Raw genomic sequence first — 288358 nt, 5'->3', positions numbered from 1 at the left:
TCTAAGAATAATGACAACAATTAAAAGTGGTGCGTTTTATTAGCATCTACTATGGACCTGGTGTTTTACAAGCATTATTCTTAAACTTCATCTTGATTCTACAACATAAGAATCATTATCCCAGCCAGGCATGGTGGCTCATGCCTGTAATCCCAGCACTTTGGAAGGCCGAGGCAGGTGGGTCACTTGAGGTCAGGAGTTTGAGACAATCCTGGTCAACATAATGAAACCTTGTCTCTACTAAAAATACAAAAATTAGCAGGGCGTGGTGGCACACGCCTGTAATCCCAGCTACTCGGGAGGCTGAGACAGGAGAATCCCTTGAACCTGGGAGGCGGAGGTTGTAGGGAGCTGAGATTGCACCATTGTACTCCAGCCTGGGTGACAAGAGTGAAACTCAGTCTAAAAAAAAAATTATTATCCCATTTTCCAGATAAGTACATGGAAGCTCAGCTAATGCAGTAACTCCTGGAAGCCAACTTTTCACAGGTGGGAGAGCCAGGGTTTCCATGAAGCCAGACCACACCTAAGCTTTATGCTCCAAATACCTGAATGAACATTTACAAACAAAAATTAAAGATAGCCTATGGATAAACAGAAACACACCAGTGGTGGAACATTAATTTACCACTCTGATTTCATAAAAAATAGAAATAGACAAAAAATATATCTCAATACAGAAGACCTAAGTTACATAATTACTAGGGTGAATATAATGAACATATGTCTAATTCTTCATCATGAAAACAGAAAATTTGCCTTTTCAGGTGTTCATGTCACAATTTTAAAAAACTGACCTTTTATTAGGCCACAAGAAAAAACTCACTAAATACTCAAAGAGTAGCAATGCTATATACAGTACTTTGAAAAATTTTCAAAAACAAAATTAGAAAGTAAAATTAACTTGAAAAGCTTTTCATAAGGAAATTTAAGGCTCTTCCATTAACAACACTTTGGTCAAAGAGTAAATCATAGTCTCAATACTTAAATGCAAAACATTAATTAACTAGCAAGTATAAATGGCAATATTTTTTTAATTCAACTCAATAAATTTGAAAAACTAAAAAAAATAAAATTATGGAAAGCAGAACAAAATAATTAACAAAGATAAAGGCAGAAATTACTTTATAAGAAACAAAAAATTATAGGACTAATAAATCCAAGTGTTGCTTTTAGAATATTAAATAACAACAATAGCAAAAATGATGAACTATTAATATTATCTAATAATAAAGAAGTAACTACAGAAGTAAGGAGAAAGTAAAAGAAAGATCAAATCATACTTTGCTTTCATTCCAGAATGTAAAGATCTGGAAGAGATAAAACTGTACAGTATCCAAACTGACCCTATTAAAGAGAAAATATTCCAAGTAGACCAGTTAATATGGAACAGATGAAGTTCTCAGAGAACTAACATTCTTCCTGGCAAAAGAGCACCAAGCCCTGTATATTTAACAGATTTCTAACAAATCTTTGAGAAACAGACTACTTGAGTATTAAATGTTTCTGCGAACAGGAGACATAAAAGGAGGAGGAGGAGGAGACAGGAGGAAGAGGGAGAAGGGAGAAGGGGAGGAAAAATTCCAAATCCTTTTGTAAAGCTAGCAACACATACAACTGAAACCCAATGAAAAGGCAAGAAGAAATCTGTGGGTCACCTGCACTTTTAAATAATTATATTAAATTTCTTGATATATATTAGCAAATATAATCCAGTCCCATCCAAAGACTACCACCATGGGCAGGCGGAGCTCTTCCCAGAAATGCAAGGTGATTCGATATTAGAAAACCTAACAATGCAATTCACCATTTGAGTGAACACAAAGGTAAAACTGTTTAATCCTTGTGTAAGAGCAGGAAAACTCTTTGATAAAATTACAGATCTATTCTTGATTTAAAACTCTTACTGCGATAGAGATGGACAAGAGTGTACATTTTTTTTCTATTCACAAACTTTTAATTTTAGACCTTTCTTAGACTGGACAAAAGATCTCCCAGAAGAAAATCTCACCTACTTGCTGGGCAGTGCAGGCAATAGTGACAGCCAGACATCATGCTGCTCCTCACCCAAGGTATACATGTGGCGTGGTGCTTAGATCTGAAGCTTTTACAAATATATTAACCTTGTGTCTAATAAGCCATAAGCAGGTACAAGATTGGAAATAGTTAATAGGAAAATGGTTATAATTATTATGGAGATGAAAGAAGAGGTAACTTAAAATGAAATTGGGAGAAAATAGAAAAATTTTGCCTGCAGATAGGATAAATCTCTCAAAATCAGGCATGATTCTGAAGGACAAAGAATGAATAATCCATATGGGAAAAAATACATAAGCAATGGATAATAACCAGGCAGAGAGGAAGAAAAGTTAGTAGTTCTCATTTTTTTTTTTTTTTTTTTTTTTTTTTTGAGACGGAGTCTCGCTCTGTCGCCCAGGCTGGAGTGCAGTGGCCGGATCTCAGCTCACTGCAAGCTCCGCCTCCCGGGTTCACGCCATTCTCCTGCCTCAGCCTCCCGAGTAGCTGGGACTACAGGCGCCCGCCACCTCGCCTCGCTAGTTTTTTGTATTTTTAGTAGAGACGGGGTTTCACCAAGTTAGCCAGGATGGTCTCGATCTCCTGACCTCGTGATCCGCCCGTCTCGGCCTCCCAAAGTGCTGGGATTACAGGCTTGAGCCACCGCGCCCGGTCAGTCGTCCTCATTTTTAAATGTACTAGCCTGCTGTGATTTCAGAAGAAAGCTAGAAATGTTTCCAGAATTCAAAGCCCACAGATGATTTCACGGGCTTAGTACCCTTTTAAGTTCAGTATCACTGAGGTATAAAGTGGGTAGGAATTTGCCCACTGTGTTAGTCCGATTTCACGCTGCTATAAAGAAATACCCCAAACTGGGTACTTGATAAACACTGGAGGTTTAATTTACTCACAGTTCTGCATGGCTGGGGAGGCCTGAGGAAACTTACAATCATGGTGGAAGGCAAAGCGGAAGCAAGAACGCTTCTCCCGTGGTGGCAGGAGAGAGAAGAGTGAGTTAAGGAGGAACTTGCCAAACACTGACAAACAATCAGATCTCCTGAGAACTCACTCACTATCATGAGAAGAGCATAGGGGAAACCACCCCATGATAAAATCACCTCCCACCAGGTTCCTCCCTCACCACCTGGGGATTACAATTCAAGATGAGATTTGGGTGGGGACAGAAAGCCTAACAATATCACCTACTGCGGTAGTTAGTAAAAAACTCACAGCAATGCTCATCGGGGAAATAGATTCTCAAGGTCAGTAAAATGGTCCTATATGGAAAATAAAGTCCAGGGGCATATATTTTATGTATATTCTTTTTAAAGCTTTAACAGGAAATCACCTTCCTATTTGGTGGAAATATATCTAGGGAATACAAACTTAATAAATAAATGGGCTTAAACTTTATCAAACTGAAGGGCTTTATATGAGCCACTTAAGAAAGTACGTCTTGTTCAGTTCTGACTCTATCTCTCACCCTGCTTTATGCCCATTGATTCACACGGCAGCAGGCTACAGAGAGTTCTGTAAACCATCTGAAGAATCAAGTGACCCACTTATTAACAGCTGCATCTACAGAGCTCTCTATGGTTGCGGAAGACTTTTTCCATCCGCCATCTCCACCTGGCCTACAGGAGAGCCTTGTGAGAGAGCACAGAAAGGTGACAGTCCTGCTTTACTAATAAGAAACGTGGACGAAGACATGAAGTGAATCACCCGAGACCACCCGGCCGGTTAATGGCACAGACCCAGAAGCAGAACCTGGGGTCTTCTTTCTTTTCCCTTCCAATTTCCGGTTGACTACAAGCCTGTACACTGCCCCTTGATCCCAACCCAGTGGCTAGGCCAAGCCCCTCAGTGTGAGAATGGTCTGGAATCACTCATCTCGCTAGGCAAGAAATTTTTTACTTGTGATAAGACTTTGCTTTGCAATGCAAAGGTCTCACCCTTAAGATAAATAAATATCTCCGACACCTTTTACTGAATAGAATCTAGCATTTGATAAGTGACAGATTAAGTGGCTTTGCTGAAGTGTATACAACCTGTACATGTAACAAAATTGCACCTGTACCCCATAGATGTATATAAATTTGTAAGAAATTAATGGAAAAAATAAAAATAAGAGTTCTCTCAACACAAAGAAATGATAAATGTTGAGGATGATGGACATGCTAACTAACCTTCTGATGCCTATACATTATATGTATTGAAACACCACTATGTATCCTGTGAATATTTACAATTATTTATCCATTAAAAATAGAGTAAAAAGAAAAACAAAACCAAAAAAATAGGAAGTCTTCTTGTCATCCATGTGTGGATTGGCAATCAGGTTAGATATTAAGACAGTATACTAATCATAAGAAATACTAAGTCCAACTTTATACATTTTTTTTTCAATTAATGGAATCCTTAATGAATTTGTATTATTATCCATATCTTATGGGTGTGGAGCACATAACTTGGGCAAGAAACTCTACCTGAACCTATAGGTCAGCGAGGTAGAAGAACTTGCCCAAGGTCTCATAGGCATTAAATGTCAAAGGCAATAAGAGCAGAAATCCTAGCTTAAATAGCCCATCCAAGGATTAAATGGTATAAGTTATTGAAAACACTTGCTAAGGGGAAATTGCGATACTTGCTTTATTTTTCTCTTATCCTCATCACCCTGGGGGATAGGGCACAGAAGGTAAAAACGTTCCTGGTGAGGCCCTTGAGGATCAGTGTGACTGAGTGGCACGCCTGGGCTGTGTGCAGGTGACTGGCAGAACAGGGACCTGAACCACCTGCTAGGAGGATGTGCCTTTGGGGGCTCCTTCACTTTCTACCATGAAGAAAGGAGTCTACAAGAAGAAACTGTCTGAGTTAAAGCAAATCTCCTGTCCTTAAGAACAAATGCAGACTTTTGAGTCCTGCACTGAAGGACTCCCAAGGTGAAAGCTGAAGCTGATGCGATGGGGGCCTCTTGAAACCGGTGAGTCCATCTGGGATGTAGGAAGAAATGGACCAGAGCGCATGGGACGGGGAGCTAGGGGGTGCCTCTTCACAGCCCAGGGCAGCCCGTGGCCCCTCCCAGTGGCTGTGATGCCTGCTGGGCCCAGGGCAGGGCGAGTTGCTGCAGAGCTCTGGTGGAGGACGGAGGTGCACGTCAGGCCAGCCACGTGGTCTTTCTGAAACTGCACACCTGCTTTCTCTGTCTAAGCTGCCCGGTCTAATTCTGGTTAATCTCAGGGTGGAGAGAGGGAGGGAGAAAATCAGAAGTTGAAGAAGGCTGAGCAGGCATAGGGTGGAAGAGCTCAGGGCAGACACAAAAATCCATCACTCACACGCGAAACAAAAAGACCAAAACCAAAACAAACAACAAACAAAATGGTAACAAAAGACAGCAAAGCACGCGCCCCTAGGCACTGGTTAAACGCGGTGCTCGCGCGCCACCTGCTGACCGACCTGTGGCGCTGCATGCTGGCCGTCCCTCCAGCGTCCTGCGCACTTCAGCATCCCCAGCAAATCTGGCGGCACTCAGGAGGTCCTCCAAGTCCAATCCAGTCGACAGAAAGTCTTTCTAAATCATAGAAATTTAAATTTCACTCTCAACGGAAAATCTGCCAGTGGTCTCCATTTCATATAGGAGCCAGTTCAAATTCCTTAGCATGACTCACAAGGACATCAAACTGTTAGGTCGGCAGCTGGTCAGGCAGGAGCAGGGCAGGAGAGGGCCCCCACCCCACCATGAGGGGCGGGCGACCATCAGGTGGTGGTCAGGCGGTTGGTAAGCTGTCGCTCTAAAATCATAATTGGTTGCAGCCGGCGCCAGGGAACGGCATCTCCCAATAGATAGAAACACCTGAAGCCCGTGATCAAGCAGCTTTCAGATAGATCTCGGGCGTCGCGTGCGTGGGCCCAACACATGCGCGCTAAGAGGCAAAATGGCAGAGTGTGAGTGGCATATGACCTCCTAGGGCGGGGCATTGGGCTGGTAAGGGAGGAACGCGTCGAGGGAGCATGCACACAACGCCAGGAAACACTGCGCACGCGCCACTCCCAAGGCCCCCCCCCAGCCGCCCACCACGCATGCGGGCAGTCCTCCCCCAGGGAAAAGTCGGGAGAAGGGACGCGAGACCCCGGAGGCGTGCTAACATATAAAACCCCAAGTCAAAGGCTCAAACCCTGCACTAGTCCTTCAGGTCTCCCGCTTGGGCCTCTTCCAAGTGTACTTTCCTTCCTTCCATTCCTGCTCTAAAGCTTTTTAAGAAACGTCCACTCCTGCTCAAAAACTTGCCTCAGTCTCTCCTTCTGTCTAATGCTCCCCAGATGAGTTCTTTCTTCCGAGGAGGCGCGGAATGAAGTTGCTGCGGACTCGTCCGGAGTTGCTGCTGCTGACATACTTCGGTGCCCTGTGCCTCAGAGACGTTCCGCTGCTATCAAAACCTGGCCCTAGTCTCTGCTTCTGAAATGGCTTACCCTAGGGTCCTTTGGCTAAACCACCATGCCTCTCTCCAGGGTCACTTAAAAGCCACCTCCCTCCTTCTCCTTGGAGGAAAGCTCGTCCTCCCCTGCCTTTCCCAGCCCTGTGCCCCTTTCTGGCGACTCCATGCCTAGTACCTGGCCCCTTTCCTGACTCATCATCCTGCTCACCTCTGAGATCCTACAGGGAAGTATCTTATTTCTTCCTCAGGACAGGGAACACAGTGCCTGAAACATCAGAGGCTTCCCATCCAGTGTCTCAATATTTGCTAAGTAAATGCTGAGGCTTTCACCAGCTAAAAATCCAAAGGTTTTCAATCGTTGGTTGTCTTTCACGGGAAAAAGTGATGGTGAAGAGCCAGGACCTGCCCCTCACTTAAAATTCACCACGTGGGTCAGGCGTGGTGGCTCACGCCTGTAATCCCAGCACTTTGGGAGGTTGAGATAGGTGGATCACTTGAGGTCAGGCGTTGGAGACCTGCCTGGCCAACATGGTGAAACCCCGTCTCTACTAAAAATACAAAAATTAGCTGGACATGGTGGCACGTGCCTGTAATTCCAGCTACTCGGGTGGCTGAGGCAGGAGAATCACTCGGAACCGGGAGGCGGAGGTTGCAGTGAGCCAAGATGGCGCCACTGCATTCCAGCCTGGGTGGGAGAGCAACACTTTGTCTCAAAAAAAAAAAAAAAAATTCACCACGTGGACTTAGAGACTCTTCCTCCTGAGCCCCGTGTATGAGGTGACCAGCTGCTCCCCAGGATTCTACTGCCCCCTGGAGAATCTAGTAACCGGCACAAAAGAGGCACCCAACACCTACTCACACCCAAGAAGGATAAGGCAGCATGAAACAAAGTTCTCTTTGACAGGGCCTGCCACCCCCAGGACAGCCTTCATAGTGTGGCCCTAAGCAATGCTTCCCCCCAGCCTCCTCTCTCTGCAGCAGGGCCCTGCCCTCCCTCCCCACAGGGTTTCTTTGCTCATTCAGCTTTTCTCCTCTTTGCCCCACCCAAATGCACTCCATCCTTGAAACTGAATGCTTTCACATGGAAAAACCTTCAGATAGGGCTCAAAGTCTAAACTAATCTTGCCAGAGCTAGGTTGCCAACGCAGGTGTCTTCCCTGAAGCCTAGATGCTAAGAGTCAACTGGCCACCTTTCCACTTGGATGTTCTGCAGCACCTTGAACTCCCTGGGGCAAACCTACATTCGCCAACTTCCTGCTCCCTTAAAATACGCTCCATCTTCTGAGTCCTGCACACCAAGCCGAGGCCCCACCATTGTCAGGTGCCCAGAACAGAAATGTGGGATTCATCATCAGTTACTCACTGTGTCCCACTGATTCTGCCTTCTAAGCATATCCTGAAAGTCACACTTCCTTCCATCACACAACCCCCTACTCGGGCCACTGGTGTCTGCACTGGATTACAGCTCAGCATCTATGTTAGTGTCACCAGTAGCAAATCCGTATCTTAAGGGTCTGCAGCAACCTCAACTCTTCCCTCCTCAGAAGAAAGAATTCAATGGAGCGGCATAAGGCAGAAGGAGAGAGCACGGCATATTTTAGAGCGGGAATGAAAGTTGATTAAAAAGCTTTAGAGCAGGAACACAAGGAAGGAAAAGTACACTTGGAAGAGGCCCAAGCAGGTAACTTGAAGGACGAGTGCGAGGTTTGACCTTTTGACCTGGGCTTTTATATGTTGGCATGTTTCCGGGGTCTTGTGTCCCTTCTCCCCTGATATGTCCCTTGGGGTGGGCTGTCTGCATGCACAGTGGCCCGCCAGCGCTTGGGAGTGGAGCATGTGCTGTGTGCTTCCTGGCGTTGTATGCATGCTCACTTGAGACGTTCTTTCCTTACCAGTCTAGCATTCCTACAGGCAGGTCTTACACCAGTGAAACTCTACCACTTTGCCCGTTAATGCACCCGCTTAAGCCCACTCGCCCACCTCCTGAGACCTTATCAGGAAGCTGTAGATCACCAGTTTCAGGTGTTTTTTTTTTTTAATTTTTATTTGGAGAGTGCCTTTCCCTGGTGCCAGCTGTGATCAATTATTACTTTAGCGAGACACTTTACAATCGCCTATCACCTGATGGTCACCAGACACTCCTGGTGTGTGTGTGGGGAGCCCTCTCCTGCCCTGCTCATGCCTGACTAGCTACCTTCTGTAACCTTAGGACATAGTAAATGCAGTGATCAGAACCCTCAAGCCGCAGAGGTCAGCTTGTTGGACCCCTGTTCCAAAGACAGTGAGTGTCCCAAGCTCTCCCCACATTTCCTTCTTGCAAATTTCTCTCATCTGTGGTGGTCCTTCTTTTACAGATTCACCTTGCGTTTCCCTCCATGCCACTCCAGGCCCTTCACCAGCCTATGCTGCTGAGCATGTATGTACACACACACACACAGACACACATACACGGACACCCACGCATGCGCACACATGCACACATACACGTGTGCACATACACACACGTGCGCGCACACACACTCCACATAACAGCTAGGAAATGGGCACATCGGGGAACATGTCCCCACCATCTCCTCCTCTCTCGCCTGCTTTCCTCTTTCTGGCTCAGGCTGGTGATTCCTCTCTAGGCCTCCTGGGGTGGGGGTGAAGGAACCAGTCACAGTTTCCACTTTAAGTGTGCTCAACAAAGAAAAATTGTTCTGAAAACCTAATAATGCTCCAAGAGGAGCATGCCAGGTTTTATCTAGCTCCAAGAAAACATGAGCATTAACATAAAGTACAACTTCCTTGAACAGATACTCTGAATTACCCACCATGGGTTCCTATGCATTGTCCACATGCTTGCGGGTACATAGAAGTTTGTGGAACATTTTACAAGATACTGGCTTCACTCTGCTGCTGTAAGGAGCATCTGTAGGAGCCCATTAGCCTCATGAGAGCCCATGACACTGTGTCCTCCTGAGGCTGTTCTCCCAGTCCAAGAAGGATGCCCGCACTCCATCCTGCTCACTCCCGTCCACCCCTGACCTGATGTGAGACAGAGAACAGAAGGATAAGTGCAGAGAAGGTTATAAGGACTTCCAGGATCCACACACTATTTGGAATCCATTTCAGAAGTGCAGAACCTGAGATATACATGAAATACTCCTTCCAGCTCAATTAGCCCTACTCTCTCTTTAAAAATGTTTGCTAACAGGGTAGATCCAAAGTATTCACACCACTCAAAACAGAAAGAAAAGAAAGAGAGGGAGGGAGGGGAAGGAAGGAATTAAGGAAGGAAGGAAGGAAGGAAGGAATACCTTTAGGCTATGGATATGTAAATTAGCTTTTGGTGATCATTTCACAATACATACAAATATCAAGTTGTATACTTTTAATACATGCAAATTTTATTGGTCAATTATACTTCAGTAAAGCTGAAAAAATAAAATGAATTCATATTTAATTGTTGCAAATTTGGAATTTATAGACAGTATGAGAGAAAATACTTCTTATCATCAATACTATCAGGCAGATACTGTCTCCATCTTATTACATAGATAGCCAATATTTTTCTATGATGAATATCACATATTACAAAATAAAAAATAAAGGACATATTTTCTTTAAATGTTTCCCCATATCATAATTGTTTATTTTACTTATGAATAATTTAAAAATAAATAAAATTAAAATTGCCCATATTTTTACCATCTAGACAATGCAACTTTTAACATTTCAGTATATTTTATTCTTTTTCTTTTTTTTTTTGTTTGTTTTTTTGTTTTGTTTTGTTGAGACAGGGTCTCACCCTGTTGCCCAGGTTGGAGTGCAGTGAAACGATCTCAGCTCACTGCAGCCTCGACCTCCTGGACTCAAGCAATCCTCCCACTTCAGCCTCCCAAGTAGCTGCGACTACAGGTGTGTGCCACCACACCTGGCTAATTTTTGTACTCTTTTGTAGAGATTGAGTTTTACCGTGTTGCCCAGGCTGGTCTCGAACTCCTGGGCTCAAGCTATCCTCCTGCCTTGGCCTCCCAAAGTGATTACAGGCATGAGCCACCATGCCCAGCCAATATATTTCATTCTTAATATAGTTTGGTTGAAAATAAAACTACATACTATATTTCAAAAATATGCAAGTCAGGATAAAAAAAAGCAATGTTAGGCATGAACGTCGTAAGTAAATGGCGTGCCTGTTCTTGGGGCTGAAACTGTGATTTGAGAGTAGCTTTGCAAACCATAGACACACAATTTTGCCTTGAAAAATCTCTATCCACAGCTTTTTTAAAACGAAAAGCTGTGAGTGTAGCATCAGTAGGTTGTGAGGACAAAAAGATTGACAATATTTATTAATACACCTGTTGCTTCCTTTGAAAGTAAGCATCTCTAAGCTGAGTATTAATTATGAGGGGAGAGTCTCTGTATTTGGAAGAAAGATCCCAGAAGAGGATCATCTCTCACACCGGACTGGCCACCATCCCCATGGACAGAGCTCAGGGGTAAGGATGGGAAGGGGGCAGCAGAGTGGGAGGATGGTGAGGAAGCCTCTTGTATCCTTCTCCAGGGTCTCCACATGGGTAGGGCAGGGATGAGGATAGCACCTGTGGCCTGAGACTGCCCTGAGCATGGACCTGGCAAATAAGCCTTTGATACATACACATCATTGTCATCATTATTTTGTATTATCACAGAACCAGAAAGGACAAAAGTAACCGGGAAGGGCTCGTGAAGGGTCTTGGGGAACCCGGGGTGGAGGTGACCTGTGGCTGGCCCCAGGCAAGTGGGGACCCTCCAAAGCAGGTCAGGCCCGAGTAAAACCCCGGCATTTGTCCCCACAGGACATCAGCCAGCAGTGTGAAATCATGCTGCCTTTTCTCTGGGGGGGCAGCTGCAGAAACTGCCCCCTCTTTGTTAAGGACTGTCCTGAATGCTTCTACTCTCTCCTCGGAAGTTTCCGGTGCCAAAAAGCCATTGAGTCGGGCCTGGCAGCGTCTTCCAGCCCTGCTCAGGGAAGGTCCACCTTCCTCCTCCTCCAGGCCCTTTGACCCTGCCTGCCTCGCAGACTGGGCAAGGCCAGGCCGGCCGTGGTGTCTGTCCTTGTGAAGCCTGCGCCACACCCAGGCTTTCCTGGAGCAAAGTCAGCAGACTTCTGTGTGTGGCCCAGAGGACGGGGGTCTCATTTATGGTAGGACCGCAGGTTATTTAACCCCCCGAGCCTGCATTCTCTCATTGATAAAATGGGAATAGTGGCCATCGCTATGTGATGGGACATTTGGGAGTACCAAAGAAAAAACAGGCTCCTGACACCCAGCCTGGCCTCTGACCCAGGTGCACACTTCTCTCCTTCCTCCTTCACCCTTGGCCCCCGAGAGACCAGCCCGGAGCTGCAGATGCCTGGTCCAAGGGAATGGGGAATTCCCTGCATGATCCCCAGGCAGAGCTCAGGGTCCAGCCCAGAGGGAGGCCAAGAGGAAGGAGGACCCGAGCTGCTTTGTGCCCGCACCACCTGCCCTAGGGGAAGTGCCCCGCAGACCCTCAGAGACAGACAGGGCTCCTGCCTCTTTCCAGCATCGTCCTAAAACACGCTGCAACATTTCTCTTACCAGGTCAGGGAAAGGGCCGCAAGGCTGCCGGCACACTTTTCATCGCTTCAAGTTAGCAGTGAAACCAAGAGCACACTCTGACTCTCCAATACCTTCAGTTACACAAGCCCAAGGATGGACAGGATTGAAATCTCCCTTTATTTATCGCACCCCTGCCCTCTCATTTCATCACCCAGGCCCTCGGCGTACTCCAGTGCTCCAGATGACATTTGCATTCAGATCTTTAGAAAGTTGTAAATGCCAAGTCTCCTGACTTTCTAGCCAGCATCACTTAGAAGTTGCTGTGCTGTTTCTCTCTCTAGATGAGAAAGTTTTTTGAGGACAACTTTTTAAAAGTCTGATAGAGGTTTTAAAAAACGAGGGATTTACAATTGGATTCAGAAACTGGAAAAACGTCCTGGCTCAAAGGATTCCATTGATCCCCTGGGGGCAGGAGCCAACACTCATCCTCTGCCTTCCAGGCAGAACTGTGGGCTACACAGCCCGGTTCCAGGGGCCTTTGTCTCTGGCCAGGATCCAGCCTCCAAAGTCCGGAGGCCATGAACCATGCCCTGCTCCGGAGCCCTGCCCCAGACCTTTCCTCAGAAGTCATCCAGCCTGCGGGGACTGTGGGACCCTCATTAAGACAGTAGCCCAGCCACCCCTCTGTATCCTGGGGCGCAGGGGACAGGAGCCAGCACCATGTCAGGAGGTTGCTGAGCCCAAAGAAGAAATGCCAGGTCTTCCTCCACGCCCGGAGGGCCCATGACAAGCTAGAAATTGTGGCTAGAGGGCGGCAGGGCTGGGACTCTAGGAGGGAGCCAGAGACAGCTGAGGGCAGGGCTCCCTGCAGAGGCACAGGGGGACCTGGGTTGCCGGCACAGGGCACAGGCCAGCGACTGCCCGTCAGGGAGCAGAGGGCTCCAGTGCAGCCAGCGCACACTCAGCCATCAGAAGTCAGCGATCAGGCTAACTTTCACCCATTGTACTTCCTAGTGGCAGCTAAAGATACCGAATATCATCTTTGCAACCATTTCATGTGCACGCTGATCTCTTTTTCTACCTTTATGTTCATAGTGAAAAGCGCCTGCAACTGGGCTAACACGTGCGCATACACATGCACACACATGCACACACACACACGTGCACACACCTCACCACCACAACCTACACACAGAAGCATCTGGCCAGAAACCTCCCTGTTCCTTCCACCTGAGTATGGGCCCCGCCGCGGGCCCTTCTCACAGATGTGAGGCTGTTTCTCCAAGGAGGCAGCTCGTAAGGCGGTCCCTGCCACAGCTCTCTGGAGGGTGCGCGCCACCCATCGCCGGTCCAGCCAGAGGCCCTCACCTCCTGCCTCTGTTCCTCTGCAGCAGGAAAGCACGGAGGGCCCCAGATAGGGAGCTCTGACGGGTACCTTCGCTCCAGCGGAGCCGCTGTGGGGAGCAGAGGCTTGCGCTGGATGCTCCAGGACTCCCTCCTGCTGTCATTTCTTCATCTCCGGAGAGGGCGCCTCGGGGTTTTGGCAAGAACAAGGCAGGAGCAAGTAGAACTGGGCGTTTGGATATTTCTGAGCCTATCTTGAGGGCCAGAATCCTGGGTGTGTTAAATTAAAAACCAATGCTAACAGGCCGGGCGCGGTGGCTCAAGCCTGTAATCCCAGCACTTTGGGAGGCCGAGACGGGCGGATCACGAGGTCAGGAGATCGAGACCATCCTGGCTAACACGGTGAAACCCCATCTCTACTAAAAATACAAAAAACTAGCCGGGCGAGGTGGCGGGCGCCTGTAGTCCCAGCTACTCGGGAGGCTGAGGCAGGAGAATTGTGTAAACCCGAGAGGCGGAGCTTGCAGTGAGCTGAGATCCGGCCACTGCACTCCAGCCCGGGTGACAGAGCGAGACTCCGTCTCAAAAACAAAACAAAACAAAACAAAACAAAACAAAAAAAAAAAAAAAACAATGCTAACCTACATCAATAGAAGGTTAATATTTTGAAACATTACTTGGGCAACTTTCTTTGTACTCCAAACTTTGAAATGGGGCTCCCACATATACCAGATCCTGGTAAAAGAAACAATTTCCAAGTCTGTGCCAGTGGGAAGTGTTCTGCCTTCAACAGAGATTCCAAAGCCAATTGATCCATGAGAGGGTCTGACGACTCACACAGAAAGAAAAACGCGTAACTTTATTAACCCGTCATTTCCCAAATATATCTGACTATAAGTTTTCTCCTATGTCCCCATCTAGTTTTATCTGGTGGAAGCCAAGGGCTATCTTTGCAGAACACCTAGTACCACGTCATCACATACTGCTGCCCCTGGAACCCAGTTTAAGACAGTCGGTTCCCAGGAACAGGCTACACTGCCCCGTGCTAGGACCAAGGCAGTCATCCTCCAGCTCCTTCCTCCATCACACTGCCCCTCGTTCCTCTAAAAAGTGCATTGGCTTCAGGTAAACTAACCAACGTAAAGAGTTCATGAATATTTTTAAACTTCTAAGTCTGTTAATATCTTTCTTTCTAACTGGCTTGTCCTCTTCAAATGCCACATGCCTGACTTGTATCTACCCTTCCAGGTTTAACTCCTACCTCCTTTCAGTGTAGCCCATCCACACCTCCAGCCCCAGTACTCACTGCTTCCTTCTCTGTGACAGGCTCTCCTTGGGGGCCCGTAGCATCCTTGCTAGGCTCTGTCCTCCTTCCAAGAAACGTGTGTGGCCTATTCGGAGGATTCCTGTAAGATACTATATAAGATGATTATCTGAAAGACACATAGTCATTAGATTACCTAGGGTCAAATCAAAAGAAAAACATCTTAAAGGCAGCTAAAGGGAAGGGGCAGGTCACTTACAAAGGGAACCTTATCAGGCTAACAGCAGAACTTTTAGCAGAATCCTTGCGAACCAGATGAGACTGGGGACCAATTTTTAGCATCTTTAAAGACAATCAATTTCAACCAAGAACTTCATACCTTGCAAAACTAAGTTTTATAAGAAAAATAAAAATAAAATCATTTTCAAACAAGCAAATACTAAGGGAATTCATTACCACTAAATCTGCCTCACAAGAGGTCCTAAAAGTAGTTCTAAACATGGAAATGAAAGAATGATACCTGCCACCACAGAAACGCACTTAAGTACATAGCCTATTGACACTATAAAGCAACTATGCAACCAATTCTACATAACAACCAGCTAACAACACAATTACAAGATCAATTCCTCACTTACCAATATTGACCTTGAATGTAAATAAATGGGCTAAACATCCCACTTAAAAGGCACAGAGTGGCAAGTTGAACCAAGAAGCAAGACTCCATTGTCCACTGTCTTCAAGACACCCATTACACAAGTAATAACACCCATAGGCTCAAATTAAAGGGATGGAGAAATATCTATCAGGGAAATGGAAAAAAAATGATCAGGGGATTCTCTTTCCATATCATACAAAACAGATTTTAAACCAACACTGATCGCCTGTAATCCCAGCACTTTGGGAGGCCGAGATGGGCGGATCACGAGGTCAGGAGATCGAGACCATGCTGGCTAACACGGTGAAACCCCGTCTCTACTAAAAAATACAAAAAATTAGCCGGGCGAGGTGGCCGGCACCTGTAGTCCCAGCTACTTGGGAGGCTGAGGCAGGAGAATGGCGTGAACCCAGGAGGCGGAGCTTGCAGTGAGCAGAGATCCGGCCACTGCACCCCAGCCTGGGCGACAGAGTAAGACTCCGTCTCAAAAAAAAAAAAAAAAAAAAAAAAACCAACGCTGATCAAATACGGCAAAAAAGGATATTACATAATGTTGTTCAATTCAACATGAAGACCTAACTATCCTAAATATGTACACACCAAACATTGGAGCACCCAGATTTATAAAACAAATTATTAGAAATCTATAAAGAGATTTAGATAATCACATAATAGTAATGGGAAACTTTAACACCCCACTGATGGTGTTAGACAGTTCATTGAGCCAGAAATCTATCAAAGATGTTCTCATCTTAAACTCGACATTTGACCAATCAGACCTAGTAGGCATCTAGAGAATGCTCCATCAAACAGTAACAGAATATACCTTCTTCTCATCTGCACATGGCATATACTCTAAGATTAACCACATATGGAGCCATAAAGCAAGTCACGACAAATTCAGAAAAATTAAAATCCTACCAACCACACTCTCAGACAGACCACAGTACAAGAAAAATAGAAATCAATACAAAGGTGATCTCTCAAAGCCATACAATTATGTGGAAGTTAAACAACCTGCTCTAGAATGACTTTTGGATAAAGAATAAAATTAAGACAGAGACAAAAAATTATTTGAAACTAATGAAAACAAAGACATAACATATCAGATTCTTTAGGAAGTAGATAAAGCAGTGTCAAGAGGAAAGTTCATTGCACTAAATACCTATATCTAAAAGTTAGAAAGATCTCAAACTAACAACCTAACATTACACCTAGAGGAATTATAAAAACAAGAGCAAACCAACCCCAAGTCTAGCAGCAACAAATAAATAACCAAAATCAGAGCTAATCTGAAATAAATTGAGATGCAAACATTAACACAAAAGACCCATGAAACCAACGTTTGTTTTTTGAATGAATAAACAAGAGTAACAGACCACTAACTAGATTAATGAAGAAAAAATAGACAAAATCAAAATAAACGCAATCAGAAATTACAAAAGTGACATTAGAACCAACCCCACAGAAATACAAAAAATCTTCAGAGACTTTTATGAACACTTCTATGCACACAAACTAGAAAAACTAGAAGAAATGGATAAATTCCTGGAAACACACAGCTTACTAAGATTGAACCAGGAAGCCACTGAAATCCAGAATATACCAGTAACAAGTTTCAAAATTGAATCAGTGATAAAAAGGCTACCAACTAAAAGAAAGCCCAGGACTACATGGATTCACAGCCAAATTTTAACAGATATACAAAGAAAAGTTAGCAGCAATCCTACTGAAATTATTCCAAAAACACTGAGGAGGAGGGACTTCTTCCTAACTTATTCTACAAAGCTGTATCATTCTGACACAAAAACCTAGCAGAGATATAACAATAACAAAAACAATCTTCAGGCCAATATCCCTGATGAATATAGATACAAAAATCCTCTACAAAATACTAACAATCTGAAGCTAGCAGCACATCTAAAAGTTAATTCATCACAATGAAGTAGGCTTCATTACTGGGATTCAAGATTGGTTCAACATATGCAAATCGATAAATATGATTCACCACATAAACAGAATTTTTTTTAAAAATCATAATCTTGAAAGAGGTAGAAAAGGATTTCAATAAAATTCAACATCCTTTCATGATTAAAAAAAACTCTCAAAAAATTAGACATTGAGGGAAAATACCTTAAAATAATAAGAGCCACATATGACAAACCCACAGGCAACTTCTACTGAATTAACAAAAGCTGGAAGCATTCCCCTTGAGAACTGGAACAAGACAAGGATGCCCACTCTCACCATTCCTATTCAACTAGTACTGTATGTCCTAGCCAGAGCAATCAGGCAAGAGGAAGAAATAAAAGGCATCCAAATACGTAGAGAGGAGGCAAAACTATCATTCTTCACAAATGATGGTTCTATACCTAGAAAACCCCACGGTCTCTGCCAAAAGGCTCCTAAAACTGATAAAACACTTCAGTAAAGTTTCAGGATACAAAATCAATGCAGAAAAATAAATAACATTTCTATACACTAATAATATTCAAGCTGAGAGCCAAATCAAGAATGCAATACCATTTACAATAGCCAAAAAGAATAAAACACCTAGAAATATAGCTAACCAAGATAGCTATAATGAGAATTAAAATACACTGCTGAAATAAATCAGAGATGACACAAATAAATGGAAAAATATTTTGTGTTAATGAATATGAAGAATCAATATTGTTAATATGGTCATATTGCCCAAAGCAATTTATAGATTCAATGTTACCAAATTACCAATGTCGTTTTTCAAAGAATTAGAAAAAAATTATCCTAAAATTCATATGCAACAACAAAAAAAGCCTAAGTTGCCAAAGCAATCCTAAGCAAAAAGAGCAAAGCCAGAGGCACCTCACTACCTGACTTAAGACTATACTACAAGGCTACGGTAACCAAAAGAGTATGATGCTAGGGAAAAAAAAAGCAGACACATAGACCAACAAAACAGGATAGAGAACCTAGAAATAAAGCTGTACACCTACAACCACTTGATCTTCAACAAAGTCAACAATAACAAGCAATGGGGAAAAGACTCCCAATTCAATAAACAGTGTTAGGATAACTGGCTAGTAGTTATTGCAGAAGATTGAAACTGGATCCCTACCTTTCACCATATACAAAAGTCAACTCAAGATTAAATAAATATTAAAAAATAGAAATATAAAAAAATAGACGACCTAAAACTACAAAAATCCTAGAAGAAAAACTAGGAAACACCATTATTGGCATTGACCTTGGAAAGTCTGATAACTATGTGTCTTAGGGATGGTTGTCTTGTATCTTGCAGGGGTTCTCTGCATTTCTTGAGTTTGCATGTTGATCTCTCTACCAAGACTGGGGAATTTTTCATGCCTATAGCCTCAAATATATTTTTCAAGTTGCTTACTATCTCTTCTTCTCTCTCAGAAATGCCAGTGAGTCATAGGTTTAGTCTCTTTAAATAATCCCATATTTCTCAGATGTTATGTTCATTTTTTTTTTAATTTTTGTCTGACTGGGTTGACTTGAAAGACTGGACTTAGAGCTCTGAAATTCTTTCTTCAGTTTGCTCTATTATATTGTTAAGACTTCCAATTTTATTTTGAAATTTCTGTAGTGAATTTTTCAATTCCAGAAGTTCAGTTTGGTTCTTTCTTAAAATGGCTATGTCATCTTTCAACTCTTGGTTTACTTTACTGGGGTCCTTGGATTGGGTTTTAACTTTCTCTTGAATCTCATTGAGCTTCTTTGTCATCCAGATTCTGAATTCTACGTCTGTCATTTCGGACATCTAAGTCTGGTTAGGATCCATTGCTGGGGAGCTAGTTCGATCCTTTGGAAGTAAGGAGACACTCTGACTTATTGGAATGCAAGGGTTCTTGCACTGGTTCCTTCTCATCTGAGAGGGTTGGTGTTTCTTTATGCTTTTGAAGTTGTTGTCATTTGGAAGGGTCTTTTGTTTTTACAGACAGTGTTGTATGTTATGTACAGTCACTTGGCTTCATTTCTGGGTGCTTTCAGAGGACCAAGGCTCTGTATGGGTTCCTTAGCTGAGGCTAGTTTCCTGCACTGGGTTTCACAAGTAATGCGTGCTGAAGGAATTTATTTTTGTTTGGTGGTGTAATTCAGGCTTTGACACAGTAGATGGCACTAGGCTTTTAGCACCTGTTTTGTATTTCAGTGCATTCACAGCAGTGCTCTGAGGAGCGGGAAATGGAGGAGGAGGTGAGAGATGAACTTCCCTTACCAAGCTCATTCATAAGTCTTGGAGGAGGTCCCTCTAATCACGGGCACTGCGCCCACATTTCCTTAGCCCCAAGGCAGGCCCTGGCGGGCTACACTCTCCACTCCCTTAGGGGTTGCCCAAGCCAATAGTTAGGTCACCAAGAGACCCGCAGCTCCCAGGGACCTGCTGGTCCTCTGTGCTCGGTGGAGTCAGAGTGGGTTGTGGGGAATATCTGTGGGTGCAGGCACCAACTTTTTCTTTTTCAGAGTCCCCTTTGAAGAATGGAACGCAGACACTCCTATTTGTTTTACATATTGTCCATGACTCTTCCCTCTACAGAAGAGCTGCATATTTGCAACAGAAACTATATGGTCTGTAAAGCCTAAAATATTTACCGTCTAGCCCTTTACAGAAAAAGTCCACCCAATTTTATTCTAGAGCATCTCAGCAGGTTTGCATTAGTCAGCTCAGGATACCATAACAAAATACCACAAACTGGGTTTCTTAAACAACATAAATTTATTTTCTCACAGTTCTGGTGGCTGGAATTCCAAGATCAGGGTGCCAGCAGCATTGATGTCTGGTAAGGCACCTTTTCACTGTGTCCTCTTACGGCCATGACTCTGTGGATGTGCATGGAGAGACACCTCCCTGGTGTCTCCTCCTCCTCTTACTGAGACATCGACCTATCAGATTAGGACCCCACCCTATGACCTCACTTCACCTTACTTACCTCCTCAGGTTGTATCTCCAAATAGAGTCACATTGAAAATTACAACTTCATGGCACAAGTATACATATGTAGCAAACCTGCACGTTGTGCACATGTACCCTACAACTTGAAGTTTAATAATAATAAATAAAGTAAAAAAAAAAAAAAAAAAAAGAAAATTACAACTTCATCATATGAATTGGACAGGAGGGGTGGACACAATTCTGTCTGTAACAACAGTTTACTACTTTGATATTATATTTATTGTACCAATCTGCACAACAAATTTGAGAGTAGCCTTATTTCAGAAGATTGACAGATCTTTGAAGACTACAACTAAATATCTCATCCACTTCAAATAAATACACATATGTGAACAAAATATAATTTCAGCATATAAAATCTAAGTTTTTGTCACTTTAAAGCCACAGCATAAACAAGTCTGAAGCCAAGATTTCCTCACACCCTCATTCTATCAATCTCCATTACACTAAATAGTAACTGTTCTCATTTCTATCACTATAGACTAGTTTTATCTGTTCTATAACTTTATGTGAATCAAGCTTGTCCAACCAGTGGCCCGTAGGCCTCATGTGGCCCAGGATGGCTTTAAATGTGGCCCAACACAAATTCATAAACTTTCTTAAAACATGAGATTTTTTAAATGATTTTTGTAGCTTATCAGCTATTGTTAGTGTTACAGTATTTTATGTGTGGCCCAAGCCAATTCTTCTTCCAATCTGGCCCAAGGAAGCCAAAAGACTGGACACCCTGACCTAAATGAAATCATGCAATACATACACTCTATTGCCTAGCTTTTTACAAACAAAAATATTTTTGAAATTTATCCATCTTGTTGTATATAGCAATGATTAATCCTTTTTTTTGGAAAATACATTTCAATTTTTATATTGAATTTTTGTAATCATTGTCATTTTGACAAACATTTGGATTGTCAAAAAACCTCTGTGACAGCTCTTGGCTGTTGTGAATAAAGTTATTGTGACTAGTCTTATTCAATCATTTTGTAAAAATACATTTGTATGCATCTTGAGTAAATACCTAGGAGTGAAAATTTTAGGTCCTAAGATAGGTTTATGTGTAACTTTATGAGAAAATGGAACAACTTTCCAAGTAGGCTGTGTCATTTTATATTCCTAACACCAAGGTATGTAAGTTCAAGTTATTCCATATCCTCAGAATTATTCCATATCCTCAGAAACAGCCTGAGAAACATCCTCAGAAACAGCACTAAACTGACATTTAGTGCTGTCAGTGTTTTTAAGGTTAATGTTTCTAGTGAATGTTTAATAATATTCCATTGTGGTTTTAATTTGCATTTTCTGGATGATTAATAACACAAGCACATTTTCTTATGTTTATTGGCTAATCATATATTTTCTTTTGTGATGTGGCTATAGAAAGAAGTCTTATATCCACCTTTTAAATTGGGTTAGTTTCATTTCATTATTGACTTCCAGGAGTTCTTTATATATTTTAGATTGAAGTCTTTTGTCAGATATTACATTGTGAATATTTTTTTCCCACTCTATGACTTGCTTTTTAATTTTCTTAATGACATCCTGTCTTGGGTTTTAGGTTTCATTATGACAAATCCAATTGATCAATCTTGTTCTCTTATGTTTAATGTTTTTGTGTCTTCTCAAAAATAAGTCCCTATTTACCTCAAAGTTACAAATATATTCTTCTATGTTTTCTTCTAGTAGCTTTTAAGTTAAATCTATGCTCTATCACGAATTCACTCCACTAGGATGTGAAGTAGTTTCTAGGTTCAGAGTTTCCCATGTACTTACCCAGTTACAGATCTATTTGTTGAGAACACTTTCCTGACCTCTTTTGTTGAAGGCTTATTTATCCTACATATATGGGCCTACTTTGGGCCTCTGTATCTGCTCTTTGTCCAAGGATTGAATTTATTTTCTGTAAAAGGCCAATGTAAGTAATCATGTTAGGTCTTTCAGGCCATAATGATCTGTGATACAACTATTTAACTGTGTTCTTATAGTGGGAAAGCAGTCTTAGAGAACAGATAAACAAATGAGCATGGCTGTGTTCCAGTAAAACTTTCTTCGTGGACACAAATTTAACTTCCACATAATTTTTGAGTGCCACAAAATATGATCATTCTTTTGATTTTGTCAAACTTTTAAAAATATAAAAAGTATTCTTATCTCTGTAGAATATCAGGCAGTATGATATCAAGCAACAAGCTTTATTTTGCCCACAGCTGTATTTTGCCAATCCTTGTTTTCACCTATCCTTATTCCAAAACCATAATGTCTTCATTACTTTAGTTGTGTAGGTGATCTTGAAATCAGTAGTGTAAGTCCTTCAACTTCGCTTTTTTTTTTTTTTCAAGATTGTTTTAGGTAGTCTATTAGTTTTAATAGCAAAAACTGCAATTACTCTTGCATCAACCCAATAGATTATTTGTATTTTCATATAGACTTCAGAATCAACTTCTCAATGTCTACAAAAATGTCTGATGGGACTTTGGGAGTTCATTTAATCTATAGAACAGTTTGGAGAGAAGTGACGTCATAACACCATTGAGTCCTTCAATTCTTGAACACTGCATATGTCCTATTTATTTACTTCTCTTAGCAATGTATTGAGATTTTCAAAGTAAAAATCTTACCCATATTTAGTTAAATTTATTCCTAAGTATTTTGAATTTTTGATGTAATTAAAATGGACTCTTTAAAACTAATTTTTCAAATATTTGTTACTAGTATATAGAAACCAACAAATTTTTATATCTTGACTTATATTCTACACATAGTTAAATTCATTTAGTACTTAGTAGTTTTGTGTGGATCTATTAGAATTTTCAAGTTTTCTATGTAAGTAAACATGTCATCCAGAAAAAGTGCCAGATTTATATTCACCTATCCAAGTCTTCATGCCTTTTATTTCTCTTTTTTGCCTATTACCCTAATTTGGATTTCCAGTACTATGGAGGATAGAAATAGAAAGAGTGGATAATCTTGGCTTGTTGTCAATGTGATAGAAAAAGCAGTCAGTAGTTCATTGTTAGTTGTAATTTTTTATAGACATCCCTTAACAAGCTGCAATGGTTTTCTTTTATTCATGGTTTAGTGAGAGCTCTTACACAAAAGGAAGTGAACTTCTGTCAAAGATTTTCTTCAATACCTACTGAGATGATTATATGCTTTTTATTTCTTATTCTGTTACTATGGTGAATTATATTTCTTGTATATTTCTGGATTTGAATTACTAAATTTAACAAAGTGTTTCGCATCCGTATTTATACAATATTACTTTATTGTAATTTTCCAGGTTTGGGTATCAGGGTTATGGTAGTCTTATAAAATAAAGTGAGTAGTTGTCACTTCATTTAGTTTGAGTGACTTTGTTAGATTTTTTTAAAAAACATTCTTTAAATATTTGACGAAGTTTACCAGTGAAACCATCTGGGCCTAGAGATTTTGTTTTGTTTTGTTTGTTATGGAAGATTTTAATTATAAATTCAGTTTCTTTAGGAAATATGGAGCTCTTAGAGTTTTTCTATTCTTTGTCATGTGTGATTACTTGTGCTTTTCAAGGAATTTTGCTATTTAATCTGGGTTATCAAATGCACTCATAATTCTCACTTTTTAATGTCTAGGATATTTGCAGGAACATTACAAAATCTGTGTCATTCTTGATATTGGAAAGGCCAAATCTTTTTAATATTTCCAATATGTAAAGATCCCTCTGCTTTCTAGGAGATAAAATCTTTCTAGGAGATAAAATCTAGGAGTGGCATAAAATCTGGAATGGCATTCAAGGCTTTCTGCTCATCCTGGTACCCACCACATGCTACCTCCTGTAAAGTCACGTTCCCTGAACCACATCTATTCAGGAAGGGATGGATGGTGTTTCCTTGACTTTCCACAGCTTCTAAGAGCTCTGACAGTTCCTACCATATTATATTAGTAGTAGTGGTTCATATCTTTCTTTTATATTGAATGAAAAGTTTCTTGCTAATTGTAACTTCAGAGCCTGCTCTGGCTATAAAGCCTTAATTAGTAAGAAAGGGAGGCAGGTAGGCAGGCAGGCAGGCAGTCAAAGGTGTTCAAGGGTAATTGTAATAGTTCACATTGCCCTCTATATAATAGACAAATTTGCTGGGTCTTTTCAGCTTAAAAGCAATCCTGGGAAAAACACAATAGTTCCAGAACAATGCTCAATTAAGGGTGGCTTTCACAGTGATAAGAATGTGAAAAACATTTAAATTTTTTTGCTTAATATTTTATAACATCAGAATCACACACATGGATCAAGCCATTGGGATGTGCAAGCGTTTCAGAGCAAGGAACTTTGTTTTATTTGCCTACGTTGAGGTGGACATGAGGAGAACGGACCTGCTTCCATGAATGGAAGGCCTTGTGACTCGCAAAGGCCTCCTTAGTCCCATGGGTTGACCACCATGTTTGAGCAGTAGGGTGGCAGCCCTTTCACCTGTGTTGGTAATAGTGGAATTACCTTACCTGTCATCATCTGAATTTGTTCTTAGAGGTGAGACAGAAAAGAATTCACCCTGGTGGACAGTTCAACATTATACAGGATCCCAGGGACCAGAGTTAATTTCTCCTGGGCTGCCTACCAAAAACACAGAGCAGGGGAAAGTCCTAGAACCAGTGTCCTAGAACCACTATTCTGGAGATAAGACTTCAAGACGAAAAAGGAGAGATTTGTTGTAAAGTAAAAGAAGAGCATGAACAGAGATCTAGACATGAAAGTAAACATTAAGAGCCCACTGATAACACTCTAGATCCCCCAAAGAAATCAGGGAATTTCAGCACCCAGGGGAGGAGAGTAGGGAAGAGGCAAATACAGAGATACACTCCATATTCTCCACCTAGTCTCAGTCCTGGCCTGAGTTGGCTTCTTCACTCCTGCAGGTATCAAGTCCTGAGACTTCAGACTTTGGGGTGAGCCAGATCCAGCCACCTCTTCCTAACAATGTCATCTTGTGCAATTTTTCTTATAGTTTCTGACTCGGTTTCTCATCTCTCCTTTTCAGGATGAAGCCCACTGCTCAGAGTTGAAGAAAGGATCTGAAATATCAAGGAGAAATGGCTTTGCACAATAGGTGCCACCTAGAAGGTCTTCAGTAGAGAGTTGCTCCCAGTTTTTACTCCAGTGGGCCGCCCTCGTACTTGCTGGGGAGCACAGAGAGCAGCTGGGAGTGCCCACCGGCCTGTTACAGCAGAGCACTTTTATTCCTCTCACAGGACAGTCATTGGGAAACAGGATGGCAAGAGCAAGAAAATTCCAAGTATGTGCGTTGCCTCATGCAGCTGTTTCCGTAGGCACACAATGGTGTTGTGTTGTTAAGGAAACTTGCTGTCAAGCAGCAACACAAATAAAGCATTTAGTTTTATTGAGTTATATTACGATAATTATGGGAAATAATGGGCTCCAGATGTCATTTATTCAGTGGGGAGGGACAATCCCCTCGTTGTCCAATGGCCCATGGAGCCAGAGAGATGGCACCCCAGCATGCTGTAGTCCAGCCTCTCCCACTGACCACCCGAACCTGCTGAAGCTGGCTTATCTAAGGCTTTGGAAAGAAAAAGGGCTTTGGGCTACTCTCTGGAAGTCAGGAAAACCTGTTCCCAGATGTGTGTTAGACAAGGTGAGGATCTCGTGTGTAATAAGCAATTTTAGGCCTGAATTCTCTAAGGACAGTGTGTATGGGCCTGTTTTCGCCCAGTACATGGTGTCAGAGTCCTGTCAGCAAAACATGGTAGAATCAGTCAAGAGATCTAACAAAAGTGCTCTTGGAGGCAGAACTTCAGAGAAAGAATTAAATTTTATGCGGAGAAATCATGATTCCACACTCTGGAGTGAGAACTCTGAACAGTTCACTCTGTGGCCACTTACTTTTATTTCTACATAGATGGAAGATCCCAGCCCTGGAATTCTGGTCTATCTTTCTGCTCCATTTTCTCTAAGAAACAGGTGGAGGTTCCTCCTAAGTGCCAAGTCATTTCCCAATTAATTTACAAAGTATGTTTGTTGGCAAATTGTCCCTGCCTGAAATCACCTTCATTCTTTTTTCTGTCCAGTAAATACTTCATCTTTCACGATTCAGTTTAAACATTCACTCCTCTGGGAAAATTCTATCCCTCCACCACCATTACACTTACCTGAAGAGGCTTATTCTATTATAACTTCTTATTCACAGGATGATGAAAACATTTGGCGTTAGTTTGTATGTCTCTTTATCATTACTATCCTACTGTGTTCTAAGCATTTGCTCACCAAACTCTGTCTGTCTTCTAGACTAGCTTCCCCAGCAATGAACCAAAAAAATAGTCTACATCTGTATTTCTAGCACAGGGGCTGGCACACACTGAGTGCTAAACTGAATTGAACAGATGCTGTGAGCAACAAAGAGTCCAATTTTGCAAGATCTCACTGAGGAGGAAGGTGCTGCCTCCAAGCCAGGTGTTTTATATGAGTTACTCTGCTGTCATAAATCATGACTGGCACTAGCTACAGGCACCCCTGCAGGACGGGCTTCCCCACAGCATGTCCCACAGGACATCCATGGCCAACGAACTGTTGCTCATTCACAATAACTCCCGAGATGTATGTCTTAGGATGGGTGATGCTACAGACCCCCCTGCCTCCCTGCAAGCACTGTATACGGGGTTGTATGCACCCACTGGTGTGCCGACGAGTGGTTCAGAAACTGAGTTATGAACTAACTGGAAGTTATTCTTCTGATAATTGCTTACCTTGTGCTACTTTAAATTTTCTAATTATATTCATGAGGACTTAGTACAGCCACACTAACTGGGTTTCAAAAGGTTTTGTTTCATCTCCACAGTCTAGCTGAAATAGCATCCTATTGATTGGCAATGTGTACCAGGAAACTTTAAAGTGGTTTTGGTCTCCTCTAAACCATTTATTCTCTTTCCATGAAACTCCTAAGGTAGCAATCAGGCTAACAAAAAATATAGTGTGGCAACAGAATCATTTATAATCCAAAAATTGGGAAAAAAAAACCAAGCTATATTTACAAATAATTTCTAGTAAAGAAAGAAATTACAGTATCATTTTAGTACAAAATAGTAATCAATTATATTAACAATGGATTTCTTACACAGTAGCACATATTTAAAATTAGAAAAAAACCCTCAACCACACAGGCCATCTTCCCCTCAGCAAGCCCTAGGGAAAGGGCTTGGAGTTTTAAGCATACTCATCCAGGAAACTACTCCATGTGCATACAGAAACAGAGGGAGGCTCACTGCAGCATTGATTTTGCAAGTAAGGAAAATTAGAAACAAATGTCCATCAAAACAGCCTGATGCAATACTTGTGGTTATTCACAACATACACAATAAGAAGCAGAGATTTTTCAAACTTTTTTGGCCACAAAGTACAGTAAGAAGCACATTTTACAGGGTGAACCAGTAATGGCAGATTGCACTTTCCAAGGAGGCCTCAACAATATGACCCGCCTCACATGTCCCCTCCCCTTAGGCCTGAGCAACCTTTGCAACTGGCTTGGTCAGTAGCATATAGTGGAAGTGATGCCATGTGTCTTTCAAGGCTGAATGTCTTAATCCATTTTCTGTGGCCATACAGAACACCTGAGACAGGGTAATTTATAAAAAATAGAGGTTATTTTACTCACAGTTCTGGAGACTGAGAAGTCCAAGATCAGGTGGCTACATCTGGTGAGAACCTTTCTGCGTTGTCGTGACATGGCAGGAGGCATCAAATGACTAAAAAAGCAAATGTGCTATCTAAGGTCTTTCTTCCTCTTCTTATAAAGCCACCAGTCCCATCATGGGGGCCCTGATGATCTTACCTATTTCTAATTGCCTCTTTAAAACCCCACTTCCAAACACCATCAACATATAAATTGAGAGATTTAGAGATTAAGTTTCCAACACATGAAATTTTGGGAGAGATGTTCAGTCCATAGCATTGTGTCATAGATATGCTAACACTTTAGCCTTATTCACTTGGAGCCCACCATGCTGGGAGGAAGCTCAAACTGGCCCATGAGAAGAGAACCCTGTGTGGTGGGGGATGTTCCAGCTGATAGCCCAGCTGTCACCCTAGCTGCCATCAACCATGAGATACAAATAAAGATGCCTTCTGATGATTCTGGTTGGAGTGTGGGGTAGAAGGGGAAAGATGTCTTCCCAACCTTTTATTATTCCCATCTGGGGCTGCAGGTGTCATGCAGCTGAGGTGAGCCATCCACCATCCACACTGTGCCCTGCCCAACTTCTGATCTGCAGAACCCATGAGTATAAAAAAACATTTTGGGAAGGGTAGTAGCAATTGTACCTGGAATGCAAGTATTTGTAACTCAAATAAAACTTGTGCTAATAATTCTTACCCTTAAAAAAATTCAAGCTATGCTATAGAAAAAAATGAGAACCTCCTCTTCCATGGCATTCTTTGATCACTCAATCCCATCTCGTCCAAATAAATTCTAAAATACAGGGATTCCTTCCTTCCCTCCTTCTTTTTTCCCTTCTCTCCTTCCTTCCATCCTTCCTTTTTTCCTTCCTTCCTTTTTCTCTTCCTTTCTTTTCTTTGTTATACTCATTGTTCACCTCCTAAGTTTCAGGTACTCTGCTCAGTGTGGGGGCTCTGGGGTTGACATAGACACAGACGTATCTGCCCTACAAAGCTTATAACCCAGATGAAAGGGCAGACATATAATGAGCGTGAACTAATTTAATTCTTTATACAATAAAGAGGAGTACCAAGTGCATAGAGCTTTTAAGGGCCCAGCAAAATACTTAAGACAATTACAACAAATTATTGACAACAAAAAATTTTTAAAAGCTGTAAGTACAATTGAATGTTTTTTCACATATCTATAAAAATAACATGTCAACTAGAAATCCATTTCAATTTGTATGATTGTATATTAAAATTACATTTGGTTTGGGCTATGGTTGCACTCACATATGCTTGCTAGGATGGAGGGTGGAGTTATATATAGTAGGTGTGTCAGTAGGCTGCAAGGTGGGTAAATGGATGGGTAGGCAGGCCCAGAACGGGCACAGTTTTTTATCATGCCTTGGTGGTAAGTGTTATGAGAGGAAAGCTCTGGTGCCTGGAAATCCACTGACTTTTGTTTATGTGATGCAAGCTCCCAAATTCCTGAAAACCAGGAACATGTAACAGAGTCATTGTAATTTAACGTATTTCATGTGTCCTCTGTGCAAGGTGTTGATATGGGCTCTGGGGAGTATCAGGCAGAATCACTCTTGCCCTCTGGAACTTGCAGGTCTTCTCCTGAGGATGCGGCAAGAGATTTGTTCTAAAGGGACAGGATAGTCAAGTAAGGGGGATGTTGAATGGACAGACCCTGCTCTGTGAGGGTTAAAGGGTCTGAGAACAAGAGAATGGAGGAATATGCTCAAAGAAGAGCTGATGTTTGAAGTGGGCCTCCCCCATGCCCTCGCAGGCCGCACAGACCAGATTGAGGGCCTGGGTTGAAGAGCTAGCAGAATATTCTGAATTCACAGTGCTGTGACCCTACAAGGACCAATGTATAGCTTCACCTCATGTATGGATTAAATAAGATGTAAGGATTAAATAAGTTCACACATGGGATGTGCTTAGAACAGCGCATGGCATAGCTTATGTGCTTAACAAACATCAGTTTGTTATAATCTTTACTCTTCACTGAAATAACAATGGTTATTTAACACAGTCAACGTGCCAGGCATTGGGTTCCTCTACTTGCATAGGCTAAGATTGCCAGACCTCATGAGGACACCTCATTATCTCCAGGGGTGACTTTGAGTTAATTTAAAAAATGATTCATTCCTTATTACCCATTCCTTAGGACGTTCTACTGCCCTTTTTCAGAACATCATATATGTGTAAATCTATAAATATGAATATGAATCACACAGTGTTCTGACCTCTTGTTGGCCTTCATACAAATATGAACATCACATCATTCCTGCCTCCAGAGCCAATACTCAATTCCGGGGAGTGATAGACACATTTGTAATCCAGCATGAGAAAGTACAAAGCGGAATGGTTTCCCAACAGCCAAACGTGGAGTGAGGAGGAGACTGAGAAAGGCTTCCCACAGGGGCTACTGCATGAGCTTGGTCTTGAGGGAGGAGTAGACCTTCCCAGGGATGGAGACAGGGTGGATCCCTAGCAAAGGAAACAGCCAGGTAAGGGACTGAGTGGTGACAGGGTTCTTTGGGGAACTCAAGGTTGTCTGGTATGGGCAGGGTAGCTGGGCTGGATCGTAGACAGGTGAGGCTGGAGAAGTGGTGGAGAGTTCAAAGGAGTCTCATGATACATATGGGACAGAGGGAAGTTCAAGGACAGAAGGACAGGAAGCCACAAGGAGTGTCAGTCCACAGATTCCAGGTCAGACACCAGTTCATTCTGGCCCATGACGCTGGCTTCAGCTCAGCCCCTTTGAGGTACACACTTGGATCCCAGTCAAGGAACTGCCTTTCTGGTCTTTCTGATTTTCCAGAATATCTTTAAATCCTGATCATTCAGTACGTGTCCCAAAGTTGGTTCATGCATTCATTCACTCATTCCACAAATATCTATTGTTTGCTTTGTACCTGACACCACTAAGCTCTAAAACCCAGTGAAGACGTTGCCATCGCCTTCAAGCAGACACTAGCTGGGGGGAGACAGGTAAATAAATCAGCAATATTCTGTGGCAAGATAAGTGAGAAAATAAAATAATATGCTCTTAAAATGGAATGGGGTAGGAAGAGGAGAGACAAATGGCAGAAAAAATGGAAGGATGGCTCTTAGAGAAGTCCATCCATTTCCTGAGGTTCCTGCAGGATTCTACAAGCCTGACAGGCAGTTCTTCCTCAAGCTCTGGCTTCTCTTTGCTTAACAGTTCTTCCCTCCATTCATCTGTAAGCAGCCGAGAGAAACCAGGCCATGTCTTCCATACTTTGCTTTGAAATTTCCTCTGTCAAACATCTGAGTTCATTGATTACAAGTTTTGCTTTCCACCCAGCAGAAGGATGTGACTGGGCAAAGCCTTCTGCAATTCTATAGCAAGAATCATCTGTGCCCTCACTAGTAGCACCTGTAGCTTCCAAATTTCTACCAACAGTCTGCTCAAGGCAATCTGGGCTTTGTCTAGCATGTGGCTAAACATTTACCCAGCCTCTGCTCATTGCCCAATGCCAAAGCTGCTTCCCCATTTTTAGGCATTTGTTACAGCACCATCGAGCTACTGTCATTCTACTTCCTACTGTCATCAAGTAGAACGACATAAAAACAAAACCAGTAGGAACTGGCTTAGGCAACGTGGGGGGCTGCCTAGGCAAATCCGAAATCCTTAGGGCAGGCTGGAACCTGTTGAGCAGGAGCAGGCACTAGAGTTCCAGGTGGAATTTCTTCCTCAGAAGAACCTCGGCTCTTTCTTCTTTTAAGGCCTTCAAGTGAAGTGGACCAAGCCCATCCAGAATATCAAAGATGGCCTTCTTCATTTAAAGCAAACTGGTGGTAAATGTGAAATCACATCTACAAAATAGCTTCAGAGCAACACCTAGACGACGGTTTTGTTGAGTGACTGGAGACTGTAGCCTCGCCACATTGACATACAACACTGACTCTCACCAGAAGGGAATCCATTCAGGATCCCAAACCTCAAGAAGCACAGTGTAGGGAGGAGAGTTATCTTGTAATTAGTGAATGCCAGGCCTCCTTCTTATACTTCACCCACAATGATATTTACCTGTAATCATCACAGGAATGCGATCACCTAGGTGCTGCAATGAAACTGGAATTGAGAAATGGAGCCAAATGTAAATAACTCAGGCCAAGTCACACGGCCAGGAAGTAGTGAGGCTGGGATGTGAAATTACACTGTCTGACTGTAATGTTTTTGCCCTAAGACCTTGTCCAAAGAAGGAGTGTGCTGCTGGCCCACACTTTATCCCTGACCATCAGGCACATGAGGAGCTCTGCAGTGCTTCCCACGCTAGGGAAATCCAAGTCACTGCCCATCGCATTTCTGCCCAACCACACATCTGCAGCTGGCTCTGTGTCAGTTTCCCAGGGCTTCTGTAAAAAAAATCACAGCAAAGGCCAGGCGCAGTGGCTCACACCTCTAATCCCTGCACTTTGGGAGGGCGAGGAGGGTGGAGCACATGAGGTCAGGAGTTCAAGGCCAGCCTGGTCAACATAGTGAAACTCCATCTCTACTAATAATACAAAAAATTAGCCTGGCATGGTGATGCGCTCCTGTAATCCCAGCTACTTGGGAGGCCGAGGCAGGAGAATCACTTGAACCTGGGAGGTGGAGGTTGTAGTGAGCTGAGATCATGCCATTGCACTCCAGCCTGGGTGATGGAGTGAGACTCCATCTCAGAGAAAAAAAAAAAAAAAAGTCTCAGCAAAGCAGTCTCAAAACAAGAGAGATGTATTGGCGCACAGTTCTGGAGGGGGAGGTCCAGGGTCAGGGTGTTCCTCAGGGCAGCATTCCTGAGACTAGTCAGAAGCTTTCTTGGCTTCTCCCTAGCTCTGGTGGTTGTTGGCAATCATGGGACTTTTTTGGCTGGTGGCAGCATGACTTTAATTGTTACCTCCTCCATCGTATGGAGCACCCACAGTGCATCTCTGTTTTCACACAGCACTTGCCTCTGGGCGTATGTGTCCAGATTTCCCTAATGTTATAAAGAGCAGTCACTGGATTAATGTCCTTTCTAATCCAGTAATACCTCATCCTAACTTGATTATATCTGCGAACACTCTCTATTTCCAAGTAAGGTTACATTCACATGTACTGGGAGGGGGGACTTCAACATAACTTTTGGAGGGACACACTTTAATCCCCAATAGGCTCACACCAGTAGGAGAAAGCTAAACTCTGAAAAGCAGTCACAATGTTTACTCTTGACCTCATGCTGTTCTTTATTTAAAAGAAAAAAAAAAAAAAGCTCCATTTCTCAGACTGGGCAACATGGCAAAAACCCTTCTCTACAAAAAAATACAAAAATTAGCTGGATGTGGTGGCACAAGTCTGTAGTTGCAGCTATTCGGGAGGCTGAGATGGGAGGATTACCTGGGTCCAGAGAGGTCAAACCTACAGTAAGCTGTGATAGCACCACTGTACTATAGATTGGGCAACAGAGTCGAACCCTGTCTCAAGAAGATTAAAAAATAAAGAGAGAGAAAAGAAAAGCTCCATTTTACTAATTCTGCTGAATGTGGCCTTTGGAGTTTCATTTTTCTAGAAGTCTCCTAGAGTCTCGAAGTTCAGTCTGGTTAATACTGGGACATCCCTGATACTTGGAAGACACTGTGACCCTTCTCATCCATGTGCGACATTTAGATTGAGAGACAATTGTGTCTTCATGTTAGCACTTCCAGGCACGCAAAAAGACAACTCAAAACCTTGAAAAGTTCAAGCAGGAGAGCTGTTGACAACATATTGGAAGCTACGCTGTTCCTTGTCATTATAAACAAAATTTTTAACTATGTCAGCAAGTTAATCTCTGGGATGTTAAGAAACTTCTAGTTAGAAATTGTGTCTTGACCATCTTATGGAGTGCTTTTCACATAAGCTTCTCTAGTATAAGCCTGAGCCTGAGTTCTCATCTCCCTGAACTCAAATTCCCTGTGCTCAACCCTCCAAAATTTGGGAGGGAATAAAACATAAGTGGTTACCTTGTGTTTATTTACAAATGGCTAGAGATTCATTAAAAGGTGTTGCATATTAAAGCTGCCTGAATAAGAACAAAAGAGGCAGAGAGAAGAAGAAAGAGAAGGATGGGAATATGAATGAGAGGGAGCAAGTGATACGGAAATCAACAACAACAAAGAGACCGGGGAATGGAAAGAGAGAATGTGAAGGAAATGAAGGTATTGAAGCCACTCAGAAGGGAAAATAGGCAATGCTGGAATGATGTTATGAGAAAAATTATGCTTGGTAGAAAAACTTCCAACCAAATAGCCCTCTGGTGCTCAAGCTTGTTCTCAAAATAGGATTAATTTGTTGCTTAAAATGTAAGATAGAGATTTGTTGGCCACACAGATGAAACAGCCAGTCCCAGCCAGCCCTGGAGGCTGTGGCATGGTCCTCCTGGTCATGCAGGAGACAGTGGAAGGCAATGGGAGTGTGGCCAGAGCCTCTACATTTGATGTGCTGAGTTAACCTCCCACACAGCTGCCCCCAGCTCAACACCCACGAGGTACCTCTGGACAAGCCCCATGTGAAGTCACGGGCTTTGGAGGCTGACTGAGCCGATTGGCTTCCTTGCTGGGCTACTATTGACTTAGGGCAAGTTACTGTCTCAGTTTCCAGGTTCCTCAGCTTTGAAATACAGACAAAAGCTATCTTGCAGGGTTGCTGTGAAGATAAGGCGCTGTAATAATCCGTGAAAAAGGGCACCCAGCTCGGATGCTGGAACCCAGGAGGTGCCAGGCAGCCTCCACTTAAGTGTGTGTGGTGACTTCAGCATATGGGGTGATGATACTCAAGTCTATGCAAGCCCCTTGGGTCCCAGACTCTTCATGGCTACCTCCACATTATCTGTGACCTTGCTTTGATGGCATCCTCCGAGATCATTCTCTCTTAGAACTTGAAAGCTTAGTCCCCATCTCTATCTGCCGTCTCTCATTGTTCTACTTCTGTTTCCTCACTCATACACAGCTACTTCTGTTATGCTCAGTAAAATCCCTAGCCCTTGGGCTGTTATCTTCAGCCTGGCTTCTCTTGTCTAATTCGGAGTCTCCCACGCAGTCTGCCATTTTGAAATGCTCTTCCTCTCCTCTGATGGTCTCCACCTAGATGAACATATCATGCTCAAAATCACTGCTATCACCCTCTCTTTCTGCTTCTCCTGCTTATTGTTTCTGTTAGCAGCACCAACCTCTTGGCCAGCGGGATCTGAAGCTCAACCCACTCTTGATTCTTCTTTCTTCTATAATGCCTGAAAGCCAATCATTAGATCCTATCACCATTTTCACTACAAAGTTTCACGGTGCCACTACCCAAATGAATTACTCTGTTTTAATTTTCTCATCTTTAAAATGTGTTATAAACAACCCACCTCTTACAGATGACACTCAGATTCAATATTACAGAGAATGCATTTCTCTAAGATGGCATCACCGTGTTAAAGAAAACCTTACTCAATGATACTTGTGTAAAGCGCATCACAATAGAGGGACCACTGCAATGGGATTTTGCAATAGGGAAGAGAGATTGGGCCCAACTCGGAGTGCAGCACTGGTAAGTGGGAATTTATAGTCAAGGAGCAGGGTGGGGACCACTGGATAGAAAATTACTAAGAGGAGATATCAGGGGTGAGGGTGCAGGGATTCTAGCTAAAGAAATCTAACAAGATTCTTGCTGAAAACAGGCCATGGTGATCAGACATCACCTGGGGATGACGGAAAACGAGAAACTTGGTCATATATGGAAAATACTGAATCAGATATCAAGGGTGGGGAGTTCTTGATAAACTGACTTAGCAGGGTTCTTGGCCCAAGAACTGGACTTTACAAGGTAGTACCTAGGTAGACATGGGAGAAGCTTCAGGAGACTGGCTACAGTTTGGCCAAGCAAGGAGTTTCTGTCAGTCCTTCCTCTTGTTCAAGGAAAGAAGAGACATTCTTTTTCTCATGTGGTCACCTTTTGTTCACGAAGGAACCACTGAGTCACCTGTTGGGACTTGATAGTTCCAACAGACTGGATGGTGCTAGCAGTCAGGCATTTAATGAGGGAATTTTTTTAATGGAAAAAAAGATTAATAGTTGGAAACTCAGTTTCTGAGCCCAGAGGGAAACCAATCAAAAAGATTTCTAAACACTGCGCTTGAAGCCTCTTCAGATGGAGTGGGAGCAGGCAGTGGCAAGCTGATAGACCTTCCTGGTTTTCAGTTTTAACGTCATGAAGGTTGTCTACCCCTGAGCCATTGTGGCGATCTCTCTGATGTCTGTATCAAGTCCTCCAGCTTCAGCTTCTGGGGCTCCAGGAAAGGAGCAGTTTTAATTTTAATGATTCCAAGTCCGAAGGGTTGGAGAAAATTGGAAATATGAGTCTGGAGTGTGGTTGCCAGATTTTGGAGGAAACCTGGAGAGTTCAGGATGCAGTCCAGCGTGTAGACAAATCAGAAAAGCACATAAACAATGAGCAGGACTAAAATTCAATAAGGGGTGTGCTATAGTTTTCTTCTGAAACATAATTTCTCTCTCTCCATTCACCCCCATTCCTACCAAAAATAAGCAAAGACTGATTTGCTTGCAAGATAACTTTATTCTCATTAACTTGGCTTGATTGTTTATATAAATGCAGCAAAAATAATGATTGACCACCTAGGCTCGCTCTGATGTTGCTTTCCTGGAACTTTTAGGAGAATCTCAGACTGAACAGTTAAAAGCCTCTTAAAACAGGAAAGCTAAGCCAAGGACTTGCTCTCAGGCTGTTTCTGAAACAGTTAGGGATTTGAGTGAATATCCCTTTTATAGGTCTCCAAAATATCCTGGGGTTCCTGGGCCTGCCAGGAAGTGACACTATTTACCTGGAAGAAAACTATGTAAGTGAACCAAGTATGCAACACACCATAGTGATAATTTTTTTCCAAGAGGCTTTATTGACTCCATAAAGTCAACCTTAGTTTCTTAAAGTCGTCTGGTCATATCTGAAGATACAACATTCCAGTTAAGGCCTTCATAATATATCCAGTGTTTTCAATTGTGTACTGTTACAAGGAGAACATATTCTTACTGCACATATGCAAATAACTACATTACCATAAAATAAAAATGTTTACTAATAGTTTTCTAATTTCAGAGGGATCAGGCAGGAGGAAAAAGTAATTATTTCCTTTTTATTCACAAAGGTATACATTACCAAATTGTTCTAAGCTACAGATAGCTTAAGATAAAAGAGAAAAACTTTTCTTAAATTTAGAAAATAAAATATTAAAGAACCAGCAACATTTCAAACAAAAAGTCACTAAAATATTGTCCTCATCGGTTCATTCAGTCCCATGTAATTCTTGTTATTCTTGAGCTTGGGATAGAACTTTCATGAAGTCATAGGTTTCTTCGTTAGAGTTCTGCAAATTCTTACCCAGTCTGCTGGTATGATCTTAAAGTTTTCAGCAGAAGCCTGTATTTTAAAAGTAACTTTCAAAGTCTTTTCCATGAATATGTTTGAAGAAGCAAGTTTGGACTGTAGCTGATTTCAGATGTTTTCAGAGAAGAACCAAAGTGAAATAATAACTGTCCATAAATAACAAAAGACTTAAAATGGCCATATGGCCATGCTTAAAAATATGATGATAGTTCATTATGATAATTATGCAATTGCCAAAGATATTTGGTTATTTCTGTGACATGCACTTTCACATAATTTTAATGGAGAAGACCAAATTTTAGTTCTGCACTAGTGTACAATTAATACTAAACCTAATTTTAATAAAACTTTATAAAAGAACATATCCAATCTCAGCCAGTTTTGGCAGCAAAAGATAATATTTCTTTTCCAGGATCCTTTTTCCACAAAAGTGTGGCCAAGGAAAGAATCTTTGTCAACCCCATCCCACTTTTGAGGAACCTGCCTCTCTAAACTCCCCCTATCTGACATGGTCAATATGGAAGCAGTCATTCTACAATAGCTCCAGGCCCTGACTTCAGTTGATGGGGCCAAAAGAAGGCATTTGATGAGTTTGTTCCAGGAATCAAGAGTTTTTCTCCAGGAATTTGCATTTGGAACCAAGAGATTCCAGTGTTGATCTAAATCCTTTTTGGACAAAAGAAATAGAAACTTAAGAACAGTTTCAATCAGAAAATGGATGTGTGGGAAACTTACAGAATCAGTCTTCAGTAAAGGAAAAAGGTCAGTGCAAAAGAGTTGGAGAGAACTATCTGAATTCACTGGAAAGTGCACACCCTATTCCCAGTAAATAGGAGAACCATGTGCGTTCTTGTCTATATCATCTCATAAATCCATCTCTTTTTTCCTGTGCACTTAAAAGAGTAGCATTTTGTACTTTCGGGCCAAAGTGTCTGAACTAATATACCATGAAAGGTGAAGTACTGGTTCAGACAGCTGCTTTTGGGATCAGAGCATCTGCAATTCCATTCCATTCTGCTGCTTCTTAGCTGTGGGACCTCAGGCCAGTTACATCACATTTCTACGCTGCTGGTGCTCAGTTATAAAGTGAAAATGAGAATGTCAAACTCACAATGTTGTTGAGGGTATCTGAAAAAGAAAATGTGCCTGAAACAAAAAGCGCCTCATGGGAGACATGTTAACCACTCAAGAAAGGTTGGCTTATACCATATATACTGTAACTGCCAGGCAAAGTTCCTGGCACATAAGTCCTTTTAACATAATAGCTATGTTCATTGTTACTACAAGTTGGTATTCCTGACTCCATTCTCTCTCGCAGCCCATCTTCACATTGCTGCTGGATTACACTTCCTAAAACATACCTCTCATCAATCACTTAACTGCCTAGGAAATAAGGCAGAAACTCAGTTCACATGCTACCTATGCCATGGAACTCTTCTTGATTTTTTTTTTCCTTTTTTTGAGACAGAGTCTTATTTTGTCACTCAGGCTGGAGGGCAGTGGCACAATCTTGGTTCGCTGCAAGCTCTGCCTCCCAGGTTCACGCCATTCTCCTGCCTCAGCCTCCCGAGTAGCTGGGACTACAGGCGCCCACCACCACACCTGGCTAATTTTGTTTTGATTTTTTAGTAGAGATGGGGTTTCACCATGTTAGCCAGGATGGTCTCGATCTCCTGACCTCATGATCCACCTGCCTCGGCCTCCCAAAGTGCTGGGATTACAGGTGTGAGCCACCATGCCCAGCCCTTGATTCTTTATTCACAAACATTTTCACTTTTTTCGGCATATATTTCAAGAGACAGTCCAGTGCAGTGGATGACAGCATGACTTCCACACTAAAGATCAAGACGTGCTTAATGGCCATATGATGTGAGATGAGTTCATTAACCTCTTTCTGCATCAGTTTTCTCATATGTATGTTGGGAAGAATAATGGTACCTACCTTGTCAGAATGTTATAAGAATTACATAAGTCAACACATAGAAAACGCTCAGAGTGGTACCTAGCACACAGCAGACAGCCTATAAACATTAGCTAGAATTATCACTGCACTATGATCGTAGGCTGACTTTATCACAGAGCTATCTCAGAATGTAGATTGTCACAGAATGTTTTATTTACCTGTGATGGCCAGGAAAGACCTACTACTGCCCTGAGTTCTCAGGGCTTGGTGATTTAATCTGATGCAAGTGACTTGAAGGGGTTCTGCCTACCTGGCTACCTATAGGTCTGTCTTCAGGGCTGCTTAGAACTTTCTGGGATCCATGTGAATATTCCTTTCATCCTCAATTACAATTTATAGAAAGCTGAGATCTGTTGATTCATGTGTCAAGGCAAAGCTCAAATACCACCTTTTATCCTTTCCTACCTCTGGACAACTTCAGTCTCCCCTTTTCCCAACCTCCTGAAAGATTTCAGAAGATTCTGAAATCTTCTGCTAACAAAGATTACCAGAATCTTTGTTAATCTACAGGCTGTGTTGGTCTATGCTCACTGTTCATTTCCCTCCATGACTGAAACCACAAGACTCTTCCTTTTACTTCAGTGAGTTTCTGAAAGCCTCGAGACAGAAACTCCTTAACTTTCCTTTGGCACTTCCTACTAGTTCACTTGTCCTTCCTTGGGTTAGCCTCCCCCTGAAGTCACAGTAGAAGAGTTCTCCTCTTCCTAAAGCCCCCTCACTCCATGATATCCCCTGCTTATTCTTGGTTCCTTATTATCAGCATTTCAATGCTCTTAAATCTCTTTCACCTTATCTTTTTAAAAAGACGTTTTCCTCTTTGGTACTGCTCTGTTTCTTTCTCTATTTCATCATTCAAACATCTTCAAAGCATGTTTGGCAAACCCTGCTTCCTAGTCTCTGGTTTCCTTCTTTCCCTTCTGCTATGATTTTAATGTGTCCTCCAAAAGTTCATGCACAGGAAACCTAATCCACAATGCAAAGCAACAGTGTTGAGACATGGGGCCTAATTACAGGAGTTTAGGTTATGAGGGCAAAACCCTCATAAACTAAACAATATTGTTATTGTGGAAGCAGGTTAGTTGTCACAAGCCTGGTTTGTTATAAAGCCAGTCCAACCCCTGTTGTGTCTCTCTGTCTCACGTACTCACATTTCACTTCTGCCTTCCACTTTCCACCATGGGTACCCTCAACAGATGCTGGTGCCATGCTCTTGGACTTCTCAGCCCCCAGAACCATAAGCTAAATAAACTTTTCTTAATAAATTACCCACTATGTGGTATTCTATTATAGCAACAGAAAATGGACTAAGGCATATTTCATGAAGTGGAATTTATCAAGATCACTAATGATCTCCTTATTGCCATTGGTAATGGGTACTTTCAGAAAGATCTTGAATTATCTGGAGCATTAGACATTAGATCATTTCTTCCTTTTTGCAATGTCTTGCTCTCTACTCCCATTTTTTCCCTCTACTACTTGGGCCACTTCTGAGTGTGCCTTCTGTGGCTGCTCTTTTTTTGCCCATCCTTTAATGTTGGTCGGCTGCCTTGAACCTCTTCTGCTTTGGTATAACTCTCTCTCAAATACCGCTTTGACTCCCATATCCTTACTGTTCATCTTTACCACAACGGCTCTAAAATTAAGGTCTCACCCTAATTACTTTCCTAACCTTTGTTCTCTTATATTTACCGGACCTTTGGACATTTCCACTAAGTTCCAAGTGTGCACATCAAGCTCGACCTGTCTGCAAACTAAACCCATAATCACTCTCATCTCACTCTTCCTCCTGTATCAACCACCCCTTGGAAGCGGTGCACATTCATCCAGGGTCTGGAGACAAAATCCAGAGAGCCACTTATTTTTCCCCGTAACCTCCACATCTCTACACAAAAGCAACTTCCAAGGTCTATTCTGTAAACATCTCATAAATATGTCCTCTTGTCTTCAAACTGCCAATGCTGTGGCTAGGAGCCTTTTCTTCAAACAAACTGCCAGTGCTGTTGTTGGGAGCGTCATCATTTCTTACCTGGATTACCACCAAATCTAGGTTTTGCCTTCTAATCCAGTCTTAGCATTCAGACTAGGTGTCCTCCTCCCCATCTGCAATGCTGATCATGTCTCTCACCAGGCTAAAGCTCAGCCTCTGGATAACTGTCAAACCTTTTTTTCCTCAGTACTCAAAAATATTTCTAATACATTTTTATTGTTTCGTCTTCTTACTGCATGTTTTGTTCCACCAAAAGAAGAGTTTCTAGAAAAAGGAGAGGATTGATGGGTTCACTGGTGCTCACTGGAAACTATCCAATCTGTAATGTGAGCATCCCAAAATGCAGAGGAACCAGTTCAATATTTGAGCTGATTAAGGATTAATCAGCCAGTTCCCTGGGCAGGGGAGAGACTCTGCTTCCACATTATCCGGGACTCAGAGAGGCTGGATAAACGTCTCTGCTTTCTTTCCTCTGGTCCATCCTACTCCAGTATCAGTGGTGAGCAAACTTTATCTGGCTCTCTTCCTTCACTGTGTGTTATCAATTTATTTTACCTTGGGGCTATAATGTCCGAGCTACTATACTGCAATGTCTTTTGTGACCTTTTTCTGTTGATATTGAAAGCCCTCTTTCTATTCCTTTTTTTTTTTTTTAGCACCCAGCACTATTTCTCAAAACACATCTGTACTTGATTACATGACCTCCTCTATTCATAACCTTTTCAATGGGTCTTTGCAGGAACTCCCAGCTAGTGGAAGAATGTACTTCTTCACTTTTAACTCTGTACCAGTCTTGAGATTTCCTTTGGCAAAAAGCAAAAACAAAAACACGACCACCACCAACACAAAACTCAGCAGAATTAAGATGTAAGTTTCAAGCCCAGATCTCAAAAGACCATGCATGTTTCCGTTCTTTCTCGTACCCCTGCTCAGGCTGCACCGAAGACAATTCCTGCCAAACCTGCTGGAAATGAGACACTGCATGAAACAGAGCCAAGTTAGTCCAATTGTTCCAGCCAAAGCTCAAGACACAACGAGCGCCCAGCCTCAATCAGCAGAACCAGGTACCCAGCCCACCCCGAGCTGGTCACAGGTGCCTGAGTTCTCTCTGCTGAGATCAGAACTGCCCAGGTCAGCATTCAACCCATGGACAATAACAAATGCTCAGTGTTTTAAGCTACTAGATTTTTGGAGTGATGAGTTACTTATCAATAGCAAACTCACACGTCATCTCTTACCTCTTTTCTGTGTATCAGAGTAAAATGGGAAAAATGCTCTCATATATTATTTACCATACATACATGATAGGTAATATCTATCAAATAATATATCTAAAGAACATAATAAGCACTCAACAAAGTATTCATCCCTCCTTATATCATCCTCTAAGAACTATAAATATTTCTCATTCTTGTGTTGAGTAATTTAAAAAGCAATGCTATCCTTACCAAAGTAAATGTAAGATGTAGCTCTAGGCTTCAGCATTCAGCGTAAATCATAGGCCCTAAAGAGTGGTGTGCCAATAGTCAGCAATCCTGAGAGCAGAAGATTGCCTAAACCCTACTTTCTAGCTGGCTGCTTGTGATGGAAACATGGCCTGTAGAAATGTGTGCAGATAGACAAAGGAGATAAGCAAATCTTTGAGAAAGCCTTGGCTGAGATTATTTTGCTCATCTTGGAAGAAAAAAAACCATTATAACCCTTGCCATGTGACTTGGCTCCTCCATGTTCCCTCAGAATATGATGAATTGCTCTCTAAATAACGAAAGTCTTCCAGGAACAATAGAAAATATCTACTACGGAACATTCATAAATATTCAGCTGAAGCCTGGTGGGAATGTTAGGCTCCCATGAGAGCTCTGTGCTGACATTGGAAGTCAGAAACCAACTCGGAGATGTAAAACTGTGCAGTAAAAATATTTACACAAATGAGCTTGGGGTGAGTTGTCCAAGGGCCATGTTCCTCTTTTGCGTGGACGTCGGGAATTAATTTGGACCTGATGGTGAAGCTCAGGTCTGAAATCAGAGCAGCTCTTTTACATCCATGGACAGCTCCCATAAATGTCAGGGGTGAGCAGAGTAGAAACACTTGGGCCACTAGTACAGCAGAGCCCAGGCCATCAAAATGTTGCTTTATTTCCCTTTGATTCCACAGGTTCCATCCAGCCTTCTAGAAATCATGTGGTGCCACCTACTAGACACTAGGAAAAACAAACTATTAGACTCAGGTCCCATCTCCTCTCAAGGAAACCACATGCCAAAAAGGAGTACGTAGGTTTGTGCAGTTCAACACAAGTGCTGACGTGCTGATCTGACCACACGCTACTAGAGCATAAGAAAAAGAAAAGACAGCAGGGGTTGCAGGGGCAATGGGTTAGGTGGAGGACTGCACAGGAAAGGCTCTATGTAAGCTGGAGCATCTGAGTGGGTCTCAGAAGAGGTTATAAATTCTTGCAGGTGAGAAGAGAGTAGGGGAATGCTATGCATCTCTGGTGTGGTCTGGGAAACCATGGGTGACAACGATGTGGTTAGGGACCATGAGCTGGAAACATCAGCCCTAAATCTGGAATGGAAATTTGGGGATCCAGAAAGATGCAATGATCTTTCTCTCCATTTCATTTTTGGTTTCTTCTGGCTGAGGTTTTGCCGGGGGAAAGGTTATAAAGGGCATTGGAATGTTAGTCTGTCTGAATCCTTCAGGATTTGAAAGAAACAAAAGCAAGATCCAGGCCTGCAGGTCATCATGTGCCTGAGGAAAATGACAGATGGCCACACAGAGGCAACAGACAGCTTGGAACAGCACATGTGCTCTCTGTCCTGCCCCTCTCAGCTCTGGAAATCTTTCTGGGAAAGCAGAACGCCAGCATAATCCATCTGGAAACCTTAGATTAGGAAAAAAAAACCACACACACACACACACAGGATGTCTTATTTCAACTTTCAAATGTTTTGAGGAAAGTGCCAAGAGAAGGGGCAGAAAGAAGAGAAACAAGGAAGAGAAGTGAGAGGAGGGGCTGAAGGAGAAAGAAGACACAATTGGTAGAACTATGTTTAGCAGTAGATTCACTCTAGAAGATTCATTCTGATGACGAAATTTCCAGAACACGGATAATGTTTCGAGACACTGACATGATGGGGAATATTAATTTGAATGTGCTATTTTCCTATGACAGCATTTTAAGACTGTAAGCGTAAACAGCTACACACACAAGCCCTTGTTTGGGTTCAGATGTCCACAACAACATAACTTTATTTTTCTACCTGCAGCACCACTTTCACTCAAGAGAAGAAAATTAAATTTTAAGCAATTCATGTTAAACAAGCAAATCAAGGCTTTTGCCTTCAGTTGGCTTAGTGCTTCTCCCTCATCCTTTCTCCTCTGAGTTGGTGTAAGTTCTCCAGCAGCAAAGCACTGAGAAGGAAAGTGCTGGGTTCTCAGTGATCAGTGTCTATCATCATTAGAATTTATTGAGATTTCTCCTTAACTGCTGGACTCTGGTTACTGGCACCTGGACCTTCTGGTATGGCTTGAGCTATCTGCCTCCAGCTGGTCCCCAGGGTTCTCTCTATACTGGTCACTCTGCATCTTCATCAAAAGTCTCTTCTACAACATGAAAGCTGACACTTGACTCTTTTCTCTCTGCATGTTTGATGTAATAACCCTACCAGACAGCATGAACATAGATGCCCTTGCTGCCTGACTCAGGAAGTGGGTGGGAGGGGAACACGGGACATGGCACAGACAGGAAGCACTGAAAGCTGAAGCCTTTGGTTAATCCTTTACAATATTATTCTGGTACATCCACAGTATTTGCCTTTTTTTTTTTTTTTTTTTTTTTTTTTTGGGACGGAGTCTCGCTCTGTCGCCCAGGCTGGACTGCAGTGGCATGATCTCGGCTCACTGCAAGCTCCCCCTCCCAGGTTCACACCATTCTCCTGCCTCAGCCTCCCAAGTAGCTGGGACTACAGTCGCCTGCCACCACGCCCGGCTAATTTTTTGTATTTTTAATAGAGACGGGGGTTTCACCATGTTAGCCAGGATGGTCTCGAACTCCTGACCTCGTGATCCGCCTGCCTCGGCCTCCCAAAGTGCCGGGATTACAGGCGTGAGCCACCACACCCTGCCCATCCACAGTATTTTTTTTAAACAGGTTTTTCACCTCACCCTCTCTCAATCCATGTTAAAAAGCTCCTACTCCAAGTTCTTTAAATGTCCCTCTAGATAGACCTGCCATACATACATACAGGTAACTACCATGACTTGCATACATACAGGTAATGCAGGAGAAGGGGAGCATATCACAGCATACAGGTATATGGTTGGCAAAATGCAAAATGTGGGGTGCTCTGTAGAAAAAAAAAAACTGTTTAACAAAAACATTGCAAGGACAAAAATAGGAGAAGAAGTCAAAAAGACTTATATATGTCTACCAACTGCAATGGATTCTGATGAAAACCAACCAATATAAAATTATCTGAAATAATAGAGGAGATTTAGACACAAACCAGAGATGTGTGATATAAAAAATTGTTAACCTTTTAGATGGGATATTATTAGAGGTATGTTTAATAAAAAGTTTTTATCCTTTAGAAACATCTGGATAAATATTTAGAAATTAATTACAGATATCTGATATGTGCCTTAGAATATAAGGACTGGAAAATGAATGGATATAGATGGAAGGAGAGTTGATGGCCACAATTTGATGATTGTTATGATGTTTAATTTGTAGAGGTTTTCTGTACTATTCTAGATGTTTCTATGTTTAAACAATTTTTTTTCCAGAATAAAAAACTAAAAACATTCTGACAATTACTTTTTTTTTGTTTGTTGGTTTCCCCATACACTTCCTGTGGTTTCACAACCAAGTGCCATAGCTCATGTTATCCTCATGACTTGGGGCACCCTTTTTTCAATCATTACTTTCCTTCTCTTTCTTCATTTCTGATCTAATTCCTACTTTTTCTTCATGTCTCAGCTCTCAGAGCTATCCCTAGGTTCTCAGAGTGAGCTCTGTTACCCTGGCAGCCATCTCAGGTATCATATTGACTCATCTGTTGCCTGGCACACTGTCAGTACTTACATTAAAAAGAAGATAGTTATCTTTACCTCTTTTGTGTTGTGAGGATTAAATTACATTTATTAAGCACCTGGCACGTGTCGGAAGTGCCATATTCATTAACTTCTTCACTTCTATTCTATCGTTTAAACCTGAACATCCCTTCAACACCTAGTTCCAGTTCCTCTTCCTCCAGGAAGCTTCTCAAAATACTACCAGCCTCTTTGCTGACTACATCATGTCCACTAATAAATCCCTGCTTAACATTTGATCCCTGGGCAGACTTCTATGAGAAAATATAACAAGATTTTTTTTCAATTTTTACCTATTCACTCCAAGCAATTATGATGATGGTATGGCTATCTAAACTGTATCCAATTTGATGCACAGCAACTAGAATTTGATAATTCCAGGACGGTTAGGCATTGTAAGATCTTAACTCCAATCTCCACATGACGAATGGAACCTCTCTTATGCACGAAAGGCAAATAGTAGCTTCCTCATCCATTATTCTTATACTATCCAAGAGAGCCATCAGATGGGAGTTATTTTCAATATTTGGCAAATTAAAAAACTTGAGAATCAGAGAAAAGAGTGTATTTCCAAGAGCATCTAGCTATCAACTGAACTGAGGACGACATCCGAGGTCTCCTGACTGTCTAACATCTTACTGCCTCTGCAATACCCTTGCCAAGGGACTTCCCAATTTCCCCCAGATTAGAAAGTCCTTCCTCATTAAGCTGTCCCTAAACCTTGCATCTGGCATGACCACACAGCGTTCACTCAGGAGGTATTTACTGAGCCTCTAAGAGGTACCAGCTGCCACAGTACAGCTGAGCTAGACTTTACCTAGAAAAACAGGCTAGTCATCAATAACTTAGGATCTATTGTAAATAAGTACAATGCAATTCTTTGTTCCAATCTGTTGTGTAGGGTATATAGAAAGGTCTGTATGGCACAGAGACAGAGCATGGAGGCTTTAAACCTCTAATTTTCCACTACTAAAGCTGTATAACACTCCCCACAAGCATTGCTTCTCACCTCCCGCTGATGGATGGGCAGTTTCTCTGGTAAACACCACACTGGCAGGACCCCCTGGGGCTGAGATCCAGCAGTCCCTGGCAAGGAACGTCAGGGTGCTCAGCAGATGGAGGCTCCACAGAACTAAGAGCCCCAAGGCGAGGCTGTTGAAATGCTGTGCCAGGCAGACAGACTGCCAGCGAGGTTTTGGTGCACATATTTAATATTGTCCTGACTGCAATGGAAGCAGGTGCATGAGATACACAAACAAGGAAGCCACAAGGAGATGTCTCCAAAGTAGATATTGAGGCAGGAGAAGAGAAGGCCACAACTGCAGGGAGACCATGGAATTTGAATCAAGTGTGGGCCCCAAGGACTGTGAACAAAATGTGTAGTGGGGATTCCCTAACCCAGGGGAGGGAACACTTGAGGGCAGTGGCAGGAAATGCTGTTGGGAGGATACTGAAAACCCGAAAAGTGAAAATGGGGCCAGTGCTGCAGGAACCATCACTGGAATGACCTAGAAGAGAGTTAAGAGCCAAGATACCCTACGATTGAGGATGGCAGGTGGGCTGAGGAGGGATGGTTGGTGTGTGGCTGAAGTACTTAAGATTAATCAGATACAGTGTCACTGTATTAGTCAGCTGGGGCTGCCATAGTAAAAATATCACAGAGAGGGCAACTTAACAGACGTGTATTTTCTCACTGTTCTGGAGGCTAGAAGTCCAAGATCAAGGTTTCAGTAGGGTTGGTTTCTTCTGGGGCCTCTCGTCTTGCCTTGCAAGTGGACTTCTTCTCCCTGTGCCCTCACATGATCTTTCTTCTGTGCCCGCACATCCCTGGTGTCTCTCTGTGTGTCTTGATCTCTTCTTTTTTAAGGACTCCAGTCAGATTTGTCTAAAGCAAACCCTAACAGCCTTTTGTTTTTTTTTTTTTTTAACCTGAATTACCTCTATAAAGGCTCTATCTCCAAATACAGTGACATTCTCAGGTAGTAGGGATTAGTGCATGGACATATGAATTTGGGGGGAGGAAGGAATGACACAATTCAGTCTATAACAGTCACAAGTGGTAGAGGAGAGACATGTACCAAGATAAGGAGGGAGGTTCACAATTGCCCGAGAAATTGATGGTAGAATGGGAGAAATTAGGTCGTAAGGGAAGCACAGAGGGCACATCTTACCACGCGTGTGGGGTGAAAGGAAGCAAGTTCAGTCTGGCATGGAGAGGCCTTCGAAGGGAGACCGACAGTGAGCATGTCAGAGAGGGTATAATGAGATCAGAACAGCCACCATGAGGCTCTCCCCCACCTGGCTAGTGTATTTTATAGGCTTCCCAATTTGTAAGAGAACCAAGACCGTAGCGAAGTCAAGTCATTAACTCTAATGCTAAAATCAGTTCTATGGGTGAGAAATTCCCAGCAAACCACTGGGCTAGGGCTGGGGAAGGAAATAAAGCCTTCACATAGTCTCCTGACCGGTTACTGGGCAGAACGGCGGCTCCGTAAGGACCCTCACTAGATGTTAGTAGGTTACGGAGTGTGCACGTCCACCCAGCATCCAGGTAGGAACGTCCAGACAATGAGAGGAAGCAAGTGACAAGGAAACTCACTTGCTCTGAGAAAGTCCTAGAGACCTGCACAGGACAGTGCTAGTTTTGATCCGTGGATGCTTTTTGCGAACTCCATTCTCCACCGGTAAGAAAAAACCTGGCATTTTCAGTATGCTTCCTGAGAATCAACTTCGAGTCATAGGAATGCGTGGAATTTGGAACTGTGAGTGTTCAGTCTGGGAAAGTACAGACCTGATAAATGGTACCTGCTGGGATTTCAGACTCACCTGTGCAGCAGCCCACACAGGAGTGGGTAATGGCTCTGCTTAGACTCCTGGCCATGCAAATGGTAAAATATAAACATGCTGGGGAGATATTTAGGGGTAAAATGGAAAGAACTTGGTGAAAGATTAAATGTGTGAGTGCTAAAAAGGCCAGTGTCAACAATGGTTTTGAGAAGGAACAGCAGAGAGGATGGTGGTTTCAGTACTAAGTTATGGAGCTGCAGGGAAGGAGTAGGCTAAAGGTGGTGTAATGGTTTCAAACATTAATTTGGGAGCAGGTGTAATTTGAAGAACTTTTCAGACCACATCAGGAGGAGATACTGAGCTTGAACCATTCAGTGTGTGAGACTGCAGTTCAGAGAAGCAGTTTCAGCTGAGAAGGCTGGAGGCATTGTCTGGAAAAGAAAGCTCACTGAGAAGAGCTACAAGGCTCAGGATTGAATAATTCCATCTTTTGCAAAGCTTAGAAGAGAATGGAAGGCACAAAGCAGGCTGAGAAAAAAAATGCCAGAAAGGTGGGAAGGAAACTGGGAGAGTGAGAGCTACAGGACAATAAAGGAAGAGAGAGCGTTTCAAAGAGGAGGTTCCAGCCTGTCAATGCTAATGAGAAGCCATCAGGAAGAGTAGAGAAAAGCACCTGCAGGGCACGGTGGCAGAGAAGTTACTAGTGGCTTCAGCAGGAGAGGTTTGGGTGGAACGGTGGTGTAGGAGCTAGGGAGAGGGGTTAAAAAGCAGATGAGGGGAGCAAGAAACCCAGGTGTGTCACTTAGGAAAATTGGTACAGAAGCAAAGTGTCTTAGTCTGCTTGTATGGCTATAACAAAATACCTTAGACTAGGTAATTGATAAGAACAGAAATTTATTTTCCCACAATTCTGGAGGCCAGGAAGTCCAAGATCAAGGCACTGGCAGGTGCGGTTCTGGTGAGGACAACTCTCTGCCTCCAAGATGGTGCCTCTTGCTGAGGCCCTCTCATGGTGGAAGAGACAGAAAGGAAAAAGAGCTAGCTACTTCCCTTGAGCCCTTGACACTATCACAGTGAGTCTTGTGTCCCAACATATAAATTTGGGGGAACACATACATTCAGACCATGGCACAAAGCTTTAGGTACTAGTGCCTATGAGGGATTTGGCAACAGATTGGATTTGCCCATTATTTCTCAGACTTTAACTTGCATGACAGAAAAATCCTAGGGTAGCTCTTGTGTCCCATATCCTACAAAATTGCCTCACCTGAGTGTGGGCAGGACTTGCAACTTACTTCTCACCAAGGCAAAATTGTCACTCCTATGATTATAGATCTGTGTGTATGTACATATGTATGTATATGTATGTGTGTGCATGTATAGACATGAATGTTATGTCCTGGGTAGTGGGTGATGGCTGAAAGAACACTTGGGGGCACGTAGGCATGCAAAATGTTTTATTCAGCAGCTCTCTCACTAACAGCTTTCTCACATTGTTCTCTCATCAGCGGCTTTCTCACACTGTCTGCCTTGTCTCAGCTCCTTGAGCTGGCCACTCCCACACAAAACTGTGCAGCCGGCTCTCCCCTGCCTTCAGGGTCAGCAGCTTAGCTGCTTCTCTCTCTGGGCACATGGGCAAGCCATGCTGTGCCATGCCATGCCATGCTGTGCCATGCTGAGCTGCGCACTGGCTCCCCTCTGTCTATAAGACGGACAAGCTCTGGTTCTCTGGGCACCAGTGCCTGCACAACAGCCATGTCGAGCCATGCCCAAGAGCACCTGTACGGCATTGGCAGGGCAGTTATATCTTTCTCAAATGACAGTGGCTCCAAGCCAAGTAGGAGCTTACACACACAGGTTATATAACAACGGGAGGAGTGCACCTGTGCACCAATCCTGCTGAGTCATGCAGGTCGGGGTATCTGCCTCAGCCTAATTCTTATCCATGTACCTTACAAATGTATACATATACACAAAAACAAATAGTTATTTATCTTGTTATCATACACTAAAAATAGTTTTCTTTGCTGATTTGATGCAATAAGCATCCACGTTGAGGAAACCCACATGGTATGGAACTGTAGGCAGTCTGCAAGTCACAAGGGTGGCCTCCAGATGACAACAAAAAATTGAGATCACAGTCATACAAAATGAAATAAATCCTGCCAACAAATGGAAAGAACTTGAAAACTGATTCTTTCCCCATTGAGCCTCCAGATGAAAACCAGCCCAGGTGACATCTTCTCAGCCTTGTGAAACCCTAAACAGAGAACCCAGTTAGACCCATGGAAACTGGGAGATAAACATATTTAAAGGCACTAAGTTTTTTCTAATTTGTTATACAGTAATAAACAACTAATATAATGTGCATCCTGATCACCTGGGGATCTTCTGAAAATCCAGGTTCTGACTCAGTAGGTCTGAGGTGGGGCTGAGATTCTACATTTCTGACATTCTCAGGCAATGCTCATGCTTCTGGTCTAAAACCACATTTTCAGTAAACGGTAGATACATGCCTGTTGAGATTCCTTCCAACTCTCAGATTATACACCAGCCAGAGAAGAAAATAACATGGGAATCAAATAAAAGAATTTATCACCAGTTGCAAATATCTAAACTTTCACAATTTCACTGAGAACTGAAAAATGATGTTGTAGAAGTTTAAATGCATATGGAAGTATTTCACAGAAGTCATTTTCAAGAGATACTTAAGGCAGTGCAGGAGAAAGAAAAGACAACTGATGAAATAAATATTGTAAAGAGAAATGCAGGAAACTTCCCAGATTTGCCTAAATATTACATATGTAAATGGTGTGTGTGTTGGAGAGAAGGCTCCTGTGTGGGAATCATTCTGTTTCATATACAAGCTGAGCATTTCCAGAGAATAGGAAGGTCCTCAGTAAACGAGTGACCCCCCACCCCATATCACAACAGAAATCTAAAACGTGCTCTTAGCATGGGGGTCACAGCCAGAGTTTTTCCTTCTGAAACACAGGACTGGGGACAGACTGCAAGAGGCCCTGGGGAGCCTGGGTGGATGCATGCATGGGTGATGCTCAGAACACATTTTCTGAACCACACTGAGCTTCTCTCTTAAACTAATGACCCCTCCCTGCCTCTACAGAGTCCTGTTTCAGAAGAGGCACTAGGCAACACAATGATTCATGGAGAGAACCATCCTTGGAGGCCACGGGACAGCTCATGTTCTGGCTTCATGGGTCACTAATTTTCATTGTGAGCAGGTGAACTTAACTGAGACTTAGGTTTTCTGATCTATAAAATGGGCACAAAATAATATTTATTTGTAGCATTTTTGTGAGGATTAGAAAATGAAAAGTGCCAGGGCTCCTCATGTTAGATGCTAAGCAGTGAGCTCCCAGGTGGAGTGAAGCACCACAGAAGAAAGGAAAAACGTTCCTCATCATCTCGGCCTTTTCTCATGTGTGCCACAGCCAGTGTTTTGTTTTTTTCTTATTCAGAATCGAGGTGAGGTGATGCCAAGGTATAAACCACCCGCTTTCTGAGTGACACCATGGACTGTTAACTTGTGACTTCCTCTCTCTAGGGCACAGCTACAGAGGCAATAGGGCATTTTGGAGGCATTTCTGTTACTTCCAATTAGGCATTCGAATTAAGCTGGACTAAGGGAGGAGTAATATGAGTGAGAACTGGGCATACCTAGGTGAGGGTGTCCTTGGGTTATTCCGATTATTGGGGGATTCAGTGATACTCTCGGAAGTCAGCACTAAGCTCAGGAAGATCCCGTGAGGTTGAAGCAGCCAGACCAGACCAGAGTGGAGCAGCCAGTGCAGAACATCTTCATCTGGAAGCCACACTCCTGGGTTCAAGCGATTCTCCTGCCTCAGCCTCCCGAGTAGTTGGGATTACAGGTACCCGCCATCACACCCAGCTAATTTTTGTATTTTTAGTAGAGACAAGCTTTCACCATGTTGGCCTGGCTTATCTCAAACTCCTAATCTCAGGTGATCCACCAGCCTTGGCCTCCCAAAGTACTGGGATTATAGGCGTGAGCCACCGCACCCGCCCTCAACTGTCTTTTTACTGATGCTTGTTACTTTCCACTCCACAGGACCCCATCTCCTCTTCCCTGCTCCTTTGGGCGGCTTCCTACATCATGTCCCGGCCCTCATCCTCTGCATCCGAGCTCCCCTACATGCAGCTACCGTGGCGTAGGCAAATCCCACATCTTATTGTGTCAGCACCAACCTTACCCTGAAATCCTCCAGCCTGGCTCAAACCTTAAAGAGTGGGTCCCCTCTGTCTCTTGCCGCTCTTCCCCATCCGCCTGCTCCACCTCCAATCCCCTCACCCCTACTGGATCTCAGCTCTGTCCTGAAGGTTTACCAGGCTCTCTTGGGGCGTCTGTGGCTTTTCTTGCACATGTGTGTTTGTGTGGTGGCATTCCCTCCCAATCTGTACTCTGAGCAACCCCCTGCTCTCTCCATCCCCGACCGCAATTCTGTCTCCTCCAGGAATTTGCTCTGACTTCTCCCGCAGGGGGTGGAGCTCCTCTCCACTACCACCTGTGGGGTGGGATTGTCACCTTCGGGCCTGCCCCACTAGACTGTGATGTCCCTGTGTATTTTCATTGGTTTGTGTGGTGTGGTACCAAGGCACTGATGAAGAAAAGGGAGGATCCAAACTTCAGTCCAATCCTTGCTGGGAACTAGCTTCAAGACTGCACCCGAAGCATTCTGCCTCACTGAGCTTCTCCTTGTTTATAAATATAGATGGGGTCTGAGTGGTCCCGCCAGCACTGGGATTCCAGCACTTCCTCCCTTGGGAGCTCCTGTTCCCTTCGACATTCCCCTGCAATGCTGGTATAGAGTCCTAAGACTTCCCCATGGAGGTTAATGAGGGAGCTAAGAATCTGCTCATCTTTCAAAAGAGAGTTGCTCTACATTCCCTTAAAGGTATATGAGAGAATTTATGCTGCTGAAATATAGGCAACGGTGAAGAATTGGGATTTAACCACACAGGGAGCAGAAGGCTCTCAATGGTTTTTAACAGAAGCGTCACAAGAGGGAAACAGAGAATGCCCCAGGAACAGAATGGTGAGAGGGGAGGAGGCTGGGAGAAGATATTTTAGGAGGCCCCAGGTGTGCCCACGAGAGACTGAAGAGGACCTGTATTAGTCTGTTCTCACTCTGCTAATAAAGGCATACCCAAGGCGGAGGCATTTATAAAGAAAAAAGGTTTAAGTGACTCACAGTTCCACACGGCTGGGGAAGGGCCCACAATCACGGCAGAAGGTGAAGGAGGAGCAAAGTCATGTCTTACTTGGCAGCAGGCAAGACAGCTTGTGTAGGGGAACTCCCATTTATAAAGCCATAAGATCTCTTGAGACTTAGTCATTACCACAAGAATAATATGGGGAAACCACCACCATGATTCAATTATCTCCACCTGGCACCACCCTTGACATGTGGGGATTGTTATAATTCAAGGTGAGATTTGGGTGGGGACACAGCCAAACCATATCAGGACCCGAACTGAGGACAGGGAACCAGGTCCTACTCGACGGTGAATTCATCTCCGGGGAAAGGCAAACTGTTCTTCCTTCAAAGTCATGTCCAGTTTCCAACGTGCAACCAAATGAGGAGACTAGGTATTGAATGCATTTTCGACTAAAAAGCCAGGGAGATGGTGCTTTTTCTTATGACTTCCATCACACATCCTGCCCCTGGCATTTCCAAAAGCCATTGCATTTGGACTGCTTTCCCTCCTAACCCTGTGTTAGCCTTGCCTTCTGAGCTTCCCACAATACACATATTGTATTGTGTATTGTGGACAATACACAGGAGCATTTGCTTGTATTTGCAAGACAGAAGCTCAGTTTGTTGGAACTTTCTTTCCTCTGTCCCTCTTCATCATCTGCATCTCCTAAAAAACCTCATTTTTGTGTCTTTGAAAACTCACATCGCTGAGCACAGTTGAATTTTTGTCCTCTTCATCCTGTGTGGATTCCAAGAGACTCGTTTTTCAGGACTTTGTATGCCAGGTGGAATCAGCAAACAAAATCTCCTGAGGTTTTCTCTCCTGAGTGTGAATGATGTTACCTAATCAGCCATTTCTCATCCATTGCCCTTACCATTGATCAATAATTTATATACAGCCAATTTCACCTCATTCCTGGACTTAGTTATTTTGGAAGCATCATTTGCTCATTGAAGCAACATTTGTTGAGCACTGACTGTGCTCAGCCACTATGCACAGTGTTTCTGAAAATGTGGTACTTTCATATCCCTTACCCTCCTCTGCCTGGAAGGCCAGCCCCTCCCCCAACAGCCCCGCTGAAAACTATTCAGCCTTCAACACTCAATTCAGAGGGTTCACTTTGCACAGGGAGCCTCTCCAGGCCCTGCCTTCCCTCCAGGTGCAGCCATTCATTCCTCCTCTGTGATCCTATAGAGCCCCACAAACCCTCTCATCGAGTGTAATTGCCTACACTGTAAATCCCACCACACCCTGAGCCCCAGGGGGAAGAGGTTCTAGGAGGCTTTGCATCTCTATCATTCTCAGTTGCCATGGGTTTCTGCAGAGTAGGTATCCAATGAAGAGCCTATGGCACCCAAGACAGCTGTGTTTTAGCTGCTGCCTATGCATTCATACTTGGCTTTAGGTGAAAGTGAATCTCGTCCAGAAGGTTGAGTAGACTTCACCAGCACTTACCTCTGCAGCTTTCAGTGTCAATTTAGCTCTTGGATTAATTCTATTTCAGATTGTGGAAATGTTAATTTCCAAGGTGATCGTTTCCTATGAAGTACTTTGCTGCCATGGAAACATAGCTTAGAAAGGTCCCCATGCTGTGGTCACCCCCTAATTCCAAGCACGGTGGCCCCTACCGCAGCCTCTCTAACACCCTTTCTGCAGGGAGTCTCCTCTGGGCACTCTTGGCCCATCCTTGCCCTTCACGTGGCTTTGGGTGTCTTACTGAACTCTGCCTGGGTGTGTTCCTACTGGCCGTGGGGTTGGGCCGGGCCCTATGGTCTGCTCATTGTTTGTTATAGGGCAAGACTCTGAGCCTTAATTTTATTGCCTATAAAGTGAAGAATTGTGACAATAATAGTTTACATCCCAGGGTGGTTTTGATAGTTAGTTTCTTCTGGGAACAAAATGTTGATCCAGGAATTGCAGTGTTTGTCCTGCGATGGGCAACGTCTCCCACCTGATGCTGGTCCCCTGGAAGGTCCTTGTGTATGCATATCTGAAGGTGGAGATGAGCCATGTTTTGTCTGTAGTCTCTGAAATCATCTGAGATCGTACGAGTGTGCCTGAGAGCAACAATCTCCCCCTCAGGATTTCCTGAGCTCATTTTTCTCATTCATCTTGCTGGCTTGAAAACAGACAGGACTGGGATTTTCTCCTGGGATGCGATCTTCAGATGCAGGATTTAAACCATCCCAGGAACAGAAAGGAAACCACTCGGCATGGCTGAGAGAGTCTCTGCGTGCCAGTCAGGGTAAACGGGAAGGGAAGAGGCCCAGGGAAGCCATGTGTGGTGGGAGGAACACTGGGTCCCTGTAGGGCAGACTTGGGTTCCCAGCTTCACCCGCCACTTATCCTTGGTGTCACTTGAGGCAAATGGGCCTCTCCAAGCCCCAGTGATATGAAGATAAGACTCGCAGCTTTGTGAGCATGAAACACAACCCATGGAAAGCAGTGAGCAAGTGCCTGGCTCAGAAGAGGTTCTCAGTTCAAAATAGGGATTTCTTCCAACTACAGTTGAGGCTTTTGCTTCTAGACTGTCTACACTTCCAGTTCAAGTGTTAAGGCTTTTTTGTAGCTGAACCATCCCAAGTGACTGGTTTGGCTGTGTCCCCACCCAAATCTCAACTTGAACTGTAGATCTCAGAATTCTCACGTGTTGTGAGAGGGAACCAAGGGAAGGTAATTGAATCATTGGGGCCGGTCTTTCCCACGCTATTCTCGTGATAGTGAATAAGACTCATGAGAGCTGATGGTTTTATCAGGGCTTTCTGCTTTTGCTTCTTCCTCATTTTTCTCTTGCCACTGCCATATAAGAAGTGCCTTTCACCTCCCACCATGACGCTGAGGCCTCCCCCACCATGTGGAACTGTAAGTCCAATTAAGCCTCTTTTTCTTCCCAGTCTCAGATGTCTTAATCAGCAGCATGAAAACGGACTAATATGCTCTCCAAACTACAAATACACACATTCGTACACACAGTCACATGCATAGACACATACACACACTCACACATGTACTTCACACAGGCTCTTGCACACACACACCCTGGCAGCAGAAGTTTAGTTCCTTTACCTGACAAGCATTCAGTAAGTCACTACTATGTGTCCAATAACAGCAGGGGCTGAGGAGGCATATGTGAAAACCTGTTTACAATGTGAATTCCCTAAATCCCTAGATAAAATGAACACGGAGTCCAGCCGTCAGAAGCGTTTGAAAAGTAATCCCTTTTGCATTTTGGGCTTTTCATAAAAGTTGTGATAAGCTGAGAAATTCTGAGAAGTGAGAAAAGACTACCCCTTGTTGGATCTTTCTTATGCAGTAAAAAACACATCACATGTATTCACATTCTGAATGAATTTTGTAAGTTGGTGAGAAAAAATAAGAATAAATAAAAATATATTTTAGAAAGACCCAGACAGTTACCCAGGAGAACAAGTGAATGACTTTTGATACTGCAAATTCAGATTTTCCAATATGAAAATATTGACTCCATTTTTCTTTGCATTAACCACAGGCTGTGACACAACCACTTCCTTGCACCCCTGGGTAGCATGAGCCATGATGTGAGCTGTTCATTTGTCAGGTCCTACAAGGAAAACAGGAGGGAAGAGGGTCTGTCTGTACTTGAAGCAGGAGTGCTGAGTGGGTATCCTTGTTGGGAGCCTCATCCACATTCACAGTGGAACCGCATGAGCAACTTAATATGTCACCAAAATGTACTCTATGTTTTACTTGTCATTTCCTCATTTATCCTCAGAAAAATCCTGTGCGGGACTTTTTATCCCAATGTTCAAACAGGAAACAGGTGCTCCCAGCCTGAGTCACATGTACGGGAAGTCACCCCCCTGCGATGTGGCTCCAGCCTTCTCTGGGTATAGCAGCCACTGCAGCTCTCTTCACCCTGCTCCTCTGTGCCCCATTCAACGTTGGCTTCATCCAAAAATGCAAATCCTGGGTGACTTTAGCTACAGAAGAGCGAGTAACAAACACCAGGTCGTGGGCAGCAATTGCTGTTTATAAATGGCTGAGCTGCTCACTGGTATAGACAGAGATGAGCTGAGCTGAGTAGTGGACACTGTCTTGTGGTCGAACCACATCAGCCATTACATTCTCTCATGTGCCTCCTGCAAACAAGGTCAAGTTTGGAATAACCTTCCAGACAAGCACATGCTATCGAAGTCAGTGCCATTCCCACCCTCTACGGCCTGTAATTTGGGTTCCTCTAAGAGTCTTTCTTTAATGTTGATAAGACTCTTTGCTGGCAAATTTCTTTCTCAATTTTTAGAAACAAATGTATGTACCTATATAGACAGACAAATATGGACTTATTTTGCTTAAAAGTCATTGTTCTTTGGCAGTGTTCTCTGGGGGGCAATTCCTACATCCCAGGTCCGCTGGAAGAACTGATGTGCAACCCAGCGTAGGGAAGGACTGCTTCTGGACCACACCCGGAGGCAGCACCACCAGCAACGGAGCCCCGCCACCTGCTGTACCCGTCCACCTTCTCTGGTTGACCTCCCTGGGGCCAGACGGCCCACACAGAATCTGTGCTCCCTCCTATGGAAGTGAGTTGTGTTTCCCACAAAAAATGTTGAAGTCCTAACGCCCAGAACCTGTGAATATGACCTTATTTGTAAATAGGGTCTTTGCAGATGATCGCGTGAAGATGAGGTCATCAGGGTAGGCTCTAATCCGGTATGACTTTGCCCTTAGATGAAGGAGCCATGTCCACAGGCGTGTGCACAGGGAGAACACTGTGGGAACCTGCAGGCTGTGGCACAACCACTTCCTTGCACCCCTGGGTAGCATGAGCCATGATGTGAGCTGTTCAGATTGGGGGTGCATCTACCAGCCAACGAACACCCAGGACTGCCAGCAGTACCAGGAGGTTGCAGAGCGACACAGGCATCCTCCTTACCACTCTCAGAAGAATCCAGCCCTGCAGATACCTGAACCTTCAGTTTCCAACCTCCAGACCTGGAGACAGTAAAGCTCCGTTGTAACCCCCAGTGTGTGGTCCTTTGTGACAGCAGCCCTAGGACCCTAACTCACTCCTACCGTACAGCTTTTATAATGAAGGTCCGGTTCTTCAGTTCCACACACTGTGTCCCGAACAGGTCAAACATTTGAGCAACTCTCCAACCCCGACATGCCAGTCGGACCAAACTCCGTGCGCTTGTTGAACTGGGCCCTTCCTTTGAACACACTTCTCAGTTCTGCTTAGCTAGTTCCTACTTGTCTGCAAGACTGAGCTCATACACGGCGTCCTCTGGACAGCTTTCCCTGACCTTCAGGCCTGGCTGAAGGGCTGCGCTGTGTGTGTCTGCAGCCTGCTGAGCATGCACTTACCATTGAATTTATTACACCTTCTTATGATAACTGATTGACTTCTCTATCAGCCCCTGGAGACTAAGAGCTCCTTGAGGGTAAATATATTGAGTCTTCAGTGCCCACTATGCATGACCAGTTAACAAAATCCACTCCCTTAATGTGTACCTGTAGATACAAGGAATGGATTTAAAATTTAAACACAGGACAAGGAACCAATTGCCTATCCCAGACTTGCGCATATGAATGCATGAGGTATAGATTCTCCTACAAGCTGGAGGGAGAGGAATGAAAATCAAGGTGAACCACCACATCTTCAGCTTATTATTATTTCTCCAACGAAATGAGAAGGATCCATATCTATTCCACTTTTTCCCCCCAGCAGGAAAAGGATGCCTCCTGATTTTCATGATGCATCCCATAGAATGTGACAGGTCTGTAAGGCACTTGTCTCTGTGGACGGAGGCAGAGCGCCCTAAGTGGGGATGAGATGCTTCCTGACGCTGCAGTACCGGTTTAGCACCACAAGAGGGAGCCAAGAATGGCTGGACGGGTTGATTCACCCAACAAACCAAGTGATTTTGGCATCCAAGAGTTGAGAACATTCCTAAAACGGAAAATCTCAGAATACAAGAGCTGTTTTCCCAGTGATAGAAGATCCCTTCCCTGCCTCACCCTTTCTCCCTCCACCCCCAGTTCCCATATTGAATATTTTCAATCTTCAATAGGTTAAATATTGAAGATTGAAGATAGAATATTTTTCCATCTTCAGGTCAGTAGTCAAATAAGTATCTACAAAAGACGGAGCCACGCGGGGTTTACAAAAATCACCTGTATTCCAGCCAAAATAGCTTTAAAAAGGAATCCCTGCTAAAGGGGGGCGGGGGGACAAACTACGTAAGACACAATACATTTAAAATATGTATTGAAATTACAAATCAAACATTTTTCATATAATTCCAGAGTACAAAACACAACATTAAAAGGCATTCAAACAGCTCTTTTATACATCACAGTGTTAGTGGCACAAAATGAACTGACATTTCAAAAACACAAACCAAATCTGTTTTGATTTTGTTTTACCACCACTTGTCAAATACGTAACGTATACATGTGCATGACTCATTCATGCATATTTTTACACAAGATTAAAATACACCCATAGTAAAGTGAGCAAAGAAGGAAAGAAAGGGCAGGCATGGGGCATGTAGCTACCCCTCACTGAAGGCTCCGGAATTGTGGAAGACAGAATTGCACAAATCAAAGGAAGGGCGGAGACCCTGGGTTTTTTAAACATCAAGACGGCATGCTCTCCTAGTTGTGAAGCATTAGCAAATAGATTTTAATGCAGGCCCCTTTGTTCCTTTTGGTGTTTTTGGTAACGGTCATAATCCTTTCATTTTGTTTATTTTCATAAGGGCTTAGGTTAATTATCAGAAATAAACAAGCTTTGGTATTTTTTAAAGAGAACTTCATGAAGCTTTACACATGCAAAATGTTTTCCCTTGATGATCTCCTTGTGATTTATATATATACACAGGTGTGCTCACTAATAAATGAGAATCGGAGACACACACACAAAGCCCATCCTGGATCCTTTCAATCCCCTAATTTTTAAACACTACCAAGAAAAAATTTTCTCTTCTAAATTTGTAAAATGACTTCTAACTTCTGCAATATTAAATGAAAACAACAAACTCATCTTGAAGTAATTTTTGCACCTCTGATAGTCCCTCCCATGGGCCCTGTGTTCTAATCAGGAACTGGCATGCGTCCTAAACTGGTTTTATGGAATAATATGTCGTCAAGATCATTTGTTCCCCTTTAAGAAAATAGGCCAGGTGCGGTGGCTCGGGTCTGTAATCTCAGCACTTTGGGAGGCCGAGGTGGGCGGATCACTTGAGGTCAGGAGTTTGAGACTAGCCTGGCCAACATGGTGAAACGACGTCTTTACTGAAAATACAAAAATTAGCTGGGCGAGGTGGCGGGCACCTGTAATCCCATCTACTCAGGAGGCTGAGGCAGAATCACTTGAACCTGGGAGGTGGAGGTTGCAGTGAGCCGAGATCGTGCCATTGTACTCCAGCCTGGGGGATAAGAGCAAAACTCCATCTAAAAAAAAAAAAAAAAAAAAAAGAAAAGAAAGAAAGAAAGAAAGAAAATGCCAGAGGTGGCAGATGTTGGTTCCTCTGTCCACAGCTACTCCTGTGAGTTGAGGAGGAAGAACTAATTTGGACAGTTATTCCTGCAATCCAATGCTTCATCTCAGATCCTAATCAGTCTCTGCTATGTGGATATCTATGGTGACTGCATCTTTGCAAGGTGCTGGCCTCCTGTGAGGGTGCAAACTCATCTGGCTGGGCTATGGACTACACGGCAGAGCCAGACCAAGAGATCAGGCATGTCCAGCAAAAGCTCCAAATGTGGTCACTTACTCAAGGGCCTCAGATAAGCCACAGGTTCACTGGGCTATGGCCAGTCCTCACTGGCCACCCCACCTGGGCGGCAGTACAGCAGCCGTGGTTGTCTAAGGGCCTTCGCCCCTTACTCCCCAGGATTCAAGGCCTCTTAGTGAACACATGCCATGTGCTTCCAGGGCTTTGCAGTGAACACCGTCTGTAAGAGTGAATGCCATTTTTCAATCGAGACAAATTATGCCACTTCATAGGAGTAAGTCCATCCACTCAATGCAGAACTCCCCGGGTGTTACTGGGGGGTGATGGCAAGACCAAAGTGCAAACCCAGGGCCATCTGCCCATGTGCTATTTACATGTTACATCGAGCAGGGTTAATACTGTATTCCCATCAAAGATGAGTCTGGCATTCCTTACTAAAACAGAAGGAAATGCGAGTTCATGTATCTCAGCGTGGTCTTGCTGGTATCTATATAGGAAATGGACAATTTTAATTTTGTCACTAGATCAAAATGAGCAAACTGAGGCCTGCTTCATACAAAAAGTCAGAGCCAGTAGGTGCTCATGTGGCCGCCCCTGGCCGGTCCCAGAATCTCTGGGGTCCCATCTGGGTTGAACTACGTGCTCGTGAAACACATCAGAGGTGAAGGCACGAGGATGGCTGGGCTACAGATGTGCGTGACTGGGCCAGAGACTCCTCCAAGGGAACAGCCTGTCCCTCTAGAAGTAAGGTCATCTGAGCTCTAGCCCTGGGGATGCAGACTTTCCAAAGGCTCTGACTCTCATCCCAAGGATGGGGGTGCTACTGTGTGGGCTCATGCAATGGGCAGCAGCAATTTCAGGCAGGAAGGACAAGCATATGGTGGACACTGGGCCACAGGCCTCCCATGTGTGCTGGGCATTTTAAAGGGCAGTGGCTGGACAGCTGCAGCCACATATCACAGGCTGAGGGCTCAAGCCCAGCCAATGACTCCTGCGTGGAGTTGCCACCCACCTCCAGAAAAGCTATTCTACCAGTAGACACCATCACAGCACCACAAACTACAGAGAGCCACAGCCCAGGTGTCATCCAGAAAGGGAGTCACAGGCATGTTCTTATTGATTACTAAACTTATAAATCGCAATTACAAGGAGAGCGTTTTGAATGTAATTTTGACACAGAGGGATTTTCTAAATGGCTTCAGTTTCATAAGGAAAATCAACATGAGAGGTGAAGAGTGATGTGATGCTGTTTCTTCTAATGAATTCATTGTTAGGAAATTAGAAATAAATCTCCAACCAGGGAAGGTAAACTAGGACCTGAGACTGATACTCAAATGCAGAAGTCAAACACACACAAAGCAGCATTTTTTAAATGTGCTTGTGATGAGCAAATAACTGAGATAAAAGGATTTTGTTTTTGTTTTACTTCTTTATAGAATGTTTAACAAGATTTTTTAAATCCCACTGTAATATATCTATAATATTTGCCTGTTATTTTTAGAAGTTTTCAGTTCAATGCAGTTTGCTTTGTAAAAGCACCTGTGGCTTTTAGAAGTAAATTCTCTTTAAAGAATACACTTTCTCCACTTTTCAAAGTCAGCCGGTGGAGTCATGTGTGTGAAATGTATAACTTGGAGTAATGGTGGAGTAATGTATAACTTCTTCTCCTTATTAATCCCTGCATCCTGCTGCCATGGAAATGGTCTCAGACAGCCCTGTGAAAGATCAAGTGGTAAAATCCCCACAGTAAAACTAAGTGAAACGGGAGGTTCTTTTCCCCAACAAGAGCAAAACGGTTAGCAACAGGACTTGGAACTGTGTAAGATATATGATTTCTCACAATGACTAGAGCATTTTAAAAACGTGAAGATCTGGCAGGCTCTTCCTCAGCCCCCAGAGCTCTCCAGCCGCTGCCAAGAGGCCCTACCTCTGCGGATCAATAAGGCTGCTTTCTTCTCACTGTCTACCTGAAGACTTAGGCCAGAGGCCAGACAGCAACAATTTGGAGGAGAGCCATTTCGGAGCAAAGCGGTTGGATTGAATACAATAAAAGGCGTTTTCTGCTACCTGGGAGAGAAGGGATGAGACCCATGAGCTGAGCTGAATCACCAGAGAAAACAACAAAAGGCAAATCTAATGGAGATGAGATGTTCCTCTAAACATGTCAATATTATCAAGGAAATGCAACAATATAGGAACCACATTGATAACAGTACATAGCTTACAGCGTTCAAAAAGTTATTACAGCAAGTTTCAAGAAAAACACAAAGAGTGCATAAGGCTTTCTAAATCTCCTGAAGAGTCGTTTTAACTATAACTTCTTAAAATGCACATTTCAAGAAAGGCATAGGATGGTTTATATGCACCTTGTTGATTTTCACTACTCAGTTGGAAAAAAAATACCTTCTAAAAAGGATTTTACTAAATGCCATTAGTAATAAAACCAGTTGTCATAAACAGAGTGCTTTTCTCAAGCTGGAATAATCAGATTCTGTCTGAAGAGAGTCACAATCCTTAAGACTTCTCCAACAACATGGAGCCATCTAGAAGCCAAGGAGGAGAAAGTCTCTTAGGCCATCCCCAGGCATGCCTAGTCTACCACAGAGAGAAAGCTGCCTGGTGCGCTTCTCACAGCACCTCCCTGTCATCTGCAGAGATTCATCTGTGGGGATGTGCCCTACCCACACCTGCCTCCCCCTCCCCACACCTAGGTGACCACACCTGGGGCCTCAGCGAACGTTGTGACATAGGTCCCTGAAATCACGGCGTCCAGCCTGACACTGTGAAGCTCAATGGGGCACATAAGGCAAGAAAGATGTTTAGTGAGAGGGGGACGGTGGGGAGGGTTGGGGGAGAGCCACGCTTCCCGGAGGCAGGGATTTGTTCCAGCATCGTACTTCCTCTAGGTGGGTAACGGGTCGTCATCACCTTTACTGCACTTGCACTTGCAGCAAAGTACAAAGGGAGTGGCCAGAAGCAGGAAAGGCGAGGCCACCAAGAGCAGGAGCCCAAATCCAGCAAAAATGCCCACGACCTGGAAGAAGGAAACAAAGGGGTAGAGGTAAGGAGGGCTGGCCTGTAGGTTCCAGAGCTAACGTGTAAACCACACAACCACCTACCTATCCATCCATCCATCCATCTACCCACCCATCCATCTATCCATCCATCCATCTACCCATCTAGCCATCATCTACCCATTCATCCATTAACCATCATCCATCTCTCTATCTATTCATCCACCTACCCATCCATCTACTCATCCACCCATCCATCTACTCATCCATCCAACCATCCACCCACCCATCAATACCGAGACATCATCCACCCATCTATCCATCTAACCATTTTCCATCTATCCATCCACTCCCATCCATCTATCCATCCATCCATCTATCCATCCATCCATTCATCTACCCATCCATCCATTTATCCATCCATCCATCTACCCATCTAGCCATCATGTACCCATTCATCAATTAACAATCATCCATCTCTCTATCCATCCATCCACCTACCCATCCATCTATCTACTCATCCACCCATCCATCTACTCATCCATCCAACCATCCACCCACTCATCAATACCTACCCATCATCCACCCATCTATCCATCTAACCATTATCCATCTATCCATCCATTTCCATCCATCTATCCATCCATCCCCATCCATCTATCCATCCATCCATCTTCCATCTATCTATCCATTCACCCATCCACCCACTCACACACCCATCTATTTATTCATCCACCTATCCACCCATCCACCCATCTATCCACCCATCTATCCATCTAACCATTTTCCATCTATCCATCCACTCCCATCCATCTATCCATCCATCCATCTTCCATCTATCTATCCATTCACCCATCCACCCACTCACACACCCATCTATTTATTCATCCACCTATCCACCCAACCACCCATCTATCCACCCATCTATCCATCTAACCATTATCCATCTATCCATCCACTCCCATCCATCTATCCATCCATCCATCATTCATGCATCCATCCATCCACCCATTCATCTGTCCACCCATTCACCCACCCATCTATTTGTTCATCCACCTATCCACCCATCCACCTGTCCATCCACCCATCTATCCATCTAACCATCATCCATCTGCCCACCAATTCACCAGTCTGCACCCTTCCATTCATACACCCTCCATCTACCCACTGACACACTCATCTGCCCACTATATATCCATCAACCCACTTTAATATTCTTCCCTTCATTTTTCCCTCATTCTTCTTTTCCACCTCTTCCTTTCCCTTCCTTCTCGCTCTATCCACCCTTTTCCATCTAAACACCCAAACATCCATACATCTATATATCCAATTAACTAACAAGTTTCCTCTCAGCAGCCACCCTGCCCCAGACAATGCACTTGATGCTGCAAATACAGAAGTGTATACATCTTGGCCCTCAGCTGTCTGGCAGAAAAAGACCAAGATCTAATCAACTGATAACAAGACATTCTACAGAAACTGCCATAAGGTTCCAGGGGTGAAGCCCCCCACACCCCTGCCATGCGAGTGACAGACACCATTTGCTAGGGGAACGGAGGGTTTCCAGTGGCAGGTGGCTGAGATAATGGAGACAAGCAGGTTGTTACTACAGAAGAAAGACTGGAATAGTCCATTTCTGACGCGAAAACAGAAAAGACACAGGCATAGCACATCAGAGAATGACCTGGCCCCCTGTCCTTCCTGGAGTTTAAAGCCCAATATTGACTGTTACATATTTTGATTTTTGTTTGAAAACATGTTTATCCCTAGTTATGAGTAAAGGCCAAAAGAAATAACCTCAAATGCAGACATGCCATCATCTGAGTCAGGCGGCACGGCTGGTCAAAGAGGGACAGAGCCTGCTTTCCAGCCAGCCTCGCCATTCGCAGAATCCCAACCCAGGCACGCAGCCTGCAGAACTGAGACCGAAGACAGGGCTAGACCGCCACCTAGTGTTCAGTGTGACCAGTAAATGCAAGCACCAGCACATGGTTCTCATTCCAACTCAGCCTTCACTTCTCCCTGGGTCTGTTTTCTCATCTATAAAATAAACAATGGAAGCAAAAGACCTTAATGGGTCATTATCAGCCCTAAAATATGAGACTCTACTAAAGCATCCCAGATGTGTGGAAGAAAGTACACCTCGACTGAGATTTCTCCTGAAAACCAACACCAACACACACAGGTACGTGCGTGCATTTATAAACTAGACTGCATTTAATAAATTATGTCACGTTGCATTTATCCACTAGCCTGTGCTAATGCTGGGAATCCACGCTTGCCGCCCAGTTGGCTACGTTCATTTGTCTGAACAACATATCGACGGTGGAATTACCCCGTGTGAATTCAGGTCGTGCTTTACTGAAATCATGTGCACGCTGATAGGCATACAACATGCAGTAAGCTCTACCTTATTTGAAGGGCAATTTTGAGCAACCTCGACTACTTGGCACACAACTGTCAGTCTCGAAGGAGCCACACATTCTTTGCAGTCAAAATCATGCCAAAATCCTGGACCAGATGATCACATTCTTGGCCAATCACACACCATCTTCGCTTTTCACTCGGTCCACCTCGTGTCGAAATCTGCCTGCTGTTTGAGAAGTTGATCACCCAGCGTATTGCCAATGGGTGACAGGCAGATGCAGGTGTTGCCAAGTTATGCAGCCAGCAGTGAAAAAACGAGACAGGAAGCAAACATCACAAAACAGAAAGAATCACTGTGTGTGTGCGCTGTCGATGTGTGTCAGATACTTGCTCAGAGAAGGCAGACGGACGGGTAAACAGTTTCAGGCTCCAGAGAGAATCTATACAGTACAGCTTCGTTCATACCGGCAAACCCTAAGATTTAAAGGAACAGTTACCCCTTTCCATGAAGTGTCTTAGCTGTATGCTACCTAAAGCCAAAACACCCTTTCTGCAAACCATTGTAAGTTCCCATGCACAGCCCGGCACTCTCATAATAAATGTCCGACCCAGATTCATGGGATGAGCCAGTTGAAGATAAACTGACCATGTTCTGAAAGGTTTTCCCCAGAGAATTCTTCTACAAACCACATTCAAGGGCTTGGAAAAACTAAGCGAAAATCTGAGATCTGGTAAGGTGAATGGAACACTATTAATGCACTGAAACTAGGTACCTGAAGGTGGCACAGACAAGTTCAGAATCACGGTATCATATTTGATCCCTAGATTATAATCCAGACTGATTGTCTCATTTCAGAGATGCAAAATCTATACCCAAAAAGCTATTCCAGAGGTCCAATATTTGTTTAAAACAGACAGAGCTGAGCATCCTGGTATAAGTACAAGAGATATATCGTGCATATTTCACTGACCTCAGCGGGAAATACCCTTAGAACAGTCACTGCATATGGCTTCCAGAACACAAGCATTTCTGGAAGGAACGCCTGGCCCTTCAGCTCAGCCTCTGAAACTATCACTTTGCCTCTGAAACTATCCTCCATGGATGTGTGTGAACACAGATCAGTTATTAGCTGGCTTTAGTAAATGCCATCCTATGGCTAAAAATGAGCTCTTTATCGGAGGCGGACTGGGGTAAAGCAAGTTTCCTTTTACTTCTCAGAAGAGAAGAAAGAGTTGGTTTGGGGTAAGACTGTCCTTTGTCAGATGCTGATGTCCTAAGGAAGTAGGGTTACTCCAGTGAAAATGAAACGCTCCTCCACATGATGGCTGATTTCTGGGATAGCGCTGGAAAAAGGCCGGCAAGCACTTCATGCAGTCGTGTGTACAGCGAATGTACAAGAGGGCAGATGGACAGGGCACAGGTGCAGCTCACAGCAGCCACGCTCACTCCAGCAACTGCACAGTCAGTTCCCCGTGAGATATCTGCCCACCCTGCAGCCTTCGCGGCCACTCTGCTGGTTCTCATGCTCCTTTGCTTCAACAGCAGACTCTGCTATACTGAATAAAAAATGTATCACTTGGGATGAAACAAACCGTAAAATAACTTGGTGAAACGAAGACAATTCTTCCTTTACAGCACTTGTTCCAAAGGTCCATTTGACAAGAGTGCCAGGTAAGATACAGGGGGCATACAAAACCTCTGCTCCCATACAAATAATGAAAGCAGCCTGCAATCTCAAGGAGACACGTTGGATTTCCCCCAAATCTCTTAGAATAATCTTACTGAGCTTCACATCTAAAGGCAGGAAGAACTGAGGAGAAGGACCCTTTCAAAATGACCCTGAACGTTGCGGGAATCACAGGACACTGAACTCAGGGCATGTTCTGAGTGCTCTTGAGGTGTGAGTTGAGCAAGCCCCTGTGTGACAGAGAAATGTTTCTCCAGGAAACCTACGAAACCCAACGCAGGCAAGAAGTTCCAAACCACGGCAGGGTCAGTGACAGAGGGTGGCCCGGCTGACCCATTTGTAGGATGGCAAAGCAATTTGGTGGGTCAAGACGACGAAACAAACAGAGCAGAACAGAAAATGCAGGAGCACAGAGTGGGTAAGTTATGTCGATGTGGGTGTGCGCAGGGATCTACAGGGTTTACAAGGTACCACGCCTGGTACATGTCTCCCTGGGGGCTACAATCAAGTAAGATTCCAAAGACGCTGCTCAGCACGTGCTGTGGCCTGGGCTGGTTAGAGACAGGTAAGGAGAGAAGCAGGAGCTGGAGCAGAGCCTTAAAGACGGATGGGAGGGATATAGATTGACAGGGAGAAGGGACACAACAGGGAAAGAGAGAGACACAGGAGTGGAGAAGGCAGAACAGCAGGCCAGCCTGAGCGGGGCTCCTCCGAGGCCACAAGACTGGTAGATTCTGCTTTGTAGAGATGAAGATGACAAAGGAGGCCAAATGTGGAGGACCAGAGTGTCAGCAGAAGTCTTCAGGTTATGCCCGGTCTGAGCGTTTGATTCTGCTGCTCTAAAACCTTCTGTGGCTCCCTAGTGCCACACAGACTTAAGTCTACAGCATGACACCACACCCTCTCCAAGTCCAATCACTACTCTGCCCCTAACTTCCCATCAGCTGCACTCCCGAAGGCTCCCCAGCCGGCCCCGCAGTGTCCCATTCTGTGCCTCTGCTCACACTGTCCTCTCCTCCTTCAAAACACTTTCAGCAGCAGCCAGTATTTAGGACCTTTATGGTCTGACTTTGGTGCCACTCATTTCATACTATTTTTCTCGAATATTCCAGCTTGCTGAATTATCAACAAGAAATAATTCTTGGCTTCTCATGTCTCACCCTGCCTTGCGATCTTCCGAGTTTCCCACAGCCTGGCAGGTGCACGTGCCACAAAGGCACCTGGTGCTGCCCGGTTTCCTTCCCAGCACTGCACTTGGCAGCGTGCTCAGTGCCGTAGCAGCCCAGAGGAAGGACAGGGCAAGGGAGATGCTGGAAGCCCGAAAACAGGCAGGAGGTGGCAGAAGCGAGCTCTTTACATGGACTTGTTTCCAAAAGGCGGACAGAGAAGAGTCCGAGCAAAGCCAGGGATCCTAAGGAGGGTGGGCGTCCACTCAAATCCTGCATGCTGTCGCTTGCTGCACCTTGGCACTCCTGCCTGCTCTGCTTCCCCAAACACTATCGCTCCAGGTCCCACTGCACTTTTGTAAACTGGAACTTCTTTTTTTCTTTTTTTGAGACAGAGTCTTGCTCTGTTGCCCAGGCTGGAGTGCAGTGGCACGATCTTGGATCACTGCAACCTCTGCCTTCAAAGAAAGGAAGAGCTGTTAGGTGTCATTAGAGAGGGGGTATTACTCCTGTCCCTCCCTAAGAGAAACAAAAAAAGTTCTTCCTGTCTTTGCATGGGGACGAACAAGCTCCAAGTCATCCACTTCCACCTTCTCCTCACCAGGAGCAGAATCAGAAACTAAAGCAGCTGTCATGGTCCTGGGACAGGGACACAGCAACCCTCAGCTCCCTGCCCAGCCACAGTGAAGTTCTCCATGTGTAGAAAGCTGCTGAAGGCATGACGACCACTGGCCCTGTGGAGAGGACTGCGAGTCAACACCCACGGCCAAATGGGTCATTCACGATTTTGCCCGTGCACTACTTCCAAAGATCATTGTGTCCCAGGCACAGGACTGGTGCCAAAGAGGTTACAAAGACGAGCAAAACAGGTCTCTGCTCTCAAGAGCACTTTTTTGTATCCTAAGAGATCAGACACAGATGAGCACTGGGCTGTGACCAGGGTGGGCCATGTGGGGGGAGGGCTTCCTGCATGACAACCAGGCACAAGTGACTTCGCGGAGGAGGTCACACCTGGATTGGGCCACAGAGAGGGCTGGAATGTGGATGTGCAGAGCTGGGCAGGAACAGGAGAAGCAGAGGAAGACAGTGATGAAGACCAAGGTGGCAGCAACAGCCGGGGCAAAGCAGAGAGGTAGGGAGAGCACGGGCGCTGCAGGTCAAAGAAGTTCAGAGTGAGCCTGGAGGAGCAGGGAACATGTAGCCACCAAGACCCGTGCTCAGGCTGTCCCAGGTACTCAGAGCACTGGGCCTTTGGCAGCTCCTGGGCACGATGGCGTGAGGATATCCGACTGCCAGCCCCAGCTGAGGCCCCAGCCAGCAGCCAGATCAAGCACCAGAAGCATGGGGTGCGCGCCTGCAGGGGCTCCTGCCCGGCTTCAGAGCTGCCCCAGCTGACACCACCTGGGCCGCACGTGGGCTGCCTTGGCTGAGCCCTGTTCACACCGCAGATTCCAGAGCAAAATACATAGGAGGATGGTCAGCCTGAGTATGTGAGAGGCTTAGCACCCAGCAACAGCCAGCCAGGGTCCCTGTGGAAAGCACTTGCTCTCACCTGGAACTCACCTTCTCTACAGGGAAACTGCCAGAGTTGGGAAATGGTTTCCAAGTTCTCACCAAGCTGTGACTCAGTTTCTGCCAATGTACACACAACAGCATCCACTCACACGGTGGCTGTGCAAATGCCGGCCACCCTGAGTCAGCACCCAGTCAACCCCTACCTACAGCCCAGGGCAAACCAAGTGCAGAGGAGGAACACAGTCTCGTGGCAGTTTCTGTGCTGTGTGGGGAGGTGGGCATAGGTGTCATCATGGGTTGAATCGTGTCCTCCCAAAACAGTATGTTGAAGTTCTAGCCCCTAGTATCTCAGAATGTGACCTTCTTTGGAAACAGGGTATCTGCAGATACAATCAGGTTACCACGAGGTGATGAGCACGGGCCTCAATCCCATACCGCTGATGTCCTGATACAAAGCGGGGATTTGGACACTGACGGAAGACGAGGTGAAGACGCACAGGGAAGAGGCAGCCGGCGGAAGACGGAGGATTGCAGCGATGCATTGATCTGTCCAGGAATGCCATAGATGGCTGGCAAACCACAGAAGCTGGAGGAGGCCAGGAGGGACTCTCCTGCAGGTTTCAGACCAGGCAGGGCCCTGCTGACACCTTGATTTCAGAATTCGGACCTCCAGGACTGAGCCAATATGTTTCTGCTATTGTGAGCCACCCAGTCTGTAGTGCTTTGTCACAGCAGCCAGAGCAGATCTGGAAGGGGTGTGGATTCAAGCCATGCAAGGCCAAGTGCAGAGAAAACAGTCAGAGGAGCTCAAACCAACCCTCTAGACCAGGGGGCAGCACGCCATGGCCCTTGGGTCCAATCCGGCTTCATCATCTGTTTCTGTTTTGTTTATCCGTACAGCTTTACTGGGACATAATTCCCGTACCACGCAATTCAGGTATTTAAAGTACACATTCAATGGTTTCCAGTGTGTTCACAGAGTTACGCAACCATCGCCACAGTCACTTCCACCCGCCTGTGTAAACAGTTTCACTGGAACACAGCCAAGGTAACTCACTGACCTCCTGTCGGCTGCTTCTGTGCTGCCAGGTGGAGTTGACAGTCGCAGCAGAGACCTACGGCCTGCGAGGCCAAGCACGCTCAGCATCTGCTCTTTAATGGGAGGCGTGTCTTATCCTCCGCTGCAGACGCCCACACGCTTTGCCACGTGGTTGGCATTTGAGGCTGTGCAGGAAGTGCTGTTGTAGGTGGACCTTTCCCTCATCCTGGCAACTGCCTTGAGACTGAGCTTCTCCATCTTTTAGATGAGGCTGACACACCTGCCTCAGAGGCTCTCCTGAGAAATGTCGTGAATGAGTCACAGACTTGAGCCCTTCACGCCTTGAGAAGCAGGCAGGGAGCAGAAGCCAACATGCCTCCTGCTGCTAATCCCTCAGCAGCTTCCCACAAACCCAGCACAAGATCCAGGGTTGCTCTGTGGCCTGCCAAGTCCTAAAAGGGTCTGTCCCTGTCATTATCTCTGACCACCTCCCCATCACATCACCTCTAACTGATTTAGTCATCATCTCTGACCACCTCCCCACTGCATCACCTCTAACTGATATAGTCATCATCTCTGACCACCTCCCCACTGCATCACCTCTAACTGATTTAGTCATCATCTCTGACCGCCTCCCCACTGCATCACCTCTAACTGATTTAGTCATCATCTCTGACCACCTCCCCATCACATCACCTCTAACTGATTTAGTCATCATCTCTGACCACCTCCCCATCACATCACCTCTAACTGATATAGTCATCATCTCTGACCACCTCCCCACTGCATCACCTCTAACTGATTTAGTCATCATCTCTGACCACCTCCCCATCACATCACCTCTAACTGATTTAGTCATCATCTCTGACCACCTCCCCACTGCATCACCTCTAACTGATTTAGTCATCATCTCTGACCACCTCCCCATCACATCACCTCTAACTGATTTAGTCATCATCTCTGACCACCTCCCCATCACATCACCTCTAACTGATTTAGTCATCATCTCTGACCACCTCCCCACTGCATCACCTCTAACTGATATAGTCATCATCTCTGACCACCTCCCCATCACATCACCTCTAACTGATTTAGTCATCATCTCTGACCACCTCCCCACTGCATCACCTCTAACTGATATAGTCATCATCTCTGACCACCTCCCCACTGCATCACCTCTAACTGATTTAGTCATCATCTCTGACCACCTCCCCATCACATCACCTCTAACTGATTTAGTCATCATCTCTGACCACCTCCCCACTGCATCACCTCTAACTGATATAGTCATCATCTCTGACCACCTCCCCACTGCATCACCTCTAACTGATTTAGTCATCATCTCTGACCGCCTCCCCACTGCATCACCTCTAACTGATTTAGTCATCATCTCTGACCACCTCCCCATCACATCACCTCTAACTGATTTAGTCATCATCTCTGACCACCTCCCCATCACATCACCTCTAACTGATATAGTCATCATCTCTGACCACCTCCCCACTGCATCACCTCTAACTGATTTAGTCATCATCTCTGACCACCTCCCCATCACATCACCTCTAACTGATTTAGTCATCATCTCTGACCACCTCCCCACTGCATCACCTCTAACTGATTTAGTCATCATCTCTGACCACCTCCCCATCACATCACCTCTAACTGATTTAGTCATCATCTCTGACCACCTCCCCATCACATCACCTCTAACTGATTTAGTCATCATCTCTGACCACCTCCCCACTGCATCACCTCTAACTGATATAGTCATCATCTCTGACCACCTCCCCACTGCATCACCTCTAACTGATTTAGTCATCATCTCTGACCACCTCCCCATCACATCACCTCTAACTGATTTAGTCATCATCTCTGACCACCTCCCCATCACATCACCTCTAACTGATTTAGTCATCATCTCTGACCACCTCCCCATCACATCACCTCTAACTGATTTAGTCATCATCTCTGACCACCTCCCCATCACATCACCTCTAACTGATTTAGTCATCATCTCTGACCACCTCCCCACTGCATCACCTCTAACTGATATAGTCATCATCTCTGACCACCTCCCCACTGCATCACCTCTAACTGATTTAGTCATCATCTCTGACCACCTCCCCATCACATCACCTCTAACTGATTTAGTCATCATCTCTGACCACCTCCCCATCACATCACCTCTAACTGATTTAGTCATCATCTCTGACCACCTCCCCACTGCATCACCTCTAACTGATTTAATCATCATCTCTGACCACCTCCCCATCACATCACCTCTAACTGATTTAGTCATCATCTCTGACCACCTCCCCATCACATCACCTCTAACTGATTTAGTCATCATCTCTGACCACCTCCCCATCACATCACCTCTAACTGATTTAGTCATCATCTCTGACCACCTCCCCATCACATCACCTCTAACTGATTTAGTCATCATCTCTGACCACCTCCCCATCACATCACCTCTAACTGATTTAGTCATCATCTCTGACCACCTCCCCATCACATCACCTCTAACTGATATAGTCATCATCTCTGACCACCTCCCCACTGCATCACCTCTAACTGATTTAGTCATCATCTCTGACCACCTCCCCATCACATCACCTCTAACTGATTTAGTCATCATCTCTGACCACCTCCCCACTGCATCACCTCTAACTGATTTAGTCATCATCTCTGACCACCTCCCCATCACATCACCTCTAACTGATTTAGTCATCATCTCTGACCACCTCCCCATCACATCACCTCTAACTGATTTAGTCATCATCTCTGACCACCTCCCCACTGCATCACCTCTAACTGATATAGTCATCATCTCTGACCACCTCCCCATCACATCACCTCTAACTGATTTAGTCATCATCTCTGACCACCTCCCCACTGCATCACCTCTAACTGATATAGTCATCATCTCTGACCACCTCCCCACTGCATCACCTCTAACTGATTTAGTCATCATCTCTGACCGCCTCCCCACTGCATCACCTCTAACTGATTTAGTCATCATCTCTGACCACCTCCCCATCACATCACCTCTAACTGATTTAGTCATCATCTCTGACCACCTCCCCATCACATCACCTCTAACTGATATAGTCATCATCTCTGACCACCTCCCCACTGCATCACCTCTAACTGATTTAGTCATCATCTCTGACCACCTCCCCATCACATCACCTCTAACTGATTTAGTCATCATCTCTGACCACCTCCCCACTGCATCACCTCTAACTGATTTAGTCATCATCTCTGACCACCTCCCCATCACATCACCTCTAACTGATTTAGTCATCATCTCTGACCACCTCCCCATCACATCACCTCTAACTGATTTAGTCATCATCTCTGACCACCTCCCCACTGCATCACCTCTAACTGATATAGTCATCATCTCTGACCACCTCCCCACTGCATCACCTCTAACTGATTTAGTCATCATCTCTGACCACCTCCCCATCACATCACCTCTAACTGATTTAGTCATCATCTCTGACCACCTCCCCATCACATCACCTCTAACTGATTTAGTCATCATCTCTGACCACCTCCCCATCACATCACCTCTAACTGATTTAGTCATCATCTCTGACCACCTCCCCATCACATCACCTCTAACTGATTTAGTCATCATCTCTGACCACCTCCCCACTGCATCACCTCTAACTGATATAGTCATCATCTCTGACCACCTCCCCACTGCATCACCTCTAACTGATTTAGTCATCATCTCTGACCACCTCCCCATCACATCACCTCTAACTGATTTAGTCATCATCTCTGACCACCTCCCCATCACATCACCTCTAACTGATTTAGTCATCATCTCTGACCACCTCCCCACTGCATCACCTCTAACTGATTTAATCATCATCTCTGACCACCTCCCCATCACATCACCTCTAACTGATTTAGTCATCATCTCTGACCACCTCCCCATCACATCACCTCTAACTGATTTAGTCATCATCTCTGACCACCTCCCCATCACATCACCTCTAACTGATTTAGTCATCATCTCTGACCACCTCCCCATCACATCACCTCTAACTGATTTAGTCATCATCTCTGACCACCTCCCCACTGCATCACCTCTAACTGATTTAGTCATCATCTCTGACCACCTCCCCACTGCATCACCTCTAACTGATTTAGTCATCATCTCTGACCACCTCCCCATCACATCACCTCTAACTGATATAGTCATCATCTCTGACCACCTCCCCATCACATCACCTCTAACTGATTTAGTCATCATCTCTGACCACCTCCCCACTGCATCACCTCTAACTGATTTAGTCATCATCTCTGACCACCTCCCCATCACATCACCTCTAACTGATATAGTCATCATCTCTGACCACCTCCCCATCACATCACCTCTAACTGATATAGTCATCATCTCTGACCACCTCCCCATCACATCACCTCTAACTGATATAGTCATCATCTCTGACCACCTCCCCATCACATCACCTCTAACTGATATAGTCATCATCTCTGACCACCTCCCCATCACATCACCTCTAACTGATATAGTCATCATCTCTGACCACCTCCCCATCACATCACCTCTAACTGATATAGTCATCATCTCTGACCACCTCCCCATCACATCACCTCTAACTGATTTAGTCATCATCTCTGACCACCTCCCCACTGCATCACCTCTAACTGATTTAGACATCATCTCTGACCACCTCCCCATTGCATCACCTCTAACTGATTTAGTCATCATCTCTGACCACCTCCCCACTGCATCACCTCTAACTGATTTAGTCATCATCTCTGACCACCTCCCCACTGCATCACCTCTAACTGATTTAGTCATCATCTCTGACCACCTCCCCACTGCATCACCTCTAACTGATTTAGTCATCATCTCTGACCACCTCCCCATCACATCACCTCTAACTGATATAGTCATCATCTCTGACCACCTCCCCATCACATCACCTCTAACTGATATAGTCATCATCTCTGACCACCTCCCCATCACATCACCTCTAACTGATATAGTCATCATCTCTGACCACCTCCCCACTGCATCACCTCTAACTGATATAGTCATCATCTCTGACCACCTCCCCATCACATCACCTCTAACTGATTTAGTCATCATCTCTGACCACCTCCCCATCACATCACCTCTAACTGATATAGTCATCATCTCTGACCACCTCCCCATCACATCACCTCTAACTGATTTAGTCATCATCTCTGACCACCTCCCCACTGCATCACCTCTAACTGATTTAGTCATCATCTCTGACCACCTCCCCATTGCATCACCTCTAACTGATTTAGTCATCATCTCTGACCACCTCCCCACTGCATCACCTCTAACTGATTTAGTCATCATCTCTGACCACCTCCCCACTGCATCACCTCTAACTGATTTAGTCATCATCTCTGACCACCTCCCCACTGCATCACCTCTAACTGATTTAGTCATCATCTCTGACCACCTCCCCACTGCATCACCTCTAACTGATTTAGTCATCATCTCTGACCACCTCCCCATCACATCACCTCTAACTGATTTAGTCATCATCTCTGACCACCTCCCCATCACATCACCTCTAACTGATATAGTCATCATCTCCGACCACCTCCCCACTGCATCACCTCTAACTGATTTAGTCATCATCTCTGACCACCTCCCCATCACATCACCTCTAACTGATTTAGTCATCATCTCTGACCACCTCCCCATCACATCACCTCTAACTGATATAGTCATCATCTCTGACCACCTCCCCACTGCATCACCTCTAACTGATTTAGTCATCATCTCTGACCACCTCCCCACTGCATCACCTCTAACTGATTTAGTCATCATCTCTGACCACCTCCCCATCACATCACCTCTAACTGATATAGTCATCATCTCTGACCACCTCCCCATCACATCACCTCTAACTGATTTAGTCATCATCTCTGACCACCTCCCCATCACATCACCTCTAACTGATTTAGTCATCATCTCTGACCACCTCCCCACTGCATCACCTCTAACTGATTTAGTCATCATCTCTGACCACCTCCCCATCACATCACCTCTAACTGATATAGTCATCATCTCTGACCACCTCCCCATCACATCACCTCTAACTGATTTAGTCATCATCTCTGACCACCTCCCCATCACATCACCTCTAACTGATTTAGTCATCATCTCTGACCACCTCCCCATCACATCACCTCTAGCTGATTTAGTCATCATCTCTGACCACCTCCCCATTGCATCACCTCTAGCTGATTTATTAGGTTCTGTGTGCTTGCTGGTTTATCATCTCTGTCCCTAAACAGAACGTAGGCTCCATAGAAGGACGTATCTGTCTCATGCACCACTGTATCTCAGCTCCTAGAGCAGTACCCAGTGCACAGTAGGTGATAAATATGTGTTGAAAGCACACGTTAATATTAAGCAACACGAGGGTCCTTTATCAACTCCAAAGGCTGCACAGGCATTACCACCTAGGGCCAGGGTCCCCAACCCCTGGGCCATGGACTGGCAGTGGTCTGTGGCCTGTTAGGAACCAGAGTGCACAGCAGGAGTGAGCAGTGGGGGGTGGGCGGAGCAAATGAGCAAAGCTTCATCTGTATTTACAGCTGCTCCCCATCGCTCACGTTACCGCCTGAGCCCCCCCTCCTGTCAGATCAGCAGCAGCATTAGCTTCTCATAGGAGCACAAACCCTGTTGTGAACTGTTGATGCTAGGGATCTAGGTTGCACATTTCTTATATGAGAATCTAGTGCCTGATGATCTGTCCCTGTCTCCCATCACCCCCAGATGGGACCATCTAGTTATAGGAAAGCAAGCTCAGGGCTCCCACTGATTCCACATGATGGTGAGTAATAGAATTGTTTCATAATATATTACAATGTAATCACGACATACATAAAGTGCACAATAAATGCAACGTGGTGAATCATCCCAAGTCCGTCTCCCTGCCCAGTCTGTGGAAAAACTGCCTTCCACAAAGTGAGTCCCTGGTGCCAAAAAGGGTGGGGACCACTGACCTAGGAATTTTTCCACTCCTTCCTTGCTATCCATTCCTGTTACTCCCTTGCTTATCTCAGGGCCTCAAGAGAAAGCTCTTTGTTAAGTGCTAGGCAAGGATTACCTAAACATGGTCAGTAGATCATGACCAAGGCCATGAGTCCCATGCAAGCGATCTGAAGTCTGATGCTGAAGGCCCATCAGACAACGAATGTGATGCGCGTTGACACTAACTTTGGGCCAGGGCTTCCATCAGGATAACCCTATACCAGCAAAAACCCAGCAGGAAGCACATCTACTAGCTCTTTCTATCCAGGAGACCTTTGTCCTATAGGCAAGTCTGGAAACACTAAAGATACACACACACACACACACACACACACACACACAGTCTCTGTCTGAGATCAAAGTTCTAGGTGAATCACCTCCTACCTGTGTCCGATGCCAGATCACAGATGCCCGGGAGTGGCCCAGCTTGTTCCGGCAGGGTCCCTTATCATAGTGTATCAGAAGGAAATCATCCTGTGAGGGGCAGAGACAGAGACAGCGTGAACGAGCGGTCCCTGCTCAGTTCGGTGTGTATCACGGCCATTGATGTACTTCTTCTCCTATGCTCACAATAAGTGGAGACATGAGGGAGGTGACACAGGGAAGGGCGCGCACCTGGGAACACCTGGCCACAGCCACTGCAGGCCCAGGCTGCTCCTCCCCAGGGCCTCCTTTCATCACCCAGCAGCCCTGGACAGCACAGCTTCGGGCTCTAGAGGGAGCTCTGGAGCACACTTCAGGCCCAGCCCAAAGAAGGGACTCCCCAGCACAGTGGCTGGCTTCTGAGCTTGTGGGAAAGAAGGGATCTCGTGGGAACACAGGGCTACTGAACACGCAGGTCACGGTTGCTCCAAAGAGCTCCTGCTGGCCCCGGCTGTGTGTAATTCCACCAGAGTGCCTCTGCCCTGGCAGCTTCCTGCTGCAGTGACAGGGCTATTCCCGGGATTGGATGATTTTCTTTGTTGCTGGCCCATCCCCCTCCGTCGGGTCGGGCTTCTCACCTAGAAAGTGCTTCCTCTTCACTCAGGCCACTCGATTTTCCTCATGATTCAAGATCCAGCCCGGGAAGAACTTTCCATCTGCATCTTCTCAGACCATCCTGAGTGGGCAGTGGCCCTCTGCACGCCTGTGGATGCCTCCCTCCAGGCGTCCTCCACCTCACCTCCATCGCCTGGAGCTGGGACCCTCACACAAGCTGGTCTCTCTAACTGTGTTCCCTAGCTCAGCGCTTGGCACCCAGATCTCAACAACTACCCACGGGCATGAGGGGAACGGCATGTTTATACCCAGCCCTCTGTGCGTCCAGGACCGGGAGGCGCCGTTTTCAATCCTGATCAGTGAAGGAGATGGTGAGGCACAGGGCACCAGGGAGGCGCAAGGCTGCTGATTCTTTTACCGAGGCTGTAAAACGACAGCTGCTTTTTCAGAAAAGAGCAAACAAACACAGGGCCCAGTGTGCCTCAGGGAACAGGAAGTCACTCTTCCAAAAAACAGGAGGAGCAGGACAGGGGTCGCGGCCTTCTGCTCCTTTCAATCAACTCTGGTAAGATAGTTTGGGGGATGCACCCGGCCTTCCTCTCCTTGTGGGGAGGATACCAGCTTTGAGTTTGCTGATTTTGGGGGTCAAGCCTCCTGGTGTCTGAACGTACAGTGAATGGAGAGCCATCAAATCCTGGCTGTCACAGGTGCAGTAGCAGGAGGCTTTGGCTGGGGCCTGGGGTCCCAGCTACCACTGTCCGCCTCGCTTCTGTACTTAGACGCCTCATCTGTGAGGGGAAGGGCAGGAACAGGCAAACACAAAGTCACTCTGGCCACACCTTTCTCTTCTACGAGGCTATTTCTGTCCACCTCCATCACCGTGAGCTTTCTCCTCCTTGAACTCTTAACCGAAATTTCCTTTGTGCTGATGTTACTTCACACGCCACTGAGATGAGCTCATTCTCCATTTGTGTGCCTCCATTTTCCAGACTGCCTCTCGCAAGGTCTGGCACTGTGGGCTCTTTAAACGGTTTTGAATTTAAACATTTCTGAAACGCAACTTAAACATTTCTGAAACTCAAACCAAATCCTGTGTACTACCCAGTTGAGAAGTGGTTACTGACCTCTGCCAGCAGACATGGACAAGCCTGGCTGCACATCCGAGTCAGCTGGGCAGCTTTTGGAAGCTGAAGATGCTGACTCCGAGGTCTGAGGCAGGGCCCAGTCCTCAAGCTCCCTAAGTGATTCTGATCCATCCTATCCTTGGGAAGCACAGGCCTCTGCGGGGGCCAGGCCCCTGATCTTGGTACACAGGGGCCGTCGTCTGGGCCTCACCTTATCTTTCCAGCATCTCTGGCCAGGCCACGTATGAGTTCACATTCTCCTTCATCGTGCCCAGGTCTTTGGTGGTAACCTGGCTCAGCACATTCTGTCCTCCCTGGTGAACAAACTCACTCAGCCTTCAAGTCCTCAGCTACCCTGTGGCCCCGAGACCCAGTAACCTCCTGACTCCTCCTTGGGGTCGACAGGGACTTTATACCCTTAGCCATGCAGCTTCCTTCATAGCCTTGTGTCCGGATCATGCCTTACGGGGCTCCTCTGGGAGATGACGAGCTCCTCAAGGTCAAGAACTTCACCCCCCACCCCCATCCCCGCCCTCATCTCACCAGACCCACATGGGGTCCAACGGAGCAGAGTTGCTGACACGCAGTCAGATTTCATGAACAAAATGAATGCTTATTTAAAAAGCACTTTTCTTATCCCCTGATAAAAGCACTCAAATATGGTTTTACAATATAGAAATGATTGACTTGTGATTTTTAATTTCCTGATGAAGCCCTGGGGCTTAACAATCCCAGGAGCAGCAGGAACCGGGATCTATTTCTGTGGCAGGGAATACTTTCCTCCTATTGTTCAGAGAGAAGTTCCATTCACCTCCAGGGTGGGACGAAACAATGGTGCATGCTCCGGGAAGCTGCAGTCCGGGAGAGGGCTGGTGAAAGCGCAAACGCCCCAGAGCAATGCTAGCCCCTTCAGCTTTAAATTGTCCACTCGAACTCTGCCTTGACACAGCCTGATATAACACAAAGATGTGGTTTTTAGAGTTTGAAAGATCAGGGCTGGTTCCTTTCCTTACTAGTTTGAGAAAGATAAACCTCTCTGGCCTTCCTCATTCCAACTCACTGAAATACTGTGTGTGTTAAGGGAAGCAGGTATCCAGAGCAAATTGTATAATGCTGATCTGGAACAATGACCTCAATAAACATCAACTATCTACTGCCAAAAAATACATAAAAGAAAGAAACGGCACATGTCCCTTTCTACAGTACATAGCAAACGTTGGGCCAGCACTGATCACTGAGAAGCAGTGAGGATTCAAGGGGAGATGGGCTCGGCCAGGGGCAGATGAGGAGAGGGAAGCAGGGGAGGAGAGGGAGTAAGGACCACGATAGGGAGGAGGCAGTCTGAAATATTCCTAACTCCTGGATGTCTGCATGTGCCAGAAAGCACGCTTGGGGGAAAGAGGAGAGAAAAGCTCCGTGGAAAGCCCTCCTCCCTCCTCTGAGTGCTCTTGGCTGGCTTCAGGCAGTGCATTTCCGTGCTTGTCCTAAATCACTATTAATGTCTTCAGTAAAGGGCTCCAACAGCAGACTCCCCTTCCTTCACATCCGCTTCCTCTGGCCACAGGGTCATTTTTCTTCATGTACAAAGAAAACATAGGAAACCCTGCACGGTCATGAGGATGATGCCTCTGATGGAGGCAAAGCACAGCCTGGTTCCTCTCCATCCACAAGAGGCGGAACCTGCTTTAGGGTGGAGCTGGACAGGGAGGGCCTTCCTCAGCGACTAGAGCAGAGAAGACACACTCCTGTGCTGGAATGAGAAAAACAGCAGCTTCCCTCCTCGTCCCTGTCACTCGGTCCAAGCAGCCTGAGGAAACCAAACTTCTGTCAGTCCCTTTCTAACGCAGCTCCTAAATGACCCGCAAGGGGCTCTGTGACAAGGGGCAGGAAAGCTGACATTTCACTTTCTTCCTTCTTTAAGGAAAGTTACAAAGAATAATAAATTGTGGGCCAGATATTAGATATTATATCATAACTCAATGATCAGTTTTCAAAAAAAAAAAAAAAAAAAAAACTGGAACACAGTAAAATGCAAAAATAAATAAATAAATAAATAAATAAGACCTTGAAGGCCCTAAAAAATTTGGTAAGGCTTCAGATGTCACTCCACAAATCCCCTTGAGGACTTGAGCTAAAGAAAACTCATCTTGTCATGCGGATTCATTAAGCTTGCCTAGGAAGTAAAAATGAAGCCTCAGGATAGAAGATGGTGATATTTTACCCAGATTTGGTCAGCCACATCAGATTCTACTATTAATTTAGTAATTTAAAATTCATAAAGAGACAACAGGCCTTTCAAAGGAACAATTCCAAAAGCAGCAATCTAATTTTTTAAGGTAGCCTTTATATTACAGACCTGTTATATCATACGTAATATTCCATCTCAAAGAGACACTCGTTTTCTTCTAGACAAATCTCTCAGCCTGTGCTTCATTCCACTTTGCCCATTGGTCTGAACCACTTCTCCTTCACCTTGGAAGCCAGAGGTGACCCATCTCAGCCACTGGGTGCCACGTTGAACTGCTCTGAGATAGCCCCATGGTATGAATGCTTGCCCAGAAACACTGGTAAGAAAGAACAGTCTCTGGACAGAGGAACTGCTAACATGGGAAGCATGGACTTGTTCTGATTGCCACACACTCCCATAACCCACTTTATTTGAATGAGACCTGAATGGCTTAATACTATTATTGGATGGACTGGATACATTCATCCTTGCTGTGCAGAACAGACATAAATATATCCCTTCGTGACACACGACTTCATTTGCTTGGACTGTCCTAGCTACAATGGTTGCAATAGATAAGTAGGCTGCTATTTAATTATAGTTTTATTTATTTATTTTTATTTTTTGAGATGGAGTCTTGCTCTGTTGCCCAGGCTGGAGTGCAGTGGTGCCATCTCAGCTCACTGCAACCTGAGCCTCCCAGGTTCAAGCAATTCTTGTGCCTCAGGCTCCCATGTAGCTAGGACTGCCAGTGCATGCCACCATTGTATTTTGAGTAGAAATAGGGTTTCACTATGTTGCCTAGGCTGGTCTCCAACTCCTGACCTCAGGTGATCTGACCACCTAGGCCTCCCAAAGTGCTGGGAATGCAGGCATGAGCCACCATGCCCTGCCTAATTATAGTTCCTTTAAAAGTATGCACCAATAAACCCTTCTAAACTAAAATCATAGCTTCATCATTTTGGCAAGATGCCCACGCCCTAATATGGGCAAGGAAGGAGAATGAGAAGTGAAATAGCAGCAACCTGTGCATCAGGCCTCAAAGCTCCAGAAAAGCGTGGGCCTGGGAGGTTGTGCCTTCCTGTCAGGGACATGGCTCCTGCAGGCATACACAGAGTGGTGTGTCTAAGACACATTCAAGCAGAGCACATGTGGGAGAAGGTTGCCATATGAAGCTAGAACTCCCATTCTGCCAGACAGCAAAGGGTTTGCATGTTTTCCTGCCCTGTAGATGACATGAGTGTCAATGAAGTCTTAAAACTGGCCCCAAGCCCAATAGCTCCCCAGCCCCGGCTTCTGTCTGTCCTCACTATCCTGAACACCAGGAAGAAACCCTGATCAAGAACCCAGGAGCCAAATCTGGTGTACTCTGATTTTGGATTTCCAGCCCCCAGAACCATGAGAAACAAACATCTGTCATTTAACCTGCCTCATCTATGATATTATGTCACAGCAGCCCAAACTGACAATGATAGTCCCCGCTTAGACAAAATCTATGATCCTAAAACCCCTTTAAATCCCAGGCTGGATCCTGAACCTCCATGAAGTGTTTAGGCCCCAGAACCATACAAGTCACAGAGGCTTCGGTCACCGTGGCGCTCATGAGTTAATGTTTTCCCAAACCCAGGAGAAACACCAAACAGTGTTCCTTCGCTGTTCCACAGGAGTAAGCACCAAGCTCTTTAGGAAATAGCTGGTCCAGTTTTCTCATTCCAAATCTAAACCTCAAAGCTAAATGCGCAAGGTGACATTGAAGGCCGTACTCACGTCCAGAGACTCCAGGCAGTACCAGCAGAAGGCGTGCTTGCAGTTCTTGCACATCATCTGGGCGCAGCCTTCGTCTCGCTCGATGTAGACCCTGCACTTGGGGCAGCGCTTGATGGGCGCATCGTCCTCTTCCATTTTGAACGCAGCACTGTGGGAGAAACGGCGTGAGGACCCTGCACAGACAGACCCCACAGGAGACCCAGGAGCATCGGCTATGCTGGAAGCATCAGCTCCACTTCACAGACTGAGTTCTCTTGGTATTAGATGAAAAAAAAAAAACAAAAAACAAAAAACAAAGAACCAGAAACTCCAGAAAAAAAAAAAAATTAACCAAAACACTGTGAATCAGCCAATTTGAGTTAGGAAAAATTAAAAAAAAAAAAAACCAGCAACATCAGCACGTATCTAAATTTAGAGATATTATGTATATAGACAAAAGAAAATACAGCAAAAGGCTTATTATAACGGAGGTATCTGAATAATCATGTTAAGGCCAAACAGTGTCTGCTCAGTCACAGAGCTGTCTACTTTCCAAAGGGTTGATATAAATTGTATGTACTTTACTGTTAAAAGAAAAATAAATAAATGTTGCAAATGCACACACATAAACACACACCATTCACTTGGATAGATCCACCTGGCTCTTCTTACAAAATTGTTTTCCTCAGAAGTTGGCTAGGTCTGCAGGGTTAGCACAAAGGGCTTTAAGCTGATGTCAGGGTTGGCTCTGCTACAAACTAGCTGGGAAGCAACTCTCCAAGCCCTAGTTTTCTCATCAGTGTGACCGTGAGAAAAGGTTCCGTGTGACAAGAGCACAGTGCAGGGTTGCAGCTTTTATGAAGTGCTTGATAAGGGGCAGCAGTAGTTCAATGTTGCTAAGAAAGATAACACAGACATCAGGTATGACTCACCTCATGCTGTTAAGTTTTAAAAGATGGGTAAGAACATTCATAAAAGCATCTGAAGGAATAAATGACAAACTGTTAAGAGAAGTGATCACTGATTATGGGGGTGCATTTGCTATATTGTTGAACTCGCTAAGTTAAACCAACATCAGCAGGAGAAAATGCATCCCTCCTTTGCAGTGAGCAGCTTTTTCAGAATTTAACACATGTGTGAGTATATATTCACTGAAGTTGAGCAAATTCTGGCATTCTGAGTGCATTCTGGCTGAAGGATCTCTCACAAGCTTCCTAGTCAATATGAGCATTAAATGTAGTTTCACCTTAGTATGAGCTGTCTGATGACTGGCAGTGAACAATCCTCCACTTGGGGTGCACATTCCCACTGAACGTGACTGTTTGATCCATTAGTAGAAGGCAACAGAATAAAAAATAATGAGAGAAGCAGTATGTCCTCCTAATTAGGAGCACAGAGTCTTGAGACAGACAGATCCTAGCTGTGCTATTTATAACTTATGTTGTCTCAGTTTCCTCGTCTGCAAAACAGAATAAGGCTAATAGCATCCATCTCTACAGGCTGTCGTGAGAATTACAGAGGTGGCACATGTTAAGCGCAGAAGCCAGCACATAAGTACCAGGCACTCGATAAACAGTAGCTATTATTAAGAACTGTTACAGAAAGATAACACAATGGTCACTAGCTCAAATGCTTCCAATTTAAAAGCAAACTGCAGACCAACCTGGCCACGCAGGATGTGATAAAGAATGAACTAAGGTTGCTACAAGGAGCAAATGAGATAGCATATGTGTAAATGTTTCCAGAGAGATCCAGCACACAGCCAGCTCTGAGCAAACCATAGCCCTGGCTTCCTTCTGAGAATGACTTTGATTTTGCAAAAAGCTGGAAGTCATGAGACACCGAATCTGGTGATCGAGGTTGGTTTTCAGGTTAGATAACATTGTTTCGGTTTGAAAGCCAGGTGTCACCTTAAAGCTAAGAAACCAGTTTTCTCATGTGACTCACAAGATGATTTTGAAAGAAACGGCAGGAACACCTGTACAGTGTCTCCTGGGGAGACATTTCAAGATGAAAACAGTTAAAATATGCAAGTTCTGGTGTACTGTGCTATGCATAAAATTTTGCATGATATAGACAATGGTTTTCAAATATTTCCTAGTATCTGAGTTGGATTTAAAATTATTACTAATAACATTTACTGTAAACTCATTATAAATGCAGACAAGAGTTTTGACAGTTTAATCACAATCTACATGTGGCCCAGCATCTTGAAGGGGCGGGCAGGTGATGCTAAATGAGTGAAGTGGTCAAGGGGCTGGATAAAAACATGGGTGAGGAGAAGACTTAACCCAAAAAAAAAAAAAACAAAAAAAAACCCTCCAATACAAAAACTAGCTGAGTGCCTTCTCACTTATAAATGGCAGCTGATAGGCAGCCTCAGTTCCAGGGGGACAAGAAGGAGCATGAGGACTGTGGGGCTTTGGCCCAGGAGGTGCCCCAGGCAAGGGCCGCTGCTCTGCTGTGCTGGCTGCCAGCAGGGGGAGGCAGGCTCGGAGAGGCTCAGGATTCAGATTTCCCAGAGAAGCCAGAAATTCCAGTTTTTATGTGACATCTTCTGATGTTTAAAAATCCACAAAATGAGATTTCTGAATTTTGATTTAGGTCGCCTTTGGAGAATAATTTAAATGAGACTAGAATGTCACAGATAAAGAAAACTAAGTCATCAGGCTCCAAACACTCACCAGCCTCCATCTAAAGTTTTGAAGCCTCTAAGATGCCAAGTACAAGTGAAGTATAAGTACAAGTGGTTTGTGCTTGCAGCTGCCTGCCTGATGTAGGCTGCTCAGAAAGGCACAGGCCCTGTGCGTCAGGAGCTCAACCTCATGGCAGAATCGGCCCTGTCAATGGAAGAACTCCAATCCAATTATGTCCAGGGTTGTAACAATGCAGACAATCTCAGGGGGAACACAGAGGGTGGAGGTCCCAACCCTGTCCTGGGAACTGGGAAGCTTGATAAAGGGATGTGATCTCCACCTGAAGTGTGGCAGGAGCCCCCAGGGAAAGGAGGAGGGTGGAGCAGGGCGCTCCAGACACAGGAAGAGAGGTTTGCCCAGAAGGAGACCAGGGGTGTGTGGCAGGGACCCTGAGAAGGTCTGGGGCTAGAACAGGGCACAGGGGTCACGTGGAAAGGAACGGGAGTTGCGGACAGTGGAATGGGAAGAGGGGCACACAGGGAGCAGCTGGTGAGCACACCCTGGGGAGGGTGGTGGGCAGAGTGGCAGCTCCTCTATGAGGATCCTGGACTCAACAGGAACAGGGTCAAGTGTCTAGTGGAACCATGTGACCTTGCAGATTTTGTAGGACAAAAACACCTGGATATGATCAACTTCCTATGCATCAACCTACGAAATGTCAAAGTACAGAGCACAGTGCGGCAGCATCCTCCTGGGCAAACAGCCCGACTATGGCTGCAGGGGAGGCTGCCACCAGGGAGTGTCTTCCCATCCCCTTCCAGACAGTATTTATGACCGGGGCACCCTACTCCTGCTCTTGTTCCTGTATCCCCATTTCAGATCACCTTCAACACAGTGAAGTCTTGGAGAAACTTCAGGTACTGCAGGACTTGCAACCCTTAGAAGTCACAAACCATGCATGCATTTGTCATTCTAGCCGAGCCGTGTTAAGTGTGGTTCTCACACACCTTTCTATTTCCAGGGTCTCACACAGTGCCTGGTACATAGTTCTCAAAAATAAATAGACATACAAATAATGACAGGCTTGAGAGAGGCTCAAGAGGTACAGTGTGTGTTAGGGTTGACTGAGCCACAGCCACTTACACTGTAACAGCACTTTTAGGAAGAAACATGCCTGCCTGCTTCTCCTGGCCCACAGCCCACGCCTTTGTGGCAGAGTGTGTACAAAGGGTACCTGGTCTCCCCGGGAAGGAAGGTGATCGGCATGGTCTCCGGGCAGCCCTGGCCAGGGTGCCAGCTGGCTTTGCAGGTGGAACAGAATTCCATATGGCAGGCTTTGCACTGCACTGGCTGGGGGGTCTGCAGCCCCACGTCCTGGAGCTGACACACAGCCTGGCAGGTGGACGCTGGGCACCAAGTCCGACAGGGATCAAACAGCACCTCTGGTATAGGGAGACAAAATGGGCAAATCAAACTTAAGCCAGAGGGTCATGTGGGCTTCAGAGGAAGGAGCCCCTCAGTGCACGGACAGGAGGAACACGTCCAGGTAATACAGCCAGCATCACCAGCCGTAACCGAAGCACTGCCCAAGTCACCCTTCCGCCTCCACCTCCCAACTTCTCCCTTCATGCAACAGACCTCCAGACACCCCAGGCATCCCTCAGGAATGCTGCTTCTGTCCCTGGAATGCCCTTGGAGCCCTGGGTCAGCCCTGCTTGCCTCCGGGACTCAGCTCACAGCTCAAAGGCCTCCACATTCTGGAAAGCTTGTCCCACCTGCCTGTCAGGTTTCTCTGAGCAACACACATCGTGCTAGCTCATCTGCCTCCCCTAGGGGACAGCTTTCTGAAGCCGGGCCCCTGATGTGCCCGTGTTGGGCACACGACCAGCACCAGGAAAACGCTGTTAGGAGACGGAAAGGAAGAGGGAAGAAGATGGCTGGATTATTCTTCTAACCAAATGGTTCACCTGCCTAAGATGGCCTCCCCTTCTCAAATCCAAGCCATGAGTTAACTACGGAGTGAAACCAACCCTTCAAGGGCCAGATTTTCTCTCCGAATCACAGCGCACATTTCTAAGAGCCCAATCTTATGGAACTGGCCAAGAAGCTTATTTCTAAAAACAGGACACCTTGACACATCTATTTCTTCACATCCTTGTCCAAAAATTGCATTTCTTTAAATTATTGGCTGCCCTTTGTAAGGAGACTGGTTGTTCACTTCATCTTCCCTCTTGTCCAGCATGACGCCGAATTCTCGATGAGGGGCCACCCCAGGGAGAAGGAAGGCTCTGCCAGAAAGCTCTCCGAGGCCAGTGCAATGTGGGTTATTTCCAAAGGCGTTCTGGTAGGCCACTGGTTTCTAAGTTTTCAGCAGGGCTCTTCTTGGGAAGTCGTCATCCGTCGGGACAACTGAGTTTCAGAGATGACTTGAAAGGCGATGACAAGTCCTTGCAAACATCCGGGCCCTGTGACTGGCAGCCGGGCAGCTCCCGCTTACCTGCATCACACATGGGATTCCTCTCACTGGAATCCACAACAGGCTGGCGCCACGCGTGGACCAGGACTTCACCTACACGCATTGCCACGGGACCAGCAGCAAATTAACGACGAATCACCAGCTGGGTGTCCTGACGGTGCACACGCATATGTACGTGTAAGGCTCTGTGTGTTTACATGTTCCCCAAATACACGGGGAAGCCAGATTCAGCGCTCTAGAAACCATCTTGTGTAGGGTCTAGCTTTGAAATAATCTAGTCATCTAATCCAGGGGCTGGCAAACTTCCTCTGTAGAGGGTCGGATAGTCATCATAGAAGTCGAGGACCAAGTTGTTTCTGGGTTTCTGTAGTAACTACTGGGTTTTGCTGTTGCAGCACAAAAGCAGACACAGTGACCTGGAGATGAATGTTCCAGCAAAACTTGACAGCAGCAGGAGGCCACTGGCTGGACTGGATTTGGCCCACTGGCCATGGCAGGCTGACCCTTGATCTCCTCTGGCTGCTCCCTGCATTTTTTTTAAAGCGTGAATTAATCAACAGCACAAAAACTGTCCGAATGTTAGGGGTGGTAGAAAATTAAGAAGAACTTGATAATAACGAGGAACGCTGGAGGTCAGGAACAGGTGCTCTACTCTAATTATCTTCATTAGAATAATCTAAAATCCCCAGGGTGCTCCTCATATTGAGTGAATGGACATATTTAGCTCTTCTCTTACTTGTGGATAGTTTCTGCATTTGCTTTCCTAAGAATGTTCCTAGCTGTCGGTTCTGACAAGTGGCTTTTTGAGAAAATGTAGTTGTTGTCTGCGGGTCACCTGTGTGGGGGCAGATTCCTGGGGCTCCCCTGAGCTGAGGGTCCACAGCAAAGCAAGGAGGGGCTGCACGTGCCGGCCTGGGGCACTGAGCGCCACACTGAGCAGTGAGGAGGAAACGCCAAAGGCTAAAGGCAGCTGGCCTGGGTCACGCTCCCATCCCGTACCTGCGATGCCTCCAACAACTCTCTGCCTGCTGTCTGTGCATGCTGTGGGGTGAGCCCAGCTTTGTCCCTGGTGAGATAGGAGGCCCGTGTCTGCCCAGCCCTGCAGGAGGATGCAAGTGCTCTGTGCACTAAACAATACACTGCGCGCGAAGAGAAATCCTCTCACTCTTTGCTCTCCTGCCGGTATAGCTCTGGGGCTAGACCCAGAAGGGCAGTGCTGCCTGCTAGGGACCCTTCTGTCCCACTGTTGACCCCACCCCTCCAGTGTGGTGAGGAGCTTCTGACATCAGCAAGGAGCAGATGTCCCAAAGCTGGGTCTTGGTCTCTTCATGCACGTGATGGTCATGCACCGCCTCCTGCTCACCCTCCTGGCTCAAGAGGGGGAGATGCTATTATGCGCCCAAATCACGAAAGGCCCCCCAGGACAGCACGCAGGGGAGACCTGGCTAAGGTTTCCATGGGAACGATTTAAATCTTATTAGTTTTGTCCTCACAGAGCTGTGACTTGGCACTGCCTGTCCTCATAGGGACAGATTCCTCATCGAAAAGGTCAGGGACAAATGGCTGCTCAGACTGCCGACTGCAAACGTGCTTCCTGTGCTGCCAGGGCACGTCACACCCTGTGAACATGGCCCCAGGCTCAGGTGTAGATGTCTATTAACATTCTGCATTATCTTCCCCATTATCCTCCCCAATCTACATACGTGTGTAGTGTATGAGACATATTTTCAAACAGAGCAAATAATATATTTTTGGCACACTAGAGGAAACTAATGTTAATTCTTATCTCCCAGAGGTGTATTCATCGCAGGTTAATGAAGCAGGTCTCTAAGAACTCCCTGCTTAAAAATGCCTAAGACTTTTTAAAAAGGTGGCTTTCCTTTTAAAACAGTTTCCTTTCAGAAGCACATGACAGATGACAGTGCACCCAGCATCCCCTCTCATCCCTGCACTTACTACCCTGCCCGGCCGGGATGGTGCCTGGTGTGGGGCTGGGATGCTGGGTTTCATCCTACTGTGAGATGGTAACATTTTCAGGTGTTGGCTCTAGTCGGGCCTGATTACAGGTGGATAACCCGTTGTATTATTTAATCTCTCTGAGCTTTACTTTGTTTTTAAAAAACAAAACAAAACCATACATGGTGAGATTTGACGTCAGCATTCACTTGGCCTGGCACTGGGCTGGCAGTGGGATGTAGGCATAAGGACCCACAGTGCTATCTCTGGGACGGCTGAGCCTCCAGACAGAGGAACGTGCGCAGGAACACCCTTAGCACAGCACCGCTGGGTCTCAGAGGGGCACGGGCGTCAAGTGTAGCATGGAGAGAGGGGTCCACACCCCCTCACTCAAGAATCTGTCCCTCCCCAGACTCTGGAGTGAGCCAGTTGTGAGGAGGTGCTCAGAATGAAAACCCAGCTTCCTGGCCCCCTTCCCTGGCTTCCTGCTTGCTCCAGAAGGGGAGACATGGACACTAAATCCAGTGTCTCCTGTTATATCAGAGGAGACACTCTAAGACTAAATGCAGACAGCGTGCGCAAGATGACCTAACCATAGAACTTTCTGGTAACTAAATGTTTTCAGAAAATCATTGAACTGCCTCAGTTTTCTTCCAGAGCATCCTTTACTGACTAGATTTTAGAGGCACAGAGAAATCAAAATGTGCTTTCTGATCTTGTCTCCAAACTCTTTCAAGGTGCTGGCTATAATCCATAGCTATATTTTAGCTCTGACATTCTAACATTTTATCTAGACAGGTCTTTTATTGTATTAAGTCTGAATACTTAAAAAAATACTTTTAACATAATGTCAGTAAAATGTTTTAAAGTGAGAGGTTTGAGAGATTTTTTTTTTTAATGGAAGCCAAGTTGGCTTCATGTTTATGCAAAAGGAAAAAAGATTTTTTGACTAAGCCAAAGTACTAAAGAAATAACAGTTAAAATTATTAGGTTGGAAAATGTACCCAGCTGCATTTTAAAATTAAATTCAATGTCATAGAAAGTTCATATTCTTGTAACGCAAACAACAGCCAGTTTCTGTCAAGATTCTCTCTGGAAAATATTCTCAGAAGAGCCTGAAAGTCTCAGAAATCCAAATTAATCCATTTTATTGCTCTACATACTGACTTTTGTACCAAATGACATTATATTAAAGCTATAAACTGCCCCAAAGCAAATGATATACGACACTTAAATAAACACACTCTTGAAAACAAATGGCAATGCCATGAAAAATCCTGTTTGAGTCTTTTTTAAGTAGGCTACATATTTTTTTTCTTTCTTTCTTTTTTTAAAGACAGGGTCTCGATATGTTGCCCAAGCTGGACTTGAACTCCTGAGTAGCTGAGACTGTAGGTACATGCCACTGGGCCCAGCTATCTCTAGCATTTCTTTTACACAGCAAAAATATACAAACAGCAGGTCTCTACATGCAGCTAAACTGGGAGTCTCTGGATATTGTCCTCTGGTCTCGTCTCCTCTACCGTCCACTCCCCCTCTGGCCATGCTTTCATGTAAGCCCATCCTCCAGGGCTGTGTCTCAGTAGTGAGACCCTGTTCAGGTCAAGAACCCGAGAATTCGTGCAGGGAGAGGGAGAGCAGATGCCAGCAATCCAAACTCAGAATCCGTCTGCAGGGTCCTCACGATGATGTTCTGCATAAGGAGTGCCGCCTGCACACATCTGTCACTCTGCTCTTTAGCAGACGAGCCTGGGGCCCAGAAGAGATATGAAAACAAAGCCAAATAGAGTCCACAGACCCTTTACGGTTTCATTGTTTGAGCCCGGAGTACTTCAGAGAGCAGAGCTAAAGACCTCTCCTGGACATTCCACATGGCTTAATGCTTTGCAATATGATCCTGAGAATCATACTCTGCTCTGTGTGCACCAGCCACACTGCTCTCCCAGAGGACCCCTGGGTCTGCATCAGGCCTGCTCCAGCCAGGAGGGCTATGCAAGGCCCAGTGGAGAGCGCATGTCGAAGGGTCATGGGATGTGGTCCCAAAGCACCCACTATATTTAGAAATCAGGGCAAGTCAGTTAGCCTCTCTGGGGATTCATTTATTAGATAATGACAAATTAGCTTTGCAGAGTTGTTGTGTCACTTACTGGGATAAGGGACTTGATTATTCATTTAGCACCTACTATCTAGGCCTGTGTCCAGTGGTGAGTAAGTGCAGACAGGACACCTACCATTGGACTGTTGTTAGGACGGGGGTTACTGTAATTTCTGCTATGCCTACCCTCATGACTTCCCTCTGTGACTTTGCATTTTTTAAATTCTGGGCCAGCCCAAGAGTTTAGCCCTCAAACTCTTAGCCTTAAGCTGGCTGAAATCTAATACCTCATGAGAGCCATCATCTTTAAACCTCCCCCAGGAGCCTATAAATCCCTATAAACGAATTATGTTCCATAAATTCTTCCTGCTACCAAACAGATCACTAGACAAGGTCTTCAAACTGTGAGCTGTTCAGAGAATCCGGAATGTCAGTTTAATTTCAGAAGTTTAGTTTACATCAACTTTTTAACTCCTATCAAATGCTGTATAACCATATCTACCAAAAGAACTCCCCACAAAATTATCCACTTTCATACATTACAGGAATCATAACTGGCAGACATATCAGGCACCTACCTCTTTCAAATTGTAGCTTTTTATATCTTTGCATAATTTCAGCGGCAACCATGCACTCAATCTAAGGGGGAAAAAATGCAAACAAGAAAGATAACAAGCTGAGGGCTACAATATAATGCAATGTACACCCAAACAAAACCCACGTTATTCTGACAAGTTCAGCTGTGCACGCTAGAGCACATCAAACAGCCCAGTCTGTTCAATTGCACATGCCTCGTTCTCCTGTAGGTGGCCCTGTTTAGGGCAGGCAGCATCTGGGCAGCTAATTGCGGTTTCTAATCCTTCTTTGATCAAGAGCTCAACATACTGTTTCAGGCACTGAAAGAAAAACAGAGAAAGGTCTATAAACATCTTTACCTCCTTAATGCTGAAGAAATCATGATGCATTAAAAAAAGGACCAAGAACATTGTTGCATTATAGTTTAATATTTTCACTGTCTAGCCCACAGCAACCAACAAATTCGAGGTTTCGAGGTTTTATTCATTCAATATTTATGGGGTACCCATTCTGTGCCAGGGACCGTATGCTCAATCACAAAGCTAAGGCTATGGGTTAGATCCCTGCACAAAACCTCAGCAAACACAAGAGCCAAGAATTCTAAAAGCAAGAAGAAAGGCTGCAAGAGAGGCTGGGAGGTAATATTTCTCAAATGCCTATGAGATGCAGCCACTGCATTAAATATTTTATCTCCCAGTGTTTCATTGAAGCCTTAGAGCATTTCTACAAGAAAGGTATGACTGTTCCATTTTTCATATGTGAAAACTGAGTCAGCAAAGAAGGAAGTTGCCAACTTCCACAGATAGTACCCAGAGCCTCGATGTGAACCCAAGCTTGCTCAGACAAAATGCTCACGTTCTCCCTGCTGAGAACCCAACTATATTTGGCATTCCTCACTCAGGGTGCCTCACTTACCTGGCAATTACTCACTATCTACCTTACCTACTTGGAGGCCCTGCTTAAAGCCTAAAGTAAGTCAAACAAGAGTAAGTGAAGGAAACGAAGTAGAGTTAACATAAAAGAGTCTGTGGTCTTCACTCCTGCTTTACAAAGTCTACTAGTCTTAGAAATCTAGTGTTTCCCTGAAAAGCATATTAGAAACAGCAATGAGAAGAAACAATATGACCTTTGCCAGCTAGGCTCACTACCAAGAGAAACTAGATGTAGAGCTTATATAAGAACTCAAAGAGCATACAAAATGACGTAAAATCCCACAATGGCATCCGCAAATCAACTTCAATCAGAGTCCCAGTATATTTAAAGTTCATATTAGCAATAATATATAATATTACAATACCATTATTAAAATATAATAGCAATTAATCAAGAAAATCCATAAGCTATGTTTGCTGATACCTCCCCGCAAAAATGTATAACCCATTTTATTACAAGAATGTATGATCATTACTAATGAATGGGTCTAAACGGAAATCCAACTGCAATTCCTTCTACCTCCATGTTTAGAACAAGTCTGTTAATCTCTCTCTACCATCCTTATTTTCCTGCTCTGCAATTTAGGGTGGTTTAACCTATCTCACAGTGGAGTTGTAAGAATCTCAGGCAAGGGAAAAAGTTTAGAAGAGTAACAGAAAAGAGTATATGCTTGATATATAAAGAATAATTTGATCTAAACTGGTAATACTGCCCATCCTAGCAAAATAGAATATTCCATTCACTGAAGACTCCAGATTGCAATTTCTTTTAAAAATAAAAATCAAGGTCATCCTCAGAAAGATCCACTTCCCAAAGCTTTTCTCAAGAGCTACAACTTCAAGTGCAAATTACAACGTTGGTGGCTCCACACTGAACCCTGTGTTCCAGCCTGTGTTCTTTTGATCTGCCTGGGCTCTGATGATTGCAGTGGCTCTGAACTGAGGTTTACACAGATAATCCACATTTTGCCAACCTAAGGTTTAGGAAGACAGTTCCCAGAGTAGTGAGTATGGACGAGCCCAGGCTTGGAGTTCTACGTGAGACTCCAGATGGCAGAATTTTCAGAGATGAATTCATTAAAACCAATGCAAAGGCTTTTCTCAGAACAAGGGAGAGGCAGAGGATGAGCAAGAGAGGAGTCACACCCAGGCTCCAGCAGGGCTGCAGCATGGTCCTGGGCAGCATCCGCCGACACGTTAAGTGGCAGTGGTGCTGTGGACTACTAGAGTGGTGAACCATTGTAACAATGAGCTGGACAGTTGGCAGACCAGTGGAACTTTCTGTTTATGACTGGGTGCCACATGACAAGGGAGAAAGACTGTAGGCTTCAGAGCCAGACAGGCTCAACCAATCCTTGTCCCTCAAGTCAGAGTTTGGGCAACAGCTCCCTTGACAATAAAATCAGAATGCCCATCTCCCTGCACTTTTGTGACAGTAATCTGTGAAAGCACCTGGCATAATTCCTGGTAGACAGCACCAGCTACGTAAATAGTGGTTGTTGTTTCTTTTTTGTCTACTTACGTGATATGTCTCTTACAGTTATAGGCATTTAAAAATCCCAAAACCTTGGCAACAAGATCATTACTTTACTTTCTATTATGAAGTTTGTCTAAATTGGGTCTCTGGAGGATACTGGAATGCCTTAAACCAATATACGATGCTGGAGACGCTCAGAATATTGTGCAGATCAGCATATAATGATAGAACGTGACTCTTCTAGGAAGCAAAATACAACAATTAAAACCGGCATGAAGCGTACATCCATATGCAACAAGTAGTGAGTCATGTCTGGGTTTCGAAGCTACCCAAGAGTGAACAACACATGTCATCAGGATGCAGCTATCTGTGCAATTTGCAAAAGGATTACGTTCTGGGAATATCAATTTGTTCACTATATAAAGAGAGATGAGGTTCCAAGCACCTGACCTTGCATCCATCAAAAACAAGCCCAGCTTTCTTCCAGATATAAAGTGGGTCATGACTCACAAGCTATGGTTTTCATTCTAATAGCAAAAAGATGTCTTGACATGAGCACAAAAATAGGTAAACAGAGAAACTTCTGTAAAATACACAGCCTGAAAGCAGACACTGACACATTTTCCTACTATTGCACTCATTATAGTAGTCAAATGCTTTCTAAGTTCTAGATTCTATGTGAATCGCATTACCTATGTTAGCTCATTAAACATGCACAAAAGTCATATGGCGTGTTACCACGCTCACACGACAGATGAGAAAACCAAGGCTCAGAGACGTTAACAACAGCTCAAGTAGAAGCACTAGGGCTCAAACCCACGTGTGGCTGGTTCCAAGGCTAGTGAGGTTTTATGTTTGTCTGTCTTAAATTTTTTGCATACTTACTCCTCAATTGAAAACTTTTAGATGAGCCAGTTTAGAGATCTAACATACTACATGAGGACTAACTTTAATACAATTGTATCGTATCAGGGATTGTTGTTAAGTGAGAAGATTTTAGCTGCTCATCACCGTAAAAAGCAGCTATGTGAGATGGTGAATATGCTGGGCTGCTTCGCTATATGACCATTGTATTATCTATATGTATCCCATAATACTACGTTGTAAACCTCAAATACAAACAATAACATTTATGTTTTTAAAAAAAGAACTCTTTCAAAAGCAATCATTCAATACGTATTTTCTGTTTACCTCATAAACTTTTTTTATAGACAAGGAATCGTACGTACTTTAAAGGGGCATAGTGTCAGTCAACCCCGAGAACATCTCCTTTATATGCTCATGCTGCTGCAAACGCAATGATTCATTTGCAAGGCTGCAAATGCGATCAAGACCCACACGGCGCAGTGTGGAGGAAAGAGGCGTGCAGAGATCATCATCACAATGGGGCCACTTCAAGGGGACAGGGAGGCTCTAACGGGCCAGTACATGGGTAGAGAGGAGGGGTCCCCCCTGGGGGGGATGAGGGAAGGCTTCCCAGAGATGAAAATTTGGCCAGAGGGTCAAAGGCATTGCAGGAAAAAAGGGATCAGCCACACAGAGGGAAGAAAGGGGGGTAAGCCACAGAATGTTCCAGGAATTTCATTTTCCACTTTGGTTTCCAACTATTTGAAACCTGATGAGGAGACAGCACTGCTGATTTGCTAATATACCTCCGGTGCGTCACAAGTTTCCTGCCAAGGAGAAGCGGCCACGGAGAAATATCGGCCTCGCCTAAAACTACAGCAAGTCTGATTTTTGTCTGCTTTTTCACACGAAGGCCTGTTGGCTACTGATGACCCTACAAGCAGGAGAAAATGCCCAGAAACTGTGCTCAAAGGTGCTTATCTGGGATCCACGATTTATGAACACAAGCATTACATGCAGGCAGGTCCAAACTGAAGCAGCAAGAGTCCCACGAACAGTGGTTGGGAGCAAAGACCCTGGAATCACAAGGCTGCCTTGAAATTACAGCTCACCCACTTTGCAGACATGTGGGTCTAGCGTGGACCTTCGTTTCCCAGTGTCTCCCCTTCCTAATACTGTGGGATAAGCGTGGCGGACAGAAGCACAATCACTCCACAGCTCCAGTGCCCCGGAGACAGTGGTGCTCTGGCATACTGCTCACACGCTCCGCAAGGCTTTCTCTCAGCCTTTCTAGAGCCATCAATAATCCATGGTCTGTGGATGTTTCTCCTCTAGTCGATGGTGAATTCTTTGAAAGCAAGATCTATTAATTATTTATCTTTCTATTCCCCATACCTAACAGAGTGCTGGCAAACAGCAAGGGATGAATCAAAGCCATGCAGATAGAGGGTGGATGGAAGGACACAGAGATGAGTAGAACACCCACAGAGCAGCCAGACACCTGACAACACCTGGCTGTGGTTAAGCAGGCTGGAGGCACGACCCCCTGCACACCTTCCCTTCTGAGGACAGCCTCATGGGAATCCCCCTGGCAACTCTCACTGGGAGGCCCTGGGAACCTGGAGCGAACTGCCCAGCAAGCTGCACAGTACGTGTTCTGGCAAAGATCACTTTTCTCAAGGATATGGGAACGTGACTTCGCTCACAAGCTGAAGAGTTCAAATTATAAAGTTTGCTTTTATAAAGTTCTTGGAAAAAACAAAACAAAACCAAACCCAGACTTTACGCATAAAATGAATGCTCTCATCTACATGAGTTCTTGCTTCTGTCAAGCCTTTAGACCCGCTGTCTCCCGTGCTCTCGCCACAGCCTTGGGTGGCGCGCAGGAGGCAGGCGCCCATGATCAGCTACTTCAGGTCGTGATGGGCGTGCTGCTCCCCTGCGCTACCTTTCTCCCAAGGTATCTAAGACTAAGGCCCTTCAGCTGCAGAACAAGAAGATGATCCTGCTTTGCAGGTGGCATCCTTGCTGGAAGTGTGGATTTTGCCCTATATAAAGTAGGGCCCCAGCAAATACTAGTTCTTCTTACCCCTTCAGTATCCTCCACCTACTTAACCTCATTCTGCCCATGCACAATTTCCATCGTCAAAGAGTCTTCCAGCATGCATGCTGTGTGTGGGCCCCCTGTCACTCATGTGGAGGGTGAGTGCACACCTCATCTCCTGCGGTGTAGATAAGGCCGGGGTAATGCCTCTGTGGCCCTGTGCAGCCCTCACACAGTGGCTGGTGACTGCAGATGCTCAGTGAAGATGTGGATGGAATGATTTCATGTGAAACGCTCTCTTTCAAGAACTCCAGGTGGGAAGGTAGCAGTAGCAAGGCTGTCACTTATCTGGGATTCTCAAGTCCACTCAGCAGTTAGCACTGAGCACCTGCTTTTGTGGGAAGGCATGCAGAGACCTGGCGTGGAGGCCAGGAGGATGCCCAGAACCCTGGCTCCCTCGCCATCCAGAGGTCTCAGGAGCAACACACGGCCGCAGGGCTGGAGGCGGAGGCTGTTTATTCCATCTCCTTATACACGGAAGAGACTGCCCCTTCCAGTGTTGAGTTTGTCCAAGAAAAACAGTCATCAGGAGAAAGAGAAGTAGGCTCCACCAGAAGGGGTGTGCTCAGGAACAGCATCTGGCCTGGGGGGACAGGGAAGCACGGGTGCGGTGGGCCGGGAGGCAGCAGCAGTGCTGAGGGGAGCGCGGGGCTCACTCCTGCGGGCAGTGGAAATCTCACTGTGTCGGGAGGGGGCCTGTGTCATCCATGGCTGCTTGCTAAGAACCTACTCGGGGCAGGAAGGCCAGTGCGACGGGTCAGGCCATCGGTTCTCAATCAGGCCACTGTGTCAGCAGGGCTTCAGGAAAGTGTTTGTGAGGGGACAGCTGGAGGCTAAAGGGACAGGGCACAACCTGTAGCTGGGCCTGCAGCTAGGCTACGGTCTACAAAAGCCACCAGAAGCTGGACGTTCTCGAGGAGGCTTGCACATGTGACCATGCACCCACTGCCAAAAAGGAGGAAGGTCGCTCTTTGTTCTCACAGTTGCTGGTCCTGAGGTCTGGGTGGCAGCCAAAGAGGCAGTGATAGGATCTGAAGACTGAGCCCAGGGAGCCAGAGGCAGGGCGAGACCGGGGTGACAGCCAGGAAGATCTGGCTCTCTAGGGACGCCACTGGGCGTATCCTCCCCCTTGTCAGCCACAAGGGGAAGACACTGACGTGGAGGCCGTGCTCTCCACTATCTCACAGGGACCAGTGAACTGTCCAGCTGCCTTCCCCTCACCTCTGGAGGCAGTGCTGGGCTGGCGGAGAGGGAAGACCTCGGAGAGAATGTATGTTCCCTCCTTAGCAAGGAGCTCGCTCCTGCAGCCTCAGCTTCCAAACAAGTTGCAAGAGAAGCGGTGGTATGGGCAGCGCGGTCCGTTTGTTCTCTGTTGAATATGGAAACCCGGACTCACAGAGGAGCAAAAATGCATATTTCACCCAGGCACGGCTTCCTCACGAAGACCTCCCAGTGGAACAGAACAGAGGCAGTGTGGTAGCAGGGTGTGCACACACACAGCACCAACATGAGGCAGGAACAGGCAGAGACTCCACCTCTCTGTCCCTTCAACAAATATTTATGTACTCTGCACCAAGGCTGTGACATTGGGTGAAAGGCATACCATGGCTTGGCAAGTGTACGATGTTGAGGGTGCTTAAACGCTGAGGCAGGATGATCCCTGGGTCAGACTCCCATTGGAGCTGGAACGAATGTGTCTGTGAAATCGAGTGTGTGTGCATTTAAGAAGACCTGCGCGGAAGGGGACACATGCACAGACGGCTTGAGAGCCGAGTGTGAGACAACGCGAGTAGGCGTGCAACTGCTCAGAATGTGTAACAGCAGAGGGTTAAGTTGTAATCGTGTGACACTTTCTTAATTCCGCCTCTGTTGGGAAGATCTGAATTTTCCAGCCCACTGAAGATCATTCCAGCCCATCGTGGAACCGGAAGTTTTATTTGTCTGCTCTTTACCGCTCGTCTAAGAAAGGGCTGGGGAGACTGATAGGGATCCTGCCAATATTGGGGCAGGGTTGAGGACGCTACCTGCTGTCGGTCCTAGACAGGCCGCCTGGAAGAAAGCACTCAGGAGGGTTTTGGGGTGAAGAGTCAAATCCACACAATGGGGAGAGAAAGCAGATCCCAAGGATCCTTTCCAGGTAGGAAGAAGGGGCAGTGTTCTGAGAGGGAGGAAGGCGCTCTCTGACCTTAACTGGGGCAGGGTGTACAAAGGCTTCCGGAGTGGCCCTTCATCCCTTGGCTCATTTTCTGAGCAAAGCCAATAACAGGAATCAGCATTTTCTCAAGGACCCTTAATAGACACCAAATGTCTGGTGCAGAGACAGCCTGCTTCATGGTATAGGCCCATGCTTGTCACCAGGACCTGTGTTTTGAGAAGGGACACCCACCTCCTCAATGTCAGAGGGTGGAGGAGGGTAAGGAGTCCCACTTAAATCAGTGTCTATTTCAGAGATATTGTTGGACTGTCAGGCCACAGACAGGGAAGCGAGGATGGGAGGCTTTCAGGATGTAGCCATAGAGAGAGGACAGGGGCTGCCAGCCTGGTCCCAGAGGTCCCAGTGAGGGAAGGAGGCAGTGAAGGGGCTGGGGGACGGGGTACCAGGATCCACCTGTGAAGACCAGCAAGGGTTGGGGTAGCGGGGCCACAACTCTCCTCTGAGGCCAGTGCAGGTATCGGAGGCAGGAGTCACAAGGCCCTTACCCTCTCCTGCCCTCTGACACTGAGGAGGCGGGTGTCCCTTCCCAAAACACAGGTCCTGGTGACATGTGTGTCAGTGTCCTGGGAGCATTTTGCAGCATAGGCTGCGATCTTCTGGCTTGCCACTTATCCTGTGTCATCAGGTTACAAAGTGTCATTTCTTGTTAATCGTGTAGAGAATTGCTCATCCTCCACATTTTAGTTTTTCATACTGTTGATTAGGAAAAACAAACATCAAGTTAGAAAAAGTTATAACTACAGCATCCCTGGGCTCTGAGTGAAGTCCTCTGCCAAGATTAATGTGTAGGAACTCTGACAACTCCAGACCCTCATCAAGCTGTTCTGCTTCATGGAGGTTCTGGGCTAACAGAGATCTGGGTAACAGAGATTGTTGGGATCTGGGCTTTAGACTGGGACAGAACATAGCTGTCATGATTTCAGGGGCAACACTAGGAAAAAATGCTTTTCATGAAAGGAAAGATGCCACCGAGAAAACCACTTTGTATGTGTGTATAAATCAGGGTTTGTGAAATTCTCTAACAGCACTTCAGTTCATCAATACCACACGTTTAAGAAAAAAAAAAAGGAGTCGCAGATATGCAAGGAGCAGGTGCACCTGAGTCAGGCTTTCCAGCAAGCACCTCACCCCAGGACAGGCCCCTTCATGTCTCCGAGCTGCAGCATCCTCCCATGAGATGGAGAATCCTGCCTATTTCACAGGTTTGTATGAGAAGTGAGATGAAGCAATAAGCTACAGTTTTAGAAGGACTCTAAGAATCACAGATTAAAATGAAGAAGACTTTGGTTGTAGCCTGTGAGTTGTCAGCAGGGAATCTGAGGGGTACAGTTGCTGGTCTTAAGACAAAGGAGGTTGGGAAGCTGTTCTGTGTTCTGGGAACATGGAACAGACTTGCAGAGGCAGCTCTTTACTTTGCAGGCATCTGGCAACTGGAAGCGGAAGCTCTTTGCAACAGCCCTGGAACTCATCCTTGGCACCCTAAAGTCACTCCACCCTCCAAGTCAGCCTTCTCCCCATCTGAAAAACCGAGACGAAAAGGATGCCCTCCGCTTAGGAGAGGCAACTCTGCTGGCTGGATTCATGCATCTCTGAACCTCTCAGACCCCAGAAGAGAGGCCTAGAAAGCCCACCCACAGTCCTCGGAAGCCCTAGGAGCCAGCCTGCAGAGCAGACATCCTCAGTCAGCCTGCTGGTGCCTGAACTCCATACTGAGAGAGCAAGCCTGGTTTCAACCATTCTACATCTACTAGGCTTTCGTGTAGACTTTCATTTGACTGTTCATTTGAACACAGGGACCTTGAGCTGAAGGACAGTTTCAAAACTATTTCCCAGCATTCACTCTTACCAGGGCAGGCCAATACCACAGTGTAAGATATTTAGTTCCTTCTTAATCTGATGACCCTATGATTTCTCAGATACATCGCATAGAAAACACAGAGATAAAACCATAGCAACAGCAGTTGCAATGGTAAAAATAAGACTAGAAAGAGAACCACCCCACTCTTACCTGCCTTAAGCCACTTAGAACTCAAGTATGTAATGTCTGAGCATCAACATTTTTTCGAAGGCCCACTATGTGCCCACGTTTATGAAAAAGCAGAACACAAGAAATCCCCTTCTCTTAAAAAGCTCCTTGAGTGGAAGTTACAGATCAGTGAACACAACCACCACACGGTATGTGAAATGCTATGGTAAGTTTAAGCCCCAGATGTTTGAAGAGCTGAGAAACATCGAAGCCCTGTAGTTTAGGATGGCTCAGTGTGGAAAACTGAAAACACATATATACACACACATATATACATATATATACATATATATTTGTACGTATATATATGTGCGTGTGTATATGTATATTTAATATCCTTATTCTGTAAGCTTTATTCTATTTTTAATTTTTTTTTAACTTTTTTTGTTAAAAACTAAGACACAAACACATTAGCCTAGACCTACACAGGGTCAGGATCATCCATGTCACTGGCTTCCACCTCCACATCTTCTCCCACTAGAAGTTCTTCAGAGGCAGTAACACCATGGAGCTGTCATCTCATATGATACTAACAACAATGCCTTCTTCTGGATGCCTCCTAAAGGAGCTGTCTCAGGCTCTTTTACATCTCACTTATTTTTTCATAAGTAGTAGTACACTCTAAAATAATGATTAAAAAAAAGTACAGAATAGTAAATACAAGGCAGAATGAATTTTTCAGCTCCACTGTAATCGTATGGGACCACCATTATATATGTGGTCTATCATTAAGCAAAACATGGTGATGTGGTGCATTACCGTATGTCTATGTCTGTGCTAAGCTTTAGACTAGTAGAAACCTCAGCAGAGTCCTCTTAATCTGGACCCATTGTGCCCCAACACCGCCTTTCCTTCGCTGGTCCCACTATGGTGGCTCTATCCCTTCATGCTCTCTCAAGGAGATAGTTCAAAAGCCCCTGAAGCCTTCCTGGGTACTTCTGGCAGAATTCACTGTTCTCTCTGTGCTGTCACCCACTACCCACACTGCAAATATAGCCCTTGAAGCCCCAAATGATCGCAGCCCACAACTGCATCTCCCGCTGCACAAGGGATCACAGGGGGCGGGGATTATGTCTTACCTACATATCCAGGACACCTAGCACAAGCCAGGTTGCAGTACACATAATGCAAAGCTAACAGGGACATAAAGATGTGCAAAGGAAGACTATCCCCCAAATCAGCTTAATTTCTAGGTGAGGAAATGCCACTTATTTCCCAATAAGTTACCTAATCAGAAGCTTAGGGTTTACATGTAGCTTTTCTGCAGTATACCAGGTGAATGACCTTGCAAATACATAGGAAAAAAAGGAAACAATATTGTATTATTTATCATCAGGCATGCTACTGCTCAATCCTTTATACACATTATCCCATTTAATTTATTCATGAGGTCGATCATATTTTCGAGATGAATAAACCAAGGCTTAGAGAAGTTAGGAAGCTTGCTGCAAATCACACAGATAGCAGGTAGCAGAGGCAGAACAGAGATCCGAACCTATATTCCATTGCAATGTTCAACCACACAACTCAACCAACCATCTGGTCCCAACTTTTTATTTAAACAACTAAGAGTCGCTTTTATTACAGTTATGCATTGTGTGGGAAAGATTCTGTCTACTAAATGTTACATTTTGTTGGTTTGTTTGTTTTTCAGACAGGGTCTTGCTCTGCTGCCCAGGCTGGAGTGCAGTGGTGTAATCATGGCTCACTGCGGCCTCAACCTCCTGGGCTTGAGCAATCTTCCTGCCTCAGCATCCTGAGTAGCTGGGGCCACAGGTGTCTGCCACCATGCCCTGCTAATTTTTTTATATTTTGTAGAGACAAGGTCTCACTATGTTGCTCTCAGGCTCCTGAGCTCAAACAATCCTCCCACCTCAACCTCCCAAAGTGTTGGGATTACAGGCATGAACCACTGTGCCTGGGCAAAAAGTTACACTTTTATCTTTTTATTTATTTTTATTTATTTATTTATTATGAGATGGAGTTTCACTTTTGTTGCCCAGGCTGGAGTGCAATGGTGTGATCTTGTCTCTTCAACCTCCACCTCCCGGGTTCAAGTGATTCTCCTGTCTCAGCCTCCCGGGTAGCTAGGATTACAGGCACATGCCACCACGCCTGGCTAATTTTTGCATTTTTAGTAGAGATGGGGTTTCAACATGTTGGCCAGGCTGTTCTCGAACTCCTGACCTCAGATGATTCACCTGCCTCAGCCTCCCAAAGTGCTGAGATTACAGGCGTGAGCCACTGTGCCCAGCCAAAAGTTACATTTTTAAGTAATAACTTTCCATGGTTATATATCAAAATCCTGTCATCTGGGTTTTAATAGCAAAATTCCTAATCACCAATAAATAGCTGGTATCAGAATAGATTTAAATCTAGCTCAAAGCAAAAAAAAATTATATAATTTATATACATATTTTATATATATAAGTAATATATATAAAATATATGTGTGTATATATACATTTTATTTGGCTTATTCAACCTTGTCATGGTTAAAAAATAACTTTCACTACACTATTATTTTAAGAACTAACAGAAATGTAGACATTTCTACCTTCCCAGATAACTAGGGACCTGGGTCTTGGGATGGGACCACAGCACTGCCCTTTTTCAGCTTCACGTGTTCCCACCTTTGGGATGAGAGTATCATCTCTAGTTCTAGCAGCTGTCTGAATGGAAACAACTCTGCCAGCAACACCACCACATTCACATTCTCAGTGTAACTGTCAAAAGGCACAAGTATAAGTCAGCCCTAAATGACTCTAACATGTCCCATTTTAAGTTAAAACATCTTCTACATTTTAGATTTCAGCCCAGGAGGAACATCCCAGGTCACTCTACACACAGGTTGCATCTCTGACTTGACACAACGAACATGGGACTGACCTCATGGTGGGATAATAGCAGCCTGATTTCAAAATACGTGTCCACAATCCTTTCTCTCCGGCCAGTGCTCCAGCACGGAATTTGTTGGTGATACTTACATGTCACTATTTTGCACACAAATGTTCAGGTTTACATTTGGCCTTCAAAAGTTAGATTTCACACTAATCCAAATGGAACAATTTAAGATATCTGGTAGCTCATCACCCCCAAGCTCCCAAGGCCTAGCAAAGCACCTGGAACGTGTGAACAGGCCCCACGCACAGGCTCTTATGACCTCCAGAGATTCACAAAGAAGCCACCAGGTACCCTGCAAGCAAGGAAAGCCCTGGAGAACCTGCTTCAGGGGAGTGCCATATTAGCAATTGCTAGGGAAGTCCCTTTCGTGCTGAAATACATTTAAGGAACACAGGGAAGCGGACAGTACGTCTTTGACTGCAGGTGTCTCGGTACATTCACCCTGCTCTTGGGTACCCAGGAAGCCTCGGTGGTGGAGGATGTGGGCAGGGTTGTGGCGTCCGTCGTTAGCAAACCCACTGAACCACACAAATCATTTCTGAGTGCATCTCTTGAGATAAATGTTCTTCAGAAGGCATTTAGGGAGAGCTGCCCAAACTCTGTTTTTATTCCTGCAGTTCTAACCCCAAACTTAGAAGCAAAATGAGAAAGAACGAGGGCTGCTGACTGCCTACCACATGACTTCACACGTTCTTCCACTTGAACTTCGAGGTAAACTATTTTTACCTCCATTATACAGATGGGGTAAACGAGGCTTGCTCAGGGCAGAAATAGAGCTGGCATTTCACCTCCAGGACACCTGACTCCAAATGCCATGCTTTTCCCTCCAGCCCCGGACTCCTTGAGATAAAGTTACTTCAGCACTTAACTGTAATTTTGTAGTAACTGTTTTTTATTTTTAAGAGTGCCTCTTTTTAGTCTTAAATTTCTTCCTTCCCATGTCTGCATCTCCTAGAAAAGGACAGTTGCAACTCCTCTGGCCACAGACTCGGGGCTTCTCCCCATGCCCTGCCCCCAGCTTGAGGCGACCTGCAGCCCACACAGAGGCAAAGGAGCCACCGAAAAGATCAGGGCACCCCGACACCTCCTCCCTTCTCAATCTTCAACACACAGGTGCTTCCTTCTCTTCACGCTACAGCGAGCTACGGGCAGAGGTGGAACTATTTTCAACATTTTAAATTTTGGTAAATAGTTGTGAAAAAAAAATCACAGCAGCGTCACTGTGTTTTGGTGTCCCCAGCAGCCTCTTTCGGAGAACACAGTGCCGGCTTCTTCCTTCACATCCACTGACTTCAGTAAGGCTTTTGGTCTCAGTTCGAGTGGCTTATTTGTTTTTACTCCAATTCTCTAGAAATAGAAAACTAAAACAACAATAACAAAAATGAAGGCCTCAGCAAAAAGGCCAGGGAGAAGCAACTATTTCAAGGGTAAGAACACAAGCTGCGGCCTCTGACAGCAGGCAGGCGACTGCAGAGACCGCAAACACACCCCCCCACCCCCACCCAACAGGCAGTTTTGGCAGAGGGGGAGCCATTCGATCAGCTGGGAAGATGTCCTTTCAGGCAAGAGGAGGTGATTTTGTGTAAAGCTGATTATTGAATTCATCTTGATGGGTTCTACCGTCCTAACCCATCTAGAAATGACGATAAGCCCCGCTCACGGTGCTAACAGGACGGAGATCAATCTCCCTTCTATCCTTCTCCATCTCAGAAACATGTCAAAAGCAACTTTCTTTCCTCCAGGTTGGAGCTATCTTCCCGGTGCTTTCATGAGGCACATTTCTTGGATGGCAACTACAGTACTGAGATCAATACACTTCATTTCAATCTGTGAGTTTTTACTGATCAGCTCTTCTGGGTCCTGCACTAAACTAGGTGCTAGGTGGATAGACAATGGGCCAGAAATTCTTCTGCCCTTAAGAAAGGCTGAATCTAGCATAAACAAGAAACAGAAGACATAGACATAAATGTCTGTAAAGCTCCCTCTCCTTATCTATAAAACAAAGATAAAAATATTTGCTGTGCCTACATACCAAGGACATCATGAGGCGCAAATGAAATAAAGTCTGAAAGCTATGCAAGAAAGATGAACGCGTCAGTGACTGTTTGACAGATTATAATCCAGGCATTTGAAAAACCCACAGGGAAGTCGTCTACACCATCCACATACAACAGCAGTTAAATTCAGAAGCAACTTCTTTTTTTGAAGACAGTTTTTCATTTTTCTTTTCTGTACTTTTTAAAATGATAAACATTGTGTTTTATTTTTCAGCTTTATTCAGTTATAATTGATAAAGACTGCCATTTTACACTAAAAGTGAACAATGTGAAGTTTTGATATACATTCTTTGTATACTACACTGTAAAACCATCAAGCTAATTAAATATCCATCATCTCACATAGTTACCAATTTGTGTGTGTATAGTGAGAATACTTAAGATCTATCCTCACAGAAGATTTCAAGTATGCAAAACAGCATGATTAACTATAATTATCATGCCATACATTAGGTCTCTAGAACTTATTCAACCCATATAACTGCAACTTCACACCATTTGACCTACGTCTCCCCATTCCCTGCAGACCCCGGGCAACCACCGTCCTACTTCCAGCTCCTATGCCTCATTTTCTTTTCTCATTCCTCAAATGGACAGAAAAAACATGCAAAATTCAATGAGATTAACTATGAGTAAACCTCACACACTCATTTATCTTTTCCAATAGATAAAATCTGGGGTTTGAGTTTGACCCACACCCCAAATTCTTGACTTAGAAGTCCCCACATTCATTAAGCCCCGAAGGATCATCTGGCCCCAAAAGAATGTTGGCTACATCATAATAAATATTAAATGTGATTTTAAAATATCTATATTCTAGTTTAGCACTAAGCCAGGGAAAGATGACACTGAGGACGGAATATTCTAACTACACACAATCACTGGGTTAGCACTGCTGTAATTTCAGACATGTGACTATCAAAATACATTTGATACAAGGTGTGGAAGCTTTTGCTGTGTAGCAAGGAGAATATGCGCGATGATAAGTTTTGTGAATTGTTATCACGAGCTTCCAAAATTCTGTTTAACTGATTGCTTTTGCACCACAAGCAACTGTAATGGAAATCTTCCACTCTGGGAGCCTGCCTGCCTAACAGAATAATTCTTCCAAGAACTGTGTGAAGGCCTCAACAAGAAGACTCCACTGTCAGGCAAAATTTAGTCCAAAGGTTTGCCTAGTGTCTCTGCAAACGAAAGCAAAAAGCTCATCCTAAAATCAATGCAACATATATTTTATCCAAAAAGACCAACCAGAGTACAGAAGATGCATTGGCACTGGGCTATGGTTGTCATCTGCTCCACTGGGTACTCCCCAAGACAGAGCTTGCAAGACACCAGCGGGTCGAGGGCCAGGTCCCAGGTGGGCCGGTACCTTGCTGTGGTCATCGCAGAACAGTCTGAAACGAGAGAAGCATGGAAGGTCAGACCTCCCCACCCCTGGCATCCACCTGCTCCGTGGCAGGGGTCACATCTCCTGGCTGTAGCTGGGACCCAGGGCGGTGGCCAACTGACTGCTGGTGGGGCCTAGAGCATTTGGATGCTCCGAGAATTTTTTTTTTTTTTTTTTTTTTTGAGATGAAATCTCACTCTGTTGCCCAGGTGGGAGTACAGTGGTGCGATCTCAGCTCACTGCAACCTCTGCCTCCTGGGTTCAAGCGATTCTCTTGCCTCAGCCTCCCAAGTAGTTGGGTGGCAAGTGCCACCATGCCAGGCTAATTTTTTGTTTTTTTAGTAGAGATGGGGTTTCACCATGTTAGCCAGGATGGTCTCAGTCTCCTGACCTCCTGATCCGCCCGCGTCGGCCTGCCAAGCTCTGAGAAATTTTAACCAGGGGTGCCTGCCTTGGGTCTGTGAGTGGCTCCCTTACCATTCTGATAGTAACTTTCATGTCTGCCCTCAAAATGGCAAAGAACTCACCCACACACCCATCCTTCTCTCCCTCCCACTGATGTGCATTTTATTAAGACATCTGCCAACCAGGCTGCTAACCCAGGAGGGCAAAACCTCAGCCATCTTGGAAAAGAAGCTTTTGCTAAAATACGTATTGCTTGGATTTAACCGTTCTCCAGTGTTAAAGACGTTGTGAATATCAGGACAAGCCCGGGTGGAAGGGTCAGAGCAGGAGGGCGTGGTTGGGGTTGTGAGGTCTGAGTTTTCAGGGCAGCTGGAAAGGAGGTAGACATCCAACAGAAGGAAGAAATGTCGTAGCATCTTTCACCAGAAGACAGGGCACAAGGGCCACCTGGAGGGGCAGAACCAATGCTGTGCTTTGTGATCAGAGAGAACTCCATTTCCAAACTCCCTCTGCCCACAAGCAGCACGGTTCCCTAACCACTCTCAGCCTCGGCTGGCTCATGCACACGATGGGGCTGATAATCCCCTCTCACAGAGGTGTTCTGAGGATGACGCGAGATCATATAAGGGGTCAGCTGCACACAGCAAGTGCTCAGGAAAATCCCTTCCTCCCTGTGATGGTTAATACTGACTACCAACTTGATTGGACTGAAGGATGCAAAGTCTTGTTCCTGGTGTGTCTGCGAGGGTGTTGCCAGAGGAGATGAACATTTGAGTCAGTGGACTGGGAGAGGCAGACCCACCTCAGCCAGGGAGGGCACCAGCTAACCAGCTGCCAGAGCAGCCAGAATAAAAAGCAGGCAGGAAAACGTGGAAAGACTAGACTGGCTGAATCTTCTGGCCTCCGTCGTTCTCCTGTGCGGGGCTTTCTGCCCTCAAACATTAGACTCCAAGTTCTTCAGCTCTGGGACTCCTGGACCTTCGACCACAGACTGAAGGCTGTACTGTTAGTTCCCTACTTTTGAGGTTTTGGGACTTGGACTGGCTTCCTAGCTCCTCAGCTTGTGGACGGCCTACTGGGGGGCCTTACCCTGTGATCCTGTGAGTCAACACTGCCTAATAAACTCCCCTTTATACAAACATCTATCTTATTAGTTCTGCACCTCTAGAGGACCCCAACAAATTCACTCCCCTCCCCTGTGATGTCTCCTGATTCAGCCACTGCTTAGAAGTCAGAGAATGTGAAGATGCCGCTGCACGCAGCAGGGAGGTGTGGGACTTACTGTCATTTGAGGAGCTTATTCCCAGGGTCAAGGAACTGTCCCAACTTAAAACAAAAAAAAAAATTTAGCATCCCTTTCTCAAGTTTTGTGACTCACACCTCACTGGGTGTCACTGAGTGAATATTTCATTAGGAAAACCCACCTGGTGAATTCTACATGGAAGGAGAAGGGAGAATTCACCCGTCTGCTGAATTCTACACGGAGGGAGAGTTCCACCAGGAGGAGAAGACACGTCTGGCCCAGAAGGAAGCGCCTGCAGGACCCTGAAAGCTCACCCAGCAGATGGGACCCAGTGAGACAGGAGGAAGGACATGAGAGGCGGAAATGAGCCAGATCCGGGGAGGACACCCTGACTATCAGAGCTCAAGCAACTGAGGGGGTGACTGAAGGCCACCCGGGATCTGCACTGGGAATCTGCGCAGGCCTTCAGCATCTGGGGCAGCAGTGGGCTGCAGTCGGAGGGGCCTCTTCCAAGGGCAGTTGATGCCTGTGAGTCACTCAGTCTGAAACACATGTGTCTCCCTCGTTACAAAACGACTCTTTGGCACAAATTCCTCTGGACTGGCAAGCACTTCCAAGATAGTTTAAACAGGCATCATGATTTGACCTCAAGCTGGTGGGTCCTGAGGAGTGAGATAATTGGAAGCGTCACACAGCTCTCTGCGGCTGCAGGGGGTACAGACATCAAGGCGTCCTCCCCAAGGTCATTTTCATTTGGATCATTTCTCTACACCTTGAATTTTATGACTATGCTTATGCTTATGATTGCCATCATTTTAAAACTCTCATGGGTTTTTCTGGGTCCTAAGCTGACGGGCCATGACATTTTTCTTTTTATTTCTGTGTATCTTTTTTTCTGTTTTAATACTTAATAATTTTTTTAAGTAATATCTCTTAAAGTTCACTGGACAACGTGATAATTATATTTTAAAATGTCAGCTGGCCCTAAATTGGATGACAAACCTTAACCCCAGGCACTGAGGCTTGGGGCAGGTGGCAGAAATCTGTCAGGGCTGGAAAAGTTTCAAGGGGGCAGTGGCTGGCAATTGGCTCCTATGGCCTGGAGATTTAGGGAGAGCTTGTTTTTGACAATGTTGAAAAAGCACAGGGTACGACTTCTGTCAAGCTGTTGGGGAGGTTGTAGGATACAGGGTTCCTGCTTTTCAATCAAGCAGACCTTGCTTCAAATTCCTTTTTTTTTTTTTTTTTGAGATGGAGTCTTGCTCTGTCGCCCAGGCTGGAGTGCAGTGGCCGGATCTCAGCTCACTGCAAGCTTCGCCTCCCGGGTTTACGCCATTCTCTTGCCTCAGCCTCCTGAGTAGCTGGGACTACAGGCGCCCGTCACCTCGCCCGGCTAGTTTTTTGTATTTTTTTTAGTAGAGATGGGGTTTCACCGTGTTAGCCAGGATAGTCTCGATCTCCTGACCTTGTGATCCGCCCGTCTCGGCCTCCCAAAGTGCTGGGATTACAGGCTTGAGCCACTGTGCCCGGCCTTTTTTTTTTTTTTTTTTTTTTTTTTTTAGCCACTTGGTTATATGACGTTGAAGAAATTACATAACTTAAATTTAACTTCTATGAACTTAATTTTTGTTTTTGTTTTGTTTTGCTTTTTCCCTCTGTAAAGCCTATATAACCATCACCACCCAAGTAGACTTTGGAAGAATGAGTGAGAAGTAATATATTTACAAGTTCCTGGGAGATACTAGGAGCTTGGTAAGTGGAAGTCATTACAATAGGTCAGGTTAACAAGCTTAGACTTTAACCTACATAGACGAAATGGATAAAACAAGTTGTTGGGCAAAGATATCATATGGTAAAATTAGTCATTTAGGAAGTTCAATCCAATGGAGAAAATGTTTAGAAGGATCAAACTTCAAAACCTCCTAAAGCCTCCTCCCTTATTGTCAGCCATGCAGTACGCTCCCAGCCTGGACATCACCGAGAACGCATTCCCCAAGGGCAGAGCTTAACCGCTCCACAGAGGGCCCTTGAATCCCCGCCTCCACTCTGCGTGAACAGTTCCCTGTCCCACAAGCCAGTCACAGCCTCTGCCCTGGACCTCTGCCCTGCCCCATCATGCTTGGTCCCAAGACAATTCTCTTTCCTTCCAGCTTCAGATCTGGGCTCCTTTTCCTGTTTACAGCCTCTCTGTTGTGACCTCCCCGGCACGGTGTACAGGGCTCCATCTGTCTGATTTCCTTTCTGCCTGGACCATGATTTCTATTTGGCCCCCAGTGGCTTCCCCTGTCCTGGGCACAGGTCAGCCCGTGGCCCTCACCTCCCACTTCCCCCGCCAGCCCCGTGAGCTGGATTTGAAGCAGGTCACATCACCATTTCCAGGAATCACATCACTATTCTTTCCCCAACAGAATACACAGTCTCTCAGTTGTGCTCAAAATCGTGATTCAAATGTTGACAACAAAAGGATATATTTCACAGAAAAAAAAAAAAGGTCTATATTGTCTAAACCATTGTCTAAACCCATCATGGACCTTCCCTACACACAGGATGGCCTTAATATGATTTTGCAAACAGTGAACAGCTGCGAACTTGCAATTAGATTGTGCTAAGAGAACCACAATGCACAATAAAAGAAAGCAGAGTCTTTGTTTTCCTAATGTGAATGTCAAGTCATATGAAATGGCAAACTGTTTTAGGAACATCTGGTCAATTATAAGTATTATTCAATTTAAGCAATTCAAATCTGTATAAGGCAATTTACTTATTAAGCATGACTGAGGCTGTGCAAAGGATTGTGCCTTGTGATGAAAAAGGTGTAGACAGAAGGATGAGAGAGAGCTAGAAGAGAAAATAGTCCATTGTGGAGAGATTCGGCAGATTCATGTAAGGTCCAAGGTGGTTCTTTGGCCAAAACTATCCCATCTCTGAGCCCCAGGGCTATGGACCTCTGTAGGCCCCTATTCTTCCCACCTTTACTCCTTCAAAGCAAAACTGGGAAAGGTAGGCAGCTGCCAGCCAGATGTCATCCACCTCTTACTTTCACGCCTTCCTCCAGCAAGTTCCTGCTCTCCTCCAGTTGCCTGGGACACTCTCATGTTTCCTCCACAGCCTAACTCCCTTTTCCTTCCTTATCCCTTCTCCACATCCTGCAAACCCTTCACACCCAGCATCAGTCCTGGTGCTGGGTGACATCCCCTCTGATTTCCCACGTCTCTCAGCTGTCTCCCCTTTCTCTGGGTCTCTGCTGTGTGTGGTCCACGAGGCTTCTTGAGCAGTGCTCTCTGAACAGCAGCATTGGCATCACCTGAGAACTTGCTGGAATGTAACTGGTTGGGCTCCAACCCAGACTCAAAAACAGAAACTCTGGGGAGGTGGGTGGGGCGGCACAGTGATCTGTTTCCATGAGCCTGGCAGAGACTGTGATGCACAATGAAGCCCCAGAACCACTGGTCTGTATCATTCCACTCAACAGCATTTCCACCCAAGTCCGTCTGACTCAAGTCTGTGTGGGCTGAAGCCCACCAAGTGCACCGTTCTTCAACAATACCAACACTCAGCTGTCATGTCTACAAGGCCCTGGGCCAGACTCTCATAGTAACTCTCATTTCTTCTGGGTAAGTGTGGCTTTGGAAGTCTACCAGCTCACCAGTCTTTCTGGGTAAGTGTGGCTTTCAAAGTCTGACAGATGTGGGAATTTATCTCCTCAACTTGATGATACATTATTCAAGGGTAGGAACTATGTTCTACCTTCTGGACATCGATCACTGCAGATATTCCATAATTATAACAACAATTACACACACACACACACATATATCTATATGTATGAGAGAGAGAGACCGTTAAATGTGCATCAGACATTGTGCTCATCATTTGCATATACTACTTCATTTCTCTGCACAATGACTCTGAGACTTCGATAGTTTGCTATTATTCAAACTTTACCAATGAGTAAACCAAGGTTCGGAGAGGATTAGGGTCACCTGCACAAACACAAAGGGCTATTCACAGTCTGTGTGGCCCTAAGACACAGCCATTTACTGTGCTACTCCTCCTCTGTATATCCTCGTCAGCTGAATGAGATGGAGCCTTTTGGATTTGTAGAGATATAAGACAAATCCACTTCGGTTTTGCTTCTGAGCTTCCTGGGCTTAACTTGAGCATGTACAGATTGGCAGTGGCTGGGAAAAGCTACATCTTCATAATTTGGAGCTGTCATCAGCAGCAGAAACTGGAGAACGGTGGCTGAGTAGAAAGCTGGCTGTAAAAGAGCTGGCTTATTCGAGTGTACGGTTCCATGATGCTTTAGAAAAGTACTTGGCCGTCGTCTCCTTACAAGCAGATGGTGCCCACTCAATGATAAAAACTTAGCTATTTCCAGCAATCACGCTCCTAGGTCCCCAGCTAATGTAAAAACTTACGTTCACATGAAAACGTGCACAGGCGTGCTTATAGCCGCTCAGCCGTAACTGCCAAAACTTGGAAACAACCGAGCTGTCTTTCAGCAGGTGAATGGGTAAACTATGGTATATCCAGGCAGTGGAATATTATTCAGCACTGAAAAAATAAGCCCTCAAGCCAAGAAAAGACACGGAAGAAATTTAAAGGCACATTATTCCGGTCAAGAAGCCAATCTGAAAAGGCCACACACAAATGATTCCGACTCTAGGACATGCTGGAAAAGACAAAACTCTAAGGACAATCAAAAGATCAGGGGTTACTAGGGATCATGGAGAGGGAGAGATGATCGGGCAGAGCACAGAGAGTATTCAGGGGAGAGCAACAATTCAGCATGAAGCGTAATGGTGATTACATGTCATTATCCATCTGTCGAAGCCCACAGAATGTGCAACACTAAGGGTGAATGAAACCTAGCGTAAACTATGGACTAAATTTTACCCCCCTGGCAAATTTGTATGTGGAAGCCCTAACCCCCACTGTGACTGTATCTGGAGATTTAGCCCATCTAGAAGTCTATATATCTATATCTATGTGTGTGTATCTGTGTATGTGTGTGTATGTGTAACAATCTCTCTCTACATATATAGTAGTATATATAACATGTTATATACAATATAACATGTTATATATACTACAATGTATCATATGTTATATAATATATCATGTTATATTATATATAACATGTTATATATACAATATATCATGTTATATCATGTTATATTATATATAACATGTTATATATACTACAATATATCATGTTATATAATATATCATATATTATATATAACATGTTATATATACTACAATATATCATGTTATATATCATGTTATATTATATATCATATGTTATATTATATATTACATACCATATGTTATATGATATATGATACATGTTATATATTTATATTATATATGTTACATTTTATATATATACACACTGCTATATCTAAAAAAATTATATATATGGTCTTTAGGAAGGGATTAAGGTTAAATGAGATCATAAGGGTGGGACCACAATACGATAGGACTAGAGTTACACAAAGAGGACGAGAGAGCTCCTATGTGCTTTCTTGGCCATGTGAGGACACAGCAAGAAGGCAGCCTCTGTAAGCCAGGGGGATGTCCTCACCAGAACTCAAGCATGCTGACAACCTCCTCTCAGACTTCCAGCCTCCAGAACTGCAAGAAAATAAATTTCTGTTGTTTCAGCCCCACAGTCAATGGGATTCTGTTACAGCATTCCCGACTGACTACCATAGGAAATTATGAACCCTGGGAGAGAATGCTGATCAATGAATATTCATTCACTGTGACAAATGGGCCACTGTGGTATGGGATGTTAATAGCTAATTGTGTGTATGTGGAGATGGGTGTATGGAAACTCTGTATTATCCGTTCAATTTGGTTTGAACCTAAAACTGTTGTTGAAAAAATATATATATAAGGTATTTTTTTCTTTTTTTTTAAGAAAAGGGTACCAACTGTATGATTCTAATTATATGACATTCCAGAAAAGGCAAAACCCTAGTCAGCAAACAGATCAGTGGTTACTGGTGGCTTGGGGAGGGCTGGGAGAGCAGAGGAGGTTTCAGTGGCTGAGTACAGGGCATTTTCAGGGCAATAAAACTATGCTGGATGATACTGTAATAATAGATATGTGACATTCTGCACTGATCAAAACCCATAAAACAGAACTTTACAAAGGGTGATCCTTAATGCATGCAATTTAAAAAACAATCATTGAGGAGGTCAGAGGCACGGCAGGATGGAATCCAGACTGTGACGAAGTTTTCACCTGTATTAAAAGCGGGTGGGGGAAAGGTGCTGACCAGAATGATTTCAGCAATGAGCCGAACCCGTAATACTAATGGCCAAGTTCATAAGCACTGCTCTCCAGACGACGAAGCTGCCTGCTGCAGGGCTTGGGTTAACAATTCTGAAGCCACTATCCCTTTACACTGGAGGGGAACAAATAAGCAAAGGGATGGCAGACGGTGGGATCCAGGTTTCTCACTGTTGGAGTGGAAGGTCTCAGATAAGCAAGGGTGGTCACGGAATAGAGTTGGCCCCATCAGTAGGAACTCATGTTTAGCTTAATATAGATTCAGGTGGCTACATAAAGAAATATATATAGATTTGTGTGCACACACCGGTTAGTGTACATACATATGTTTCCTTGTTCTAGCAGCTGACAGGGCACAGAAGGAATGACATCCCAGTTTGCAACAAGCACATCTAGTGCCCAGATCTAGATTCTAACACAATGTTCCAGTTACCAAAACTAGGGTTCCCTGGACAAACAGCTGATTATAGGACTGGGGAAGGACATTCAAGTTGAGCTGAAGGATGTCCAAACAGTATAGGAGGCAACTGAAAAAGCTCCCAGTGGTTGTAGCTGAAAAAAAACAGAGCAACAGAGTAGCACGAATTATCGCCCAGAACAGAAAATATATACCCACGAGCCCATACTCACATAAACAAATGAGGGAAAAGACACATCTCCCAGGCAGAAAAACTCCACATAATTTTCGTAGATGCTACACACTCAAGGAGGTGGAGCCTAACTCCTCATTCTGAAGTGCGCTGTAGAGAATGACTTCCTTCCAAAGAGTGTAGTTTAGAAAAGCGTGGAAAAAGGAGTTCACCTGTGTGAAGAGGACAAATGCTGCCTCTGTGAGGTGACCCCGACAGCATCAGGGGTGACTGTGCACATGGATGGTGTTGACGGTGACCATGCCCCTCACCCTCCCAGGATGTGATGAGAGTAAGGTTTCATCTCTGGGATCCTTCTCTCAAAACCAATAAGCCCTGTCTTCTTATGAGAAGAGCATCAAATAAATCCCAATTCAAGAATATGCTACAAAATTCCTAACCAAAAACTGTCAAAGTCTTCAATGGAAGCCTGAGAAACTGTCCCAGTGGAGAGGAATCTAAGGAGATGAGACCCCTAAATGCAATGAGAGAACCTGGAACAGAAGAAGGACACTGGGTCAAAACTCAAGAAACTGAAATGAAGAGGGTACTTGAGTTGATAAGCACGTAAAAGCATTGGTTTAACGTTGTGACAAGTGTACTGAAGTAATGCAAGATGTTAACAGGAGAAGCTGGGCATGAGGTTTATGGGAACTCTCTGTACTGCCTGCGTCATTTTCTAAATCTAAATCCGTACCGGTCTAACTAAATCTGAATCTAAAACTAAATCCGTAAATCTAAATCTAAACTGCCCTAAAATAAACGTTTATTTTTAAACGAAACACTTTGACAGTAAAAATCTGAGAAACACTAAATTAAATACAGTTAAACAGATTAGTTTGCTTATTTTTCAGCATTTTAAACTTCTTATGGTTTTTGGTATGCTAATGAAGACCCTCACAGTCCAAGAAAGGTACACAGACGGGCCCAAGGAGCCCATAAAACACTTTCTCAAGCACTACTGCATGGCATTAAAGCTTTGTAAGAAATACAAAAAAAGAAAGAAAGCTGCTCTTAGTCATTTCAATATAACAGATTTCCCTAAATGAAGATTTTGCAGGAGTACAGAGAAGAACAGACACAATCAATAAGGAAGAACCCAGGGACCAGAGGAAGGGCACCCACCTTCTGAGCACAGGACCAGATGGAGATAGATTCACTGGAGAAACAGCCACAGACTGGCACCAAGTGGAGGTCGTGGGTGCTTTCTGCCTTCTACCTTTACCTACACCTGCAAGTGACGGTGAAGGGCCGGCCACTGGGAGGACCTCAACTGCAGAGGACAGCATCCATAACTGGACACTAAAACATACAGGGTAGGTGAGCAGAAAGTCTACTTACACGGAACTGTTTTCTTTCGTAGACCAGGCGACCTCCACGCAGAGCCCTGTGCTTCTCCCTCCACCCATCAAAGTGTTCTTAAGTCTGCACGTCCCACAGCAGGGCCACAGAGAGACAGAATTGTGATCTGACAGGGACACACACACACACACACATGCACACACACAAACACACACACCCCAGAAACCCTGCTGAAAACGACCTTAGAGAAGCACCCAACACTGCCCCGGGTGTGGCCCCGAGACGCCTCCTTCCTGCCCCTGCAGATCTGCAGACCAGCTTCTGGAGGCAGCCTCTCTTGCAGGCCACCTGACTTGGAAAACAACTGCCATTCATGACAGGAAGTTCCTTCTTTATTTCTAAGACCAAAACAATTGATTCAGCCATTCCCCAGAGCGCTGATAAAACACTCCACACACAAACTTAAACGTTTCTCGGTGGCTTCAACACAATGGCTGGTTTCCCACAGAGGGCCCCAGACTCAGCCACGCTTTCTAACCCCCATCCAGCAATGAGATGCAAAGGAAGACACAAAGGGCCTATTATTTCAACACTAATGTATTTGCCCAGATAAACATTACACTTCAGCTACCAGAGAGCAATGCTGTCAAAATCAAACATCAACTCATTAAATTTTAGAGCTGAAGGGGGGATGTTTGGATCATCCCTCCTTCTTTTTAGAGACAATTCCCTCCTTCTGAGCTGTTTAGGGATTTGCTAAGAAGTCACAGCAACCCTGCCCCTCACCCCAACCCCACTTCCTTCCATCAGATAAAGAACTACCCTTAACGTTTTATTGCACAATTTTTGCTAGGGACATAGTCATTCTCTCTCTCTCTCTCTGTCAGACAGAACACAAAGAAAAAGCAGCAGGAGAGATATATATGGACATCTATGATAAACCTTGAATAGCAGTGGGCCACCCAGTTCCCTGCCCTGAAGTGATCTTAATCATACTCTATTAAACAACCAGCCAGAGCCACTGTGGGGCGTGGCAGACTCGTCCACTTGGTCATCTGCAGTTTCTTCAGTTCCTTCAGGTCAGTACTTGCTGATCTCAAGGGTGGCTTAGGAACAGGCCTCTGGCCAGCTCGACACGGGGGCAGGTCGGGCACAATGGCGGTCTCCTTCAAGGCCCCAAACAAAAACCTTGTTGCTAAGCAACAAGTCTGGGAAATTTCTGGGTTTGGAGCTTGCCAATCCCTTGAGTTAATGGAAGAAGACATAATGGAGGTAACGGAGCAGGGAGGAGGAAATCGGGTGGAAATGGGCCTCTGTAAGCTTTTTTTTAAAAAACCTGGGTTTTATTGTGAGCTTTGGGAATGACTGACCATGTGATCCTGAGGCTGTTACTGTACCTTCATGGAACAGTGGCCTCATCTACAACCCAAGGATGTTCGCTGGGAGAGCTGGCTTCTGGGAGTCTCTAAGCCGTCCTTTCTCTAAACCTGTGCAGCCTTCACTCCTTCCCACATGAAAACCTGTGACTCTGCTCCTTGGTGAGAGGCCTCTTCCACACAGGGAGGAGAACTGATCTCGAAGAAAGAGGGTGATAAAGATAAAACATGCTTTCCGATTTGAAAACCGCATTGATACAGATCAGCTTCAGAGCACATGTTACACCTGTGGCTCGAGTTGTGTTCCGTCTGCTAAATCATCTAAACCTTCCACGTCCACCTTCCTAGGAACTCACCTGCAATTCCAACTCCAGAGGTCCCTCCATCTCTTATTCCAACATTTACAAGCCCCTAATGCTTCCACTTACTCATTATCAGTTATTGAGCAAACCAGAATTAGGTTTCTAGAAAGTTCTAAATACTATTCTAGAGAAGGGATTACAAAAGCAACCAGGGCAGAATGGCCACCCAGGGAGCACTGTCTAATAATAATAATAATAATCAAAGCCCCTTTTCCCTAAAGCAGCTGCCTTTGATGATCTTCTCATTGTTAAAAAAAAAAAAAGGGCGGAGGAGGGAGATGAATTAAAACAGGCAAATGGCACTAAATCTGTTCAAAGAAACCTGGAGGAGTCCCAGGGAATCACCTTTCATTTATCAGTATTAGGCCACAGCTTTATTTGACCATCTGCCCGGAACATTATGTATTTCAAATACATAGAGAAGATTTCCTGTTCCACCAAGTCCTGTATTTCTTATGTGAAGTTTATTTTGATTTTGTCTTTGCTTTCTAGTAACTGGTCAGTGACCAGAAGAGAGCATGGGAAACACTGAAAGAGAGGAATAAACCAAAACAATGAACTCTATGGGGTGATAACAGCTACTTTACACTTCCAGTGAGGGAGGCAAACATATCTGCAGACTCTGGAGACAAAACCCAGCGGGGAGTGCGAGTGGACCCCATGCATGGTATGAAATAACAAAGAGAGGAAAATGATCCTGGCCTTGGGTGCTAGAGGCAGCATGTCAGGACCACATTAAGCCCTAAAGGATGGGAATATTCAGGATCTGCATGATCAGGAAAACCTAAATACACTTATGCACTCCTATTTTCCCAGTGTATAGCAATGCTATTAAGATGAATAAAACATGAGTTAAAAGTAAACAGTTATTCCCACATGCTACAACAAAAGGCAGAGACATCCTTCCAATCATTCAAGAAACTTGGGGCCGGGTGCGGTGGCTCACGCCTGTAATCCCAGCACTTTGGGAGGCTGAGGCAGGTGGATCATGAGGTCAGGTGTTCGAGACCAGCCTGGCCAACAAGGTGAAACCCCGTCTCTGCTAAAAATACAAAAATTAGCCGGATGTGGTGGTGGGAGCCTGTAATCCCAGCCCCTTGGGAGGCTGAGGCAGAAGAATTGCCTGAACCCAGGAGGCGGAGGTTGCAGTGAGCTGAGATGGCGCCACTGCATTCCATCCTGAGTGGCAGAGCAAAACTCTGTCTTGGGGGAAAAAAAGGAAAGAAAAAAGAAACTTGGTTCCAGGCAGTGCTCTCCTTGCTGGAAACGTGAACAGTGAACAGAACAGGCAGACATTCCCACCCTCGAGAAACTTATACTCTAGCAGGGATACAAAAAATAAATAGATAAATCAGTAAGATACACAGCTTGTTAACTATGCAGGCTTAGTGGAACAATGAGGCAGGGAGAGGGAGCTGGGGATGACATTGTGCACTGAGACCCCGATGCACCAGGGAAAATGCAGAGCCCAGTGGCCCACTGGGAGGTGACTGAAACCATCCAGGGACAAGATGGGGGATTGTCCAACGTGGCCCAGTGACAAATAGGGCTGATGGCAAGTAGTCACATTCAGGATATACTTTGAAAAAGAAGCTGCTCAGAATGTGGAGTTTCAAGATCGGCGTGGGAGAAAGAGAGGAGCCAAGGGTGGCTCTGAGGCTTCTGCCCTACGTAGGCAGCAGGACAGAGCTGCCATCTGCGACGTCTGGGGAGGAGCACTTTTGTGGTGACGTCAGGAGGGTCACCATGATTTGCTTGCATGGCTTTGGAACATCGAATCCCCCTGAGCCTCAGCCTCTCCTTTGCTATAAGGTAGACAGACACAGTGGGGGTCCACACAGGAGGATTCCGGAACAAGGCTCACAAACAGTCAGGAAACTCCTGCCAGAAATCCTCCAAGAGACTGCGTGAGAGGTCAGGACCAAAGCAATGGACTGCAGCCACATGCATCCTGAAAGTGTCACTTAAGATGTGCATAAGAATAAGTAGCCCTCCAGCATCCTCTGCCATCAGAAAGAAGGGACAGGACTAGCGATTTGGGCTCCATCCAGTGACTTAAGATGGCCACAGGCGTACTGCTGTCTGTAAACCCCACTACCAGATAAAAAGGCTGTAGGGCAAGTCAGCACTGTCCCCTCTTAGAACCTGAGCTCACAGAGATCCACAGTCCCCCAGGGATTGTTCTAGAAAGACAACAGCATGGAGCCAGGGAGAGGGCCCAGGGCACACACAGTTTCCAGAAGACTTCTTATAGAAAAGAAAACTGGAGCTTTTAAATTCCCCTTCTACCACTTAAAGCATGCCCAACAGCTCACACTAGGAAGGAGACTTGCAAACACTGTGTCCTCCTGGTAATGGAGGTGGTATCTTTAGCAAAAGAAGCACTAACATCTGACAGCCAGCAGCACAAGCACGGGAGAGGCCAGCAAATGCCACCGAGGAACACGTGGGGTAGTCACAGACCTGAAAACTGTAGCACCTCTAGGACAAAAGCCTTTCCTAGGCTCTCTGCACATTCTTATTTCTACCTTTAGGTACAGCCAGAGCTCACTGGGAATCACAAGTAAATCATAAGCCGCTAGGCAGAAGCTGTGGCATTCCATTTCATGGGGCCTCAGCTATTTTCCAATGTACTAAAGGTGTGAGAATGATTAAAAGATCCCTCTTTTTAGAAAACAAGCACAGAAACCCGAAGAATCCCAATGTTACTGCAGCAGGATGATGACTGTGATAATAATGTCACCAAGCTTGATGTTCTCCAATGCACACTGGCCCAGAATCCATGAAGTTGCCACTTTCTCGATTGTCTGACTGCTACAGGCACAGCCAGGGCTCTCACCACTCTCTCCCTTGAGCCTCTTCCTTTCACTCCACAGCTGTTCTCTGACATACTTGGCCTAGGCTTATGTAATTGTTGTTTTTCCCCAAAGGAAAAAAGTTAAGCTACATCAGGGACTCAGTCTTACCATCCAAGTGTTTAAAAAAATCTATTCGAATACAAATAATTGCTATAGTTTGTTATTTTCTTTACTGCCTAGTTATCTAGGAAGAAAAAAATACTAGCGTGAATCAGGCAATGACTCCTTCTTTGGTGTGAAGAGGGCAATTCCTCTTCAACAACCATGGAGCCAAGTCAATGTGACAGGCGCTCTCCCTCCATCGATCAAATAAAGAAGTCCCAATGTACCTAATGCATCCATCTTCTGATCACATAATGACACATAGCACATTGCACCACACTTACGAGTGGCTACAAGGTTTACTAATATCTCTATTCTGTATTCTACTTTATATTTTGCCACTCATGTGAAGTCAATGATAAGATATGGCTCTGTATCCCCACCCAAATCTCATCTCGAATTGTAATCCCCACATCGATGAACAGACCTGGTGGGAGGTGACTGGATCATGGGGGTGGTTTCCCCCATGTTGTTGTGGTGATAACAGGGTTCTCAAGAGATCCAGTTGTTTTAAAAGCAGCAGATTCCCTCGTGCACCCTCTCTCTCCTGACGCCTTGTGAAGAAGGTGTCTACTTCCCTTTTGCCTTCTGCCATGGTTGTAAGTTTCCTGAGACCTCCCCAGCCTCATGGGGAACTGTGAATGAATTAAACCTTTTCTCTTCATAAATTACCCCGTCTTAGGTAGTATCTTTATAGCAGTGTGAAAACAGACTAATACAGAAAATTGGTACCAGGAGTGGTACACTGCTATGACGATAACCTGGAAATGTGGAAGCAATTTTAGAACTGGGTAACAGGCAGAGCTGGGACAGTTTGGAAGGCTCAGAATAAGACAGGAAGATGTGGGAAAGTTTGGAACTTCCTAGAGACTTGTTGAATGGTTTTGACCAACATGCTGATAGTGATATGGACAGGCTGAGATGGTCTCAGATGGAGATGAAGAACTTAATGGGAACTGGAGCAAAGGTCACACTTACTACACTTTAGTAAAGAGACTGGTGGCATTTTCCCCCTGCCCTAGAGATCTGTGGAACTCAGAGAGATAATTAAGGTATCTGGCAGAGGAAATTTCTAAGCAGCAAAGCATCGAGATGCGACCTGGCTTTTCCTGAAAGCACACAGTTATATGCATTCGCAAAGAGATGATTTGAAATTGAAACTTATGTTTAAAAAAAAAAAAAAAGCAGAGATAAAAGTTTAGAAAATTTGCAGCCCAACCATGCAAAGAGATGATTTGAAATTGAAACTTATGTTTAAAAAAAAAAAAAAAGCAGAGATAAAAGTTTAGAAAATTTGCAGCCCAACCATGCAGTAAAAAAGGAAAACCCATTTTCTGGGGAGAAATTCAAGTCGGCTGCAGAAATTTGCATAAGTAACGAGGAGCAGAATGTTAATCACTAAGACAATGGGAGAAAATGTCTCCAGGGCATTTCAGAGATCTTCAAAGCAACCCCTCCCATCACAGGCCTGGAGGTGTAAAAGGGAAAATTGGTTTTGCGGGCCAGGCCCAGGCCTCAGCTGCTCTGTGCAGCCTTGGGACATGGCACCCTGGGTTCCAGCTGCTACAGCTGTGGCTAAAAGAGGCCAAGGTACAGCTCAGGCCATTGCTTCAGAGGGTGCAGGCCCTAAGCCTTGGCAGCTTCCACGTGGTGTTAGGCCTGTGGGTGAGCATAAGGCAAGAGGTAAGCTTAGGAAGCCTCCACCTCAATTTCAGAGGATGTATGGAATTGCTTGGACGTCCAGGCAGAAGTCTGCTGCAGGCCAGAGCCTTCATGGAGAACCTCCATGGGCAGTGTGGAAGGGAAACGTGCGGTTGGAGCCCCCACACAGAGTCCCCACTGGGGCACTGCCCAGTGGAGCTGTGAGAAGAGGGCCACTGTCCTCCAGATCACAGAAAGGCAGATCCACCAACAGCTTGCACTGGGCACCTGGAAAAGCTGCAGGCGCTCAATGCCAGCCTGTGAAAGCAGCTGCAGGGGTTATACCCTGCAGAGCCACAGGGGCAGAGCTGCCCAAGGCCATGAGAGCCCACCCCTTGCATCACCATGCCCAGGATTTGAAACATAAAATCAAAAGTGATTTTGGAGCTTTAAGATTTAATGACTGCCTGGCCAGATTTCAGACTGGCATGGGGCCTCTGGCCCCCTTGTTTTGGCCAAGTTCTCCTATTTGGAATGGGAATATTTACTCAATCCCTGTACCCCCATTATATCTTAGAAGTAACTAACTGGCTTGTGATTTTACAGGCTCTTAGGTGGAAGGGACTTACCTTGTCTCAGATGAGACTTTGGACTTGGACTTTTGGGTTAATGCTGGAATGAGTTAAGACTCCAGAGGACTGTTGGAAAGGATGATTGGTTTTGAAACGTGAAAAGGACATGATATTTGGGAGAGGCTGGGGCAGAATGACATGGGTTAGCTCTGTGTCCCCACCCAAATCCTCATGTCAAATTGTAATCTTCACATGTTGAGGGACAACGGACCTGGTGGGAGGTGACTGGATCATGGCAGCAGTTTCCCCCAGGCTGTTCTCATGATAGTGAGGGAGTTCTCATGAGATCTGATGGTTTAAAAGTGGCAGTTTCCCTTGCGTGTGCTCTCTCTCCTGCCTCCTTGTGAAGAAGGTACCTGCTTCCCCTTCACCTTCAGCCATAATTGCGAGTTTCCTGAGGCCTTCCCAGCCATGCGGAACTGATTCAATTAAACCTCTTTTGTTTACAAATTACTCAGTCTCAGGTAGTATCATTACAGCAGTGTGAAAATGAACTAATACATTAACTCAATTATCTTCATGTAACAGATTAAGAACTGAGGTTTAAGAGGGATGCACAGTTTGTCCAAAGTCCCTGGGGAATAAGTGGCAAATTCAGAACTTAAACCTAAGTCTCTTGACTTACAAACCCCACATTCTTTTCATGTACACATCATCCTGGAGGCTTCTGTGGAGCCTGGAAGGCTCATTCAGAAACAATAACTTCTGGTCCCCCACCAAAGATGTAATTGCAAATCTGATTGCTTCACCTTTAGAAATACTAAAGAAGCCACCCTCAGGAAAGAAAAAAAAAAAGCCAATGATTTCTTTTAACTTTTCACACCTGAGAAGAATGTCTGTTTCATCACAGAGTCCTCTAGGTATTAAATAGGCCTTTGGTTTAACAATGGCAATGACAGACCATTTAGTTGGCTAGGATGCAGAGATAAATCCAGTGCTCAACTTCTCCAGTCATAATTATACAGAAAGCACCTCTGCCTCCTTCACAGCCAGAGCTGGAGACTGCCTGTCCTAATAACCAGGAAAAAAATATCTCATCCCATCTGCATCTCCTACCCTCCCTGTGAGGAAGTCTGCGTGATCCCTACAGCCTTGGCCAAGATTGAAGACCACAGGCTCAGGGTCAACCCACAGCAGCGCCTCCCACTCATTCAGAAGAGACATTTCTGTCCAACATCCCTCAGATCCACAAGGCTCAGCCTCTGTCCCAGCCCCTCACCCACTATTCTAGAACTCAGACTCCAACAGGCACTCAGGAAACCCACAAGGCTGTCCCTATCTCTCTACTTTCTGACGCTGGTTGCAGAGACCACCAAGTGCAGATGAGCTCATGAGACAGAGAGGCAGTCCAGAAGTTGGGTACAGATATGTGGTCACTGCAGGACTATGGACCCTTCATGCCACCCTTTCTCCTGGAAGCCAATCCTCACCCATCCAATGCTCCATCCCTTTGCTGGACAACAATGGGAAACTGTTAGCTATAAAAACAAACCACAGAACTTACTCAGAATTAGTTCTGACATGGTGGTGATGATCCCCACAGGTGCAGAAAGAGAGCTTTCTCCTAAAGAGAATATTCACAAAGGGAGAAGGAAAGCCTCCGAACAGACAGGGTCCAGGTTCAGACTGCAGAACCAGCCCACTTGTTTCCTGAGCATTCGGCTTGGTTCTGAGTCCAACCTCGAGGGACTTGAACGTCGTCGCATAAACTGATGCAACCTCTCCTGGAGGGAAACAGAGATGCCAACTTCAAATTATTCCCAAGAAAACCCCAGCAACCTGGGAACAGTCTTCAAGGCGGGAACCATTCCTGCTGGGAATACCCATAATAACACAAGTCTGTATGGAGTAATTATTTCCAGCCCCATGTTCAAACTTGGGTTTTTACCCTTGGAACCTTTATAAGGTGTCCCTGAGCTTGGAGGCCCCAGTCACAAACAACAGACATGGGCTGTCTAGAAGTCTGTTCCCAGAAAGGATATTGTTGAAATGACAATAGGCCTAATGGGACTATGTGCTCTTAAGAGAGTACAAGTCCTTGGTCACTTGAGCATCATTAATCTAAAATTACAGCACCAAAAACAATAGAACCCACTATATGCAACCATGTTTTTCACATTCACAGGCTATCATATGCCTCTGACACATAAAGTCCTGTTAGGAGCTTCCTGTCATTCCAGAAAGAAGTAAGTCCAAGTCCTCCAGGACTATGCAGGACCACAGGCACCCTTACCTCATGAGGGTGCCCACACCTCCTCTCCTCTCCTGGTCTACTCGCCCCTGTTGAGGATGAGGAGTGGGGCTGTGATGCAGTTCTATGGGTTCACCGGCTGACCACATACCCACCAAGGACACTATTTCAAGAGATGTGTCCCAGATGGAAATTTCCAGTGACTCCAGAGTGATGTATCTTCAATGCAAACTCCCCAACAGCTCCCCGCTGACACTTGCTACCATCTATGCTTTCATTTCCTCCTTAAAACAATAGGCTTAGTACTGTCTACTGTATGACTTAGTTCTCTTGTTTATGTTCTTTTTGTCATTCCAGAATAGACACCCCATGAGGGCAGTAGTTTTTATTTGCTTGGTTCTATCCCAAGAATTTACAACAGTGCAAGCACAGAGGAGGTGCTCCATAAAAATTGGTCAGTAAAGTTTAATGGACACTCTAAAGCTTGTTGCCTTGGAGAAAGCTCTTGTAACAGCAATAAAAGGTTTACCACCTCTCCTGCACCAGAAGCTTCCTAGTAACAGGGATCATTTTAGGCCCATGTAACATCAACTATTTGGTATAATGTACTACATCATGTAGAGAGTAAATATTTACTGAGTGGTTACTAATGAGGTGTGATCCTCTCTGCACTGAAATTAAAATGTGCATTAAACACTGAATACAGCTGCTCAGTGTTGATTTGATCTCAGTGAACTGATGTTAAAATGTTCAAAAGAACCATGTCCGGTTGCCTGTGCTTCCGTGGGGTTAACTCAAAAGGCATATGCAGCTTTCCCTCCCTGGGAACAAGGAGGCCTGGCTTCCAGCCCTGGGTCTGCATTCTGCCAGCCCTGGGATCCTGGCACATCTCCTAAGCTCTCTGCATCCTTCTTTACTCATGTGGAGAATGATAGGGCTTATTTTCCACCTATAAAATCAACTGAACATTTAAAAACATTGTAATAACTTGGTTATAGTCTTAGAGAAAGCAATAAACATGGCTAATGGTAACACACAATGAAATAACACTTTTGAGAGGCAATGTGTGATATTTACCAAGGAACTTAAAATTTTTTAAATCCCTGATCAAGAGGTCCAATTTCTGGGAATTTCATCCATTGAACAAATAATTGCAGGCATGAAAATGTGGATTACAGCATTGTCTATAACATTAAAAAGCTGTAAGTGCATGAATATAATACTTTCAAAGGCATATCAGACCAGTAAAAAAAGGAAGAATGTGTTATAGAATGACATTTTGTAGGATTAACCAATAGCCTTTTGGTATAATTTTGGTAGGTGAAAAGTAAGCATAAAACCCATCTGTTAATTACACTGGTACTACAGACAAAGACAAGGACGGTACATACTCACACAAAATCATTTCTTATAAGAGTGAGAAGTAACTGTTTTTCTTTGTGCAATATTCATATTACATATAAAGTTTATATATGAAATGTATATATAATAAATTTATATATATGAAATGTACATATATAGGACATATATAGTTATATGTGAAATTTATATATAGTTTTATATATATGAAATTTATATATACACAAATTTCAAAAACTTCTGCAAACCAAGAAAAGGTAAATTTCAAAAACTTCTGCAAACCAAGGAAAGTTAAAACAAATAACAAAATGAAAAAGATTGCAAAATATAACCCAAAGAGTTATTCTCCTTAATACATACACAACTTTATAAATTGAGAAGTGAAAGAGCAACAATGGAATAAAAAATGATCAAGGAACAAGATACAACTCACATGGCCCTCAAACACACTTATAAGAAGAGAAATTCGCTCTTACTATATCAAGATGCCATTCCCCAGCTATCAAGTTAGCAAAAATTCAAATATTTGGCAAACCCTGTTGGGGAGGCTGTAGGTCAGCCGTCACTCACACACCTTCCTGGTTGGAGTTCCAAATGATAGAACACATGAAACGGGGGCTACGTCAATATATCTACCAAAGGTTTACTACATGTATCCATTGACCTAGTAATCCCACTTCCAGGCATGTGCCCAGTGGAGGAAGTTAGTCCCTGGGGTCTTGTTTGTAACACCAGAAGACTGAGAGCAACCCAAGTGGCAGGCTGTGGACTAAACCATGGAAGGTTTGCACAATGGAATACTGTGCCGCTGAAGAAAGGATGAAAATGCCTTCTATGCATTCAAATGGAAAGATCTGCAATATGTGTTCAGTAAAAAGAGCAAAGCATAGAACAGCATATATCCTATGATAAACTTTGTGTATTTATTTGTATTCACATAAATGAACACTGCATGGATATCCAAGATTCTTTTATTTTTTGAGACAGGGTCTAGCTCTGTTACCCAGGCTAGAGTGCTGTGGTGCACTCTTGGCTCACTGCAGTACTGCCCTCCTGGGCTCAGGTGATCCTCCCACCTCAGCCTCCCAAGTAGCTGGGACCACAGGCCTGTGCCACAACCACACCTGACTAATTTTTGTATTTTTTGTAGAGATGGGCTTTCAACTTGTTGCCCAGGCTGGTCTTAAACTCCTGAGCTCAAGCAATGTGCCTGCCTCAGCCTCCCAAAGTCCTGGGATTACAGGCGTCAGTCAGCCACTGCATCTGGCCGAATATCCAAGATTCTAATTAAAAGAATTACTTAACATGCCGAGGAGGGCTGGACAGTGGAGAGAATGAGCAGGCACAGGTGCCAGCTGGATTCTCAATACATACCTTTAAAGAAGTTTGATTATGAATCACATGCCGATAGGGTTTGACTCTGTGTCCCCACCCAAATCTCATCTTGTAGCTCCCATAATTCCCACAAGTTGTGGTAAGGACCCAGTGGGAGATGACTGAAGCACGGGGGCAGGTCTTTCCCGTGCTGTTCTTGTGATAGTGAATGGATCTCACGACATCTGATGGTTTTACAAATGGAAATTTCCCTGCACAAGTTCTCTTGTCTTGTCTGCCGTCATGTGAGACGTGCCTTTCATCTTCTGCCATGATTGTGAGGCCTCCCCAGCCACATGGGAATGTCAGTCCAATTAAACCTTTCTTTTGTAAGTTTCCCAGTCTTGGGTATGTCTTTATCAGCAGCATGAAAACGGACCAATACACGTGCATATTTAAACATCGCAAAGATTTTAATAAAAATAAAAGCCATTATAATCATTCAGAATAAACAGATGGTCTCTAACTTCTTTTCTGGTCACAACTAAGCAATCATGCCTGCTCATTCTATACATCTATTTGGCTACTCAAAGAAAGTTAGGAAATGTATTTTAGTATTGTATAAATTACCACAAAAATTCCAAATAATATTTTAATTAATTTTTTGTCTCTGAGCTAACTTGGAGTTCCAAAAATGTCAGCCTATGTCGGCTCCCCTACATGTCTCTTCTTAATTTAAAATCTGAAATGTATTTTATTGTCAAAAGGTGCAATATCCTTGATGCATCTGCCTGTCAAGAGCTAAGAGTTAGACAAGGTTGGTCAGCTCATGGCACTGTGAATGTAAGACTTACTTTCACAATCAGTAAAGTCTGACTACTTTCACAGTGCCAGCCTTTCAGGGAGGCTTTTCTTTTTCCCATAAGAAAAAAAAAAAAAAAAGCAGTGTTAATTCAAACAAGAATTATGCACTAATAATAGCTAACATGTATTAAGATCTTACTAGGTGTACTAACTCATAAGCCACTTAATCTTACAATAGCTTAGTGAGGTGGTATTATTACCTCCCATTTGGTACAAGGAGACCGGGGCACAGCGAGGTTAAGAAGCTTGTTGACTATCACACAACCACGGACATGGAAGCAGCGTATGGATCTCGGCAGTCTGCAGCCAGCCCCATGCTCTGAACCACAATATTGAATTTAATTATTTTCTGAAAATTAGAATGCACGTTGACACTGATGGTCATAAGGCAGCCATAATCTTGACAATGTGCAGAATCATGCTACAAACGCCATTCTCCCTTCTTGAGACATCTATACTATTCAGCACTCCTGGATAACAGATATGCCTGTAACTTCCACCCTCCCACTTTACAGGCTGAGAATGAGGTGGAGCTGGTAAATGACAAATCTAAGACCAATTAATGGGCATGAGTCATAGCCTAAAAAACTAGATCCTCCAGAATTCTCACTTACTCTTAATTTCCACATCTTTCCTTATGTGGTGAACAACGTTCCTGAAGTCCAGTAACACTGTAGACCAGAGATTGGTAAAGTCTACCTGCTAAGGGCAAGATGGAAAACATTTCAGGCTTTGTAGGCCATGGGGTCTCTGCAGAAAAGACCACTCTGATCCTGGAGCACGAAGCAGTCAGAGATGGCACGTAAGCCAAAAGGCACGGCTGTGTGCCTGTGAAGCCTTATTTATGAAAACAGGCAGTGGGCCGGATTTGGCCCATGGACCATATGCTGACCCCTGCGGTGGGTACTGACAATTTTCTAGGGATGGTGGAAATCCATCTCACCCTTCCAATCTTCTCCTTTCTCTAGTAAATATTGGAAGAAAGTTAATGTTCCTAAAATTCCATTTCCACTCCAAAGACTTATGCCTGATGTGAAACCCTTTCCCAACCTCATCCTCACTGGCCTATCTTCCAGCAGACAGTGGACACTGTGCTGCCGGGCTGGTCTTCTGAGGAGATGCCCACCTGGTACTATGAAGTGACCAGGAGGACCTTCTACCCGGGCCACCTTCCATCAGCATTTAATCTGCATGTTTGATGGCAATACAAGAGCCTTACATGCCGATACACACAGAAGAAATGGAGGAAATACAATAAAATTAATCCAACTAGTCTGTGGTTGAACAGTTAATGACAATTTTAGGATAAGAGCCTAAGTCTCTTTATCCAAAGATCCTAAGACACCACGTGAGCCTAATATTAGACATGACATCCTAATATTAGACACAACATCCTATACTAAAAAGTGTGCAATCTTCTGGGATCAGAGGCCACTGAGTTTGAACCCCAGCTCAGACACCCAATCAGGTGACTGTGGCAAATTGCCTACACTTAACACCAGCTCCAGTAACTAAGGCACCATCCGAACCTGCATTAGTGGTATATTGCCTCATTTAATCCTTTCAGTAAACTACGAAGTAGGCATGTTCATCCCCATTTCATGGATAAGAAAATGAGGCTTTAAAGTTCCCCAACTTGTCCAACATCATAAAATTAGTAAATGTCAAGAGCCTAGCTTCAGAGGCAATCTGGCTCCAGAATCCTACTCTTCAAACCATAAATGTGACCGCCTCTTGGGCTTCACTGGTGCTGGTGTCTACCATTATTGTAACTATTATCCTCCACTGTTAGAGGGCGTGCACCTTTCTAGTCAAGAACTAAACTCTTTCCTGCGGATCTTCCGCTTTGCCAGATGCAAGCATCTGTAGGTCCTTTTCTGTGGGAGTTTGGGCCTGGATGTGGCTCGGGAACAGAACGGCAGTCCTTGGCCTCGCTGGGACACACTGCATCCCCGGGGTAGAACGTAACCCTGAGACACAGCTGGCTGCCTTGTTAGCTACGGTCCTGCACAACGTGTGCACCAAACAGTCAATCTCTAAGGGAAGATGGTTTATGTGCTAGAGAGGCCAGGAAGGGAGGCAACCAGAAAAGGAAAAGGATTGTCAAGGGGAATCTTCCAATCCCACAGCCCCACTCCAAGAAACAGCAATTAGCCCGAGGAACAACCCCCCACCCAGGGCTATTTCCGTTCCACCCAACCCACCTGAAAAATTATTCTAAAAAGGAAAAAATAAGTTATAAACATATGAAGCCATGTGCAGTTAAAGAGGGTAAGTGGCGGTTAGCACAAGAAGTTATATAATTTCCCTTTTGTAGCTAGGAGGAAAGTTATCTCCCAAAGTTTGACAGTTGAACACAGAAGTACAGCAGCATTTCAGACCGTCACTCAATGTTGCTGCAGACCTGCCTGGCAGATGACTGAGCGTGTGCCCACAATTTAGGCCTGGAATGAGGAGGAGGGAAAGAAGAGGAGGCAGACCAGTTAAAATTAGAATCCACTCTGCTGTCTGCTGTTGCTCTGGCTTCAAGGGAAATGGGTGGGTTTAGGTGGCTTCAGCTTGATTTGAAGTTACTCGTATAAGGTTGTGGGCTGGATCGGAACCCTGGGGGAGACAATAATTCCTCCCCAGGGGCCTGTGTGAGAAGAAATGAGACTCCCCTTCCAAGGCTCTCCATTCATGAACCAAACTGCAATCCCCTCTTTTTGAAAACCATTAAGAAAAGAGTAGAAAGGAAACTGCATTCGGTTCAAAAGAACGAAATCAGGAATCTAGAAATAAACATTGTATACTCTTTTATCCCACAGTAGAGAAATATCCCAGGTCCCACTGAAAAGTAGAGAAGCAGGCTTAGGTAACTGGAAACTGGGACTTGAATCCATGCAAAAAACAAAGTGAAGGTCAGAACTAGCGAGAGCCCAGGGAGGGCTTCTGTCCAAGACTTCATCTGATATCACTCAGATACATGGCAAATCAGAGGACAGGATTCCAAGGCCCAGGTGAGCAGTGCTGCCACTCCCTACACAGGTGCCAGAGCTGTCTGTGTCTAGAATAACTGCCCCATGTTAGCAAGTTCCACAGAGCTGAAGACTGTAAAAGAGAAGGGTTAAGGAAAAATCTCTCACTGACCCTGAAACTGCAGCATGCTCTCTGCCAGACCCCACCTCAGAATGCAATTTGTTATTCAGTCTTAACTCACTCGTGACCTGGTTTGCTCCATATTTTAGTTTTGTAACATTTATTATCCTTCTGGCAGATATTCTGAAGAAGACTAGAATCACCTCATATGCTAGACAGCCTATCACTGGGACCACACCCTGGCCATCCCTACCATCCGTACGGGGGCTCCCAGTAGAAAGAAGGCAGGCCCACTCAAGGAACCAGACAACTGACGGAATATTAAAGCAGGGAATAGTTTACAGACGTGGAAACAGAAAGGGACTCAGGAGAACGTGGAAAACTGCACACCTGTCCCAAGAGGACTGGGCATGACTTCCCAGCCAAAGGTTCCAATCAGCTGGAACTCCTGCAACAAGGACAAGGCCAAAGAACAATGGGAAACCCAGTGACCACACACCACAAAGTAAAATCACATGGTCACTAAGTATTTCTGCTTTTCTATACTTGTCAGTTATTTTACGAAGTGTATGTTATACTTTGCAAAAAGAAAAACAAGTAAGAAAAATGTGTCAAATAAGGAAAGCAAGGTAAAGACAAGAGTGATTTTAGTGCACAAAATTCATATTCTCAAAGTTTAGTTTTACACATGACTCTGTGCACTCAATTTTGTGCAGGTCATGCTTTGGGGGCAACAAATTTGGTTCAAAACTTCAAACAGAAATGGGGGCTGCACGAAGAAGGGCTAGGCCACTGGAGAAGCCATTGCATGGTGAGAAAAACACAGTCCTGTGGCTTGTGCAGAAAGAAGGTGCAAGTCACCACCTGGTGAAGCTGGTGGCTGAGGGTGTGGACACCGGGACAGACCCTGGGCTCATTGTCCACCACAGCCTCTGCTCTCTGAGAGGACCTGGGCAAGTTCCTCCCTCTCCAGGCCTCAGTTTACTCCTGTATAAAATGAGGAAAACGGTACCAGTTGAATATCCCTCATCCGAAATGCTTGGAACAGAAGTGTTTTGGATTTTGAAATATTTGCATATACCTGATGAGATATCTTGGGGCTGGGACGTGTATTCGTCTGTGTTCATGCTGCTGATAAAGACTTACCTGAGACCCGGCAATTTACAAAAGAAAGAGGGTTATTGTACTTACAGTTCCACATTGCTGGGGAGGCTTCACAATCATGATGAAAGGCAAGGAGGAGCAAGTCACATCGTACGTGGATGGCAGCAGGCAGAGCGAGAGCTTGTGCAGGGAAACTCTTGTTTTTAAAAACATCGGATCTGAGGAGACCCACTGACTATCACGAGAACAGCATGGGAAAGACTCGCCCCCATGGTTCAATCATCTCCCACCAGGTCCTTCCCACAACACACGTGAACTATGGGAGCTACAAGATGAGATGTGGGTGAGGACACAAAGTCAAACCATATCAGGACCCAAGTTTAAACATGAAATTCACTTTTGCTCCATATACACCTTATACGCACATAGCCTGAAGGTAAAATTTTATAAAAGATTTGTAACAATTTTGTGCATGAAAGGAAGACTGACTGCATTTTGCCCGCAATCCGTTACATGAGGTCAAATATGAACGTTTCCACCTGTGGCACAGTCGGCACTCAAAGTTTCACACTCTGCAGCATTTCAGATTTTGGAGTTTTTGAATTAGGAATGCTCAGCCTGTACTTTTATTAGTTTCTTGGGGCTGCAGTGACAAACACCACAGACTGAGTGGCTCCAATAGCAGAAATGTATTTTCTCACACTTCTGGAAGATGCAGGAGCATGAGCAGGGTGTGGGCAGGGTCGGCTCCTTCTGAGGCTCAGAGGAAGGATCTGCTCCAGGCCCCTCTCCCTGGCTTGTCGGTGCCGTCTTCTCCCTGTGTCTCTTCATATCATCTTCCTTCTGTGTGTATCTCTGTCTCCCAGTTTCCCCGTCTTATATGGACACCAGTCATCCCGGGTGAGGGCCTACCCCAATGACCTAATTTAAACTTGATTACCACTGTAAAGGCCCTCTCTCCAAATAAGGTCACACACTCTGATGTACTGGGAGTTAGGATTCCAACATATGAATTTTAAGGGGACATGGTTAAGCCCATGACACCATTTAGAATAATGAGGATTAAATAAGTTAACAGATGTGGCACCCTACTAACAAGGCCAGTAATGGCATTGATGCACTACAGGAATGGCCATCATTATTGCCATCATTATTGTCATCACTACTGACATTCAGCCCCAAGGATGGGGTATTACCTAACCCACTGGCTACAGCCCTGGACCAAGAGGCGGTATACCTGGGTGCACCCTGAGACCACATGCTCCGCTCTCGAGGTGAGGCTCTGTGCTACGCCCACAGTGTCCCTGAGCCCAAGACCTCATCTGACCAGCAGGAACCCCCACATCTCACCAGCCTCTCACTACCACTGCAGTGACTCAATGGGACAGCCCGAACACACAATACCTGGGAACACCGTGGGCTCTGACCACCAGTCATGCTTGAGGAGGATGATGCCAAGAGACACTGGCAATGCCCTCGCCAACTTCACAGTGCCTGCTTTGCCCTGAAGAAGAGTTGATGCGTTTTTCCAGACACTGTGGCTAAATTTGTGTAAAAAACACATTGACAGGTAATTCTGGGTGTTATTTTGTATGGTAGGAGAAAAGGATTTGTTTTCTCAAACGTGTTTGTTTCTCGTGATGAGAATAGGCTGATCCCAGTAGGGGGAGCAAAGCTCTTGTCTTCAAGACCAGGCGATGGGCCAGCAGGCATGGACCCGCAGGACTGCTGCAGCCACAAGAACACATTTCAATTACTGGAGCCGTGTTCTATGTTCCCAGAATAAATCAGTGGTTTGTCCCAGCTGAGGAGGTGAAGAGCCACTGGCAAAGCCAGCTGCACCCACCAGGAGTCTGTTCTAACCTCACCTGCTCTGGACCCGAAGTGTTCACTGTTCCCCTCCTTCAACCAAAATAATATAAGAAAGTACTATGCCCACGTATTTTAACTTGCAACTCATCCTGCAGGATATTCTCTTTCTGTATTTTCAAATGAAAATATGGAATGCCAGAAGAGTTAGAACACACCTCCTCTAGCCTTCTCAAGGGTTGCCCAGAGAAGAGAAGGCCCTTGAGGAAGGATCAGCAAGGACAGGGTGGCTGCCCACACCGGGCTGTTTTACATGATACCATTCAGGCAGTAATGAGCAGAAGAGACATACCATTCAAAAGCAACTAATGCCAAATCCCATGGAATTAAGAATCCTTTGACGCGGACACCACTTCCCCTACTCCACAGATATCAACAACTCTGCACGCAGTGACCCGTTTCTGAAAAAAACACTGTTCCCTAAAATGCTAATAGAAGGTCCAGGTCCACTGAAACATGAGTTCCCAAATCAAGTAGCTTAGTGCTTTGGGTTTGCAAAGATGTTCATGAACTTTTAATTCATTTGATATTTCCAGCGAGCTTTTGACTTTTCCCTCATTTTGCACATAAAAAGAAAAAAAAAAAAGAAGTCTATGGAAGTATCTTAATTTGGCTTCCCCAAGAGCAGACCCTGAGACAATGATTCCTATGCAAGTGATTTATTTGGTAGGTGAGTTTCTCGAGCTAAGGAAACAGTTGTAGACGTGAAGAAGTGAATGAAGTACAAGTGAAGGATTTACCACTCTGGTCACTACTGAGGTTAATGGATGCTTAATCCCATGGAGGACTCAGACAGTCACTGTCACACCCCTGCCTCATAGTTACCCAGAAGTAGAGAGCAGGGGCTGAGATCTACCAACTCTATCTCCCAAGACTGGGGGCAGCTCCAGGACAGGGTGCCACAGGACAAGGCTGAGAGGCTCCTCAAAGTCCCCATGCAAAAAGGGGCAAGGGTGGGGCACAATGGGGCACTAACAAGACCCTGGGCAGGTTCCCTTCACACTCATCCTCCTTCCCCCATAACCAGCGGTGCCCACATGCCCCAAGGGAAGTTTTCTGTCGCAGATGACAAACAAATGGTGTCTTCTGTAGATGAAGAATTACACGTTTCACATAACATTTTCAAAGCTTGATTTGTAGTAATTTGTCAAATAAACTCTCATTGAAGAAAGAACAACCTACATGCATAGTGATGGGTAAAATTCATTATCACACATGTACGAACTGATAAGAACCTTGACTCAGCGGGTGACCATGGGAAACCGGAGAAGCAAAGGCTTGCTGGGAGAGTCACGGAAAGGGAGAACATCATACAGGCATGGGGGATGGTATGTGGGGAGGAGGAGGAGACAAACTTGTCTCCAAAATGTCTTGTGTGGATGGCTGTAAAAACTCCTGACACCATGAACCAAAGAACTAAAGCTAAAGCCAAGAGAGGAAGGTCGGTCGGGAAAAGAAGCCTGTACAGGGGAGAAGCATGGATCTTCAAGGATCAGGAGGGCTTCCAGGTGGAAGTGGCCAGGATGTATAACCAGAGACCTGGCCATAGAAAATCCCATCAGGAGTAACACCAGCTCAAGAATCGCCTTCACTGCACAAGCTTGTGCTACTGCCCTAACCACGGACTTCCTAATTACCTGTTCACGGAACACTCTGCTCGGTGATTATTCTATTAAAGTTGAAATGCTTCAGGCCTCCTGAAAATAGCCCCTAAATCACTCCCCTTCTCATGCCAATATTTACTGTACTTCAAAACGCCAGACAGGAGGTTGTCATGGAAAAAGAACTTGGCTACTATTAACCTCTTAAAATATTCTTTTTATAGTGGGCTGTTTTAGACATTTGGTGACTGAGGATTTCTCCAGGGGCAATTCATCCTTCTCCCCAAACAAACCTCAGAGCACAGACTTTTCAGGTTCTGGGAAGACCAAAGTGGGTGACGCTGACCATGGCTGTTTAGTCTTCGTGTTGCTGTTGTTTCTGCATCCTAGCTAGAAGGTGAAGAAAACATCCAACATTTGGAGACTAACTCAAATTTTAAAATATTCCAGTGTTTCTCTGGCCAATATTGTCATAATCGTCCTCACATGGTCCATTTAAACCACCATTTCTTCTTACTGTGAAATACATGGGCTAAGACTTCGACGCGCCTGCAAAGGTCAGGGTATAACAGTTGTTGCTGAGTAAACAACTTCTCCAATGCTGAATGTGCAATTTTGGTATTTGTGTGTGTGTTGTGGGGGTTGGGGGGGTCTTTTTTCCTTTTCTTTCTTTTTTAATGACACTAAACATTTAACTCCTTCAAACCTAAAACGCACATCCTGTTTAAAAACTGAAAGCTTAATAAGTTAAAACCCCGATAAACTTAGGGTGAGAGGGAAAAAGGAAGGGGAAAAGGAAATTTGTTAAAACTGCAGGGTTTGTTTGGGCCTCTTCTCTTGTAATAGTCTTTTGTTCTGTCATTTTTGGAAACAGATTCAGGCAAATGGCAAGTAAGCAGACCTTACACATCCAATTACACAGATGCATTCTGAGAAGAGGAAGGAGGCAAGAAAAGGTTTAACTTAGAAAACAAAGTCACGAAGAATTTAATTGTGTGATGAGGAATGTCTATGAGCTCAGAAAGTGACACGATACCGAGAGAGGTTCATCAATCCATTAAGGAACAGGAAGGAGCCAACAAAGAAGGTATATCGGATCAGAATGTGCTGCATATTAACTTTCATGCCCCCAAAATCATTGGAGATTCACTTATCTCTAAACGCACACAAACACTTCAACCCAAAGACTCCTTGCTTGGCCAGTAAGGGTAAAAATCAAACATACATTTTTCAGGTATTTCGTGTTCATGTTATCTGAGGACTCCTGATGTTACGTACGATCCTGTCTGTTCAGGCCTCAGTATCTCTCTGTGGAACAAGGCACGATTCAGAAAAGATGTCCTCCAGTATCTCAAACATAGAAGGTGGATTTCATGCATCAAATCACCACTTACAACTTAGCCTAATTCAAGTCCAAGTACGACTTCATCCTTGACCTCTGCTTCTCAGTGCTGAGGACAGTCCCCTTCTTCATCTATCTTTTAAAATTATCAAAATAATCTTGTCATCTCCCTTCAATGATCAATCACAGTTCAAAGACCACCACAAATTCAACACTGGCATCATGATGGCATAAACCATGGAGACCAGCAAGGTGGGGCCAGGCATTAACCGAAGATCTTCAGGGCATGAACGCCTATGCTCAGTAATGGGAAGGGCATTGCCCTGCCTCTGGAAGTTTATGCTGCAGTTAATAAGACAAGTGCATAAATATTCAAGTAAAAGAGAATGGGGAAGAACCAATGTTTTATTAACTATCTGGTCTAAGTGTTAGAAGTTTTCCCTATTTCAGTGAATTTAACTATCCATAATCTGATGAGATATATGGCTTCACAGATGAGGAAACCAGTGTTCAGTCAGAAGGCTAAATAGCACAAAGTTTTGATATAGGAGGTAGAAAGAAAGTATTTAGGCAGGCAGTGAGGGCAAAAGAGTGTTTGGCAGAGCTTCCCTTCTACCAAAAATCTGCCCCCCAAAATCATTTCTCTTGTAACAAAGAACAGCCTGAAAAATGGAGCTATAAACAAAAATCAGGAGGCTAGAAGCTTGGATGGGGGATGCCAGCAGCTGCACCAAAAGAAAAGAGTTACCTGGGGCCAGGCATGTCCAACACGGAGGCTCTATCTTTCCTTTTCCGTTATCACGTGTACAGTAATAAATAAAAGGGCAACATGGCACAGCTGAGGCAGAGAACTCGCCTGCATAATAAAACATTAGGGCGGGGGCTACCAGAGATTTGCGTCCTATGCAAATGGCACACCTGGTCTAACCAGTCTTTAGCTCCCTGTGTAGATCAGGTATCACTTCCCCATCAGCTTATCTATAAACTCCCTGTATTTCACTGTGGATCCAACAACCATTTTTTCAGGACCCCTCTCTGTAGCGGAGAGCTATTCTCTTTCTTTCACCTGTTAAACTTCCACTCTCAACCTCACTCTTCATGTGTTCGTGTCCCTGTTCTCCCTGGCCATGAGACAACAAACCTCAGGTGTTACCCTAGACAACGAGGCTGTTTCAATTTCACATGTATTTAGTAAATGAGAGAGAGATTTTCAAATGCCAATCAAACACTGTCGCTAATGTTACTTCCACAATACCACACACTGCCTAGGAATTCCAAGAAAACACAGCATTTCCAGGTGGCCAAGTCAGGAATGCTTCACAGAAGAAGGGCTATTCATGCTAGGCTTTAAGGTTGGAGTGATGTTGTTATGTGAGTGAAAGAAAGTCTAGGCAGAAGGACAAAAGGCGGATGGGTATTCAAAGTCATGTGCCAGACATGAAGGTATGGCCTCAAGGATGTCATCCACTGCAAGATCCCTGCATTGGAGCTTTCCTCTCTTAGTGTCCTCTGGCTCTTAGGATGCATGCATGTCTCATCTCTCCAAATACATTACTGTCTCCTGAGGCTGGGTCTGTATCAAATACTCTGGATTGCAGGGACTCCACTTACAGTGCCCTGGACACAGTAGGCACTCAGTGCAGGTCTGTAAAAGTAAGTAGTCCACGTTCTAAGAGAAAAAAAAATGTACCTTTTTAGGAATTCAATCTGGAAAAGCAAACGCCTCCACTCCTCAGAAATTAATTTTTTTTCCTGGTCATATTGTTGCTGCACATGATCATTATCGTCATAAAGGTTTATTATCATAAAGATAATCGCAACACGTTAAATGCCTATGAAGCAGCAGACCTTTCTGTGATACAGTAAGGAAACCCATGGACTGATTTAACATCAGACTTAAAAAAAGAAGAGTATGTATTATTCCTTTTCTAATTGCTAAATTATTACGTTTTAAAGAGAAATTACACTAAAAGCCATAAAGAAAAAAAACACATATCAAAGAAAGATATCCAGAGGTCCAAGTTGTATTTCTAACAGCAAAGCAGATTTTTCTGAAAGCTTTCTTCAGTACCCCCCCCAACACACACACACACACACACACAATTGAAATTGGCATTATGCTGACCAATGACTTCATACAATCACTTCACTGCCAATTTCAAAATTAAGCGCATGCCAGCACTTTCTTCAGTTCTTCCTTCATGCTGAAGGAAGTAAACAAACCACTTGTCAGTGTGAATGTAGCAGAGAGCCTGAAACTGCCACAGAGCTGCCTGTCCATGGCAAAGGAGAAAAGAACTCTCATACCGCCACACCGGGGAACCCACGTACTTGCCAGGAACATTTCAGGTGTGGAAGCGCCTCGAGATTTACCTGGCATGACCTCCTCCCTTCACGGTGAGAAGAAATACATGCCTGATCTACGCAGAGAGCAGGTCAGTGCTGTTCTGTCTGAGAATGCTCTCTCTACACAACAACACCCCCGAGTCATGACTAATTTCTCCTTCGATTCCAGATGGCATTATCCTTCCCCCGTTGTGTGTTGTGACCATCACTTTCCAGAACACAACCTTGGCCACTCTCATTGCCTTTATAAAAGAGCATCATCCAGGGGCCCAGGTGGACTAACCCCGACTCAAGTTCTCTAACAAAAGTCAAAGTCCCTTCATGGTATGCCTTCCGGGTGTCGGAAGCCACCTTCGGCTGGGCTCATTTTTAAAAAATAAGATTCTCAGAGTTGATCTGGGAACCTCAAAGGGTTTCACTCTGTTGCAAAGATTCCATGCCAAAGGCACAAGGGTCTTTGATGTACATGGTCCCTAGTCTACTCCAAGGGAATAAAAGGAAAAAGAGGATTTTAGGGCTTCACTGAACAATACAGTTTACTTTTCCTCCACCCATGTATCCCTTTAGTTCTCCCGTGGTCTCCATTGCCATGAAATATCCTCCCGGATACCAGGGGCAAGACATTCATTTCTAACTCTTAGAATCACAGAACGTGAGGGCTGGAGGGTCTCTGGAATGCAGGCCACCCAGAGGAGACAACACGGAGCGGCGCTGTCCGGTCCCCACACGAGGGCAGGGAGGAGACAACACGGAGCGGCGCTGTACGGTCTCCACACGAGGGCAGGGAGGAAACAACACGGAGCGGCGTTGTGTGATCTCCACATGAAGGCAGGGACAGGTAGCCCCTTGACTGCGATCCAAATGCCTATTTGGTAGTAGGCTAGTCCCGGGGAATCCAGGGGACTCTGGAACTTCACTTGCTGATCCAGTGCGATGGTTTCCCTGTCTTTTCCCTCTGGAACTCATGCTGAAACTTAATCCTCAATGAAACAGTATAGAGGGTGGTGGTGATCTTTTAAGAAGTGACTGGGTCATAAGGCATCTGTCCTCATGACTGGATGAATCCATTCACTGGTCATGGATGAACAGATTAACGGGTTATCACAGGAGCAGAATAGCTGTCATGAGAGTGGGTCTGTTATAGAAGCCACTTTGGCTTTCTTTTGTGAGTCCCTTGTCCTGTGATGCCTTCTGCTGTGCTATGATGCAGTGTGAGGCCCCCCACCAAGAGCCCACCCCATGAGGTCACCTGATCCCGGACTTCCCAGCCTCCAGGACTGTGAGAAATAAACTTCTTTTCTTTATGTTACCCAGTCTCAGATACTCTATTACAGCAACAGAAAATGAACAAAGACATCCAACAGCAGCTCTCCTAGCTGGATGTGCACACGCAACGGTACATCATGATCCCTGTTTTCCTAGTAATCTATTAAATAATCATGCCAATGAGCCACACTCCACTTTCACTTCCATCCTGCCGTTCGGTTTCTCTGCTTCCTTTTTATAGACTCCTGGCCATGCCCCAATGTCCCACTGAGAGAACAAGCTGTGAAAGTTACAAGGCTTCATGAGATCGGAACTCCCTGGAGTTGCAGACAGGCTGGGGCGCTTCTCATGTATCAGATCACCAGCCTCACACCCAGTGCTGTGACTTGGCCACAGGGATGTGGAAGCCCTGTCCTCTCACTGAGGGAGTTTATTTGGAATGAGTCAATGAGGTGCTTCACCAGGAGCATCACGTGTTCTGTGCTCCAAGGGCAGTAAGAGAGTGCTCAGGGGAGCAAGCACTGGAGAGCAGTAACTGGAGCCCCATGCTGCACCCACAAGATGATCTAATGCACCATTTAGGGAGCTACTGGGTAAGAGAGAAGCTTTTAGGGAGCCATTGGGTAAAAGAGGAGCTTTGGAAGAGTGTCCAAGCTCCTTTCAGCAGGGCCCACTCTTAACCTTGATCTCTGCACAGCCCACCCACTGCTACCTTGCAGGTGAGATACCAAACCCATGCCCTCCTCTGCCTCCTCCTGCGGGATCCACAGAAGCAACTGCCTGATTGGGAAGGCAGCCAGCCTGGGACCCTCTAGGAAATCCACGTGGACAGTCCCCCAGAATCATGGACACTGACCTTCCTTCAGTTTTGTCCCTCAGCGTCCCACACACTCCCCACCATGACACAGGAGAGAGGCTACTGCATTAGCTCAAGGTGCTAGTCACAGTCCAACATTTGTAACTCCCAGAGGCAGCCAGCACTCCACCAGGAACGACCGAAGTGGCCACACGGGTTATCGCTCAAGGTCTATGCTGAGAGCGCTGTGAATCACTAAGACATCTGGCTCGACAACCTTAACCAGCTGCTCTGCCTAAATTGCAACATTCTTTTTTCTCCCAAACTGGGTGGTCACCTGGGTGCGGGGGAGGAAAGCAAGGCAGGCTTGCCCTTGTCCATGCGTTTGTTCCATCTCTGGCACGGCAGGCAGCTGAGTTACTGGGCTGTGCCCTTCAATCACTTCACTTTGCTTTCTGTCCCTTCACCAGCCCAGAGCAGAGCCCTGCAGAAGTGACTGCTGAGGCCAGGCAGAGCGGTGATCAGGTTCCACCTTCCAGGAAGAGAGAGCGTGCCTGATGCCCCGTGGTGCCTGTGCATGACAGCCTGGCTGCAGACTACTGTGTGCTTCCATCTGTCACCTTCCAGTGCAATGTGACAGCAGCCCTCCGGCGATCCATCTGCTTCCCTGGAGCTCCATCCCGACTCCCCCACCGCATTCTGTCGTCGCCTAACTGGGCACATCCAAGATTAGGCAGTCTCAGCTGCAGCCCCCAGAAGGAAAGCTAAGAGCCTCACACCAAGCTGCTAAGAAACAGACATGTTGAGATTGAGTGGTGAGAGGCGGGGAGCTAGTGATGGCCCACAGTCCCTGCAAGGCAATATAGAGTGCTAAGATTGGAAAAGGGGTAGGAGGAAACAAGGACATTTTCTTTTACTTAAAAATAAAAGCATTTGCAAAGAGGTAGCTCTCAGAATATGCCTTTCAGTGTCCTCTGGGATCTTAGCAGCAGCCTAGAACCAGAGGGCTCATAAAGTCCAAGTATTTAGAGAGATGACAGTGCCATTCAACCCCAAAAGCACTTGTTGAGGTGCAGCTCTATGCAAAAGTGTGCAGAGTTGCTTGGAGGAAATACAGAGATAAACCATGCGGGGTACCCATTTCCTGCCAATCCCATAGCAGCCTCTATGCAGTGAGCTCTCTGAGACTGGTGTGGTCAACGCCAAGGTGGGCATCAGGTAGACCAGTTCCCCTCTTACTAAGCACAACATCCGGCACTTACCCGCACACAATCACATCCTTCCAGTCACACTTTGCACACAGTTTTGCACAAATATAATGCAAAAGGGAATTGTTTTAAAACACAGTTCCTTCATTCAGCAAATATTTACCAAGTGCCTTCTGATCTCTGAGCACTCTTAACACCGGAGCAGGTGCCAGGCCTTCTACACTGAGCTCAGAGCCCAGATGCAGCTGGTAAAGCCCTACATGCAGGGCAGAGGGATACAGGATTCAACAGAGGCAAGCACGCGGGACAGAGAAGGGGCTTCTCAACCAGAAGAGCTCCCACGAAGAGCTTGTTGCAGACACTGGACCAAGGGGAGGGAAGAGCCAGTGAGAAACCATAGCAGCAAAGGGCTGTCCAGGGCCACCGATTATTCCTTACATTCCAGTTGGAGTGTGCTGGTGGCCCAAGAGTAAATGAGTCTGCAGCCAGGTCAGGAGCTTCCTCACAGGTTCAGGAAAAGAGTCCAAACTTTGCTCCTGCTCCTGATGCCCTGAGAACTACTGATGGAGTTTTCAACAGAGAATATTTTAATACGCTTGTCATTTTCGCATGATTTTCTACAGTCTGAGACAAGGAAAGCAGTCAGAACTTTGCTGCAGGTAAGTAATAATTTGCAAGTGCCCTGCATATTTTTCGTAGCATATGTATGTGCTGAAAGCTTATCAGACAACGTATGAGGGAGTGGACTACAAACCACCAAGCCTCCCAGAAGCATGCAGGGTTGTTCTTACATTGAAGCTGAGCAGCGTACCAGGATGCCACTAGATTAGAACAGAGTATCCCGAAGCCAGACCTGAGATGAACAGTGGGCCAAGCAAACAAAAATCTCGGTCTAAGATCCAAGAGACCCACATTCAAGACCCTACTGCATATTAAATTCATGAGACCTTGGACCATTCCATGGTGCCGTAAAGCCTCAGTATCCTCATCTGTGATTTGGGTTACTGAGAACTGCCCTGCTTCTCACAGAGCTGTCATGGGGATCTCTGCAATAACCTACAGAAATGACATCCAAAAAGATGTGTGGGGTACAGATGAGATTAGAGAGCTGAAAGCTGCTTCTTCCGGAGGCATCTCTGACTCTCTAGTTTGGCTATTTCATGACCATTTCAGGTACACACCACGGATACAGAGGAAGGTGACTAGCCTCAAGGAGTTTATAGGAAAGTAAGTGGCTATAACTGTGCATATTATCCCCCGCCCCCTAAAAAAAAAAACAGAAACAAGAAAAGAATTTGCTAGTCGGCAGCCAGAACTCCTTGGTGTCTGACACAATCCTCTATGAATCAGACAACTCCCTTAACATGTAATCTGGGCTATTTTAGAACCCCCAATAAGCTTTCAATGGGTTAGGAGGGATCACCTTATTTTTAAAGGTCCTAGAGGGCTTGAAGCCATGTTGTAATATTTTTATAGCCTCTTTCAGAGTCAGGAGCTGTACGGATTTTGTCCTCACTCTGAATTTAACTAGTACTTAAGTGTGCTGATTATAGCTGCAAACACACTTCTTGTTCCAGTGTGTGGTTGGAGAGGTGGACAGGGAAGAAGCTTTGGAAATTTACAGCACAGAAATAGCATGTGGTCTGTCTGCCTGAAAAGAATCAATCCTTCTGTGGCAACAGCTAGAAGACCAGCAAAGGCCCTGTAGCAAACAAAAGACAGCCATTAAAACGGGGCTTCTTGTCACCAAATCCCTGTTTTGGGACACTGAACAGGCTGTTCCAGTCCAGGAGACACCAACAAAGCCAGGAGCAGCCACGGAGCTAGGGTGCAACAGACAGGACAAGTCTGGCTGGAAACTCGGGGGGCATCCAAGCAAAACATTTAGACACAGTGATGATTGTAAAGGAAATAATTAAGAAAGAAATTGCACCAGACACTTCCTAACTGGTTTTGCATGAAGAAGCAACTCTATTTGGTTGTGGAAATGAGCTGCGGAGGGCAGGAGGGCCTGGAATGGGCTGAGAAGAACAGACTTGATCTAGCCACTGGCCAGCCCTGGGACCCCCGCAGGTCTCCGATCTCGCCTCTGTAACATGAAGGCCTTAAATGTAAAGGATGCTCTTTTGGGTTTCATGGAGGGGAAGCACAGAGGGGAAGCCTTAGTTGATGGGGGTCACAGGTGCCCTAAACTTATTCCCATCTCAGCCTGAGCTGAATTTTATTTTCATTTATTTTTAAGATATTGGGCTTCCATAAGACTTCCTTTGGAAAATGGATCACCACAAAACTACTCCCCAAATTTTGAAAACTCTGTACTGCATGCTCTCTATGATTTCCTTTAAGCGTTCGTATTTGCACACAACAGTGTTGCCTTACAGTAAAAAAATCAAAAGAAAAAAAGGTTTCTTATCTTACCCTAACAGACTCTGTCATTGTGCTATGGACACCCTAATAAACATGTCTGATAATGAAATCCTGATTTGTTCCCAAATTTCAAGTCACACAGAAAAAATAGGGCAAAGACGCATCTATTTTTAAAATAACACTATCTTTTGGAGAAGGTAGCGCGTGGGTCACCTTATAAATGTTGACATATGTTTACTACAGAAAATAAAGTTTAAAAAAATTATAGAATGAAAATAACCTAGAATATCGACTTGATGTTACCAGTGCTATGTTCTTTCCACATTTGCAAAGTGTGTCACATGGCTCTGGACTCACACGTATGTAAGATCTCAGTCCTTCATCTAGTTCACATGATCATAAAATATTTTTTCTACACTGAAAATCTGTGCCTGCTTAATTGGAAATCTACATAAGTGTCATGAAAAACCTATCAGTGAAGAGTTCCCATCTTCTCTGATGCTCCATCCAAATTATTATACAGGCTTTGAACCAAGGGGCCACCTACGTCTTCAGTCCCAACAAAATCAACAATTGCAGACATCCACTTCCCTCATTATGATGAACTAGATTCTATCAAGATCCTTCCCACCAGAAAATAACTAAAGCCCAGTTAAAACAGATTGAACTAAAATATGAATAAGCTTATAAACCTGTAAGTGGACTACAGAATTCTAAGGCTCTTAGGGTTTTTAGAAACTGAGAATTGGAGGCTTTTTTTTTTTTAACTTTCTGTGCACATAGAAAAATATCAGTGGTGTCTACTAAGAGAAGAGAAACAGAATGTATAACTTCCAAATTATAAAAGAAAAAAGAAGTAATAATATAAAGAAACAAATATGTACTTAAAAAACAGGAAACAGCATAAAAGCATGTGGAGAAAAAAAACCAAATATATTAAAGATCATAAAAAATAAATGGATTAAGCTTGATAGCCAAAAGAAAGAAATGGCAAAATTAAATTTTAAAAACAGATAAATATACCTAAAACTATAAGAAATTGGAGAAATTAGAAGTCAAAGGATGGAGAAAAGTGATCAAGAAAAATGCCAATCAAAAGAAAGCTATCAGACAAAATAGGCTTTAAAGAATAAAGTCTAACTAGAGAAAAAGAAGGTAATAATTATAAAAGGTTTAATTCATTAAGAAGGCATAAAATTCTAAGTTTGTATACAAATAACTTCAAAATATACAAAGCAAAAATTACACTTACTGAGAAAAATGCCAAGTACACCATCGCACTGAGAAAACTCATTATATATGACTTTAAAATGGGAAACATGCAAACTAGTAAAAATGTAGAAAACATGAAAAGCACCGTAAACAATCTTGATGTAATAGATTGTAAAACCCAGAACCAATACACTGGGAATTCACAGTTTTCTCAAAAAAACAAACAAACAAACAAAAACAGAACATTCACAAAAGCTGACATTATACTGAGACATAAAGAACAACTCAGCAGACCATGTGTTTTGACCTCAATGCAATTAAGATAGATGTCGATAATGAAAAGATTCCCCATGTTGGAAAATTTTGAAAGACTTATCAGTAACTCATGGATTATAGAAAAATATGTAACTTTAAAAATATGTAGAACTGAACATTAATGAGAATATTATTTAAGAAAACGTATGAGACGCCATTAAAGCAGTAGTGAGAAGAAAATTTTTTTTTGAGATGCAGTTTTGCTCTTTTGTCCCAGGCTGGAGTGCAGTGGCACAATCTTGGCTCACTGCAACCTCCATCTCCTGGGCTCAAGTAATTCTCCTGCCTCAGCCTCCCGAGTAGCTGGGATTATAGGCGCCCGCCACCATGCCTCGCTAATTTTTGTATTTTTTAGCAGAGACAGGGTTTCGCCATGTTGGCCAGGCTGGTCTCAAACTCCTGACCTCAGGTGATCCACCAGCTTCGGCATCCCAAAGTGCTGGGATTACAGATGTGAGCCATTGCGTCCAGCCCCAAAAAGAAAATTCATAATCTTAAATGCTCATAGGGCTAAAAATTATTGAGTTGTTTTTAGCTGAACAAGTCAGAAAAGCAACTACAGCCTAAACTCAAGGATAGCAAAAGAAGACCTATAACACACAAAAACAAAAATAAACAAAACACAAGGTAAAGTTACAGTACAGAGGCTCAACAAAGCCAAGAGTGTTTTCCTTTGAAAATCATAATACATGCACAATCTGGCAGGTTCATTGAGGAAGAAAAAAGAACAACTGTATTGTAATAAATAATAGAAGAGATTTTAAATCTGTGAATAATTTCATGCTAATTAAATTGAAAAGCAGGGAATTATGAACACACGCCTAAAAGAATACCATTTAACCTGGGTAGCACGGTAAGATTCCATCTCTAAAACATATATATGAGTGTGTATATGTATATATAAAATATAAATACACATCTGGATTCTATTTGCTCATTTTTAAGTTTTTTCTTAAGTTATATATATAAACATATGTTAACATACTTTTTAATATATAACATATACATATATACATAAAGCTTATAAGAAAACTGACTCAAGAAGAAACGAGTGCAAATAATTTTATGAACTTTGAAAACAATTGACTAGAAATATTCCTACAATAAAATCACCAGGTCTCGTTTCAGTTGAGTACTACCAAAATTTCAGGAGCAGATAATATAAATTGTACACAAAATCTTCTGGTAAACTGGGAAAAACAGGGGAAAAAAAAAAACCCTCCCTCTTCAATCAGACAAAAACAGTTAAGGAAAGAAAAAATATAGGCCAAACTCTCTCATGAGTAAAGAAGCAAAATATGAGCAAATGGAATCCAGATGTGTGTCAGATGTGTATTTAAACAAGCTAGATTTATCTTAGAAGTATAAGAGAATTTAACGTTAGAATATACTGTAAGTGTAATAGAACATTAAAAAAAAAAACAGAACCATATGGTCCTCTTAATAGATGCAGAACAGGCCTTTGATAAAATTCAGCATGCATTTATGATTAAAAACATAAAATACAAGTCGACAAAGTAGAAACACAAGGTAATTTCCTTAACCTAACAAAGGACATTTACAAAAATATGGCGGCAAACATATTCTTAATTAAATTAGAACATTCCCTACAAAACTCAGGCTGAAGGAAAAGATATCTGCTATTACTTCAATTCAATATTGTACCTTGGGCTCTAATGCAAAAGAGAAAACAATAAAAAGAAAGAGAAACTATAAGAATTGAAAATGAATAAACAATAATTTCATTATTTAAAAAACACAGCATACGTACAAGAATCTATAGACAAAATATTAAGAATACCAAAGGTTTAGTAAAGTGACTAGATGCAAGATCAATATTAAAAAGGTAATTATATTTATACATTCCAGCAAAGATTCCATTTCCAAGGGTATAAAAGAAACTAAGGTGCTAGGAGCACATTCAGCAAAAGATAAGTAAGGTGTATGGATCTAGAGAAAAGTACAAAACATAGACATTTAAGACACAAATACATGGATGGTGATAAAATGTTCATGGATGAGAAAAGTCAGTATCACAGAATATGCCAATTCTTTCTAAACTGACCTACAGATTTAATGCAATCCAAGCAACTTCCCAACAAGGGTTTGCTGCTGTTGTCATTGGTGCTGTTAGTTCATAAACTAACTCTAAAATCTCTATAGAGGGCAGAGGACCAGGTATAGCCAAACGCCATCAAATAAGAGGGAAAAGGCTGAAAGCCAAGTGCCAAAACTTACTAGAGAGCTGGAGTCCTTAAGAGCATGCTGCATTGACACAGAGGTGGACAATCTAACCAAGTTAATAAAGGAGACACAGGAAAAAAAAAACAAAACAAAAACATGAATACATGGAACTACGACACATAACAGAGTGTGTATTTCAAATAAATAGAGAAAAAGGGCCATTCAATAAATGTTACTAGGTATTGTTTTTCCTTATGAATAAAAATCATATTGGATTCCTCCATCACACACAAAAGTTAATTCTAAATACTTTTAAAACTATTAAATATAAGAGAGTGACTTATGACCTCAGAATACAGAAGACTGTATTAAATAAAAGGCCCTAACTATAAATGGGCAAGGTTGATACACTCAGCATGTTAAAATCAAGAACTTCTAGTCATTAAAAAGGTAACTTACAGAAAGTGAAAATGAATCGCACAAACTGGGAGGTAATATTTTTAACACAGGAAACTAACAATAGTCTTCAGAATACAGGAAAAATGTGTTCAAACCAGTAAGAAAAATACACTCCAATAAAAAAACTAGACCAAAAATACGAGCAGTCATTTTACAGTTTAATGGTGATTAAACATGGGAAAGGAAGCTCAACATTACTGGTACCTTAAATTCATCTTACTATTAATTTGGCAAAAATTAACACACCTAATAATGCCGAGTGTTGGGATAAGAAAGGCATAAATTTTAAAGGAAACTCTTATTCACTGCTGATGGCAATGTGAATTGGCATGATCACACTTCAGAAATCATTACAGCATTTTCTCGCACACTTAATCATTAATTAGCTTTTATTTTTCAGGCCCAGCTGTGCTCTTCCTTGGTATATAATCAAGAAAAAAATTGCACCCATGGACCAGGTATTTAGGAACCAAGAATACTAATAGCAGACTGTTTTCTGACAGTAAAGATTGAAAATCATCCAAGCATCCAATGGCAGGAGAATGCTTGAAGAAACTGATGCTAAGATGATCAAATATCACACAACATGAAATGAATAAATACAGTTACACAAAACATGGTTAAATCTTAGAGAACACTGAGTAAGCAAGTCTACCTATAGCACAATATCATTGTTAACAAGTAAAAAGATACGAGGTTTAGCAATAAAGAATGCTTAAACTAGCAAGGGAAGATTAGTAGGTAGCTCAGGGGAAAGGTGGGATGCCAGGGCAGCAATATATGGGGGCACCATTCACATCGACAATGCTCTCGTTTGAAAGGAAGGTTCACGGATATTTGCGAATGATGCTCCAAAACTGGCATAACGCAGTTTTTCATGTGTCAAATTCTACTGAATATAGCTCTTTAAATGCACTGCTTAAAACAGTAATATGGCAGAATCCTGTTCTGATTAAAAAGCGGGTATCTTTTTATGCCTCCTAAATTTTCTAGAAGGGTAAATAAAAATAACAATAATAATGGTGATGATGATAGTGGTTTTCTCTGGGGAAGAAGGTAGAAAATTTAAATTTTTACTTAATACACTCTCTGTAGTTTAATAATTTTACTGTGTATGTATATTGATTTTTAAAATAAATTATCCACGATTACTTAACTAAGTAATTCCTTAGAGAACTTTTAGAACTCAAAGACAAAAGTTAAGATTAAGAGCAAAGACAGATCCTGAATGAATTTCGAAAATCCAATGTTGATTCGTCAATGAATTGAAAGAACATAGAAACGGCCTGGCTGAGTGCAGGTCTCTGAAAGGGAAGTCCCGGGTAACGCCCACACCCTACTCACTCCATGGTCTCTTCGAGGAGAGACTCAGCTCTGTGCTAAAGAGGCCTAGACTGCCTCCAGGGTCAGCTCGCAAAGTCTGTGGATTTCATGATCCTTTTAATACAGAGCATGTCCTTTAATTCCTGTCCTATATAAGAATCTACCAGAAGTTTCTTGATTTCCTTAAAAAAAAAAAAAAAAAAAAAAAAAGGAAAGGAAGGGGAGGGGAGGGGAGGGGACTGAGAAATTGCCTTCCCCAGGTTAACTCCTTCTTCAAAGATTCTGAAATGTGATTTTTTCCCCCATTCTGGAAACATTTATGTACAAACCTCCTGCTTGTAGTTAATCCTCACATTCAGTTGACTTATTCACATAGTGGAGAAATGTTTAACAGCAGGCTCTTCATTCTGATTCTTTAAAACCTCAAATTGCATCTGACTTTTTCTTTCTGGGAAGTGTTGGTGATAATATGACACTCTCTGGGGCTGACTTTAGCCGGCACCGAAGTTTTCAACTTGAATTGGGCAAAGAGGACCCAGAAGAGAAATGAAAAGCACCATGTGGTCATCCCGCATGGCCTACGCTTTCAGGGATGGACAGGCACCCCAGAGCCCACTGGTGCCTCTCCTCTGTCCCCAATGACCTCATCCACTAATGGACTTCACAGTCATGTTCCTAGTCTCTGCAAAATAATTCATCTGATTTCAATATGTGCTTCTTCCCACAGCTGGACACCATTATTTCTGGTACTCAAGATCTCTTCTGAAGCACATGAAACACCAGCTGATAGCCCTTAAAATGACTCCTCCAAAACACCAATGTCCAGAAATGATCCACTCCACTCCCACCACGCCCATGCCCATCTGGACCCTGGAGAGTCTTGCAATCCTAAATCACTTCCATTTGGAATCAAGATATTTTCCAAGATGTTCTAATCTTCCCTGCTTTCCTGGTGCTAAGAGTCACCTCCTAAGAGTCCCTCCAAAATTTTTACCAGGCAGACAGGTATGTGAGATTTGGAAATGGAGCATCCTGGGCTTGTTTCAACTCCACCAATGGCCCGTTGCCTCATCTTGAGCAAGCCTTGTTCAGTCTCAGTTTTCTCAGCTGGATGGCGGGAAACACCACAGCTCACAGGGGCACTGTGTAAGCTGGCGAAATAACCACGCAGACAGAAGTGCACTTAGAAACATCAAAGTGATAAACAAATGATCTCCGTCTGCGATAAACAAATGATCCCTGTCCGCGATAAACAAATGATCGCCATCCACGATAAACAAATGATCCCCGTCCGCGATAAACAAATGATCCCTGTCCGCGATAAACAAATGATCGCCATCTGCGATAAACAAATGATCCCCGTCCGCCATAAACAAATGATCCCCGTCCGCGATAAACAAATGATCCCTGTCCGCGATAAACAAATGATCGCCGTCCGCGATAAACAAATGATCCCCGTCCGTGATAAACAAATGATCGCCATCCGCGATAAACAAATGATCCCCGTCCGCGATAAACAAATGATCCCCGTCCGCGATAAACAAATGATCTCTGTCAGCAGCAACCATGAGGTATTTCACGCATCCCTAGACCTCCGGGCAGGATCCAAACTTGCGTGGCTCCAGGAGCTTGAGAATCAAAATCAGCCTCCTCTAAGGTTGTCCCTTCTCTCTGTGCTGTGACAGAAGACATCCCTCAGCCAGATCTGGATCTCCCAAATTCCTGCAGCCCTGCAGCACCATCAGTGTATTCTCCCCTAAGAGAAGAAAACACGTAGACCATCTCCACACCCAGTCTTCCCTGCAGCTGGGAGCAACAGAGCTCGCTGGTATCTTGTTTGTATCTGCTTTTCCACCGTTTAGCATGGCTGCACCAGCTGCACACACTGACCTCCTTCCCTCTTCCCTCGGGACCTAGACTGGGCTGCAGGTGGTCATTTTGTGTGCTTTTAGTTCTTAGCCCATAGTTAACATGTGAGTGGCTAATATCTGAATGTTGATCACACATTATGAACAATTTCCCCATCCTTCAATACATCTGATCCTTAGAGACAGCATCTGCCATTCCCATTGTACAGTGAACAAATCCAAGAGGGATGTGGCTTCTCCAGATCACGTGGACAGGACGGGGCGGAGCCAGGCCTCACCGACTCTCCAGCTCCACCTCTTCCCACAGACCCTCTCATCGGCACTGTGTGGCCTGCAGCAGAGGCTGTCCCTTTTTTTTTGGCTTAAATACAGCTTAAAATAATTTTTAAAAACTACTCAGGCCCTTTGCACGCGCCCTCAGTTGCCATCAAAAAAATTCGTAAGAACTACAAATCACTGAAAATGATGTAACTTCTGGCATATTGCCTTTTGAAAAATAAGTCAAGGTCAGTTGAAAACGATTTAATTTTGGCCTATCACTAAGTTTTATATATATGCAGAAACTTTCTTCTTGGGCAGAAATTTTATAGCATTCCTTTATCTCTCTGAAACCATATTAGCATTGTTATTCTCCTGACATAATTTTCACTTCATGTAATGTAAGCTAGGATTCTTTGTCTGTATTTTATCAGCGGAAGTATTTTACTGATTTTAAAAATTAAGAAAAGTATTAATTTTTGAAATAGCTTGTTACCATAAGGTTCCAACTATTAAAAATTACTGCAATTGTAATGATTATATAATTAATAAAAACAGGATAAATATAAAATTAATGTATATTTCTTAAATCTAAAAATAAACTTTTATTGAAAATAGAAGAATTTGGATTTTTTTCTCTTTAAGTTTGTATATCTACAGATAACTATTACTTATATGTATAACAAGACTCAATTCAAGATCAATTTTGTTCCAATTTTTCACTTTTATAGCTATAATAACTTCACTACATTGTTCACATACATACACAGATGGACTAGAAGATACACTGTAAAAATGAAACTCAAGTCCTGAACTTCTACATATATGCCAAAAATCACATAGTAATCAAAGAAAAACTAACTCTAAGTGATCAGCTGACAACTTAATCAGCAGATCTTCCCACAAAAGTAAACCTTGGGGAACCACCAGATATGTAAATAATGAACAACCAAGACATTAGTCATTCAAGCCCAGTTTCTGGGAAATACATCAAGAGACTATACTAAGACTTTATAAATAATTGTACTCATTACTTTTTCACTTAGAGGCACCTTGTTTAAGTCAATATACTCAGAACAAGCCTGGAAAAAAATCTTAACACATGATTTTATTATTAAAAATGTTTCAATTACATGTTTGTCAATATTATTTGTATATTTAGCTCATTCTAATAACCTAAGAAACAAAGGAGGTTCTCACTGTCAAATCGATCAACCCTATGTTCTATCAGAAGAGGTTTCACCTTATTTTTAAATTCAAATAAACATTTTTACATTGACTATATATTTATGTACATATAATTATAGGTATTTATTTATATCATATATATTTACAGAGAGAGAAAGAAACAAGGAAAAGTAATTTTTAAAGCACTGAGAGATAAATTATGAAACATAACTCATAAAACAGATTATTAAAATCAGTAAGGTCAGGTTTAAATCAAGATTGAGGTGATTGAATTATGTTACCCATTTTATAACAAATTATAAAGGCAAGATACTAATGGTGTTCTCATTTATACTTAATAAAGCAGTGTTAAATTGAGCTAAAATTAGAAGTTATTGATGAAGCTGTAAGTCTGAGAGTAGGCATGATATTTCTTTAACGAATGTATATGCATGCGTCTATGAAGCTCTGTTGTTAGGCTTTTGGGAATAATCAAAAGAAATACATGTTTAAAATAAGGACAAAAATACATTTGTTTTTGTTAAGCCTCATGACGCAACATTTCCTACTAGGTCTTCTTCCCTTTATCCCAGAAGCAGATATCACCCAATCAACCATCCAGAATCCTTTTGTTTTGAATCACATCACTACCCTTGACACATCTGAATGGTTCTCCCTGCCCAGGAGACAGATTCTACCTCCTCGCGACAGGAAATCTTCAGACTCCAGGCTCCAAGCAGCCCCCCAGCCCTGCTGTTCCAGGGCCCAGGTTCTCCTCATCTCTTTTCTTCACAGCAGGCTCAAAACTGCCTTGGTTGTGAGAATTCTTCTAACAGTCAGCACCCATTTCCCATTGTCTTAGTTTTACTCTGGCCTGTGCCCAAGTTTTGGGAACTGGAGTCCACATCCTCAGCTTGTCAACATTACCCAAAAAAAAAAAAAAAAGAAAATCAACAAAAAAACCCACAATCTTACAAACAGAAGTCGGCCTGTGTCTCCTCATTTATCCTGGGGGCCTCAAGCATGGGACCTTGCACATCATGGGTGCTCATTAAATGCCGACTTGATCTTTCTAGAGAAATCTATACTGCCATAGCAAACAGGCACTTGCTGTTCTCTTGCCAGTAGTTCTCTGGCTCCCTCCAATTTGGCAAGTATACACACTCGGAAGGCTCAGAGAAGAGTGACCCAGCAACAGACTGACTTAACACCATAGCCTAGAGCACAGAACATGGAGGAAAAGGGCCCAAAGTGCTGGAAAACAAAAGAAAACAAACCCCAGAAAACTGTAACTGAGCTAAATGTGGAAAATGTGGTTACAATTGGTTTTAACGATACCATCAGCCGCTGCATCTCAGAAGAGCATCTCTGTTTCCATTTCTAAAAATACTGCTCATTTCTCCACGTCAGGAACTCTGAAACCAGGAGGAACTAGAGCAAGGTATCGATCTTTTCGCTTCCAGTTCATGCTTTAAAAATGACCTTTGCCCTAAAGGCCAACTAGCCAAAGGCAGACCAGCAATGAGCCGGCCACACAAAGCTGCAGTTCCCAAACGTGGCCGGTCCCAAGGCTGAGTGATGGCCAGGGCTAAGGCCAAGTTTTTAACTGACGATTTCTTTTTAAACTACTGCTATTTCCCGCTTGGGAAAAACAAAACAACAAAACCAAACAGAATAAAAACCTGTATTTCAGATTTAGCTACAACGGTCATAGAAGGCTGGACTGAGGCTGGTTTACAGTCCACGAAAATCATCTCTCTTTATAAATCCCGAACACTTATAAACATCTTTGCTCACGCTGGAATGTCATTTTCTAGTATTTTGGCCATTTCACCATGACTCTTTTGTGAATATGAAGCCATTTCACAGTTCTTGGAATTTGTTTGAGAGAGATTCCCAAACAGAGCGTCCTGGGAGGTGGGCGTGGCCAACAGAGAGAACAGAGAATTCCACTTGGCCTCAGGATGAGTGTTCTCCAGGGTTCTTTAATGTCTCCCTCACACCTGAGGCGGCCCTATCTCGGGACCAGCAAAAGCACTGCAGGGAAAGATGCAGTAATCCTAGTATGTTAATGTTAAGATTAAAAAATAACCATAAAGTTAGAATGCATTTATTTGCCAAGGAATGGAAGAGCAAGTGGGAGGGGAAACTTCAGATGTCAGCTTTCTTGGTGGCCACATCGGGGCCACAGTGCCCCAGCCAGGAAATGCAATAGTGACACCTTAGCAATGCCTTTTCATCTTAGCAATTACCCACCAAAGGGGTAAGTAGGCAATCGGGTAAGTGGAGGGGCAGATCTCTCCAGCAGCCCTTTTAAAGTACGGACAATGAAAACGTGAGGCAGGATGACTAAGAAGCCGAGCTTTTGGGAGGAACACTGGAACCCGCGGCACTCGCAGACACCTCACATTCCGGATTCCTCACACCACCTCAGATCACTGCCTGTGCCATTGCAGGTCCCTTCTCCATCGCCCCGGCCCCACAGTGCTCGGCCTCCTCCCGCATCTCCAATGGCTCCTCCTCTGCTCCTTCCTCCCTCAGCCCTGCTGTCCTCGCTCCTCACTTCCCTGTCTCAGTGCCCTCTGAGATTAGGATCCTCTCTCCCCGGCACACACTACCAACTCCAGCCACTCTTTCACTGTGTCCCCCTCAGCTTGGCCAAACGATCTCTCAATTCTTGATCTGCACGCGTCAGCTCCCCAGCAGGGCTATCTAGAGAAGCATGCAGTCACCAGTGGCTCCTTCAGTCTGCGGCCAGGGCTTCGAGAGGGCTGGGAAAGCTTCAGATGACCGCTCTGCACCTCCGCCTCTCTAGAGGGCTTTCTGCTGCCTCTTGGTCTCTGCAGACTTCCAGTCCCTCCTCCATGTGGCATGCTCAGATGCTAGCTTTGACTCCCATTTCACAAAGGAAGGTCGGCAATCAGAAGAGAACTGCAGAGCCTCCTCCTCCGAGCACCGCCCATGCATGTAGCCATCATTTGGTCCATCCCCACTGGCAACTGTCCATGTTCCTCCTAAAGCCAGTAACTCCACTTGTCCACAAACCCATCTCTCTCGCCTACTCAAGAGGTGTTTTCAGCAACCCTCCATCCCACATAATCAATATTTCACTCTCTACTCAGTCACTCCCATCGGCATCTAAACATGCTGATAATGCTTCCAACTGAAAGACAATTCTCCTGAGCTTATTTACCCCACCAGATACCACCTCAAACTCTGCTCCCTTTTGCGCAAAGCTCAACTGAGTTGTCTACAATCCCTGTGTCCACTACCTCCCCTGCATTCTTCTCTCCAATCCAGCGTGTGTGGCCACAGCCACCGGACCACTGGCCCCAGCACTGACCTGAGCCTCCATTCTCAGTCCTCTCCATGCTCCTGGTTTCCCTGCTTCCTCCCTGGTTGTTCCCTCTTGTTCTCCTTTGCTGGCTTGTCCTCTTCTGCTCCTCATGAAGCTGGAATGCCCCAGGGCCCTGTCTGTACAACTCCTCTCTTCTTTCACTGGGGATCTCATCTGATCTTATTCCTTGAAATACCAACCAGAGGCCACAGACTCCCATCACATTTCCGGCACAGACCGCCCTCTTAAACGACCAGCTCTGGATAGGATCACCCACTCGGCATCTCCATGTGGATGGTTTATAATCTTCTCACACTCAGCAAGTTCAAAACTGAACTCTGAATCTCTTTTTTTAATTGAGACGGAGTCTCGCTTTTGTCACCCAGGCTGGAGTGCAATGACGTGATCTCAGCTCATTGCAACCTCCGTCTCCCAGGTTCAAGAAATTCTCCTGACTCAGCCTCCTGAGTAGCTGGAATTACAGGCATCTGCCACAACTCTCAGCTAATTTTTATATTTTTAGTAGAGACGGGATTTTGCCATGTTGGCCAGGCTGGTCTCGAACTCCTGACCTCAGGTGATCCACCCATCTTGGCCTCCCAAAGTGCTGGAATTACAAGCGTGAGCCACTGTGCCCAGCCTCTGAATCCCTTTTTGCACCCAAACCTTCTCTGGCTGCAACCTACTCCATCTCCACTGGTGACAATTCCATCTAGTTACTCAAACTAAAGTCCCTGGAATCGTTACAGACTTTCCCCTTTTCCTCATACTCACAAGCACTCTGGAAGGATGTGGTAAGGGCTTTCTCTTCAAACTGTATCCAGAATGTGGCCACTTTTCCCTGCTACTGCTGCTGCTATCCACCTTCTACAATGTCCTCTGAGATCATCTCCTGAACTCTACCCTTGTCCTCCACCCTCTCCAATATCCTCTGAGATGGTCTCCTGGACTCTACCCTTGTCCTCCACCCTCTCCAATATCCTCTGAGATGGTCTCCTGGACTCTACCCTTGTCCTCCACCCTCTCCAATATCCTCTGAGATGGTCTCCTGGACTCTAGCCTTGTCCTCCACCCTCTGCAACATCCTCTGAGATGGTCTCCTGGACTCTAGTCTTGTCCTCCACCCTCTGCAACATCCTCTGAGATGGTCTCCTGGACTCTAGCCTTGTCCTCCACCCTCTGCAACATCCTCTGAGATGGTCTCCTGGACTCTAGCCTTGTCTTCCACTCTCTCCAAAGTCCTCTGAGATGGTCTCCTGGACTCTAGCCTTGTCTGCTGCCATTTGCAATATCCTCCAAGATGGTCTCCTGGATTCTTCCCTCTCCTCCACCTTCTACAGTTTATTCTCAATGTAGAGGCCAGAGTAAGCTGATTAAAATGAATTAGACCCTGCTTCTCTGCTCAAAACCCTACACTGATTTCCCATCATGACCGCAGAATTCCCTAATAGCCTGCCATGGCAGGCACAGTCAGTCCTCCTATGTCCCGCTCAGTCCCAGCTCACGGCTCTGTGCTGCGTCCTTCCAGGCACGCTGGGCTGGGTGCTCCTCCAGCTCTGTCTGTGTGCTACAGCCACCAGTCCTTCTCTCTGCAGCGCTCTTGCCCAGATGCTAAGTGGCTAGTTCCTGCACCTCCTTAAAGTCCATATTCAATTTCTCCTTTAGAGACCTCCCTGACCACTCCACTTAAAACTGCAACCTGCCCCGTCCTACTAAACGGGACTAAATAGTTTACTTTTTCTTTTCTCTACAATATCTAGGGCTTGTTGCATAGCATATAATTTGCTTCTGCTACTGTCAAATGAAAATTATCTGTCTCTTCCTGCCTATCCCAACCCCCATCCTCCACCTGTACTCCCCACAAACACAGAATCTCCATGCGAGCAGGAACTGGTGCTGCCTCACTGTGTTCTGAGTTAGAGCTGTGCCTGGCACACGCGCGAGCCCAATCCACGTGTTCTCTAGTGAATCAGGGAGATCTAAAACAGGAGTCTCAAAAGATTGTTATAAGCAGCAAATGAACAAACCTGGAAATCTTTCCAAAGTAGAAATAACTACAATGGCATAAAATAATGTGTTGAACACTATCTTAAAACTCATTCCAGGGAAACCTACTAGAAAACTGCCTATACAGTGTGGCTTAAGAGGTATAGAAAAATCCACCCAGGCAGGCCGACCATCTTTTCCAGCAATGGCCTGAGATTCCACTAAGAAGAGATCAATGAAGGTTGGCAAGCCTTCATTCTCCAAATTCAAAGTTACCTCTGAGAAGTCCAGAGGGGAGGAGAGGCAATGTCTTCCAGCCAGGTCCTGATGTCCTACTGTGCTTATGCACACTCAGACAGCTCTGCCCTCAGGTCAGGCGCCCATAGGGAGAAGCGGGAGAAGGTCTCCGGCACCAGGGCTCCCTGCAGAGCTGGGGGATGCTGGGGGCATGTCAGAGTCAGCAGAGTGCTGGATGCCTAGGAAACAAGAGAAGAACACAGGCAGTTAGAGCAGCAGGGAGGAGAAGAGCAGGGTACAAAGCCTTTCTTCAAGCCCAGAGGAAAGGCTACTGACATTAGAAATCTTATCCAGCCAGACAGTTGTGAAGCATAATAGAACACCGGAGAAAAAACTGAGGTTTACTATGTTTAAAAAAATCCACCAAGAAGTTAATGAATAAACCCATCAACACAGAAAATTCTGAGATAACAAACTGTCCCCTCAATCTTCATTCTGTCCCCTCCTTTTCAATCACAGCCATTCAGCTTTGCCCAGTGAGTCTCTTATAGAGAGAGGTGCAAATCCACAGAAAAGCTTGCTTTTCAGGGCAACCATGAAAAAAAGAACTCAAAAGAATATAATAAAATAAAAATAGAATTAAAAGAGGATAAAATAAACTAATGAAAAAGAAGGCAAAATGGAAGAACAGAAGAACACAAATGACATTAAGATCCATGGAAAACAAATAGTACAATGGCAGACATAAATTCAATGTTATCAGTAATTACACTAAATGGTTTAAACACTCCATTCAAATGGCAGGAATTGTTTGAATGAGTAACACTATATGTTATTACAAGAAACATAATTTAGAATAGCACCAGAAAGAATACTTAGAAACAAATTTAACAAAAGATGTGTAAGATCTGTCTATTAATAACTACCAAAACATCATTAAAAGAAATTAAGCCCTAAAAAAGTAGATATCCCATGCTCATGGATGGAAGACAATATTGCTAAGATAGCAACACTTTCCAAACTAATATATTAACAGATTGATTAAAAACCACAGAATGGTGTACTTTAAAATGATGACTTTTATGCTGTTCGAATTCTATTTTAATAAAACTACTATTTAAGAAGAAAGAAAGACGCCTGGCGCAGTGGCTCACACCTGTAATCCCAGCACTTTGGGAGGCCGAGGCAGGTGGATCACGAGGTAAGGAGTTTGAGACCAGCCTGGCCAACATGGTGAAACCCTATCTCTACCAAAAACACAAAAATTAGCTGGGCATGGTGGCAGGCACCTGTAATCCCAGCTACATGGGAGGCTGAGGCAGGAGAATCGCTTGAACCCAGGAGGCAGAGGTCACAATGAGCCAAGACTGCGCTATTGCACTCCAGCCTGGGCAACAAGAGTGAAACTCCATCAAAAAAAAAAAAAAGAAAAGAAAGGGCAGGGGAGGGGAGTGGAGGGGAGGGGAGAGGGCAGGAGAGAGGAGAGGGGAGGGGGGAGGAGGGAGGAGAGGGGAGGGGGAGGGGAAAGTAAGGGGGAGGGAGAGGGGAGGAGAGGGGAGGGGAGGGGGAAAGGAGAAGGGGGAGGGGGAGGGGAGGGGGAAAGGAGAAGGAGGGGAGGGGGAAGAGGAGGAGAGGAGAGGAGAGGAGAGGAGAGGAGAGGAGAGGAGAGGAGAGGAGAGGAGAGGAGAGGAAAGAAACATGTCAAGTGGAAAAAAATGTAAAAGACGAAGGCAAGATTACTTCAGGTTTTCCCAAATGTTCTCTTTCTCAGTATAGCTTTTGTTCATCAAGACTGCAACACTATATGTAAACCCTGCTTAACTTTAGGCATTTCTGTTCAGGAAGCAAAGAACAAATTCAACTGCGTCTCTCTCTCTCCCCCTCTGCCTCTGCAGGGCCATCCTAGTTTTCTCAAAGCAGAGAATCAGAGGAGCAGGGCTTCCATCTGACCAGAAGACACAGCCTGGTGGACAGGCCCACGTATCTTTTTGGTAGATATTCCCTTGTTACTGCTCCTTTACTAAAATAGCAAGCATTGCCCACATGCAGTCTGAGGATGCTAATTTTTTGCAGCACTCAGGACGAGGCTGCTCAAGCTAAAGTCTTTAATGCTAATATCTCCGCCAGCTGAGAGCCCTGACCCAGCCTCCAAACATCACCGGCGGTGCACAGAGCAAGCCTCTCACCTCCAGAAAGCTGTTCCTCCTCAGTCCTGAGTAGCATCTAGATACCCATTCCAGAAAACGGTATCCACTTTCTTGCAAATCTATTCTCTGCCTTTACTTGGCAATAAATTCTGAGCCTTCAAATAAAAGACAATATAGTGTCTTTTACTACAGCTTCTGCCATTTTTCCCAGGTAAGAGAGCTTATAAACAGAATTATAACCTCCAGCAGGAAGAAAAGCTCTCTGCTCAGCTAGTGCCCTGGCAAATGAAGCCTTTCCCAGCTGCGTTATAAAAAGATTTATAAAGAGAGCCTGGCCACAGAGCTCTCTGCCCAGAGGGGTGTGCTGGGAGCCCAGTGTGGCTCCTGGGCTGTTGGCAGGTTGCAAAGCCTCCTGCCCCCAACTGGACAGTGGCCCACGGTCACATAGCTAACTGGCATCCACATTTTCTCAGCACCAGCAAACAGGCGCTAATGAAGTGCCATGCATTTCACTTGGTTGTCTGTCATCCATATTTTGAACATACAGCCTCCAGGCAAGCTGCATGTGTGCCCAGGTATCAAGAATTGTTCTTCATACTACTCTGGCTACAAAGCCACACGGGCATTAAGTGGTCAGTCCCTCAATACTCAGGAAGCCCTCATATTTTTAGTACCAGGTTTTACAGAACACCAGGAATGCATGTATCGGGTTTTAGCAGAAACATCTGTAGTAAATGTTCATGCACTCCTCAGCCTTTTCTTGCACCTCGACCATGTGCTGAGACAGCAGGTAGGCGTGATAACAAGGTGAATAAGATGTGGTTTCTGCTCTCAAGGAGCTCAGACTATGCAGGAATCTGTAAGACCACACCTGGCCCTCAGTCACACACTCACACACATACACACACACACACACACTACCGTGTGTCATTGAAAAAACTCTGATATACTGAAGGACAGGATGAGGCTTCTCATTTCCTAACAGTGTGCTTCTCTGGTAATTTCAATACAATTAATTAATTTATACCTTTCTGGGAACACAGATGCTACTTCAGATTTTGAACAAAAGACTCAAGGGTTCAGAATAACCTGAGAAAGTCAACCTGATGCAAAAATATATATTAAAGAAATTATTTTATTCATTTATTTCTTTCACCAAGTGTGTGTATATCAATATAGAAAAGGATCCTGTTGGTGATTTTTAAAGATTATATAAGATGACTCCTTATTAAATAAAGGCACCAAAATAGCAGCAGCTGAAATCACTACAATAAAAAGGCTTATGAGAAAAAAAGTCAGCGACAACCACTCAAAACCTTTAGAACTTTGCAGTCTGAGTACTTCTCTATATGCATACACACATGCATCTAAAGACGCATGTATGTGTATACATGTGTATATATGCATCTATGTATGTGTGGGGGGGTGTGTGTATACACATGCCATCAGCTAGTGATAAGAGCTACAATAAAACACAACCAGGTAAAGAAAGGATGTGCTATTTTCTTACTCTTTAAGGCCTCTCTGAAGACGTGAGATCTCAAGTGAGTCCTGGATGAAATGAGCAAGCAGGGCATGCGAATGTACAGAGGAAGAACATGCTCCACAACCATGCTCACTGCTCCTCACAAGCACTGACAGTGAAGCGCTCCCTGCCTTCACTGTTCCCGTAGGCCGAGCCGCCCGAGTTCCTAACGGAACTGTTCCCTTAGGTGGCTCGGCCTAAAGGAATAGTGAAAGCAGTGAGAAGCAGAAACCCGACAGATTCTGAAGGTACCTCCCAAAGATGTGATGGGAGAAAGGAAGGGTGGCAGGGAAGGAGGGAGGGAAAGAAAGAAGTCAAAGACGCTTCCAGACTTTTGTCCTGAACGGTCATGTGAGCAGCCCTGTCCATGACACGGGTGTCCCTCAGAAGCCCTAGGGTAGGTGTGCAGATTGCCGTGCCCACGACAAGCACGGGCTCTTGGGGGTGGTCTGGTGACACAAAGTGAGAGGCCATCCTATCTACATGCTGTTAACATTAACACTGGGGGATAAATGAGCTCACCTGGGCAGGGATGTAGAAGGGAAAGACAGCAAAAGAGGTCTGAGGATGGAGCCGTGGGGCCCTCGGATGTCCAAACAAAGAGACACAGTTCAGGAATGAAGAGTAACCAATGAGGGAGGAGGAACGGGGAGCTGCAAAGGGAGCTGCAGGGAGAGCTGCATGGAGAGGGTGGTGACCTCAGAACAGGATGCTGGATGTCCAGATTTTAGAAGAACTGGGTGTTACTGAAGGAATGGGTAGTTAAGGTAAGACAAAGAGGATGACTAAAAGGAGGAGGCCAAAGAAGAAAGTGAGGGATCCAGTTTTGAAATGGCCTGCTATGCAGATGTTGAAATGGCTAAAGTAGTAACAGGAAGGAAGATGAAGACAGTGAATTCGTTGCTAAACTCATCTATGAATGCGGAGGAGGACAAAAGGAGGGGGCATCTGTAGAAGGTTCAAAGAAGAAGGAAGAGGGACATTAAAGCCTGATGGCACATGTCTCAAGGGAGCACGGGAAGTTTTAGGGAAGAAGAAGGCGCAATGGCCTGGAAGCGGCAATGAGAAGCACAGACAGCGCCCACTCCACCCTGATCATGTGGTTTTTTTCTTTTTTTTTGAGTGATGACCATGTGACAGTCACTGAACTTGGCTGTGATATGCACAATATTGGCAAAAGTACAGCTACTGCAAAAGAGCTGCATCTTACAGAAGAGGAAACAGGTTAAAATATTTGCCCAGGTCAGATAGCTGTCAGTGGCAACCCACGTCCAGATGCAGAGCTCTGCTCTTACCCAGGACTCCACAAAGTCTTCTATGCAGATATCTTTAAATACTTCTAAGTAGTGTCTCAGAACAATAGAAGAAAGATGGGTTATTCACTAAGCAGTTTTCAGACAAATAGCTATAGGTGGGGAAAAAATAGGCTGGGAAAAAAAGATTAGGCTGGTTTCCTAACAATGCTAGAAGTAAAACTACAATTTTACCTGAGGAAAAAAATAACTAAAATATGTATAACCCAGCAGGGAGAAAGGCCTTTAAAGCAAACCTCAAAAATAAGGAAGTGGTAAAGTTCTAACTACATAAAAATTGTATTTCTACTTGGAAAAAAATAACATAAGACAAGACAAGTAAAAAGTAAATAACAAAACTGGGAATAATTACTCTCATTACATGTAATGAAGAATTAATACTTTTAATTTATACAGAAAAATATCAATAGAAAACACTGCAATAGAAAAGCAGGTAAAGAATGTGAACAGGTTCACAGAAAGAGAAATACTAGTAGCTGATAAACATTTGAAAAGCTGTTTTCAGCTCCCACTGAAACTTACTCCTAATTAAAGACATGAAGTAAAAAGATACCATATTTAACTTGTCAGATCAGCAATGAAGAAAAACCTCGATACTGTTGAATAAAAACCCAACACTGTGGAATGTGGAGAAAGAGGAACTCTCATTCATTTTTTAGCAGTACAACAATAGATGTCATTTTGGAAAATGACTTAGGAACAGATGAAAATATAAAACACACATAACTCTGACCCACATGTGCTGTCCTAAGTATTTACTCTAGTGATACATTGGCCAAAAAAAAAAAAAAAAAAAAAAAAAAAATCATGTGTACGTTAAAACAAAATGAAACAAAAAACAAAAATCCCTGGAAGCAATCTTCACAACAGCAAAAACGGAAAATCTACTTACATATACAACTTATTTTACATCAACAGAAGAAAAGCTGAATAAATAATGCAGCTATATGAGTGAAGAATAAGTTGAACCTTAGTTAATATTTCATGTTTTGGCATGAAAAGATGTCTAAGATATATCAGCAAACAAAAAGTCGCAGTACAAAAATATTTATACGCTATGATCCCATTTGTGAACACACATTTAAGTTCTATACTCACAATAATTTTTCTAGAAGAATTAAAATTTGAAAAAAAAACCTGTGGATAACTGCTTTAGAATAAAGGGAATTTTATTCTCCTTTTTTTTTTCCTTTCAGAGTTGTTTTTTACTCTCTGCATTCATAACTTTAAATTTTTAGAGGCTAAAGACTTTCGATACAGTACCCATGAGATACTATACACTGAGAGAAAACAGTTATTTTTATTTTGCCTCACCAAGGATTGTATCTCATAAGTATAACATATTGCAAGCTCTAAATTAAAATCCCACAAAAAGACAGCGTTTCTTTGCACTGAAGCAAATCCTTAGAGTAGGGTCTGCTCTGAAATCCACATAGAAATCCAAGTCAGTGGAGGCTCTTCCTTCTCCATATCCTTTCTCCCTCTTCTCCATAATGAAGGAACATTTAGACTCTGTGCCCACCAGTTATCACAGCAAAATACTGCTCAAGAGAGACCCTCCCACTTACCTACAATTCCTCACACACATGTACACAAAGGGGTTCCAAAGGAATCCCTCCAGTCTTTCAATTTCCAAGTCTAGGATTGTTTTCTTAGCCGTTGCTGAACTGGCAAGTTAATATTTCAAAAAGCAGTATAGCTCTGTGCAGTTAAGCTTATGCAGCCACTATAAGTGGAGGTTTTCACATGTGTGGTTTGTTTGACTTTACTATGAATAGAGGTCTTGTCCCGCTTCGATAAAGCACCTCTCTGTTTGCATGCATCGTATACTAATAGTCTGTACACTGGGAAACACAGGGATCCCTTTAGAGTTGCCCTGCAGTGAGTTATTTTGCACTTGTCTTCTCTAGGGTAAAATAAAATACACTCTTCAGCAGTGGAGACATTGTCAAATTATAGCTATGGAACAAACTCGTTGCTTCATCGGTTACCAATTAATTGAGTATTGTTTAAAATTCTCTTATTGTGATAAAAAGCCTTTGGCTAATTCTGTCACCATTCCTCATTCTAAGATATCACTCATAAAAATGAAGCTGAGTCTTAGGCTTAAACTGCTCACAAAGAACCAATTGATTTACCCGACCGGATACCAAATTAGGCACAAAATGAGAAGCTTGTTATAGTAGAGGCACTACCACAGGAAAAAATAGTTTATTTAGAATGGTGAGATAAAACACATACCAATTTTAAAGACCTTAGAAAGCAATTCCTTTGGCTATGTAACTTTGTAAAGGAATAAGGTAACCTAATATACTAAGGGAAAAAAAAATCTCCAAATAGCACAACACAGTATTTTCTATTTTAAAAGTGTGTATAATTGTGAGTGGTCTAAATATACCAGTTAAAAGGTACAGATATTCAGGGTGGCTAAAATAGCAAGCGTCAACTACATGTTGTGTTGTCCACAGGAAACCCACTTCAAACAGGAAGATTCATGTTAAAAGTAAAGGGATGGAAAAAGATATACCATGCTAACACTAATCAAAAGAAAACTGGACTAGCTATGTTAATTTCAGATAAAGCAGAATTCAAAGCAAGAAAAAAATCATCACAACAAAGAGGGCCATCACAAAATAATAAAGGATCAATTTTCCAAGACAAAACAATGCTAAACACGTAATACCCTGCAACAGAGCATCAAAATACATATGGCAAAACTGACAGAACTACAGGGAGAAACAGACAAATCCACCACTAAAAGCTGTAGACTTTAACACCCCTTTATCAGAAATGGACAAATTCAGCAGGCAGAAAATCAATAAGAACACAGTTGAACTGAAGAGCACTAACAATCAACTTGATCTACTTGATAAAGAATATTCCATCCAACAACAGTAGAATACACATTCCTTTAGTTCAAAGGGAAGAGTCCAGGCCACAAACCACACCTTAAATGTAAAAACAAAGAAAAAAACAAAAATCATACAAAGTATGCCCTCATTTTACAATGGAATTAAACTAGAAATTAGTAAGAGAAAGAGAGATGGAAAAATCTCTAAATATCTGGAGATTAAACAGCACACTTCTAGATAACACAAGAGTCACTGGCATTTTCACCATAAATTTAAAACAAAACCACCACCAAAACGGAAAATTAGAGAAAAAATGGAAATACGGCATTATTTCATCTAGGCTATCTTTACCTGAAACCTAGGGAAAAAAACTGCATGGGTCAAATACTTCCATTTTTGTGGACCAGAGGGCAGTCTTTTATTAAGCCAATTAAGCTCTCACAGTGGACTCTGAATACTGTCAGCAGGCCTGTCCCTCCCCATTCCCAAAACCCAGCTTCCCACCTATGGAATTCCAAGGGTAATTTGTGGATCTGCGTTTTGGATAGGCCTTCAAGGTTTTCCTTTGAAGTTTCATGGGCATGATTTCTTTAATCCTCAGAAGATTCCCACAAAATAAGTAACCCTGGTACTATTCTCATTTTAGAGATGAATAAAACAGGAACATTTACAGAGAAGTCACAGGTCTTTTCACAAATCCAGTGGGGCCTGAAGTCTTGAGCAGGATCCTGTCTCTGTCCCCACAGTCTTGCCTTCTCTGCTCAAGCACTGACCACAACCGCTACACTAGGAGATGCTTCTGGACTCTGCCGGGCACGCTGTCCCAGTTCTGACATGAACAGTACTCTCAGCCAGACCTGCAGGTGTACGGTATCAGGTCAGCCTGGGAGGGCAGCCCTTTAGGAGCAACGTGCGTGCCTGCATAGCTTTGTCCAGTTTATTAATAATAGGAGGGTTTCTTCCTTGTTTCACTTCAACCCCACGGCAGCGAAATGTCCACTTATGATATAACGTGGATGTATTGGTTGAAATATATATAGTTAGCCAGGCGCAGTGGCTCAAGCCTGTAATCCGAGCACTTTGGGAGGCCGGGGTGGGAGGACTGCTTGAGCTCAAGAATTCGAGACCAGCCTGGGCAACCCGGCAAATCCCCACCTCTACAAAAAAATATAAAAATGTGCTGGGTGTGCTGGCACACACCTGTGCTCCCAGCTACTCAGGACAAGGTGGGAGGATTGCTTGAGCCCCAGAGATCAAAGCTGTAGTGAGCCGAGATTTTACCACTGCACTCCAGCCAAAGTGACAGAGCAAGATCCTGTCTCAAAAAAAAAAAATTATACATATATATACACATGTATGTGTGTGTGTGTGTGTCTATAGACACATACACATAGATATGTGTGTGTGTGTGGTGGGCATGTGTCTGTATACATATATTTTTGGTATATGAAGTAATAAAATTTGTGTGGACTGAGCGAGTGACTGAATTTACAACTAATTTTTTACAAAACTAAAATAATTTACTTCACTAAAAATGAAATATAACCATAATTGAAAAATAAAAAATAGAAAAAATGCCACAATCCTTAAGAGTTCTGATTCCTCTCTCTCCTCAGCCCATTTTTCAAGTTTGTACATCAAACTGTACTATTCTGCCTCACCATTGCTTTCACTTAATAATATAAACATTTCTCATGCCCACTATCTCCAAAAATCTTATCTAATTAGAGCATGATATTTACTTAACTATATTTAGATGTTTTCCATTTGGGGCTATTATTCTTTAAAAAACACGAAGAAATACATTTGCGCATCAAGCATTTATTTTTCTCCACATTTAGTATCATTTCTTGGAGCTGGATTCCCCAAAGTGCAACTGTGCAAAGTAATCACACCATTGCAAATAAAAATAATGTGTCCTTCCTTAAGCCATCCTTTCACTAGTTTAGGTCTAGAAATTCATTCTTTCTGCCGAGCCAACATGATTTATATTTATTTCCTTCCTACACCAGGGCCCACTTCATCACATTAGGAAATGCACTTTAGCTACTTTCTCTTAGAAAAAAAATTTTTTTTTTTAATAACAGTTCCATGCTTAACAAGAAAAACTTTATCCTATCTCCAAAGCTATTTATTATCACATAATGGTAGTCATAGAATTAAAAAAAAAAAAAATAACAGTTTCGTGCTTAACAAGAAAAACTTTATCCTATCTCCAAAGCTATTTATTATCACATAATGGTAGTTATATTTTAAATAAACTGATTTCTACATAAACAGTAGGTGTGGATAACATATAAGTCAATACCAGGAAATATTCAAATATAATTCAAAGTCTTCCAAACTACAATTGTATAAGCTTCACAATAATTATTTTTATTAGCACCTCAGCTAAGGGTTTTTGCCATTTGAGGTCAGTTTATAGACATGCGTGGTTTTGAAAACCACCATATTGTGGTGTTTCAGTAAAAAGAAAACACAAACCTTCAGGCAGGATCCCAATGTTCCTTATTTAAAATAAAAATATATATATCTATAGACAGAGAGAGAGAGAGTTCAGTGAAAAGTTCCCGAGTGAAGTTCAGCATACCACATCCTGCGCTGGCAATTCAAAATGAGTAACACCCACGGCTTAGCTCCAGGAGCCCAGCTCACTGTACATTCACCCTATGGAAGCACAACGAATAAATGTCAAACTGTGAGTCTCAACTCCACTGTCAAGGAGAGTTGGGAAGAGACAAAATATGGTGGCGAGGGCGGTATTTAACTCAGGGGCACGTGACTTCCACAGGTCTCATCTCTCTTTAGCCAAAAACTGAAAAGTACCCTCACATCAGGTTAAATACAATTTCTGTGTAACTATGCATGGAGTTTCAATCAAGTCAATAACAGTTAAATTTTGTTGATATGTTATACGTGTTAACACCAATTCTGGTTTTTTTTTTTAAAAACACTCTAGAGCTAATACTTGTTTCCAATTTTTTAAAATATTTCATTTGGCAAAGCTCATAGGCCCTCGGCACCAAGTCTGCTGTGTCTAGGGAGCAAATGGATGCTGACTTCATTCCATGTCACCCCCAAAATGCCAGAGCTGCTCAGGGAACTGAAGAGGCCTGAAGGGGGCACACAGAACCCCCAGAAGTGGCAGGAAGAAGATGGGCCAGTTTCTGACCATCACCGAAGGCAGGGTGCCACAGCAGGAGCCACTGGGGATGCAGGAAAAAGCAGGTGAGGAGGAAGTTCACAGGGAAGCCCTTGACCATAGAGGGTGTCAGGTGATATGAGGCCTTGGAGTCAACCACGGAGAAAAGGTCACCAAAAGCCACAGGTTTCCAAGATGTGGAAAAAAATCTGGGGCAACTCTGAAGGCAAGGGCTCAAATGAGGAATGTGCAGTCGCCAGAAAGGAAGGGAGGAGCACAGAGGCCAGAGCATGCAGGCGGCCAGTGAAGGAGAGCAGTAGCTGGGCTCGGAGCTGGTGGCTTGGGGGCGTGTCTGGTATTCTAGACGTGCGTACTTGGTCTGTGGTGCAGATGTAGGATGTGCAGAGAAGAGACAGGTATGGGAGAGGTTTCTCTCAACCAGTCTTCACTGGGAATCAAACATATGTGCAAGATCCATTGGGTGCCGTCTCCCCTGACAGCTGAAGGCCAAAGAATGCCACAGGCAAACACACAGGCAGGTGGTGGACCCAGAGGAGAAATGAAGGGGGCCCGCGGCAATGAACTTGATGCAAAGATGATGGACATCAGAGTAGATTTTGACAGTAGAGTGTTTTAAGGAAAAATATTAAATTCATCGAACCCAAACCCTCCATTTTGCACATTTTTTTTTAAAAGACCCAAACATGTTGGAATCTGAATTGAGACTGAACAGAGTTGAGCTGGTTGAAGAGCTGAGTCTGAATAATACAGGCTATAGAGACGGACATGCCCCAATTGGACAAGTGGGACAAGAGTCTGAACCATCCACAAGTAACCTCAAGGCGTGTACGACGTGCCTAGTGACAGTGAAATGGTACAAACCAGGCCCCCAGAAGCAGGCAAGGGACCCTGTCCATGCTGGGATCCCAGAATCCAGGGCAGGTAAGCACTCTAGAAGAGCTGGTCAAAAGGCTGGTAACCTGGGAAGAAGCACAGTTCTCCAAGGCCTCCAGATCAGAAATTCAGTCTGATGTAAGCCACACACATCATTGTAAATTTTCTGATAGCCACATTTTATTAAAAAGCATGGGAAATTAGTTTTAGTAATATATTTTATTTAACCCAACATAGCCAAAATATAATCATCTCAACATATAATCCATATAACAATTATGAGTGGGTACTTTACATTCTGTTTTTCACACCCCAAACCCACTGGACAGCACAGCTCAACTGGGACTGGCCAGAGTTTATGCGTTCTGGGGCCCCACAGGGCCAGTGGCTACCACAGAGGACAGCCTGGCTCCAGGTCCTCGCTTCACCTCCGCCTATCTGCATTCTGTTTTCCCTGCTACACAAGGAAGAAGTCCTGCCTGCCTCCAGAAAGCAGCCCTTATCTGCCAGGCTAGCAGGACCCAGCTCAAGGCCCTGATCAGTCGCCTAGGCAGGCACAGTCATGCTGGTCCTCCCGAGGAAAGGCTGGATCCACTGCACATGGCCAGGGACAGGAAAAAAAACAAGGTCACTGTCAAGGAAGCAGAGCTGTAGGCCAAAGGGAGAGAGTCCTAGGAGTGATTAAAGTATTAACAGATAAGAAATGCTTCCCTCGGCCAATCAGCAGGCAGAAATTGTGCATTCCTTTCAGGAGGAGCTGCAAACACGTCCTTCTGAGTCTTACTCAGGTTTTCACAGTTGACAGCACAGTACCTGGCCAAGAGGGAAGGCTACACAAATATTTATTCAGCATGCGAAAAACCCTGCACCTAAAATCCTGTGCTATTTCACAAACAGAAGTGAGGAGCAGGCAACCTGACGGGACCAATAGGGCTTCCGACGTGTTCTGTTTGTTTTTACTAAAGTGAAACTGGACCCAATAAAATTCCTCAAGTTTAAGAGATGAATCCCTGCCATGTGGACTCCAGAACAGTAAACTCTCCCTTGTTTCAGAAAGGGCACCCAGCTCCGCCCCATCCCTTCCTCTCTGCAAGTCCTCACCTTCACTATACAGTCCTCCATGTGTCATTGAATCCCTGGTACCAAGTAGTTTTTGCCAAATGATGGATAAAAGAACAAAAGTAAATAAATAACAACAACAATAGGAATAAAGAGTAAGACAGTCATGAATATTATAGTGAATGGGTGTGGTTGTTTCTGGACTCAAAAGTCTTTGAAGGGAAAAGATGCAAATTCAGCTCAACAAATATTTATTGAGCGCCTCCTATGAGACGACTGTGTGCCGGGTGCTAGAGGGGTACAAAGACAACCAGGACAGGACTGGGATTCCTGGCCCACAATGCACCCACACCGAACCTACTGATGGAACGCACAGGTGTGCGTAGCACCACACCTGCAGCCTTGAAGCTGCATGCACATGGCTCTGGGCCTAATCCATATGGGCTCCTGCTTTGCCAGGAAGAGCAGGTAAGAGAGGGAAAGGCAGTTTATCAAGGCCTAGCACGGCCAACCCCTGCATGAGGCAGTTCTCTCGCATGTGTTATCCTGTCCATTCCTCCAGGACCTTCTCCCAGGCAGACCCTCATTTTCTCGCCTTCTCGTTCTCCAGGAGCCAGTCACGTAGCCCAGCTCTGGCACTGGGCCCTGAATAGAGTCAGCTACCAAACTTTTGGAAAAGCTTGTCGCTTCCTGACAAAAATGGACAGATGCAGCTGATACCAAATCCCCCACCTCTCTCACCGCCTAAAACACAGATGTGCCACAGCTGTGGCCAGCCCTTTTGCATCACGGAGCAAAGGAAAACATGCTGAGGATGGCAGAGCAGAAAGAAGAGAGAACCTGGGCTCTCAGTAACACCCCAAGCCGCTGCACCAGCGCCTGGAAGCAAGCACCTACCTTCAGTGCCTTGCTATCAAGGAAACAGAAAGCTGTTTAAGTCCTTGTTAGTAAGTGCTATGCTGCTGGCCAAACATATGCTAACATATCCAAACACAAACACCACACCTGATACTGATACATATATACGTGCTGTGTGTATCGATGCATGTGTATGTGTGTGTTTATGTGTGTGTGTGCACACGTGTGTGTGTGTTGAATCATGTCTCCCCCAAAGGATATATTGAACTCCTAACCCCTGATGCTTATGAATGTGACCTTATTAGGGTGTTTGCAGATGCAATCAAGCGAAGATGAGATCAACAGGGTTGGCCCTAATCCAACATGACTGATGTCCTTGTGAGAAGAGACGCACTCCCAGCGCAGAGACAGAGAGAGAAGACAGCCACATGAAGATGCAGGCAGATATTAGAGAGAATCATCTACCTGTATTCTGGGCCTTGAACCTGCCCTTTACCTGCGGCTTGCCCACATCGGATCCTGAGGTTCCTGCCTGCTTCTGTCGTTGGATAAATGGGAAATCTCATTCTCATATCTGGCCATTTTCACCCCTACACATGATAACGAGGGAAGTAAAGAGAGCAACTGGGGAGGGAGGAGGAGGACAGAAGCTGAAACACAGCTGGTTTCTTAGGGTCTCACGATGGACTAAAGAGATGTTTTTTTTCTTTTTCCTAATACACCTGGTCCTATCCACCACTCTGCCGGCCACCAACGACCAGACTGGCTCAGTTTTCAGGGCCTTGGCTAGTGCTTCACTGAGACAAAAAGAAGAAAGACCTGCGACCTGTGAGTGAGATCTGTGGCACAGAGCCAGCCCCATCCCGTCCACACTAGGGATTACAATCCTCTTACTTCTGCCAAGTGATTAGAAGGAAATGCACGTGTTTCAGTCAAGAGAGTTCAGATCTAAGGTGCCAACTCAGAAAGTGTCCTGGAAGCATTTTGGATGCCACTGCCCTAGACTACGTCACTCCAGTGCATACGCTACCAAGATTCGCCGCGTGGCAATCGGGGTCACCCGAAAACTCACAGAAGGACCCGGGTGCTTCCTGACATTCTCCATCCATCAAAGAGTCAGCCCCAAGGTCTCTGCAAGCCCGCACCCTTCCCAAAGCAAAGGCTCCCTCAGAGCACACAGCCTACCTTATGTCTGTGAGTGCACAACTGGCACCCTAGACCAAGGGCACATAAGTTACTGAGAAAACGGATTCCTCAGAGACAGAGAACACAGTGAACACGAAGGATGGCTCCTCACACACTTCATAGCACACTTAGCAGCTGGAGTTCTTCAACTCCGATACAGGAAGAACCACAGGAATCTCTGGCCCCGGGGCCTTACCTGGCAAGCTGTTCCAAGGCACTGGCGAAAGCTTCCCAGTGTTTCATGAGAGTCCCGCGCTCGGAGGGGAGACAGTGGCCCCTCCTCTGCTGCTCCTGAGGGTTCATCCAACAACGCTGTCTCCTCAGTATCCTCCAGAACAAACCCTGCCTGGCCTGGGTCTTTGCCCTGCTCTCTGACAGCTCAGAGCACCCCCTTCTCTACTCTCCCCAGCTCTCCAAACCCCACGTATGCTGACTCCCGTTTCCACAATCGCTTCCTCACCAGACGCCCAGGACATGCGCTCGGATGGGCACATTCTGGCGCTTCGTCCTAACCATTCTGCATTACACGTCTCCCTTTGCTGGATGAGGAACATCACGGGCAAAGGTCACATCACATGCTTCCTGTGCATCACAGAGTGCCTCGGGCCCCAGGGCCCCCCAGCAACATGGCCACGGAAGCCTCGCCAGCTATTACACTGGATCTCACTTACGTGGTGTCTACACAACCACGGTACCAGGATTCTCTCTCTGCATTCCGGGTCACCAGGCTACATTCTACCACCCTCACTCTTAAACCCAAGCAAAGATTCCCACCCGACTTCTCACAGCCTTGCGGTGTGTTGTTCTGTGACCTGACCTAAAGAGAGAATCTGATTTGCTCGGATCATGGTGGAGTACAGAATTTAAACTCGAATTCCATGTTTTCATTCATAATCTGTTCCAGGCTTCCCTCTTAAACCAGGTTTCTCTCTCGTATTCAATCACTTAACAAAAATCCATTCAGAAAGAGCACTATAGGCACTGAGAGAATGTAAAAGTGAGTAAGTTCCTACCTGTGCAGAGATTATAATTTAGGAGAAATAAGATGGTTACATAAATCACTAAAATTAGATTAGAGAGTTTTAAATGCAACTACAGGTTCTGGGAAAAAAAAAAAAAAAAAAAAAAACAGTTGCTATGGAAGCACCTGGTGGGGAAAACATTTGTGCCCGGGAAGAGAAAAGAGAGAATGTAGGCACCTGGGCATGCAGGACCTGGTCTGGACCCTGGGGCTTTAACTCCGCTCCCCTTCTGCTCCCTGTGGCTCCATCTTCTCATCTGCGCAATGCCAGTGTCAGAGGAGAGCATCTCCACAGCCACCCATGCGGGTAATTTTACAGCTGGAAGGAAAGGCAGCATTTGTGATGAGCCTTCAAGAACCATTAGGAAGCCAGCACATGTATGGTGGGAGAGCGTCCCAGGCACACGTCAGCAGCTGCTGAGATCAGCCCTGGAAAGACAGGCTGGAGCCAAGGCAGGAAGAGGCTTGAACACTCAACTGCGGGCTCACAGGTAACTTGGGCAATGAGGGTTGCTGGAGGTGTCTGAATAGAGAAGTGTTAACAGACACCGACAGGCTTAGCACACAAGCTGCCTGAGAAAGTTAAAAAAGGCGTGCGGTGATTCCAACTACGGTGCATTTCCATTTCAGTGAATGTTTGAACTTGAGGAGGAAGTCCCCTCATGCAGACATCTGAGTATTTCTGTGAAGGGGAACACTCCCTACCACCCAGGAGCCAAATGGGGACATGGGGAAGTGCTGCTGCCTCCCTGTCAGGCCCCCTTTTGTTCAGAGGATACGGACAGGCCTCACTGAAGAGGCTGTAGCAGGCGTCAGACAGGTGGTGCAGGCATCGGAGAGTTCACTCTCGAATGCTGGAAACTTGCAGAAGTGGGTGCAGACCAGTCAATCATGGAGGGTGCACAGAGGGGACTCCTGCAACCCACCACATCACCAGCCAGGTGGCACACCCTGGAGTCTGAGACACACTATGAAAAAGCGGGTCGGCCAGGCGCGGTGGCTCATGCCTGTAATCCTAGCACTTTGGGAGGCCGAGGTGGGCGGATCATGAGGTCAGGAGATCCACACCATCCTGGCTAACATGGTGAAACCCTGTCTCTACTAAAAATACAAAAAAAATTAGCCAGGCGTGGTGGTGACAGGCGCCTGTAGTCCCAGCTACTCAGGAGGCTGAGGCAGGAGAATGGCGTGAACCCGGGAGGCGGAGCTTGCAGGGAGCCAAGATCGCGCCACTGCACTCCAGCCTGGGCGACAGAGCGAGACTCCATCTCAAAAAAAAAAAAAAGAAAGAAAGAAAGAAAGAAAAAGAAAAAGAAGAAAAAGCGGGCAGGTCCCCTCTGCATGGCTCGCAGGAGGCAGTCGAGCTTGCTGCATTCGGCACTCCCCTGCCCTCCAGAGGACCTTCACACACCACACATCAACAATAAACATGCCCTGCTCCAAACAATTACCTGAAAGCCGTTCTTGGGAAACCTAAATAGTATTCCCAGGAACACAATGTTGTAAGAGATGTGCACAGTCCTAGGACAGATACAAAAGCCCGTTTAGTCAGTAAAAGACTCTGACAGCATCCACTTTCAGGACTTGGAACCCTTCCCTTTTGCTCCCACAGGCAGAAGCCCCCAGAGCCTGCACTGCCATATCCAGCACCTGCGCTGGGCTAATGTCGAGTTCAGAGGTTCCCAGTCGCTGGCCCCAGGCGACTAAGGGTCACTCGGAAGACATGGGAGCAAAGTGACTGACTGTAAAAACAATGGTCGCTATGGGTGGTTTCCCGGATCTTTCCCCGAACTCACTCTGCCACCAGGTAGAACTGGAGGAGGAAGAAAGGAAACGGAGGGAATACAGAGAAAGAGGCCCCAAAACAAAACAGTGAAAACGAAAATGCAGCGATGGGAGCTTCCAGGAGATGCCAGTAATGGAAGCGGCTGTGTCACACATGGAAATCTAGGTCCAAACAGCTCAGAGACCACCAGCCACCCTAAAAAGGCTAGTGGTAAGTCAGGCAGCTGGGGAGCTTGGCCCTGTGTGCTGGTCCTAAGTTCCCTGTCCACCCCAGGCTGTTTCTTGCAGTTCCCAGGCCCTGAATGTGACCTTGACCCTCTAATTTGCCTAGCTAACTCTGACCCGTCCCTCCCATACCAGACCAGCAGCATCACCCCAGCAAGCAGCCTCCCTGCCACCTGGGGCTGACCCAGGCATCCTCCTATGAGTCCCACTGCACTCTGCCCTGACCTCCCATGCTGCCCTGACACCACCGTTCAAACCATCTGCTAATGTTTGAGCTTCCCGCTCCCTAGACAACAGCCTCCTCAAGGTCATGGGATCTGTCCTTATCTGCAGGCCTCTGGGTTCAAAGCCAGGATTCAAAATTGACGAAGTGTGTGCGACCTTGGATAACATCCCCGCTCTCTGCTTCACTCTGCTCCTCTGTCACTTAGGGACAGCCACATATGCCTGTGCTATGGGGCTGTGTGAGAACTGCATCCACAATCCAAGCAAAACCCTGAACGTCAGGCAAATGCATAATGAATATTAACCACCACCTCCTCCACCTCGAGTGCCAAACACACCTGAGATGATAAAATACTGGTTGACACACTTCATGCCATCAAGGAGCTTGCTTTTATCTGGAACACTGCATCCAGCTTATAAGCCTGCTCCTTAGAGAAAGGCCATCTTCCAGTTCTACGGAACATCCAGGAAGTAAGCACCTTTAAATTCAGGTCTTGGGTTATGTGTGGAGTGGAGCAAGGTGAAGGCAATGAGGCACCCTCCTCAAAGCTTCATTTCTCACCATTTCACTCCGGAAAAAAAGCCACTCTTCTGAAAGTTAAAATATTTTCTCTTGGGAAATAAACAAACAGACCCTTACGTATGGTTGTACCTGGTGAGTCGTCCTGTAATATTTATTCTCCTGGAAAAAAAAATATGATCCAACAGTACATTTTTATTTCTGGATCTTGGAAAATATTTAGGCCAACACCTCAGTTTTATCCTCAAAACACTGGAGCCATCCAGGGAGGTTAAGACGCTGGCCCAGGGCCAGACAGCTGGGTCAGGAAATTGTAATAAGCTCTATTCTTCAGCCCCACTACCCAGCAGGTATGTGAGCAGTGGCTTCAATTTAATTTCTTCATCTAATTAAGAAAGGGTATTCATATGTTTCAGTAATGCAGAAACAACGGAGAAAAGAGGCTGGTCTTGGAAAAGATTACTTCTTAAAGAAAAGAAAGGCACCTTCAACTTCATTCTTGGATCTCAAAGTTAGAAAATTCCCCAGAGAAAATACGGAGAGTCCCTCTTCCTTAGAAGCATTCCATTCCATTCCCCGCCTCTGGGCTGCCTCTGAGATCCCACATCCTGGGAAGCCAGGGGTTCCTTGCTTGGCAGTTCCCTGGGAGAGTCGGAGGGCTCAGTACCATCCTGAGTGGTTCCAGACCACCCAACACGCAGGGCAGTGAGCACAGCTTCATGCACTATTGCAAGTGAGGTGTGGGGAAAAAAGGGACAGCAGACAGAACCAGAAAAGCTGATGCCAGGGCTGGACCAGCCACAGCTTATCATGTGGCCTGGGCTACCTGACCCCTTCTCTCCAAGCCACAAGGTTCCCATGGTTACAATGAGGGTTCTTAGGGCAGATGGGTGCTGACCCACCTGGTTCTATGACTGTCAGTCTCCAAGGGCAGGCTTCCTTTCCATTGCTATCCCCAGAGGGAAAGGCTTCTAGGAGGGAGACATGTGAACAAAAGTAGGCAGTGGGACCACATGGTGGACCACAGGGGAAAAAAATGTTCTCAGAGGCAGGCAACGTGGCTTGTAGCTCCCGGCCCTGCTGCTGCCTGCCAGAGTGGCACATCTACCCCTGAACCTCAGCAGCTTCAGCCAAACAGTGTGAGGTCCCTTCAAAGTCCCAAACCACACTGAATCCCCAGGAGACGTGACTTACTCTAGTAACAGTCTGGATACAGGGATTACCAGCTAGCAAGCTGAGGGCACTGGAATCTATTTATAAAATATATACATTTTACAATGCTCTTTGAGTTTCCCAAATCCTCATGGCACAGACGACCTGGGGGTGCCTGCATCGTGCAATTGAGTCTGCCCTTCATTAGTTCCTCTTCCAGAGTTCCTGACATTAGAATCAGGGCCTCTTTAAAAACACAAACTGCAAAAATCAAATTGCAATGGGTCTGGAAAATTTCCATCCCATTAAAATTGGGTTATTTGCACCCATTTTCTCATGAGGTCCTCAATCCATCCACAACCTTCGATGCCTGATGCAGGTGGAAGTCCACAGCCAGTGGGGGTCTGACTCTGAAGCCACAGTAGGCACACGGCACCATGCCTTCCCTTCCACTCAACACTGTGGCAATCACTCTGGAGCAGGGCTCAGATCACTCTCCTCCTCCAAAACTATCAATGGCTCCCACTGACACAGAGTCAAACCCAAAGTCTTGGCCTAGAATTCAAATATTTCACGATACATCCTCATTTGACCCCTCTAGTCACATTTCCTTTGCACGCTTTAAAAATAAAAACAAAAAATGTAAAAGGCACTAGAAAAGTGCAAAAAACGAGGTTCCCTAATCTCAGTACTGGAGAAGAGAATACAATCAAAAAGGCTGTTGTCTCCTTTGGAACCACTGGGTGAACCCCCTGGGAAAGTTCACGGTGTCCCTCCCCCTTCCTTTGCTGGAGCAGCTCCCTCTGGACAGAGGCCCTTCCTGCCACCTTGGACCTGCCCCACCTGCAAGCTTTGCCTCAGACCCCCCCTCCCTTGCAAAGCCACCCTGACTCCTAGGGACTCCCACAGCTCCACATGCGCCTACACCAACTTACTTTCTGCCTGGCATTCCATTACAAATGCATCTTAGGTGCCAGGATCAACTCTCAACCCCCAACCCCAGCCCCATTCACTGGGGCATGTCCTTCTTCCATCTTCCAGGCCCCACTACGGGAAGTGCTTTCTTCCCAGTCTCCCAGTGCAGGAGCCAGACCCCCTCTCACCGCAGGGCAGCAGGGATCCACTGGGAATAGTTTCTTGGGGCCTTGTCTCATTCCTCTGTTACCCCAGCCTGGACCCTGCAGGAGGCAGCGCAGGATATTTGTTCAAAGGATTTTAAAAATTATTATTAGCTAGAAAAAAGACCACGAACTTTGGAGTGGACATCCTGAGACCTGCCTACGAAGACCATTAGGGTAAAGAAGTCACCCCTTCACCCCAGAACCAGGAAGCCTCCAGGATGGCATAAGGGACCAAACAGCTGGGAGCCAAGCACAGTGCAGGCGGCTTGGGGGCGGCGGCAGGAGGCTGGGGTGGGTAAGACCCGCAGGGAACTCCGGGGCTTGGGCGGCGGCTCATTCCCCGGGAAAGGGCTCGCGGTGGGTACTGGGGGCAGTAGTGGCCGCGGACCCCGCGCGCAGGGGATGTGCGGGGCGTCCTCTTGGCCAGTTCCGACCTTCCCCGCCGGTGGCGGTGCCCCGGGCGCGTAGTCCTTTCCCAGACCTGCTCTTGGGACCGAGGCTCCAGCCCCAGGGTCTGCGGGCGGGGCCCCGAACCGTGAAAGCCCCGCCGCCAGATCGCCCGCGGGACCCTGGCCCGGGGCGCCCTGATCCCGCGCCGCAGCGCAGACCCGCGACCGCGCAGCGCAAGCAGGGGGCCGCCAGGTCCCTAAGGGCCCACTGCGCTGAGGCGAGGGCGCCACCAGCGAGAGGTAGGGCAGGGCAGGAGCAGAGCAGGGACGAGGGCAGGGACATGGGCACGGCTGGGCGGGCGTCCTCTGCACCGAACCCGCGAGTCCCCGCCTGGTACGCTGCCCCCCGCCCGCTGCCACCCGGCGCCCGGGCAGGACCCAGCGGGGCAGGCGCAGCCGCAAGCCCCGAGCACCAAGGCCGGCACCGCAGCGCCGCGTCCCGCCCTCCCCGCTCCGCGGCCGGCCCGGGCGATGCCGACACAAAGGGGACGCGCGTCACCCTACCTGGGCCTGCTCTTCCGCGGTGCGCGGCTCCGACGGCTCCGCCCGGTACCGGCTGCGGGGTGCCGGGTGCCCGCCGTTTGCCGCCCGCGCCTCCCCGCGCCCGCGCAGCCCGCACGGCCCGCTCTGCAACGCCGGCCCTGCTGCCTCCCGCCTGCCTAGAGCCCGCGCGGGGAGAGGCGGCGGCGCGGGCGGGGCGCGAGCGCGCACAGAGGCCGGGCACGCGGGAGGCTCGGCCCCGCCCCCGCCCCCGCCCCGAGCCGCACAGCGCCCTCTGCCGCCCGCCTGCGCCCGCCCGAGGCCGGGAGCCGCCCCGCAGGCCCCCAGGACAGGCTCCGGGACCAGGAGGGGCTGCGGAGACCGCCTGCGCACGCTAACATGAAAATGCTACTCCTGCTTTAGTGGCCTCCAGAAGACACTCCCCTGATTCCCACACCGAGGGAACATATATCAGCAAGCTAGGAAAGAAGGGGTGACCCAGCCCAGCGCTCTAAACCAGGGCGCGAACCGGCGTTAAGCTGCGCAGCTGCGCCCTGGGCTCCGGTCCTGCTCTGCTGCATACCCCACCGGAGCCAGCACCTGCGTCCCAGACCCTTGCTGGGGGGGGGGGCTGTGAGATGAGCCCAGAGCCTTCCTGAGCCAACCCTCGCAAGGAAAGTCTGTCTGTTCATCCCACTACCTGCTTGTCTAGAAGGATGGAGAAGAGAGGCCCCCCCCGGGGGGTCCCAAAAGGTGGAATGGACATCTGGGATCCAAGCATAGCAATTTCTTTCTTTTTCTTAAGATATCTAGCTTGTTGGAATCTAAGATCTGCGAAGGCATTAATCGAATTCCTGTATCTTCTGCCACTCCCCATAGGAGCTTCAAGTTACACAAATGTTAAATTGTATGTCAGATGTGCATATACGAACAAAACCTACGAGTATGCATGAAATAACACCTTCTTCAATATAAAGATTCTTTTTTCTGCAATATTAAACGGAAACCCCACTAGAACATCGTTTTTCCTTAATAGCAGACCCTCCACACTGTGTGATCTAAATGCAAGCTTTACCACCTACTAGCCATTAAGCAAGTTACTTAACGTTTTCGTGCTTCCATTTTCTTATGTGGAAAATGAGGTGGCAATAGTATGTATGAGTCCTTGGGAGGGGTTACACAAGTCAAATAGGCCGAGCACCATGGCTTACACCTGTAAGCCCAACACTTTGGGAGGCCAAGGCAGGAGGATTGCTTGAGCCCAGGAGGTCAAGGCTGAAGTGAGCTGTGTTTGCATCACTACACTCCAGCCTGCGCAACAGAGTAAGACTTTGTCTCTCAATAAATAGATAGTCAAATTAAATATAACTGGCAAACTAAAACAACTCCATAGTCCTGAGCTACAGTTTGTCTCATTTCTCCAAAGAATTAAATGAGATGATTATTAACTAACTCAAAGCTCTGCATAATTTGTCTTCTGCTACCCATACATTTTTATAGTAAAATAAAATAAAATAAAATCTGCCTCCTCTGTATTGAGAAGTTATTCTGGTAAATATTTGACCTCTTCAAAGATATGAACGAGCACTTGCCTTCTAATGCCTCAGTTTCAGATTCTTTTTAGAAATGTCATTATTCAAGAAAAATGCACAATGGGAAGAATCTTAACAACAGCACTTTGTTACTCCAGCCTCTCACTAGAAGATGAAAATAGTTCTGCATAAAGGCCTGAGCTTTATGAAAAATATATTCACACCTCCCATGTCCAAGTTGGGATACCAGAGAAGTTCTTGGTTGAGTACTACTTATGAATGAAGGGTTCAGGGAATGCATGGGTGGGTGACTGCAAATGCACAAGAAGTGGACGTTGTACTGTGTTCCCCACAATAAAGTGGTCTGTATTAAGATGCAGGCATTCTCATGGCATACAGAGGTATAAGAGTCAAGCTGGGGGACTGCATAGGAGCATCTGGGGCTGCAGGAAGAGAGTTAAGGTGCAAAACCGCCCTAACCCAACTAGGACTTGTAATTGCTCATGTGGTAACACATGTGACTTCATTCCCCTGCTCTGTCTTTGTGAATGCAATCATTGTTGGGGAGATAGTGAGAGGGGCCACTGGCATTGAAAGTACAGTTTGCAGCAGGCCTCAAAAGGCACTCAGATGCAGTTTTCTCTGCGAAGACTTTCCGGCCTATCGTGGCGTTCCCCATCCCCAGATCTCTGATCTCTGAGCTGGTGTAATACTTAGTCTTTGTCTATGTTGGTCATGGCATCTGCCACACTTATTGTTTGTGGCATTCACTCTCTGATGCTTAGATCTTAAGATTCTAGAGAACAGTGTTTTTCTACATATTCCCTCTTAGGGCCTTGAACATAATAAGCGCTCAATAAATACTGAGTGAAATCCTCTCCTCTGAGCTATGCCTCTGAGCAGCTGCCCTAGTTCTCTCCAACAACAAGTTTGTTGGGTCTCTCAAGTTCACTTCCAGCTGTCACTGTCAGTATTCAATCCAGCCCTCTATTCAGGTCTGGCTGGCCCATCTCCCCCAAAGGGCTGTCCCATAGAGCCCATTGTAAAGGACACTCATTGTTGCCAAGTGTTTGTGCCAATGCAGTGTGACTCACCCTTCACTCATTGAACAAGCTCTTCCTGATTACCTAGATGGGTAAAATTCTCTGCCCATGGGAAGCAGGCTGGCAACTCAGTGCTGCAGCAAAAGGCCCAGAGGCTGGGAAAGCAGCCAGCCATTCTGACACTTCTCTTCTAGACACAAAATCAAGGGAAGCTCAGACTCACACTTGAATTTTTTTTAAAAATTAGACAACGGGCTGGGCTTGGTGGCTCATGCCTGTAATCCCAGCACTTTGGGAGGCCATGGCAGGCAGATCAACTGAGGTCGGGAGTTCGAGACCAGCCTGACCAACATGGAGAAACCGTCTCTATTAAAAATACAAAATTAGTCAGGCGTGGTGGCATATGCCTGTAATCCCAGCTACTCGGGAGGCTAAGGCAAGGAGAATCACTTGAATCCGGGAGGCAGAGGTTGCAGTAAGCCAAGATTGTGCCATTGCACTCCAACCTGGGCAACAAGAGCAAAACTCAGTCTCAAACAAAAAAAAAAAACAAAAAAAAAAGGAAAAAAAATTAGACACGGGAGTTTGCGTGAATTTGTAATCACACATTCCATAAATAGAGAAAATTCACATTTTTTCATTTTAAAAATTAACAAATTCCATTTCTTGTTTCTCTAGGGTAGCAGGAAATTAAATGCCACTTCTCATTCTGACTCTCTCTCCTTAGGGACACGCAGGAATCTGGGGGATATTATGGTTCTGGGAATGTGGAATGTAACCTCTCATCTTCAGCCCGTCTGTGCTACTGACCGTCTCATTCAGGAAGCCATGCCTTCTCTCAGGAGCAGACTGCACAAGGCTTTCCTGCCAGAGGCACAGTCCCCAGGTGAGCCACACAGCCTTCCCAGGGTAATGCCAAGGAAGAGAGGAGAGTTCCCGCTACTCAGGGTCTTCTTGGCAAAGCTTCTGATACAGTTCAGCTGTGCCTCCACCTGAATCTCATCTTGAATTGTAGCTCCCATAATTCTCATATGTTGTGGGAGGGATGCGGTGAGAGGTAACTAAATCATGGGGGTGGGTTTTTCCTGTGCCATTCTCGTGACAGCAAGTAAGTCTTAGGAGATCTGATGGTTTTTAAAGGGGAGTTCCCCTGCAAATGGTCTCGCCTCCTGTGCCTTTGCTCCTCCTTGCCTTCTACCATGATTGTGAGGCCTCCCCAGTCATGTGGAACTGTGAGTCCATTAAACCTCTTTTTCTTTATAAATGACCTAGTCTTGGGCATGTCTTTATTGGCAGTGTGACAATTGTGACACATGTGACATTGTGACAATGACAAGTTTTATTGACAGCTTCCTTTGTCTGTACTCTTACCCTCCTCCCTTCAAAAGCACCCTCTCTTTCTTTTCCAACCTTGACATCTCAAGTAATCTCTGCAGTGGGTGTGGCATCCACATAAGACAGGATGCAGAGATGTCTCCAAGCAGCTTCAAACAAAACTTCAAGAAAGAAAGTGCAAGTGAAGAAGGAAATTCATCCTTCCCGTCACTTAACACAGCACTGTCACGGACATCTTGTGTCCCCTTAAAATTCATACACTGAAGTTCTAAGCCCCAGTACCCCAGAATGTGACCTTCTTTGGAAATAGGGTCATTGCAGATATGATTAGTTAAGAGGAGATCATACTGGAGTGGGCTGTAATCCAATATGACTGGTGTTATGTAAGGGGGAAATTTGGACACAGACACACACAAGGAGAACACCAGGTGAACTGAAGTCAAAGATTTGGGTGATGCTTCTACAAGCCAAGAAACACCAAAGATGACCAGCAAAGCATCAGCAGCTGGAAGAGGAGCCTGGACCAGATTCTTCCTCACAGCCCTCAAAAGGAACCAATCTTGCTAGAGCTTTGACTTAGATTTCTAGCCCCCTGTGATTGTTGATGTTAAGTGTCAACTTGAGTGGGTTAAGGGACACCCAGATAGCTGGTAAGACAGTATGTCTGTGTGCATCTCTCAGAGTGTTTCTGGATAAGATCAGCATTTGAATCCTTAAAGAAGATCTGCCCTCACCCACATGCATCACCCAATCTCTGGAGAGCCCGAACAAAGAGGAGGAAGGGCACAGATGCTCCCTCTGTTCCAGCTGGCACATCCATCTTCTCCTGCCCCCTGACTTCAGAGCTCCTGGTTCTTGGGCCTCAGGATTCCTCAGGATTCCAGCACTTACACGACAGCGTGCTTCCCCCTCCCCACTCCACCCCTAGGTTCTCAGCCCTTTGGCCTCTGACTGAATTCCACCACCAGTATTTCAGAGTCTCCAGCTTGCAGACAGCAGATTGTGGGACTTCTTGGCCTCCATAATTATGTGAGCCAATTCCCATAATAAATCAATCTATCTATCTATCTATCTATCTATCTATCTATCTATCCATCCATCCATCCATCTCTCTCTCTCTCTTTCTCTCTCTCTCTCTCTCCTATTGATTCCGTGTCTCTGAAGAACCCTAATACACCTCCAGAACTGTGAGACAATAAATTTCTGTGGTTTAAGCCACCTGGAAGGTGGTACTTTATTTCACCAGGCCTAGCAAACTAATATAAGCACATGGAAAGTGTCTACTCATGACTACAACTCAGAGAACAAGCGTTATAATAAAAATAAAAGTGTTACACAGAGGTGGCAAGATAAATGACAATAAATGAAAAGATTAACATGTGAATTAAAAGTAAAGATATTTTTCCTAGCATTCTCCTAGAAAGTAGAGATGTGTCTCTCTTGTTTGCCATCATATCCAGCAATGGCAAGATAAGTTCTAGACACTTAATAAAAATGTGTTGAATGTAAGAAATTACATTTGTTGGATGTAAGAAAGAACATTCCATGGTTCTCTGTTAACCAGATCTTCTATGCATGGCTCAAATGCAAGCGCCATAGATTCTACTTAGAACTGAAAAGGACCCGAGAGAAAGTTTTGTCTGATCTTTTCACTTCACTTATGGAAACACGGAGGTTTACCGAGGCTGTGCCAGATCCGGGATCCCTGCTTGCTCATGGCACATATGGTACTATTACAGAAGGCTGATTCAGAGGTCTTTTAACTTTTTATTACACTGCCTTTCTATAGTAATCAATTGAATATGGCCCCTCGGGCTTGACAAAATTTTTAAAGGCTTTCTCAAGTCTCCAAGAATGATTATGTTTAACAGCAGACAGACTTCACTGTGGGCAAACATTTAATGCTCACTAAATAGCCACGCACTTGCCTAGATTTTCTGGCCCCCTCACAGTCAGGCCAGGGCATGTGACTCATTTTGTTCCATAGACTGTAGACACAAGCCTCACTTCTGGGCCAAGGCAAAGAGAAGACCTTCATGACACTGAACTTGCCCGTCCCCATCCCAGTGATAGAACCACATATGGAGGTGGTGGGACCACCAAATGGAATCCGCTGGATCTGTGGGTTGCCCACTGGTAAGATGATTCTCAGGAGACTCTGAACCTGCCTGCATTAAGCTATTGAAATTTTAGGGTTTATTTGTTAGTGCAGCATGGTCTTGCCTAAACTAACAACTAAAGCTAACACATTCACTGTAAACTGGTTTTGAGTAGCAGTAATTCATAGGTACTTGAGTCTTGAAGGAGAGCCCAAGTACAGTGCTAGGTAGGCAGAGTAAGTTATTCAGCCTTAGACATGAGAGCACATTTGAGGCAGATAGCCAAGAGCTAGGAAAAGATGGGAACCTGGAAGAAATTCAGGTAGCAGATAGGTGGAAGGGGAACACAGTACAGGATCCAGGTCTGTGTCCTGGACAACAACTCAGGTGCCCACCGCTCATTCCTAGTGAATGCTGCCACGTGGTAACACATGAGGTTTAAAATAAAGAGCCACGGGGGAGAAACAGGACCTGCTGCTCCACCTACTGAACAGGGTTCAGGTGATATATCGCAAGGTGGATGCTTGAGTGCTTCATGCAGATTCCCTACAGAACCAAGGCAGTCATGATCCCATGAGCTGGGACTGTTGGATGTGGAAGGCTCGCATCCTAGGAATCAACCTTGGCCAAAGGTAGCCGCCTCCTATAAAACTGCTTCCAAAACTGCTTGCCTGATCCAGGCAAGGCTAATGCCTGCCCCACTTGGCATACCTTGGGACCACACTGAAGGGCTCCCTAGCCCCAGAGTTCCCCAGCAAAGGCATCCCAGCTCCCCTGCTTCGTCATTCTTCTACAGGAACCCTTCCTAAGCATCTCTTAACAGCCAACCTCCATCTCAAGAGTCTGTTTCCCAGGGAACCTGACCTGAGACAGTAAGATAGGGAAAGTGAGCTCCAGCAAGACTGCAGAAGAAGAGAATCATAAAACATTTTCCTGACAATAGATTGTCTGACTTGGTAGGACCAGCAGGCTTTATGGATAAAGGTGGCAGGTGGGCCAGAGCAGGAATGGACGGAGCCTTTGATGTCACCTAAGAATGGAAAGTTCTGGGGGATGGTGGGAATAAAAATAAGAATAGGGGTTATAGAGACCCTTTGTGGACTGAAACATACTTAAAAGCCCCTTTAGAGGTCATTTTGTCTCATTGCTGCGTGTTTCTAAGTATTTGACTTTTATTCTGCTATGATTTTAAATGCTCCTAACCTTAGATTATTCAATCTCCTTAAAATACATACAGTACTTAAGAACTCCTCTCTCTCTCTCTCTCTCTCTTTCTTTCCTTCTACACACACACACACACACACACACACACACACACACCATCGCCACCCCCATCAACAACAATAACTAACGCAAACACTCTCATCAAATCCCCATACCTTCACAGCCTGGAAAATTTCTCATACTTTTTTAAACTTCAGTGCACCACTGACACCTCTAGTAACATTTCTGTCACCCTGCTGGGTTAGCCAATCTTTCTGCTGAGTTGTGCTCACACCACTTTTATTACTCTCTTATTATATTATTATATTTGTATGTTTGGCATTAGACATGAGAGAATGTAATATTCCAATGAAAGAATGCAAATTCCTCTTTCTCCTTTCCCCATCTTGCATGTGTATGAAGATCTCTATCCACCTGTCTTCTCCTTCCTTCTTCTCTCATTTCATATCTTTGTGTGAAAGTTTGGTCTATTGGGTTGTATTTCTGAGAACATATTCTTATCAGAGGATCACAGGGCAAGGCCACAAGCCACTTCCTCCAAAGAAGACATGCACTCACAGTTTCTCATCATCGAGAGGGGAGCAGGCTTCACGGATTGAAACAAACAAATAACAACAACAAATAAAACCCAGAAACTCAGAAGCTGAGTCCCAGGGAGTTTGGAAGGAAGAAGGACAAAGGCATCTCCCTGAGCTTGGTTTGGACTTGGCCGCCAAAGTCAGTCTATGTTCCATCAAGATCTAGCTATGCACGCGGTCATGTCAGTTAGACTCCCTCCGCTCCAGCTCTAAAATAAGGGATGATTACACTTCTCTTATATGGTTTCTCTGAGCATTTAAAATAAAAATTAGTCAAAGCACTTAACACCATACTTGCCATGCCTGCTTCAGGGCTCAAAAATTGTTAGCTGCTAAAATATGCTCTCTACCCTCAAGGGCCATATAGTTTAAGAGAAGAATCGTGTGTCCACTGGTAGGAGGCGTAGGCGCATTCCCCCAAGGCCGAGATTATTGTGATTCTATCAGTTGTAGAGCCATCCCCACGGAGAATGTAAATCTTGGTCAATATTGTGAAATGAGACTGTGAAGTCCAAATGCCTTAACCCCTACTGAAATTGTATCTCCATCATTAGCCTTAGACAATCTGAATGTTATTTGTTATGGGATCATTTTGGTTAGGACTGGCTAATCTGTGTTACGGTAACAAGTAATCTCAAAAGGTGAACTGTCCCATATATGCAGTTTGCTATGACCATATTTGTCTCTTCAATACTATCCTCCCAATAAGCACACAAGATCAAGGTTGCCTGTTTTTAGACTCAGCCACCTCAACATTAGGCCTCCTCTGTAATCACTGTGGACCCAAAAGCAAATGTTGTAAAGCCTTGTACCAGCAGTTAAACGCACTCATCATTGGCCAGAACGAGTAGCTTTGCTTAACTGAAAGAAGGTGAGAAAGTATAATTTTCTCATGTTCACAGAAGGGGCTATGAAAGACTACTCAACGTCTTTACAATAGGGAGTAAAAATATTTCCTTCAAGGAACAATGATGAAGGTTAGCAGTTTTCAGTGAACAGCTAATGCCTGACATACCATTGAATAAATTAGGGGATAGTCATGGTGGCACTGAGACTTGAATTTGAAGACAGGCATCTGATAAGACAAGTCAGATCTTCAGAGGTATTTCACTTGGGGAGTGTCATGTTTTATAAAACTTGAATGCCTCTAAGAGGAGTATGTTTTCTAACTCGCCCTGGCTCCCACCACCCTGTGCTGTCTTATATCCAGTTGCTTTGCACATTTCTGTGTCTCTGATTTTTGAGGCCACTTGAAGGCCGACATTGGACCCTTCACAAAACAGAGCAAAGCGTTTTTTTGTTTTGTTTTTTCTTTCCGTAGGTTACTGGGGGAACAGGTGGTGTTTGGCTACATGAGTAAATTCTGTAGTGGTGATTTGTGAAACTTTGGTGCACCCATCACCCGAGCAGTACACACTGCACCCAATTTGTAGTCTTTTATCCCTCACCCACATCCCACCCTTTCCCACTGAGTCCCCAAAGCCCACTGTGTCATTCTTATGCCGTTGCATCCTTATAGCTTAGCTCCCACTTAAGTGTGATAACATACAACATTTGGTTTTCCATTCCTGAATTACTTCACTTAGAATAATGGTCTCCAATCTCATTCAAGTTGCTGCAAATGCCATTAATTCATTCTTTTTTATGGATGAGTAGTCAGAACATTTTTAGAAGTTTATGTTCTACTGAATTTTTCAGACCTGAGCTCTGGGGAAGCACTCATCTCAATATTCCCGTTAAGATGTAGAATGAGAGACCAGAGTCAGCCATGTATTTTGTGTGTGTGTGTGAAAACTTTGTGGCTACTTCTACCATCCTTCAACACTTATTTTACCTATTTGCTTACAAGACTGCCTTCTCCACTAAACTTTGAGAGCCTTAGCAACAAAGCAATCTCATGCTCATTTTTGTGTTTTTAGCACTTGCTATAAAACCTGATATATCATAGGTGCATATTAAATGAGTAAGTTAACTAATGGGCAGCCGTCTTAAGCCTCCTGTTCTCTAAGGTGTTCCTCCCCCAAACCCAAATGTCCTCTCTTTTTGCTCACGACAATGATCAGGACTTGAAACTGTGACATGAGATTTTATCTGTTTTGTCCTGCATTACTCAGATTATGAAGGATGGCTTTCACGCGATGTGAACTCATCGGTTACTGTTAGTAGTTACCAGAGGCCACCAGGAGCTGTTTGTGTAATTAACTCAAGTCCTTACTCTAATCTTTGCATTGATCCCTCATTTGGCTGATGAAGAAACTGGGCCTTTGTGAACCTAAGTATCTCACCCTTAATCAAACACAGTACTGCAGCTCAAGCCGGGCTGTCTCCTTGGCCTGTGCCTTTTCTATCACTGCTTTGCCTCTCTTACTCAGTTGTTTAACTCTCTCATGTGTCTAACTCTTGTCCTAACATTTGCAAATTTCTCAAAGTTGAAAAGCCTAACTTCTTCTTGGATATTCCCCATAGTGTCTGGCACAGGTCTCACCACATGGTAGATATGCACCCAGCTCTTCCTGAATTAAACCTTTCAACCACAAGGATCTTGCCATGCATCAACAGGTTATGGTGGGCAAATAGGTAGGACATAGCTTCAGTTTGCTCTCTGTTCCCTTCTTTTCCCTCTCCTGGCCAATACCTGAGAGAAAGGTGGTGCTGACTCATCCCCACGACAACTGGAAGAACAAGATTAATGTTTGCTACTTCCCCAAACTCCCTCAGTTTTACAGAAAATCAGTGGAGAAATTGCAAGCTTAATCACAACAAAGATATTTCAGGCTCTGTCACAGCTGATGGAGGCAATAGGAAACTTCCAGGTGTCACCAAGTCATACTACTCACAGCACTGCCTATTTCAATAGAAGTGGCTTTATTAATTGCCATCAAAGTCAGGTCAAATCTATTAGGTATACTACATCTTACTATTTCAATGATGGGTCATGCCATGGACTGAATTGTCTCCTTCCAAAACTCACATGTCAAAGCTCTGATCCCCAGTGTGACTATATCTGGACACAGGGTCTTTAGCAGGTAGTTAAGTTCAAATGAAGTCCTTATGCAAAAGGATGGTAGCCTTGTAAGAGGAGAGAGATCTCTCTCTCTCTTCCATATGAGAACAGGGACAAGGCAGCCATCTGCAAGCCAGGGAGAGAAGCCTCACCAGAAACTGAAACAGTTGGCACCGATCTTGGACTTCCAGCCTCCAGAGAAATACGTGTGTGTTGTTTCTGCCACATAGTATATGGTATTTTGTTATGGCAGCCTGAGCTGACTAATTCAGGTCAGTTTGACTCAACTAGCATTCGAATGCCTGCTGTCTACTAGGCTTCCAGGAAAAAGCGATATCTGAGTTATGATTTAATGAAAAATGAGGTATTCTTCACAAAAGCAGATGGCACCAGCTACACATATACAAAGGTTTTCTGGTTATTCACACGAGTAAATGTCAGAAAACGTAAAAGATAAAGCTGAGTATAACCCAGGAAGAGAACTGACAAAGGTCAGTCTATTCAGACGTGTTGCTGAGAGGGGTTTAGAAACAAGTTGAGGCGGCCCTGAATGAAAAAAATAAACAATGTTTGGGCAGTTTTCCAGATTCCCCAAGAATGAACTTTCACAGAGAAGCTTTGTTTGTGTGTGTGTGTGTGTGTGTGTGTGTGTGTGTGTGTGTAGAGAATATTACCAAAATTAACAGGATACCACTCACATCCATAAACAAATATGTAAACAACTCAAAAACCAAATCCAGTGGTTTTTCTCAAGTTAACTCTGACTTTTTAATGCCATTTTTTTCTGATCTATTAGTGTGAATTGCTGAGAACTGGCTGTTCTCATTAAAGTATAAAATGCTAACTGACTTTAAAAAACTTCAGAAGACATGTGAAAAATAAAATTATTGAGTATGAATGCAATTTTACTAAGCAATATATATGACTGGAAAAATGTAAGCTAAATTACCAGTTACCTCTATGTGACACAATTATGGGTAATTTTAATTTTCTTCATTTTGTTTTACTGTTTTCAAATATCCTCCAAATGTGTATTTTTTAATAATAAAAATAAATATTGTTACAATCTTTCTGATCTTTTAAGTCTATTTTAGTAGTATCTGAGGTGGACTTGCTATAGTTCTTCTAAGCATATATGGGGTTTTTGTATAATTAAACTTGACTTGGAGGACTGGCAAGATGGCCAAATAGGAACAGTTCTGGTCTGCAGCTCCCAGTGAGACCAACAAAGAAGGTGGGTGATTTCTGCATTTCCAACTAAGGTACCTGGTTCATCTCATTGGGACTGGTTGGACAGCGGGTGCAGCCCATGGAGGGTGAGCCAAAGCATGGTGGGGCATCACCTCACCCAGGAAGCACAAGGGGTCAGGAAACTCCCTCCCCTAGCTAAAGGAAGCTATGAGGAACTGTGCTGTGAGGAACGGTGCTATCTAGCCCAGATACTATGCTTTTCCCATGGTCTTCACAAACCACAGACCAGGAGATTCCCTCGGGTGCCTACACCACCAGGGCCCTGGGTTTCAAGCACAAAATTGGGCGGCCATTTGGGCAGATGCTGAGCTAGCTGCAGGAGTTTTTCTTCATACCCCAGTGGCCCTGAAAATTTAAAGCATAACACTATATAGACTGAATTTGAATTTACTGTAATGTTAGAAGTCCTTATTTCTCCCCTTTATTTTAAACATTAAGGCCTTGCAAATCCTACCAGTGCATTAGGCAGCGGTGGCGGGTTGCGGTGGGGGGCGGGGAGGAGGTGGGCGTGGCACGTGAATAATAGTGGATAAAATAGCTGAAAATATATTTAACATAGCTTATAGTTTTATTTCATTTTACATTACATTCCTCTTTGGGGAAAGAAAAATACAGTTTCCCTCAGCTAGAAAAAAATTCACTCCAACTCAGAAGATTCAAACTTCAAATTCAGATTTGGTTTCAAGTAACACTGATTGAATACCTGCTGTATATCAAACAGTGTCCTTGGGGCTTTCACACATGTGACCCTTCTTTGTTAAACTCTTGTTTTTTGTTTTTTGTTTCTTTTTGAGATGGAGTCTTGCTCTGTCACCCAGGCTGGAGTGCAGTGGCACTATCTCGGCTCTGCAACCTCTGCCTTCCAGGTTCAAGCAATCCTTCCGCCTGGGCCTTCTGAGTAGCTGGAATCACAGGTGTATGCCACCATGCCTGGCTAATTTTTGTATTTTTAGTGGAAACGGGGTTTCACTACGTTGGCCAGGCTGGTCTCGAACTCCTGACCTCATGATCCACCCACCTCGGCCTCCCAAAGTGCTGGGATTACAGGCGTGAGCCACCGTGCCATGAGGATCAGCAAAGTGCACTCATGTTAAGTACAAAATTTATTTTATGTTTATGCTGATTATATGAAGGTCATCATAGCTTAGATACAATCAAAACTCATGGGGAACAGCTTTATAATTCATTTTTCTCTTTTCTAACAAAAAAGTAAATAGGTAAAAAGGAAAATAGAAGACAACCTATCCTATCCTGGATGAGACACGCACATATTTAAATTGAATTATAGTGACTTAAAATTTAAGTAGGATTTTTTTTTTTTCTGAGAAACAAAGTCACAAAAACCAAAACTTAAAATCACCAAGTCTTGAGAACAGATTATGAAGCAGAATTTCTGGATGGTGTTTAATGACATCAGGCAACATTTAAATGCCACCTAGTGAGGAACACTGAAATTGCAGCTGAATTAAAATGACCTTTTATTTGCCTGGACAATAAAAATTTTCCATGATTTTGCTTTTTTGAAACAATGATAAGAAATTATTTTTTAGGCAATAAGATACTAAGTTATATCAACAAACTGCATGGGATATTTCCACCAGGAGAGGATTTTGTTCCCTGATCTAGTTTACGTGACATTTTCCCTCACGCTTGCTTTCTCTGAGTTGACTCTTCTTAAACTGACCTAGATGGTACCTTATTTCAATTGACTCAGAGTTCATTCAAAAATATGATATGGTGACATGGATTCACTGACATGAAATCCAGGCACTCTCTCTACTCTTGCTCACATTCTTCTTCACCCAAGGTTCCAGCGTGATTTTAGGGTATCTTATGCCAACCCTGTGTGCCATCACCTCTCAGAAACGTAGGGACAACCAGCTATTCAACGATACTTCTATTCTTTTGCTTGACAGCCTCATGTGGCCAAATGATAGGTGAACAAAGCAGTACAAGCACTGCTCCCATGTCAATGCCATCATCAAATGGAAAGCGTATCTTGGTTTTGCTCAGGATCTTTGAAGAGAAAGGAACACAACAGGTACCACACATATATAGGTAGCCAGCATTCATGGAACAGCCACCATGCGCAGGGCTGCACCCTTTTTTAAATTGGAGGGAATGGAATCATAAAAGCACAGAAGTGTGATATAGCATGATGTACTGGGGAAATTGGAGGTAGACGTTGTTTCTGGAATAGAAACAATGTGCACGTATAAACTGCATGCATGTACACATGTAAATATGTGTTATCTCCTTCTAGGGACTTCTTGAAAATTGGGAGAATTATCATATCATACATTCTTGGAAACATCTGTTGACTATTTCTATACTTTACAGTAAAAAGTACAAGACTGCAATGGCATAAAGGCCAAAAAAAAAAAAAAAAGCATTATAACCAGCAGAAATAATTGAAGCAGATACTTTATAATGTCTCAGATGTGAAAACTGGTATCTGGATATTTAGCAAAAAATACTGACTCTGTCAAACGAACAAACCTGGAACAAGAAATGGCTTCAAAATGGAAATACAGAAATCACAGTAAACATTGTTTAAAATGTCAGATCCAAATTAAATATTGCCCCCACAGATATCACTAGAGCTTATTTCTTACAAATGCACCATTGAGCTAAAGGTCAGGTCCTGTGTATAGGGACCTTGTCTAAGCTTTTTTGGGGCCATTATTCCTGTGTGTATTCCCTCTTTTTAGCCAAATCAAACTCAAAAACAGAAGTGCTGTTTCAATAACAACAAGGTTCTAAGTCAATGAAGTAAAGTTCGTGGTTTTCCATTGTCTCAGGATTTGCTATCCAAGTTATTTATGTGTTCAGTGACCACAGGTAATCAGATGTCATGTGCAGCAGAAAATCAGGTTTTCAGCCATTGGGAAATACCAACGGGATAGCACTGCAGACAATGGCAGTCACTCCAGAGGTTTTCCCACTGGTGTGTTGAAGTCTCGTTCCACTTTCCGCTCTACCAATCCAGCTTCAGATCAGCCTTACTCCATACGTATTTTCCTCCTCGCTTCAGAAACATCTTTTCATCAAATCCACTGAATTTTATAGCTTCTTCTACACCAACATCCAGGATGGACTTGGAAGGGTCCTTCCGTCCCTTTCTACAGTTCAGAAAGCGCATCTAGAAAATTCATAACAGAAACTGGTATATTTCCATGTGATGAATCCTGTAGAACTCAAGCTACAGTATTAATCCCAAATAGCTTTTGATATTCCAGTCATGTTGACAGATATTTTTTGAAATCTGTGGCTGATATTGAACCCCTTGGACCCGATCTCTCTACTCAACCAGCTCATGATCTGGTGGAAGAGGCTGGGCTAAGCATAGTAGACACCTAAGTGCACGATAAACAGAATGATACGCACTCCGCATGGGCAGATGTAGCTCCACTGGGGGAAGGGGTAATCAGGAGAGGCTTCCCCCAAATGCTGACATCTGAATTATGTGTTGAGATTTTAAATTGGAGGGAATGGTATCATAAAAGCACAGAAGTGTGATATAGCATGATGTACTGGGGAAATTGGAGGTAGACGGTATTTCTGGAATAGAAACGATGTGCATGTATAAAGTACATGCATGTACACACGTAAATATTAATAAAGGCTTGTTTTGAGAAAGAGAGAGAGGATGTAAAGAAGGCGCTGCTGAGGCAGGCAGGTGCCAGATCAACAAGAGTCTTCTATGACCTGCTAAGGCTCTTTGTTTTAATCTTATTCCATCCATTTTCATTTGTTTTATTCTGTCCTATTCTACTCCGTAGGCAGAAATGATTTCTTCACATTCCTTACGACCTACACTGAGTGTTTCATAGGAGCACAAGTAATACTTGTTGAAGCAAAATGTTATTCAATTGGTAAAAGCAAATTTTGGTTCAACTATGTGTTTTCCAAATACGTGGAGACCAGCTAGTTTGCTGAGGGATGCTAGTCAAAATCCCTAGTCAATCATAATAATTTCCACTCCAAAAATAAATTGTTTGAATTTTCCTCTCTACCTTGGACCCAGAAACTGAGTATTTTCCTTATCACCTTTTCCCTTACGCTCTATTAAGAAAGCTTATATTGTTAAGAAATGAAATGGCTATAAACACTGATTGGTTAACTTGAAAATAACAAAATACCAGCTGGGCATGGGGGCCCACGCCTGGAATCCCAGCATTTAGGGAGGCCCAAGAGTTCAAGACCAGCATGGGCAACATGGCAAAATCCAATCTCTACAAAAAATACATAAAAATCCAGTTGTGTGTGGTAATGCACACCTGCAGTACCAGCTACTTGGGAGGCTGAGGCAGGAGGATCACCTGAGCCCAGGAGGCTGAGGCTGCAGTGAGCCAAGATTGTGCCATTGCCCCCTAGCCTGGATGACAGGAAACCCTATCTCAGAAAAAAAAAAAAAAAAGAAAAGAAAAGCAAACATCAAAAGTGACAGTAAGCATTTCTCCAAAAAACAAATCCAATTTAAATATGGAACTCAAGGTGGCTGGAGCTCATTTTTTTAAGATACGTCTTCAAATGGACTTATTTGTCCTTTGCTAGAAAGAGTGGCAAAGGTTATAGATCTAGAAAAAAAAAAAAGACAGAGGAAAGGGGGACGTGATTTGTTTTTCAATTTTGAGAAAGGTGGGTTTCCCTCTTCCTTTGGAAGGCAGTGGGGTAGGAATAATATCAGTGGTGTTTGGGGCAGAACCATAAGCCTCTCCTCACCAAAGCCAAGGTTCATCAATCAGAAAACAAACTGGCTGTGTCTGGTTTCTCCAAGATAGTGAGAAGAGTGATGTGGCCAATAGTGCTCCAAAGTAGGCTGGATGCCGTATCTCAGGAGAGCCTCCAGCCCAGGACTACATAACAGACGACTTGGTTGTGTGTGATAACGAGTTCCATGTGACATCCACGGATGCATAGCTATATGGCAGACAATATCACGTGGTGCTCAGTGCAAATCAATGCTGGGACCTGGGTTCAAGCATGTGCTGTTCCAGTGTTTAGCTTCACGTTTGACCCTGAGAAGTGAGGGCTCTGGCATAATCGTAATCACTGACCATCAAACTGTGAAGTGCTAATTAAGAAGGACAAATAGGTACTAGATAATTATGCTTAGGGAACTCAACTCTGCCACTGCTGCTAATTAATTAATTAAGTGATAATTTTATAACTCATTGGAAATACTCACATATTCATCCAGAATAAGGTAGGAGTCTTTCATCTGCAAAGGAGAAGTTAATACAAATTTAGTTTCAGGTGCATTTCTCAATATGTGAGCTCAACTGTCCACCTGGAGTGTTTGCATTGTTATTATTTTGGATCCAGCATTTCTCATTTCCCTTGAGTTGCCTTTGGCATGGCCCTCGCAAGACAAGGCTCCGTTTGTGTGCATTCAGTTTCCAACAGATCACAGCAGGCCTGGATTCTCTGCTCTTTGCTGAAAAGGTCAAACATCAGAACCTTCATCCTGAAGGCTTCCCTGACAGTGAACTCCAAGGCAATTTCCCCATCCCTTCACACTTTTGGAGAGCCCTTTTCTTCTTTACGTGATATTTTCAATGACTCTGTCCACCATGTATCTAATTTCCCCCTTTTCAATTTATAAAGCAGAACTCTCTTGAATGCTACTTTTGGGAGCTAAAAGGTGGATTTACCTGAGGATTTTAATATTACCCTAACATTACTTGTCAATAGTTATGCCTTCTATACATATAGAGAAGCTGTACCTGTACTGTTGATGGGAAGGTATTCCTTCTATCCCTATCCTTGTAGATAGGGGTCTGCAAAATTGTTTTCTGTAAAGGGCCAGATAGCAAATATTTTCTGCTTAGCAGGCCACACAGTCTGTAACAACTAATCAACTGTGCTTTGTAGCCCAAAAGCCACCACAGATGATACATAAGAAAAATAGCTTGGCTGAGCTCCTCTGAAACTTAATTTATGGGCCCAGAAAAACAGCTTTTACATAATGTTCACAGGTCATAAATACGATTCTTGTTTTGATGTTTTCCCTTATCAACTCTTAACTTGCATCCTGTACTACAACAGGTGGCAGGCCAGACCCGTCCCTGACGCCAGCATTTGCCAACTCCTCTGCAGGGATAGGAGCAGACCTGCTATTGAATGTCTAGTGGGGTACCAGTAGCATCAGCATCATCTGGGAACTAGTTCCAGGTGCAGAGTGGTGGGCCTACCTCAGACCCACTGAGTAGGGGTCTGCCCTTTCACAAGATCCCAGGTGATTTGATGAAGTTGGAAACAAACTGGCTAAAAGGTTCGTGGGCTTTGGGGTCATCAAAATTCAGATTTTGCCCCTGATACAAGTCTGGTAAATGAGCACCTACCACTCGGCCTCTTGGTGTATACAACGGAGATGATAAAACCTGGCTCATGAAGCATTAGTGAAAATGGCGATGAGTCAAAGGGATAATAGTCCCTTTTACAAAGGAGGTACTCAACCAGATTTTCTATAATGTCATATTAACTATTTAATTAAGATGGAGTTTTAAAATATCCAATAAAATAGTGCATAGAGGAAAACCTCCTCTACCCCCTTTCTCTTCTTTTTCATGGTCATCCTGTCCGCCATTCCGGGATTTTCTTATCCGTGTTCACTTCAACATTACCTTTTAAACTTGAACCATTTACCTAGAGCCTCAGAAGTCTAAAACATAAGGAATGAATGTCTGCTCTTTGAGTTCCTAGCATTACTTAAGCATATGGGGTAGAGATTTTCCTGTATGTGTATTTTTGGATGGCAGATGGAGAAGCTGTTTTTAAAATAATAAAACTAATACTTAAGTTACAAAATTTTAAAGTTCAAAAAGTTAAAAAGGTGAATAAAACTACTTATAATTCCACTACTCCAAGATAACCATAGGAATATGTAGACATGCACTTTTTTTTTACACATTAGGCTTAAACTTCAAATTAATTTTGCATACTGTTTTTTATCTGTACCTACTATTATATTATCAGAATTTCTCTTTGTCACTTAAAAATTTTTGGAATATGCTTGTTAGTCAGTGTAACATTTCATTCTGTGAACCTACAGAATTACTCATTCTCTTTATGCTGAATGACAAGCTATCTTTAATTTTTTTGGTATTCTTCCTTTATTTTTTATTTTTTTGTGAGACCGAGTCTCGCTCTGTCGCCCAGGTTGGACTGCAGTGGCATGGTCTCCGCTCACTGCAAGCTCCAACTCCTGGGTTCACACCATTCTCCTGCCTCAGCCTCCCGAGTAGCTGCGACTACAGGCACCCGCCACCACGCCTGGCTAATTTTTTGTATTTTTAGTAGAGACGGGGTTTCATCGTGTTAGCAAGGATTGTCTCGATCTCCTGAACTCGTGATCTACCCGCCTCGGCCTCCCAACGTGCTGGTATTACAGGCATGAGCCACCGTGCCCAGCCAGTATTATTCTTAATACTGCAGTAACATATCTTCACATAAATACTTCTCTACATCTGTGAATATTTCATGTTTTAAGGTAGAATTTCTAAATTCAAATATGTGGCTATTTTAAAGGTTACAAAGTTAGCAATTCGTTTTCTAGGAAAGTTGCAATAATTTATACTGTTGCTAACAACATGAACTTGCCTCTTACTGCAACTTTATGCTTCATATTTTATTTTGTATTTCTTTGAATATAGACAATATCAAATGCCCTTAAAATATTTATTCACCATTTGTTTTTCTTCTGTAAACTATTTATGTCCATTGCATGTTTTGCTTTTTTGGTATTAATAGATTATTGATTTAAATAACTTTTTATATATAATACTTTATACAATTCAGTATAACATGTTAACATATTTCACTTTTAATTTTATGACATGTGTGACATATATTTTTAATTTTATGGATTCAATTATACTATCAATTTTTTTTTAAGTTTGTATCTTTCATTAATAACGAGGTTCCTTATTAATGGATTTTTTTCTGTAGCTTCTGAGAACACATCTTTAGATCCCCTGCTTCTAGTAATACCTGAGAGTTCCACAGTGTGGACATGCTTTGGCCAACCTTGTTTTATCTGTGTATGAAATTTGTGCTAATAGGATGGATCCAATTGTCATTCCATTAGAAAACTAAACAGGAAACATTTCTTCTACATTCTATGCAACATAACAAAATTATACATAGAGATTATTCAGCTAAATAAAGTGATAATGTTGATATCAATAGAGTGGTATTCGTTAGTTCTTTCTACGTCTAGGGGCTACGTCATACATGTATGACACATAGGGACCTTATACATATATGAATCGTATATAAAGAATATCTACATGAATCTATGTACAATTGTATCGTCTGCAAAGTGCCACTGTATCCATCATGGATAGAGAAGCTGAAGCTCTCTACAGACCCTGCAGCTGGGAGGTGGCAGAGCCAGTGGCAGAGCCAATGACAACCCTCAGCCCGATCTGCCCTGACGTGGCACTCCTCCCATTTCTCACCACGAACCCTCTAAAATAACGATGTGTGGGACCCTTGGCTGAGAGACTTCCCTTTTGGGAGTCAGTCTGAATGTATGATGATAAAACAACTTTTGCTTTATACAACCTTCTGGTTAGATTCAGGCACCAAACAGGACACTTCTTTGTGGCGCTCCAAGAATCTTTCAAATTCTTCATCACCAATAACAAATCTTTCTGCTTCTCTCAGAGCATCTTCTCCACAATTCTCACCCTCAATTAAGAGGCACTGGAACACCTGAAAGGCAATGGTAGCATTTGCTTTGCAGAGAGCTTCCATTATGTTTTCCCCCAAACCTCACTCCCCTTTTACAAGCTTTATTTCTTCTGAGTAAAGAAGACTCTATGAGCTGAGGAACATTCTAGAGAAATATTACTTTGTGGAAATGAAAGCTAGCCCTGAAATTTAGGAATATGCTGTTAGAAGCACAAACATCCTTAAAATATAAACTTTCAAAAACTTGTCTAGATTATGTTTGATTGAGTCTTATAATATTTTCTGACAACACAATAATGGGTATTTATTGAAAAAATATAAACTATAAAAGAGCATAAAAAATAAATCATGTGTAATCCCATAACCAAGGAAAACACATTTTAAAAACATTGTTTTCTCTGCTGATTTTTAATATATTCTTATAAAAGCCTCTAGTGTATGTCTGTTTTTCACTTAAAACCTAAGAACAGTTTTTCAAAATCATTAATATGCTCTTTTGACAGTCTTTTAAGTGAACAAATGTGTATGTATGATTGTGTAAAGTGTATTATTCTATACATACTACCATCGTTTGAAAATAAAATTCAGTCCTACAAAAGGCAAGAAGTGAAGAGACTTGCCCAAGGTGACAAAGGGTGACAGCTAACCCAAGACAGAGCCAGGACAAGCCCAGATCTAAAGGGTTTCCATGGAAAGGATTATTCTACACAGAATTTCACTAATATCATCATCTGAACCACTCAGATGCCACTGTAGTCAGATGAGAAGGAACTGTCAACACTTCAACGTTGCCTTTTTTGCTCACTCTTTATTTTCCCCTTCTTTTTTGCTCCTCGGTCTTTTGATATTTGCCTCCACTGTCCCCTTTGCTATTTGCTTTCATGGTTTCTTCCTTAAAAGACTGTGAGCATCTTGGGAGGGATCATCACCCATCCCCATGCCCCATCCAGGCTCAGGGTAAGGAGAGGCCTGGCAGGGAGGGAGTGCCCTTCCATGTAGGTTTGAATCATGAGCAGACTTGACTATCAAAGAAGACATACATCACAGGCATTTTTTCCCAGGGACTTTGACTCCAGAATCAGCCAGCTAGAATGGAAGGGCCTCTGCAGGAGAAAACCAAGCTGTAGGAGCTGGAAGGGGAACAATATTGAGGGCGTGGGATTGGGCATGGAAGAGTAGAAGGAGCTCCCTCCTGCCATGCTGCTGGAGCAAGCCTACAGGTCACAACAAAGCCTCCCAATGAGTAATCGTAGGCTCAGTGCTGTTGTCCCGGGGACACGGCTGGTGACACCTTCCAGCCCACAGCCTCATGGTGGAGGAGGCAGCCTCAGGAAACCAGGTTCTGAGTGCAATGTACGATTGGACTAAGAACAGGCACCTGATCCAGGAACATCAATTTACATCAATTGGAAGCCTGCATATACCAACAATCTGGTTTTCCAAACAGGCAGAAGGTAGCCTTCCACCAAAAGAGTCAGGATCTTGATGGCACATCTAGAGTGAATCGGGTGAATGGAAGCCGGTGTAGGAGTCAAAATATCTGAGAGAAAGGCCATGAGATAGGAGAACACCAAGCTTGGGGAAAAAATACTTACACATCTGAAAAAAGGACGCCAAAAGACAGCAATGAGGAAGACAGTAACAGGAAACACAGGGCAGAGGAGAGAGGGGGCGACAGGAGAGGGGCAGGCAGGAGAGTCAATGTCTCTAAGGTAGCTTAGCCCTCCAGCTGGAGCCTCTGCCTTCCTGGTGGATCGTGTTCCTGTTTTTCCTATCAGACCTCTCTCTTTAGCTTTTCTCCAGTTCCTTCTACACCTGGAAATGAGGCTGATATTTCATGTCCTTATACATGTAACCAAAAGTTCAAGTTCAACATACCTATTAAAATTTTTTCAAAGTAGCATCTCCAGCTTCCCCTAACCCATTTCCACATATTACAGGACAGCTTCAGGAAAATGATAGAATATCCCTTTCCCTCCTCCCTAACTCTATCTGGAATGCTGACATGGGATTTAAAGAAACAGCCAAGGCAGCTTTGAAGGAAAACCTGTTCTTCGTGCAGGCAAGCCCTCTAGTCTGGATGTGGCCTTCTTCTTCATGTCTTTGCCACCTATGAAAATTCTTTCCATTTTTCAGAGCATAGCCAAATGCCTCCTCCTATACGAAGCCTTCCGCTTAAGCTCAGCCTCTTTTGCCATTTCATGGTATGATAGCACACATAGCTTTCTATTATGTGACTTTTCCCACATCTCTTTTTGTGTGTTTGTGCTAGCACTGGGCTCTGCATCTTATCTTTCATTGCATCTATGCTGGGCTCCAGACACAGGCGCTGGATGGCTATACAAGAGTCCCCTAGGACTGCTTGTTAGAAATACATGCTTGTGCAAGCCCTCCCTGCTATGCTTGCCTTCACCACAGGCCTTGTTTCAGGACAGCAGGTATGAGTCCCAAGAAACTGCTTTTAAACAGCCTCCTGAGTTGACTCTGACAAGCAGTCAAAGGTAGAAACCTGGGATTTTAGTCATGCATGTCTGCACATAGTGGGAGCTGCATATATGGAGTTGGCTTGCATGTGTGTGGACTTTAGGCTTTTAGTAGCTGGTAGTGGCGTCAGCCCTAAAGCATGAATCTGGGAGTAAAGGTCCCATTTTGCTACAACTTGGGGATGACTTTACTCCTAATGTCTTCTAGAAATTCACTGCATCAGAATTTATGAGGAACCTGTATCTGTCCATTCACAAGCCAAGAGTTTTAAAAAGAAATGTAGGCTTTCTATGAACATATTATTCCAAACATTTCCAAGCACTGAGCATATTTTTTTATGTTTATCCTCACAATATTTCCAAAGGAAATCATTTCAAGTTTTCAGAAACGGGAAGTAAGGCAAAGAAAAATACAGTTTTAAGCCTAACAGAGCTGAAAGACCAAGAACCTAACTTCTGGACTGGCTTGCGAGGTCCAGAGTTCTCTTGTGTCAGTATGATTTTCAGTTTCATTGAAAATAGTCATTCCTGAATGTTTTCTTGAAGGAAATCAGCAAAAGCGACCTTGTGTACTTACTTTCCAGCGGACGGGGTTTAGTGCTTTGATCTGTTCCGTCATGTCCTCTTCCACGTTGAAACGATTAATGACAGAATTTATCTTGAAAGCGACTCTATAATCCCTACACCATGTCCTCAGCTTTTGAAGGTTTTCCACATGGTTCTTCTTTCCTTGGCCACGGCCAATAAGGACATTGACTTCCTCGTCAAAGCTGTCACAGGAGACAGCGAGAATGTCCAAATATTCACCTGAGGGAAAATGATCATTTTAAAACTTTTCTATCCAAGCACCAAGCCCCTCAGGCTATTATATCTCTTGTGATAAAATATATCTTGTTTTAATTTTTTAAAAGACACTTTTCCTTATACCCACAAAACTCACTGAGATATGAATTACACTTTCTTCTTGTGTCAAATAAACTTGAAAAACTAAATATATATGTAAAATAAGGATGCAAATACTTAGTTGATTATCTGAAAACTCTGCACATGTATGCATGTGAGCACTTACTGACATATTTAAATATATCAGGTTTTTCATTTATTCCTGCATATAAAGTATGTAATTTCTGAGGCAGGTAGATATAGTTGGATGCCTATAGACTTATTTATGAACAGTTATAAATTTACTACTTTTTCTTTCCATTACACAGATAAAATTGCTCTGCTGAAGATCCCCAGTATTTTTGCTAAGTTCATCAGCTTCTTCTGGACATCTCCTTGATAGGTGATTCATCATCTAAATATTTAGAAACACTCTATGTGATGTCAATGACAACTGTGTTAGATGCCAAAAAAACCAAGAGAAAGGGAAGCGTGGTGTGGGAATAAAGTGTAAACAGACCCTCCTTGCAACATGGTATGTGAAGAGCTGTGATAGCATGTCATTTCGGGAGTACAGAAAGTGTTCACAATTACCTTCGCTTTGGTTTCTGTCACACTAGTTTCTGCTCCACCTCTCTTATTACCCCTCCAGTTTCCTCTGCTCCTTCATGCTATCCACTTATCTCTTAAGTATAGGCATTCTCGATGGCTGAGTCACTCCTTGCAGTTGATTAAGTCAGAGTTTTCCTAGTTTTGTGACTTTTTAAGAGTTGACTGCTTTTCTTAAAATTACTTTCCAATTATAGAAGCTGGAAATACCAAAAACTCTTTAAGCAGCTATCCTCTAATATTACAAAAGGAGTCATTTTGACTCCTATTTTGGGCTAATTTTATTTTATCCATATGTAACATATGCCCTCAAAACATCTAGCATAAACTGGAGCCAGAATAAGGCAACTGTCCATGATTTAAAACAACTCGAAACATTCTAAAAGTTGATCTCAAATAAATTCCTAATGGCATATCACATTGTGAAAAGGCAAGTCACTGAGCACCTGATCTCCAAACAGACCAGAAATTAAGTTCAAAACCAAAAATGCAGAGACTTATCAGTTATGCAAAAGTCAAGACAAGTCATCTGAGGATCTGTAAGTCAATTGCTATCTTCTGCCCCCCTTCCAACTTTTGCTGTATGTCCATGATAACTATCCTCCTTTTCTCAGCTTTTCCTTGCCAAAGCTCTTGGGAAGAAAGATTTAATGGAGCAGATCTGTTTGCTCAGTTCCTATATCTTTCCAGAACCCGGAACCATGGTGGAATCTTGGCCAACTCCTGCATATATGGCAACTACAATATTCTACTTATCATTGGTGAGGTGTATAAACCTGGGGCAATGGAGCATGTTAAATCAACTTGTCAAGACTTCTCAGGATTGTTTAGCCAGATCCACGACTTCCTTGGCTGCATTGTTGGGGTCCTGAGTTTCAGTTCCAATAGCTGGTTACATAGCAGCATGTGCATAAATGACCAGCCCTGTATAAAGCCTCAGACTCTAAGACTCAAATGGACCTTCCTATGCAAACACATTCCAACTATGTCCCTGTAGTTCACTGCTAGAGAGAAAGTACAACCTGTGAGGCCTGGGATGGAGAAGGACTCAGGGCCTGTGTCTGGACTCTCTGGACTCTGGTGATATATATATGTCATTACCCTGCTGTTTCTGTTCTGTATCCTTTACTCTAATAAACCCTAGCCATGAGTATAGCTGGCTATTGAGTGTTGGAAGTCCTTCTAGCAAATTACCAAACTTGGAGAGGCAGTGGGGTTCTAAAACAGCTCTCTTCATCCACTCAAGCACATGACCCATCCCTGACCCATTGAGCCAGAGGTGGAAAATTAGCAGCTTATGGGCCAGATAGGCATCTGTATACATTTGTTCCTCACAATGCCTAAAAGTATTTCAAATTATTTACAAATGTTTATAATTGTATATTTTTGATCTATGTTTAATACTTTGAGGATCATCCAAATTATCTTGCTGCACAAAAATCAATGAAACCTCCTAGCTGGCTCTCCACCCATGCACTATAGGAATAGGGCGCAGTGCTTCCCGTTCTCCAGTCTTTGTGCTTTCCTATTGTCTCCAAGCTGCTGAAAGTGACTTTTCTTATATGCTTCTAAATTCACTAATTTATACCACTTTCTCCCACAAGCCTGAGAGATTTGACCTGGACGTGCAGCACTGTCCCTGATCTGTACACCACAAAGATATCCTGGATGACTGATCTTAGAGGAAGGGCATTGGCTGGGTACCCACCCAGAAAATCCCGCCAGGTACTCTCCATCACACTGCTTCCTCAGTTTCTTTTTTCTCTCTCTGAGTATGGTTCCCAAAGTTCACTTTTCAACCTCAGACCGCCTGTGTGACGAAGTGCCTCCCTTCACTACCGTTTCGGTTTTACACACTGCCTTGTAGGCCTTTCCTGATTCACCTGCACCTGACACCTTGACTCTTCTCTACCTGCTTAACCCTTATCAGATGGACCCTCCAACCCACATCCACAGCATCCCTCCCCCACAGTCCAGGTCCGCACCATCACAGATGGTGTACCAGAGATGTCTCAGTAACATCCTCAACAGATTATAAATGCAGCTTCTCTTGGAAAGACTACAAGTCTCGAACAGCTCATATAAGCAAGAACAGAGAATTTTACTATAACAGGTTATACCTGTTTCCCAACATGACAGTCCATATAAAAAGAGCTAATGTTTTCCAAGCCCTTGCTAAGTTTCAAGCACTGCTCTATGGACATGACATCTGCTGAAAACTGCGAGGAATCTCAGCAGACTTAGAATTCAGCAGTTCTTAATTCTGGCTAAACGGTAGAATCCCTTGGAGCTCCCCATATTGGCCAATCCACACACCACGAGGTTCTGATACAATTAGTCTACGGATGCAGTCCAGTCCCAACAGAGATATTTTATTACAAAGCTGTCAAATGTGTTAATTTTCCTACCTAGTGTCTAAACTAAGGCCATAGATCTTGTATTTGCTAAATTGCAATGTACAAGATAGTCATCTCAGTAATAAGGTCTATTATGTAACTTGCCAAACTTGTTTATTGAGAGCCCTAAGGAAGTAAAACTGCCATAATGCTGTGCACAGCTTGAAAAGCGATTAGAGTTAGCAAGATTAGTTTTTCCTCCCTTCCAGTTCCTCAGCAGGTCTGGCTGAAGGCCCAGGATGGAAGGAAATACAAGAACCAACAATAACAATAGCAGTAAGGAGAGTGCCATCCCATGAAGCACACCATAATTCTGGAACCATCTCTCCCGGATCAGGCTTCCGTTGCTCACGATGCTCACGCTGGGCAGCTGCAGCTCTGTTTTGCAGAACTTCACCAACTTGCCCAGGTATTCTCCCCGGTCGTGAAGAAATGGCTCTCCACCTGAAAAGTTGATCTTCTCCATACCTGTGCAAGGTGATACATGAATTTTACCACTTCACAAATATACATTATTATTTTAATAGCAAAAGTAATATTTTCTCAATGTGAAAAAAAGAAATAAAATTTTCTCATTATCTTCCCCTCCCCTAACCCTAGTTCTCAACACCAATCCCACCCAATGGGAATAGCATATGTTTAATTCGGGGTCTAAACAGGGATGCAGGGAATCGGTTACACAGATGAATAGAATTGCTCAGACACCAAAGGGTACAATGAGGCAGCGCCAGGATTTGCAAAGCAGAAAGCCACATCCCTGCCATGCGGTGTGACTGTCCACAGGCCAGCTGCCAGCCTGGGAATAACACTCGTCCTCACTCTGCGTTTCCCATCCCCACTCCTTGTCCTGGATTCTGTGTCGCCCTCTCTCTTGGGCTACTCCCTTATTTTAGAAAATCCCTTTACAGGCTTCCTGAAAAAAAATGTAAAAGCAGGAATCTGGAACTTATATTACTGGAATATTGGAGTTTCTAAATTTAACCACTATTTTCTTATCATCTTCCTTTCTATATCTATCCTGATTTTTGGTCTCATTTTGGCAAGACTTTGCCTTTTCGTCTTTCTATTAAGATTTTAATTTTAGAAACCCCATTTTTAGTTCCCCAGACACTTCCATATTCTGACTATTCCTTTCCAGGCATTCTATTCTTGTTTCATATATGCAATTCTTTCTCTTATCGCTCTGTAATTACTAGTTATAGTTTTTCGGAAGTTTTCTTCTTCCTACACCCTCTCTGGGTATTTGTTTTGGTGTCTGCCTTTTCTTTTGATGTTTTTATTTGTTCATTTAAATTTCAGTGTGGCACAAAATAAGTGAATGGAATTTATGTGATGAAGGGAGGGGCTGATCCAAAGGAGGGTTTCACTAGAGAGAGACAGAGAGGTAAACCGGTTTATTCACAGAAAAACCTCCAACTGCTAATATCCTTGGTCTTTACTCTGGGGTCATTTTGTTTTCTCAGAGAAGAACATCTGTCTCTTGCATGTGTTACACATCCACCTGCCTGCATTCTAGGAGGATGGGGTCTATGCGTTACACATCCACCTGCCTGCATTCTAGGAGGATGGGGTCTATGCGTTACACATCCACCTGCCTGCATTCTAGGAGGATGGGGTCTATGCGTTACACATCCACCTGCCTGCATTCTAGGAGGATGGGGTCTATGCGTTACACATCCACCTGCCTGCATTCTAGGAGGATGGGGTCTATGCGTTACACATCCACCTGCCTGCATTCTAGGAGGATGGGGTCTATGCGTTACACATCCACCTGCCTGCATTCTAGGAGGATGGGGTCTATGCGTTACACATCCACCTGCCTGCATTCTAGGAGGATGGGGTCTATGCGTTACACATCCACCTGCCTGCATTCTAGGAGGATGGGGTCTATGCGTTACACATCCACCTGCCTGCATTCTAGGAGGATGGAGTCTATGTGTTACACATCCACCTGCCTGCATTCTAGGAGGATGGGGTCTACGTTTACACATCTGCCTGCCTGTGTTCCAGGAGGATGGGCTTGTGCGTTATACACCCACCTGCCTGCATTCTAGGAGGATGGATCTATGCGTTACACACCTGCCTGCCTGCATTCTAGGAAGATGGGCCTTTGTGCCATACACCTGCCAGTCTGCATTCTAGAAGGACAGGCCTATGCGTCATACACCTGCCTGCCTGCATTCTAGGAGAATGAGCCTGTGCAAACCTCTTTTTGGTCTCTCTTAATCTGTATCTGGTCTCACCATACATCACCCAAGGTAATATGGTTAAAGTTTTCAACCCTTAAATAACCCACGGGGAAGGAATTATTATCTGGTTTTTAGTGCAAGAATTGAAGCCAAGAAAGGTTAAACAACTTGTTGAAGATCATAAGACAAGAGAAAAGTAGAGCTAAGGTACATGCCTAGATCCAAAGCCTGGAGTCTTTATAAGTAGAGAAGCCTCCAGGCTGGTGTGCCTGGAACAGTTTTGGTTTATAGTAAACAAAACAGTATCTGTGAGTTTTAGTGCCCCCTTTCACACTCAGACGTCTCTATGATTGGACAGTGAGACATTATACCACCTATTTATGATCCATCATGCTGGGAGGCAGCTTGAGTGACACTCATTATAACCCGAAAACCAAATAAAACATAATTACCTAAGTAGTGTGGTGACGTAGTGGCAGATAAACTGTAGAAAGTAAGACAGGGGCCTGGCCAGTGGCACAGAACTGCTAACAATTTTGAGGACTATATTTAGAAGGGATGGAAGAATAAGGAAATGGAAGGAATAGAATTTAGAGGCATAGTTAAGATCTTAGACAAGGAGTAATTGATTTACAATAGTGTTAACATGCACGAGTGATCATATTACAGCCCAGATCTGATGCTCATTATTTTTAATTCTATTCAGTCTTTCTGAATAGAATTTCAAAACAGTTTAAAAGCCAGAAAAGTAAATAGTATATTTTAGAAGCATCTTTAGCCAGAATAGTAAATTTTAATTTTAAATACAATATATAAAATATATATTAAAATTTAAATTTCAATGTAAATGTAAACCTTTAATTACCACCGACAGAGCAGGAACATCATCATCTCAGACAAACACCACCACTTCAAGTTCCAGCTCCCTTTCTAGCCTTATGCATTTTAAGGAAGTCACTTCTCTTCTAACTACAAGCAGCCAGAAAGAACAGACAGTAAAACACAGATAAGACAGCTCGGGCACAGAGGGAGGTTGAGGGAAGTCTCTTAGGCAACTGCCAAACTTCATTCTCATACAATGGGCCCCAGGAAAACAGTGGGCCTTAATAAGCACATTCATTTCTCTTCAGTGCTCTAAGATAGGGAAGCTAAAAGCAGATTCAGGGTGGGTATGCCTGCAGCTGCAGGAAGATGTATGGTCACAGACACACAACTCTCCTTCCCAGATAAACAGAACAGAGAGAAACAGAAGCAGTTCAAGCCTCTAATAAACTCTCCCACCCTAAATCCTTAAAACTCTTGGTCTGTAAGAGAATGGGCTCTGACCTAACTCAGCCACAAGCCCCTATCAGGTTTGTTTTCTCTAAAATAAACCTGTCCTTGACTGTGGAGCCACCTTTTGTGATTCTTTCCTCTTTCTTTAATTCCTACAACCAAAAAAATAGGTTTCCTCCATTATGTAGAAATCTCTCTTACAGGAAAATACAACCTACAGTATCCTGTAAGCATTTCAATTAACTTTGGTTTTATTTACTTAAAACAAGAGGATATTATATAAAAGTATTAATTATAACTATTAATAATTTATCTTTTATGACAAAATACATGAACATTCACTTGTTTGTGCCTTGTACCAACTTCTGAGATTGGTTTATCAGTTGTCATTATTATCTAAAGATAATTTTAAAGATCATGGAACTGATACTCAGAAAAGCTAAATGTCTTGACAAGTCTAGTAAATGTTAGAGCAGAAACTCAAACCCTGGCCTTCTGAATGAAAGTCGAAATTTCACTCGACATGTCTCCTTATTCACTCACTCATGCATTCATTCATTTATCTAAAACATTTCTTAAGCCTCTATTACATTCTAGACATTCTGCCAGGCATGAAGATACACAGGAGGGTAAAATTCAACCTTGGAATGCAATTTCTTTGAGGAACCAGATATTTAAAAAAAAAAAAAAACTGAACAAAATAGTACATTTTAAAAAGCTGCAAGACACATTTGTAGCAAGTGCCATGAGTTCACAAGTGAAAAGTAAAGGGCATAATTATGGCTGCAGAGAACCAAGGAGAATTCAAAGGAGCTTTGAAAGTTCATCAACAAAGATTTGAGGACAGACATTCTAGGAAGAGACAACAATATGACCATTGTCTTAACGATTTTGGTGTTTGGAGAAAATGAGTGTGACTGTTTTGTGAAATTCATCAGGATGCACACCCAGAATATGTGTAATATGGTGCATGTATGCTATGCTTTTGTTAAAAAGTTAAACAAGGAGGGAAAGAAGGTAGAGATGTTGCTGAAGTTACTAGCCGAGAAGGTACTCTAAGAAAGACAGGAAGACAAGGATGGAAGGAAGAACAGATCTGGAGTGGAAGATGTTGCATTCGAAGGTCACATGCTGAGTACTCTCCAAGATGCTGCCAGTTACTAATGTGGTGATACTCAGTAAGCATTCTTGAGAGCTAAGTCCTTGACATATTTGCCAAAAAAATTGTAAGGCTTCCTATTAAAAGAATATACACAAACTCAAATATAAGATTCAACCGCTGCTGTTTTTACGTCAGTTTTTGTTTTTGTTTCCAACTTTCCTAATTATTAATAACTGTTTCTAGAAAACCCAAATTCATTAGTGTTGTGGGCAAACTCAGAAAGTGGTACAATCTTCCCAAACCGCCTCTTTCCAAACACCGAGTGTAACAGGGACCTGCCCTTTGCATAGACCCCTGCTCACTTCCAAGTGGCAGGAGGGACAGGTTTGCTCCACAAATCCCCTGCTCCAGGCCAACTCTTGTGATTTAGGAAGGACTAGGTGCCCACTCCAAAATTCACTGAATTATTTTCTCCTAGGACAACATGCTCACCGTGCAATGGCAAATGGTGACCTTGAGTTTTGGAGAAGCTCACCAGCTTGTGTGTTCCCCCCGCCCCTTCTCGCCTTACCCTACTGCTGAATGGTTGAGAATCCTGATTTCTGTCTGGGACCATGGACTCACCAGCTTCCTTAAGCAAAAGCAATCCTCTCTTTGCTTCCTCAAGGGGCAGCACAAAGGATGTTTTGGCTGTGTGGAAACAGAAGCCGCATTTGTAGTTGCACTGGCGAGTGAAGTGATAGTTGACGCTGGTTGGGGTGGTGGACAGAGGAGGGTCCTCTTCCTCCTCTTTGGTCTCATCTGGCTCTCTCCAGACCAGCTGCTGCTTTGTCCTCTTGGAAGCTAGCAGCCAGGTTGCCCTCAGCCAGCAGAACAGCAGGACAAGGTTCCTCCACAGAGAGCTCAGAGGTTGCCTGAACACACTCAGGAGCTTCCCAGCAAAAGCAGCAGGCGTGAGTACCCACATGGTGGCAGACGCCTGGAGCACAGCAGTCCCTGTATGCCGGGGACTCTCTTTATATAGCGGTGGAAATCAGCAGTCTCTGAGCAACCTGTCATGGGGAGCAGGACACACCTTCTTTCACTAACACTCAGTTGAGTTAGAGTTTCGATTTTTCACACATGAAAGTGAAAGTTGAAACAGGGCCAAGACTGAAGACTAGAGATCGGGACCAGCATTCCTGGTTTCTTTACTCACGACTGCCTCAGACCACTTGTATTATAACAGTCTCTCTAGCTTGATGTAGTTACAGATGAGGATAGCAGTCTCTATCAATATCTAGCTTTCTGTCTGATAGAGATAGACACAGGCGCATTGATCAGCACACTTTGTACTTGTTGCATTGCTTTCTCTTGACATAGCCAAGTGATAGTTTTTGCTCCATCATAGTGGGGGTGGGGGGGTCCTCAGGAAAAGTTTCTTTTTAGAGCCAAATAATAAACAGACTGATTGGCTGGTGGACGATGAGTACAGGATCATTCACCTCAAGACCCCTTTCAGATCACAGTAAAAACGCATGGAACAAAATTGAATTTATGTCTTATTCCATTAGCTATTCAGCCTAATGTATGCAAGGTGACAGTGTTAAAATTTAGGTATTTACATCTTCCTGTATTTTGATATCATTTTTTATAGATGCTTTTAGTTAGAGGAAATCCAGTGCTTTTCTAAGACGCTTCCTAGTTGGTGAGAATTACTGCGACCCATCGTTTATTTATCTTTATAGTTTTCTTAGAAAGCCTTGTTGACCTTTTTACTGAAATCTTCCTTTTAGCCCTCTTTCATCAGAGCTGTGTGTGTGTGGTCTTGTGCTTTCGTGACACCTGTAGAAAGTTGGAAGAGTCCTAGTAGCTGAACTTCCAGAGCCACAAATCATGTAGCTGGGTGACTTTGAGTAAGTGACTTCATTTCTCTGGATTTCCATTTCTTTATCAGCAAAGCCATGTATCTCATGCGATTTTTGTGCAGAGTAAAACTGCCAATTTTTGTGAAATCCAGAGAAATGAAGTTTGCCTGGCAAACTTTAAGTGTTCAGTTAGGGTTAGCTCGTGTTATTCTGATACTGTCATATTCTGAATTGAAACAGAAATGACTTATTTTACTTAAAATAAAACATTAAACATGTTTAACTTAACATTTAACATCTGCAAAATTGTCTGCTTAATGATTACCAAATATTCAACAGTAGCTATATCTCAGGTCCTTGAAATCTCAGCCCAAAGTTTCTTAAACTCTCAGGCCATGGTCTTGCACAATTGAAAATCACTTTTTGCTAGATCTCACTTCTGCATACACGTGTGATCATGAGAGGCATACAGGTACCTGTTAAATTTGAGTCAAATTCTTTTGGGTTAACTTGGTTCCCCTTTCTGGCTGGAGAAAGTTTGAAGTCTCAAAGGTTAGGTCAGCACGATTCTAGTGGGGGTCTCTTGCAGACATCGGTTAAAATAGGCTAGGAAAATCTTAAAGAGGTGCCAAATGCTTAGCCCAGACATGAGGAGGATCAAGACTTGTAGGGTGGCATGCAGAAGGAACCCTACTGCAGCGGAAGCCAGCTGGAAATATCTGGAGATCAGAAACTTAACCTAGAAAGTCCAGCCAGGAGGCTTTTTGAAGGTGTTTTTCAGAGATTTGGCTAGCCTTAAGATCTTACATGTTCCAAATTCAACCTGCCTGGAAGTATTTACCCTGCAGAAAGTGGCAGCAGCAGCGCAAACATTACTCTGTGCAGGGAGGAGAGAGTCTAAAGCAATGTGTTTGTCTAGGACCACACGAGCAAGGGAGTCTATGGACCTCTGTTGCACTCTGATCGCTTGGGTGGTGGAGCAGGCAATTCTGTGAACAGTTCAGGAAGGGTTTCTGATCATTTATGAATTCCAAGCAGAATCTAGTTTAAATTGGGACCCAAAAAACCTTCCTAATCTAGCTCCTTCTAGGGTTAACCCTTCTAGATGAATTATATCCTTGAGAGTATCAACAACTATTATTTTCATAATCTGAAGAGTTATCATCAGTGTTGGATTATAACTGTTAGAGAACAGGGTAGGCGGTGCTGGTGGGGATAACTGAATAGATGGGAATTTGGGAAAAGGTATTTCCATGGCAAAATCTCCTGGTGAGGATAACTCAAGTATTATTTCTCCTTTCTGGGAGAATAAAATACGGGCCTGGAATATTTCTAAGAAGTCCCTTCCTAGGAAGTGTGTGGAAGCCCGAACGAAAAACAACTGCCCATGAGGGGTACTATTTGGAAAAGGATAGGTGAAGATTAGGAACCATCATAGGTTGGTTGGCTACCCCAACCATCTGGATGAATTCAGAACCCCGGGGAGGGTCCACGGAAAGCATGCTGGGGTTAAGGATGGACAGAGTAGCCCCAGTGTTGACCAGAGCTCTGATGAGTTTTCTCCAATCTTAATACTTAATTCCCCTAGTTGAGTAATTCGAGTTGGGGAAATGTCCTGAGAGGCTCTACAGTTTTGCTTGAGGGAAGAGGGCTGGTAAACTTTATCAGGGTTTAATTGTAGCCAGATATTGTAGGAAATTAGGAGAACTCAGGATCCAGTCCAGTCTACAGGTAGAAAACCAGAACTTGAAAACAGGGCACAGGGCTTTAACCTAATAATAGGTGCATGTTAGTTTTTCTTAAGAACATGACTTTTTCTCTCTACATTAATCATACAGGAACTTTTAGGTTTTAGAACCTCTAGAGGCTAAGAAGCCAAATCAAGGCAGGCTTTAGATTTTACTTAGGGTCTTAAGGTTATTGGGCCCAGCAGGAAGTGACAAGTTTTATGCATTCACTATAAGGCTGGGAACTCTTGAAACCAGGCATTTTATGACTCTTCTTAAATATGACTAGTTACCTAATAGGTAAAGGGGAAACAAACCTCCTTTAGTATGACGGCTTCTCCTTATGGAAAGCCCATTCTCATAACCTGAAAGTTAAACCTGATGCAAAGGGTATTTGAATTTAATCAGGCACAGAAAGAATGTATCCAGAATTCTAAGCGTATGCTATTATAGAGAAATGTAAACAAGAAAACTAGTACCTTGAACATGGAAATCTTTGGTTCTTAGGAACAGCATAGGAAGCTTCCTGGTTACATGGAACAATTCAGACACACCAAGAAAAGCCAAGAGTGTAAAATCAAGTTATAATGAAGGAAAACTTTGGTTTTCTAGAACTTCAAAATAAACATTTTAGCATCAGGCCATGACAGCAGTGTTAGAACCAGAGAAAAAGTTACAGGAGATGACAAAAAGGTTGAAGGAGATGGTTATCATGTGGCCATGCAAAAAGAATTTACCTTTTCAAGGACCAAGAGAAAGAGAGCTGCATTTACAACCTGAAAACAGGAAAATTATATAGATCTCAGGAGGAAATATGCCAGAAACAGAAACTGTTTGTAGTTTAGAGGATTACTATTAAGGGAACAGATTTGCAAATTAAAAATTACTCTTGCAATTTTACTAAGACCAAATCAGTATTTTAAGTAAACCTTGTTTTAATACAGGGGACCAAACTTTAAAGTTCTGTATCAGTGTATTTTTAACATCAAAGTTTAATCCTGAGAAAGACTCATATACAATTTCTTTTCAATTGTAGCTAACCTGCTTGCACAGAAAATTGCTTTTATAAACTTTCTTTTCATGCAGCTTATGATTTACTTAGACCTGATCTTTGAAAGTTGCTCAGTGTTTTTAGCCCTTTTGTTAACTTCTAGCCTAGGATTTGGGTTATAGAGTCTATAGAGTCATCACTCTATCCTGGGCTCATTTTATTAATTCTTATTTTCTGAGCTTATCATTTATTTTGTAATATTCACTTTTACGAATGTGGAATTGTTTGTAATATTCTCTTTTGTGCATCCTTTTCAACTTGTGGTTCTATTATCTCATTTATTCCTATTCTGATTTGCATTTTCTTTCTTTTTCCAATTTAATAAACTACCTAGAAGCACATCTGTTTAAACGTTTTCAAAAACTAAGCTCTTTTTCAAAATGTTATTTTTTCATTTTATTATTTATTAATTGTTATTTATATTTTTAATTCTCCCGTTCTATTTATTTCTTTCTTAGGAGCAGAATGGCTAGAAAAGTTTCATTTTCTCCTGTTTAATACTGTAAATGTTGAAGATTGTGGCTTTTCCTATGATACAGCTGTGCTATTCATTCATTTAAAGACACCTCTTTGAAGTATCTTCCCAGCCTGCAGCTTCTCTCCTTTCCACCTGCAAGCGTGGGCTGCTACAGACACGTTTAGCCAATATAAACATCCAGCTGTGGCTCTCAGAGTCTCTGTCCTACAAATTTGAAGGGGCTTGAAAATCTAACAGAAATGTTTCTTTATGAATGAAGATATATCTTCAACATCTTCAACACTTACATAATATTGACTAAGCCCAGATACCGCAGTGTTATTAACTTTACATCTCTTTGCAGGGCAAAGGTAGGTGAAAAATAGGAAAACCTAAATTAAAAAAAGATAGGACGCTTCATTTGGCAAACTGTATGTCAGGTTTTCTTTCAGTTGGAGGCTCAGAGAAAAGTTAAGAAGAAGCTAGTCTTCCTACTTACCCTCTAGGTGCTCCGTGGTGGGAGCTGAGCACTGGCAAGTGACTGTGGAGTGTTAAAGTCCGAGGATACAAATAGCCTTGGCGGGGGATACAGGAGAGGCTACTAACCCAGATATGTGGAGGGTTATAGACAATATCATGTCCCCCAAAATTCATATTACAGCCCTAATCCCCAGTTCCTCACAGTATGACTTATTTCAAAATAAGGCTTTCAATAGGTGATTACATTAAAATGAGAACATTATGGTGGGCCCTAATCCAGTCTGACTGGTGTCCCTCCCAGAGGAGGAAAGTAGACTTTCAAGGAGACGCCAAGGATGCACGTACAGAGGAAAGGTGCCATGAGAACACAAGAGAGAAGGCGGCCATCTGCACGCTAGAAAGAGAGGCCTCAGAAAAAGCAAACCCTGATGGTAACTTGATCTCCAACTTCTCTGGCCACCTGAACTTTGAGAAAATAAATCTTCTATTGTTTAGGCTGCCCAGTCTGTGGTATTTTGTTATGGCAGCCAAGATAGACTAATACATCCATAGAGGTGGATGGCATAGGGAAAACTTCAAGCAGCCTTGAGGATGCAGTACTGTCTTAGAGAAGAAAAGGGAGTGACTGGGACACTCTTACTTTCATACACTACATACACGTGAAACTATTCGCACATGCTAAACGTCCAAAAGTGAAATTCCTGATAAATTATTCTATTCTCCAAGAGCTAAAAAATTGTAAACTCCTAATTCTTCTTAGCCTATTAACCCACACTCCAACCACCTATCTATATTTCACATTTGTTAAAAATACTTTTTTTCAGAATTAAACGTAATCCCAAGTTTAAGTCCAATATGATTAAGACATAAAAAATATAACTGCTTTCAGCTCATCTAATGTTTTCAATCTTTGTCTCAATTCTAAATTTTTGAGAGAGTTTCCCTGGAGAATATTATCCTTTTGTTTGTCTGATATCATTTTTAAAAGCCATCAGTTAATGAGTAAACACAGAATAAAATATCCATATAACTGGGCAGCAAACACTGTTACACTGTTGGGCAGTTACACTGTTGGGCCGGGCCGGACTGTGGCAGGCAGAGGGTGCTATCCCGACACACTTCACCTTAGTGCAGGAAACTTCAATTTGGTGGAGGAAAGGCGATTTCGAGGTGCCAATCTGGGCGACACTTCCCAGTTGGAGTCAGCAAAAAGGAGAGGGCAATTCTGGGAAGAGGGAAAAGCTTGTACACAGGTGAGTGGGTGCACAGGTGAGTGAGTGAACAAGTGAGATAAGATACAGGAGAGGGAAGAGCCAGAACTGCGCCCTGTTCCCGCAGGAAAGCAGCTCTGCAGGATTAGAGGGGCGTGGACGCGTGGTCAGAGCTAGGAGTTGAGGTCGGGGAGGGGGTCCACGGTCTGCAGGGCCTGGTCAGTCATCCAAGGGCAGTAGTGTGCCTCCACGTGGACGTTTAAAAGCCAGTTACACCGGGAAGGGACTTCTCTGTCCCTCTGTCCCTCGCGCGTGCACCTCCACCCCCCTCCATGCACCCGGCATATGCCGCAGAGGAGCAACTCAAACCAGGGTCGGGACCGTTAGCCACCCGCAGAACGCACACGGAGCTACCTCGGGGCCGAGGACGCAGGGCCTCATTCGGTGTCAGCCCCGGGAGCCTGAGCTTGGGGACCGCGCAGGCCGGCGGCGCCGCGCACCTGGGGCCTCGGGGCCGAGCGTTTGCTCCCGAGCGCCGGCTGTTTATCGCGCAAATCTCGCGGCGAGGAGGAGAGGCCGGAAGAGCGCGCCAGCCTCAGGGCTCCTGCCCCGCAGGGGCCTCTGGCTTTCGTTTCCCCCGCAACGCTTCGGTTTCGTTTCCCGCCGGCGCCTGGCTCCCGCCGGGTTTCCTTTCTGAGGCGGCGCCGAGGGCGGCGTCGCTGAGACGCCCATGGCCTTTGCCCGCCCGCTTCTGCGCCGGCCACTCTCGGGGCAGCTGCTCGGGCGGCGCGGGGTCTGCGCTGGGGCCATGGCTCCACCGCGCCGCTTCGTCCTGGAGCTCCCCGACTGCACCCTGGCTCATTTCGCCCTGGGCGCCGATGACCCCGGCGACGCAGACGCCCCCGACCCCCACTTGGCGGCGCTGCTGGGGCCCCCGGAGCGCAGCTATTCGCTGTGCGTGCCGGTGACCCCGGACAGCGGCTGCGGGGCCCGAGTCCGGGCGGCGCGGTTGCACCAACGCCTGCTGCACCAGCTGCGTCGCGGCCCCTTCCAGCGGTGCCAGCTGCTCAGGCTGCTCTGCTACTGCCCGGGCGGCCAGGCCGGCGCGCAGCAAGGCTTCCTGCTGCGCGACCCCCTGGATGGCCCTGACACCCGGCAAGCGCTGCTCGAGCTGCTGGGCGCCTGCCAGGAGGCACCACGCCCGCACCTGGGCGAGTTCGAGGCCGATCCCCGCGGCCAGCTGTGGCAGCGCCTCTGGGAGGTGCAAGACGGCAGACGGCTGCAGGTGGGCTGCGCACAGGTCGTGCCCGCCCCGGAGCCCCCGCTGCACCCGGTGGTGCCAGACTTGCCTAGTTCCGTAGTCTTCCCGGACCGGGAAGCCGCCCGGGCCGTTTTGGAGGAGGTAAGAGTTCTGTCCCTTTCCAGCGCCCAGCGTGGCATCTGAACCCTTCAGATCAGAGAACTGAACCAAGAGGCTGGTCTGTAAAGCCGGTTCTTGCCTGGGTGGTTTGTTTATTTCCGTTCGCAAATCAGGTAGGGAAGGTGTCCTGTATGCCAGGCAACTCTTTCAAGATTCTTGTTTGCAAGGATCTTCCTACCTGCTGTGGAACATAGACCTACACCAGGCCACGCGATGCTTGCTGTAAAAGCATCCCAACAGCACTACAGAGGGAGTAAAGGGGTTGCCGGGAGTAAGGGAAAATAATGTCAGCTGGGAAGTAATTTTATTTGCTGATGATCAACATTCAAGGATCTTGGGGTGAAAAAGAAAATGCATGAGTTTAGGCGGTTTAAGAAATTTAGACTTAAATAGTGTTTACCTACCGACTGGCCATGAACCTTGTACAGGTTACTCAACTACTCTAATGTTGACCCTTTGACTTGTACAATTCCTGCCTTGCGGTGTTGTCCTGATGATTAAGGAAACATCTGACTGACAGCAGGTACTCAAAGAAAGAGACTGAAGATTCTTTCTGATCGCAGGCTAGGCAGATTTCCTCCTGTGGCACAGATGACCCTTGAGGATGCCCCATGGATCTTGGGAATATTTTCCAAGCTTACGGGACAGCGTTGTGGAGCAGTTAAGAGTGCAAGATCAACCACGTGTATTTAAATTTAAACTCTGGCATTTATTAACTGTGTCACTTTGAGCAAGTTTCTTCAACTCTCTGCCTCAGTTTCCTTAATTCATACGCTAGGAATTATAATAGTACCCCCAACCACCACCTCAAAGCTATCACAGAGATTGGCAACTGACTACTTGTAAAGCACTTAGAAGATTGCCTTGCTCAGAGCAAGCACATGAGTGTCTGAGCCTCGCTGTGAGTTGCCGTGAGCGTGCAGTGAGATAATGCACATTGAGGAACTGGAAATTCCCAGAGGGACGCTGCTCTGCTAGCTTTGTGATTGCTGTGCTTGGCTCTTTTGCTCAGTCTCCTGAGTGGCTAGGAGAGGACATGCTGCAGATGCAGACTGCTATCTCCAGCTCACTGTGTAGCGGATTTCCCATTCTTGTGACACTGTGTTCCCAGTGGGCCTGTAGTTCCATGTTGCTGTGTCACAGGACACTAATGATGTGCCTTGTCTGGCCTTTCTCAGAGCTGCTCAGTGAGGGCTGCATGCCACCGAGCGATCCAGACAGGGACAGCTGTTTCGAGCCTCGGCTACTCAATATAAAATAAAACACTCCAGTCCATCCTAGCATCGAATACTCTGAATTTCCATGGTCTGGCACGTTCTCAGTATAACTTAGGCCTATAATGTTGTGCTCAGCAATTTAGGTGTGATTTCTGCAAAAGCCCCTGTCTTCATTGCTGACGGATAGACGTTGTTTTACAGTGTACCTCCTTTATTCCTGAAGCCCGGGCGGTGCTTGACCTGGTCGACCAGTGCCCAAAACAGGTCCAGAAAGGAAAGTTCCAGGTTGTTGCCATCGAAGGACTGGATGCCACGGGTGAGATAATATTACCTTTTAGTTATAGGCAATGACACTAACTGATTAGGTGCAGAAACAGAAATACTTCCTGCAAAACAAAACTTTATATGGAGCCTTCTGTGTGCCCCTGCTGTGTGGCAGGCCCTGTGCTAGGCAGGCCCTGGGATGCAGAGATGAATAAGACCTTCAATATGAAGCAGCATGGTGTGTGGGTGCGAACCCTCAGTGGTCTGGCGGAACATAGGGAGGGCACTGAATCTGGCCTCTGTGGGGCTTTGTGGGGTGGAGTGCGTGATACCTGGATTGTATTTTAAGTACAGATAGGAGTTGGTCAGGTGATGAAAGCAGGTAGCATCCTCCAGACAGAAGAAATAGCATGGGCAAATGTGCAGGGGCTTGAAGCAGGGTGATGTGTCCAGGAACCACAGGCAATTCTGAGATTCTTCTGGAGCAAAATGTGGAAGAACTAGGAAATGCAAGAAAAAAAACCTTCTGAGCTGTCAAACTGAGGTCAAAATACAATGTGTGCTCACATTAGCCCAAAGTACAAAAGGGACAGAAGTGCTGCTCCTGTGGCCCAGGACACACCGAGGGGAGGGTTAATGCTGGAGAACTAGCATCCAAGTGGTTCAGCACAGGAGTTTCTCCTCCTGTGTAAACTTGAGGGGTACAGACTTTTAATAATATAAAAGGCAATTTCCATATGGAGGCACTTGTGTACCCAGCTAGGGAGATGTGGTCCATGTTGACCATCCTGGCTCCATATGAAGGATCGGGCCATGCCCTGGCCTTCAGGGAGACCAGCTGTCATCACTCGGGTGTACTGGCTGTGCCCAGGACCAGCCATAGTTTCTTTCAGCTGCAGAGGGAATTGTAACATTATCAGTCCTTCAGCTGATGTGTTTTGTTGATCATTTATTTTGTACCCACAGCTAATTTAGATTTGGTGGGATTACAGGAGATATAAAAATTCTGCCTCAACACCAGCATCCACACATACAAATGTTACAAGGAGATAGCATAGAGTGGCAGAAAGAACACAGGCTAGTGGTTCTGTCTGCCCTGCATTTGCATCCTGCACCAAGGCCTGCCAGGAGGGTGAGTTGGGGTAAATTTGTTAACTTCTCCAGTGCTCAGTTTCTTCATCTGTAAGATGATTGAATAATAACTATTTTGCAGGGTCACTGGGAGAATTAGGAGCATAACGTGCTGAGTACTTGGCTCCTAGTAGACACTGAGAAATGGTAGCTACTGTTAAGGTCCATCCTGATAACCCAAGAAAAAAAGAAAATAGTTAGTTGGCAATAAAGTGTTAAGTATGTGATAGAGAAACTTATAAATAAATTGAAACAGTAGGAGCTCAGAGAAACTAGTGCACAGTTTGCTGGAGTAGATCATCTTCACATCACCACCTGTCCTGAGCTCCAGGCAGCAGCTGAGAATTGTGAGATGGGCTCTGGGAAGGGGCTAATCTGTCACCTGAGGTTGTGCAAGGGGGAGTCAGAAAGTCAATGAGGCCTGAGCAGTGCCTTTGAGGAGAAGGCTGAAGCCTAAAGCAGATACAAAAGCTCTAAAGGCCAAGCCCAAAGGGGCAAGCACAGGAGTGAGTGGTAGAACCAGGCCTGGAAATTGGAAAGGGATTGCACAGAAGTGGAAGCAGGGTTTGAAGAAGGTAGAAAGAGAAGAGGGACGAGAAGAGTCGCTGTGGATGCCAGCTGTGGGTTCATCAACTACAGACAGTAAGATGAGAGAAAGTCTTCAGGGTGGGGAACATGGTAAGAGGGTAAGCAGTAGCTGGGCTGCCGGGAATAAAAGTCATACATAAAAGGGGCTCTTGTATCTAGACTCCCAATATCAGATTTGATCACTAACAGGAGTTTTTCCTCCAGGTTTCCTAATACCACACAGAGGAATCCTACCTTCCTATGGGTCTATAGCTTTTTATAAAGAATCCTGTTATTTAGTCTGCTCATTTGATTTGCAGGTTGAGAGAGTGTCTGTGCTCTTTCTACAGCAGTATTAACTTTTGGGCTGTGGTTAAGATGTGTATACTTTGTGTATGATCCGCAGGTAAAACCACGGTGACCCAGTCAGTTGCAGATTCGCTTAAGGCTGTCCTCTTAAAGTCACCACCCTCTTGCATTGGCCAGTGGAGGAAAATCTTTGATGATGAACCAACTATCATTAGAAGAGCTTTTTATTCGTTGGGCAATTATATTGTAGCCTCTGAAATAGCTAAAGAATCTGCCAAATCTCCTGTGATTGTAGACAGGTGGGTATAAAGATGCCTTGAATTAGGCCTTTTCTCTCTAATATATAAGAGTGTGTGTGTGTGTGTGTATACATACATGTATATGCCAAGAAAAAATTGTGTTTAAGTCAAACTGTATTATGATAATAATAGGAATTCTGCTTATGAATTGTTAATTACCTATACCAGGCACTGGCATTTGCTGGAGAATTACATATATAATACTAGTATCTGGAACTATAACTTGGGTAGGTGAATGTTAAATGCTATTCCCAGTTTACTGATGAGAACTGTAGATCTCAGAAAGGTAAAGTAACTTGCCAAGGTAATAGCAAGCTGGAAATAGCATACTGGGAACATTAATGAGTCTATACTTTCAGTCATTCATTTGTTCATTGGCTTATTCAACAAATACTTACTGGACACCTCCTGTGTGCCAAAGACTAGTCTCAATTCAGAGGATTCAATGATAAACCAGTGTATTAGTCCATTTTCATGCTGCTGATAAAGACATACCTGAGATTGGGCAATCTACAAAAGAAAGAGGTTTAATGGACTTAGAGTTCCATGGGGCTGGGGAAGCCTCACAATCATGGTGGAAGGTAAAAAGCACATCTCACATAGTGGCAGACAAGAGTAGAGAGCATGTGCAGGGAAACTCCCCTTTTTAAAACCATCAGACCTTGTAAGACTTATTCCCAATCATGAGAATGGCGTGGTAAAGACCTGCCCCCATGATTCAATTACCTCCCACCGGGTCCTTCCCACAATACATGGAAATTCAAGATGAGATTTGGGTGAGGACACAGCCAAACCATATCACTCCCTTCCTGGCCTCTCCCAAACCTCATGTCCTCACATTTCAAAACCAATCATGCCTTCCCAACAGTCCCACAAACTCTTAACTCATTTCAGCATTAACTCAAAAGTCCACAGCCAAAGTCTCATCTGAGACAAGGCAAGTCTCTTCCACCTATGAACCTGTAAAATCAAAAGCAAGTTAGTTACTTCCTAGATACAGCCATTACAAATGGAAGAAATTGACCAAAACAGAGGGGCTACAGACTCCATGCAAGTCTGAAATCCAGCTGGGTAGTCAAATCTTAAAGCTCCAAAATTATCTCCTTTGACTCCATTTCTCACATCCAGATCATGCTGATGCAAGAGGTGGGTCTCATGGTCTTGGGCAGTGCCATCCCTGTGGCTTTGCAGGGTATAGCCCCCCTCCTTGCTGCTTTCGCAGGCTAGTGTTATCTGCAACTTTTCCAGGTGCACGGTGCAAGCTGTCAGTGGATCTACCATTCTGGGGTCTGGTGGACAGTGACTCTCTTCAAACAGCTCCACTAGGCAGTGCCCCAGTGGGGACTCAGTGTGGGGGCTCCAACCCCACATTTACCTTCTGCACTGCCCTAGCAGAGGTTCACTATGAGATCCCCACTCCTGCAGCAAACTTCTGCCTGGACATCCCCACATTTCCATACATCCTCTGAAATCTAGGCGGAGGTTCCCAAACCTCAATTCTTGACTTCTGTGTACCTGTAGGCTCAATACCACACGGAAGCTGCCAAGGCTTGGGGCTTGCCCCCTCTGAATCAAGAGCCTGAGCTGTACCTTGGCGTCTTTTGCTCAAGGCTAGAGTGGCTGGGACACAGGGCACCAAGTCTCTAGGCTGCACACACCAGAGGGACCCTGGGCCCACAAAACCATTTTTTTCCTCCTAAACCTCTGGGTCTGTGATGGGAGGGGCTGCAGCAGAGATCTCTGACATGCCTTTGAGACATTTTCCCCATTGTCTTGGTGATTAACATTTGGCTCCTCATTGCTTATGCAAACTTCTGCAACCAGCTTGAATTTCTCCTCAGAAAATGGGATTTTCTTTTTATTATTATTATTATTATTATTATTATCATACTTTAAGTTCTAGGGTACATGTGCATAACGTGCAGGTTTGTTACATATGTATACTTGTGCCATGTTGGTGTGCTGCACCCATCAGGGATTTTCTTTTCTGTCACATTGTCAGGCTGCAAATCTTCCCAACTTTTATGCTCTTTTCCGTTTTAAAACTAAATGCCTTTAACAGCACCCAAGTCACCTCTTGAATGCTTTGCTGCTTAGGAATTTCTTCCACCAGATACCCTAAATTATCTCTCTCAAGTTCAAAGTTCCACAAATCTCTGGGGCAAGGGCTAAATGCTGCCAGTGTCTTTGCTAAAGCATAACAAGTGTTACCTTTGCTCCAGTTCTCAACAAGTTCCTCATTTCCATCTGAGACCACCTCAGCCTGGATTTCATTGTCCATATCATTATCAGCATTTTGGTCAAAGCCATTGAACGGATCTCTAGGGAGTTCAACCTTTCCCACATTTTCCTGTCTTCATCTGAACCCTCCAAACTGCTCCAATCTCTGCCTGTTACCCAGTTCCAAAGTCACTTCCACATTTTTGGGTATCTTTTCAGCAGCACCCCACTTCTGGTACCAATTTACTGTATTGGTTCATTTTCACACTGCTGATAAAGACATACCCGAAATTGGGCAATTTATGAAAGAAAGAGGTTTAGTGGATTTACAGTTCCATGTTGCTGAGGTCTCATAGTCATGGTGGAAGGTAAAAGGCACATCTCACATGGCAGCAGACAAGAGTAGAGAGCTTGTGTAGGGAAACTCCCCTTTTTAAAACCATCAGGTCTCATGAGACTTATTCACTACCATGTGATTCAATTACCTCCCACTGGATCCCTCCAACAACATGTGGGAATTAGAGCTGAGATTTGAGTGGGAACACAGCCAAACCATAACAATGAGATAGATTATTCCCTACTTTCATTGAGCAAACTTAACATTTTAGGAGAAGAAAAGTATCAAGTGAACAAATACATAAAATAATACATAAGATGAGATAAGACAATATTAAAGCATGATAAGTGCAGGGAAAAGGAAAAATCAAAGTAATGTGTTAGAAAATGGCTAACCTCCCACTAGATATGGTTTAGGAAGGCCTGTCTGAGAAAGCACCATTAGTCAGAGCCCTGATTTAAAAAAAAAAAAAAAAAAAAAAAAAGCCAAATGTGAAAATTCCCAGGTAACAGAAAGCAGTGTGGAGAGAGGAATCTGCAAGAATGAAGCTAAGACTGAACTGAAATAAACTAACATATCTGACAACTAGAAAATGGTCTATGTTCTGGAAACGTAGTAGATGAGGAGGTGCTCTGTGGATGAATGGGAAGAGGAAGGTTGGGGGAGATCTGTAGGGCCTGCAGGCCATGCCATAGAGTGGATTTTATTCTGAGTGCACTGGGGAGCCACTGGAATGTTTCTGATAAAGGAGAGACATAAACTGATATGTACTTTAAAAATTCATCTGTAAGAAATAGCTTTAGGTCAGGTGCAGTAGCTTACACCTGTAATCCAAGCACTTTGGAAGGCTGAGGTGGGAAGAGTGCTTGAGCCCAGGAGTTCAACACCAGCCTTGATAACATAGTGAGACCTCATCTCTACAAAAAATAAAAAAATAGCTGGGTATGGTGGCTCCCAGTTGTAGTCCCAGCTACTTAGGAGACTCAGGAAGGAGAATCCCTCAAGCCCAGGAGGTCAAGGCTACAGTCACAGAACAAGAGGGTGACAGAGCAAGAGGGGCCTTGTCTCAAAAAAAAAATCCCAAAAACAATAAAACAAAAAAGAAGAAAAAAATAGCTTTAAAAGTACTCAGAAAGGAGAAAGAATATGACAAGTAGGTCATACTGAACTTACATCACGATGGCACAGGGATGAAAAGATTACAGTCACTGTGAGATTCCATTTTATTCCCATCTGGATTTCATTTTACTCCCATCTAGTTGGTGAAACTACTGTAACTAAAAGTTTCCTCATATGATATGGATCAATAGAAACTTTCATATGATGCTGGTCAGAGCATATCATATGATACTGGCATAATCACTTGGAGAGCAGTTTGAGAAGATGTAGCAAAGTGGAAGATTGCTCCTGCCTGTTGAAGAAACACTCACAAAATTTCTTTCAGCTTCCTTCATACTGTTGCAAAATTTGAAAAACCTAAAGCCCATCAACAGGAGAAAGCATGAATAAATACCAGCATATTTATAAGGTGGAGAACCATACAGCAGAGTGTAAATATGTTGTGCAGTGCATGAGAGCACACACATTACAAAACCATAATGTTGAATGAAAATGTCAAGTTGCCGAAAGATGTTCAGTAGAATACACTCACAGTTATTCATACTGCAAAGAGTAGAGAAATGAAAGGATGTTGAAGCAGATTTAAGAAAGTTGTTCTCTGGGAAGTAGAGATAAATGTGGTTGATAAGGAGTTCAGAAGGACTTCGACTGTGATTGGATTATTTCTTAACATTTCTTGAATGTTCATTTTCTCCAAAGATTTACTTATTTTTGTAAACATAAGCAATTGCATTGAAGTATGGCATAGTTGGTAAATAACATTAATCATAAATGTAAATCTCAAGGAATTTCAAGAAGTCAACACAGCCAAGTCACCTGTACTCGGATCAAGAATGAGAGCCTGCCACAGCCCTTACACCCCTGTTCTGCCCCCACCCAGTCATTGCCCATTTCATCCCCAGGGGTGGTGACTGTCCCAACTGACATAGCCATATATTAGTTCTGCCTGTTCTTAAACTGCCTACAGATGCAACTATTTGTTAGGTATGGAGTTCTGTTTGCGCCTGACTTCTTTCATACCACATGTGTTTTGAAGATTTGTCTCTGTTATTGTGAACTAAATTTCATACATTTTTGGTGCACATATGGATGCCATTCTGTTGCATAGGTTCCCGGGAACAGAACTGCAGGGGCATGGGGTTTGTGGCTGGTCAGGTTTGGTAGGTGTTGCAAAAAGTATTCTAAAGGGGTTGAAAGAATGTTGAGTCTCCTCCCCTCCCAACAGCTGTGTTTGTCAAGTCCCTGTGACTAACCACCCTGTTGACATTTAGTATTAGCAGGTTTTCATTTTGACTCCTCTAGCTTTTCCACTTGTTCCTGGTGGGTAAGCTGGTCACTGAAAAGCTGATTTGTGATATCGGGACACAGAACTACTACTCCTTTCTTGAAACTGTATCTTTCTCTGTACACTTTTCTGTATGTCTGAAATATTCCATCAAGAGACCGCCCTGAGTGTATGTGGAGAATAAAGTGTGTGGTGGGGGAGGGGCAGGAAAGGAAAAAGAATCAGCTAGAAGGCTGTTGCTACAGTCTAGACTGTGATGGCCCATGAGTCGTTTTAACCCTGGGATGACAATGGGGATGGCAATGGGGATAACACAATAAGAATTTCAACGTTGGCAAGTTATGTGGAATCTTAGGATGAACTGAGAAGGATACGAATTCTCGATCGTTTATGGGAATGCTTTGCCTGGAAAATGTTTTTGCCCTATTGTTAATGTGCCCGATGTTATCATATGTGATATCTGTATTAGTTCATTCTCACACTGCTATAAAGACATACCTGAGACTGGGTAGTCTATAAAGAAAAGAGGTTTAGTTGACTGACAGTTCCGCATGGCTATATGGGAGGCATGGCTGAGGAGGCCTCAGGAAACGTACAATCATGGCAGAAGTTGAAGAGGAAACAATGGCAACAGGAGAGAGAGAGAGAGAGAAAGAGAACACGAGAGAGAGAGAGAGAGAGCCAAAGCGAGCGAGCCGGGGGAAGTGCTATACATTTTAAACCCCCAGATCTTGTGATAACTCACTCCCCATCATGAGAACTGCAAGGGGGATGTCTGCCCCCCATGATCCAATCAACTCCCACCAGACCTCATCTCCAACAATGAGAATTATTAGGTTGGTGCAAAAGTCATTGTGGTTTTTGATATTATTCTTAATAGCGAAAACTGCAATGACTTTTGCACCAACCTAATACACTTTGGCAGGAGATTTTGATGGGGACAGAGAACCAAACCAAATTGATATCTTTTTTGATACAGTCCTGTATCAAAACTATTTTAAAAAACTATATCACACTGTTACTGTAAGATAAATATCTAATTCTTATCAGATACTGGTTATAACTAAAGCCGGATCATTGCAAATTATGATAGGAGAATACAGGACAGCACTGAAAAGGACTGAAAAGCACTGAAAAAACTAAGGTTTTCCCAGCAGGGTATGACTTTCGAGGTACACTATTTCCTAGGATGCCTGCGGATCCTGAAGCAGCACTGGCCACTGTGTGCAGGCAGGGATTTCTGCGCTCTGTTCCCCAGTTTTCTGATCTGTTAAGTGGGGATACTCATGCCCCCTTCCCTTCCTACGGTCAGGAGTTGTGATGAAGATTCAGTGAGTGGATGTGTGTGGAAGTGCCCTGAAAATAGGGAATTGCTATTAAAATATAAAGCATTATAATATGAGCTGTGTATGTGTTGGCAAATTGCTTTTGATTTGAACTAATGTGGCTTCCCTGACGGCAGGATTGGAGAATACTAAAGAGTGGGAAGCGTCTGAAATTGATGGGCTAAGGGTATGATTATTTAAAACAAGCAGCTGTATTGTCTAGGGAGAACTCTGTAGAAAACAGGTTCCTAATTCTTCCTTTGATTTGTCTTCTTTGTGTGTGTGAATTGTCTGCAATTTAGTTCTTTAAAGAAATGCTGTATCACCTTGTCAGATGAAAAGAGCAGTTATTTGTTGTCTTTGTGGGTTTTGTTCATCTTTAAAGATTTTGATGAAACCCATTGTAGACAATACCATCATCTAGCTGAAAAATATGAGAGACAGTAATTTTTAATGGGACTGTGGTTAGGGTTGGAGACTTAATCACCCCTATTACCTTTAAAAATCTGTTCTTGCTGGTGATTTTTCTACAATAAAGAAGACTTTAAAAATAAGATGATATCAGACTCTGTATTCATTGATGGGCATTTAATTCAGTGAATCTGGAGCATGCGCAGACCATGGTGTAAATTATAGTTTAAGTACCAGAAAAAGAAAACTGAGACCCTGATTGGCTTTTTTGAGCTTGCGGGACAAAATCCGTCTGACAGAGAAGCTGAAAGTGCAAGTTTGTGAGTAACAGGAGTTGGGTAAGTGACACATAGGAAGGTATCCAGGCAGAACTCACAGGAGCTGGCAGTGGCCTGAAGCTCTCAGAGCACACTTTTGAAGGTGTGCAAGGGCTTTGAAGGATGAATGGTGTCGGGATTATCAACTCGCAAGTGAATTTTTTTCTTGCGTCCTTTTCAGTGCTGTCCTGTATTCTGTTATCATAATTTGCAATGATCTGGCTTTAGTTATAACCAGTGTCTGATAACAATTAGATATTTATCTTATAGTAACAGTGTGATACAGTTTTTTTTAAAGCACAGAGGTCCAGAGGAGAGGTTGCAACAACTATGGAAGGCAAACAAACCTTGCATGATCTCTGTTTTCCAGATAAGGAGATTGAGGCTGTATCAGCTAAGATGACTTTTACCTATGTCTACAAAACAAGTGGGGCGGGGGGCACAGGCAGAATGACACACAGTTCAGGTGACACAGGGAATTTATTATGTGGATACCACTGTGTACTTTCCACTGTGGAGAGGAGTTCAATTCTACAATGATCAAAATTTTAGGATTTTAAAGAATTGGGCCAGGCATGGTGGCTCACACCTGTAATTCCAGCACTTTGGGAGGCCAAGGCGCGTGGATCACCTGAGGTCAGGAGTTTGAGACCAGCCTGGCCAACATGATGAAACCCCATGTCTACTAAAAATACAAAAATTAGCTGGGCGTGGTGGTGCATGCCTGTAATCCCAGCTACTTGGGAGGATGGGGCAGGAGAATTGCTGGAACCTGGGAAGCAAAGGTTGCGGTGAGCTGAGATCCTGCCACTGCACTCCAGCCTGGGCAACAACAGAGTGTGAGACTCCATCTCAAAAACACCAAGAGCAAAAAACAAAAAAACAAAGAACTGAAGGTGTAGGAACTGACATGGCCTTTCCAGGTTTTTAGTCTGCCAAGACACAGCCCTTAAATACAAATGAACTGCCAAACAGGTTCATCGTCCCCTGTCACCCTCCATTCTTTCATAGAGGAACTCGGACAACAGGACCAAAAAGATGTGATGGCGGAGGCCACACTAAATGGTAGTTTGAGATACGTCAATGGAGCTGTGTGAAGAACACACTGCATTATTACTGTTGTCAATTTTATGTTTTAAACAATATTGTATAACATTTTTTAGTTTATAAAATTTAATTTTATTTAACTTATTCAATACTAGAAAACCGTCTGTAGAGCCAAACCTGGTTTCATCATTCCCGGCTGCTGATTTTCAGATGCTACTTTGGCTTCTTCCGCAGACAGAGAACTCACTACCCCATTCCTTCTCAGGTACTGGCACAGCACTGCCACCTATGCCATAGCCACCGAGGTGAGTGGGGGTCTCCAGCACCTGCCCCCAGCCCATCATCCTGTATACCAGTGGCCAGAGGACCTGCTTAAACCTGACCTCATCCTGCTGCTCACCGTGAGTCCTGAGGAGAGGTTGCAGAGGCTCCAGGGCCGGGGCATGGAGAAGACCAGGGAAGAAGCAGAACTTGAGGCCAACAGTGTATTTCGTCAAAAGTAGGTGTCCCAATGCAATGTGAGTGGCAGGCGTTCCTGAAGGGAGATGAGCCACTGGCACTGGCTTTAGGATTGTGAGGAAGTGATACTGTTTCCAGTTTTCAAATGCAAGAGGCAACATCCTCTAAGTTACTTCATCCCCTTCCAATGGGCTTGTCACCACAGGTCTGCAGCATTGTTATCTTAAAGCAAAGGTCATCAGACTAGGGATCAGACCCTGCCGCTGATCCTGGCTGTGCTAGGAGCAGCTGCACCTGGGTAAGACAGTAAGTGACTGTGCCTCAGTTTCCCCAGTCATAGCAAAATCACACAGAGCACTAGATAATGAGCTCACAGTAACATTTACCTATTAGATGCTTCCCGTGTGTCAGGCATTTTACTGATGTTATGTCATCCTTGCGAGGAAAACATTAGCTGCATTTTACAGTTTACAACTTTAAGGCTCAAAGGATTAAGTGATTTGTCTAAATGTATGTAACTATTCAGTAGTAAAACTGGGATTAAAATCTTTCTGATTTTGCAGCCAGTGTTTTTGTTTTAATTAGAAAGTTATAAACACAACAGCAGAAGAGAGTCTGGCCAGGCCTCCTGCCTCATGACTGAGTATGAATCAGTTCTACAGCACTGCCTTTAAAAACTGAAGCAGAAATATTTTCTCTAACTAAACAATGACAGCTCTGTTACCATAACATAGTAATGTTATGAATAATGGTAGCTGCTGTGGGTTAAGATACTGTGCTAAGCAGTTGACTTGTATTAATTCCATTAAACTTCAGTGAACATTTGCAAGGGAGGTATGGTTTCAGTCTTCATTTTGCAGCAGAGGAAACTGAGAAACGGAGGATAAGAGATTTGACCAATTCACTTGGCTAGGAAGTAGTCAAGCAGAGTTGTGAGTGCAGACGATCCACCTCGACACCCCTGTTTTAACTGCAGTGCTGTGAGGATTCCCTAAAGAAATAGGCACTAGTCACTCTGTATACACATGAAGGCTAGCTAGCATGGAAAGGATATGTAGATTTCTGGCAAAATATTAGAAGTGTCCCATGCATATATTAAGGACTCTGGCTTGTATGAAAATTATTCAGGGCACAGACTTGGGGGAAATTTGCCACTGAACAAATTACCTAAATTCTTTGAGCTTCAGTTGCCTTCTCTGCAAAAGAGGGATGACAATAGTCTCCCTCCTAAGGTTACTTTGAGAATTAAATGAGAAAAATCATGCAAAATGCTAATGCTTGGCAGAAAACAGGTATTCAACAAATGCTCGCTATTAAACATTATTATTCATTTATTATTTATTAAACAAAATGCATCAACGTCTTCTGTGGGCAAAGCTAGTTACAGTGAGATAAATGACATGGGAAGCTTGCTTCAAGCTGTTTATGCTGTGGTAGGAAACGAACATTAATGCAAATAGCTGTGTGAAAAAGTAGACCAACTCTTTGTGTTTTGCCTGTCCCCAGGGTAGAAATGTCCTACCAGCGGATGGAGAATCCTGGTTGCCATGTGGTTGATGCCAGCCCCTGCAGAGAAAAGGTCCTGCAGACGGTATTAAGCCTAATCCAAACTAGTTTTAATGAACTGTAGTTACTCTGGCCAGGTGCCATGTCTAACTAGATTAGATGTTGTTTGAAACATCTACATCCACCATTTGTTACGCGGTGTTCCCAAATTTCTGTTGTACAAGCATGTTGTGTGGCAGAAAATTGGAGACCAGGCATCTTAATTTTACTTCAGCCATCATACCCTCTTCTGACTGATGGACCTGTCATCACAAAGGACCCTCTCACCATGTCCCAGTGAGAGGCCAGCAATTGCTTTCTTCCTGGCATGGTAAACATTTTCTTGGAACATATGTTTCACTTCATCACTACCAAATCTCTGGAAGACCTGTCTTACTCAGACAGCACGAGGTGTACAGAAGCAGCAGAGAAGATCTTCCAGATCAGCAGGGAGCCTCCAGAGCCCCTCCTTCTCCTACACTGGCATGCTGATGAGATCGTGACGTGCCTAGCATTGGCTTCTTCCACATCTGGTTGCACTCATCATGATGGGCTCGCTGCATCTCCCTCAGTCCCAAATTCTAGAGCCAACTGTTCCTGCAGAGGCTGTCTATATGTCCTGGCTATCCAAGGACACTCCTGCAGGGCCATTTTTGGGTAAGGAACACTTACAAAGAAGGCATTGATCTTGTGTCTGAGGCTCAGAGCCCTTTTGGTAGGCTTCTGAGTCATATATAAAGACATTCAAGCCAAGATGCTCCAACTGCAAATATACCAACCTTCTCTGAATTATATTTTGCTTATTTACATTCCTTTTCTTTTTTATGTAAAGTATGGCCCTGAATAGAATGCACATTTTCCATTGAACTGGATGCATTTCATTTAGCCAATCCAGTAATTTATTTATATTGATCTATACATAATATATGTTTCCTCAGCGTAGGAGCTATGATTCACTAATTAAAAGTGGAGTCAAAACGCTAAATGCAATGTTTGTTGTGTATTTTCATTACACAAACTTAATTTGTCTTGTTCAGTAAGTACAGTGGATCTTGGAGTGGGATTTCTTGGTAAATTATCTTGCACTTGAATGTCTCATGATTACATACGAAATCACATTGAGATATCTTTAGATAGAAAAAAGTAGCTGAGTGAAGGAGAAATTATAGAGCTATGTGGCTTTAGGGAGTAGGTTGAACCAGGTGATTACCTAAAATTCCTTCCAGTTCAAAAGCAGATAAAATTGTAAATTATTTTATCCTATCTACCATTTCTTAAGAAGACATTACTGCCAAATAATTAAATTTAAGGTTTTATCAGGTTTGCATATGGAATATTAAATTCTAATAAAGTTTCATGTTAATGTCATAGGATTTTTAAAAGAGCTATAGGTAATTTCTATGTAATATATATATATTAAAATGTAATTGGTTTCAGTTGAACGTATTTTAAAGCTGATAAATAGCATTAGGGTTCTTAGCAATGTGATATCTAGCTGTATTATTAGTTTTATTTACTTTAAACATTCTGAAAAGCTTATACTGGCAGCCCAGAAAAACAAACAATTAATGTATCTTTACGTCCCTTGCACATGAATAAACTTTGCTGTGGTTTACTACTCTGTGCTGTCATCCTGGGTACATATTGATTTGTCTGAAAAGTGCTTTTTCAGTTCCCCTTTTAATATTGAGATATAAAGGAGGGAAATTTTGGTAAAGGAAGTTGAAAGGTGTGAGCTGGCAGGCTAAGTGGAATTTGTGGTCAAAGTGCTTTCAGAGAAAGGGGAGGGCTATTGTTTGCTTTTAAATATCATTTCCTCATTACAAATATTAAAGACTTTTTGTAATTCATTCTTTGTACACCTGGACTTTTTATATACTGATAGGTATGTATGACTTACGAGTATTCGGTAAAATAGCACCTCCCACCCTAAAACTGATGGCAGGTAATCCTTTGCTTGGCTCTGCTCATTGCAAGATGAACTTTGTTTCTGTTCCTGTGATAGACCATTAGTTACCCCAAAATTTGTTCTTCCTTTCTTCCATGGTAATGTAATATTTAGCTTGGTACATGGGTGCCAAGAATTCCTAGTGCATTTCCAAGGCTCCCTTACAGCTAGAGGTGGGTGACTGGTTAGTTTCTTGCCAATAGTATGTGAGCAGAAGGAATATCTGAAATGTCAAGGGGATATTATCCCTTTCCCCTTTAACTCTTCATATCAACTGTATTCAGAGGTGATAGCGAGCCATCTAAGGACCAAGAGATAAGGATGACACTGAAAGGAATTAGCTTACCTTAGGTAAATAACAAGGGAAGGGTCCCCAGAGAGCCTTCCGCCCACTGGTAAGTGCCTTATCCCATATAACCTAAAAAGCAGCCTGGGGAAAAAAATTGCAGGCACTGATAAGAAAACTAGCACAGGGTGTTGTGCCTGGAGACATGCCTGCGGCTGCACAGATAGGAGAGCCTCTGGCCCATTCAGATAAAAGCTTGCACAAACCTCTGGCTCCCTCAGATGAGGGAACAAGTCCTGGCATAAAAAACGCCTTTGTCTTTTGTATAGTCAGCAGGCTCCCAGGAAAAAGTTTTTTCTCCTTTTGTGGGCATGGGCACAGTGAGCTCCAGTGGATTCCAGTGGGCACTTTCCAGTTTTTGGACTGTGAGTCTGGCCTCTGTGAATCATAACTTCAGCCCTTGATTGGTCCCAGGCAAAGGTCCTAGGCCAGGCTTTCTGATTGGTCCTGGGCCAGGGTGCCTGGCCAAGCTGAGTCACGCCTTCTCCAAGACAGCTGGTAGACTAAGCACATTCCTTCCCCTTTGCAGCCCATAAACCCGCCACAACTGGCCTCATAGTGGGTGCCCCATTAGAGCCCCCCCTCTCTGCTGGCAGAGAGCTTTATTTTTTCACTTATTAAACTTTCACTCCAACTTCACCTTCATGTCTGCACTCCTTAATCTTCTTGGAAGTAGGACAAAGAACTCTGGGTATTATCTCAGACAATAGGAGACTGTTACATCTTGGTGCATTGGTAAGACTACAACACCTTTTGATGCATTGGCTGGGAAGAAGGGAATTCATTAGAAGGATGATTAATAGTTGACCTTTAACTCTCACCCTTTACTTGCATTTCTGAGGCTTCTCGTCTATTGCAATCTAGTTTCCTTTCACAGAGGGCCTAGCTGTCAAGTGGGATTGGAAGGTCCCAGGGCAACTGAAGGTTTCTGACTGGGGCTACCCCTCAGTGTTATCTGAAGGCCCTTGGACTAACTCCAGTCCCCTACAACCCATCAGGGACTCAGCACAAAGACTTCCACTCTTTTCCTATTGCATTTTCCTTCTTCTTGTGGCTATCATGTCTCCTACCTCTTCTTTGTATACAATGTTGTGGGTATTTTTGTAACCCAGGGATAGAATCTTCCTGAGTAGAGTTAGTTTGTGTCTTAGTAATCAAGAATGTAATTCAAAGAGTTGTTTTTGTGATTTCCTGGAAACAGGGAATTCAAGACTTCACTCTAAATTTTCACCTAGTAAGGACCTTTCTATCCCACAATAATAGACATTCATGGCACGATATGGGAGGATCTTTCACCCGGAGTGAATATCTTCCTCTCTGTTTGGGTTGTGTTTTCCTCCAATATAAGACTTCAGCATTGCCCAGTGAATTTAAGCAGTTCTTTTATGAGAGAAGTTAATTTTGTTATGGTGGGAGGCTTGCTATGGGGGCAACCTATCAAACCCCAAATCTCTCTAACTTTTGCCTGAAAAGAATTTGGAGTCAGAGTTTTTACTGAACATTTCTAACCCTACAGTGCCACCTAGTAGAAAGGAATTTTTTTCTGTGGGGAACCTTGTCATTCCTCTGCCCCAAACCTCTTGTTTGCCAATTCTTTTCCCTTTTATGTACCTCTTTCAGTGATCAGATGCCATGTCCTATTTGTAGACCAAAAAAAAAAAAAAAAAAAAAAAAAAATCTGCTTTCGACAGTTGGGACTGGCCATCCTGATAAGACAGATCTTAGCTTCAGTACTGTCCCCATCAAAGGAATGGCAGCCATTCAATTCTTACACTCATTTGAGGCACCCGTTCTGCATTCAACTACAATGGTATTTTTTAAAAAAAAGAATTTTATGTTTGGATGTTAATCAGTCCCATCCTGTGGAATTCTGATTTTTCACTGGGGCCATAGCAAGGGAAGCCACAGATGGTATTAGGACATTCCCTGCATTAAAGAGTCTTGCCCAAACCCAACTACTACATAATCTCTCCTAGGCCTCTTGGGGTACCTTGAGAGCCTTTTGGGCTGAGTAGGTCTAGGAATCCAGCAGGGTGGAAAGTTAGGGCTTTATGCAGGTAAGCATGACTAGCCCTGCCTACTGGCTCATCTGGATCCATGGGTGAAGGATATGCTTGCATCCATGGGGTGGCACCTATGATGGCTGCAGGGACCCAGAGGAGAGAAGAAAGGAGAAGGGGAATGCCTTTTCTCTCTTTCTGTCCACCCTGGGTAGCACAGAAGGAGGAAGGGGACTGAGGGATGCCTTGCCTCCCATCTCTTATTAGATGGATAACAAACCATCTGCAGTCTGTACTCCCTTCTAGTGCATTCTGAATCAGTGGAACTCCTTTGACCCTGAGGCTCTGATGATAAAATGGCTCATATTCTATTGTACAAGGACATGGTCTTTTTACCATCTTGGGGATGAACAAACCTGGCCTTCTGAGGGAAGTCTTTTTTTTATAGACTATTCAACAACTAGTTATTTTCTGTAGGTGGGAGGGTACATGGTCCAAGGTTTACTATGTACAAGCTTTCTTTGCCCTGCGAGACAACCCAAATCTTTGTAAGCATTGTACAGTTGACCCCACACTCGGGGCAGCCATGTCAGAAAAGCCTACAAAAGATACTTCCCCAAAATCAAAGAGTCAAACCCTTTGGGGAATCCTCAAATGCAACTTCTGCATGTCCTACCTGCCTCACTTATCTGGGACTCCCAGTAGCCAAATCATTAGTTCCTCTGGTTGTGCCACTTAAGAAATTCCCAACTTTAGACAGGTTCTCTGATGACCCTGATAGATGTATAGAGTCTTTCCAAAATTTAACATGTTTTATCTTACATGGAGAGATGCTATGCTACTTTTAAGCCAAACCCTAACTGTTTCAGAAAAGCAGGCAGCCTCACAGGAAGCAGAAACATTCAGAGATGAACAATATATCTCCTATAGCCAGTCTAAAAGTTCGGAAGGGAAGAAGTCTAAAAGAAGGGAGGGCAAAAGAGAAAAGGAAGGTGAATAAGTAGCAGAATCTCTATTATCAATAGGGAGGGAGGCAGTATTCCTTGAAAATCCCAATTGGAATGCCAATGATCCTATAGATTAGTTGAATAGAAAACACTTTTGGATGTGTATACTGCAAGGCTTGAGAAGGACCAGTACCAAATCTCTTAATTATTATAAGTTATCCATGATAGATCAAAAACCAGATAAAAATTTCTCATGACACATTAGTGAAACACATCTCCCTATCTCCTCATTCAGTTGAGGGAAAGCCAATCTTAAAAGACAAGTTTATTACCCAGGCAGCCCCCGATATCAAAAGGAAGTTGCAGAAACTGGCCATAGGTCCAGATAGTACTCTAGAGAACCTCTTGAAAGTGGCTACTTTGGTCTTTTACAATACAGTCCAGGAGGAAGCCCAGGAGAAGAAGAGGAAATGTGAGAAAAAACAGAGGCTCTAGTGGTCACATTAGAGGCCTATAAAATCCAGAATCCCTGAGGTGGATTTGCTAATCACTATCACTGTGGCAAACTGGGGCACTTCAAAGGGGTTGCCCAGACAGCAAGAAGAAGCCACCTCAACCCTGTTCACCCTGTGGTGGAGACCACTGGAAGTCAAACTGTCCCTGGAGACATAGGTCATTAGGTCCAGAGCCAGTCTCCCAGATGGTCCAGCAGGACTGATGGGTCCTGGGGCTTAATTTCTTGGCTTCAGCAACTTGAACTGCCATTACTATCCGGGATCCCTGGGTGATTCTGGATGTAGAAAGGAGAAAGGTAGACTTCCTACTGGATACCAGAGCCACCCTCTCTGTTCTCTTCTCCAGTCCTGGCCTTCTCTCCTCCCACAGCACAACCATGGTGAGCATCTCAGGAAAGTCTTTAACCCAATATTTTTCATATTCCCTTAGTTGTAGTACGGGGGAACTGCTATTTCCTCATGCCTTTTTAATCATACCTGAGAGTCCCAGTCTTTTACTAGAGATATTCTAGCCCATATGGGAGCCACCATTCCTATGGTTCCAGGACAGACTGTTTGTCTCCCCTTAGTAGAAATCAACATTAGCCCAGAGGTGTGGGCAAGTCAAGGGAAAAATAGCCAGGCTGCAACTGCTATCCTGGTCCAGATTCACCTTAAGGATCCCACCTCTTTCCCTAACTAGAAGCAGTACCCCCTAATGCAGTACCCCCAAAAAGACTATAAGCCATCATTAATAATTTAAAAGCACAGGACCTTCTTGGACCTTCCAACAACCCTTATAACACCCCACTATTAGGGGTACAGAAACCCAGTGGGGAATGGATGCTAGTTCAGGACCTCCATCTCATTAATAAAGCTGTAATTCCAATCCATCCAGTGGTTCCTAATCCTAATACTTTGCTAACTCAAATACCTGAGAGAACTAAATGGTTCACAGTTTGGGACCTAAAGGAAGTCTTTTTCTGAATGCTATTGCACGCTGACTCCCAATATTTGTCTGCTTTAGAGGATCCCTCCAGTCAGACTACCAAGTTGACTTGGACAGTACTGCCTCAGGGGTTCAGAGACAGCCCCCACTTGTTTGGGCAAACATTATCAGAAGACTGTCTGAATTCTCTCATCCTCAGATTAAAGTTTTACAATATGTAGATGATATTCTCCTCTGTGTCCCAACTGAGGGACTTTCTCAAAAATGTACTTAAGCTCTTCTTAATTTTCTAGCAGGTAGGGGATATAAAATTTCCAAATCTAAAGTTCGGCTCTGTCAAACTTCAGCAAAGTACCTACATCTAGTCTTGTCAGAAGGGACCAGAACATTAGATGAGAAGAGGATTCAGCCTATTTCCTCCTTTCCCCTTCCCCAAACCCTCAAACAGCTAAGAGGATTTTTATTTATTTATTTATTTATTTATTTTTGTAGACTGTGGATACCTGGGTACAGTGAAATAGTTCACCCTTTATATCATCTTATAAAAGAAACTCAAGTAGCTAAAACTCACTCCCTGATCTGGGAACCTAAGGCTCAGAAGGCCTTTAATCAGCTAAAGCAAACTTTACTTAAAGCATCAACCCTCAGTCTTCCCTAGGGAGGGCATTTAATCTGCATATCTCAGAAAGGAAGGGGATAGCTTTGGGAGTCTTAACTCAGGCCGGAGGTCCAGCCCAGCAGTTGCAGTGGTGGCTTTGCCGGTGCCAGAAACGACTAAGTTGACCATGGGGAATGACCTAACTGTTTAGACTCCCCATAATGTAGCAGGACTGTTATCATGTAAAGGAAGTCTCTGGCTAACAAATAATTGCCTCCTCAAATATTAAGTTTTGCTGCTGGAGGGATCTGCAGTTCAGTTAAAGGCCTGTCCTTGCCTGAACTCAGACACTTTCCTTCCAGATGAAATTGGAGAACCTGAACATGATTGTGAAAAAAATAGTGATGCAAACCTATGCAGCCAGAGAGGACATCCAGGAAACTCCCCTAGAAAACTGAGACTGGGCTCTCTTTACAAGTAAAGCTCTATTATAGAACAAGGAACCTGTACGGCAGGGTATGCAATAGTCACCCTGGATGACATCATTAAAAGTGCACCTCTCTCACCAAGTACAAGAGCTCAATTAGTTGAATTGCTGTCATGAGGGTGCTTGAACTAAGCAAAGCTAAGGCAGTTAACATATATATGGATTCTAAGTATGCTTTCCCATGGTTCTTCATGCTCATGCTGCTATTTGGAAAGAAAGACACTTCCTGAATGCTAATGGGTCTTTTGTTAAATACCATTAGGAAACAGATTGTTGTCCTCAGTTTTCCTTCTGCAGGAAGTGGCAAGTAGACATTGCAAAGGACACCAGAAGGGGATGAATGAAATAGCTGAAGGAAATAGGCTAGCAGACCAAACAGCTAAGTCAGCAGTAAGAAGACCCCAAGGTCCCAGCACACTTGAAGCCTCTGTAATTTGGGAGGGCTCCATAAGGGAAATAAAGCCTCCGTATTCCCCTGCAGAGATAGAATGGGCCACCTCTTAAGGATGCACTTTTCAGCCCTCAGAATGTTTACAATCAGAGGATGGCAAATGTTATTTGTCAGTCTCCAGTCGGTGGAAAGTTCTTAAGATCCTTCACCAAACTTTTCACTTGGGAAAGAATAAAACTCATCAACTAGCCCAGAGGTTGTTCTCAGGTAAATATCTACTAAAAACAGTCAAACAAGTTGTTAATGCTTGTAAGATCTGCCTCAAAAACAATCCCCTCAACAAATGGCATCTCCCCATCCCCAGCAACTCAGAGAATGGGAAATTGCCCAGGGGAGGACTGGCAAATGGATTTTATCCATTTTCCAAAGATAAGGGGAATTCAGCGACTCTTGGTATGGGTGGATACCTTCACTAACTGGGTAGAGACATTTCTATGTCAAACAGAAAGACCTCTAAGCTGATAAAAGCACTAGTCAATGAAATAATTCCTCGCTTTGCACTCCCTAAATACCTCCAAAGTGACAATGGCCCCTCATTTAAGGTGGCTGTTACCCAGGGGGTCTCAAAAGCACTGAGCATACAATACCATCTTCATTGTACTTGGAGACCACAGTCTTCAGGGAAGGTGGAGAAAGCAAATAATATCATTAGGAGACACCTCAGGAAGTTGTCTCAAGAAACTCACCTCGTCTAAACTGCTTATCTTCCTATAGCCTTAGTGCAGGTGAGGAACACCCCTGCAAATTTAGGGTCGAAGGGGTGTTCCTTCACCATTTTGAAATGGTGTGTGGATGGCCTTTCCTTACCAATGATTTTGTATTAGATCAGAGAACTGAATTGGTTAAACATGTAACCTCCCTGGCCCGTTTCCAGCAGGAATTAAAACAGCTATCAGAATTCCAACCCCAAGAACTAGGGCCACCTCTGTTCGACCAAGGAGACATGGTACTGGTGAAGGTTTTTTCCTCTCTTTTCCCCTCTCTGTGTCCCAGCTGGGAGGGACTTTATACCGTCCTCTCCACCTGCTTGGCGGTGAAGTTTGTGGGACTGGACTCTTGGATTCATCACACTCGAGTCAAGGCCTGGAATGACCGCTGACATCCCAGAAGAACATCCCAGATATCAGTATGAAGAATTCAGGGATTTCAAACTCAAAATACAGAAGATAAGTAAATGAGTGAGAACTCTCTGGTCAGTTCAATCCCACCCTTACCTTACCAGATACTAAAGTCATTTCTACCTTTCCTCTTGAGATTTGCTGTTAGATATTAGAACTTTGTCACATATTTACAGGCAGATTTTGATTACGCATGGGATTATATTCATAACCTCATAAACCACCCCCACAAAAAATTATATATCTTGGTGAGTAAGATTTAAAATGGAACTTTATTACTTCACACATATGGGAATTGTACTCACCTTGCTCTTTGCAGTAGGACTATATACTGTGGCACCTTCTAAGTGGAATATTGGGAAGAGTCTCAATTGCCATAATATTTTTCTTAGTTATTATTCATATAGCAGGGATAGTAGTCACAGATAAGAGTTAAACATGAAGATTTTGTTACTATCGCATTTACTAGCATTCACTGCTAAATGTAGCAATGCCTCACATTCTTTGGCCCCTACAATATCAGATATTACCGATCTGTACAACAAGACTGATTACTGTGTTTGCCCTGAACAATTTACTCAGTTTAATAACACCAATGGACTCTTTGATTATTCAGAGATCACTATCTTAAGGTTCCCTCTGATGACTTTACCTTAAACCATTAAGGACTTAATAGGTATAAAGGGAACATGGTATGGGAGCATTTTTAACCCCACCCAGAAAGGCACACCCCCGAGGGTAAAACTCCCACCCTTAGACTAGGTGAAGTTGATAGAATGATAACAAATGCCTCTCTCTGCTTTAAGAGCAAAGGAAAAAGACCATACTTGGGAAACCTTAAATATTGCAACACTATGCTTGTAATTGTGGAGAGCACAGAGATCTGGAGACTAAGAAGGAACAAGGGTGACACAAACATTGGGAAAGACTATGGAAAAATTTTAACAATCTAGCCAGACCTCCCAGGTGGAGTTCCCAATGGGAATGTCTACTTGGGCAGAAATGCCACCCCTTGCCAACCTTATTATCAGGCAATAAATAACACATGATCCTTCCCAAACATGCCCACACGTGGAATCCTGGACCCTTGTATGATATCTGATAACGACAGTGATCTGCAAATTTGTGGATGAACAGGGGATGTCTGGACCAACAGCCCCTGTAATGAGGGCTGTCTAATATGGCTGGAACATATTTTGTCTCTGATCCTTTGAAACTATATTTACCAAAAAGATTCTTCCCTCCCGACATGTAAAGCTCCAAACGGTACTGTGGATGACTATACTAAGTATGGATATCCTTATTCTAAAGACCCTCTAATTCGATGTAGGGAAGGCAACCTTTTAAGACCTGGACTAAACTGGAACCCTCATGAATCACAACATAGAAACATCCCTTCAGGGAACAGGGCTTTACTTTCTCTGTGGCTCCAGGCTACACTTAATCCTCCCGAGGCACTGGAGAGGAACATTTACTATAGGGGCAATGGTCTCCAATTTGTTATTTGTAAAGCCCACTGACAGGGTAGCATCATTGGGTGACATCCGCAATTTGGTCTCTTTTACGGAAAGTGCATTCCCTCACACGTGCCAAAACAGGAGATCACTTATCTCTATGACATCATACGGAGATTAAACTGAGAGAGAGAGAGAACTGGCAAGGATATGCACATGGCAATCCTATATTAGAAAAACCAGGAATAAAATATGCAATAGCCAAGGCCTATTTTGGCTTGCTGGTATTCTCCTTCTTGAAAGATCAGTGCTTAATATTTCTATGGTGATGTAACAAGGGTGAAAGATAACTGTCGAAGCCAAAAAGCCCAACAGCAGTCCATAAATTCTCTGGCCTCAGTGGTTATGAAAAATAGACAAATTCTTGATGTCCTTATAGCCGAAGTAGGGGGCATGTGTGCATTTGTAAATGAAACATGCTGTTTCTGGATCAACACTTCCAGTCAGGTAGAGGAGAATTTACGAGTGCTTAAAGACTCAATTAGAATCATTGACAAATTAGGGGAAAATGTAAACTCAGTTGGCTACAATCCCTTTTTAATGGATTCCAGTCTTTGTTTTGGACCTGGTTAGCTCCTCTGTTAGGACCTCTTTTTCCTATATGTCTTGTGATAATGTTTGGACCTTGCATACTCAATGCTATAACCAGAGAGATGGAGGAAAAGATGAATGGAGACTGGTACTCCCATGTGGAGTGCCACCACAGCCCTGGGCCCTGCCTCCTTGTACATGTGATGAGCACATTTCTACCTGGTTTAAGCCATTCTTGATTTGGGTTTCTGATCCATATGGAGTTGAATGTATATTCTTTTACATTTTGCACCAAGAACCTAGGACACCTTCACTAACATATGGGACTAAAATGGTGTTGTTGTTGTTGTTATTGTTGTTGTTGTTTGAAACAGAGTCTCACTCTGTCACCCAGGCTGGAGTGCAATAGCCTGATCTCGGCTCACTGCAACCTCCACCTCCCAGGCTCAAGCAATTCTTGTGCCTCAGCCTCCCAATTAGCTGGGATTACAGGCACACACCACCATGCCCAGCTAATTTTTATATTTTCTGTAGAGATGGAGTTTCACCCAGGCTGGTCTGGAACTCCTTGGCTCAAACAGTCCTTCCACCTCAGCCTCCCAAAGTGCTGGAATTACAGGTGTGAGCCATTGTGCCCAGCCAGGACTAAAACTGTTTAAAAAGAACCCATGGGGCCAGGTGTGGTGGCTCACGTCTATAATCCCAGCACTTTTGGGGGGCCGAGGTGAGTGGATCACTTGAGGTCAGGAGTTCGACCTGTAGTCCCAACTACTCGGGGGGCTGAGGCAGGAGAATTGCTTGAACCCGGGAGGTGGAGGTTGCAGTGAGCCGAGATGGTGCCACTGCACTCCAGCCTGGGCAACAGAGCAAGACTCCATCTCAAATAAAATAAAATAAAATAAAATAAAATAAAATAAAATAAATAAAAAGAACCCATGAGATATCAAATACTAATGTATATTGAAGAAAAATACTGAAATCAATTATATGCAATTATTGATTGATTGCTTAGAACTTAACAGACTAGATCCTTTGGACTTTTCTTTCTGTCTGCTAGACTGGGGTGCCTCGAGAGAAGGAACCATGACACTTTCCTATGTAAAAGTCATCATACCCCGAGAGTGCCAGGTACAAAGATGACAGGCAATTCATGTTTCTTGTTTAATTCTCAAAGTTACAGTCTAGACAGAAGTTACACTAGAGGATTAGAATATATAATAAAGTACGAATTACGTGATATGAACAATGAATCAGTTTAAAATATTTTTGAAGCCAGGAGACATGCCCAATGCTTTTGATGTCTCCCACAGCCAACATGGCGTTTGAATGTCTTAGCTCAGTGGTTCCCAACTCTGGTTATACATTAGAATCACCTGTGCAAGGTTTAAAAAAGTGATGCCATGATCCCTGCTACAGCTCTATTAAGTTAGACTGTTCAGGAATGGGGTGTGTGTGTGTGTGTGTGTGTGTGTGTGTGTGTGTGTTTTCCATTTGATCTGATGAGCAGTTGGGATCAGGCACGGAGCCACTTACATAGTTTCAAATATTCTTAAGCAAGTTGAAGTCACATGGGCAGCTACTAACTCACCATTTTCCAAAGCATGAAGTTAAATCACGGTCTGTGAGGCAGACTTGGAAAATAGCCAACCACTCCTTTCTGGAGAGGGCTGGGCCGGCTGAACCCAGCACCACAATGTCAGTGCGGCTCTGTGATTATCTGTTGTTCAACGTGCATTTTAAGGTATATGTTATATGGGAGAGAGGTATTTGCAAATTTAAGGAGTCAAGAATATATCAGGATTTAGTCCTCATAAATTTCATATATTTAGAGCATGACATAATGCTGTTTGTCCCCCAGTGTATACTTACCACTTGTTCTTGGTGACAGAATTTTAGCTGGATGCATGACTTTCTACATTATGACTGCATTTCTTGGACTGTCTTGCAGAAAATGTGCCACTGAAGTATGGTCTGGCCAATGGGGTGTGAGCAGATAAATATGTACCTCTTCAGGACAGTTTTTGCTCTTACAGAGGGTTGTACTCAGATCCTATAGTCCTTTTCTGCCTTTCTGCTTACTGGAAGATAACAAGAATTGAAGAAGTCACTTTGGCTCTGAGAAGGAAGTTACAGGTTGACATGGTAGAGTCAGCGTACCTGCCCTTGCTGCTTACCTTGAACTGTTATGGGAAAGGAACATTCATCTCTATCTTGTTCAAGGCATTGTGATTTGGGAGTCTCTCTCTCTCTCTCTCAGAGAAAATAATGTTATATCTTAACATATACTTAATATGCTCATTTATAGTGAGTTTATATGACTGATCTCTTTCTAACTTTATTATTCTCAAATATAAAAGTAAATATATAACAAAGGACTATTGGGTATGGCATAGGCAGTTGTGAAATGAGTTAATATTGATATAAGCACGCATTAGAAAACAAAATTTATAGGGAATGGAATGGAGCTTGACTTTGAGAAATGGGCAGACATCCTTCAAATTTATTTTTGTTATACACAACTTTGTAAGTGACAGTTTAAATTATCTTAGAAAACAGACCTGGTCTTCAGAAGGCTCTGAAATATACATCTTTCTTTTTCTGATGGGATCCCAAATGGAGTTTCTCAATTCTTGCCAGTGCTAAGTCAGTATTCATTTTCACCACTGAATTTTGAAATATAGAATGCATTAATCACTTGTACAGAAGCGGAAAAGATATGAACAAACTTGGATTGAAAATTTGACTTCATGGCAATTTGTTCTCTGCGTCATATTTTTCCCTTCTTCTATCTGGGTTCAAATATGTCATTGTATAATTTAGAAACAGATGTAATTCCTCAGCTAAAGTGTCTTCTGCTCAATGCCATGTAGTTACTGCACCTGGTATGACTAAGTAAGCTCTTATCATAGCTGTACTTCCTGTGGAGAACAACTGTCAACTCTGGAGGAAAAAAAATGTGCTGCAGGCAATGCAAAGAAAAGAGGAAGATTTTAGAGTGGACTTGAAACTTGGAAGAAAGGAATGTCTTAGATTTTCAGTCTAATGATAGGCCCATGTCAGCTCCACCTTGGTGACTAAACCCTGAGAGAAAAGACATAAGTGTCTTTCTGTTATAAAATGAGACCACTGGGAATTGAAGGACAGTCTTGCAAAAAAGATAGCCAAAAGGGGGAAGCCCTAAATTTTGTGTATGTACTCTGCCCAAATCTCTGGCTAATTCACAAATCATAGATGTTCAAGATAGACTTCAGCAAAAGTTAAAATATTTGTATAAGATTTGAGGTGACATCCAAAAGAAGGTGTGCAGTTCTTGTCAAATGAAGCTAATTGCCCTCTAGAACTCAATTATTGTTAGAGGACTATAACAGAATCCAGAGTCTCCACAATGTGATATACACAATATCTGAGATACAATCCAATATTATGCAACATACAAGGAAGCAAGAAAATGTAAAACATTATCATGAGAAAGAAATCGATCAACTGAGAATAACCCCAAGGTGACCCTGTTGTTCGAGTTAGTAGGCAAGAAATTTAAAGCAGCTATTATCATTATGCTCAAGGATGTAAAGTATATGCGTGTCATAAATGAAAAGATAGGAAAGCTTGCAGAGAAGTAGAAACTCTAGAAAAGTATCGAGTGGAAATTATAGAACTGAAAATTGCAACATCTGAAATTTAAAAGCCATCACTGGACGGCTTTAGTGGTGGAATAGAATTGACAAAGGGAAGAGTCCATATACCTGAGGATAGATTAATGGAAATCATCCACTCCAAAATATGAACAAAGCATTGGAGATTTGTGATACTATATGAAAAGATCTAACATGTATTTGGAAATCTAGAATGAAAAGAGAATGAGAATGAAATATTTTTTAAATGTGAAGGAACAATATTGCCCCTTTTATGGGTAAATGTTTTCACAAAATGTTTCTCCAATATAGTGAAACATAAATTTACAGATTCAAAACACCTCAGTGAACCCCTACCATTGTAAATCCAAAGAAAACCATGCCTACGCATATCATAGTTGTGTTGGACAGTGCCCTTCTAAAACTGATGTCCTTTCTGGAACCTCAGAATGTGACGTTATTTGGAAATATGGTTGTTGCAGATGAATCAAATTAAGATGACATCATATTGGATTAGAGTGAACCTTAATCCAATATGCTAGTGTCTTCATAATAAGAAGAGAAGATGAGACAGAGACAGGAGAAACAATGTCATGTGATGATAGAGGTAGAGATTGGACTGATGCAGCTGAAAGCCAAGAATACCAAAAAATGATCATCACTACCAGAAGATGGAAGAGGCAAGGAAGGATTCTATTCAGAGTCTCAGAGGGAGGACACCTTGATTTTGGACTTCTAGTTTTCAGAACTGTGAAAAAATAAATCTCTGTTGTTTAAAGTAGCCCAGTTTTGAGTATTCTGTCACAGCATAACTAGAAAATTAATGCACTCACCTAAACACTTAAACCAAAGATAAAATCTTGAAAGCAGCTGAAGAAAAAATACATTATAAATATTTGTATGAAAACAAAGATGTAAGTTCTTGCTGACTTTATATTAGAAACTATGGGCAAGAGAGTACAACAATATCTTTAAAGTACTGAAAGAAAAATATGCCAACATAGAATTCTATGTACGGTAAAAATATTGTGCAAAAATAGGGTGAAGTAATGATATTTTTAGAAAAGAAACAAAGCTAAGAGAATTAATCACAAATAATGCTACATTAAAATGTATGATGTGGCACGTTATCAATATGACAATTAATGTGATTCATCAAAATATGTTAGATTTTGAGCCCCACTCTGAATTACTCAAACAGTTGAATGCTTGTTATGGACTGAATGTTTATGTCCCCCACTCCCCCCAAATTCTTATGTTGAATCCCTAGCCCCCAGGGTGGCTGCATTTGGAGGTGGACTTCTAAGGAAGTAATTAAGGTTAGTGAGGTCACAAGAGTTGGGTCCTGATCCAATAGGATTTGTGTCTTTATAAGAACAGACACGAGAGTGTTCTCTCCCTTGTACACATGCACTCTCTCTCTTCCCCTCCCTGCCCTTGCCTCCTTGCACCTGCATAAAGAAGAGGTTATATGGGCACATAGTGAGATGGTGGCCTCCTATGAGCCAAGAAAAGAGGGCTTAAAATGAATCCTACCTGGCTGGCACCTTGATCTTGGACTTCCCAGCATCCAGAACTGTGAGAAATAAATTCCTTCCCTTTCTCTTTCTGTTTCCCTTTCTCTTTCTCTTTCCCTTCCCTTTCTGTTTTCCTTTCCCCTTTCCTTTCCTTCTTTTCTCTTTCTTCTTTTCACTTTCTTTCTGTTTCTTTCTCCCTCCCTCTCTCTTTTTCTTTTTCTCTATCTCTTTTTGTTTCCTTTCTTTTTATTGGGATGGTTCTCTATTTCCCAGGCTGGAATAACTCACTGTAGCCTCAAACTCCTGGGTTTAAACAATCCTCCCGCTTCAGGATCCTGAGTTGTTGGGATTGCAGTTATGAGCCAGTATGCCCAGCTTGTGAGAAATTTCTGTTTAAGCCACTAGCCTGTGGTATTTTCTTATGGCAGCCTGAGCAGATTACTGCAATGTTCTTTAAGTTAAAGTAAATTTTCCCTAAGCACAGCAAGCATTTCTATTAGTAAGTGGGAGGCTTCATGCATGCAAAAGTATTAATAGAATAGGCCTGGGAATGAAAGTGCCGGTGTTCTATCTCAAACAGTCTACCCACTCAGGGAACAGCTGTGAAGCAGACACAGCACTTCTCCATTGTCTTCCTTCCTCAGTGGTACATGCTTGGTTTTGTTTATTTTTTTCTTAGACTAGACTAATCTCCTTTTGTGCTGATCCTACTCTCTGTAAAATATCTTTTCTAGAAGCAATTATATAGTATCTTAAAAGCCTTTGGACACTTGGATCATTTTGGAATGTACACCAAGAGAATAATCAGTGGTACACATGGAATGGTTTTATTATAACTAATATATTTAAATAATCAGAATATATTTATGTATGTGTGTAATGTGTTGATTTATTATATGCACTGGTTAAGTACATTGAGATAAATCCTTTTAATATTATGCTAAGCAGAATGCTGAGTACCTAAGAAGATGTAAATTATCAAAAATACATTTTTCTCAGTGATAATCTGATTTTTTTAACATCTTCAAAATTTTCCCTATTTTCTACAACAGCATGGAAAATTAGAAATGCCATCTTTAGCAGCTTTATTGAGGTATACATGGTTTGCAGAAAAGTACACACATTTAAAATGTACAAGTTAATTAATTTTGACATATGTATAAACTCATGAAACCATCACCATAGTAAAGACGGTAAACTGTAATATCACCTCTAGAAATGTCCTTGGGTCTTTTGCAGTCCCACCCTTCTGCCCTTCCTGACCTTTTTATTCCCAGGCAAACACAGGTCTGCCTAGAAAATTAGTTTTTATTTTCTAGAATTTTAGATACATGGAATCATACAGTTTGTGCCCTTTTTATAGACTTTCTTCAATTAGCAGCATAATTATTTTGAGATTCATTCATGTTGGTTTGTGGATCAATAATTTATTCCATCCTCTCTATTTCTTTTTTGATTTTGTTGAGTAGTATTTCATCTTCTGGACATGTTATGGTTAACCTGGATTGGTCCCAGATTTTAACTGTTGCAAATAAAGTTGCTTTGGGCACCGTGTGCCACACTTTCTGTTGTTTTTCATGTCTTTATGTAAGTCTCTATTTCCATCTAATATTTTTTCTTCTTCTGAATGACTTTCTTTAACATTTCTTATGGTGAGTCTGTTGGTGGGTGATGAATTCTTTCAGCTCTTGTATATGTAAAAAAGTCTACATTTTACCTTAGTTTTTGAGAGAGATTTTCCCTTCATGTAGCGTTCTAGGTTGCAGGATTTGTTTCTTTCTTTCTTTTAGTACTGTAACAATGTTGCTCCAATGTCTTCCCACTTGCATTATCTCTGATGGGAAGTCTGCTGTCCCCTTCTGGTTGTTCCTCTGTATATAACCTGCATCATTTCTGGGCTGCTTTTTTTCTTTACCTCTGGTTTGAATCGTTTGATTATGATGTGCTTTGGTGTACAGTTATTCATGTGCCTGAAGTTTGTTGTGTTTGATCTGTGGATTTATAGTTTACATTAAATTTTGAAAAATAAAAAGCTCAAATAATTTTTCTTTTCTCCTTGGGGATTCTAATTACGTATGTATTAGATTGACTGAAGCTGCCCCACAACTCACCGATGATCTTTTACTTATTTTTTTTTTACATTCTTTCTTGCCCTGTGTTTCTTTCTGGATAGTTTCTATTGCTGTGTGTTCAAGTTCACTAAACTTTGTAGTGCTCAATTGCAATGGATCAACCTAATGGACTATAAAGTTGTATAGTCTGGCTAGTAAGAACAGATACTAGGCAGTGTCTGACCCTGGCCCTGGGTTCTAGTTCCTCTAACCTTTTTGGATGTTTCTTCACCTGGCCTTGGCTAGCATTTCTCACTCTCACGGTTCAGTGCTTAAGGAAGACTCCTATAGAACTCAAACATTCTCTCTGTGCATCTCTAGTTCCAACTGCCTTGGTCTTCTGGGACTTCCAGCTCTGTCCCTCAACTCGGGGAGTCTGTTGGATTCTTCCTGTTTTTTCTTTCAGTCTTCAAACTTCCAGAAGTCAGTGTGCTCAGGCACTTGTAAGGCTTACCTCATTTCTGTCTGGTCACAGGGACATTTTCAGTTGTTACTGTTGTTTCATAATCTTGTCTGATTATTTGGTTTCTTCATGTGGGGAGATAAAGCTTGCTCTTACTACTCCATCTTGGCAAGATGCAGAAGTCCCTAGTGTGGTATTTTAAACAAGCAAAACCACCCTATCTTTCCCTCATATGTCACTTTTCATATCTTTATTTTGTAAGATTTCTTTAACTTGGTGTTTAAATCTTCCGCTAAGATTTTCATTTCTGCTGTGAAGTTTCTAAATTCTAAAGCCCCTCCTTTCCCCTGCTTTTCTTCTTTCCTTTCTGTCTTCCTTTTCTTTCTTCCTCTCTCCCTTCCTTTTCTTTTCTTTTCTTCCCTTCTCCATTTACTCCTCCTCTGCATTCTCTCCCTGACTTTCTTCTTTTCCTCCTTCCTTTTTTCTTCTTTCTTTTCTCATTAAGTTTCTTTTAAAATATATTTTTCTTGGATGCAATATCTGTACTTATTTTTCTGCCACTATTAATTATCGCTTCATTTACAGTGATTCCTGCAAAGTTTCGATCTTCTCTAAGGTGGGGTTTTGTTTATTTATTTTATTTGCATCTTCCAGTTGACATGGTTTTCTGGTGCCTTGGCAGCTGCTCACAATGCCTGGGAAGACTAAACACTTTGTGTTCAGCATTCTGTCTCATCCAGTGAAGCTGCCTTCTGGATTATTGCAGCAGACACCTCCAACCTCTTGATCTGTGCATGTAACCTATTCACTCTTTTTTTTTTTTTTTTTTTTTTTTTTTGAGACAGAGTCTCACTCTGTCACCCAGGCTGGAGTGCAGTAGCATGATCTCGGTTCACTGCAACATGTGCCTCCCAGGTTCAAACGACTCCCCTTCTCGGCCTCCTGAGTAGCTGGGATTACAGGCATGCACCACCATGCCCGGCTAATTTTTTGTGTATTTTTAGTAGAGATGGGGGTATTACCATGTTGGTCAGGCTCGTCTCAAACTCCCGACCTTGTGATCCATCTGCCTCGGCCTCCCAAAGTGCTGGGATTACAGGCGTGAGCCACCGCACCCAGTCGAATGTTTGATATTTTTAAGAACCTTTTAGGTGTGGTTTTGCTTTTTCACTCTTTTCATCCTTTAAAGCACACATCTTGTTACAACTCTTCCATGGAAAATCTCTCTCTTTCAGGGCTAAGCAAGGCTGTCCTTGGTGTGGCTCACAGACTGAATTCAGCCAGCATGGTGCTATCTGATTTTACTTACAACAAACAACTGTTCAGATTAGTAGACAATGGAATGTGAATACCTTTGGAGTCACAATTTCTCCAATTCTCCGTATCTCTCTGTTGTGCTACAACTGTAAGGAGAGAAAAATAAGAATAAGAGCCTCCCTCAATACAGAGGCAGACATACATACCTGGTGATCATCACTGTGGTGCCGCCCACCCTGGCACAGGTGGGTCAGACAAACGGGGTCTGATTCTGATTTACTTTGCTTGAGGGAGTCAACAAAGGTTTCAGAGAGAGGGAATCAGAAAACCCTGACATAAAACAGATATAATACATGTTAGACTGAATTACAATGGCATAAACATTTCTTTCTTATTAATGTTCTTAGTACTGTGTTTCTTGTCCTATTCAGTGGCATGCTTTGACCTAGTAATTTTCATACGTGGACTGATTTTCAGATGCATGTGGGCATAAATTAAATACTAAGCATCTAATGTGGACTTGTGTATTTCTTTTTTTTTTTTAGACCGAATCTTGCTACAACCTCCGCCTCCCAGATTCAAGAGATTCTCCTTCCTCAGCCTTTTGAGTAGCTGGGACTACAGGCACGCGGCACCATGCCAGGCTAATTTTTGTATTTTTAGTAGAGACGGGATTTCACCATGTTGGCCAGGATGGTGTTGTACTCTTGACTTCGTGATCCTCCCTCCTCGGCCTCCCGAAGTGCTGGGATTACAGTCGTGAGCTACTGCGCCTGGCCCAGACTTGTCTATTTCATCTGGAGACCTTCAATTGATCTAAATTTACTTTGCAGTTTTTCATTGTTAATTTTGAATTTCTTTAAACAAGTAAAATATTTAAGACATTTGTGTGGAAAACCTGTAACAAATTGCATTTGTTTCAATTCCTGATTGTGTTTTAGATATGCCAACTCTTTTTTTCTCTCTCTCTTTTTTTTTAAATTTGATAAATACTTAAACCAATTCAATTTAGAGCAAATACATTACATTTCCACTAGAGGGAGGAAAAGTGCTAATTTTGAACCTTTATGAGGGAGCTGTGCTTTTGCAGAGATAATCACTTCCCTCATTACACACAAACTGTGCCTGGAAAAACAACAGTAGTTTCTTTCATTTTTATTTAAATGTCTGCTCTAATGGGAAAACAAAGGACAAAACAGGGAACATTTCTAGGTCAAAGTAGCAAATCTTTAAAAGTGGCTAATTTCTTGCTTCAAGAATTCTAAACACAGCCCCAGGGTCAGAAAAATATTCAAAGGAAAACCTTAGTGATCATGGAACGCAATCTCTTTCTTTACTAGTTGTGAAAAATGAGGCCCATAGAGAGGCCTGCCCTGCCTAGGGTCATATAATTTGTTAGTAGCAGATGCGTGCGAAAATAGAAGTTCTGCAGTTCTTTTTCTAGTGCTCTTTATAATGCAGTATGGTCTCAGCATATCTGATGCAGCAAATGATATGTATATACACACACATTTTTTTTAGGTACATATATATGGATGCATATATTTTCTTCCATGTGAGGTAATGATTTGAAATTTGGCTTTAAGAGACATTCTGGGGATTTTATGTGTCCTTGTTTATTTGCTCTTAAAACCTCCCTACCCCTCGTCGTTGTAGAACTCTGGATGCACTGCTTATGTTGGATACAGCTAATGGGTCCTGCAAGGCCCAGGCTCTTGTAATTATTGAGCAATCGCCAAAATACTGTGGTTTAGAAAACACATCATAAACTTTTCTGTGGAGTCTCCAAAATTTTTATTAACATGCATGACATTAATGGTTGTGCTTATTTTGCCATAATTGAGGGTGTGTCCCATTTCTCTCAAATAAGAAGGCATTCAAGGGAGCTATCAAATTTCACTTTTGGCTGAACCTGGTCTGTAAGCTTTTCCAAACCTAATGCATTTATGCTCATCTTTGAGATTGAAAACATTATTTTCTGTGTTTTAATTGAAGAAAAAAAAAATCCAAACACTCAATTTCTCCATTCTGAAGCTGTAATTAAGAAAATATCCATCAATAAATGTGGAATTATTTTAAGCCATAAATTTTTTTTTCCAATGTGTCCTGTTGTAATAACTAACGATTGAAGAGTTTTCCTCATGCCTCCAAATATCCTCACTAGCATCTCTAGACTCTTTCTACCTGAAGAGAGCTTGCATTAAAAATTAGGGTTAGGGTTAGGGAATTTGGAGATACATTTATAAGGTGAACTTTGGGCAGAACTGTGGTCATTTTATTAATTTTTAAAATGATTAATTCTTCCTTTTCTATGTGCATACATGCAAAGTAATGAGTGAAGGAACTCTGGCTGCAAGCAGATGTAGGTACCACTTCTAACTGAGTTTGTGACCTCTGACAAGTTATTCCTCTCTGGACTTTAGTTTTTTATTTGCAAAATAAGGTCCGACATGAGGAGGACCAAGAGCCCCTTTCTAGTGGGCCATGACTTTAACTGCATAAGAAGTGGAAGTCACTTATAGTCTTAAATGCCTTATAATTTTTAACAGGATCATAACACAAGATATGCTCTTTTATGCCATTCTGTTACTATTCTAATAACTTGGGAAAGCATAGTATTGGTATATAATGTGTTCCATAATGCATTGGTTTCCACAAAACCTTCCAGTAAATCAGTCTTTTGTAAAAAGACTTCACTTTATGTTCCCTAGGGAAATCGAAGTGACTTCTATGATGACTAAGGAGTGACCATTTCTATCACTCCCTCAGTCCAGCTCCCTTCATTTCCCATGAGAATGAACTGCAGTAATTGCCGCCTTGATCTTCCTGCTGACACAATGCTCTACCGCCCCCTACAGTCTATTCTTTGAGCAGCACCCAACACCATCCCTACTAAACTTAAAAATCAATTCACCCACCTGTTCATCAAGCTTAGGGCTTCACTCAGGCCTTGATTCAGGTCTCTATTCAGCATTGCTCTTACAAGGGGCCTTCTCCACTACTCAGTCTCAAATAGTGCTTTGCATCATTCTCCTCCCCTTGGCTCTACCTCCTTACTATTAATACCTACCTCTGTCTCTGTCTATGTCCATGGCCATGACTATGTCTGTACCACATCCATCATCATAACTGCATCTCTGTCTCTGATTACACCTGTACCTCTCTATATATGCACAGCTCTGCCTGTACCCACGTGCATATCAATAGCCGTATCTTTATCTGTAATATGCGTGTGTTGATTTCTACTCCTGAACTGGAGTCTGCACTCCACGAAGGCAAGGACTTTGTTTTGCTCATTACTGTCATCTCAGTGTTTGGAACAATGCCTGGTATATACCAGGTTGGTGCAAAAGTCACTGTGGTGTTTAGTCATTACTTTAAATGGCAAAACCACCACAATGACTCTTGCAAAGGAGCTCAATAAGTAGTTCTCAGATGAAGGTACAAATGCTCCACAGTGTCAGTCAGACTTGACTGGGATTCAGATTGGGGCTCTTTTAGCTGTGTGATTGTGGATAAGTTATTTCATTTCCACGAGACTTCATTTTCTCATTTGTAAATCAGAAATGTCAACGTTTTTCTCAAAGGTCTTTTGTGAGGATAAAATTAGATACTATAACGAAAAAGAGCCATCTCAGCCCTGGCCAGGAAAAGCTCCAAGTTGAGGTCAATCTCCTTCTCCTTCCTGCTGTCTTGTTGAGAACATCCAGATTTTTATGCATTTTCTGGCTTCAAAGAGAAGCACACCTCTTAATATTCACTGCTGGTTATTTTGGAAGTTGGAAAACCAAGACTTCTCAGCTGCAGGAGATGACATTAGATAAGCATAAGCATGGCTTTCCACAGGAGGGACTGTGCTAATGCAGAGCAGATTTACTAGACTTTAAGCATGCTGACGGTAAATGTTCCCCCCCAAAGTCAAGAGCAACGGTGGTTTATTATTTAATTTTATTAGTAGACGAAAATGGACACTTAAGGACTGTATTTTTGCCGCTAGAGAGTATCACCTTGTGCATTTTCCCCATCACCTGACATAAGTGACACTATCTTATGAATTAAAACTTTGAAGAGGTCCTCTTTCTTTTCGTGGTTAAAAACCAAATACTTTTCCAATGGAGAACGCATCTCCCTTGGAAATAGTAACCATTCTAGTCAAGGAAAAGATGAGCACTAAGCATCTGCTACAAGTTTCATACATATCATTGTGCCTGTTGTTCACATCAAACCAAGCATCAGCTGCTACGTCGATGTCACATAACCAGCCCCAGGTCATGTGGCTGGTTACCCGTGGGTCCTGGAATCCATCTCATGTCTGTCTGACTCTGGAGCCAGGAAAGGTCCCCACCACTGCTCTGTGATACCTCAGGTGATGCCGAGCCAGTCTCTACTGATGGTTCTATCAAAAAACAAAACAAAACCAAAAACTGAGAGACAGAATCCCAAGCGTGTGTAGTGTTACATTTGTGGAGTTCTTTGTTGTTCACTAATGGCTCCTTTATAAATCATTTCCGTTTTTCCCAACTATAAAGTCACAAGGTTTTATATCACTTTTCAGAGAAAGCAGTTGTATGACTCTACTAAGGTCCCAGTTAATAAGGAGCAGAGACCGGAATTCCTCCTTCTGATGGTAGACCCTTCCTCTTTCCGCTGTTCTCCATGGACTTTCTAGAGCTTTCATTCCGTAGTTACAGTCTTACTTATGCATTTGCTGAGTATTTTCTAACAGACAGTCACTCTAGCAGCTGCTGGGAACACACAGAACCTAAACTAATGTGGACAAAGTATCTGTCCTCGCACAACTTTTGTTCTGAAGGACAGAGACAGGCAATAAACAAATAAATGTGTCTTTATAGTAGAATGATTTATAATCCTTTGGGTATATACCCAGTAATGGGATTGCTGGGCCAAATGGTATTTCTGGTTCGAGATCCTTGAGGGATCGCTGCACTGTCTTCCACAATAGTTGAACTAGTTTACACTCCCAACAGTGTAAAAGTGTTCCTATTTCTCCACAGCTTCACCAGCATCTGTTGTTTCCTGACTTTTTAATAATTGCTATTCTGACTGGTATGAGGTGGTATCTCTTTGTGGTTTTGATTTGCATTTCTCTAATGACCAGTGATGATAAGCTTTTTAAAATACATTTGTTGGCCGCATAAATGGTTCATTTAATGTGTTTAAATGTACAGATGTTGTAACACTAAGAAGTTGTAATGCTCTAATAAAAGCATATCTTAGGCTGGGCGTGGTGGCTCATGCCTGTAATCCCAGCACTTTCGGAGGCCAAGGTGGGTGGATCATTTGAGGTCAGGAGTTTGAGGCCAGACTGGCCAACAAGGTGAAACCCGTCTCTACTACAAATACAAAAATTAGCCGGGTGTGACGGTGGGCACTTGTAATCCCAGCTACTCAGAAGGCTGAGACAGAAGAATTGCTTGAACCTGGGAGGCAGAGGTTGCAGTGAGCGGAGATCACGCCAGTCCAGCATGGGCAATGGAGACTCCGTCTCAAAAAAAAAAAAAAAAAAAGCGTATGTACATAATGTTCTTAGAATTTCAAATTTGTAATAATTTCTTTGTTTCTTTTAATTCAAAGATATCTACATGCTTTTAAAATCAATAAAGTTGCAATTAGCTGAAAAAAAAAATGCATAACATATCAGGTGGTGTAAATGCCAAAGACAAGTCAAGTTCGTGAGGGGATAGGAGTACATGAGGGACAGGGTTGAGGTTTTTAACTGGGTAGTGGGAGAAAGCTGCTTTGCTGGAGGTGTTTGGGTGGGTACCTGATGGAAGTGACAAAGCCAGCCAGGGGATTAGCAGGGTTAGAGCAGCAACATCAGCACAATTATTTACGGTGTCAACAAAACATTTAAAGAGCCGATTCTGTTTCCTAAATGTGAGGAGCTATCTGCTGCAGATCCAGCTGTGTTTCCTGAGAACAGGGAAGTGAACTGTAATGAACGTCAACCCCATTCCTTGAAGAAAAACCCTCGTCTGAGCATCAGGAAATGGCCGAGCTGGTGTGGGCTCTGCAAAGCGAATCTCACTCTGCCTGCTCTCTAGGACCCAGACCAAGCATGTTTTTGGTTTAAAGTAGTTTCTCTCAAAAGACTGCCATCTTCCTGGCAGATATCACGCATTTTTATCATATTTCCCAGAACAGCTCAGATTCTCAAGGACCATATATGTGAATTATCTATAGTGCAGTTAAATGTCATGAAGTTGTCTAAGCCTTTTTAATTAATAGGATTCATAAGTGCTCACTGGAAGTCAGTACTGTGGAATTCATTTTTTTTCCTACTTGACATTTATGTAGCACTCTTTAACATTGAAAATATATTATCTCATTTTATTGTCGCAACAAGCCTATGAAGTAGTTGAATAGGAGATATATTATCTGTTTTTTCTACCTCTTTCCTTTCCTTTCCTTTGCTTTCATTTTCCTTCCTTCCTTCCTTCCTTCCTTCCTTCCTTCCTTCCTTTCTTCCTTCCTTCCTTCCTTCCTTCCTTCCTTCCTTCCTTCCTTCCTTCCTTCCTTCCTTCCTTTTCCTTCCTCCCTCCCTCCCTCAATCCTTCCTTCCTTCCTTCCTTCCTTCCTTCCTTCCTTCCTTCCTTCCTTCCTTCCTTCTTTCCTTCCTTCCTTTTCCTTCCTCCCTCCCTCCCTCAATCCTTCCTTCCTTCCTTCCTTCCTTCCTTCCTTCCTTCCTTCCTTCCTTCCTTCCTTCCTTCCTTCCTTCTTTCCTTCCTTCCTTCTTTCCTTCCTTCCTTTCAAAATGGAAAGTTAAATGGTATTTGATGGGAAGAAAACTGCTGGAATTCTAGTGACTTAAAAACAACAGGATATACTTTCCAATCATCAAAATTAACGTTTATAGAAAACATAATATTTGCTTGCTGGGAAGAGTCTGTGAGACAGCAACCCTTGCCATGGGAATGTAAAAAGATACAAATCTTATAAGGCCACTTGGGAAAATGCATCAGGAATTTTAAAAATGTGTTTACCTTTTGACACCAAAATTGTACTCCCCAAAGGCATCATTAGAACTGCAATAAAAGTCAATACACCGAAAATGTTGATCCCAGCACTACTTATGAGAGCAAAACTTTGAATAAAGCAAATTGCTTAACAACAGGCGAAGGTCAAATAAGCTGTGATACCCGGCTTTGGTGGAACAGGATGCCGTCACTGGGGACTACATTGGGGATATTCTACTCTCTGGAGGAAAGGTTAGAGAAAACTTGACTTTCAGGCGTCTTACTTTTTGCCAAAACAATCTCCAAATCCCAGCAGTGGGGGCCAGTTTGAGATGCATTTGGGCTACAAGTACTGTCAGCAGCCACAGCACGCTAGACTAAGAGACAGGGCAGCTTCCTCTGTTTAGTCTGGTGGAATTTCTCAAGAAAGGTAGATGTTAGCACGAGGCCAGGCAGTGATGGCTGTGGGCAGGATAGGGTGGGGTCCCTGGCTGCATCTGCAGGTGCTTCATGGGGGTTTGTTTTCCCCTACAGGGGAAGAATCTGGAGCCCAGGGTTCCAGGACCAGGCAGGTCATCAGCTCGCTGAATAAACGTGAAGACACTAGTTTACCACACACCTCTGCCATTTTCTGGTGGAAAAGAGTGTTAATATAAGCAATATTTCTATAGCTCTTAATTTCTGCTAGTCATAGTTCTAAGCACATTACAAATAGCCGCTTGTTTAATCATCAGGACAACCCTGCGAGGTGGGTGATGCTCTTCTCCCCACCTGACTGATCAGGAAACTAAGACAGAAGGAGGTTAAGTGCTTGCTGATGGGGTTCAAAGCCCCGCTTTTAAACTCCACACTCCACTGCCTCTCAATAAAAGACGTGTAAGTTCCCTCTCAGCTCTCACATCCAATGACTATAATTTTATGAGGTGAGTTTTCAGCCAGTATAGAAGAGTCTTGTTCTAATCCCTTTAATCAAACTGCAATTTGATTTCACTTGTCTCTTGTTCTTCCTTCTCGTAAGACAGATTTCACACCTGAAATCCCGTTGTATTAATTACGGTGGATGTGGGTCTGCACCTGGAAGGGAAAAGTTGGGTTCTAGCTATACGTGGAGCTCATGAAAGATATGTTTTAGCTCCTTGAGGCCTGCAGCAGCTGAGGGGGTTACTGACTGGCTCTGGGTTCCCCTCTCCTCGGGAGCTGAGGGGATGAGTGGGCTGGCTCTGGGCTCCCCATGCCTGAGGGACCCAGCTACTCTCCAGGTGCTTCTCGTCACCTCTGCTGAGTGACTCCAAACTGTTCCGTAAGCCCCGCCTTCCCTTAGGCTCACAGGAGTCCAGGTCAAGAAGGAAACACAGACGTACCTCCTCCCCTGCCCGCTTCTGTCCCCTGGGAGCTGGTATTTCCTTTGCAGCAGTCCGTCCCTGTTTACCCCCAGGAGCCTGGAGCTCACACCAGGGTGAACGTGAGCTCTGGCTTCTCTCCACTCCCTAGTTCCAGTCACCTCTCTGGAGGGGCATGGGGAAAACTATGATTTCTCTCCCCTGGGTGACTTCTGGGGGCAGCTCCTGGGGTTCTGAGACTTTCTTTTTTCTCTCTAGAGGAGAGCACCCATGCTTCCTCCAACTGCTGCGGCAGAGCTGCGTTTCCTCAGTCCTGCTGTCCACTTCCAGCCCCGCTCTGATGCATCTGACATAATTTCCTCATCTTGTCTCTGGATCTGGTTCTCCCAAGACCTTAGTCCCTGTGTCCATGGTCCCTCTGTTCCTGGGCTCCCTGGAGTCCATTGTGAGTCCGAGTCCTCGCCTTCCGATCATCTGCCTCTGGAATGACCCTTGGGTTTGTCTTTCACTCTCCCTCCCTTCTGCCACCTTCCCGGTGCTTTCATCGGGCATCAGTCTTGTAGCTGTAGCCAGGAGCCACCAAGCCACTCCATTCTCTTCTCAGCTCCCAGAGTGTGATGGTTAATATTGACTGTCAACTTGATGAAACTGAAGGATGCAAAGTATTGTTCCTGGTGTGACTGTGAGGGTGTCGCCAAAGGAGACGAACATTTGAGTCCGCGGCCTGGGAGAGGCAGACCCACCCTCAGCCAGGGTGGGCACCATCTAATCAGCTGCCAGTGCAGCCAGAATGCAAGCAGGCAGAAGAACATGGAAAGACCAGACTGGCTTAATCTTTTGGCCTCCATCTTTCTCCCATGCTGGATACTTCCTGTTCTCGAACATGGGCCTCCAAGTTGTTCGGCTTGGGGCTCAGACTGGCTTCCTTGCTCCTCAGCTTGCAGATGACCTGTTATGGGACCTCATCTTGTGATCACGTGAGTCAATTCTACTTAATAAACTCCCCTTTATACACACATCTATCCTATTAGTTCTGTCCCTCTAGAGAACCCCGACTAATACACAGAGCAATCCTGGAAACAGCCTCACTGCCTCACCACTCCCCGGGGACCCTTTTCTTTACTTCCCTCTTTGACTTGTACTCTCCCTACTCGGCCAACCAGGTTCCCACTGCCGGGACTCCTCTGCTTCCTGGGGACACTCAGGGTCTCACCCATTAAGCCTGTGCCTCTCGTTGTCCCTGCTCATCCCAACCTGGGCTGCCTGGCTTTTCCCACTCCTGCCTCCTGCTCTTTCTGATTTCCTCCTGATAAAGTTTGGCTTCTGAAATGGTCCGTTCTTCAGTCCCCTGGGCCAACTCAGCCTTCCTTCCTCCTGGTGTTCAGGGGACTGAATCAGCCACAATGTAACCTTTTGTTGGCCTTTGTTTCACATCTATTCATTATTTTAGAAATGTTGTGTTGTCGTGTGAAATAATGCGTCTACAGGCTACAAATTAAAAGACAGTGTAAAAGTAAGCGGTGAAAAGTGAGTCTCCCTCTGCCTGAACGTCCAGTCCCCATTCCTGGGGCTAATGTGCACTGTTCCTTGTGTGCCCTTACAGAAAAAGGCCATGCATGAAGTCACTATGCATATTCTATTTTTAATTTATTACTAAAGCACATGGCAGCTTACAGTGCAATTTTTTTTCTATACCTTGTTTTTCACTTAAAATATAGCTTGGAAAATATATATCCACTTTGGGATTTTTGTTCACATGAACATATAGCTACTTCACCTGTTTTCCCGTCTGTGTAGTGTTTAAGTGTATAGATCAATCTGAATTTATTGAGTGGATTCTTGACTGTTATTTCCAGTTATTAGCTAGAATCATCAATGCTTCCAAAGAACACCAGCATGTGTGTATGTGTGCCTATGTGTGTGCATACATGTATTTGTGTATCCTTATGATCATATCTGTAGAATAAATACATAAGAAAGTAACCACTGAGTCAAAGAATACATTCATTTTATTTATTTTTAATTTGTTCACAGTTGATCACCTTGGCATCCAAAAAAAGTTACATTAACGTAGTTACACCAACAGTGTAAAATATTCTTCTGTTTTAATTATTGTGAGTTATATAAACAAACAATCCCATAGCACTGTTTTAATTTGTATTTTTTAATATAAATGAGTGTGTACATTAGTTTCTGTTTCTAAACCTTTTGTATGTCTTCTGTCTCTTCACATACTCTGCTTATTACCCTACTGGGTCACTGTCCTTCTAGAATATCGATTGATAGAGATTCCTTTATATATTTATGTACAGGTCCTGTGTCTTTTGCATTGTACAAATTTTCCAATTGTGACTTTACGTTATTTTTTTTTCCTGAAGAAGTGTTACATTTTTTATGTATTGAAATGTATTAATCTTTTCCTTAATGGCGTCTGACTTTCATGCTTTGTTTAGAAAGTTTTCCCAATTCTAGGATACTTTTTTATGTCTTAATTTTCTTCTAGTTCATGATGTCACCTTTTACTTCTATTTTGTAATCTATCTGAAATTATTTTAGTGTTAAAATATATGCTAATTTTTCTCTTCACCTCTCTCTCATGACTGATTTTGATGGCAAGAACTGCATTTTGCATTTGAAATCTACTGAAGATGCAGTAACATGTTTGGTGAGTACATGGAACTAAATACTTACTTACTTGCTGCAATGTACCCCTAACATGTAGGCACTGCTAGCATAGAGATAACTGTTGCTATTCACTGAAAACTTACCATGTGCTGAGCAAACTCTCTAGAAATTTTACCCATTTTAAATCCCACAACCCTGCAAGGTAGGTATTTTTATCTCTATTTAATATATAAAAGTAAGAAAGATCCTGAGATCATACATCTTAAAACTGGTCTCACAGAAGCAAGACCTGAGCATGAGTTGTGTGTCTTTGGAATGCTGAGGTTTTCCAGCCTCTGTTCCTGCCAGTAAAGGTGGAAGGAGGGGTTGGGTGATGCATGGATACATGGAGTAACCTCTTTTCGGTCCACTAACTGGAATTTATAGTCCTAAAGGTTCGGTCTTTACATTAAATATTTTTCTGAATTGGATTTAAACCTCTTCACCATCTACTGAGCCTGATGAGGTAAGACTCATAAATGTTGCATGTTGGCTTCTGTCCCGGTGCGGTAGATATGGGCACTTTACAGTGATAATTTCCTCCTAATTGGTTGTAACTAATGCACTGCCATTGTGGAATTTGTCACTTACCGAAATGTACCTTAGCAAATGGACCGTGTTCTCCATCTAAATGTAAATTGACACACACTAAAACACAGCTCAGCAAGAGCCAAGTGGGATTGAGAAGAAAAAGGGGACCTGAAGGATCTGCCCTAGTGGGCAGTAGTTGACCTGGTGAGCGGGCTGCCTCCTGCTCAGTCTCTTCTGGGTGAGACAGGACAGCAGAAAGGGCCTGGAGTTGGGAACCCAGAGACTGCTGGAGAGGCAAGCCAGTGCTGAAAGTCGGTGAGGTCTCCTGCACCTGCCTTTCGTCTTCGTGGGTCTGTTTTCTCATAAGAACAATGAAGAGGCTCCATTAAATCTATGGTTTCAAACTCTGCTCTGCAGAGGTCACTTGGGGTCATTATCAAGAAGGACCCCACGCTGGCAGAGATCAAGTCCTCTTCTCCGACCCACCCGCACAGCCCTCCGCTTCACCTGTTTTATATCTTAGGGCTGCATGGATAACAATACCTTAAACACCAAAACTGGGGCTCTCCCTGGTGCCTCCAGCTCTGACATCTGAGATCTTCCTGAACAAATCCTTGTGCTCCAGCCACAGCACCAAGCCTCACTGTGCTCCTGTCCTGATGAACAGTGGGCACGACAGACCCAGTGTGTGCCCTGCCTACTGGTTTCCAGACCCTCCTTGCCAGCCAGGAGATAAAACAGAGGTGCAGGAGAGGTATCAAAGTCAAGACAAGCCAGTGGGAGCAGCCTTGGTTAGTCTTGGCACCCGCAGGAGCAGGTCACCACACCCTCATGGAGCAGCCAGCCCATCCCTTGTGAAAGGAACTCATGTAGCAGAGGGTGATGGTGGCACCTGTGTCCCTGTGCAGAGCTTCCAGGCCTGGTGGAGGTTGAGGACATGTGCAGCACCTGCCTGCCCCAGCTGGTGGACCGTGGGTTGCTGTCTTGGGTTGGAGGGGCATCCATATCCAGGCAGGGTGGGTGAGGAAAGCAAGCATACTGAGGTATTGAAATGACACATGACACTTTTAGATGGAGGGGATCTTTGTTTTCTTTTTGTTAAACAAACCAGAATGTCAATGAACTCATCTCTCCCTTTCTTTCTCTGTCTCTGTCTCTGTCTGTCTTATCTCTATTCTCCTGAGCTGTGATTTAAGTGCTCCAAGGGTCTGAAGGTTTGCACACCAATGTGGTAAAATGGCACACATAGTATTTGTGTAAGGATGAATTCTCACTTCCTTGGGGCCGGGCTGAATCCCTCAAGCTTGAAAGAGCCAGACTTTGCAGGAGAAACACACTTGGAAGTGAGAGAGTGAGAAGAAAATAAATTCAGAACGATCTTCAAGGAATCTCATCTCTGCCTTTTACAAGCCGGTGGGAAGTTACAAGCTGAAGTAATTTACAAGCAAATTACTTCACTTGTCTAATTGTCATTTTCCATATTTGTTCTAAGGTGATGTAGATTAGCTTTGGAACCCTAATGCTAATACTAGTATCTACCTTCTAACTTTGTTTTAAGAATTCTTAGAAAACTACTCGTGTTAGCTAACACGTCTGAAATATTTGTTCATTAGATGAAAGTGATTATTTTGCCCAGGTTAGCATACCTTTAATGACTTTATACATGTGTGGTGTCATTGTTATCATTTAATATTGTATTCTATTTCCCTGCGGCAGACGGAACCCACCATGCACACACGGGTGTGTCAGCATGTAATTTCCTTAGACTCGTGAAAAGGTCAAAGAATACAATTTTGGAGAAAAAGTTAAAATAACTATTTAAGTCTCAAAGGGCAGAAATTGAAGTCTACCTTCAAAGACTTATCTTCCTCGCTGCCTTTTCCATGAACTATCCAGCATTTAAAGGAAACCTTTCCATATCAAAATTCAGAAGTATGTGTGGGCACCAGAATGAGATCTTGGGCTCCATCACATATTTCTTTAGAAATGGCACTTCCTGTGGGTCATTTCCTCTCCTGAGAGGTCAACCTTTTGGGTGTAATGATCCTGAAGTTCATTCGGTTCCAAAGTAAGTTCTTTGATTCTCTTCCATCTGCACCCTGAGTCCATGGTTTCTACACGAAAATTAAGAGACGTGGTTTGACGAGTCCAAGCTTATGACGGAGAAAATGGGAAGAGATATTTGAAGTTGAAGTGGTCTATCATTAGGCCCTTTCTCAGGATCTTTCTGATGACTTGAGTTCACTTCTCGGCCTATGGTAATGCCCTACATGCCAGTTTATATATGTTTTAACTTATTTTAAGTTCAGGGGTACATGTGCAGGTTTGTTATACAGGAAAACTTGTGTGATGGGGATTTGTTGTACAGATTATTTCATCACTCAGGAATTAAGCCCAATACCCGTTAGTTATTTTTGCTCATCCTCTCCCTCCCTCCCTTCCTCCCTCCCTCCCTTCCTTCCTTCCATCCTCCCTCCCTCCCTCCCTCCCTCCTTCTCTCCCTCTTCCTCCCTCTCTTCTTCTCTCCCTCCCTCCCTTTCACTTTCTCTCTTTTCCTCCCTCCTTCTCTCCCCCGCTTCCTTGCTTCCTCCCTCCCTCCCTTACACATCTAATCACATGTAAGTGCTGGGTAAAGCAAGCAGACGGCAGCTCTCAGGATGGCTGTGTGTGCTCCTGTGTGGATGCAGTGGGGTTGTTTCGTGCTGCTCATGGGGACTGGGCAGGAACCTAGCTGTTCTGTCCACAGAAGCGTCCTCCATCTGTTGCCTGATCTCTGGTCAGGGCACGGGTGGCGGGGCCCCTTGCTCTGTGGGCAGACTGTCACGGGCTCCTCCCATTTTGTGTGTGATGCTGTCTGCTCGGTGGGGCTGCTGTCCTGGCTGCAGGCTCCTTTTGTTCAGCATATCTAGTGACCCCCATGTTTTCACAAGGGTGGGGCAGGGCAGCTCCCCTGTAGCTGAGGTTGGAGGAAGACACTGGGAGCCGCATTGCTGCTTCTAGTAATTCCTCAGGGGGTGAGTCCTGGCCCGCTGGCTCTGAGCTGGGGTCTCAGGTTTCCTGCTTTGCTGAGTCAGGTGTTGCTTGTTGATGCTTCTCAGCCTCTAAATTTTTCTCTCTTTCTGATGTTGTCTTCTCTCCAGTTCCCTTTGTCCTCTAAAGTCTATGCCTTTTAGATTTATCTCTTTGTTGTCATTTTAATGGGATTTTAGGAGGGTAAGGATGTTCAATCTGCCTTTTTAACCCAAAGCCCTGAGCTCTTTTATAAAAGCTAATTTGAATCCTTTGAACTGAATAAAGGGAAGTAGCTAAAATAAATGTTGAATTTGATATGGGAACGATAACTGTACAGGAGGGGAAATGGCAAAAATCAAAAGCATCCGGCATTATGATTGCTTCATAAGTATCTTGGAATTCTCATCCCACTTAGGAAAGAGAGGGAGGGAGTGGAAAACGACACAATGCAGAAAGAATGGACTCACACTTGAAAATGGATAGGTCTGAAAATCAATAGGTCCTGCATAAGAATATACCTTTAAAAAAAAATTCAAATGCTGCATACGTACATCCACCTCGAAAGGTGTGTTAGCGCTGGCTTGTGCTGGTGCAAGGCCACCGAGGGCTTCCTGGCTCCTGACCTGGCACCTGAAGCATTTACCCCACAGCAGTGAACAAATGTGACAAAGGAGGGTTTGCCCATCCCCCGCCAGCTGTTGAACATTTACCAACACATCACTGCATGTCGTGTGTAAACAGACCGACCCACACACCACTCGCACACACTGCTTATGGGGCTTAAGTGTAAGTTCGTGAGCATGATCTCTCTTGACGATTTCTGCTTTGACGCAGGCTTTCTGGCCACCCAGGCCCGCATCATTCACACCTCTGAGGACGCCTTCTGTCCACCTCTGTCTGTTTCCAGCCAGGGCCCTGGCTTGCACTGACCCGGCAGGTTTCTCTGCGTCCTTAGGGCCTGGCTCGGGGATCTTTCCCTTCAGGGACCCTTTTTGTCATTTTCAGGCAGAGTATGGGTCTCTCCTCTCTGCAGGCTCTGCTCGCCTCTCTCTAAGCCCCTGTATTCTGGAATCTTGTGGCTCCCTCTTGGATCCTGAGCTTCCTATAGCACTTGTCCCCAGCGCTTGGCAGGGATCCTGTTTCTCAACATTGCTCAGGGTCAGTTAAAGGAAGAAGTGAGCACACAATAGTCCCATGGGTCAAGTGGCAAATGCAGAAGTAGCACCCACCTTGTCCTGGGGTAGCCCCAGGCATCCAGGCCAGCTTTTTACTGGAGATGCCTAGAAGGCTCAGGGGAGCCCATGCATCCCCAGTCTTGGTGACTGCCCCATCCCAGCTGGTCCCCAGCAGCACAACCCTTGGGAAGTTGGCACTGATTTCCTAGTCTGCGACCTTCTGTCCACTGTGCGGTTGATGCCAGCCAGCTTGGCCAAGGCCCTCTCTGCAGGCTGTCCCTCTGGGCCCCCTGTTGTGCCCCACAGCCTGTACAGAGTGACACCAGCCAGGGCAAAGATATGGAGAGGTGACCGTGCAGCCCCTGCTGTCACACAGAAGCTGAGCCCCCGAGAATGGTGGTCATGGGGAGACGGGTCGGAGAAGCAGTGACAAACCATCTCCGGATGCGGTGGGGAGCAGCAGCCTTGGTCCAAGGTGCGCTGACCACTGTTCTTCTCTCTAAACGCTCCATTCAGACTTTGAAGTAAAACATGGCTAGGGGTAGTTATTTGTCATGTGAAAACTGAATTTTAGCTCTGAACAGAAAGAAATACATGGAAAGCAACTTGCTGCTGACCTCACTTTTCTGGGTCTCTGCCTAGCAGGGCTTTCCAGACGGCCTGCCTCTCATGCCGCCTTGTCGCCACGCTCACCGCGCTGCTCTGCTGCTGTGCTGCTTATGAGAGGCCCTGTACAGCAGCAGACAGCCAGGCCCCCAGGACAAGCCACCTGCTGCCACGGCTCTGGAATAGAGTGTGAAGCCGTTGGAACCAGTTGTCCCTTCAGAGACCTGGCACTCACCTGCGTGCAGGTGACTACAACATATGCGATGCCCTTGCTGGAGGAGCAAAGCACACCTTTTTGGGGGTCTCCAGAAGAGGCATTCGGGTTTCCCTCATGTTTTAAATCATTTTCTATAAACTCTGTTGTCATGATCTTTCTTTGCGTCTTTCTCACTCATGAGTGTCCATAACCAGTCTTCACGGCCCCCTGCACACACAGACCCTCTCCGATGCACACGTGTATCTGATTTTCCACACACAGGGATACCTGTGAATACAAAGAGAGGGTATTTCATCTGAGAATATGACAATAGCTAACATTTGTGTAGCACTTTCCATGTGTCAGGCATTTTGTAAGCCCTTTATCTCTATACACTCACAAATTCTTCCTGCACCTCTACGAGTTAGTATAATTCTGATTCCCACGTTACAGATAAGACCTCCGAGGTGTGGAGAGGCCGAGTCACTTGCCAAAGAGCAGCACAGCTGGGACAGGTGCACTGGCATGGAACCCGGGCTGTGTGGCTTCAGAGTTTCTGTTCTTCACGTCACATTTCTATGGTCATTCACTGAGTGTCCCAGCTGACTGTACCCCTCAAAAAGATGTAGAAATCCTAGCCCCTAGGACCTGTGAATGTGACCTTATTTGGAAATAGGGACTTTGTGGATGTACTTAGCATGAGGTAATTAGTGTGGGCGCTAATCCAGTAGGACTATGTCCTTACAAGAAGAGAAGACAGAAGCACATAACAAGAAGAGGGGCCATGGGACAGCAAAGGTAGGAAATCAGGGGGAGACAGCTGTGAGTTCATGGCTGGCTAGGATGAGGCAGCTGTGAGTTCACTGCCAGACAGGGAGATGCAGCTGTGAGGGAACTGCCAGTCGAATGACAATAGAAATGTGATGTGAAGAACCCAGATTCTGAGGCCAGACAGCCCAGGTTCCAAACCGGTGTGTGGCTACTCCCAGCTCTGCTGCCCTTGGCAAGTGACACGACCTCTCCATACCTCATGTATCTCATGCCAGGGATTTCCAGCAAACATCAGAGGCTAGGACAAGGCAAGGAATGATTCTCTCCCATGGGTTTCAGAAGGAGCGTGGCCCAGCTGATTTCAGACTTTTGGCCTCTGGAACCATGGGAGGAAAGATTTCTGTTGCTTAAGCCACACAGTTCATGGGACTTTCTTACAGCCATCCCAGGTAACTGACACACTGAAGGCTGCCCTGAGCCAGGTCCTTTCCAACTCACAAAGTCACCCGGCCACCAGAATGCACCTGCAAGTTGAGTACATCCTCAGCCCCATTTCACAGATGAGGAAGCTGAGGCACAAAGTCACTCAACTTTAAAAATTTGAACCAAAGCTTGTCTACTTCCAAGAATTGTGCTCTTTCTGTAACATTCCTTCAAATTCTTGCTGTGTTACTCTCATAGAATGGAATAGCAATTTTATTATATGTGCCAGTAGAAAATCCACAGAATTTTCATTCTCCAGGATAATTTCTTTACTCTTCACTTAAAATTTACTGATCATTTATTATGTGCTAAGCCTGTTGTGGGGATAAAAGAAGCGAAGAGATAGTCCTTTCCTTCAGGAACTCATAACCTAGCTGGGAGACAGACCTATGAAGCGCTGACAGGGCCATGGTGATATTGCTCCCATGGAATCAGGAATAACTAATACATGCTAAGAGGGAAGAGGAGGCAACGTTCATGAAAGTTGGAGGACATACTCAGAAAAGGAGTAGCCCTTGAGCTTTAGACAAGAAGATGGATTTAGGAAGACAGCCTGGAAAATGGACTTAGGGGATGCCAGTGGGTAGAGTCATGGGAGCTCCTGGTGTGAGGGGTGCTGGTGGTGCCTGGTGTGGCTGGAGAGGGGAGAGGCAGATGTGGAAATGCTCCTGTGTCCTGGACGCCTTCCAGGGCCATGCAAGGTCATTCCAAGGGATTCTGCTGGTAGGGGTTTCCTGGGTGCGCTACTCTCTAATCTCTCTGGGGGCTCCTAAGGAGGGGATGGAAGAGATGGTTGGCAAAGAAGAGCCTTCAGGCAGGCAGAAAGTCAGGTCTCTGGCCCTCCTCCCCAAGCCAAGCACAGCAGCGCCATCTGGATCTCATTTATTCGAGCTTCCGCTGAAAGTTTTCTCCTCCTCCTCCTTTTTCTCTTCCTCCTCCCTCTTATTCTTATTTCTCTCCCTTCCTCAATCTTTCCCCTTTGTACCTCTTCGCTGTCTCCTCCCTCCTCCTCCCCTCTCTTCTTTGACAAAAGCGTTTTTTGGTTTAATGGTCTAACTAAATAAAAAAATAGCATTCCTACAGTTTACAAACGACCGTCACAGAGCATGACAGAAGACTTCCCGAGTAACAGAGATGTTCTAAGTAGCACTTTGAAGCTGCTCATTAAGCTTTTATGTCATGGTCCGTTGTACACATAGATCACTACAGCTCCTTACGTTAGCTTCCCAATTCTCTGCTTTTAACCCTAATATGTTCTGGCTCCTTTCTAGATGATAGTTTTTTGGCTGTCATTTTTGAATGACATCATTAGAAAAACTTTGACAAGAATTAAATTTCTGTATCTGTGTTCACTGTGGCTTCTTTGACTACTGAAATGACCCAGGGGTGGGGTTCCTGGACCAAGCATGTGCAGGGTGAGGCTGGCCCTTCTGCTCTGGATCTCATGAGGAGGCCAGTTATCACGTTCCAGACAAAGCCTGGATGGGAGCATTTCTTTTGGACCAAGGTAAGAACTCCATTTATGTGCTGCTTATGTTCATGCACACTTTCTGACTGAACCCCATAGTGATAATGCTAGAAGGGCTTTATTTTTGTTTTATGGATGTGGAAACTGGACACAGGAGTGCTCAACAGTGGAAGTCAGATGCTGCGTATAATAAGTGGGAAGTGAGAACTGGAGACCGTGGCTCTGAAGCTGAGTCTCTGCTCCCCCTGCATCCTGCTAGGCCTGATCTTTTCTCTGTCCTCCCCTTCCTGTTCACCCTAACCTTGTAGAAGAGTTCCGTCATTGATATTAAGAGCACTTTTCACAGCTAATCAAATATTGTGACTCACTTTGATTACCCCTTACCAGATAGAAGTTTCACACTAGAAATGGTGAAAGGTGGCCTCATCTTGGTAACAAGGTTGGGATGGGGGTGAGGGTTGGAGGCATGGAGGTAAAGGGGTTCAATCCTTGCTTCTCATATTTTACCTTATAGCAGGCAGACTATGCTGTGATTTGGAGTTCAGAAAATTTGGGTCCCTTATTTCCAAGTAAGATTCTTACCCACAGGGACTTCTTGATACCATGACCCCGAAGCCCATTCAGAATAGTCTGAGCTACGCTCACCAGGCAGAAACAATGAAGTCCTGTGGACAAAGCAGATGCTTTGGGACCTGCAGAGTGAGGTTCCAGGGACCCTGGCTGGGTAATCTGGGTGAGTCATTTTATTCCCCTGAGGCTCCATTTTCTCATCCGTAAAGTTGGGAGGATAACATCTGTATTCCAGAAAAGTTCAAATGAGATGAGTGAGGGAACGTGTCTGGCCCAGCAAAAATACACTTTTCCTCCCAGTCATACTTGTAAACAGTGTTACAGGGAGGGCCCAGGTAGTGCATACAGATCTGACCTCAGGAAATGTATGATCTGTTTAATATGATTAGATACCTGCTCTGAGAATGTTTGGAATTACAGATTTGAGATCAGAAAGTTCAAAAGAGTTCATGTTATAAAATTTTTGCTTGTTTCCAAACTTGCCCACACAGGGACAAGTAATTATTTAAAAAGATATTGAGATTCTGAGTTCAGAAGAGACATTTCTTACCCCAGAGCTTACTGGGAGAGGAGCCAGTTACCTGCTAGCCACTGAGGTTTCAGGTCATTTGCCTTTGGAAGACGGCCCCATTGGGCTGATTTCTCTTCATTGAATTTCCTGGTGCGTCCAGTCCCTGCACGTCCTCTGCCTCTGGACCCTTGAAGGGAACTGGGAATCTGCCAGTGGCAAGAGAGGGAGGTCCTTATCCATCACAGCCTGGCTATCTGGGGAGGAGGGAGAGGCAAAGGGTGTCCCTCTGGGTCTGGGACAGGAAATGTGACCCAGGGTGGCTGAGCCAGCCCAGCACCAGCTCCTGTCTGCATGCCTCTTGCCCCCTCTCTGTAAGGAGGCACTCATGAAATCTGGGAGAGCCTGTTAGGCCAAAAATACTAGCCGTGGAACGCGAGGCTTAGGGAGCGAGTGGTCTGTAACCTGTGGAAAATAGGTGTGATCTGCGTCCTTCCCATCCTCTGCCCCAACAAGGAGACTTGGTGCAACTCCCTTTAAATGCACACGCAAGGCAGCCCACACAAGACAGCGGGGACCAAAAGACTTGCTGGGGCCTGACCACGACCCTGGCAGCCTCGCTGGCTTTGTCTAACGAGTGAGCCGGCTCCAGTCTTGGGATACAGAGACTCATTCATTTATTCATTTCATTTCATCCATTTCCTTTCTTTAACAGATGTTTTCCGAACACTTATTGTGACAACACCTGGGAATAAGTGAGTAAAATAAATAAAATGGAGCCTATGACCCCAGGAACTTACACTCAACTGGAGAAGGCAGAAAGGCAAATAAATCCTCAGAAATCAATCTAAAAGAGGAATTTAGTGCTACTTTGAAAAACAGGCAATGGAGCTGTAACTGTCTAGGGAGGAATGGGAAGACTTCACAGAAGAGGGGTGAACTGCCTCTGAAGGAGCCCAGGGTGAAGGCAGAAGCAGGAAGACAGGCCGAACAATGTAGGGAGTTTCAAATCACTGGGTGGTTCCCACCTGGGCCAGGGGTGCAGCCCTGCTGCAGAGGTAGACGAGAGACGCAAGGCAGGGTCAGATTCTGGAAACCTTTGTAAACCATGCTGAGGAGGCTGTTCTTTGCTTCCAAAGAAATACTGTAACAAGAGACACAGAGGAATAAATACAATTTCCCGTGGAGCCTTGAGCACTCTGGCTAATGAGTGGCGGTTTACAGGCTGGGCAGAGGACCTGAGAGCCCAGCGAGGAGCCACTCACAGTCTAAGAATGGCAGGTGAGGCTGGGCCCCCCAAGGGAGGTACGGTGCAGATAAAGGCAGGCATACTCAAAATGTCTTAACTGAAAAAGCGCATGTATGTTGACTCCATACTTTGCTCTTACCTTTGAAATTTAGATGTGTGGATGTAACATTTGATCAAACGTAAAGAGTGTTGTCTATTTAATTTTTCTAGTTAGAAGTCCTTTTGGCTCTGAGCATCTGAGGAAATGACAGAGGGACATGAAGCTGTTACTCCGAGAGACTGCGTGAAAATCTCATTAATTTAGAACACAAGAGACCAGACAATGGATTTGAAGTTAATTAGGTTTGCAATACGTGAAAATATTGCTCAGAAATATAGGACATCTTGTTGACTAAGGAATCCCCATTTATTCTATTAATCAATATAATGTTTTAGGTAAACTGAAAATGACAATGATACTTCCTATATTTGGGGGCAAATGATTAAGTGGTTTGGGAAATATATTATTCCTTGCTTGGCTATATTGATGAAATTCATCTTGCCTATGTTGATAGCTTTAGATTGTATCTTGGCACCCATCAAATTCTAGACTCTAACAATGTTTTTCTTTCCTTTTTGAATCTTGACCAACCTGATGGTTAGTAAGATACCCCATACTTTGCCCTTACATTTACTGATTCCTAAAGATGCATTATTGTTATTATTATTTTTCACTTGAAGATCTTTCATCCTTCCTTTAAAAGTGGCTTGTGTTCATCAGAGAGTGCTTGACTTCGTATTTTTTTTTAAAGACCTTGTCATTTGGATTCTATTTACCACTAATACAATCATTCTAATAGGTTTCCTTGACACTGGCCTTCCCCTTAGGTGTGTTCCGGCAGCCTCAGCAGAACACCTTTCCCTGTCAGTTTTGGTTGCTCCAGCATGACTTCTTGCACATGTGGATAGATATAAGAGCAATTATCATGTCTGTGCTTATTAACCTTTTCTTTCTGTGTTAGAGTCAGTTTAACCCAAGGCTTTGAGATGATTAAGCTGTAATGAAATACTGAACATAGCAGGGAGGAAAGTGCAGCACTTTCAGAAGTGGAATAATGAAATCTAGAGAGGGAAGTGAAGGGTGGTAGAGAGTGCTTGGAGTTAGGGGACGGAAGGTGGGTTTTCTATTTTATGTCTGCTTTCCTAGAATCAGAAAGAAGGAGGGGGAAGAAGACCAAGGCAAAATAAAAGGTGGTTGATCTTCATTCTTTATGTTTTAAATTAACCAGTGGATTGGGAAAATTTGCATATAGTTTGCAAAGTGAATGGAAAGGAGCTGAGAGGGAAAAAGCCTGAAGAGCAACAGAAAGAGCAGAGTTGAAGCCCGGTCTTGAGGAGCAGTGGAGAGGGATTGTGTGTTTGTCTGTTTTCATGCAGCTATGTAGAAATACCAGAGACTGGGTAGTTTATTAAGGAAAGAGGTTTAATTGACGCACAGTTCCACAGGGCTGGGGAGGTCTCAGGAAACTTACAATCATAGTGGAAGGAAAAGCAAACACTTCTTTCTTCACATGGCAGCAAGAAGGAGAAGTGCTGAGTGAAGGGGGGAAAGCTCCTTATAAAACTATCAGATCTCGTGAGAACTCACTCACTATCATGAGAACAGCATGGGGGGACTGCCCCCATGATCTAATCACCTCCCACGAGGTCCCTTCCCTAACACGTGGGGATTACAATTCGGATTACAATTCAGGATGAGATTTGGGTGGGGACACAGAGCCAGACCATATCAGGTAGGGTCCAGAAGCCTGGAAGGAGAGGTTAGGCTGGGCAGCAAGACACACACCTCCTATTGAGAGAAGAGAGAAGGAAACAGATAATCTTTATGCAGAGAAAATTGATGTTAGGCTTTATGTTTATTTTACTTAAAAATCTAGGCTACTTGATCACTTTATTAATTTATCCTGAATTGTCTTTCAAACGCTTAACTCAAAATTAGTTAAATTTTTGATAATTTCCTTGCTGTGGGCTACTGGCTCTCCACAGGGGCCACTTGTCCTATCCTAGAGCAGGCTCTCACTATTTAACCCAGCGCTAGAGAGGGAGGGATGCTTTCCTCTAGGTCTTCAATGAATATCTAGTGGCCCCTTTGATTCAGAAAGGGGAATATAGTCTGCTGTCTTAGTCTGAAGAGAGCAGGGTTCTTACTGTTGTTAAAAAAACATGCTATATTTAAATGCAAATGTCCTGTGCTTTTTCACAGACTAGAAATAATATCTTTTGAAAGCAGAGAAAGAAAATCTATCAAGCTATTGATTAAATGTGCAGGCTCAAGCCCTCCCTGGGGATGGGAGGTCCACTGCAGAATGCAGGATGGGGATTTTAGCTTGCAGCACATGCCTCAGCTCCCCTTGCCTCAGTTTCCTTGCTTTGTAAAGGGAGAGATGCACAGTTCTATGGGGACTTGAATAGACAATCCTGCTTATGTGTCATTAACTGAATCAATTTAAGCCTCCTTCTGGGAATGAGAAACTGTGAGTACTGGCTCAAATTTAGTGTGAGAACAATTTCGCCTTAAATTTTCCAGAACCTATGACTGAGGGCTAGAAAGGAGCACTCCTTCTGCTACACTGAAACATCCTATCTTCTTCTTCACCCATCCTCCCCCTCCTCCTCCTCCTCATCATCATTCCTGGCATCTTCAGCTCCATGGTCTGTGGCCACAGCCATGACTCCTCAGCATTGCCTGTACATTGCTAAGCAACTCCCTTGGGTTGCTCTGAAGAGCATTTGTTATGTCTCCCGGTCCACATCGCTGCCTATGCCTGCCGTCCACGGAGCTCCCTGCAGGAGGCTTATTGCTGCCTTGGCATCAAGTACCCATGGAAAGAAGTCCCATGTCTAGTCCCATGTCTGCGCAGATGAGCCAAGTGCTCCCAAGGCCACCAGCCTGGTGGAAGGGGTGCCAGAGAGGTGTTGGGACCTGGGCTAAGGCAGAAGAATGACCTCTGCCCTGACCCAGTGCCAGTCTCCATTGGCTGGCCCCTAACTGTATTTCTTGTTTCCAGACTCAAAATGTTTCTAGCAAAGATCTGTCTTTCTCTGGCTTTCCCTCTAACCACCGAGAGTTCCCCTCAACCACCTCTCTGTACTCCCGGTTCTCAGTTAAACCCAAACTCCTACCACTTCTTTCTGCCTCTCAAGTCTAGATAAAAGCTCCATCTGCATCAATTCAGACACATAACCCCAGTGGGATTGCACTGTCTACACCGGCAGCACCCAGGGAGGCTCTGTAGACTTCTAGCACACAAAATAAAAAAAAAAATGGTAGTCCTTAAAGTTCCTTGAATAGGAAGAAATTGTTTTCTGAACAAGCAATCAGTAAACCTGCACAGATAAGTTTATTTATGGGACAATGAGGTAGAGTATTCATAATTAGGAGATTCCCAGAAAATTCTGAATATTGGGTTGATGCAGCTGAAAATCCTGACTGCTCTAGGGAAGAAACTAGGCTAAGGCATACTTGGAGAATGGGCTGAATTTGGACACAGGGAGCCTTAAGACAACACCAATGATGCTGACATGCTGCTAACATACAGTCATCAGCTACATGCCAGAGGCTGTAGGAGGCACTGTGTGTATGTTAACACCAACCTTGATAAAACTGTCACAGAGTTAGTACCATCTTCACATGAAGCGCAGTGAAGTGATTTGCCCAAAACACACTGTCAACATAGGGTGTTGGTGTGATTGTAACCCTGTTCTGATAAGTTACAAAGCTGGGGTGCTTGTCCCACATAGCCACATGTGAAGGACATGTCCTGACCACCTGGATCCCTTTCACAGTCCAGGTCATTGTCCCAGGACCATGTGGTCTGTACCCAATAAGGAAAACGTTTAGATATCTCAGCCCTCCTCCCAGCAACATTATTGACTCTTTCTGCCTCTTTCTTAACTTTGGTTTTCATCTTGAATTTTGTTTCCAGATGTCCTCCGCTTTGGGTTTTGTACTTTACCCCCTCCCTCAACTCTGTCTTACCCTTTTACCTGAGGACACATTCGCCTTTTCTGGTCTCTCTCAAAATCTCAAAGGTCCGCCTGCAAGAAGGTTCTGGCTCACATTGGATGCCTCTGGCTCCTGTTGCCCCAGCCCTGGGGTCCAGGAACCAAGCCTATCATTAGCCATTGTAGCCTCCAGACCCACCTGCATTCTCTCCCTGACAGGCTACTGCAGTCTCAGGAGGCATTGGATGTGAAGTTGGATCCCTCCCAGAAGCATCTAGAAGACAAAAAACATAGAAAGCAGACAGAGCTATGCTTGGAAGCACCAGGGTGATACACTTGGCCATGAAGTGAGAGGAGAAGGGGATGATCACCCAAGCACATCCCTGTTCCTGGACCTCAGTCAGCATGGGGAGCCCTCTGAGAAGGATAGAGGTGACAGTTACTGGGAAACAATGTGAACCACCTTGGCTGCAGTTTTCAGTTTTATCAGCCACTTGTATTCCATGTGGCCCACATGTATTCCATGTGTCCTAGGAGGTGGCTGAGACAATGATGTCCTTGCTATGCCCCTGTAGATGTACTGCCCCAGCACAGCCTGGGATGTTATGAATGGCTCACATTGAATCTGTCCCTTAAATGCTGACTTTTAGCTTTTGCAATTTGCCTAGTAGAAGGAGAGAAGACCAGCTATTTCAGAATACGCCAATAAAATTGCTCATGGACTGAAAGCACCACTGGTCCTTTTGATTTACATCAGCACACACTGCTGTTTGTCAAATGTACTCGGAGGTTCTCTTGAAATTCCATGCTGTAAATAAGATGGCCGCATTTGCCTAGGGAATATACCTGCCTCCATATACCCATTTTGATAATTAGTATAGTAAAATCAATATGGTGGAAACTGAGGGCCTGTCAAGAATGAGCAATGGGGTGGCTCGTCCTCTGATTGAACTTTGGCGTATATATTGCATAGGAGGCCCTTAGATGACTAGGTAGAGGTGATTTTCATAGCTCTTTGTAAACAACTGATAGATTACTATCTAAAAAAACAATACAGAAAATACCCATGCTCTCTGTGGCTCCAGTGGGAAGAATAAAGCCAAATCTATGCAACAGTTGAGGGTCAAAAGTTTCAGCTCAACACCGTCTCCATTCAGCAAGGAAGAGTTTGCTTTTGAACTGGTTGACCTATCAGCAGATATCTCTATGCTGGATGTTTCTAAGATGAGTCTATTG

At 44.1% G+C, this 288358-nt stretch overlaps 3 protein-coding genes across 8 annotated transcripts; 1 reads left to right on the top strand and 2 right to left on the bottom strand.

Annotated features, from left to right (window-relative positions):
* Nucleotides 1-60572: 60572 nt before the first annotated feature.
* On the bottom strand, nt 60573-187773 carry RNF144A (ring finger protein 144A). 5 transcript variants are annotated; one of them, XM_007971574.3, is made up of 9 exons: nt 187563-187773; nt 165625-165824; nt 111542-111687; nt 95945-96049; nt 95732-95792; nt 89861-90068; nt 86012-86159; nt 80300-80389; nt 60573-65094 (listed from the first exon to the last, which is right to left on the bottom strand). In XM_007971574.3, the coding sequence occupies exons 3-9, from the start codon at nt 111674-111676 to the stop codon at nt 64963-64965; spliced, it is 879 nt and encodes a 292-aa protein (XP_007969765.1). In that variant the 5' UTR covers nt 111677-111687; nt 165625-165824; nt 187563-187773; the 3' UTR covers nt 60573-64962. The 5 variants fall into 5 exon arrangements, with proteins under 5 accessions (XP_007969765.1, XP_037862443.1, XP_037862446.1 ...); XM_038006515.2 differs by lacking the exon at nt 187563-187773 and adding an exon at nt 181760-182802; XM_038006518.2 differs by lacking the exon at nt 111542-111687 and having other exon boundaries at nt 187563-187758.
* Nucleotides 187774-200689: 12916 nt separating this feature from the next.
* Nucleotides 200690-226527, bottom strand: RSAD2 (radical S-adenosyl methionine domain containing 2). 2 transcript variants are annotated; one of them, XM_073022754.1, is made up of 6 exons: nt 226428-226527; nt 214981-215142; nt 211365-211594; nt 208176-208325; nt 204796-204828; nt 200690-202746 (listed from the first exon to the last, which is right to left on the bottom strand). In XM_073022754.1, exons 2-6 carry the CDS (start codon nt 215138-215140, stop codon nt 202582-202584), a joined length of 738 nt encoding a protein of 245 aa, XP_072878855.1. In that variant the 5' UTR covers nt 215141-215142; nt 226428-226527; the 3' UTR covers nt 200690-202581. The 2 variants fall into 2 exon arrangements, with proteins under 2 accessions (XP_072878855.1, XP_007969771.2); XM_007971580.3 differs by lacking the exon at nt 226428-226527 and adding an exon at nt 219865-226415.
* A 216-nt stretch (nt 226528-226743) lies between these two features.
* CMPK2 (cytidine/uridine monophosphate kinase 2) lies at nt 226744-243135 on the top strand. The gene is made up of 5 exons (XM_007971579.3): nt 226744-227415; nt 228852-228966; nt 231019-231220; nt 239547-239780; nt 241247-243135. Exons 1-5 carry the CDS (start codon nt 226744-226746, stop codon nt 241368-241370), a joined length of 1347 nt encoding a protein of 448 aa, XP_007969770.2. The 3' UTR covers nt 241371-243135.
* The last annotated feature ends 45223 nt before the right edge of the window (nt 243136-288358 follow it).

The sequence above is a fragment of the Chlorocebus sabaeus genome, chromosome 14, assembly GCF_047675955.1.
Source record: "Chlorocebus sabaeus isolate Y175 chromosome 14, mChlSab1.0.hap1, whole genome shotgun sequence".
Taxonomy (NCBI): domain Eukaryota; kingdom Metazoa; phylum Chordata; class Mammalia; order Primates; family Cercopithecidae; genus Chlorocebus; species Chlorocebus sabaeus.
The sequence above is the reverse complement of the archived record's forward strand: the minus strand, read 5'-3'. Positions and strand labels throughout refer to the sequence as shown.

What these genes read in the sequence shown, in the direction of transcription:
- RNF144A (XM_007971574.3), bottom strand. Translation starts at nt 111,676, where the DNA reads ATGACCACAGCAAGGTACCGGCCCACCTGGGACCTGGCCCTCGACCCG. An exon ending in AAAGCTACAATTTGAAAGAG is followed by an intron (nt 90,069 to 95,731) that starts GTAGGTGCCTGA and finishes TCCCTATACCAG; the next exon opens with AGGTGCTGTTTGATCCCTGT. An exon ending in ACTGCCTGGAGTCTCTGGAC is followed by an intron (nt 80,390 to 86,011) that starts GTGAGTACGGCC and finishes TGCCCCTCACAG; the next exon opens with GATGATTTCCTTCTGATACA.
- RSAD2 (XM_007971580.3), bottom strand. Translation starts at nt 220,207, where the DNA reads ATGTGGGTACTCACGCCTGCTGCTTTTGCTGGGAAGCTCCTGAGTGTG. An exon ending in GCTTTTGCTTAAGGAAGCTG is followed by an intron (nt 215,143 to 219,864) that starts GTGAGTCCATGG and finishes CACCTTGCACAG; the next exon opens with GTATGGAGAAGATCAACTTT. An exon ending in GAGATGGTTCCAGAATTATG is followed by an intron (nt 211,595 to 214,980) that starts GTGTGCTTCATG and finishes ATTTTCCCTCAG; the next exon opens with GTGAATATTTGGACATTCTC.
- CMPK2 (XM_007971579.3), top strand. Translation starts at nt 226,744, where the DNA reads ATGGCCTTTGCCCGCCCGCTTCTGCGCCGGCCACTCTCGGGGCAGCTG. An exon ending in CCCGGGCCGTTTTGGAGGAG is followed by an intron (nt 227,416 to 228,851) that starts GTAAGAGTTCTG and finishes GTTGTTTTACAG; the next exon opens with TGTACCTCCTTTATTCCTGA. An exon ending in CGAAGGACTGGATGCCACGG is followed by an intron (nt 228,967 to 231,018) that starts GTGAGATAATAT and finishes TATGATCCGCAG; the next exon opens with GTAAAACCACGGTGACCCAG.